This window comes from Ailuropoda melanoleuca, chromosome 14 (genome assembly GCF_002007445.2).
Source record: "Ailuropoda melanoleuca isolate Jingjing chromosome 14, ASM200744v2, whole genome shotgun sequence".
Lineage (NCBI taxonomy): Eukaryota > Metazoa > Chordata > Mammalia > Carnivora > Ursidae > Ailuropoda > Ailuropoda melanoleuca.
Window position 1 is genome coordinate 6895326 of NC_048231.1, and position 250295 is coordinate 7145620.

At 48.6% G+C, this 250295-nt stretch overlaps 2 protein-coding genes and 3 long non-coding RNA genes across 10 annotated transcripts; 3 read left to right on the forward strand and 2 right to left on the reverse strand.

Moving 5' to 3' along the window:
- Positions 1-1129: 1129 nt before the first annotated feature.
- On the forward strand, positions 1130-20425 carry LOC109488705. Of its 2 annotated transcripts, XR_002141613.2 has the most exons (6): positions 1130-1561; positions 2172-2380; positions 4804-6587; positions 6857-7527; positions 7791-7846; positions 19843-20425. It is a non-coding gene; the product is annotated as an uncharacterized LOC109488705 (long non-coding RNA). The 2 variants fall into 2 exon arrangements; XR_004620435.1 differs by having other exon boundaries at positions 4804-7527.
- A 22355-nt stretch (positions 20426-42780) lies between these two features.
- On the forward strand, positions 42781-63037 carry LOC117795962. Its single transcript, XR_004620154.1, has 3 exons — positions 42781-43091; positions 61302-61476; positions 62878-63037. It is a non-coding gene; the product is annotated as an uncharacterized LOC117795962 (long non-coding RNA).
- LOC117795963 lies at positions 62165-68309 on the reverse strand. Its single transcript, XR_004620155.1, has 3 exons — positions 67968-68309; positions 64705-64920; positions 62165-62248 (listed from the first exon to the last, which is right to left on the reverse strand). It is a non-coding gene; the product is annotated as an uncharacterized LOC117795963 (long non-coding RNA).
- Positions 68310-69131: 822 nt separating this feature from the next.
- PLEKHG3 (pleckstrin homology and RhoGEF domain containing G3) lies at positions 69132-106815 on the forward strand. Its single transcript, XM_034642337.1, is given in 18 exon segments — positions 69132-69559; positions 91388-91634; positions 91637-91773; positions 92835-92932; positions 94169-94238; positions 94581-94627; positions 94739-94889; positions 94977-95108; positions 95343-95525; positions 95891-95983; positions 96235-96321; positions 96548-96581; positions 96900-96998; positions 99796-99834; positions 100269-100288; positions 101516-101629; positions 103304-104720; positions 105441-106815. Coding segments are annotated over 17 exon segments (3663 nt in total). The 5' UTR covers positions 69132-69559; positions 91388-91426; the 3' UTR covers positions 106175-106815.
- A 1448-nt stretch (positions 106816-108263) lies between these two features.
- SPTB (spectrin beta, erythrocytic) lies at positions 108264-231320 on the reverse strand. Of its 5 annotated transcripts, XM_034642336.1 has the most exons (35): positions 176099-176252; positions 161869-162020; positions 160493-160666; positions 159435-159526; positions 158955-159035; positions 158539-158654; positions 157982-158094; positions 157001-157188; positions 155258-155375; positions 154484-154642; positions 153462-153764; positions 152572-152722; positions 150766-151636; positions 149558-149695; positions 145114-145870; positions 143766-143968; positions 143564-143654; positions 142015-142161; positions 140492-140755; positions 139940-140146; positions 139399-139488; positions 135860-136138; positions 135258-135388; positions 134139-134343; positions 133509-133883; positions 131853-132097; positions 130528-130666; positions 129988-130072; positions 128965-129161; positions 128617-128666; positions 128081-128159; positions 118681-118928; positions 111789-111962; positions 111490-111532; positions 108264-111373 (listed from the first exon to the last, which is right to left on the reverse strand). In XM_034642336.1, the coding sequence occupies exons 1-35, from the start codon at positions 176244-176246 to the stop codon at positions 111206-111208; spliced, it is 6981 nt and encodes a 2326-aa protein (XP_034498227.1). In that variant the 5' UTR covers positions 176247-176252; the 3' UTR covers positions 108264-111205. The 5 variants fall into 5 exon arrangements, with proteins under 5 accessions (XP_034498227.1, XP_034498224.1, XP_034498223.1 ...); XM_034642333.1 differs by lacking the exons at positions 108264-111373; positions 111490-111532; positions 111789-111962 and adding exons at positions 226468-226544; positions 231130-231320 and having other exon boundaries at positions 118028-118928; positions 176099-176297; XM_034642332.1 differs by lacking the exons at positions 108264-111373; positions 111490-111532; positions 111789-111962 and adding exons at positions 226468-226544; positions 227343-228338 and having other exon boundaries at positions 118028-118928; positions 176099-176297.
- Between the last annotated feature and the right edge of the window lie 18975 nt (positions 231321-250295).

A 250295-nucleotide genomic window follows, 5' to 3' on the forward strand; every position in this document is an offset into this window, starting at 1 on the left:
AGGAGAGCAGCAGGCAGAGGGAGAGGGAGAAGCAGGCTCCCTTTTGAGCAGGGAGCCCAATGTGGGACTCGATCCCAGGACCCTGGGATCATGACCTGAGCCAAAGGCAGACGCTTAACTGACTGAGCCACCCAGGTGCCCCTCCATTTGAAATTTTTAGAGATAGCATCTCTGGAGTCTGCTCTGAGATCAGTAGGAGATTATTTTCAAGGTTTGGACCCCTTCCACTGGAAGCCTCCAAAACTACCCATTGGACAGACTCTTCTCCTTGCCAAAATGCCAGAAATGAGCTCTTGCTAATACGTATCGAGAGTCCTAAATAACTTTCTTCTCCACTATGACTCTTTTTTATTTTTTTAAATGAAGATCACTTTTTTAAAAAGTTGACCTTATTTTAAGACGTGGTTTAGCCATCTCAAAGAGGTAAAATTACAGACGATTTCTTTCTTTTTACTTATTTGTACTTTCCTAATTTTTCTACTGTAAGAAAGAATTACTTAAGTAATTTATCCTAAGGAAATAACCACTTACTCTGACAAAGATGTCAGCATTATTTATGGAGAACACTACAACTGAAATATTCACCAATAGGGAACTACTCATCTGAAGCATGATTCACCTATACAATGACATGTGATAGATCCACGGAGTGACATTTACAAAGAATATTTAGTATCCTGGGTAACACTCACAATAGAATGTTAAATTTAAAAAATAGTATATGTAATGACACACTCAGCTGAATGGCTACAATTAAAAAGACTGGCCATACCAAGTGTTCATGAGTGTGTGGGAGCTGGAGCAGTCATACACAAGTGTGGAACTGTAACAGTAGCAATAGTTTGAAAAATACTTTGACTTTTTAAAATGTATACATTTAATATATAAATTGAAAATTTTTTTAAAAATCCACAAATTCTGGGGCACCTGGGTGGCTCAGTCCATTAAGCATCTGCATTTGGCTCAGGTCTTGATCCCAGAGTCCAGGGATCAAGCCCAGGGGCAGGTTTCCTGCTCAGTGGGGAGTCTGCTTCTCCCTCTCCCCCTGTTCCTCTCCCCACCCCTCAACTCATGCTGTCTCTCACACACGTGCTCTCTCTTTCAAATAAATAAAATCTTCAAAAAAAAATAAATTTAAACATTTTAAATTTATACCTACCTTATGATCCAGTAACTTTACTCCTAGATATGTACTTAAGAGACATGAAGACATATGACCACAGGAAGACCTGTACATGGAAGGTCCATTCATAGTAGCCCCAAACTGGAAACAATCCAAATGTCTATCAGCAGGTGCAGGGGTAAACTGTGGTATATCCGTAGGATGGAATATTACTGGGCAATCAAGAGGAGTGAACTGCTTACACCTGCAACAATGTGGACGGACCTCCAAAACACCAGGCTGAGGGAAGGAAGGCAACATGAAAAAATATATAGGTGTGATTTCATTTATATGAACACTAGAAGAACCAGTCTAATCTATGGTGACAGCTGATTGGTGGTCTCCTGGAGCTGGGGATTGAGAGCACTGACTGAGAAAGGACACGGAGAACTTTTTGGGGTAAGGGAAATATTTTTTTAAAAGATTTTATTTATTTGACACAGAGAGAGAGTACAAGCAGGAGTGGCAGTAGGAGAGGGAGAAGCAGGCTCCCCACTGAGCAAGGAGCCAACTCAGGGCTCGATCCCAGGACCTGGGGATCATGACCTGAGCCAAAGATAGAGGCTTAGCTGACTGAGCCATCAAGTGCCCCAGTAATAGAAATATTTTGTATCTTGATTATGGTAGTGGTTCTAGGAGTGCATGAAGAAATATTCTTTGTCAGTGTTTACAATATGACTAAACAAAAGCTATTATATCTCTGTGTGTGTATACCAGATATAACACCATAGGATCTCAATTTTAAAGATAAAAAGGGGGGCAGAGAAAGAACACTGGAAGCATATTTATAGAAAGATAGTGGCGGCTAACTAATTTGTGCAGTTATAAGAGATTAAAAGATTATTTTAATAATTTTCTGGGTTTTTCCTAGATTTTGTCCTATGAACAAATATTAATATAAATGTTAGCAAATACGACCTAAAAATAAATATTGAAATTATTATTTAAAACCAATTGTTTAATTTTTTTGGATCCTTAAAGATATTCAATCAATTATATCTCTGTACAGCTGAGGGGAAAAGTTCAAAGACCTTTGGTGACACGTGTGTGTAGAGAACTGGAAAACGGACAGCAGCCGTGTTGTTCTTCAGTTCACGAGCTATCTCACCGAATCCGTGAACCGCGTGCCGGCCATAGCACGGGAGAAAGTAACTCTATAACGCTGAGGGGCACATCTCCGTAGGGCTGCCTCCTGAACACTTAGAGGGTTTAGGTGAGGTAAGCAGATTTTGCACAAATGTCCTACTGAGATCACTGAGCACTCACTACGGGCAAGGCTTTATTCCACAATCTTCAGGGAGGTGGAGCTAATGAGACTTCTGGATTGGTCCTTTGGAGACCCTGACTTCAAAGGGGCTCTGTGGATGGTCCTCAGCCCAGGGCCTGTGCCACACAGTCACATGGACATAAGGGGACAGGACCCTGGAGTGTTACTCCATGGGATGCAAACCCTGGGAAGGACTCCTTGTTGGAGGGACACTCCCAAAGCTGTCATCCCTAATGGCCATTTCCCTCTTGTGAGCCCATTTCCCCTCCAAGATTGTAGGAACCACAGCTCCATCCTCTTGGGTACCTCCCACTCCCTTAGCTCCTACATGTGAACGGACCCAATGATGACTTTTACCAGATTAGATCATTTTTATTTAGTTGATTTGGTGGGGTGAAGGGAAAGGAGCCATGTCCCCTAAGAGAGGGTGCTAATGCCAGGGCTGAGGGAGAGCACGGGGACCATGACCCTAAACTTCTCAAAGGGTCAGAAATCCCTGAATGCTTCTGTGCAGTTCTTGGGAAAGAGGATGAAGTTGGTCAAGCTGTTGCTGGCCCAGGTCACTCTTCTTGCCTTTGGTGCCTCCTCATCCCGGGCATCTGTGTTCTCCCAGATGGGTTCCGCCACCAGCCGGTGCTCCGTGCCTTAGCTTCTGTTCGCAAAGAGCTAGCCGTCCTGGCTGAAACCTGGCCTGTCTTGCTCAAACGATCTTCACAGTGGCTCACTCTGTGTTTCTAGACCACTCCCTTTGGCCTTACTCTAACGTTACGACACTGAGAAACTAAAGCTGAGAAAACTTGGCATCGCGGTGACTTGTAGACTTGCCACCCACCACAGGAAGTGGATGTGGCACTAGGAAAGCAGGCTGGCCCTGCCCACAACACGTAATTACTGGGTTTCATATTTGCATGGTCCCAGCCACTGCCAGGTCTCTTGTACTCGTAGGAGCCAGGACATAATCCCCCATCCTTTCTTCCAAAACAAACCCAATGAGCCTTTATTCTCTGCTGATTTCCTTTGATGAGGTTTTCCAGGGCCCGGTGCATGACTCTGTTCCCTCACCTTGGCCTCTAATTACTGCCCACACTCGCTTCCATCTGTTGTGGTTTCTGAGCTGGGAATGGAAGTGTACTTGGATGTTTTATCATTGCTTTGGAACACAGGCCTAGAAAAGCACAGTGTTCCCTGTAATTTCCACTCCTTTGGATTTCTATTCAGCCTTGGTTTTTGCTGAAACAGCACATGAGGCAAAGAATAGACAAGGTATGGGCACCTTCCCAAAGTGCCAGCAACCTCCCTGTCTTATCAAGAGGGAAATCAAATGATAGAGCAAGTTTCCATCTTTAATCTGCCATCAGTCAGCAAGGAGGTATGCACCGACACACCGTCAGGAAGCCAGAGGGCAAAGGAGGTTCCCAGAGGTACAGGCATGCCCTCCGCCCCCAAGGAGTTTGCCATGGAGACTGTGCATCAAGCCCGCCCTCCCGGCAGACCCAGGTGGCCGAAATGAGAGGGTCCAGTTCTCAACCCAGGAGAACACACAGCGGCAAGACGTGATTGGATGTGTTGCCCATAGAACAACAGCTCTACACACTCAGAGCCACTGAAGGTCACTGTGGACTGGAGGGTTCCGGGAAGGTGACTTAGAAGAGGCTATTTAAACTGAATCTTAGGGGTGCCTGGGTGGCTCTGTCATTTAAATGTCTGCCTTTTGCTAAGGTCATGTCCTGGGATCAAGCCCCACACCGCCTCCCTGCTCAGCGGGGAGCCTCCTCCCTCTCCCTCTGCTACTCCCCTTGCTTGTGCTTTCTCTGTGTCAAATAAATAAATAAAATCTTTTTTAAAAAATTAAAAAAAAATAAATCCAATCTTAAAAATCAAGGAAGAGTGATTTCAGTGGAAAGGGAGGGAAGAAAACAGAGGTGCCCCCCACTGCATTAGACGATGAACCCAGCACCTCCAGGCACCTGTGCTGTGACCCCTCCTTCACTTTGACCTCCTTCCAGACTTTCTCCTTCAGCTGGTTTAACAGAGTAACAGAGTCCTCTGAGGCCGCAGGCCCACCCCTAAATCAGGAAATGATCTGGACCCTTGAAGATGAAGAAGCCTCTAAATTCCAGCATCCCCAAGCCCGCCCACCCGAGTAACCCAGTACATGCCTATATAGTCACTGAAGTAAAAATAGCTAATCACAGAAGCTGCAGGGGTGTGTGGAAGAGGGTTTTAGACGAAGGGAGACAGCACTGGGTGCTCAGGTCAGGTGGAAGGTGAGATGGTGCGGGAGACCCAGAAAGGGCTGCTGAAGAAGGCTGAAGGTCAGTGCCATGACTGTCACACTGTGTACTGAGGTCAAACAGCTCTGTTTGTCTCCTAGGGCGGAGAGAGGGGCAACTGGAAGGAAAGAATCAGTGTTGATCTGACTCACCCTTCGGGCTCTGCGTTGAGCCTTCATGGTCTAACAAGATTTCCTTTGAGGTAAGAGAATATACCTTGCTTCCCTTCCACAGCTACAAGGGATTTCAAGGTCAGAAACCTGTGCACGGAAAGAAAATACCAGGAAAGACATGTGTGGTGAGCTCTGTGACCTTGGGTCGCTAGTCAGTCTCAGAGCGTCTGAGGTATGTCCCTGACAGTGACCTCCGGTTAGACCTCGGGTCCCGAGCCAGCTCCCGCCTCAGCACCTGGCTTCCCCAGCCTGCACTCTTGGCAGCACTTTCTCTCCTTGATCCCAGTGCTAACAGCAACCCAGGCAAGACAGCCCCATCCTGGACCTGCCCAGGCCCTTCCCGGGGGTCAGCACCAGGGAAGAGGGGGAGAGGAGGAAGCCGCAGCAGCTGGGCCGGTGGGACGGGTGAACCCAGCGGAGGACGGGAGGAGGTCAGGAGGGTTCCGGGCCTGAGACGGGGGCCCTGGGGCTGTTAGCCGGCCTGGGAGCTGGCAGCGTGTTGGTTTGCGTGTGGGAGTGATTTTTTTGTTGATTTCCATGTGTGTACGCATCAGGGCTGGGACTCTGAGAGGGCATGTCTCTACTGTTCACCGCAGTGTGCCTAGCGAGAGGCATCATCGGGGCACTGCCAGAAGGGGGGGCCCACAAAGCATCTGTCCTCGGAGAGAGAACATGCGCGCCCGAGGCGGGAGGTTCTGCTGTTTTTTTTTACTGCTGTATCTTCTGCGCTTGCCTGCCGTATAATAGACACGAAACAAATACTTGCTTGTTGAATGAATTAAGGATTTAAAAATCACAATCAAGGCTGGAAGCCTTTTTTTTGAAGGTTGTCATCTGGGGAGCTCTGGGGCAGAAATTTTGCAGAGCCTGAATTCAAGATCTATCCATCTGTTTATTGAACACCTACTGTATGCCCGGCACAGGGATAGATGTCTGAGGTAGAGAAATGAATCAGGCATGATCTCTGTCTTCAGAAGGATCCCAGGAAATTTGAAACAAATTAATGGGGGGAAAAACGCTGCTGGAATTAGGTGGAACCAGAGAGGAAGTCGGCAGAAATGGATTGAAGCATGGGTGGTTGTATTAGAAGTTCCTCTCAGCCTAAATTTCCTGACCTGTAATGGGGGATTAATAACCGCTTCGGTTTACTGTAGGGGTTCTTGCGAGAATTCGATGAGCTATCGCGTGAAGCTGGCGCGGCGCAGGGCGTGGCACGCAGGAGCAGGGGCTCACCAACGGCTTCTCAGAGGAGCGACCCAAGCGGGGTCTTTGGGGATGACGGCATGTTGGCCAGGTGGTCTCAGAAGAGGGTGGGGTAGGTGGCCTGATGGTAAGGATGGGACACAGCCCGTCTAGCCCAGCAGATGACGAGGCCTCAGGAAGCCATGGAGGGGGTGTTTAAAGTAGGAATTGCCCTGACCTCCTCCCCCCCTACCCCTCAACACACAGCAACCGGAAGGCTCTGCTCTTTTCCAAGGAATTTCTGTGGTGTCATCTATGCATTTAGGGCCTTCTAAGGCATGATCGCTAGGATGTGCTTCAGCTACACCCCCACGCACACAGAAGATACCCACACAGTTCAGTTGTGGGTGACCCCTTGTGAATTGTCAGTCTGCGTGAAGGAGGTACCCCCTAATGCGCCTCGGTGTCAGGCTCTGTTCTAAGCATTCTACCTCTACTGACTCTTTAAACCTTCACAACAAGCCAGTGAGGTAGGTGCTATGATTTGCCTCATTTTTTTAATTGAGAAAACAGGGACACAGAGGGGTTAAGTCATTTGCCTGAGGCCACACAGCTGGGAACATGTGGAGGTTGGCTTCAAACCCGGGCAGTCTGGTTGGAGCTCTTAGCCACCACTTGACGTTACAAACTGAAGAAGGGGTAGAGAATCACAATCTTTACTGTTTATGTAGGTGTAAAAACTTCTTAAGTTTGCTTTGTCAGGAGTATTAGAGACCTATATACCGCTAACCCTTTTCAGTTCTAGGGTCCTGGAGACTGAAAAATCTGAAGACTGTCTAGACACTCTTCCCAGAGAAACACATGGTTGCAAAAGTAATTTTGGGGGGTTTGTGGGTCTCCTGAAGCCCTTACAGGCCTGTGAACTTGGGGCTCACGGGTCCAAGATTTCCTATTTGGCCTGGAGACGAGGGTAGGGCCGGAGGGTTGCTGCAGAGATCAAGCAGGAGGCGGACTCAGACGTCCACAGCAGCCCTTAGCCACCCAGCTTAGTGCTCCGGAGGTGAAAGGAATCATTTCAAACTCTGAATCATCTGGAGCTGTTTCTTTACATATTTCTGCAAGAAAAGAAGCCTTTATTTGGAATGATTTGCCAACATATTATAAATCAAGAGACATACAACACAGACTTAAAGGAGCTACAGAAACTTACAAAGCCTAGGAGCTATAAAAATAAACTATTTCCAGTGTTCCCATAGCAAGACATGTAAACTCAACTCCAGGGAAAAGAACAAATGAAATCAGCTCAATTTCCAAGAGCTTACAAATCTAGCTAATATAATGCACAGCTATTTTCTTCTTTAAAAATTGAATCAAGGAAATGAACAAGATTAAGAAGTAAAAAAAAAATCAGAACCGGCAATGAGAAGCAGCAGCTGTGACTCTCCCCGCCTGGAGTCCCAGACCCTAAAGGTAACTAATTTACCCATTTGTTCTTACTGCTTCTCGGAGCTACACCTTCTCTCTAAAAACCTACACTTGACTTCTGTTGTTCTGATGTGATAGCAAGGATTTAGATTATTGTCCCCGCCTCTGCGACACCTACCTCCAATGTATTTATAGGTAAACTATTTCCCCTCTGTTGCCTTGGTTAACATTGCATCTTTGAAAAAGACAGACTTAAACCTCTTCTCTTGCTCAATCAATTTTTGACAATCTGTTTTCCTGCTTTACAGATGAGGAAATGGGAGGCTTAGAAAGATCATTGCTTGCCCAAGGCCACACACAGTCGGTAAGTGGATCTGGTGACAAGCCCCGTTCAGCCCCCAAGCCCGGCTGGGACTTCTGTGGTCCCAGAAACCCTGTGCCTGGCACCTATCACAGAAGTGGGATCACCTGCTATTTTTATACCTGTTACTCTGTCTTCCCAAGGATTCCGCTCTGCTAGCTAGTAAAAATACCGTGCTGGCCAGTGGAGGGGGGAGTGTTTACAGAGTGGATTGCAGGGTACTGTGGCTCGGTCCTGGAGGTCAGGGGCCTCTCTGTGCTCCCTCATTCTCTTGCTGCAGGGAAGCAGGGTGAGAAGTGGGGTATTTTACAGCTGTAGGGATGGTTAGGTAGAAGGCAGCTCAGAGTTTCCCTGTTCAGCACTGTGCATATTCAAGAGTGGCAGAAGAGAGCAGAGGTGTTGTGGTGACTAGCTACTTGGTGTCCATCCCAAGTCTGGCAACACGTGCGTGGGCGGTCTCACTGAGGATCTCCCCGCTCTGTGGAGCTGTGGAACCCCTGGATTTGTTTTCATTGCTCCTTGATGGTTTAAATCCCAAATCAGACCAGAGCACACCTGATAATAGCTGTTTCTCAAGCTGTTTTCAGTTCATCTACTATTTTATCAGAACAAAGAGGCCCATGTCAGCATCTCCCCAAGAGGATGCTGGTAAAAACCTAACAACTGGCTCTCTTGCGAGGGGGCGGTGGTGCTGATATGAAGCATTTGCTGGTTTGCATGCTGTAAATCCTCCCACCATAGTCAAGTTCAAGCTCCCAGCATGACTTCACTGAACAAGGATTTGGCAAGACATGCCCAGCAGCAGCTCATGATAAAGCGTTTCCACCATACAGAGGTGGTAGATATGAACCACCTCAAAAGCACAGAGAATAGTGAACTAGAGTGACATAATTAGGAAATGACGATTTTTGAGTGCAGGTGTACGTTGGAGAGACACTGAAATAAAGTGCGTATCGCAAGATAGTGAGTCAAAGGAATTTTTTGGTTTTCCAGTGCATGTAGAAGCTGTGTTTACACTATGCTGTAGTCTATTAAGTGTACAACACCATTGTGTGTTTTAAAAAAAACCCCAAGGTACATACCTTCATTTAAAAAAGACTTTACTGCTAAAAAATGCTAATCCTCATCTGAGCTTCCGTGAGTCCTACTGATCACAGGTCACCATAACCAAGATCATAATAATGAAAAACCTCGAAATATGGCAAGAATTACTAAACGGTGACACAGAGGCATGACATGAGCAAATGCTGCTAGAAATATGTTGCTGATAGACTTGCTCAATGCAGGCTTTACCACCAACCTGCAACTTGTAAAAAGCATAATGTACTTGCAAAGCTCAATCAAATGAGGCATGCCTGTATTTATTACTTTTTGGAAAAAATGTACAATTCAGTTCAATGTAAGTTTTTGTAACTTAATTTTTAATAATGACTGTATTTAACAACTGGCTCCTAAAATTCCTGAAAATTCAACAGCCAGCTCTGGTGAGTTTGCACCAACACTTCCGGCAAGCCCCTGCTCCCAGGCGACTTGGGAAGCTGCTGGCTGGGCCAAACCAAGGAGCAAGGAGGTTGGGATCTAGTATAAGACTGCACTATTGTATAAGTGACCAGCCCAGAAACCATAAAATATCCAGGAGGTTGGGCTCTGGTGGCACTGAGACAGAGGAACAGGGGAGGCCAAAATGTCTGTGAGACTGAGTGGAGCTGGGCTGCAATCTTCCTCGGTACGCTCAGATGTGCAGAAAAAGGCAACGTTCTTTGTGACCATTCTTACCTTCCTCTATGGCCTCTGTTTCCTTTGGGGGGCAGAGAGTTCCATTTGTTTATGAGAGGGAATTCAAGAGGCCCCATTTTCTTTTAATTTAGAATAATCTCTCCAGGGTCTCTCAGCCCCTCTTTTTTTCTTTTCTTTTCTTTTCTTTTCTTTTCTTTTCTTTTCTTTTCTTTTCTTTTCTTTTCTTTTCTTTTCTTTTCCTTTCCTTTCCTTTCCTTTCCTTTCCTTTCCTTTCCTTTCCTTTCCTTTCCTTTTCTTTCCTTTCCTTTCCTTTCTTTTTCTTTTCTTTAAGATTTTATTTATTTATTCAACAGAGATAGAGACAGCCAGCGAGAGAGGGAACACAAGCAGGGGGAGTGGGAGAGAAAGAAGCAGGCTCCCAGTGGAGGAGCCTGATGTGGGGCTCGATCCCATAATGCCGGGATCATGCCCTGAGCCGAAGGCAGACGCTTAACCGCTGTGCCACCCAGGCGCCCCTCTTTCTTTCTTTTTTTTTTTAAAGATTTATTTATTATTTGAGAGAGAACAAGTGGGAGGGGCAGAAGGAGAGGGAGAGAGAGTTCTAAGCCGATTCTGCGGGCTGAGCACAGAGCCTAATGTAGGCATCGGTCTCACAACCCAGAGATCATGACCTGAGCTGAAACCAAGAGTCAGATGCTCAACCGACTGAGCCACCCAGGCGCCCCTCTCAGCCCCTCTTGAACGCAGATCTAGTCTTCCCGATTTCTCCCCATGTACCTTGCACCTTTAGCAAAGATGGTGTATTAATTTGCTAGCACTGCTCTTACAAAGTACCACAGCCTGGGTGGCTGAAACAACAGAAATCGATTGTCTCACAGTTCTGGAGGCTGGAAGTCCAAGGTCAAGGTGCCCGTAGGGTTAGTTCTATCTCCCACTTTCCCATTTCGTATAAGGATACAAGTCATGGACTAGGGGCTCATCCTATCCAGTATGACCTCATCTTAACTAATTACATCTGCAACAATCCAATTTCCAATTAAGGCCACATTCTGAGGTACTAGGGGTGTGATACTGTGATTTATAGTAAGAAGTATATATTTGGCCTTTGTCCTGTTTCTGGCACAGAGCTCCTAAAACTCTGGGAATTTCCCAAGTGATGAGAGCAATAAAGGTGTCCTCTGTTGTGTTAATGAGGTTAAGTTTTGGACCACACCTAAGGATGGGGCTGGTTGCCTATGGAGCCAACCATGTGATTAGAGGGCTGGAATTTACAGTCCCCCCCCCATCTCTGGTGAGCGGAGAGGGGCTGGAGGTTGAGTCAGTTGCTAATGGCCAATGACTTAATCCATGGTGCCTATGTAATGAAGCCTCCATAAAACCCCAAAAGGATGGGGTTCAGAGAGCTTTCAGGCTGGGGAGACTCAAAGATAGTAGCGTGCTCAGAAGGGGCACGGAAGGTCCATGCTCTTTGCTCATATGTAACCCTATGCAAGTTTTCCATAAATAAACTGTTTCCCTGAGTTCTGTGAGCTGCTCTAGCAAATCAACTGAATCCAAAGAGGGGGTCACTGGACCATCCAGTCAGAACACAGGTGATGCCCTGAGCCTGCAATTGGCATTTGAAGTATAGGAGGGAAGGCAGTGTTGAAGGACTGAGGCCTTACACCGTGGAACCTGACGCTACCTCTGGGTAGATAGTGTCAGAATTGAGTTCAAATGTAGGCTGCCCAGCTGGTGTTGAATTGTTTAGTGTGTGTGAGAAACCCCTCTCCCCACATTGGGTGAAGAAATATTAATTGTAATTTTGTTCCTGTTTATTTTTAATTTTGCTTCACTGGAAAGGAAGGATAATGCTCAGTTTTAAATGTTAAAAGTGTACAAGTTGCTTTGTTGCAATAAAACTAAATGTGTATACACACACACACACACACACACACACAGAGAGAAATCTTATTAAAGGGTTAGGAATTCAACAGATGAATTTGGCGGAGGACCCAATTTAAGCCATAACAAATGGTATTTGGCCGCCAGAGCATCTGAGTGGGAATGGATACGCAGGCTTCCTCCTGAGGGTGGGGGCAGGTCGGGGACTGTTCCTCCACGTTCTTCTTGGTCTTCACTGTAGAGCAGCTGGTTTGATCTGGTTTTTGAATCCTCAGTGCCTGCCCAGTGCTCACTCAGGTAAAGCTGGTCTCACCTGGCTCTCTTGGCTCCTTCATCAATAGTCCTTCTGGTCATTTGGTTCTTAGATTTGGTGGCCTCTCATTATCCCTCAACTTTCTGTAATCTACTGGTTCAAAGCACCTACTCAGGCCCCTTGGGAGAATGGGTCCTTTGGCTGCTGTTGCACTCCCACTGGAGAGTTCAGGGCTCTGTGAGACCCCCTTGCAGCCCACCTGTCTCTTCACCATCTTCAGCCTGGGTGGCCCATGTTGGATGTGGGCCTTCCCTCCTAAGGTGCCCACTGCTCTGGGACTCTCCTGGGCTGACCCAACAGAGTTTCAAGCCCAAATGGGGACTGGGACTTGTCCCCCGCCTCTAATACACATACTATTTGCCTCTCCTCCTCTTCTCTCCTCTCTTTCCCACACTAGAGGTATGATCTACTTTTGCCCTAGGTGAGTAGATATTTAAGTTAGCTCTCCCTATGGCTTGTAGTAAAAGTCAACATATAGAACTCTAAGCAATAATTTTTTTGGGTATGTACATATTTGATATATATGTATGTCATATATATGTTTAGAATTTTATATATTTAATACTGTACTAATGTATTATGTGCTTTATAAAACATATAACCCCAAATAGGCATTTTTAAAGAATAAGATAAAAATGAAAATAGAAGTGCTAATAGTTTTTTCTTGCACCCAGTGTGTTGTCTTGGCACACCCCACTTCAGAGGCCGCTGTTCACTACTGTTGTCTTGCAAGGGATTAAAAAAAAAAAAAAAAAAAAAAGAATTTGGCAGCCAGAGCTGAGCAATGACCTGGTTGTTCTCTTTGGCATCTCCCTTTCCCTGAAGCATGGAAACCTGTTGATTAAATGGGTGGAGAACCACAGAGCACCATGATTTAATCGGAAAGAGAACACACCAGTTTAATATATATTCAGAGGTATCATCCCCATTACATAGGAACCATGCCATGGGCTGGCCCTGATCACCAAGGCCAGAGAGCAAAACAGGCTGCCTCGGTGGGGCATACAACATGCCCTTTGTCATCACGTGAAGATGGATGGGTTAATGCTTGTTGTGCCTGCCCTCTCTGGAGCTACAGGATAGCTACGGTGTCCACCAGCACGAGGAGTATGTGGGCACCCAAACCTGAGTGTGTGTTTGTCATGGGGGCGGGAGCCAGCAGGACGTGGGTGTGGAGCAAGGTGAGGAATGCTAAGTTCTATGTGCTGGGAATTTAGAAGGACAGAATCGGAATCAGGGCTTAGCTGTGGTGACCGTGTGTCCCAGAGGCTAACCAGACCTCTCCTTTTTGAATAGTGTATTGCATTGTATAGAAGTCGCCAAGAATGAATACCAGTCCTGATCTAGCTAGAGAAATAGAAAATCCTTCTCACTATAGCATCTGAGAACCCAGGAGGTCGGGGGAATGTTTACAGATTTCCCTTGCTATCTGAAAGTAGGCTGTTCTTTGAAACATTTTGTAAGCAGAAATGGCCCAGAGTGAGGAAGGAATAACCATGGATTTATATGGCAAAAGTTCTGAGCGTTCCCAGACCCAAAAAATCACCTCTCCTAGGCTTTTCTGATACCTTAGGACCCATCTTGCTAACGGATGCACAGATTAAATCGCAAGAAAGCCCAGATCCTCACACAGATACAGTTCAAAGCTTTGGTGGTCTGATGCCGAGATGCTGAGCATGATGGGGCCTCTTGCTGCAAACAAATGCGAACATTATTTTTGCTTTTTGTAGTAAAAGCAAAAATGGTCTTCAGATTCCTTTCAGTTAGCGAAAACAGGTACTAACGTCAGTCTTGTTATCCAAGTGAGGTAGCAGAACACGGAGTTTCAAAAGCAGGGAACACCTGTATGAGAATTCTGTTCTTTCCATCTTAATAAAGCCCTGCCACAAATATTATGGGGGACCTTTGGAGATTTCCAGTAGCTGGTCACATCCCCATGATTTGTGATGTTGGTTTACTCTGGCATACCTGCACTGTGGTCAAGGAGAAAGGACCCGGAGTTCTGGAATCTGGGCTTGCATTCTGGTTTGAATCCTGGCTAGTGCTTATAAGTTTGGGAATCTTGGGCACGTGAACTTTGTGAAGCCTCAATTTCCTGTTGGTAAAATGGTCTAATACTAAACAAAATGATGTCTACAAAGTGTCTGTTGCACCACACGGCACACAGTGGGCATTTAACGATCCTGATAAAAGTTAGCTGCTAATAGGTAAAAGCTAGACTTATTAAAGTCCCCCCCCCAAATTTCCTAGCATCTCCTGCCTACCTCAGGCCTGTCCCTCCAACCAAAACTCTGAGATGTTAAAAGTGGCCCATTTTAAAAACAAAATTTCTAGAAATGTTTAGCTTTCCTTTCTTTCTTTCTTTTTTTAATATGCATATTTTTAATTTTAAGTGCAAGCGAACCCTCAGCGTGGGGCTCGAACTCATGACCCCAAGATCAAGAGTCGCAAGCCCTACCAACGGAGCCAGCCAGGCGCCCCACCCAGTGGGTAGCTTTCTAATTAACTTTTATATTAATACAGTTTGTACATGTAAAAATGTTTTACATTATCATTAGGAAAATCACTGGAGAGTTTCTTTCTTTCTTTTTTTTTAACTAATTAATTTCTTTGAGAGAGAAAGACAGAGACAGAGGATGAGCAGGGGGAAGGAGGCAGAGGGAGAAGCAGACTCCCCGGTGAGCGCTGACCCCCCCCCACACACACACACGCACCTTGTTTACATTTTCAGTAGGAAGCTCTGGAAAACCTGACCATTCTCAAAATCAAAAGAAGTATATTTTCAATACTACAACTTCAGGCTGTGTGACAGATGGTAGAAGGAAATATTTAGATGAAGGCTGTGGAGGGGAGAGGAGATGCTTCCCACTGTTGAACGTGCAGGAGCTGCCGGCTGGGCATGCGGCGCAAACCCTGCAAAACCCCCGGCAGCCCTGGAATGTCTTCCTCACCCAAACAGCCACCACCGTTGGTTACTCCTTCGGGCCCCAGCGTTGTCCTCAGACCGGCTTCGTCATAGCATCCCCTTGGAAGCATGCACGGTCCTCCCGGGACATGGATGCGGGGCTGCCTCACCGGTTTCGCGGAGCAGGTCATTACGGAAGTGGGGCGGCACACTGGTGACGGGATGGTTGGACAGGGGGGTGACGCTGAGGATTGGAAATAATTGGAAACAGCCCCACGGGTGATTCTGGAAAGACGGATCCCTGGGGAGCATCATAGTGAGGGCCTTGGGCAGCCAAAGACAGCTGGTGACGTGAGAAAGGAAGGCAGGTTCTCTTACTTCTACCGTTTTCACAAAAGCCTACCCTGCTTATTTTTACTATAATGTTTCAGACATAAACTGTAAAAAAAAAAAAATCAATTGGAAAAAAAAATCAATTAAAAAAAAAAAAAAAGAAAGCTTGACGCAGCTAGGTGGAATGGTCTTTCTGCTCCCACAAATTTGTCTTACAGTCTCTTCCCAGGCTCTCAGCGCAGACCCTGGTGGGCTCCACCAGTGTGGAAAACACTGCCACCTGCTGGGCCTTTTGAGAATGTCAGCCGACCCTGTCCATCAAAACTAGTCCCAAACTTCCCCAGGGCCCTGGGTGTCAACCCCTGCTCCACAATCCTGGTTCTCCAGAAAAACAAAATATAACAAACATGCCCACTGGGACTTGTGACCAGAATGTGCCCAGGAGAGCTACAGTTGACACAGTGGAGGAGAAAGTCTACAAGGATTTTGGGGGGGGGGGACCTTGGAGGCCACTTTCTCTTTGGCACTACTATCACCCTGCTTCTGGCCTTTGGATTTTAATTTAAGCCACTGATTGAGGTTCAGATGTGATTTAACAGCACATGGGGAGAAACACCTTAGAAATTTATTGAAGCAAAACAGAACAAAAAGTGGAAAGGCTGTCTAAGGGAAAAGCAGAGGGGCTGGGGTGGGTGTGGAGCCGGGCCTGTGAGAGCTGCTGAGAGCTTCTGTTAGGAAACCCTTAGCCAAACATCTGCTAAGGAGTGCATAAGAGAAGAGCAGAGGGGGGGAAGACAGAGGGACGGGGAGAGAAAGAGGGAATAAAGTTCCTTGGAGCTGGGAAATGACCTCATGAACTGTCCTTCCTTCCACAAATGCTTTCTCTGTGCTAGACATGGGGTGAAAGGGGAGGCAGAGGCAGGTGCCACTCCTCTGGAAGGGAAACTCAGGGCCAGTGACTGCTCCTTGGAGGTTCAAAGCCTTGCAGGATTGAACCTGAGCCCAGACCTTGATAGGCCTCATCCAACATCCTCCTGGCGTATGTGACAATGGGCAGCAGCCCATTCATATTCAAGTTTCTCCTTTGTTCACAGCAGTGAGTCTATACAAACATGGAGTGGAACCAGGCACGTGTTCCCAGCTGCTGTTCAGGGGGAGACATCGTGTTTTGGAGCATCCCAGCTTCGAATCCTTTAACCTAAACATTGTCAGATGTGCACTCGAGAACAAATGAAATTATGTTCTGTGTAAAACATAAAACAAGAGCATATCTGATCACCACAAACACAGTTAACTGTGTCTTATATTCATTGTGGACAGACTAAAGACCCCCCTCAGATTCAACCAATCAGGACTCCTCTATGCCCAGCGCCAGCCCTCAGAGTTTAGTGACTGAATCGTGGGCTTAGCCACTGCCATTTTATAAGCAAATTAGATTAATTGAGAAAGCAAATCATTTGTGTCTGGTAACAGCAATTAAACAAAACATGAGATTACAGCATTATGAGAGTGAAAATATTGAATCAGGTCCTTCAAAGATAAAGTGACTTGCTGATGTGTGACTTTAGCCTTGGGTAGTTATAATAAAAATGAGGGGTGGGGTGGGTCGTATTGTCTGCAAGTTCATTAGGAGATATGTGGTTTATTTCTGTGCCAATCAAAAACCATAGAAACAGGGGTGCCTGGGTGGCTTTATTGGTTGAGTGTTTGCCGTTGGCTCAGATCATGATCCCAGATCCCTGGGGTCAAGTCCCGTGTCGGCTCCCCGCTGAGTGGGGACCTTGCTTCTCCCTCTCCCTCTGCTTTTCCCTCTCCCTCTGCCTCTCCCCTTTGCTTGTTCTCTCTTTCAAATAAATAAATAAATGAATAAATAAAATCTTTAAAAAAAATAAAACCATAGAAACATAAGCATAGTTTGGATGATCTTTATGTCCACTGTAGAACAGGATTCCACCATGCAATTTCAAGGTGATATTTTGCATGTGTTTTATGATCACTTTGGGGCCATGTGATTATCCAAAGTAACAGAGTGTAACTATCGATGCAGTCTTTTTTTCCAACTAGAGCATTCTGAATGACTCCTCAAGTTATATTAAACACTATCTTAAGATGGAGAACTTTAGAGTTCCTTGCAGCATACTGAAGTGACAGGGTAAGTCCATGAATGTTAAAATCTCAATGTAGTGTATGGAAGAATCCGCTGTGTTCCCTAAAACTTCTTTACTTTTCATCCCGAGCACTCCCTTGGTTTTCAGTGTGGCCATATGACTGAGTTCTGACCAATAAACTGTAAGTGAGAGAGGCCAAAATAGATAAGAAATGGGTCAATATCGCTGAATAGAGAGCCAGTATACAAAAGTCAGTTGTATTTCTTTACACTAGCAACAAACAATTTGAAAGTGAAATTTCAAAAAAGCAGTTCCATTATCAATAATACCAAAAAAAAATCACTTGAGAAGAAATGTAACAAAAGATGTGCAAGACCTGTGTACAGAAAACTACAAAGCATTACCAAAAGAAATTAAAGAAGGGAGAAAAAAAGAGTTATATACCATGTTCATGGATTGAAAAAATTTTGTGCTGCTGTTAAGTCTCCCCAATGTATCTGTAGATCCAATTCAATCCCAAGCAAAATCCCCACAGACTTAAATGTGTGCGTGTAAAAACTAACAAGCAAATTCTGAAATGCCAAGTGCCACAACAGCAAAGACAATCTTGGGTAAGAACAAAGTTAGAGGACGCAAATTACTGAATTTTAAGCTACCCTAATCAAAACTATGCAGTATCAGTGGAAGGATAGAAAATTGACCAAAAGAATAAAATAGAGTCCCCAAATTGACCCCCACATATATAACCACCTGATTTGCAACAAAGTTACATTGCCATACAGCAGGGAAAGGATGGTCTTTTCGGTAAATGCTGCTGATTCAAGGGATATTCAAATGGGAAAACATTGACTCCTACATCATACCAAACAAGAAAGCAAATTACGACTAAACTATGAACCTAAATGTGAAAGGTAAAACAGAAAAGCTTCCAAAAGATAACAAAGGGAACATAGAAGAATGTGTCATGACCTTGGGATAGGCAAAGATTTCTTTAACTGGACACAAAAAGTACTACCCCTGAAAGAAAAGATCGATACTCCATATCTCATTAAGATTGAAAAGTTCTGTTTATTAAAAAAACAAACACAAGGAAGCAAAACTGCAAGCCACAGAGTGTGAGAAGATAATTGCAATTCATAAAGTGACAAAAAATTCATATCCTGAATAAGAAAAAGACAGACTACACAAAAGAAAAGTAGGCCAAAGACTTAAATGGAAAATTTGCGAAAGAGAAGACTGAAGTGGCCAATGAGCCTTTTAAAAGGTGCTCAGATTACATTAGTCATTAGAAAAATGCACATTAAAACCACAGTGAGAAAAATCAACTAACCAATCAATCCATGAGGAGATACCACTGCACTCACACCAGAATGGCTAAATGAGAAAGATGATAATACCAAATGTTTGCAGGGACATGGAACCACTGGACGTCTCATGCAATGCTGGCAGACATGTACCTTTGCATAACCACTTTGGAAAAGTATTTGGCAACATCCACTGAAGTTTTATGTATGCCTGTTCTCTGACCCATCATTTCTACCTCTAGGTGCATACCCTACAGAAACGTATAGATATGTGCACCTAAAGATACATTCACAACAGCTTTGTTGATAATAGTCCCAAACTGAAAACAGTGCAAATGCCCATCAGCAGTAAAGTGGATAAATTGTGGTGTAATCACGTAATAGAGTATTACACAGCAACAAAAGAGAATGAACTATTGTTCCAAGGCACAATATGGAGGAATCTCACAGACACACTATTGTACAGTTGAAGTGGGTGTACCTTGCCTATGCTCTCTTTCCTTATCTGCCAACTAAATAACAAGGACTCCAAGGATCTCAAAGAGGGTGGAGCTGCAAAATAGAGCTTAGGGAACCCCGATTGATCATGTGAATGCTTAGCTGGCCAGGAATATGCACTTTGTATAACGTTTTGTGGTAAGTCACTGAGAATTTGGGGTGAATCTGTTTCAGCAGCCAGCATTACTTATTCTCAGTGGGACATAGTGCAATTTGGAATTAAATGGTAACAGGTGATACCACCAGCATGTGCTGGAGAAGCTCATAGGATAGAGAGGTCACCAGGACCTGGGGTTGTCAGGAAGGACCTCTTCCCCTTTACAAATGGAGGGCGGGGATTGGCTAAGTCAGGGGAGAAATCCTTCCAGGTAGGGGCAGAGGCTTGGGGGCTGATGCTGATGGAGGGTGGGCGGAGAGCATCCCGATCCTGCAGGTGGAAGCCGGTTAGAGGCAGCTTTTGCAGGTGCCCGTGTCATCCACTGAAGGATCTTGGAAGAGAAGGGTCAATGGCTAGTCTTTCCTCGGATCTGCGGCCCACAGTTTGAAATGACATATTTAGACTACACGTTCAGGGCAGTTCCCAGTGAGATGTACGTAATGCCTTTCCTCTGACAACATGCTCCATTGTCTTCTGTTTCATAATCATCTACTTTTTTTTTTAAGATTTTATTTATTTGACAGAGATAGAGACAGCCAGCGAGAGAGGGAACACAAGCAGAGGGAGTGGGAGAGGAAGAAGCAGGCTCATAGTGGAGGAGCCTGATGTGGGGCTCGATCCCAGAACGCCAGGATCACGCCCTGAGCCGAAGGCAGACGCTTAACCGCTGTGCCACCCAGGCGCCCCCATAATCATCTACTTTTAAGAGAAGCTATGGAGCCTGATGAATAGCTTAACATTTCTTTCTTTGAACTCCCAGATGTTCCAGCCCGATTCCAACTTCCAGTCAGCGTTCCCAGCCCTTCACCAGAGCTGTCCGTAATGTTCTAATACTCCCTGGGACATTCCTATTTCCTGCTGAGAAATAAGAAAACAACAATGCTTCCCAAAGGCTGGTAAGCCTCAGCCTTGAGGCCTGGAATCTCCATTTTAGGAAAAGTGTTTCCAAGGGTGTCAAGCTCGGAAAGGAAATGGGCCTGTGAGCCTCCTGGGAAAGAATATGAGAACCCACCATCAGGATTTCGCTGCATTCCTCAGCAGCACGGGGCTGCCTAGGAAGTTCATTTTGATAAAAAATATATATCAAAATGAAAGTGTGTGTGTGAGTGGGTGTGTGAAACAGATCTGAGAAACGGACAGGCAAAAGTAAAGGAACTGAGTATAAGGAGAGAAGTCAAAGGCAAATAGTTTTCTTTGCAAAAAGCCCTCTTCAGTGCATTTGATTTTTTTTTTATTATGGAAATATTCAAACATACACAAAAATAAAGAAATAGTGTAATGAACCACTATGTTCCTGTCATTCGACTTCGAAAATATGAACTTTGTCAGTTTTTTTCACCTTTTTGCTCTTCTCCTTTTTTTTTTTTTTTTTTTTTTTTTGCACTGCAGCTGGAATCGGCAAACTATGACCCCATGGGCCAAATCCGACTTGTCTCCTGTTTTGAAAATAAAGTTTTATTGGAACACAGCCTTACCTATTCATGTGTACAATATCTATGCCTGTTTTCCCATCACAGTAAGGCTGAGTAGTTGTGACTGACGTCATGTGGCCTAGGAAGCCTAAAATATTACTATCTAGACTTTTACGGAAAAAATTTGCCAATCCCCACACTTGAGTCTTTTAAAGCAAATACTAGACATCATATCATTTCATCTGTAAATGCTTCAATATGAATGTCTAAAAATAAGAGCTTTATTAAAGCCATATTAATAATAGAATTATTGTATCTAAAAAAAACCCTAATAACTCAATTGCATCTAATACCTGATTTATGTTTAAAATACCTTCATTATCTTGAAATTGTGTTTTTACAATTGGCTTTTTCAAATCATGATCTAAATAAGGTTCACACATTGTACTTGGTTAATATGTCTCCTAAGTATCTCTTAATTCATTTTCATTTCTCCCTTACCACCCCTCACCCCACCTTCTTTTAATGACATTTATTTGTTGAAGAAACCAGGTCATTTGTCCTATGGAATCCACACATTCTGGATGTGACTGGTGGCACCCTTGCTGTATCATTGAATAGGATCACAGTGCATTTCTGTGTCTGTGTCTGGGCTATGCGAGGTGACGCGGGGAACTTCCCATTACCTTTGCACAGGTGGTATGCAGAGAGTTGTGGAATGAGAAATCAGTGTAATTGGGTCTGGTTCTACCCCTCTGGGATGTAGAGGAGAGGGTCAATTATAGTTACATTTAAGGCTCTTGTAACATAGGCCAGACCCAAGAAGAAATCAAATGTTCCTTAGTTCAGCTGTGTTGGAGCTTAGGTTACAAAAGTGGTAAGAATAAAATCATCTTCACATGAGGAACATCAATAGAGTAATAGAAGTAAGAAGCACAATGCTACCTAGAGCAATACAGCATTTATAAAAATTAAAAGTACTAAACAAATTAAAACAACCCTACGTGCCTCCTCTTCCAGGACCCACAGTGAGCCCTAGAGTGGGTGCCTAAGGGAAGGAGGCAGGACTGGGAGGGACCACTGATGAGGAAGAGGAGAGAGCAAGCGAGAGAAGAGTGGGTAGTGTACTGACCCTTGATGGCGGGTTGCCCTGAACTGTAGAATGATTAATTCAGCTCTGCACCAAACCAATAAATCAACCCTAAGGGATTCTTTTCCTCACAGGAGATTAGACTGTATGGTTGCCAAGGAAAGCCAATGCTCATTTTGGAGTGACTTGGCTGTGTTTTTTGGAAAAGTGGTGAGTGAGCTGTCACGCCTCGGGCTGGTGAGGAGACTGAACTGAAGTGGCATCCCCCACTGCGGGGCCACCCTGTCCCTCTAGGGTCATAAGGGCTCAGGAGATGGAAAGGTACCAGAAGAGAGCTTCTGCAGTGGCAGAGTGAAGCCCTGGGCCAGAGGACACAGAAAAGACAGCTGCCTGTAAAGAGGGGAATTTGGAGTACAGCAAAAGAAGTTTAGAGAAAATAACCCTATAGGACGACCTTTTTTGAAGGCCTAGGTCTCTGGTATGGGTTGAATTGTGTGCCTCCCCCCAAAAAAGAGATACATGGAGACCTAACCCCTAAGACCTCAGAATTATTTGGAGATAGGGATTTTACAAGGATCATCAAGTTAATACCAGGTCATTAGTAGAGCCCTAATGCAGTATGATTGGTATCCTTATAAAATGGAGAGATTTGAGACATGAGCACAAGGAGAACATGAGGAGAAATTGGAGTCACGCTGCCAGAAGCCAAGCATCTAGGACAGAGGCCTGGAACAGATCTTTCCCTAGAGCTTTCAAGGGAGCAAAGCCCTGCTGACACCCTGATTTTGGACTTCTAGCCTCCAGAACTGGGACACAATACATTTCTGTTGTTCTACGCCACCCAGTTTGTGGTACTTTTGTTATCACAGTTCTAGGAATTCAATACAGTAACACTTTTCCTTTGTGTTGTTTGAGGGTGTGACAACACGGTATAATTAGAACCTTTGCCCATCCCATGGTTTCCTGCTCTTTGAAGAATCACCTGACCCATCCACAGAGGACCCATGCACCTCCTTGGCAGTCTAAGGAAGTTGGGCAAGGCGGTTTGCGGGCAGAGAACATTGTCAGGCACTCTGCCAGGACACTGGTGAAATGCCACATCCTATGAGGATGGGTCAGTTTCTAGACCAATCATCAATGGTTGTGGCAGTGGCAAGAAGGACCCATGGAGCTGTCAGCAGAGGAGATTCCTCTGGTCACAAAAAGAGCAATTGTCTGATTACTCACCTCGAAGTTACACAGGATCATGAGGTAGGAAGGAGGGAGGCTGCCATACTTGCATTATGTAAAGGTATTAACACCTGGACCCAAGCGTCTTGCCCTAAAATTCTCACAGCTGGACCTACAAAGCTGGAGAATAGCCAGGAGGTTATAAATCTGTGCATGTTTTTTTTTTTTTAATTTGGTTACGTGGGAATGACTTTTGGCAAGTATGGACAGACATTAGGATGCAGGGAAGGGCAACTCAAAGGGCAACATTCAGGGAAGTTTAGAAGGAATTTAATAAAGAGGGTGCAAAAGTCATGACCTCTCACCCTTGAACTAGAGTCTAAGGAAGTACCCATGGAATGAATCAAAGAAAGTGGTATGGATGGACCCCTCTCTGGAGACAGCAAGCTCCTCAGTTAGGGACCATGACCTTGAATGGCTGGGATCACTGGGTCTACTGCTAGAGGTCAGACTAGGATGTGTAGGCAGATCTGGAAACTGAAGGACAGCGAGAAGTTGTTGTTTTAATCTGCCACCATCCCTTCTCCTCCCTCCCCACTGCTTTGAGGGTAAGAGCATGCCACCTTCCTTTTGGGGAGCTCCATGTGATCCTGGTGGGGCTGTCTAGCACAGTCCCCTGCCTTCTCCTCTCTGTAGCCCAAGAGGTGGGCATGAGACCCAAGCCGAGCCAATCAGAGACATTCCCTGGGAGTTATGTCTTCTAAAGCAGGAAATTCTTTTCTTCTTTTGTGTTGCCAAACTGGCACGATGTGAGCCTAGAGCCTCCTGCAGCCATGTTGAGCCTGGCCCAGCAACAAAGGCTGGGATACCACAGGGTAGTAAGAATCCTGATAACAACATACAGGTCACTCAGTTCTGTCCCTGCCCAACATATGGAACCATGTCTGAGACCTAAGGAGAGAGAGGGCTGTGAGTAAAAACAAATTATTTCCATAAACTCTCTATAAAACTGTAGGATAAGGGCAGTGCATTGGAGAGGAGAGAAGCATCTTTCGGCCACATGATCACAGAGCAGCTCCTCACTTTGGTCCAGCAAATTGCTCAGAAGCAATACTTGGAAGGTAGCGGCAATGTCTGGTGGGAGACTTTGGTGCTTGGCCAGGGGCATTGGCCCCTGGTGGCAACATGGTGCTGGCAGGAAACAATAGTATCTCAGAAACCATTAACGATGCCCATGAGACACAGGGACACTGTACTCAGAGAGATTCATAAACACACACGAGACATACGCCTCTTCTCCCAATTCACAAGCATACTTGTCATTTTCCTAGGGAAGTAGAGGGAATGGTTAATGTACAGAGGATCTCAGGTCTGGGTCTTGCTTCAGCAGAAGAGGTGAGAGCGGTCAGATCCAAGTATTACTCTTGCTGTGGCCTCTTTTGTTTTTATGGGTTGAGGTGCTTGGGAACCTCAGGTAGCTTTGGGTACCTCAGTAAAGGTGGGCCACTTCACAGCCAGTGGTTAGCTGCACAGTAACTTACCCCAAACCTAGAGATTTAAAAATAACAGTCATTGTTTATTACCTCACCCAGGTCAGGTATTTCGGAGTGGCTTAGTTGAGTGGCTCTGGCTTGGGATCTCTCGTGAGGTTGCAGCAAGCTATTGGCCAGGGCTGTAGGGTCCACCTCTCAGAAAGCTCACTCATGGGGCTGGCAGACTATATTGGCTGTTGGGGGGGGGGCATCATCTTGGTTCTCCCACATGGACTTGACCACAGGACTGCTTGAGGATCCTCACAACATGGCAGGTGACTTCCCTGAGAGCAAGTAATCCATCCAGTAGAATGAGGTGGAGGCTGCAGTGTCTTTTAGGATATAGCCTCAGATGTTCCAGCCTTTCCTTTCTGCAGTATCCTGTTGTCACACAGTTTGTCCCTATTCAGTGTAGGAGGGGACCACGCAAGGGCATGAATTCCAGCAGGCAAGACTCCCTGGTCCTTCTTGGAAGCTGACTGCCACAGCCAGTCTCAGCATGGAACCATATTCAAAAGAAGCACCAGGTTCACATCCAAAAGCACTGAAGTCTTTACCGAGGTCTCTAGAAGAGGCTAGGTAGAAGGAATTACATTGCAGAGTGCCCAGCAGAGGTTCTAAAGTTCCTCTTCATGTGTCTATGTCCCTAAAGTCACACTCATCACAACAGCTACTCTCCAAAATCTCCTTTTTTCCAACTGACTCAAATCTTTATATCTCTCCTGTCCCCCCCCACATCACTTCAGTTATGTAGATCAAGCCAACCTCTCTCAATTCTCAGCTCTCCCCTCTACCTAGAAGCTCAGAAACCAGGTGGGCAGTCATAGACACTCTTCAGTAGGTAGAGGAAGAGGGAAGGCTGGGAAGAATGACTGTCAACATTTTGTGTCTATATCACATTTATGTCCTAAGTGCCTGACATAAATCTTAGCATATTAGCATTTTAGTGAAATCTTAGCATATTAGCATTTTAGTGAAATTTTTGAATTTAGTGCCTGCAACATGGTAGGTGCTCAATAAATGTTGGTGAGTTAATAGATAGTGGCATTTAGCAAATTCTAAATGAAACTGCTGGTATTCAGTGGTAATATTCTAGCAGCAAGTTCCTATATAGAACACATAAGTGATATGGTACTATCTTGTTTAAAAATGTTCACGAGGACACCTGGGTGGCTCAGTAGGTTAGGTGTCTGCCTTCAGCTCAGGTCATGATCCCAGGATCCTGGGATCGAGTCCCGCATCAGGCTCCTTGCTCATCAGGGAGCCTGCTTCTCCCTCTGCCTGCCACGCCCCCTGCTTGTGCTTGCTCGCTCTCTCTGACAAATAAATAAATGCAATCTTTTTAAAAAAATGTTCACAATAGGGGCACCTGGCTGGCTAAGTTGGGGGAGCATGCAACTCTTGATCTTGGGGTTGTAAGTTTGAGCCCCACGTTGGGTGTAGAGTTTACTTAAAAATAAAATCTTTTAAAAAATGTTTGTGATAAGAACATGTGATGTTGCTTTTCCGTGTGTGTATTTTTTGAGTGCTCCTCTGAATAACCCTTTGGAAAGCAGGATCTGTGTTTTATTTGTTATGTCCCCAAAGCCTGACGAAGCCTGGCTCGTGTAGGCAAGAGTTTTGTTGATAATTTATTAAAGTGCCAGACATTTCTCCAAGGCCAATTTATGTATGAACTCACTTTTTATAGTGACCTAATGAGGTAGGTTATATTACTATCATCCCCATTTTTCAGATGAGAAAAGGAGACACAAGGAGAGTAGGTGGCTTGCAGAATGGCACAAAACGAGAGCTAGAATTTGGAGCAGGACAGTCTCGAGCTAGAGTCTGCGACCACCCTCTCCTCTCTGCCGCATCTACAGGGTTTGAGGAATTGCATTAAGTTGAACGAGGAGATCTGTTAGACCTCTTCCGGGGAAAGCCTGTAAATTTATGTAAGACACATAGAGAAAAACACTGAGGAAGTCCTGAAACCACCAGTGTGCTTTAAGGTGACCCATGGAGGAAAGAGAGGAAGTTGCAATGTTTCTGAGGTCATTGTTTTAGTGAAAGATGAAATATGTCCAAAAAATCAATAAACACACAAAGGATTGTTTAGGGCAGTGAAAGTACTCTGTGTGATACTCTAATGATGGATACGTATCATTATACATTTGTCTAAACCCATCGAATGGACAGCACCAAGACTGAGCCCTAATGTAAACTATGGGCTTTGGGTGATGATGATGTGTCAGTGTAGATTGGTCACTTGTAGCAAGTGTGTCGCCCTGGTGGGGGATGTTGATGATGGGGGATGCCCTGCCTGAGTGTGTGTATGTGGGGCACGGGGGTAACTGGAAATCTCTATGCCTTCCTCTTAATTTTGCCGTGAACCCAAAGCTGTTCTAAAAGAAAAAGTTTTTAAAAATTACCAGCAGGAAAAAAAAATCAATAAACACAAATAAAGCCAAGCAGCTGTGTTCATGTCAGCATCGACGTGGGAACCCAGCTGGAGCAAGAGGCTTAGGGTCTGTCCAGCTCCACCCCTGCTCCCCACCCGCTGTGACCCAGCGCTAGGTGAGTGTTTGGCTGATGTTGGCTCCATCACAAGGTAGAGCTCTGGTCCTCACAAAGCTCTGGCGTGTTGGATTTGTGTTTGGTCTCATCTGGATATTAGCATTTTAGTGAAATTTTTGAAATTACCATGGAAACCAGGAAGCAACACTTATTGAGGAACCAGCTAATGGAAAGTTTTATAAAATAAGTAACATAGCTTATGTTTCAGCAATGGGATTTGTGGCATCTCTCCCATGGTACACAGTTAATGTCCACCTTGCTTAGGACCACATAATAGTAATTTTAGCCCTGAGAATTTTGAAACTGCATAATTTTTGGAGAAGTTTAAAAAGAATGAGAACATCATAATTTCCCAAATAAGTCAAGAATTTGCAGAACAGAAGCAAAGGAAAACGGGGTTATGGAAATGAGAAACACCAGGGAGGATCTAGGCTGGCATCGGGACACAGGGCTTTGAATTTCAGTTCTGCTATTTGCACACTTTTGCGGGGCAGCCGGATCATCTCCCACGGAAACAGCCTTTTGAATGTGGCAGCACGTCCCAGGAGGGGAGAAGACATGAGCACGTGTCTGTGTGTCTGAGGGGCAGATCTGCCCTGTCCAGGCACTAACAAGTCTTCCCTTTTAAAAAATTTTATTTATTTATTTATTTATTTGAGAGAAAGAGCACGAGTACCGAGGAGGAGCAGAGGGAGAAGGAGAGGGAGAAGCAGACTCCCCGCTGAACAGGGAGCCTGACGCGGGACTCAATGCCAGGACCCTGGGATCATGACCTGAGCCAAAGGCAGATGCTTAACTGACTGAGCCACCCAGGCTTCCCAAACCAGTGTTTCCTTTGCCCCATTTCTTTGAACTCTTTCTCCCCCTTTATTATGTGTGTTTTTCTAAACATCTCAAATCCTTTTATGGATCAGAGTGAAAGTATAAACATACTCATTTAAAAAAATTCTCAAGGGCGCCTGGGTGGCTCAGTCAGTTAAGTGGCTGCCTTCAGCTCAGGTCATGATCTCAGGGTCCTGAGATCAAGTCCCGCATTGGGCTCCTTGCTCAGCAGGGAGTTTGCTTCTCCCTCTGTCTGCTACTCCTCCTGCTTGTGCACTCTCTCTCTCTCTGGCAAATAAATAAATAAAATATTTTTAAAAAAATTCTCAAGGGGGATCTGGATAGCTCAGAGGGTTAAGTGTCTGCCTTGGGCTCAGGGCATGATCCCGGAGTGCCAGGATTGAGCCCCAAATCAGGCTCCCTGCTCAACAGGGAGTCTGCTTCTCCCTCTATTCCTTCCCCCTGCTTGTGTTCTCTCTCTCTCCCCCCTCTCTCAAATAAATAAGTAAAAACCTTTAAAAAATAAAATTTAAAAATCCTCAAAATTGAGCAGCTTCACCCTGCCATGGAACTACCCTGTGACCCAGCGATGCCACTTCCAGGGATATATCCCAAAGATCTGAAAGCAGAGACTCAAACAGATAACCTGCACAGCTATGTTCATAGCGGTTTTATTCACAGTAGCCAAAAGGTGCAGACAACTCAAGCGATGGCCATCAACAGATGAATGGATAAGCAAAGTATAGATACTGGAACAGTATTCAGCCACAAAACAAGAATGAAATTTTGATATATGCTAACACTTGGACAGACCTTGAAAATATGATGTCCGAGAAAATAAGCCAGACACGGAAGGGCAAATGGTGTCCGATTCCACTTATGTGAGGATAGGCCAGTTCATAGAGACAAAAAGTAGAAGAGAGGTTTCTGGGGGCTGATGGGGCAAGAGAAGGGAGAGTCATTGTTTAGTAGGAACAGAGTTTCTGTTGGAGTTGATGACGATGTGGGTACAGAGTGACGCTGGCTACCCAGCACTGGGGATGGATTTAGTGCCCGTGAACTGTACATTCTTAAGTGGTTAGGATGATCAATACTGTGTTATGTATATATTACCACCACAACTTTTTTTTTTACTTAATTTTTTTTTTTAAAGTAGGCTCCACACCCAACATGGAGCTTAAACTCATGACCCTGAGAACAAGAGTCACGTGCTCTACTGACGGAGCCAGCCAGGCATCCCAACAAAAACATTTTTTAGGGGCGCCTGTGTGGTTCAGTCGGTTCAGCGTCTGACTCTTGATTTCAGGTCAGGTCATGATCTCAGGGTCTTGAGAGTGAGCCCCACAGGGGGCTCCCTGCTCGGCGGGAAGTCTGCTTGTCCCTCTCCCTGTGCCCCTGTCCCCAACTCGGGTGTGCACTTGCACACTTTCTTTCTCTCTCTCTCGAATCAGCCAATCAATCTTCTGCAAAAAAGCAACGCTTTTTTAAAGAGTGAGTTGCTTTTTGTGCTTCTGTTAAAAACTTAATTTTTTGTATGTAAATGGGCTCTCCGAAAAGTGAGACAATTAAAAGAGGCAGCCACTTGATTATGAAATCCGACTGGAAATCATAATGCCCGAGAGGTAGGCGCAGGCGTTCAGGTGGGTTTTGGGATGATGTGAGGAGGACATGGATTTTATAGGAAGAGGCAGAGAAAGTCAGAAAGGCCAAGAGAAAGACGAGGAGCTAGTTCGGGGAGCAGCTTTTCAGTCAGCAGGTCTCCAGACTCCCCAGATTATACAACACGCGGCTTGCTCCTGACTCAGCAGCTGTGGCTGAGTAGGAATTTGTCTCTCATCCTTCCCCCAGAGAAGTCTGGTCAGTATTCTTCCAGAGTTTTTCTGCTCCTGCCATCCATGATAGGTTTTCATATACGCACATTTCTTCCCCAGAGAATAGACTCTGAAGAGAATTGGGAGTGATTTCGTGTCTCTGCATATCACCACCATGGCTTACGTCACCTCTGTGACTTGATTTCCCCATCTGTAACACCCACTCACTATTACCTTTGAATAGCAGTGACCCCTTCAATGTGCCCAGTGCGTGACAGCTTACAGAACACTCTGGTGGGCTGTGCCCCCTGAAGGTCAGCTCTGTGGGGGCTTCTCTGTCCTCTGCTGAATTCCTAGCCCAGGAAGAGTGGTGCTACACATCTGACACACAGTCAGTATTGCCCGAATCCATGACGAGGGGGTGTCTTATTTAGTCCTCGGGGCAATGCTGGGGGTTTTTCCTCCTCATTTCACAGACGAGAAACCTGAGTCTCAGCAAGACTGGGGAATTTCCCCAAAGAGCTGGGATTATTAGCGCAGCTAATTTGGCTACAAGTCTACAGACGAAGAGATGCATCAAAATAAGCTTCTTTTTAAAATTTCTTTTCCATTGTTTTGTTTCGATTCAAGGGGGTTTTTATTTCAGATGTAGAGGTCATAAGTTTTATATCTTTAGGCTTGGTTTATTTTGGTTTTAAGCTTGCTTTTTAAACACCTGTGTAGTCACATGAAGCAAATACTTTGAGCCTTTGTGATGATGCTATTCTGAACTGTCGTTCCTCTGTCCTTCTCATTTTTTCTTGCCTCGTGTTTTCCTTCCCTGTCCTAAAGCAGCTTCGTGTTTTCTTTCCCTGGCATCCAGCTCTTTGGTCTTCCAGCTGTTTGAGAATCCCCCTATGGGGTCTTTCCCTCCCCCCCAAATGGCTGGGAGAGAACTCCTTCCTACCACTCCAGTTCTTTCCCTAGGACGAGTCTTGACAAATACGGCCTGTTCTGTCCTAACACCTTCCAGCAATATTGTTGTTCCCCTTCTAGACTGGTCTAGCCTCTGCCCGGCTGGCCTCCCCCTCAAAATGGGATTTGTTGAGCTGGGTGGGGGCAGGGTGGGGGGGATTCTAGGCTCTTACAGTCTTTCTTCTCAGTTTATGACTCCAAAGTCCTTGGTTAAAAGTCCCTCTGTGTTTATCAGGAATGGGACAAATTGATGTCGGGTGCCTCCTAATACAATACCCTGAAAAGAACACAGCACCGCTCTTGTGGTATTCCTGCCCCAAATATATAAGCCACGAGGAAGCATCAGACAAACTCAACCAGGGGCGGTGGGGGGGGGTGGCATAGCGTGACCAGCCTGTGCTCTTCAAAGCTGTCAAGGTCATGAAAGATGAGGCATGTCTGCAGAACTGTTCTAGGTTAGAATAGACTAAAGGGACATGAGAACTGAATGCAACTGCGATCCCAGTTTGGATGCTGGACCTGTAAGTGACGTAATTAGCACAACCAGCAAAGTCTGAATGGGAGCCGTGGCTGCCACGGCCTTACTGAATCAGTGTCAATTTCCTGGTTGTCACGGTTGTCCAGTGGTTAAGGAGGAGCTTGTCTCGTACTTGGGGCGTACACAGTCAGGGGTCGAGTGGGGAACAGTCTCTCTGCCTTTGAATGCAGGGTAACAGCACAGTGGGTCAGAGCACAGGCTTTGAAATGCAGCATATCTGACCCGCAGGCCAAGTCTGTGTCCTCATCTGTACAGTGGAGCAAACACTGTACCTACTTCGGAGGGTATTTTAAGAATTTGATAAGATCGTGTTTGTGAAGAGGTTCGCCTGGTGCCTGGCACCCGCAGGCCCTCCATACGCTCTGGCTATCTTGACTGCTCGCACGCCTCGCAAGGGGGTGGACAAGCCCTCCGTACGCTCTGGCTATCTTGACTGCCCGCACGCCTGGCAAGGGGGTGGACAGTTTCCCTTGTACTCAGCACTGGCTTTCCAGCTTTGGGGCTGAGACCCTCCCTGGCTCCCTCCTGCTGCTCTGCTTTGAGAATGTGTCACCGTCATCACGGGCATTGTTGTCTTTGGGACCAGCCGCTGGTCAGGATTATTTTCTTTGGCCCGGATTCAGATTCCCAAGTTAAGCGTTGCCATCTGAAGGAAAGCTTGGGCACGGAGCCCTTGCTTCCCCATCTGGGCTTCCTGTTCTTGCGGCGGCCAGTGGGGGCTAGCTTCTATCTCTTCCTGAACAGCCTGGAGCTTGATTGAATTTCCTCTGGGTCTCCAGAGTGCATGACTCTGGATCCCAAGGTGATCCATCTAAATGCCCGGGCTTTTGGAAGATCGGGAAAGCAGCTAGTTAACTCCTGGCCAGCAGCTTCTTCCTCAAAGCTGGCCATCGGTTTCCCTTGAATATGGGCGGGGCCAGATTGAAGGTGCATATGGGAGGCCAGACCCCTGAGGGAACTCACTGATACAGGAAGTAGCATCTTTCCAGGCCAGATATTAGAGGGTGTGGTTTGGGCCTTACTCTGCCTTATCACCTAAAGCACCTGGTCAGGAAGTCACCAAGGGCAGGTGCGTCCCTAGACTAGGGAGGGTGTGCTCAATTTCCATAGGTTTGATAGCAAAGGCTTTATTACAATTTTAATCTTCACTCTTTAGGGACCCTTTCTTTTCTCTTCTTTTTCTTTCATTTTCTTTTTTAGAGAGAGAGTGGGGAGAGGGGCAGAGGAAGAGGGAGAGAGTATCTTAAGCTGGCACCACACTCGGTGCGGAGCCAACACGGGGCTCGATCTCATGACCCTGAGATCATAATCTGAGTGGAAATTAAGAGTCCGACCATTGAGCCACCAGGCGCCCCTAAGGGCCCTATCTTTCAAGTATCAAATCATTTGGATAAAAAACTTATGAACTAAGTCTTGAAGCAAAATTATTTAATCATTTATTATATCAGGATTTCTACTGATTAGTAATTCAGACCAAACACAGTGAGGATGGCCGTACTCTGCTCTGGGATGTCTGGGGCTTCGGACTGTGGTTGCTGATGAAGGCTGGGGGCTGCATTCCTTCAGAGGCTCCATTACCCGCACGTCTGGTTATTGAGGCTTCTCCACGTTGCCTGGGCTTCCTCACAACATAGCGGCTTTTTCTCCACGGCAAGTACCCGAAGGAAAAAAGAGAGCAAGGTGAAGGCTGTATTGCCTTTCATGACCTAGTGTATTAGAGTTCTTAAGAGAAACAGAACCAGGAAAATATATATACAAGTCCAAATCCGTAATTCCAAAATGCAAGTTCAAAATCTGCAAAGTGGGCCAGCAGGCTGGAGGGAGACTCAAAGAGCCATTGCTGCAGTATACATCTGAAGGCCATTGGCTGCAGAATTCAAAAGACATCAGTCTTTTGTTCTATTCGAGTCTTCAGCTGATTGGGCAAGGCTCACCTACATTATGGAGAGCATTCTCCTTTACTCAAAGTCCACAGTCTGAAATGTTAATCTCATCCAAAAACACTTTCACAGAACCATCAAGAATAACGCTTGACCAGATATCTGGGCACTGTGGTCCAGCCAATTTAACATACAAAATCAACCATCACACCTAGTTTCAGACATCACACAGCATCACTTCTACCACATTCTATTGGTCAAGACAGTTACAAAGGTCCACCCAAGTGCAAGGGGAAGGAACACAGCATTCCAGCCCTCATCCCACCCCCCACCCCACTCCAAGCTCAGTGGAGGAATATCAATGTCATGTAAGGAGACCATGTGGAATGGGATATATATTGGTGTGGCATCTTTGGAAAATACAAATGTCACAAACATCTAACTGTAATATAAGGGAAAAGGCCACCAACTTAAAATATGTCTTTCAAAATGTAAATTCTTGGGTGTGGCTGTGCTAGATGTTACAGAAGAGAAGTCAGGTGTCCTGCGCCCACACACAGCACCACTGAAGACGCGTGTTGTCGGGGAGGCTCAAAAAACACCAGTGGAGTTGCTGTAGGTAGTGTGGTTTTCCGAAATGCTGAATACTGTGAAACTCGACACAAAAGGAAGTGCAATTTTCCCTCTGTTTATGCGGTAGTTGCATTCCTGGGAGGGGGTGGGTAGTTAAACTGGGCATATAAAAGGAGGTAAAAAATACATCATGTTCATGTGTCAAATGGAGTTAGGTTTCAAGGCTCAAAGCACTATAAGTACATTGTTTCACCTATAGAAATGTCTCATGGAACATTCGAATATCATGTGGGCTATAGGATGATTCCTGCAGAACTTTCCAGCACGTTGCAGGAGGACTTCCTGATTTCTCCCTACTAAAAGCCAGTAGTGCCCTTCCCAGGATTGAGACAACCAAAAAAAGCCTCCACAAATTTCTAAAACACCTCCCCGAAGGGTAGTAGCACCCCTATTGAGAACCAGTGCTGTGGAGGAAGGGAACAGAGGAATTCCAAAGATTCCTATGGAGACAACAAGGAGAAAGTCTGGGGAGTACAGAAGTGAACCAACCAGTGTTAAAACAGAGGATGGCAGGCAAAAAGCCCCCTGACACACGTGAGGGGTAGGACCACTGTGTGTGTGTGTGTGTGTGTGTTGTGGGGGGTTATCCATGCATCCCAGAGAGCCCCAGTGGAGGCCACACCCTGCTCCTTACGGGATCCAGCATTGGCCAGGATCAGGGAAGAGTCCTTTTTCGTATGTCCACCGTCACCGGCATAGAGGGCCCGTGAGTTTGTAGGGCGTTGTCCACACTGAGGGTGAAGCATGGGAAAAAGAAGCTGAAGGGCCATCCAGTATTCTCTTTCAGATCACTGCACCCCAGTAGTTGGGCCTCTCTTTGTTCAGGGATGAAAGAAAAATCTTAGGTCTTACTGGGACTATCTGATAAAAACTGGAATCTCCAAAGTGGCCTCCTTCCTTTCTTTCTTTCTTTCTTTCTTTCTTTCTTTCTTTCTTTCTTTCTTTCTTTCTTTCTTTCTTTCTTTCTCTCTTTCTCTTTCTTCCTTCCTTCCTTCCTTCCTTCCTTTCTTTTCTTTTCTTTCTTCCTTCCTTCCTTCCTTCCTTCCTTCCTTCCTTCCTTCCTTCCTTCTTTCTTCTTTCTTTCTTTCTTTCTTTCTTTCTTTCTTTCTTTTTTTCTTTTTTTCTTTTCTTTTCTTTTCTTTTCTTTTCTTTTCTTTTCTTTTTTTTCTTTTCTTTTCTTTCATGAAGCTTCATTCAGAATCTCTATTTCAGACCTTAATTCCTACCCCTGGGTCTTTGCATCCATCATCTGCCCTGTTGAAATGCCATCTCCCCTGCTGGAAGCCTGTGTGTCGCCTATCCCACTACCTTCACGATGCCTGGAGCTCCCAGCCTAGTCCTGGGTGGGGGAGCATTCCCCTCCTCCCCCCCATGACTGTGTCTTTTCCGCTCCAGTGCTCAGACTCCCATGTGCTGCGTGCGTCTTGTCTTACGCTCTTCTCTCCCACTGCACGCTTTCTTAAGGACAGTGACTGATATGGATGCTTATGTTTTTTGTATCTTCCCTCAGCATTGAGCCTAGGACCTTGATCAAAGTACAAATATTTTTTTAAAAGATTTTATTTGGGAGGCCTGGGTGGCTCAGTTGGTTAAGTGTCTGCTTTCAACCCAGGTCATGATCCCAGGGTCCTGGGATTGAGTCCTGGCTCCGTGCTCAGTGGGGAGCCTGCTTCTGCCTCTGTCTGCGGCTCCCCTTGCTTGTGCTCTCTCCCTCTCTCTGACAAATAAATAAATAAAATATTTTTAAAAAATATTTATTTATTTGAGAGAGCGCAAGAGCACAAGTGGGGAGAGGAGCAGAGGGAGAAGGAGAAGCAGACTCCCCGCTGAGCAGGGAGCTGGATGCGGGGCTCGATCCCAGGACCCTTGAGATCATGACCCGAGCTGAAGCAGATGCTCAACTGACTGAGCCACCCACGCGCCCCCCCCCAAAAATATTTCAGATTAATTCAACAGGAATAAAACTTTATAAATTCTGCCACTTGAAATATGGCGACTTTTACCTCCTGACGTCAAATCCAACTTTAACATCACTGGGAATTCACTGCTGACATTTCAGGGCTTCCCTTCTTCTTGTGAGAGGCTGAACAATGAACTGCTGCTTTAAACAGTAGGGCATTGATTGTGTTTAAGTGAATGTTGGGAATAGTTGCCAGGAAGGGAAAGCTGCAAAGGGCTGAGTCGGGAAGGCAGAGGGCAGGTGAAGAAGGTGGTCCATCCTCCTTGGCCTTAAGGACGCGAGGCCCTGAATCCCTCTCGAGGAGGAGGAAGCCAGTGTGAGAGTTTCTTCAACCTCTTGAAGGGAGAGGTCAAGAATTATCATCCTCTAACTTTGTAACCTGTTTCCTGCTTACATTTCCGAGTCTAAATATCCCCGTAAATCATTTCAGATGCTACTGGAGCACCTGTGTAGAGTTTCTCTGCCCCCAATGGTGAGAAACCTTCAGGGATCCACTGAACTACAAGAACAGCATTTTAGTTTTTTGGGAGAGTTTGTGTTTTGTTTTGTTTGTTTGTTTGTTTGGTATCACAGACCCTGGATTTGATGTTTCAACAGGGTCTGTTTTCTTGTTTTGTGACCTTGTTCAATCCTCAGGTGAGGCCTCCCTGCATGACAGTCTCGCGGCAGCCTGAACGTCCCTCATGGCATTTGTACAAGTGCGCTGAAAAACCGTCTATTTTGTAATTATCTGTTTAATGCCTCCCTCTCTTGCTGAGCTGAATGCTCCATGGGGGCAGGTGGCGAGCTCTGCGCCAATAATATGTACTGAGTGGGGCAACTAGTCCGGCAGTTCCTCCAGCAGTTAAACACACAGGTGCCATATGACCCAGCGGTTCCACTTCTAGGTATACACCCGAGAGAACTGATAACATATGTCCACACAGACGCTTGTACATGAATGTTCATAACAACATTATTCATAACAGCCCCAAAACTGAAACAACCCAAACATCCATCAGCTCAGGCACGGGTGAAAAAAGGTGGTGTATCCACACAATGGAATGTGTTTCAGCAATTGGAAGGAGTGACGTACCGATACACTGTTACACACTGCAATGTGGGTGTAACACAGAGCCTTGCAAACATTGTGCTAAGTGAGAGAAAGCCGACACAAAAGGCTGCATAGAGGATGATTTCACTTTATGAGGTGTCCGGAATAGGTAAATCATAAAGACATCTAGGAGATCAGTGGTTGCTAGGGGCTGGGGAGGAGGTAAGGGAGAGTGACTTATGAAGTTTCTTGTCATGACGGAAATGCTCTGGAATTAGAGAATGATCATGGTTGTATAACATAGGAAATATACCAAAAAACGCTGACTTGTGAACTTTTACGTGGTGAATTTTATGTTATGTGTATGATACCTCAATTTTTAAAAATACTGCCTTAAAAAAACCACATTTATTTATTTATTTTTTGTTTTTATTTTTTTTAAGATTTTATTTATTTATGTGACAGAGAGACAGCCAGCGAGAGAGGGAACACAAGCAGGGGGAGTGGGAGAGGAAGAAGCAGGCTCATAGCAGAGGAGCCTGATGTGGGGCTTGATCCCACAATGCCAGGATCATGCCCTGAGCCGAAGGCAGACGCTTAACCGCTGTGCCACCCAGGCGCCCCCCAAAAAAACACATTTATATATATGTTTATTGAATGAAAAATTTATCCCTGAGAAAGATGCAAGCTCAGGGCACTCTGGTTTACCTCTAGGCCTGTCTGGATTTTCCTGCTAGCCATAGTGTGTGAGAAGAGTGGGGGCTCCAAAAGTTGGGCTGTTGGCACTCTGTGTGAGAAAAGGGTGTAGCTGTGATTCATCCGAGATTGTGCGTTGGCTGCTGGCTACTCTTGCTGGATATGGTCCATCACTGACATTTTTATCAACCTCTAGAGAGGAAGTTTGGAGAGGGAGGCTTTCACCCTATTTCCTTGAAACTGATTTCTGAGACATGTCAGATTAATAAAAACATCCTAGATACAGAGGCCAAGTACATCGTCTCAATCATACAGGGACAGGGACAGGTGGCAAATACTTGATTTAGAATTTTGATGTATTTTACTGTAGGCGTTGGAAGTTTACTTAAGAGGTGGGAAAAAACAACAGTTGGTGCTAGTTGGGGCCACGCTTTAGAGCTGTCATGAATCCAGACAAATGAGCAATGCCTGTAGGTCAAACCCTGGAGGAATGGGTGTAGACAGCGGGACAGACACTCCCTGTGTGAATATACTTGGGAGCCCTCGTCAGTTTGGCTGAAAAAGAGGCATTTTTAGGGTTTGCCCTTGTAGCTGTATCTCCTCTGAATGAGAAGGGAGGACTGTCCCTTCACCAGGTTCTCCCTTCTTGTCTGGAAAGCACAGAGATCCTGAGAAAAACCAATTTGGAAAAGGGAGAAACCATTTTTGCAGGACAGACATAGTCACAACTAGGGCTGCACTCATTCTTTGCCCTCAGCACCAGGCCTTGGCCAGGGCCTCTTGGAGGTCAAGACTGACCCACAGTTAACGTGCATTTTTTTTTTAGATTTATTTATTTATGTATTTATTTGAGAGAGAGAGAGAATATAAGCAGGGCGAGGGGCAGCGGAAGAGGGAGAAAAATCTTAAGGAGACTCCCCACTGGGCCAGGAGCCCAATGCGGGGCTTGATCTCACAACCCTGAGATCATGACCTGAGCCAAAATCAAGAGTCAGATGCTTAACCAACTGGACCATCCAGGGGGCCCCACATGCATTTTTTAAAGCTCCTAGTATAGGGGCCGCTAGCTGGTTCAGTCAATCAAACATGTGACTCTTGCTCTCAGGGTCATGAGTTCAAGCCCCATGTTGGGTGTAGAGCTTACTTTAAAGATAAATAAATAAATAATAAATGAAACTTCTCATATATGAAAATGTGAAGAAATGCACACAACCCCCAAAAAAGATTACTGAAAACTGTGGGATATTTAATATGTTGACCTTTGACAGATTACTACTTTTGCCACGGAAAATTAAAGGTAATTGTGCTCCTGCAAGATAATTCCAGGACATATTTTAAATATATTACATAAGGTGCTCTATAGGCAGTGATGGAACACAGGTTTAGAGTTCCACCCTGAATGTCGCCTTATTTCAATCCTGTCAAAACCCAGAGTGTGGGGCCCTTTGTCAATCATGAGGCCAGAACCCCTCCATCCCCCCTGGGTCAGCCCCGCAGGCCCGCAGCTGCTGCTGTCCCCTTGGGTTGGGGCGAGATGGCACAGTCTCAGAAGCTGTGTTGTTTTTTTTTTTAAAGATTTTATTTATTTATTTGACAGAGAGAGACAGCCAGCGAGAGACGGAACACAAGCAGGGAGAGTGGGAGAGGAAGAAGCAGGCTCCCAGCGGAGGAGCCTGTTGTGGGGCTCGATCCTATAACACCGGGATCACGCCCTGAGCGGAAGGCAGACGCTTAAGGACTGCACCACCCAGGCGCCCCAGAAGCTGTGTTTTTGCACTAAAGCCAGTTCTTACTAAGACCATTCTCTTCAGTCAATAAGCAAGCTGCTCTTTATATCTTAGCGGTCTTTCCGGCCGATCCCACATGCTTGTTTGCTGCCACCTTGCAGCACCTGTGTGTTTTCGTGGATTTTATTTCTTGTTTCATTTTAGTCAAAAGCAGTAGCAAATTCTACGGGCAAGGGCAATAATTATTCACTCTTCAACTGCAAACAATGCAAGTGGGAAGCAGGGCCATGTGCTGGCTGTCTGAGGTCTTACTTGTTGGGCTGGGTCCCGTAAAGCACATCAGCGAGGCCTTGGCCTGCTCTGGACCCCTCATGCATCACTACCCTCTGAGGACTTGGTAGTGACACTGCAAGCCCAAGGACCCACTAAAGACTCACCTTGAGCAATGTGGGGAGGAAGGCTTGGCTTCCCTGGAACCCCTTTAAACATGTGTGAGGGAACACTGGCGTTGAAGACCATTACAGAGGTCAAGCTGGAGTTCCCTGAAGGAGTCACTTGGGTGCTAAATGTACTGATTGTGAACTGCCTTGCCATTTCCCAGTTGTGGCAGTTAGGGAACATTCCAGAATCCCCATAATGTACCAGATATTAAAATAAGCACTTTTCATGGCATCATCTCATTTCATCTTCACTACAACCCAATGAGATAGGTACTATTCTTATGCCCATTTTATAGATGAGTAAACCAAGTATAGAATGGGTAATTTTCCCAAAGTCACATCGCTAATGAGTAGCAGAGCTAGGATTTGAAGACTGGTCAATCTGATTCCAGAAGCCCCATTCTTGGAATTCTAGAGAACTTTCCTTTTCCAAATCAACTTTACTTTCCCCAGCATCTGTTGGAGGCCAATGTTGCTTGGCACACAGCAGTGAAAAGAAGGATCCTATAGTGTGGCTATGAATGCAAACATCAGGGACATGCAAAGCTCTGAACCCCAGCTGCTTCCAGAAGAGCTGTGAGCAGTGTGGCAGGATGTGGGTCTCTGCCCTGTGGAGACCAGCCTCCTGAGCAGGCCACCCAAGGCTTCCCTGTAACTTCTTGCCAGTGGGTTGAGGTCTGGCAGAGACAGAAAGAGACTCCGAAATCTTGGAGCAGGAAGGAAACTTGATGAGTATTTACCCTCTCATTTACAGACAGGGAAACTGAGGTTTGGGAGATTGCACACCCTGTCTGCAAGCACAACTTGGGTCTCCTGGCTTCCATACTAGTTACAAAATGGGCCATTTTCTAAATTAGGAAGCCAAGGCTCTGAAAGGTGATGTAATTGACTGAAGGCAGGGACCCATACTCAACTCCTTTGGAGTCGGCCCCATGCTGAAGTCATAACGGGCTGTAGATAGGAGGCATTCTTCCAACCCTTGTAGAATGAATGAATCATACGCATCTGTGTTTCCCAGAGACTTGCCTGAGCATAAAAATCATCTGGGGGCCCATGTTACAAATGAAAGCTCCAGTCTGAGAGCAGGTCCCGCCCTTGACACAGTGTTCTCACTCGCGGTCCAGAAAATCCCCAACCTGTTATCAACAACCTTTCCTCAACTGAAGGGTGTTCTTTTTAGATTTGTTTCTTGCAGGCCTGGACCTGTTGGGATTTTGAGCACACTTTTTAAATGCTGCCTTCTTGTCTTTATTCTCACTAATGTAGGTTGTGTCCTCTAGGGGGCAGAAACGAGCTACTTGTTCTTTCTCTGGGGCTGTGCCTTCGGACTTCCCAAAACTTAAAGAGAAAAGAAATACCCAAAGGTGGTTGACAGGAGGCAGATCTTACACATGCTTTTCTCACTAGGTTGAAATGTCCTCTAAGAGAATACTGGTAAGAATTCAGGCTCTGAATTCAAACAGACCCAAATTTATGGATCAAATGTACAGTTCACTGTACTGTACTGTATTTTTGAAATTTTCTAAGCGGATAGATCTTAAGTGACACGCAGCAAAGGTAACTATGTGAGGTAATGAAGGCGTTATTGTGGTAATCATTTCACAATAGATCTGTGTATCCAATCATCACATCGTATACCTTCAGTGTCCACAATGTTATTGGTCAATTATATCCCAATAAAGCTAGGGGGAAGAAAAGAAAACAAAAACAAAGAATAGATGCAAGTTCCTATCCATTCAGTCATCCAGTGTCGTTGTGGTCCCAGCAGGCTATTTAAATTCATCGAGGCTCAGGTTCCTGTTCTGTAAAATGGGAATAATAGCTTAACAGGATTGTTTCCAGCCTTTTATCACAATTGCTAAAAAACCAAAAACCAAAAAAACCACATTTACTGTTATCACCTCAGTTGTCCCTGCTGCTCTCTGAATGGCATATGACTGTTAAGTCTATTGGGAAGGCAGGCTCCACTTTCTTCTATAGTTGGCTGAAGCTCTCTAAAGAGGGACTTGGCCCATTCTTTTCCAAGTTCTGTCCTAGGATGACATTTCACATCCTGGAAACCAGTACTATGAAAAACACAGAGTCCACACTGGATGGAAGGAAATGTGTTGACTTCCTTAATAAAATCAAATCCGCTTCCCCCGAGGTTGGCTCTGGCTGCCAGGAGACTCTCCCCATGGGAAGGATGGCGGGATCTCTTGGCTCTGCCTGCCAAGATTCACCTTTCCCTGGAGATTTCTCCCTCATCTCACTGGTGCCCCCACGGTTCAGGAAAGTTGTAACCCTTCCCTGCCCTGTGAGAATTTCGCCTCCACCTCCAGCCTTGAGGAGCTGGCTTCCATTTCGCTGAGGGTGTCAGTCAGTTTCTTTACCCTGAGACTTAGCGATTCTCCTCTTTTTAGCTTCACCTGGAATAGCTTGAGATTTTAGGATCCTTAGTTCCTAACTGGAAAGAATAATCATACTCAGAGCAGCCACCATCTTTTGAGCCATTCTTACGTGCCCAGTGCATGGGGAGTCTCTCATTCCATCTCCACTGCATTCCAGTGGGTTCATTCGGTGACCCTCATTTTGCAGGTGGAGAAACCGAGGCACCGGGAGGTGGGGTGACTTGCTCCAAGCCTCAAGGGTAGTCAGTGAAGGAGCTTAGGACTAGAACCTGGCAGTCTGACTCCAGAGCTGGCTTCCAAATCATTTAGCTGTGAAGGGAGTTGAATGAACACAGAACCTGCCTTCCTGCCCCTTCTGTCTCCTGGAGCAGTGATTAAGGCCTGAGGTCTTTGATGATACCAGTTTCAGCGAAAGGCCTGACTATAGCCTGGACTCCCTCTGACTGCCTCCGAGTCAGGTGAAGGTGTCAGTGACATCGGGGAAGAATCGTCACCCAAGGAAAGGGCCAGCGTCCCACAGCACACTATGTTCTCGCGCTTACTCTTTGCCATACGCTCCTGCCCTCTGCTCCCACAGCAAGTGCCCTCCCCGCTCGAGACACGGGAGGGTGCTTGCTCAGTTTTCTGGGCACGACCCTTCGCAAAGGCTTGTGGCAGACGAAGGGGGTGTGTAGCTTCTGTGGGGCGCAGTCAGCTTGCCAGTGTCGGCGCAGGCGGGGAGAAAAACACCTTGGACGTCTTCTCTTGTGAGACAAACTGAGTCCCACCCCTAAGCACCCATGCTGTGCCCTCCCGCCTTGCCTTTCCCCTCCTCATTTCTTTTTTTTTTTTTTAAAGATTTTATTTATTTATTCGACGGAGATAGAGACAGCCAGCGAGAGAGGACACAAGCAGGGGGAGTGGGAGAGGAAGAAGCAGGCTCATAGTGGAGGAGCCTGATTGTGGGGCTCGATCCCATAACGCCGGGATCACGCCCTGAGCCGAAGGCAGACGCTTAACCGCTGTGCCACCGAGGCGCCCCGTCCCCTCCTCATTTCTTGACCATGGTGCAGGCAGCACTCAACAGGACATGTAAAGTCACTGTCCCTGCCCTGGAGACTCAGAATCTGTCACCGTCACGCTGGGGTGAGGAGGAAATTGCAGTGTTGAGGTTTCTTGCTTCTTCCTCACTGAGAGAGAAAAACCAACTGTCAACAAACCCCAAACCAATGAACCCGATGGTGCTGGGAGGCTACTGGGTGGCAGGCTGCGTGCGTGTGGCAGCAAGGGTCATGAGCTAGGCCAGGCGCAGAAAGCCAGGTGACAAAGGCCGGAGGACAAGGAGACGAGGAAGGCGGAGAAGAGGGACGCTTGAAGGTCAGAGAGGTGAGGCCAGAGTGTGCGGATTCCCCAGGTACCCAGGCTGCCGGGCAGGTAGCAGCCGGAGGAGGAGGAGGAGAGGGAACTGTGAGGAGGCGTCTGAAGAGAGGGATCTGGGTCCCAAGAGGCAAAAACACCAAACTACCTTTAAAAGAATAGCAAACATTCCAGAGAACCAAGAGGTCTAGGATAGTAAATACCCAGACCCCTGGACCCTGGGCGGCCGGGGTTTGCGCAAAGGGTCCAGTGGTGGGTGGGGAAGCTGCGGAGACAGCTGCCAGCCTGGATTTGTCCATATAAAGCAATTTGTAGAGAAGGCAGTGGAAGCAGAGTGGGAAGGAGAGGTAGACACTGTTTAAAAGTTGAGTACGAAAGGCTACATGGTGTGTGGTTCCATTTATACAACACTCTGGAAAAGGCAAAATTATGAGACAGAAAACAGATCAGTGGTTGCTAGAGGCTAAGGGTGGGAGGACCTAATTGTGCAGAGGGCTACAAGAGACTTTTTGGGGTGATGGAACTGTTCTGGATGTTAACTGAGGTGATTTTACAACTGTATACATTTGTCAAAACTTGCTGAACGTACACTTTAGAAGGATGAATTTTACTGTATATAAATTACGCCTTGTAAACCCGACTTAAAAATAAATTGGGGAGGTGTCAAAATTACATACTTCAGAGAAAGAAAAATTTAGCCTCTTTATTTTTTAGAACCAATATAAACATCTTCACAAATTCTCCTTTCCATTAATATTATGTGGGAGAATTTAAACTTGCCAACTAAAAGAAAACTAGCCTCTTCTGCTTTATTTTTTAAAAGACTTAATTTATTTATTTACTTGAGAGAGAGCAAGCAGGGGGAGGGGAGAGAGAGAATCTCAAGCAGACTGTGTTTGGAGCCTGATGTGAGACTTGATCCCACAACGCAGCATGAGCTGAGCCAAAATCAAGAATCCAACACTCAACCGACTGAGCCACACAGGCACCCCAACCTCTTCTAACTACTTTAATAATAAACTCTAAAATCATTTTATTAAAGTAGTTCAACCCCTTTTGGATACATATGCAGTCCAATCCTGCCTGTACTGTTACATGCTCTCTGGGTGTACCCCTTCTGCCCCTTCCGCGGCTCCCCTACCCTGTGGGTGGATCTGGGGCAATGGCAGAGGGTAGGTCTGGATGCTGGACCTGGTGCTGTCTTCCAGTCCTCAGTGGCCTCTGCGGGGCTGTCCTTCACCCACCTGGCCTGCTGGCATTCATGATGAGGCCCTGGCTGGTGCAGCCAGTGGTTCACTTGGCTCCTTGGTCCTGTCTGAGCTCTGCTGTTTCTGTCCATACAAACCGACACCTGTTCCATGTCTCCGCATGTTTTCCATTTCCCAAGGCAGGTCCACAGGCTCTCAACTCTCCACGCCCTTCCGCATTCCCTAGTGGCTCTAGAATTTTCTGGGTTTCTCCTGGGCCACACTCAAGCCAAGGGGAATAGGATGGGGCAGGGTGGAAGGAGGACATCTAAAGACTTTCCCATACTAAACGTACCATGCGGTTGTCTCTACTTTGCTGTAGCCACTCCAGATAGACACATGGCAAGGGTGACTGCCCCAGGGCTCCATTCAAGGAGCAGGGCATAAGTTGTTTTTATTTCTGGCATGCTCTCAACCTCTGGGGAGGTTTTCTACTCTTTTCCACATGGACTTCTGGTCTCCCCATCCCCTTCCTCTCTCCCTCCAAATACCAAAAGGGTTTGCATTTCTTATGTTTTTCAGAGACTTCTTTTTCATCATATCTTCCTCCTTTCCTGCCCTTTGGATTTTGTTACAGGTGATATCCACCTTTCTTCTTCCCTAGGACATTAAGCCCCATGGTGCGGTGAGGATCTTAGGAATGACGCAGACATTTCTGAGGGAGTGCTTTTGCTGTCATGTTAAGGAACTGTCTTTAAAATGATACAAGTTTTCTAAAAATGGTGGACTTCTCATCCAGTCAACTATATAGCACGCTCTTCACCCTCTTTGAGACTCCTCCTAGACTACTTGCGTCACACACAGTGTGAAGCTATGTGTTCTTTTTCCTTAACCTGGAAGAAGTCTTGTGTGTGTCCTCTCTACCATCCCCACTGCTACTGCCTTAGCTCAGGCCCTAGTATTTCTCACCTGGATTGCTGGAATGGTTTTGTGATGGATCTTTCTAACCCCCAGACTTGTTACCTGCTTTCCTCTACCCATCCTTGCCACTGGCATGATCTTTCCAAACACATATCAGGCTGTGTTTTTCCTCCACTTAAGACCTTTCAGTTGGGTCCCCCATGCCTCTATAATGGGCAGAAGCCCATCACTCAAGATTCATCTCCTTTTCTCATGAACAAAATCTCTAATCCACCCATATCAAACCACTTGCGGGGGGCTGGCTGTGCTGTGCTGGTCCCCACCTCTGTGTCTCTGCACCTGCTGTTCCCTCTGGTGGGAATGTCCCTCCTCATCTTTTTTTTTTTTTTAAGATTTTATTTATTTATTTGACAGAGAGAGACAGCCAGCGAGAGAGGGAACACAAGCGGGGGGGTGGGAGAGGAAGAAGCAGGTTCCTAGTGGAGGAGCCTGATGTGGGGCTCGATCCCAGTCCGCCGGGATCACGTCCTGAGCCGAAAGCAGACGCTTAATGACTGCACCACCCAGGCGCCCCCTTCCCCACCTTCTTACCATGCAACATTCAACTCAAAGATTTCCTTCTCCTTGAATCCTTACTTGTCCCTCCAAGCAGGACTCTATGATTTGAGTCATCGTGATACCAACTTGCCTCTGTTAGGACACTTACCACAAAAAATTGCATGGTAGTGCTAGGCTGTGAGCTCTTTGGGGCCAGTGATGGGCAGTTGTTATCTCTGTCTCCCCAGCCTGTAGCACATTCCTTGGTTCAAGCCAGTGGAATGAATGAATAACAATGAGCATCAACCATGGAGTGGAAAGAGACCTTGAAGGTTACTGTGTTCAATCTTTCCATTTTCCTGATAAGTCTCAGAGAAATTAATCTCTAGGTTGACCTCACACAGGTAATTTTTACATAACAAAACCTGGTCCAGGGCACCTGGCTGGCTCTGTTGGGAGGTCATGCAACTCTTGATCTCAGGGTTGTGAGTTTGAGCCCCACGTTGGGTTTGAGATTACTTTAAAATATTTTTTTTAAGTTTGCTTATTTTTCTTAGTAATCTCTACACCCAATGTGGGGTTTAGACTCATGACCCCAAGATCAAGAGTCATATGCCCCTCCAACTGAGCCGGCCAGGTGCCCCAAAAATAGAATCTTAAACACACACACACATGCAAAACTAAACCTGGTCCTTTGACTCCAGTGTAGAGCTCTTTCTCCTCTCTATAGGGCCTCTAGACACAGGAGAGGGGAATGGTGGGGGTCAGACTGTGGGTGGAGGTCAGCGAGGAGACACCAGGGCCATAATAACTCAAAGCCTGGTATAACTTATTCTCAAGCAGGAAAATGGGTCAACGCCACAAAGGGGTTTTGTAAACCCTCTCACCTGTGCAGTTGGAGTGATGTACAGTGTCAGCACTAGCAGCTGGGTCTGATGTTACAATAACAATGTTGTGAGAGAAATTTAAATCAAAGTCTTGCTTGGTCACTACTGATTTGTTTGAGGCCCAGCCATGTATCCAGCCTGATGACACTACCATCATCACAGGGATTTTATTGCTTCACTTCTTTAAAAACAAAATTTGTATTTTATAAATTAAGAAAAGCAGCCATAGGGGCACCTGGGTGGCTCAGTCGGTTAATCATGACCTGACTTTGGCTCGGGTCATGATCCCAGGGTCCTGGGATCGAGCTCCTTGTCGGGCTCCCTGCTCAGCGGGGAGTCTGCTTCTCCCTTTCCCTCTGCTGTTGCTCTCTCTGAAGCAAATAAAATCTTTTAAAAAATTGAAAAAAATAAAAATAAAAAGAGCAGCCATACACACTCAGCCCTCATCTTGTTTATTCCTGGAGACTCAGTGTGGAGTGATAGAAGGAGCTCTGGGGACACAGGCTGATGCTGACTCTTGGGTCTGTAGCTTACTTACAGTAGGATTTAGGGCAAGTCACTTAACTGCTCTGCACCTCAGCTTTTATGTTTATAAAAATAGAGGTCACGCTAGTGCCCCCCGTGGTTGTCATGGGGACGAGAAGAAGACACTAGGGAAGCAGCTAGCAGAGTAGTGAAAGCCTGGCCTGGATCCAGGTGCATGGGTTTGAATCTGGCTACACACCGTGCAGTTTGTCACCTCAGACTCGTTCCTTATCCTCTCTGCAACGCAGTTTCCTCTCTTGGGTACTTAGTGTCCATGTGGCCCTCGGATGGCGTCCAGTTAGTGCAAATGCCGAGCCCGGTGCCAGGCACATACTATGGGATCATTCCTTTCTTCTCCACTGCCAGAGGGAGCTGTGTGAGCATCTGTCTGACGGATACTCAGGACCCTGGCCTGGGCCCCTCAGCCCACCCTGGTCAGCTTGTGATCAATCTGGAGAAATCAAGCCTTTTGTGGAGCCAATGACATATAAACTTTTTTTGTTGGTTCCCGGAGTCACCACAGGCTGGCCCACCCAAGTCTGTGGGTAGAGCCTGCCTTCTCCCCACCCTCTGGTTTGCCTATCAGGGATGACAAGTACAAGCCCAGTCCAGGGCTGGCCCCTGCTCCCAGGTCTAAAACGGTGTGGCCTCCTGTCTGGCTTGACTCAGGGTGCTTTGTTCAGTTCTGTGGCCTGGGCCCTGGCTCCTGAAACCTCCCTGAGGCTTGCTTGGACCTGTTGTTTCTTGGGTTTATTAGTCTCAGCTCACTTGCTAGCCTCTCAACTCGGCATGCCAACCCCAGTCGCTTCCTCCATTTGGACACACCCCAGGCTCTGAGAGAGACAGTCAGCCCCAGCCGCCTGCCGCAGACCTGGAGCTGGTGGGGTGGTGGGGGGGGGGGAGGCAGGGGCCAGACCCTGAACTGGGAGGAGGAGGAGCCTGAGTCCGGCTGCCCATTAAATGTTGAAAACAAAGACAGTCCAGGTCTGCAGGTCCTGCTTCTATGTCTCTTGGAAGCTCCTTTGCCTTGTGGCAGTTCCAGGCCCAGGATTCCAGAAATAGAAGAGACTTAGAGCTCCTCGAGGCCCGCTCTTGCCTCATTGGAAGGAAGAGGCTGCATTTTGGCATCCCAGACCCTGATCTTCCAGGCCCTGCGTGAATGTGCTCTGTAATAGAGAGAACTCACTACCTTTCCACACTGCACGTGCCATTGCTGAGCCCCTGTGCCTGCTGGAAATGCGGCTTCTGGAACTTTGACCCAGTGCTCCTAGTCCATTTCCCATGTGATGGTCAGTCTAAGCAATTATCGTACGCCCTACAACTCCCCACCATCCCTTACTTCTCCAGGGTAAACACCCTCGTAATTCCTCACATAACACAATTTCCAGACCCTTCCCCCATTCTGCCTGTGATCACTGGGCTTCTTTCATATCCACAGAAAAGTAACTGTAACAATAACAGTAAAGCCAGCAAATATTTAGGGACCTACCGTATGGAGGGCATCTCAGCAGGTGCAGTTGGGGGGGGTGAGCACACAGGTATCACACCTAGTCTCTGTCCTCAGGGAGCTGACCATAGAGGTGAGAGGGAGACAGCTTACCCTCACATTTGCACACCAGTGGGGGCCACCTGCCATATACCTAATAGTAAAAGTTTAACAGTCCTGGGATGGAGCCCCACATCTGGCTTCCTGCCCTTCCTGCTTCCTGGCTCTTCCATGCTCTGTGGGGAGCCTGCTTTTCCCTTTCCCTCTGCCTGCCATTCCCCCAGCTTGTGCGTTCTCTCTCTCTGTCAAATAAAAAAAAAAAAAGATTGCAGTGAAGGTTGTACACATCTGTGAATATACTAAAAACCACTGAATTCTAGACTTCAAATGGGTGAATTGGATAATATGTGAATTTTATCTCAATAAAACTGTTTAAAATTTTAAAAAGTGTAACAGTTAGGTAAATAGTGTCTATTTTCCTATCATGAAAGTATTCCTCATGATAACCTGGGAGGCCAGGTTTGAAATGCAGAGTTCTCAGAATCCTTGGAATTCTGCCTGGGAACATGGCCACACAGGGAGAGCTGGTCTGGTCCTCCCTGCTGCCCCCTCCATCTTGGCATGCCCAGCTCTGTCCTGCACCTCGAGAGCTTCAGGCACGCCAGGGGACTCTTTAGTTCTTCAGTTCCAGCTCCACCCACAGCTGCCCCACCCCTTGGCCACCCTCATGAGTATGGGTGTGCAAATTGGTGGTAGGGTCTGCTCTTGGGGAGTCAGACCCAAGGAAGACCTCCATCATCACAGGCGCAAGTGGGCTAGCGACCTTTGACCAGGGAATTCCAGAGCATAGTCCAGAGCAGTGCTCCACAATAGAACATTCTATCTATTGGAAATGCTCCATATCTGCACTGTCCTATATGGTAGTTACTATCTTCAGGTGGTGACTGAGCCCTTGAAATGTGGCTAGTGCACCTGAGGAACTGAATTTTTAAACATTTTTAGTTACGTAACACTTAAATCTAGATTTCACACGTAGCTAGTGGCTACCATATTAGGTAACATAGGTCTGGAACATGGCGGGGTGAGGGTGGCTCTGTATGGACGTGTCCTGTTGACTCTGTTGGCTTCATCCCATGGAGGGGGGTGGGTGCCTGGAGGAGGATCAGAGCGGAGCTCCCAGGGCTCAGGAAGATACTGGAGAGGGAAATGAGATTTGTTCTTGAAAGGAAACTGCCATATGAGCCTGCATATTCCTGGCCAGTGGAGCTCTCTGGATCTCTGAGGCGAGAGAGGCAGATGGCTGTAGGCTGGGGGAGGGTGGGTGACTTGAGGGCACCCCCAGACAAGTCCTCCTGAGATCTTTGCAGGGACCTGTTTCACATAAGAGGCCTGCTTTGGTCGTTCAGGCCTGCTAGTACTGTGGGTCTTGGCAGAGAGAGAAGGCTCTGTTATTTTTTCTGCTGAGGCCATGTGAACGGGGCAGGCCGTGTGCATAGTTTCCATGGCATAATCTGACTATAAAGCCCTGTGTGTCTGTGGGGGAGGGAGGAGGAGAGGCCCTTAGCCCAGTCTCAGCCAGGACTGGGCATGGGCCCAGGAGGCACATTCCCTCCCAATTCCTGCAGGGTCCTGAGCCGTGATGCAGGGAAGGCCGTGCCTGACTGGTCTGAGCCTTTGGAAGCTCATTTGGTTGCTGACTGGGGTGAGGCTGTTGGCTCTTCCCGATGCCTGCATGTGAGGTAGAGGAAAGATAATCTCCCAAGAACTGGGCCGGGCTGAGGCACAGGCAGAACACAGGATGTGGATTCACTGGGAGGCAAAGCAGAGTCAGGCAAAGGAGAGCCTCCTTGTCTGCACTTGGCTCCCAGCTCCCACCTGCAGAACAGAAGCTCCCTGCAGGCTGGCTGCGGCCCAGTCCCAAACAGGCTAATTTGCCATGAGCCATCCTCAGCAGGTTCACGGAGCGCCTTTCCCTGCTGGAGAAAGGAGGCCTCTCGAGAGGCCACCTCGTTAGCTGCAGAAACCTGGGGCTTCTCAGACACAAGTCAGGGGTGCAGAGCAAGGGCTAACAATTTATTAAACAACTCTCAGGTACCAGGCTTTGTGCTGAGCATTTTACATCACTGATTTCACTTGGAACAATCTAGATTAATAATCATTGTGATAGCTAATAATTCTTGAGTGCCTACCAAGGTAACAGGCATCTATTTATTTAATTCTCACAAACCCCCATCTATGGGGTGAGGGAAACTATTGCCTCATCTGTAGTTTTGCTTTGCCCTATGCCACTTAGCCAGGAAATGTGCCATTTGGGATTTGAACCCAGACTCTCTGACCCCACACCCCCTGCTCTTCACCATCAGTCTTCCCAGTAGAGATTCCGAATGTAGGTTTTGTGAAGCTCCAATCTGGGGCCTTTGAAATGGTCCCTCAGCTCTGAATGATCCTGTTTGTCCCAAAGCTCCCTCTTCCCTTCTCTATGCTGGCTCCACGGGCTCTTGAAGCTCGGAGTCTCGAAGGCGCCCTGTCCTGGGAGAGTGGCTGTCCCTTTGCCTGTTCTGGGTTTGTTGTGACGTTCAGGACGGCAGCCCCAGGCCACAGAGGTCACCCAGACAATCCTGCCTTTCTGAGGGGCGCATCTCTGGCCGCAGCGCCCGCACACAATGGCCTCTGTCTCCAGCGGGGCAGAAAGGCGCATTATTACGGTCGGGTGACCCGGGCTCTGCTGGGGTGATGTCTATGGTCTGCACATCCCCCACCCCACACCTCCCCACTCCAGTGGGTTGGCCAGAGGCTGGCAGGGGAGGGAAGGAGGGGCCCCCGGGGCCTGAGAGTCCCTTCCTTTTAGGCTCCTGCCTTGCCTGCCATTTCAGACTCGGCCCCTCATGCTCCAGCCCCTCCGGGAGGCCCTTCCCTGGACCCACATCTCATACTTCCAAGTCTCTGAGTGCTCAAATTTAGATATTCTGGAAGGCACGCGGCACTGTGCCTGGTACAGCAGGCTCTCCCCAAATGTGACTTTCTCTTCTGTTTTCTTTTTCTGGCTTCTCCTGTTTGGACTTTATGCAGGTTGGAGATAATTTTTTCCTCAGGAATATTGACAGAGACCCTGAAGAACGAGTGTGTTCTTAATAACAGCCCTAGCTGGACCCAGGCCCCTGGCCAGACCCAAATCCTCACAACAGCTCTGGGTGGGCCCTGGTCCTTCCAGTCCCACGTTAAGTGTCGGAAATGAAGGCTCAGAGGACCGGAGTGTCTTGACCAAAGTGGCAAAATGAGTAAACGGCACAGCTGGGAGTCAGCCTCCGTTCTGACTGAGTTTGAGTCCACGCATTTGGCTGTGGTGTTATTGTGCCAGTCTTAGCTTCCCTGGCTGCCGTAACAGAGTACCCAAAACTCGGTGGCCTAGAACAACAGCCATGCACTGTCTCACAGTTCCAGAGGCTAGAAGTCTGAGATCAAGATGTTGATACGGCTGGTTCCTTTTGAGGGCTGTGAGGGAGAATCTGTTCCGTGCCTCTTGCCGAGCTGCTGGTAGTTTGCTGGCAATCTTCCTTGTTCCTTGGCTTGTAGACGCATGGCCCCGAGTCTGCCAGATCTTCACATGGTGTCCTCCCTGTGGGCATGTCTGTCCCTGTATCCTGATCTCCTCTGATTGTTAGCCTATCAGTTGTGTTGGTTTAGAGCCCATCCTCGTGACCTTATTTTAATTTGATCATCTGCAAAGACCTTATTTCCATATAAACTCACATTCACAGGTACTGAGGGTTAGGACTTCAACATCTTTTGGGGAATCATAATTCAACCCATAGCAGTGCCCTTCCCTGCTCAGTTCCCTGGTGACCCAGGGTTTTTTAAGACCATGAAAAGGAGGTGATGTTTCCCTCAGCTCCAAGGGCAAGAACATCTCTTGTCAGGACCTCCTTTTACTTGCTCACACAGTGCGCGCGCGCGCACACACACACACAGGTAGGTCAGGACAGAGAGGACAGAGGCTGGATTGCCACATTAACATCTGGAGCCAGTGACGTCGGTGGCGTATCTGGCGGAGGCGAGGCATGGAGGGTGCCAGGTGCTCTGGCGGGATAGAGAGGAAACTGCCGGCAGAGCAGACAGACACTCAGCCCTCCGAGCCCAGCAGTTTGCACACAGCCACACCAAATCTGTCCTTAAAATATCCCCCTTTTCCCTCCAATCCCTCTACCCTTCCCATACTCATCCCCTTTCACCTTTCCTCCCTCGGCCTCAGGCCCTCCCCGCAGTCTGATTAGGGTGGAGGCAGGGGGCCCTTCTGTCACTGCAGCTCTAGCATTTGGCACGGGAGTGACAATTTACGGGGCATGGAGGGCAGCGGGAGGCAGCCTGCCAGTGGCGACGTGGACTCTTCCATCTGTACCTCCAGCTACACCCAAGTGATCCCGCTCGCCTACTGACTACCCCTGCCGGGTCTCATCCTGTTAGGTGGGGCCAGGAAATGAAATGTTGGGATAGGGATGTTGCTTCCTGGGTCCCTGGCTTGTGGGGTGCAGTAGAGGCCTTTCAGCCCCCCGGCGTGGTAGTGCTCTTGTAGCCTCCGGGCTGGCTGCCATGAGGACTTCTCTCCCAGCCTCTCCCCTCAGCTCCACCCAGGCTTGTCCAGCCCATGCCCCCCTGCCTCTTCCCACTCCCCACTTAGGCCCCCGTTCAACTTTCTGCCCTCTCAGCTTCCCGCCCAGCTCCATGACTGGTTTCCTGGTGTCAGGCCTCCTGTGCCTCAGTACATTCACTCACACACATACCCACACTCTACAAGTCACACACAGTCACATGCCCACACACTCACACTCTTAATACTCTCTTACACACATGCTCATACACAGTCTCTCTTTCTCTCTCTCTCTCTCTCACACACACACACACACACACACACACGCACAGCCTCATACAAGCTCCCAGAACCTTCCAGCTTAGGACTCTGCCAGGGCTAGGCAGGGCCCTCCTTGAGTTGGCTTCTTAGGCGGCTTATAAATGGGCCCCCTGGGGTAAATCACCCATGGCTGGGAGAATGAGAACAGGCAGGAAGCGGCTGGGCCCTGAGATGGAAGCACAGGGGACTAGAAGCCTGCCCCACGTTCTGGTTAAACCCCAGCTGCACTGTTGTATGTCCACAGGAACTGAGGTGCTTGCTTTATTTCCCCAAGTCTCAGTTTTCTTATTTGGAAAATGGGGATTATGTTATGCATTTCACGGAGTTGTGCTAAAACTAGAAAATGCATTTGAAAGATACAGCCTGGCCTACAAGAGGCATTTGTTATTATTATTCAAAAATTTAATTGCATTTACATTTAAAAATAACAGTCACATGATTTAAAATTCAAAAGGCAGAAAAGGGTATAGAGTGACGTTTCCCTTCTACCCTGTCCCCAAACCACATGGCCTCCTTTCTCCCAACCAGTGTTACCAGATTCTTATGTTTCTTTCCAGAAAGATTTTAACATAATGAGTAACTATATACACATATATTATTGTTCTTCCTTTTTTCCACAATGGTACGTACTGTACAACTATTCTGCACCTTACTGTTCTTACTCAACAATATATCTTGGAGGAGCGCCTGGGTGGCTCAGTCATTTGACCGTCTGACTCTTGATTTCAGCTGAGGTCATGATCTCAGGGTTGTGGGAGTGAGCCGCACGTCTGGCTCTGTGCTCAATAGGGAGTTTGCTTGGATAGTCTCTCCCTCTGTCCCTCCCTCACTCATTCATTCACTCACTCACTCTCTCAAATCAATCAATCAATCTTAAAAAAAAAAATCTATCCTGGAGAATGTTTCATGTCAGTACATAAAGGGCTTCCTCCCGGTTTTATGGCTGCCCTGAATTCCACCGTACGGAGGTACCATCATTTATTTAACCATTTCTCAATAGATGAGGCATGTAGGTGGTTTCCAGTCCTTTGCTATTTCAAACAAAGGTGCAGTGAAAAATCTTATATAGACATCATTTCCCACAGATCTGAGGCTATCCATTAATACTATAAACACCATCAAATGGACACCAAAAAGCCGCTTTTCCTGGCACGTGGGTCACTCCTCCTCTAAAGTAGGTAACCTCGGGCTGCAAGAAGTCTGATGAGCAGCCGTAGGTGCATGCCCTAGAGCAACCCAAAAGACCCTTGCTTGGGTGAAAGAGGCAATCCCTTCCTTTCCATTTTCAGCATTTCCATGGGCTTTAGTCCACAGGTAGTGAGCTAACACTGCCAGGAGGTGAAGGACGGTGAAAAAGAAGTTCTAGATCTGCTGCGGAGAAGGGCACTTGCAAACCGAAGAGCATAGCGCTCCTGCATTTGCCTGTAGCTGCAGCCTGCACATGCCCACTGGACACGCAGCACCTGGCATGCACTGCGGTGGCGATGGCAAGACATGCAGACAAGACAGGGCAGGCCTGCCCGCAGGGAGCCTGCAGTATATGGCGGAGACAGATACAAAGCAAATAATTCACACACCAGCTGTGACCCAAAAACAGGGAGTGGAAAGAGCATTCCTCAGTTTAGGCCAACCCAGAATTCTGAGACAGGCAGGGGCACCCCTTGACTTCTTTTCGGAAGCCCCTTCAGGTTTTCCCTGGAACTCCCCCCTCCAAGCACCTTCGCCTCCTTCCCTGGTTATCTTTCTATCTGTCCCCCTCCTTTCCCTCCCTGGCTCTGGGCGGGCGGAGGCCTGTGGGCTGGGTTGGGAGGTCGAGGCTGCCGTGGAGGCGCGGCGGTGCCTCAGGCTTCTCCACCGCTGCCTGACATGGGTCTCCCGGGCCTGGGAGAGTGGCTTGGGTCACTGGTGAGAGTGGGGGCTATAAAGTGAGGAGAGCTCAGTTGTCACCCACTTGAGGTTCCAGGGAGGGCCGGCTCAGGCCCAGGCAGCTGCTTGGGGCCGTCCTTATCGGGGGCCAAAGCAGGCTCGCCCTTCCTGACACACAGGAAAGCGGGTATCTGATAAACTGGATTGCAAGAGCTGTCAGCCACTTAGTGTGGTAGCCCTCCCAGAAATATTTGCATAGTAGATGACACCGCAGGGAGGGCTTTGCTTCTCGCAGAGGAGGGAATTGCTAATTACACAGGCCCGGCAGGCCGGCTGGTGGGAAGATATTATTTGGGTGGATCACAGGGAACCTTCCCGTATTGGCAACCCTTTACTTCGTTTAGGATGGTATCCTCCATAATCTCTGCCCTGATTTCATTGTTATTTTACCTGGGAGGACTCTGTAAAAATGAAACATTTGCTTAAGTGTGGGAATCCCTCATATTCAGCGCCCTCATCTGCACCCAACAACTTCCTAACCAGCTGTTCTCCATGCCTTTTAAAAGGTCCTCTCCATCATGACAGTGGCCCCATGCAATGGGAAGTGTAGCCTTGCCACACTGAGAGAACCACACCCACGAAGTCACAATTCTGTAAGCATGGTGGGCTAGTGTTCAACTTCTAGTATCAATCTACTGGGAAAGAGAAAGATGGAATTAGAGGCCATCAACCATAACAACATAAATGTAGAAATACAGCTGGCAGAAGCCGGGGGTGGAAGGGAACCTCTCTGTGGGAAGCCGAGTGAGGAGCTCATTTAATTGCAAGGGGAGTGTTGAACATCGGCCCAATCAGAAACAAGCGAGCTTTAAGCGCATTATTTTTTTGTTTTTGTTTTTTTTTTTTACATTGTTTACAGTTACAAAGATAACCAATAGAAGAACTGACAATTGTAATGACTGAACCCGAGAGGATTGGGAAAGAAGGTGGGGGTTGGGTTAGGAGTTAAATCCTGTTTCTCAGCCTGGAGTCACAGCTGAAGTTGATACAAGTTTTGCAGCAAATTGCTTAGTGTTAGGTTGATGACCATCTAAAAGCAGAAAAGTCTAAAACCAGCCCTCTCTGGAAAGGAGGGCCAGAGTGGGGCAGGGATCTGTGGCTTTTCTCTATAATCCCTCTTCTTAGGTCACATTTCAATTATGGGGAGGCTTTACTTTCACAAAACTTCCAAGAAAAACCTTCTCAATTTTTCGTGTTTTTGTAATGGGCATGTAGGACAATGATGATGTGTGATAAGACGGTATATGAAAAGCTTAATCTGTGTTTTAATTATTTATTTCAAAGTTGTAATTGTGTGAAAAACACACGACCAAAATTTACCATCTTAACCACTGTTATGTGTACATACTGACATTGCTGTGCAAGAAATCTCTAGAACTTTCTCATCACCTGGTAGAACTAACGCTACCCATCGAACAAGTCCCCATTTCTCCTGCCCCACAGCCCCTGGCAACCACCACGCTACTTCCTGTTTCTATGAATTTACTACTTTAGATACATCATATAAGTGGAATTATGCAATATTTGTCTCATTTCACTTAGCATAATGTCCTCAAGGTCCATCCATGTTGTAGCATGTAACATGATTTCCTTCTTTTTTACAGTCAGATAATATTCAATTATGTATATAGACCACATTTTCTTTATCTATTTTTCTATGGATGAACATTTGAGTTACTTCCACCTCTTGGGTATTGCAAATAATGTTGCAAAGAACATGCACACAAGCTTAATTTGTTTTTTAAAAAGGACACCCCTAATAGATGTGGAAATGACAGTCAGAGAAGGCCCCGAATTTGTTTAAGGCCCTCCTGGGCCAGAGCAAGCCTAGGGGCTTCCTGCCTTCCTCCTCTTGACAGCTGGAAGGCTGATCGAGGCGTGACCCCTTGGGATGGTCTACAAGTTGGAGGAAGTGTGAGGTAAAGTCATGGAATAGCGTGGAAAGTGCACAGAAAGGAGCCAGCTTGGCAGAAGCCTGGCATATAGTCCACTCTGCCACCCGTCCGCCTCTGCCAGTGCTCTTGCAGCCCTGCTGAACCTACCCAGGGCCCCGGCCTGGCTTCGGGTAGCTGTGCGCAGCTGCGATCAGAGCGCAATGGGAAGACAAGTCTCCACTTGATTAACCGGCTGCCTTTCCCACAAGCTCACTTTTCTCTTTTGGTCTTGGGCCCGTGCCTTGGTGCTCATTTGCGGGCTGGTTTAGGTCTCTCCTGGGTTTGTCAGGACCCCTTCACCTAGTCTCTGGCGGTCCCGATCCCCGCAGCTCTCTTTCTAGGCTGGAGGCTGTGGGTGGGGCCGTGTCACTCTGCTGGCTGGGTTGGATGGTTTCCCACTGTGCTAGGTGACAGATTGTTCTTGGACAGGAAATTATTTAAGTTCAGCTTTTCCTCTGATGATCTGGGAGTCAGTCAACACATGTGGAACTGAGATCCCTTAGGGATCTGGCCATTTATGGGGTCCTTGGGCAAAGCGTGAGATACTTCCACAGTGAGGGAAGAGTAGTGGGATGCGGGGTCTCCCATATCAGTGGGGGAGGGTGTTCCCCATGGCACTATTGCGAGATGTGGAAGTTATTTCCTTCCTCACTGGACTGTGGCTTGGGAGCCACCTGGTAGCCTCAGATGACCTTTTGTGAGGTTCTTTTCAGAGGCAGTGGCTCTCAGAGGCAGAGGCTGGGGGACAGTTGCCAGAGTTCAGGCAACTGATGTCTGTGTCTAGGAAGGAGGTTGACACCAGGGGTCTTCTTCATTTCCCAATTCTGCACCATCTGCCTTTCCTGACGTAGATCGTTGATGGGGATGTTCCATTCCAATTTATCCTGCCTTTTTCCCTTCCAAGCCCTGGAGGTGTATGGAGGAAGGATGTCCTCTAAGACTTAGTATCTAATACATAGCCACTAGCCACATGTGACCATTGAAATGTAATTCATTTCACTTAAGTAAAATTAAAAATGCAGTCTCTCAGTTGCGCTAGCCACACTGTAAGTGCTGTGTAGCCATATGTGGCTCCCATAAGGGCCGCTGCAGACAGAGAACATTTGCATCCACACAGAAAGCTCTTTTGGACAGCACTGCCCTAAGCCTCCTCTGTCTTTTTCCCCTCTATGATTCTGATCTGGAGTGATTGATAGCTGCTGCTCCCTTACACTGGGGCCCCCAGAGCACACTGCCTACTGAGAATTCAAGAGCAGAGAATGAGCAGGGTGAAAATGCCTTTAGTCTCCACTTGACATTGAGTCCAGGGCAGCCTTAGGCTCTGAAATCTTGCTCTTCCTGCATAGGACACCTACTGGGTCCTTGCTCTTCCTAGTATGACACCTACAGTCCTGAAAACACCACCCAAGCCCTGTAAGTGAGTTCTGGCCTGCAGTGAGGATTCTGTTCTGCTCACTACCTAATCCATTTCATGAATTTTCCATGGTGTGAAGGTATACCAGCCTAACCCGGTCTTCTGAGCTAGATCCTGCTGCTAAAACACCTACAGCCCTTTGGGTGTTTAGCCAGCCACTAGCCTGCTGCAGTGTCCTGGAGAGGTAGCTGTTGTCCCTGCACAAGCCCTCCTAGCAAGTAACCATTTGTTTCCCTATGAAAAGAGTCTGGCTACTAGGGTTGGGAAGAAGTGGGGACACATGTCTATCTGGATTCCATAACAGGGAATGGGGTTTTCCAGAATAATGTAACACGGCCTTGTCTTCCCCAGGCCAGCCCCATATTGTCCTTTTGGTCTTTTGGGTCCACCCCACAGCACAGGCACTCCCCTACATGACAGCTAACTTTGGGACTGTGTCAGTGAACTTCTTTCACCTCCTTTGTCAGGGATGCTGACAAGGAACTATGAAGAGGAAGTAGGAGGGAAACTTCTACTCCTTCCATGGGTGCTGATAAGCTTAGAGAATATGAATCTCGGGCGACTGGCAGCCCTTTTCCCTGCCTCATTGTGACAGCCAGCCTATAAGGTCGCTCTGAGTAGAGTAGAAAAGAGAGAAAACAGAGCCCTGAGACTGTATTAGATCACCTAGAGGCAGCTGTGCCTTCACACTCCTGTAAACTAAGGCACCTCCATACCTGGATTTTCCAGTTCTAAGAGACAAAGCCCTTTCTGCGGGAGTTAGTTTTGTGTTGAGGCTCTGTCACTTGCAACCCAAAGAATTCTAATTAATACAGAGTCATTAGATCTGAATATTAGGAAGGAGGAAGCCCCTGCTTGATGGTCAAGTTCAGGTCTTTGTCAAGACACCTGAAAAGAATGACTAGACTGGAATACCATTGAACCAGAGATAGCTCACATGTATACCAGGGCCACCCACAGACCAACCTTGACCAGAGCTTTGCCTTCCCAGCACTGTCTGCTGTTCCTCATATTTCCTCTCCTCTTCAGCTCCCCCAAATCCTCTCTGTCTCTCAAGACTCTGGTCAGAGGCCACCTCCTCCAAGAAGTCTTTCCTGACCACTCTAGCCTATAGTAAGCTCTCTGCCCTCTGGCTTTTAGTACCAGTTAGAATTATCCAAAAATTTCAAACTGTCTTATACCATATCTGCTTTCATTGTCTAGAACAGCACTTTAAACATTTACTGTTATATGTTTATAGTTTGTCACCCTTTCCCACCTGGCTGAGGTCAGAGATGGTGTCTAATGCTTTTATGTCCTTGACAAGAGCCAGCATAATGGTTGGCACATAATAGAACCGTGATGAATGTCTGTGGATTGGAAACTTGCAGAAACAAGTGTGAGAGCTATAGGAGTCAGGTCTGTGTGCAGGTCTCCTCAGTGGGAAATAAGCAGTCCATTTAAATACCCAGGAGGATGGGGGGGGTTGGGGGGTTGCATTCCCCTAGTTAGCTATGTGGTCTACCAAAAAAATTATTTTTCACGTCAGGGAGTGAGGATGAAGGAACAGGAGGAGCCTGGGAAGGAAATGGAGAGCAAGTGAGAATGCAGATCTTTGCTTGATGGCTAACCTCCCAGGGAAGGGTCCCTAGGTCACATGGGCTGGCGGAGACTAGAAATGACTCTGGCCTCAGACTTCTCTCAACTTTTCTGTCCTGAGAGAGGAGAGCAGACCTGTAGGGTGGGCACAGGTGGGGAAAGGCACAGTGGGAATCAGCTCCTCTCTGGAAGTGTCTTTAGAACTGGTTCAGAGGCCACGTGGGAGAAACTAGGGTCCTCACTCCACTGTCACTCCTCATTCTGGATCCATTTTAATGCAGCTAGAGATTACATTTTCCACCTGACTTGGGTTTGAATGGCATTTGGCTATTTCCCAAACACCCTACCCCAACATTTGAGGCCCAGGATTTGCCAATATTAAAGCCATTATAATCATTTGAAGGATGCTCACCCACCCCGGGGAGGGCAATTCCATTTACTCAGTTGACGCATTCAAATGCTAGTCTCTTCTAGAAACACTCTCATAGACACACCAGAAATAGCATTTAACCAGATGTCTGGGCATCATATGATCCAGTCAAGTTGACATATAACACTAACTATCACAAACCCTAACATTTACTAAGCATTTACTATATCCCAGGCATGTGCCAAATACTGCTATTATTTCATCCTTAGAGAGAGAGAGATGTATGAAAACTACATAAAGAAACAGTACTTATCTTAGGTAACTTCTCGTCTCTTCCATTTGTAAGATTCTTTGACTTGATACGGCATTAGAGAAACTAGGATGTTGAGGTGGGCTTGGGAACCTACTACTTAGAAACAGAAGTACAAATAGCATTATAAGCTACCTCTTTCTGTGGACTAGGAACTATGTGTTCCTTACAAATATTTTCTCACGAATTCCTAGAAAACACCCTGTGAGATAGGTATCATTACTCACCCCATTTTCAGATGAGGAAACTGAGGCCCTGCAAGGTTAATGGCTTGACTAAACAGCAAGTGTTCAGGTCTGTTGACTCCGAAGCTGGTGCTCCTAACCACCCCGCTTGCAGAGGGGCTGCAAAGCCCTCCGTATCTGGTCTGGATGCCTGAGAAGTCGCTTCGCCATGAGGCCACAGGGATGGAGGTGAGCTGGGAGAGGGCGAGGGCAGAGGAGTGTTGCCCTAGGAACAGCAAGTGCCACTGTGAGGACGGGTAGCAGGCAGGGCAAGCTGGGGCTGGGGCAGGTTCTGGAGACAGTGTGCAGGAGTCTCTGAGCCCAGCAGGAAGCTGACTCCCCGCTCTCTTCAGCAGCACTGGGTAAACTTGAGCTTTGCTTCCGGTCTCTCCCGGTCTCTCCAGTGGCAGGCAGGACAGGATGTTCTCTGAGTTCTCGCAGCCCAGACGATTCCTGATTCATGGCAAGGCCATGATCAGGGCTCCAGAGACCGTGCTTGCCAGGCGAACGTCCCGCCTTACCTTTTATGGCTGGCTTGCTTGAGATGTCACAAGTCCTTAGAGATTTTTGCATTTTTCCCCTTCTCATCATCTTGATGACCCTGAACCACATTCCTCCTTCTCTCCCCATCCCTTGATTTACCAGCCCCTTGAACAAGTCTGTCACTCACTTGTGAGCCTAGTAGACTTTCCAGTCAGTCGTGAGGCAATTCACAGCAGTTTGGTTGGGCAGAACAGGGAGGGGACACTTCTTTTCTTGAGTTTAATTTACTTAAGTTGTTCCCATCTGCTGGAGTCTAGTGGCTCCCTGGGAACCGGGTGGGGTATTTTGATGGCAGGCTGCCAGTTAAGAGCACAAGTTCAGGCTGCAGAGGGGCCTGGGAACATGTCCTGCATCTGCCGTTAAGAGCTATGTAACGTGGGACATGTGACTTGACCTCTCTGAGCCTTGATGTTCTCACCTGTAAAATGGGAGAGAACTATTACTTGCCTCCAAGGATGGTTGGGAGGATGGAATGAGACTACTTATGGAGCACTTAGCACTGCCCCTGGGACAGTATTATCCCCATAATCTTCCCAGCAGGCTGAGGACAAACCCGGGCCTGAGATAAGGGTATTTGGATTATGGAGTCAGGGGTTATGAAGCCAGACTTGTCTCCTTAGTCAAGCCTGGAGATGAAGAGAAAAGAGAGCTTGTAGCTGAACAGTTTGGGATTCCTTAAGATGATGGAATCCAAGATTTTCAGGACTGGAAGAAATCCTGGCAATCCTCTAAGACTGAGAAGAATGCAGTTATGTAGCAAGAGAGTGAGGAAGGGAGTGGGCCAGAGTGAGGGCCACAAACACCACCCGAAGGGAGGTGAGGTTTCCATGGGAGCGCCTGGCAGCCAAGAATAGGATAGGACAGTGCGGGCTCCATGTGCCTGCTCACTGCTTCTGTGGAGGAAAGGTTATTCCTTCTACCCCAGGGTCAGTTCCTCATTTCTCCTGGACGAGATGCTAGTGACTTAGGAAAATAGATCGACTGGGTCCTAGTTGCCCTAGGACCTAATAACCTAATCTGGTTATTACTGACCCATGTTTCCTGTAGGGTCTGGCACAGAAACCGAAGAAAGAGTATGCCAAGGTGCCTGCGTGGCTCAGTTGGTGAAGCATCTACCTTCGGCTCAGGTCATGATCCCAGGATCCTGGGATGGAGCCCTGCATCGGGCTCCGTGCTCAGCGGGCAGCCTGCTTCTCCCTCTCCCTCTGCTCTTCTCTCTCTCTAATAAATAAATAAAATCTTAAAAAAGATTTCTCCCTTTCCCCCTGCCCTCCCCGCATATAAATCAATCTTTAAAAAATAAAATGTAAAAAAAAAAAAAAGTATGCCAATCTGGGCCCCATTGGTTTCTTGGAACAAGTGCTCTATACTCTTTGAGCAGGATACTCTTGGGGCAGCCAGGGCCGAATCTGTCTATTATAGGCCCCTGTCTAGGAGGAAAACATCAACAACCAAAATTACAGTCGGGAAGAACTACCTCCATCTGCAAGTAACTGGGCAATTACCTCCTAATTAAGCTCTTATTGATTTGTTTTCTGAGTGTTACAGTATAGTACTTGGTAGGTGCACCCCGCCCTACTTGTCACCAAGGTGTTGAAGATTAAGCATTTCACATGAATCAGGGTAGAACCCTTTCATCTGATTAAATGTAAGAGCCTGATTTGTTCCAGCATCATGAGGTCTTCAAAGCCATACCCTTTCATCTCTGGAGCACTGGGTTTGGTGGGGGGGGGGGGGGGGGGGGTTTNGGGGGGGGGGGTGAGGGCGTTTCTATTTTGAGTCCTAAGTTTCAGGGGAGGAAGAGGAAGCACCAGGAGGGGATAAGACAAAAGGCAGAATTCAGACCACTGTTTTCCCAAGTGTGGTCTATGGGTCTCCCTTGCATCTGAATCATTTACTGTTAAAATGCAGATTCCTGGGGTTCGCTTTAGTTGTGAGTCAGAAACTTCCCAGGTGCTTCTTACGAATACCGAGGTCTGAAAATCTCAGCAGAAAGTTTTATGGGATATTAACAACATAGATAAAAAAGTACACGACAACTCACAACACCATTTCAGCTCATAGTTTCTGAACCCATCCCAGAAAATCTTTCACTTTAGCATGGGGAAAGCTTGACTGTTCCACGTTTAAACTTTATCTACAGGCAGTGCCAAAATAGAAAAACGTCTGGCCCAAAGGCCAGAAGTCCAAGAAGGGACAGTCAGCGTATTAACCAACCCCTAGACCATTAAAGGCTGATGCCTAAGTGCCAACTCGCTGGCCTCAGGTGTTGTAAATGCTGTCTTACAGCCCCTTTATCTGCCGATAACAAAGGTGAACGTAAGTGGATCTCCAGAAATGGTTCACGTGCGGCTCCCAGGTTCTTGAAAAACCACAAGTGATTGGCAAATGTTTCTATTGCAGACACAAACTCAAACAAACAGCTCATTTCCTTCAAGAACTCCTCACAGCCGTGGCTGGGAGCCTGAAGGTAGTAAGGAGGGGGGAAGTCTTCCTCTTCCTTCCCCTATATCTTCTTCCCCTTTCTTTTGTTTTTTTAAAAGATTTTATTTATTTATTTGCCAGAGAGAGAGAGAGGACAAGCGGGGGAGGGGGGCAGCAGGCGTAGGGAGAAGCAGGCTCCCCGCTGACCAAGAAGCCCAATGCGGGGCTCGATCCTAGGACCCCAGGATCATGACCTGAGCTGAAGGCAAACGCTTAACTGAGCCACCAGGCATTATCCCCCCTCATCCCCTTTCTGATGTCAGATTTTTTTCTGACATTATGGAGTTTAGACTGGGAGAAAGAGGCAATTGATAAAGAACTTCAGGAAGGGGATTTCTATTCTCCCCACCCTCCCAACCCCCAGGCCTTTGCCTTCTCAGAGTGACTTACAGACTTTCCATTTTATTCCTTTCAGGAAGCCTGGAGCCACAAGGCTCTGAATCACAGTCTTGTAAGGCACGGTGTTACGGTGGTACGCTGAACTTCATTCAGTGCATTTGGGGAAATGCAGAGCTGGGGCCTGCCCACCAAAGATTCTGACAGGATTCTGATAGATTCTGATTACAGGCAGCAGGGTAATTCTGGAACAGGTGGTAGTAGTTCACACTGAAAAATAAATACAGCTTTATTGAGATATATTGCACATACCACACAGGTCACCCACTTAAAATATGCAATTCAATGTTGTTGTTTTTTTGTATAATCACTATTTTTGTTGCAGGGCCACAGGGTGCTTGTCTCACGCAGTCAGTCGAAGAATGAGTCTCGCAGATACGAAAGGGTGAAATGAAGTGAACGTTTATAAGTGAAGGTGAGAACAGGAAGGAAAGAATAGAGCTTTCTAAAATGAGAGGGGTCCCGAATGGGTGTTGCCACTGAGGTCTTTTATGGTCGGTCTTTTATAGAAGACTGACCATGGAACTGGAATCTCCTTGACGTCACCACTGATAGCACCATGATTACTTCTCCTTTGAATATCTCATCTCTGATGTTTAAGACAAACGAGGTGGTCTGGTTCAGTTCCCTTATCTCTGGTTTCCTTACGCCTCAGCATTTCCGGGATTTTTGGTGAGCCTGATCACGTAGCCCCGTACCTATCTCTCCCTACGTGGCCCCTCCTGTCCCTTACTCATTTTTAGTGTTTACAGCACTCCTAAAAGAAACCCCGAACCTGTTAGCAGTCACTCCCCATCTCCTCCAACTTCCCTCCACCCCTGCCCCAGCTCTAAGGCAGCCACGAATTGACTGTCTAGATTTACTTATTCTGGACAGTTCATATACATGGAATTATATACATGTGGTCTTTTGTGGCTGACTTCTTTCACTTACCATAATGATTTCAAAGTTCCTCTATGTTGTAGCATCAACCAGTACCTCATTCCTTTTTATGACTGAATATTCCATTGTAGAGATATACATTTTGTTTATCCATTCATCATTAACTGATGGGCATTTGGGTTGTGCTATGAACATTCGTGTACAAGGTTTTATGTGGACAGATGTTTTCAGTTCTCTTGGATACACACACACACACCTGGGAATGGAATTGCTGAGTCTTATGTTCACTCGGTTTAATCATTCATGTATGAGAGTTCTAATTTCTCCACAACCTCATTAACACTAATTACTATATGTTTTTGATTTTAGCCATCCTAATGGGTATATAATGAGATCTCATTAAAAAAATTTTTTGAGGGGGGAGGGGCAGAGGGAGAGAGAGAGAGCAAGAGAGAGAAAACCTTAAATAGGCTTAAGAGACTGAACCTCCCAGCCACCCCTCATTTAAATTTTTTTTTTTACTTTTTAGTTTTTTAAGTTGGCTCCACACCCAACATGGGTCTTGAACTAATGACCCCAGAGAACAAGAGTCACATGCTCCACTGACTGAGCTAGCTAGCGGGGCGCCCCTCATTGTTTTTTTTTTTTTTTTTTTTGATTAGCATTTCTATCGTGGCTAAGGTTGTTGAGCATCTTTTCATATACTTATTGGCCATCTGTGTGTCTTTGGAGAAATGTCTATTTAGATTTTTTGCCCATTTTTAAATTGGGTTGCTTTTTTATTTGGGTTATTTGCCTGTAGGGATTCCTTACATATTATAGATAAACTCTTATCAGATATATGATTTGCAACAATTCTCTCATTTTTTGGTTTTTTTTACTTTCTTGAAGCTCCTTGAGGTATAAAAGTTTTAGCTTTGATGACGTTTAGTTTGTTTATTCTCTTGTTGTTTGTGGTGCACACTTTGAGAAACATTACTAAAATGCAACTCGAATCTCTTGAAGCTTTGAGACTTCAAAGCTTGGTTGGGCTTTTTAGGTCACCTTGGAGGAGGACTTCCTCCCCCATCCCAGCCAGCCGGGGTGCCTTCTCAGGACTGGAAGCACAGAGCCTCAGGAGATTTGCGGTCTTTACATCCCCTCCCTCTCCTGAGGTCTACCCAATAGAGCAGCTGAAATGACAGTTTGGAAATGTCCTTTATTGTGAAAACTCAATGGTCTTTGTCTCTGGGATTTGAAATTTTGATGCAGATGTTGGCCCCCAAGAGTTCGGAAGGAGGAGGGGAAGGGCTTCGAGAAGAAACCCTTCCACTGATTTCCATTGTGAATGGAGATTCTCTGTGCTGTCTTGGTTTTCTCACCCATAAAATGGGGGAGAATACCTCCATCTGCCCATCTCAGTCGGGGTACTGTGAAGATGAATTAATCTGTATGTTAAAACACTTTGAGATCTTGGATTAAAGGTATTATTGGAGCACAGGGTATTATTATACCAATAAATGATTTAATAGCAGGGAGAGTGCAGCCACTAATGCAAGGATGGGAAGGGGCAGGAAGGAGAGAGACTCTGATCGCTGGAGTCTGGGCCCAGACACAGATTTTTATCCTTAGAGGTGAGATATGATTTCAAACTGTTTGAGTTTTGAGTTATTTCATTTGAATTCAGCATTGCTTTACAGAGTGCTTCCTGTATGACTTCTGCCATAAGGAAAGATTACAATCTTTTTAGGAAAGAGTTTATGTACATTAAAACAGAAGCAATGCAAGGCATTATAACAAAGTGGTGAATTGAATATAACAGGTGTCAAAAAGAAAGCAGAAGAGATGGTGATGAAGATTAGCTTTGCCCAGGTCTATCACACACGAGCTGCACGACCTTGCCTGTTTCTTCTGTGACCATAACCGTTTGTACAAAGGGCTTAGAATAATGGTTAGCACATAGTAAGCGCTCAAATGTTGAACCTATCTGGGATCTTGTCAGGATCTGCTTTTGCTGGTTATGTAATCTTGGTCAAGTTGCAAGATACCTTCTGATCCTCAGTTCTCCCATCTGTAAAATGGGGATGAGGATACTGACTAGCTCACAAGGTAACTGCGAGGATAAAGACAATGTAAATAGCATAGCACTGGGCCCTACAAATGGTAAGCATACACTAAATGAGTTATTATTACTGTCATTGACACTATCCCTGCCCGAGGAGTGAGGGGTGCACTTAGTAATGGCTTAGCCTTCTTTGAACTTGGAATTTCAGGTGGACAGAACGGGACTGATAGGATTCAGGTGATGAGAGAAAAAAGCAGGATCAAAGAAGGCGGAGTATGAGGAAGGACTGCCCCCCCCACCCCAAGGCAGGAAGGGACTTGGGGCTTCTCACTTTTCTCTTCGGCGGGGGGCCCTGGCAGGCTCTCTGGTGGAGCCGCGGCGGCTGTTTACCCCCAAACTCCTTCCGCAATCTCGGCTTTCACCTTTCCAGGAGGCGAATGTAGGGCTCTGCAAGGTCGGAGCCGACCCTCCCTCCCCGAGGAATGTGGGTCCCGCTTCCGGGGCCGACCAGGGCCAGCGCTTACTCCTTCCCCCGTAGTCGGGAGCCAACAGCCCCGCTGTCTTCACCCCACCCTCTGCCCGGATCCTGTTTCAAAGTCACCTGAAAGCCATTTCCTTCCGCGCCCGTCCCTCTCCTCCCCTCCCCTCCCTGTAAATCACCTGGAGTTTGCATTTGCCTGGAGTTTTTTTTTTTTTTTTTTTTTTTTTTTTTTTNGCTTGTTTTCTTTTTAACAACTCTTATTTGCCGTTTACTATACACACTTGTCTTACACAGAACCCAGTGATTCGATATCAGTGTTCCATTCTTCCTCCCTAGGAACTGGTGATAATGTCTGACCAGTGGGATCTCTTCTGGGGCCCCACCCTGGGCTTCTCGTCTGCCTTGTTCTGGGACAGCATCTTTTTTCCATCTTTATTGAAGAATTATTTTGCGTTTTAAAATTTATGATCTTGCTCAAAATCCAGGCTATCCTTATTGAGTGTCCGTGACCCCCTTCCAGGTGTGTACCTTCCCATGCCCATATGATTACATACAGACATAAAAACAGGAGACAGGTTCTCTGTCTTCGTTTTACAAAAACGTGGTTCTCTATTACACAGGTTTCTTGCATCTTGTTTTATCCACCTAGCAGTCTTTTGGTGGACTCCCGCTAAATTACCCGTTTCTTCATCTCCTCAGCTTCCCCGAGGCTTGGATTTACATTTGTAAAGGATCACAGGGACCGAGTTGCGGTGAGGAATTCCCAACATGCCTTTCTGACTCAGAAAAGCCGAGATGACCTGGTCTGGTAGGATCGAGACCCCCAAAGCCGATCCCAGCTAATGTCTTACTAGAAATCCCCTTTCCTAGCCGCACAATGGGGGATATTTGGCTGTGACACCGGGGTGACCCCCACCACGTGCGTCTTTGTATCTGCGAGCATTGGGGCGGTCGGAGAGCGCCTCACGTGGGGCTGGACAGTCACCATCTGGGCGGCGCGCTCGCCCCACCTGCGGGCGTTAATCATTAGCTCCGCAGGATCCCCTTCACCCCGGGCTCCGGCTTGCCGCGTCGCGAAGGTTCTCTGGGTCCCGGCGGAGCCGCCAATTGCTGGATTCCAGCGGCCGGCCCGAGTCTCCACCCACTGGAAAAATTCCTGGCCCGCCCCTCCCTCCCGCCTCCCTCCGGCGGCAGCTCCGGCTCCGCTCGCCCGGCCCCGACTTCCTGGCCGGCGCTGGGAAGGCGCGCGGGCTGGGGTCCCCGGGGGCCGCGTCAGCAGCTGGCCGCGTCCCGGGCAGCCGAGGGGCTGGGCCGTGGGTGGGAGCGGCCGGCAGCCTCAGCCCCTGCCGAGAGCGACTTTCAAACTCGCGCCTGCGTCGCGGCCGCACCTGGGCAGCCTCGCGCGCGGAGCGTGCGGGACCCGGCGGGGCGGCGACCGCGCGGTGAGTGGCCCTCGCTTCTCCCCTCTCCTTCGGCCAGTGGCCGCGCCCGGAGCCACTCCGAGGCCCTCACCCTCCTGGGCCCTCGCCCCAGCTCCCCGCGGAGTGGGGACTCGGGGTGGCCGAGAAGGGCCCGGGGCTGCGTGGGCGCTTTCCAGGGCGAGCCGGCAGAGGACCGGAGCCCGGGAGGCTCGCGCACGGACACCTTTTCTGTCCTGTAGTCCCCACCCCGGAAACAAAAGGAGCGAGCGCGCCAGGTGGCCCCGGGAAGCTCCATTTGAAAGCCGGGAAGCCCGCGAGGCTGCGTCCGCCCTCCCCGCCTGCGCGCTCGGCCGCCAGAGGGCTGGCCCTTGCCTCGGACTGTGGGACTCGGGTCGGGTGGAACCTTCTGGGGAGGGATTTCAGCCTCTGGTCCTGGGAGCCCAAGGGGCGCCAGCAGCTTGTTCCGGGTTGGTGCCACACGGTGCTTGTTCTTGGGAATCTCAGCTCTTGTCCTGCCAGGGTTAGAGTGGGTGGCCAGAAATGGGATGTCGGGAGCCGAAGGCATAGAGGCCACTGCCTGCCACTGTCGGCCTCGACCTCGCCCACTCCTGAAATCTGTTCGGTTAATTTTCTCCCCATTCTCAGCCCTTTGGTTTGGAAAGCTAGGATGAGACGTGCAAGCTTGAAATTTCAAGACATTTTTAGGTAGCTACTTTTACTCTTTGGAGCTGCTTTTGAAAACAAAGAGAACGGAGTGGGAAATGTATTGGTAGGAGGCTGGAGAGGTGTGGCCTTAGGGGGGGCGGTGTTAGTGGCCGCTGTTAGAGTTTCATCCTCGAGGCCACTTGCTAAACTGTTGGTGGATGAAGGAGGCTGTCTTCTCCAGTGCCCTTGAGGAGGCGACTCGACCCCGCACTATCCTACCTGGAACCCTAGACTGGGAGTTCTCAGTCTCCCCAGCCCTGCTTGTGCATGCAGCCCAATCACATTGAACTTAAAAAATAAGTAGGGAGAGTAATGACAGCCCAGGAGGGCTTCCCTTCTAGCGTGTCTCCTGTTTCCTTTTAGGAAAGTGCCTTTCCAGCACCTCCCTTGCTGGATGGGAAGTGGAGTCCTGATTGACTTGAGCTGGGAATGACTTCATTCCAACCATCCCCAGCAGAAAACCTAGAGAGTAAGAACCAAAGGAAGGTGTACCCCTTCTGTCGTTTGTTCACCCCTCCCAGTGATCCCAGGATGCCTCATCTCTTCCTTCTGAGCCTGCTGTTAATGCTCCTGCTGCTTCTGCTGAACCTGTTCCCTTCCCTGAGTGCTGGGCAACCCCTTGGCTCCCTGGTGTCTTGCTCTGGGGTAGGGCAGGGAGTCAGCATGGGGTAAACCAAGTCCTAGAAGCAGAAGGAGTCATTTAAGAGTTGTTTTGGGGGCTTTTCCACTTTTATTAGATGTGGCCTTTTATTAGATGTGGCCTATCAGGAGGAGTGGAAAGAGCACCGGCCTGGGAGTCCAGCACAGGATTTTGCTTGACTTTTCATCTTGGCTCCACTGCATACCATGAAAGATTGGTAGAGTCGCTAGTGCTGGAAGGCACCTCTGATAAGCCTAGTCTACACACAAAGGAAGCAGAGCCCAGAGGTGGGAGGTGGTTTGAGCCTGGTCCCTGTTGGCCAAACGGGGACTAGAACTCAGATTTCCTGCTCTGGCTGATCCGTGCTTTCTCAAGCATGGCCTGGGCAAATCACGTATCTTTCAGACTCAGTTTCCACGTGAGTAAAGCAGGGTTACTTGCCTTCTCTTCCTTATAGAGGTTGTGGTGAGGATCAAATGCAGCCAGACATGTGGAAAGTGCTCCATAAACTCTTACACAAAATAAAGGGCTCATTGCGGCTAGCAGAGGCTCTCGAGAGCTTTAAAGTTTACTGGCTATGTCCCATGTGTGCCATAGGAGATGGTAGATACCAGGATCCTATGGTGGAAGTTTACATCCATGGCCTGTGATAGCTCAGCTCCAGAGTAAATATTTGGCTTACCAAATCCACAGCTAACCCAGGGTCACTGTGTTTACACCGGAGGAGGCCAAAGGCCATGGCCTGAGGGATGACCAGGGCTGGAGGGGAAAAGGGACTGTGTTCCAGATGGTGGCTTGCCCCTTCACCTCCACCCCCTCTCAGAACCTTGTGAACGCTCTGGCTCCAAGCCTAGAGGGGTCGCCACAAGCCCAGGCTGGGGCGCTGACTCTGGAGGGTTAATTGTGGAGATGTCTAGTTATTCTCTGTTGTGTTGGGGGTTGAGGGGACTCTGGGCTTTGGGAGGCTGTTGCCTTTGCAGCTGCACCGAGGCCCTCTTCAGCTCATTTGCCTCCCCCGCCCCCCAGGCTGCCCCTCTGGCCCAGGCCTCTGCTCTGTGCCGGCTCTCTGGCCAGCTGCACGTCCATAGGCCTTTGTTCCAGGGCTGCCTGCCCACCCTCCCCAGCAGAAGCCCTCAGGCTGGAGCCTTGGCAGCTGGAAGTCACTACTGTGCGGGAAGGCTCCACTGGAATCCGCAGGGGACCTGGCAGACCCTCATTTCCTCCTGTTGGGCTCCTCTTAGGGCCCCTAACTTGCTCCTGGCCACACACACTCTTTTCTCATCTCTCCTTCCCCTGACTGGATGGATAGTGTTTCTTTTTTTCTTCCTACAGTTAGGCTTCTTAGTTCTGTTTCTAAGTATTCGTTCATTCAACGTTTATTTGGCGCCTACTGTATATGAATATAGATGCAGTGGACAAAATACACAAATATTGACCTGGAACTGACTTGTAGTGGGGAGAGCTGACAGTGAGCAAGATAGAAAGCGAAATAGAAAGCATGTCAGTTAAAAAAAAAAAAAAAAAAGGCAAGCCTGTCAGTGATAAGTAGAAACATGTGATAGGGAAGGTAGATGTGCGTTGCCACAGAGAGGGTGAGATGGCATTTTAGATGGGGTGGTCTGGGAAGCCTCCTGAGCAAGGGATATGGGAGATAATGCCTGAGGGAAGAATTTCCCTTCATCTCTTATCGCCTTTGCTTGAATTCCAGTTGGAGCAACCCACTTTGGGACTGAGGGACAGGGTTTGGAATTGGGTGCACCTGGGGTCTGATCCCAGCTTTCCAGCTTGCTAGCCCATGGTGCTGAACTGCTCTGAGCCTGTGTTTCTCACCTGTAAAATGGAGTTAGTCATCATACCTACCACGTACGGTATTATGTGAGAATGAACAATGAGAATGTGTGTTAAATGCTCAGCAGAGCCCACAGAGGTGTTCAGTAAGCGATAGTTGTATTATTTCTGCAGCCAAATTGTGCGGGGTGGGGGAGGGTAGCCCAGGATATATCCTGCCATTGCTAAGAACTCTGGATAAAAGGCTTTGCATTTCCAGTGTTGGGCAGAGATGGGGAATTGGAGGGACATAAAAACAGAAACCTTAGGTAGTGCAGACTTTCTCATTAGTGAGACTTTTCTACCCTATCCTAGATTTCCGATGGTTGGGCTGAGGACGCAGGACTCCCAGATGTGTGCTGCCTCTCCCCCAGGACAGGGTGACCCGGGGGCAACCCTGGCCTTCCCTTGCTCTGGAATTTCCCTAGCTTCTAACCAACCATGATGAATCACAGCATGGTCCCTGGCCTCTCTACCTGGCCTCACAACTGGGAAGGCTATCTGCCCCTCTCCCAGCCTCCTGTAGATAAGTTAGGTTCAGAGAGGGAGGGAAGAAGGGGTGGGGGAGATGAGGGAGAAGGAGGGGAGGGCTGGGCAGATTGCATAGGTGGCAAGAGGATTCTCGCGGAGCCTTATCTCAGGTTCTGGGTGGACTCTAACGGCCCAGCTTAGCGCTGCGTCCTCCCAGCCAGGCTGTGGACTCTCTTCTCTCAGCTGGAACCACAGACCTCAAAGGGAGGGGCCTGCTCGAAGACTGCTGTCAAAGCTGTGGTGAGTGGTTTCCTGGGGGCCCTGCCCTGGCTCAGGAAGCAGGGATGGGCTGTGGAGGGTGAGGCCCAGGGAAGTGGTCATCAGCCAGACCACACCCCCTGAGGGCCCCGGTGGTGCACGCAGGACAGCCAGGGGGGCCATGTGGTGAAGGAACTTTCTGCGCCTGCCAATCGGTGCCTAGAGACTGCATAAAGCTAGTTATAATCTGGCCTCAGAGGAAGTTACAAAGATGGCCCTGAATAGCCCCAGGCATTTTTGGTTTTGGGCGACCTTAGAGGAGGGGAACTGGGCAGGGTTGCCTATACCGTGATTAGAAGGTGGTGCACCTGAAGACACTCGGCAGTCCCTCTGGGAGTCCCTCTGGGAGTTAGCTGTCGGCAGTGGTGGCTGGTCTTGTTAACTGGGTCTGCTCTGTGCTCCTTTTGATGAGAAGCTCTCTGAGGCAGGAACTGTGCTGGATTCATCTTCGTTCCTGTGTAGCACAGAGAACAGTATGAAGTGTAATCAGCAGGGTGTGAGGAGCTTGTGCGGAGGTCCCAGCCTGAGAGTAATCTGGGCTTGGTGGTCTCATTGGCTCCAGCTTTTGTTCCTCGGGAGCTTGGGGGAGAAGGCAGTGGTGGGGGTGAGGCCCCACCTGGGTGGGCAGTTGCCATCTGGGAACGCAGGCAAAGGGAGAGCCAGGCTTTGTGCAGTTCTCTGGCTGGCCTTTGGGGAGGGATCTCTGGTTTAAGCTCAGGCAGTGGATTTTTAAGTTTCCTGCTGAGCAGGTTGTGTGGCTGGACACAGGACCTGCACAAGGTTCTGATGGGCTCAGGCAGCCTTTTGGAAAACCTGGTTTGGGAGTCCTCGTAGTTGCTGATTATTACTGGGGTCTGACTGTGAACGCAGGGAGAGATGCAGGGTGAGTGAAGTCTAGTTCTTACTGCGGTAACAGGATCTCAAGAGGAGAGATGGGTTCTGCAGGTACTGGAAGCTCACATCCTATACTCTCCAGGCTACAAGACTGTGTGTGTGTACATTGGAGGCTCTTGAGCAATAGTTGACAAGTGCTTGTTGACAGGAAAAGGGAACCAGTATTCACGCAGCCTGTCTGCCCTGCACATTGCTACATCCCCAGTGCTTGCTGCGTCGTAGGGTTCCAATAAATATTTTTTTAAAGATTTTATTTATTTGAGAAAGAGAGCTCGCACATGAGTGGGGGGAGGGGCAAAGGGAGAGGGAGAAGCGACTCCCTGCTGAGCAGAGAGCCTGTTGTGGGGGGGTCTATTGCCCCCCCCATCATGACCCCAACCGAAGGCAGGCGCTTAACCGACTGAGCCACCCTGGCGCCCCTCCAATAAATACTTTTTGTGTAAGTGAAACCCTACCGTATGGTGAAATCTTAAGAATTAAAGAGATTTTCACACTCTTCACAAATGCTCTCTTCCTTTCTAAAGACGCCTAGGGTAGTTAGGAAAGTTAACCTGTGGTCTGCTGCTGTGGCAGAGAGGCAGGCCGCTCTGTATTCCTGCAGCCTGGAAAGTGCAAGGCTGGTGGGGTCGCTGGGACCAGTCCCGCCAGGCGTGCTTCGGGCTCTGCCCCCATGCAGGTTGGGCCCAGAGCCGACGGGGTGGGGGGTGGTGTGTGCTTGTAGTTTTGAGTATAGTTCATCCCATACTAGGTGCCGTAATACCCCACGGAAGGCAGTGGTGGGGGTCACCTCTTTCATGCTCTTCCTGACCTGTCCCCTCTGCAGCCTCGCTTACCTGCATCAGCCAGCCAGCCCCAGATCAGCCAGGACGCAAGTTCCTACGTTATTTTTCACCCTTGCTCCTTCAGACTCTGTTTAACTCCTATATATGTGTGTTGCTGTCCTCTTTCCGAGCTGGCAGCTGAAAGGAAGCAGCAGAGGAAACACGGTAAAGTGATGAGCGCAGAGAGGGAAAATGCCCATGAGGAGCTGAGAGCTGGCAGGAAGAGTGGACAGAGGTCGGACCAGCAGGAGGGGCCGGCGCTGGCGGAAGCCGGGATCTCTTATTTAGGACGGATGGCCTGGCACACCTTGGCCCTCCGGGGGGGGGGGGGGGGGGGGGATTATCATTTTGATAATTGATGCTTTGCTGTAATTGTGACCTTGAGTCATCCAGAAAAGGTTGAATTATGCTCCCTTGACTGTTTAGGAAGGCATGCAAGGAAGTGCTTACCATATTTTTTTAAAAGATTCCCAACCAGATGGATGAAAAATTTCAAAAATGTTGATACTTAGGTAATAATACCACTACTCCTTTCAGGTAGGCCAAGTAAGTGGTGTTACCCCCAGCCATGGAGAAGTAAGTGTAGTCCGCGCAAGGTTGGAAATTTGTCCAGGATCACTCCCCAAGACTTGGCAGGAACGTGATTTGAACTTTTGAATGACCCCAGGTTGCAGGCGCTCAGCTTTACCCAAGACTGTTTCAAAACTCTCTTAAAAATGTGGCTTTCTGGACAGCCGTCTCCACGGGGAGTCCAGCCAGTGCAGTTTTCATGTGTTAACGGCACAGCAGAGACAGGGCCAGCCCTAATCCAGCTCCGCCCCGGTAGATTGCCAGTTTGCCCAAAGGGCACTTGCCTTCGTAGAAATGAGAATGCTTTCAGTCCATTTCCGTTTTAAGCATCTCCCTGGGTGCTGCACGGCACTTTTGGAGGCCAGAAAATGACAGGGAGGAGCTGCAGTGTCGGACAGCCCAGGCCTCTTTCCATTGGGAGCTGTGTTCCTTCGTTTTGGTTATGGATGCTGCTGAAAGGTGCTTTGGTGTGTAGCCTCGGTGCTGTTTGCCCTAGTCAGTCTTCGGGAGGCTGGGGCCCACCCCTGCCTAGGAACCCCCGCCCGGGTTCCCGTGCCCACCATCCTGACCGCAAATGGTAATCCTATCGAATTTGCCTCTCTCATTTATCAGAGAGCGAGAATGTTCCACGTGCAAGGGAACATGGTTTCTTAGGGAAACCTTTCTCTTCCCTCCCTCCCCAGAAGTGACATTCTCCTGAATATGGTGTTTATTATACCTTTGCATGTTTTTATACTTTTTACTGTTGTCTGTAAGTAAGATATGGTTTCATGTTTTAATTTTGACATATATAACAACATGGTCTTCTTGAACTTGGATTTATTATAAATAAATGTATTCCAAAGTATTTTAAGCTTTTTGCTGCTATTATAAATGGTGTTGTTTTGTTTCTTTATTTCATTTTTGGATTGTTCACTGCCAGTGTATAGGAATAAAATTGATTTGTGTGTGTTGATCTTGTAACCTGCTATGTTGCTGAACTCTTTCATTAGTACTAGTAGTTTTATAGTGGATTCCTTAGGGTGGTTTTATAGTGGAATCCTTTTCTATATACAAGATTATGTCATCTGTGAATAGAGATAGTTTTACTTCTTCCTTTTCAATCTGAATGTCTTTTATTTCTTTTTCTTGCTTAATTGCCCTGGCTAGAACTCTAGTACAGTGTTGAACAGACTGGCATGACATCCTTGTCTTGCTCCTGATCTTGGGAAAGGCATTCAGTCTTTCTTCATTAATTATGAAGTACTTTTATTTCTTTTTATTTCTTTTATTTCTTTTTCTTGCTTAATTGCCCTGGCTAGAACTCTAGTACAGTGTTGAACAGACTGGCATGACATCCTTGTCTTGCTCCTGATCTTAGGGGAAAGGCATTCAGTCTTTCTTCATTAATTATGAAGTACTTTTATTTCTTTTTATTTCTTTTATTTCTTTTTCTTGCTTAATTGCCCTGGCTAGAACTCTAGTACAGTGTTGAACAGACTGGCATGACATCCTTGTCTTGCTCCTGATCTTAGGGGAAAGGCATTCAGTCTTTCTTCATTAATTATGAAGTACTTTTATTTCTTTTTATTTCTTTTATTTCTTTTTCTTGCTTAATTGCCCTGGCTAGAACTCTAGTACAGTGTTGAACAGACTGGCATGACATCCTTGTCTTGCTCCTGATCTTAGGGGAAAGGCATTCAGTCTTTCTTCATTAATTATGAAGTACTTTTATTTCTTTTTATTTCTTTTATTTCTTTTTCTTGCTTAATTGCCCTGGCTAGAACTCTAGTACAGTGTTGAACAGACTGGCATGACATCCTTGTCTTGCTCCTGATCTTAGGGGAAAGGCATTCAGTTCTTTCTTCATTAATTATGAAGTACCTATAGGTTTTTTGTAGATGCTCTTTATAAGGATGGGAATGTTCCCTTCTATTCCTAGTTTGTGGAAGTGTTTTTATTATGGAAGGGCATTAAGTTTTGTCAAATGTTTCTTCTGGGTCTACTGAGATTATCAGGTGGTTTTGTACTTCATTAATATCCATATGGTCATAGTGTATACTCCTTTTTATGTATTACTGGTTTCTATTAGTATTTTGCTGGGGATTTTTTACATCTTTATTAGGGATTTTAGACTGTAGTTTTCTTTTCTTGTGATGTCTTGTCTGGTTTTGATATCAGGGTAATATGGCCTCATAGAATGAGTTGGGAAGTATTCCTTCCTCTTCTATTTTTGGAAGAGTTTGTAAAGAATTGGTGTTAATTCCTTTAAGTGTTTGGTAGAATTCACCAGTGGGGCCATCTAGTCCTGGGCTTTTCTTTATTGGGAAATTTATTTATTTATTTTAAGATTTATTTATTTGAGAGAGAGTGGGGGTAAGGGCAGAAGGAGAGGGTCTTCAGGTAGACTCCCTGCTGAGCATGGAGCTGTACATGGGCTGGATCCCATGACCCATGAGATCATGACCTGAGCTGAAACCAAGAGTCAGATGCTCAACTCTCTGAGCCACCCAGGCGCCCAGATTTTTCTTTTCTTTTAGCTCTTGGAGTACCAATTTGTTCCATCTTGTAATGGCTTATTTTGTTGTATGGTTAGTAGTGTTTATACTCAGCTCCTCTTCAGTGGGTGCGAAGAGTGGGATGCTGAAAAGTAAGATATTTTGTAAGGCCGCACTTACTGGTGATGAGGAGGTCTAGGACATACGAAATGTGTGGGTGGGTGGCTGCAGTGGAGTAGAGGAAAGGATTGTTGGAAGGCTCTTCCCCCAGAACTTTGCATGTCTGCCTGCTTCTTAAACAGGATTGTGCTCAAGAGTCCCTTCCTCGGAGCCTTCCCGGACCTCTTGACCAAATAACATCCCTATCCCCCACTTATTCTTTTTTTTTTTTTAAGATTTTATTTATTTATTAATTCATTATTTATTTATTTATTTTTGAGAGAGCGAGAGAGTGCACGTTTGAGAGCACGCCCAAGCATGGGCAGGGGCAGAGGGAGAGGGATAAACAATCGCTGCTGAGCAGGGAGCCAGGCTCAGGACTCCATCCCAGGACCCTGAGATCATAACCTGAGCTGAGGGCAGGTGCTTAACCGACTGAGCCATCCAGACGCCCCTCCCCTTTTTAAAAATATTTATTTTTATTTATTTGAGAGAGAGAGTGCCTCACTCTTTTCCCTGCTTTATCTTCTTTATGACACTTACCACTCTCCAGAAATATATTAGCCATTTGTCTACCTTTTGTGTCCTTCCTTCCTGGAGGGTAAGCTCCTGATAGCAAGGATTTGTCTTCTGTATTGCTGTGTTCTCACAACCTGGGACATGGTTTATACTGCCAATAAATGTTAGTGGGTTTGGGTAATTCTGTTTTCAGAAGGAAGTCCTCTAAGCCTCGATTCTGCAGCTTTCAGCTGGGCTGGGTCTGACCAGGCAACCAAGAAGAGGTGAACAGCTTGGCTCTCCATTCCCAAACCTTTTTCTCCCATAAGAGCTCAGAAAATACCATCGACCCTGTGTGCTTCACTTTGGCCTTTTTCTAGCATGTGTTTGCACAGCTCCCAAAATCAGCAGTAGGCATTTGAGTGTCAGAAGACCTGGAGGCAAAAGGGTACAACAAGATGTGGTTCTTACCTGTAGGAGGCTGTAACTGTGTGAAGAAGTTAGAGCGCTCACAGAAGACACTTCAGGTCCTTGCTCCTCATCAAGCTGCTGTGCAGAGGAGTACCCCTCACTGTGATGGGGTGCAGAGAGGCAGCCTGTGCACTGGTCCGTGGGCCATCTTCAATGGGCACAGAAACCATTCCTGGAAGCTTCTAGAAGGGAGTTGTAAATTCCCAGGTGACTCCATTTTGCCATCTTTCTGAGGTTGCCGTGTAGCGTAAGAACTTGTTCTGAGCAAAGTGTTACTTGTAAAACTTAAAGTGCCGGAGGGCATTCATACAAAGTGGGCTGACGGAGTGCCATCTGCATCCCTTAAGGCCCCCCCTAGGAGGCGGTGTTGAGGAATGGTGAACTCAGGAAGCAAGGATTCCAGGAAACCCTGGCTTTCCCTCCTACCTCACTGTTCCGGCCTTGGGTAAGTGAACACCTGGCTCCGGACTTGGGGTTGTTGTGAGGAGATTACGTAGAGATTGTGTTCAGCACGAGGCCTGGTGCACCCGAACAGCATGCTAGTTGGTGTTCCAGTCTGGCATTTTGGGAGCCACTGGTACCTCCGGTTCCTGATCTGTAAAACGGGGATAATAATTCCTGCTCTCACCTGCCCCTTCCCTGTGCTCTTGGCTGTTGTAAGGACAGGGGTTAATATCCTCAGGCTTTGAGGGCCTGGGCTGGGGGAGGAGCCACGTAAATGGAGTATTGTTGTGCTGCTGAATGATCGGGCTTTGTTCAAGTGTCCTCAGTGTTGACTTCCTACAGTTAGTGTCCCCTTGTGTTTAATTGCCCACATATTTGCATGTCCTCCGTGGGGCAGTGCTGACCTTCCCGACTGTGACCTGGGTCCTCAGGGGGCACCTGCTGAATTAGGGTGAGAAGCCCCATTTCCTCCGTCAGGGGCCCCCCAGTCATCAGGAATGAAAGAAATGCAGCAAGCATGACCCACACGCAGAACTGGTTCTGAATAGGACATTGATTGGAGAGGTTTTGCAGGAGGCGGGCGGGCACTTTAATTCCCGAGGCTGTTGGTGGCAGTTCGCTGCTCGCCCCAAGCCTGTTAACCGCTCGGCTGCCGGGCCTGGGAGGATGCAGCTCCCGGGCCCCAAGCGGCCCTCTTGGTGCTCTGATGGGAGCCCTTTTGAGGAAGGCGGTAGGTACCCCGCTGAGGCCAGGCCAGGGGGTACAAGGGGGCCTAACGAGTACTCTCAGCTCTGGGCCTCCAGACCTCTCTGAACTCCCCCGTGAAACCTGGCCAGCCACAGGTTTGGGGGCAAAAGGTAGGTTTCTCCCTTGGGGGTTCAGAAACTGAGGAACCCCGTGGATGCAGGTAAAGGAGAGCTATTGTGTTTGTTGTTGTTGTTTTCCTCCTATCCTGCCCTGGTTTCTTCTAGTGGATTCATCAGTTGTGGCTGGGTAAGAGCAAGACAGCCCTATGTTCCTTTTTCGAGGAGACTGTAGACGGTTCTGCCGGGAGTTTCAGAGGGTCTTCTGATTTCTGAACATTCAGAGTTGGGTGGTTTAGAGAAGGGGCTGCTGTTGGAGGGACCCAGCACAAAGGCGCGTAGGCACTGGGAAAAGCAGAGTTAATCTCCTCCTTCTTCCTGAAGTTTCTTTTTCCCACAATCCATAGAGGGTGGCTATTTTGGATAAAATCAAGTGGTGGCAGGTCAGCAAGTGAAAGGAAGTTCTCCCCCACACTGTTTCATCCCAGATGGACACTGCTAGGCAGGGGCTGTGCCCACCACTTCCGGAGTTCTGGGCTGCAGGAGCAGGGAGGTCGGGGAGCAGATTGCCACCCTGACTTGGCTGTGTTTTTTACCTTGAAGCAAGGCCTTGCTCTTCCAGGAGCAGGACTGTGCTGCCTGGTCTGGTCTGCTCCACACCACGTGCATCCCCTCACCCGAGAATCTGGGCTTTGGTGACAGCTGCCCCTCCCGGCTGCCTTCTGCTCTCCTAACCTCTCAGCTCCGGGAGAAGGCTCCTTTCCTCCCGCCTGGGAACTGGTTGGATGAGTTCCTTCAGCCTCTCTGGTTGAGGCCCCTTAGAAGGGAAGATGAGGGACCTGGGGGGTGGAGGCAGGTGCTATGGGGCGGAGAGTGGAGAGGGGCTGTCTTGGGCTCTGGGAGAGGGATCTGTGAGGGGAAGTGTATGAGGCCTTGCTGTCTGAAGGGCCGGCTGCCTTTGAGAGTTGGCCCTTGTTGTGGGAGTCTATGAAGTCTGCCTTAGGAAGGAAAATCCACTTTCCTAACTTCACTGGGTCAGGCACCAGGCCCAAGATCAGCATCCAGGGCATTTTTGCTGTAATGCCCAAGAAGTGGGGCAGGCCAGGGTGGTTTGACGCATGGCAGCAGTTCACAAAATGGGGCTGCTCACATCGACGAAAGCACTCTTCTGGGTCTGGATGGTCATGCTTGGAATTAGGAAGTTGCGTTTGGGGGAGCCGCCCTGTGGGCAGCCTTGCCCCCTAATTCTAATTTGCTTGGGAGGGAAAGTGAGAATTTGGGGAAGGGGGAAAACCCTCAGGTGAGGAGATGTGTTCTGACCAACCCCCAGCCCAGTAGAGAGCCTTTGGCCTGGAATCCCAATGGGACATTTTCTTCCAGCGAAGCCCCCAGATCTCAGTTGTCTAGAGCCAGTGTTCTCTTCCTGCTTTCAGAAGCGTGGGACTTACATGGAGCTTTGCTTCTTCACCTTTACTTGGATGCTTGCTGCCCCCCCCGCCCCCGCTGTCCAAGGGTTGGAATAGGTCTCGTTCTTCTTTCTAGCAGATGCTTTCCTGGGTCATTCTTTCTCCTCCCTGATGCTCTCTGAATAGTCAGCACCTTCTTGGGCCTCTGGATTCTTCCTGAACGCTCTTTGGCTCTATGGACACCTGCTGCCGAAGGCCCACGTGTGGCTTGTGCCGTTTTAGGGCACATTCTCACACCTCGTCTCCCAGAGTCCTTGAATCTCCCAGAGTCCTTGAGTCTCGGTAGTTGTCCTTCCAGGCGTGGCTCGGGCGTGTCCTTTCCCACAGAGCCGCTGCTGCTGCGTCCTCCAGTCTGATTCCTTCCAGCCTGGCCTCTTGCTGCCAGCCGCCCCAGGCCTTTGGAAGATCCAGGTCCTTTTGGGACTCAGCTCTCGCATGCTGCTGCCGTTGCCCCTCGGGCCCTCCTGTCTCTTCTTTACTTGGCAAGTACAAGCTTGCTCATCATTCAAGGCTCAGCTGAAGTCTTGCCTCCTTTAGAGCTGCCCAGGGTAGCAGCGGCTACTCCCTCTTCTGTTAGCATGGTTTTGTATTCGTACTTCTGTACAGCACTCAAGGCATTGCCTGGTGGATGATTTGTTGATACGGCTGTTTTTGCTTCTAGAATTCGGTTCCTCAAAGACAGGGACAATGTCTTGTTCGTTTTAGTATCCCCAGGGCCTAGCATCGTGCTCAGAGTGTGGAACGACTTGCCAAACTGGACGCAGCCTTGAGCTCCCAGACTGCTCATGACCCCGCTGTCTACCTCCTTTTGTTACTGGGGCACTTGTCTTGCTTCTCCTGATAGAGGATCAGCTCTGGAGAGCGCGGGCTGTGTGTGTGATTCATCTCTGTCTCCCACAAGGCTCCACAGTGTCTTTGTGCGGAGTGAGTGCTTGAAACTACTTGTCCAGTGAACTCTGCAGCTCACAACTCAGGCAGGGCAGGGACTGTTCTCCCTAAATGAGGGGGCGGACACTGTGGCACAGTTGGCTCCCTGCCTTGCTCCTTTGTCACCCGGCTGCTGCAGAGCAGGGCTGGGGTGGGTTTGGAGCCGTGCTGCCTGGGTCCCCGGGCTCACTCATACTCATTTTGTCATTTTGCGGCTCTCCCCGCTTCTTTGATATTCCCTGTGATTTAGGAAATGGGGGAACAGCAAGGCTTTCTGTAGTACCTTGAGTTTTTGTCTCACGTCCAGTTCTTCACATGTCTACCTTGCAGCTGGATTCCATTTCTTCTTTAAAACCCAAGGGCCAGTGTCAAGGATGGTTTTTACTGATCACTTATCTGTGCTTTTGCCAGCTTCCATTTCCTGCAGTCCTGTTCCTGCTCAGGGCTGTTGTCCTCTGTCACTCTGTTCCTCTTTAGCTCCCACCAGGACACGTCGTCTTTCCCTGTGGAGCGCAGAGGAATGTGTCCTGCCTGTTGCAGCAGCGAGCTCTGACTCACAGAGACTTCATCTTCTGCTTTGCCCTTCGGTTGGGCACGGATAGCAGACTGTTTGCCTTTCTGGCTGAATCGCTTTATATGTTCCCATGTGAGATCATGGTTCGACTCCATGTCAGGATTGTACACGGTGAATAGTCGGTGGGGGAGGATTGGGTCATGCCGGTTCACCAAGTGGAACTTTTATCTTTATCATTAATGAGAGATGTAGGTAAATATTTTAGGCACAAATAGAAAAAAAAAAATCTGTCGTCTGAGAGCTTGTGGAGCAAATAATAACTTATCCGTCCTTGTCCTCCTACCCCTGACCGTGGGCTTACGGTGCGGCTCATGTTCACATCGCTGTGTCGCCGCTCGGTGTTGGACACCAGTCAGGTGGGGGCTTTTGTTTTCCTTTTGCAGAGAAGGAACTTGAAGCGCCGTGAGGTCAGGTGGCTTGCCCAAGGCCACACGGGGCCAGTGAAGCAAGTGGCTGGGTTTTAGAACGGATCCGCCCGGCCTCAGAGCCTGTGGATCCATTTAGGGCGTGCAGCCTCTGCTCTGTGGCCTCGCGTCACACGTGTGTGTGCCTGTTCTTTCCTTCTCTGCTGGGGACTCGGGGACCTCATAGGACCCCTCTGTTCCCACTTGCTTCCTGCTGACATTCTCCAGTGCCTTTGACGATGACGCAACGGTAGATGCTGCAACTGCTGAAGGTGTGGCCCGTGTTTCCTCCCCGCCCCCACCCCAGCCTAGATGCCTCAAAACCAGCAGCCCCTGCCCCCGAGGTGGGGACGACAGGATGGCTGATTTGCAGGGCGAGGTACCTGAAGTTTGCTGGTAAGGAGTGGAGGTCTGTGAGCCGTTCTGCCCTCGTGATGAGAGAGGTGGGGCCTCTAGGAAACAAACACCGAATCTGGCAGTGATTTCTAGCCCAGGCTTTAGCTGCTCCATCTTCTGGGGACATTGTGTCATTTTCTGGCAAGCTGTGCTGGGAGCCACGTTGACCTACCCTGGCTGTGAGCGATAGCAATTTCTGATCAACAGCAGTCGCTCTCATTTGCCTTTAGTATGTATGTCTCTGAAACTTCCTGGTAGACAGCTTTACCTGGGCTATTTGTAGGGGGACCGCTCTTCTCCACATTCTAAAGTGGTTCCTTTGCCGCTTTTCCCTGCCTCTCAGCTTCTTGTGGCTGGTCATTGGATATGTGGCATGATGGCAAGGCGGCTATGCCGTTGCTCTAGTCCCTTGTCTGGGGCTAAAGTAGGACGGGATTGCTAGGGTGAATGAGCAGTCCCTGCTCCTGGGTACCTCTTGGCAGATTGGAAACTTGCTGGTAGTGACTAATGTGGAAACTTCTTAGTCTTGGAGGAACTGGCTCAGCCCTTGGCTTTGCCCCGTTTCTCTTTTGCCTGACTCTGGAACTGGTGAGAGGCGCAGCAGCACGGTCCCGCAGACCTTCCACAGGTGTTACTGAGCACCTGGTGGCACATTGCTCTCGGGGGGTGACAGAAGGGTACTGGAAAGCAGGCCCAGCCCCGCTGACTTGTACTGTCTAGTCCAGAAGAAAAACATGCCCGTATGAACCCCCGAGGACCAGCACTTTAAATGATACTCAAGGTCACTAGAGTTAAAAGGTGTGTGTGTGTGTGTGTGTGTGTGTGTGTGTGTGTGTGTGTTAGTGTCCTTGTGGCACAAACCCCACAAGTGTAGTGGCTTGAAATAACACAAGTTGATTATCCTACGGTTCTGGAGGTCAGAACTGGATCTGGGTCCACAGGGCTGTGTTCCTTCTGGAGGCTCTGGGGAAGGATTTGTTTCCTCCCCTGTCCCAGCCTCCCGATGCTGCCAGATCCTTTCGCTGGTGACCCCTTTTCCTCTATCTGCAAAGCCAGCAGCCTCTTTTCTGTCTGTCCCTCTGCTTTTGTTGTCACACCAAGTTCCAACTCCTTGTGCATCCCTCATGTAAGGACCCTGTGATTATATCAGACCCAGCCAGGTGACCTAGGGTCACCTCCCATCTCAAGAGCCTCCACTTGATCGCATCTGCAACGTCTCTTCCCCCTATGAGACAACATCCGTAGGTTCTTTCTATCGGGGCGTGATTAGCACGTGCTTATTCTTTGAAGTGGGGGGGGGGCGACATCCTCTGTAGCGGGCATGTCGCTGGAAGTGGTAGAGGAGGCCTTTCTGAAGGAGGTGATCTGACCGGATTTGTGTAGGGAGAGAGGGTCTGGGACACATCCCAGGTGTGAGAAGCCACATGAGCAAATGTTGGGGCTGTGGGGTGGTGGGAACAGTGAGGTGAGGGCCAGTGGTCCTCCCACTGAGACAGGATGCCAGCGGCTTTCCTTCACTTCCAAAGCCAGGCTGAGGAAGATTTCTGGACTTCAGTCTGTAGGCCCAGACTTCCTCCCAGAATTCAGGTGGGAGGGCTCCCCTGGCAGTGGCCACGATCCCATCCCTTCCCAGCAGCTGAAGTCCTGCTTCAAAGACCCAGCCACACTTGGTGGCCCCTGCTGTTCTGGGGTGGTGGGAAAAAGAATTGACGAGGGAATATAAATACATGAGGGGAAATGAGTTTGAGCCAGCTGGCCTGGGTTTGTGGCCCAGAAACCCCGATCACGCTGTTTGCACAGCCTCTGTGACAGTCACGTTGCTGACATTGAACACATCGAACACAGTCGCTCCCCAGGGAGCCTTCCCTTGTCCTTTCTTAGGGTGCTTAGAGCCCCTGCGTCTCCGGGGAGGACTGGGAGGAGCCCGAGTGAGGAAGCGGCTCCAGAAAGGGGCAAGGAGCCAACCCCCTCAGGGATCTTCCTGTCCTCTGGAAAGCCTCTTGGGCTGTGGTGCAAGGTGTCCTCCCACTGGTGTGGCTGAGGGGGAGCGGCAAGAAGTGACAGGCAAGAGCGGGGCGTGGGGCGGCGCTGAGCTGTGGGTGACAGCACCCCTGAGTGAGCTCAGCACCCCAGTTTCAGATCACCCGTTCACCTGACGGTGCTCGTCTGGAGAGGCTGTAGCTCTTCTCTATTGCTTCCTTCTGGTACCGTCTCTGAGGGGTTCCTGACAGGGGACCTGGGCCGATCGTTCTGGGGGGGTCAAAGGGGCTGGCTGCCCAGGGTGGGAAAGCCTTTGGGATGTGTAGGAGGTGTAGTCGAGAGAGGAAGGAAGCCCCTGGGGAGGTGCGCAGGGCTGGCGGATGTTGGCAGTTGCCTTTAGGAGAGCCCCCTGCTCCTTCCCCTCCCGCCTCTGGGACAGGTGTGTCGGGCTTCCGCTTCTTGGGTGTGGGGTGAGGAGCGGAAGGTGAAAGGATGACATCAGCCTCCTCCGCACCTGGAGCCAGCCTCTCTGAAGCAAACTGTTTTCTGGGGCGTCTCCAGAGCTGGCCCGCAGAGGGTTGTCCAGCAAGATCCCCCCTCCCTCTCCTGCCTTCTCAGCAGCCTGCTGGCTGGCGGGGGGCGGGGGGGCGGTTCAGAAGGGAATGAGCTGAGTCCTGGGGATTCCCCAGGACCAGAAAAGGAGAGGTTCTCCAGAAGGTTCCAGGTGAGTGACCCTGTGGGACCATCTTTTCTTGCTTTCTTTTCTCTTCTTTTTTTTTTTTTTTTAAGTAGGCTCCACACTGGGCATGGAGCCCAGCACGGGCCTTGAACTCATAACCCTGAGATCAAGAGTTGGCCTTTTAACCAACTGAGCCACCTAGGCATCCCTGGGACCATCTTTTCTGAAGTTGGGGATGGGGGAGCAGGGTCCTTTTGCCTTAGTGACCAGAGGCCTGAGGATAGGGCATGGGGGCTAATTATGGGTTTTGTCATTTTTTACCTGTTGGAGGCAGGGGTATGGGTTAGGTTTGGGACATGGTGCTGAGGCCTAGTGAGGAGAAAAAGCATATGGGACTTGACCCGAGTCAGCTGTGCTGGGAATCCAAGGGGCCTGCTGCAGCCTGCCTCTCTGCCTGGGGACATTGGGGGAAGGTCCTCAGAAGGGAGGGCCGATAACCTAGGAGGTGTGGGCAGAGGAAGGGTGTGGATTGTGTTTAAATTTAGAGAGAGTTTTAAAAAAAAATGAAACATTCCTCTCCTGTCTCCCCCTACCCACCCCTTTAAAGATGTGTGTCTGAGCCACTTCTTAGGTCCATCAAAAAGAAAGGCTTGGGGGACCTTCACAGGTGTGGGACTGGAGATACGGAGTTTTCTAGAAGACTGATTCACTGATTGATGATTGGACTGACTCATGTTGAGAGATGGAAGAGGTCATGGCTGGGAGAGACTTAGGGCAACTGGAGACTGGGTGCGGTAGGAGGAGGTGGGCGTGGGCATCTGGCTTGGGGGTTTGGCTGCTCTCTGCCTGTCTTCTTTAGGCTCCCACTTCCCCAGCCAGGTTGTGTCTTCTGGATGAGTTTGAAGACCTGAGTGCTAATCTTGGCTTTGAGGTGAGCCTTGCAATTTGGGGTGATACTAGTGAAGAGGAAGGAAAGGTCGCCTCTGGCCCGGGACAGGTGGGCAGGCACTAGTGCCGTCTCTTTGGGAGTCTGAACTACACACACAGTAATGGTTGGGCTCAGGCTTTTAGGACCAGAATGCACTCAGACCGAGTGCGATGGCTCTACTAACAGCCCCCCTGGACTCTGCCTTGTTTGCTCTCACTGCCCCACATGCTTGTCATCCTCCCTTTGTGGGTCTCTGCACTTTTCCAGCAAGCCTCCTGTCCTAGAGAGCCTGTGGTCCTGGGTCTCCTGGTCCCTGCAGTGCATGTCTCACGCAAGGAATTATAGTCAGAGCCTAGTGACGTCCGTGACCTCATACTTTTTCCTTTTTCCATGACCTGCAATCCTTTGACCTGGAATCTGTATTTTACCATGTTGTTCCAACAGGACGATAAATGGCCAGAGGTCACAGAGTAGCAGGTCTAGAAAATAGCTATAAGGAATCTTCACTTTCATTCCTTTACCTCCACGGCCTTTGTAGGGTAAATGAAGCATCATGTTAAAAGCTGTCATCTTTCAAGACTTAATAAGTCCCCCACGGCTTAGGCTGAGGCCAAGGCCTGTGACTAATCCGTTTTCCTGTGGCCCTGGCTTGTGTGAAATCCATTAGGGAGACAGCAGGCAGGGGCAGGGGAGTGGGAACACTGGAGCCTTCCTGCCCGAGTACACGTCCGGACACTGCCACATGTTACTTCTGTGGCCTCAAGTTTCTGTATCTGAAATGGGGCCAATAATGGTACTGAGTTCATAGAGCTGTTAGGAGATGAAAGTGGCTTGCTGTGTCTTGGCACTTAGAATGCTTCAGCGCTTGGCTGGTATGCTTTGTCTGGGCTGCAGGGGGACTGCTGGGCGCGGGCGCGACTTTGACAACGTGAGTTTGCTTTGCGGGGAGATGGCTGCACTGCACCAAAGGAAATTTCTCCAAAGAGAAAAGATGCTTTCATTTCATTTCTGGGTTTATAGGGCAATGGGATCCCCAAAGAGTGACCCTCAGAAGGCCCCCCTGAGAGTGTGTGTGGAGGGGGGCTGTGGTTAATCTTTTACTTTAAAACTGACCTGGCCAGCTGTGAAATCCATCTGGGCCTTGGGCCTTTGCCATTTAGCATCCCCATAGGGGCTGGCTGACCCCAGGTTTGATCTGGGAAAGGTCTTAGGTCTCCTAAGTTTCTGCCCCATTGTTCCAGCTGCGACTGACAGTGGGGGGTGGTGGGGGCTGACTGCAGCGGGCTTTGAAGGACACCATAGTCCCATAGGGCTGGGGGTTAAAGACTGGGGCGGGGTTGGGATCTTTGTCTTTCTTTGTGCTGAAATGACACACACAGCCTTACCCTGTGGGCTGGTTCTGTAGAAAGGCCCAGCTGGTTAACTTTAAAGGCTCTTTTGAGGAGGGAGGAAGAAGCAGCAGTGCTGCATTTCCCTTGGAGTTTCACCCAGATGAGCCTGTTCATTCTCCTCTGTTGGACCTGGAAGGGACGGAGTAGGCAGGAATGGCTTTCGCGCTGCCACTCTGTCTGTATCTGCAAAATGAGAGGCTCCCGGGGATCCCCAGAGAGGTGACACTCCTCCCTGTGCCCAAGCTGCGACCGGCAGTGGCACAGTGCTGTGCTGGAGACTTCTCGCTGGGCTCATGATTTCGAGCTCCGTACGCGCACCGGTTTGTTCGCCATCATCCATTTGCCAGATCCCCCTTAAGGCCCCTGAGCTTAGGGCACTTACGGTCTAGGGCAGGGGATCTCAGACTAGTCACAGTCACGCAGGGAGTGGTAGGGGTAAATCCTGGGGTGCTGTAAGAGTATGTGGAAGGGGGCATCCAGGTTTGTTTTCTGGGGAGGTTTCTAGAAGGGGCCTGGCTTCTACTCTGAAACCTGAGGATTGGGTAAAAGTGACTGGGTTTGGGGGGGCGGTATGGCTTGGAAGATGGGGTGGGCATGGGGGGTGTGGGAATAATGTCCAGGCAGAGAGAACATTTGCAAAAGCCAGAGCCCAGGAGTGCTGGAGTGATGGCACCTAGATCCTCCTTGTAGTTCTAGCCTGTGGTCTGGTAATTTCTGAGCCCTAGAAGTAAGGGTGGAAGGCTTTGGGGCAGTGACAGTGAGAGTGATGCTCTGGAACTTTGTTCCTGTGCAGGCAGCAATGCAATGCACATTCTGGAAGTGGTGTTGGTGAGCTGTGGTCTGCTGGGGTTGGGGTAGAGCGTCCCTGGCCATCCCAGAGGCCTTAGCCCCTGCCAGACTTACTGCTCTGGGTTGTTCCAGGTGGGCCTACCTGTGAACAGCACCACCTGCTCAGAGACTAAAGTCCACCTGAGGCTGTGTTTGCCTTACCTGGGAGCAGTTTCCTGCCTGCTGGGCTGCCTGACCTCGTGGTGCTAAAGGGAGTTTAGAGAGACTCATCGGTGGCTCAGGCCTGGGGCATTTCCTGTGTGCTGGGAGCTGGGGTGAGTCAGGGCCTGTACCAGGTGCTGGGGTTCAGGAGCCTTTGTCCTCTCTTCTCTGCCTCCCTGTCAGTATCCAGAAGGCTTCAGAAGCATTCATGGTGCAGCTGCTGGTGCCCCCAGAGATGTCCTGATCCTGAGGAGAATCTTACCCCCTGGCATGTGTGTCGTCTTAGATCCCAAGGGCTAGATCTTCAGCTGTCCTTGCTGGTGACCCCAGCCCAGGCCCCGACAAGTGGGCACTTGGGAAGTGCTTTTTGACAATTGCTATTATCATCACTGTTTCGATGGTTTATGGAGCCCTTGCCCCAAGCCAGGCACCAGGCTCACACCTGTCCGTGCCGCAGGTCGCTCCCTTCTCAAGGACACAGCCCTGGGGTAGGTTCGGAGAGGCTGGGTGCTTTGCCGGAGCCGCGGGGCTGGGCTTGGGGTTCCGCCCGAAGGCACCCCAGCTTCTGCTTTGGAGGAAATGTCCTCTCTGCTCTCCTGGGGTTCAGGTTTCTGAGCCCTTGATTGTCCTTGGATGCGGTCACCCTCTCCTCTGGGGATGCCGGAGCTGTTGCAGTCAGGAAGAGATGTTACTTGGGCATCCCTGTGCGTGCTTGTGGAGTCTGAGGGAAGGACCTTCTGGACGTTGAGCTGTGTTTAAAACTGTGGTGAAATACACAAGCAAAATTTCCATTGTAACCATTTTTAAGTGTATGGTGGTACAGTGGCAGTAAGTGCATTCCCGTTGTTGCTCCTCTGTCGCCACCGTCTCCAGGGCTTCTCTTATCTTGCAAGATGGAAACTCTGTACCCATTAAGTACTAACTCCCCACTCTCTCCTCCCCCAGCAGCCACGCTTTTGCTTTCTGTTTCTCTGAGGATTCGGAGATTTAATTCTTTGTCTGTCCGTCCTGCCCAGAACCTCCCCGGAGTGCCCTCGCCAGGCAGCGATGCCAGGATGCCCGTGTCTGCCTCCCTCCGCCAGGATGGCAGCCAGGAGCGGCCGGTGAGCCTGACCTCAACCACGTCCTCGTCGGGTTCCTCCCGTGACAGCCGCGGCGCCATGGAGGAGCCCAGTGGCCCCGAGGCTGCCGCCGAGAACGGGGCGGGCTCCCCGCGCAGCCGGCATCCGCCCAACGGCAGCACCGGCTCGCGGCTGGCTGAGCGGGAGGGGGGCCGCTGTCCCCGTTCGGCAGCCGGGCCGCGGCGGCCCCGGCGCACAAGCTCAGCTACCTGGGCCGCGTGGTGCGGGAGATCGTGGAGACGGAGCGGACGTACGTGCAGGACCTGCGCAGCATTGTGGAGGTGAGGCGTGCGCGAGCGGCTGCGGGGCTGCAGTGTGGCCGGCCTCCGGCTCCGCGTGGCCCTGCTCGCCTGTCAACCCGCTTCCGACCCCGGAGGGAGCGTTCTCCCTGACGGTTGTGTCGGAAGAAGACTGCTTCGCATGGAGCAGGGGGGTGGCCTCGTGTCCCTGCTCCAGGGAGCCTCAGACTTCAGGTCAGATCAGTAGCGGGGGCCAGCGGAACCTCCAGTGGACCCTCAGGAAGCAGGCACGGTTGATGGGGAGGGACAGAGACTGCTCCGCTCACAGAGACTGGACCCAGTGGGGCAGCTGGCCTGGATGTTGCCCGTCTGTGCCCGGATCCCTGCTCTGTTGGTTCCTGGCTGCGGGGTCTCGGGCACCTGCGTTAGCCCCTGAGCCCCTAGTCCCTCCTCTGTGAGATGAAGATGCACCCACCTCGCAGGGCCAGCGTGACAGGCTTCTCCCTGCGGGGCGCCCGGGGAGGTGGCTGGGCGGCTGCCACTGAGGAGGCCCTCCGCTCGCAGCGCAGAGAGCTGTGTTTGTTTCCTGGGATTGCTGTAATAAATTATCACAGGCTGGGGGCTAAAATGCAGAAATTTCTTCTATGTTGGTTTAGGAAGCCAGAAGTTGGAAATCAAGATAGTGGCAGGATTGGGTCCTTCTGGAAGGTCTGAGGGGGAGAATGCATTCCATGCCTCTCTCCCAGCTTCTGTTAGGTGGTTGCTGCCAATACTTGGATTTCCTTGGCCTGTAGATGTACTGTCCCGACCTGCCTCCGTCTTCCCATTGCCGCCTTCTCTGGGTCACTCTATGTCCTTTCCTCTTACAAGGACACCAGTTGTGGGATTTAGGGCCCACCCTAAATCCAGTATGCTGTTGTTCTGAGATCCTTGAACGGATACTGATTTTGGGGAGAGAGCTCTCCAGCCCAGTACAGTAGGCGACGTCTGTGAAGTCACACTGTAGTTGTAAATGGAGGACAGAATGAGGTGTGGCTGGGGGAAGTAATGGGGGGCAGGACTGCTCCAGGAGGGGCTGGGTTCTGATGCCTCCCTCCACACAGGACTACCTCTTGAAGATCATCGACACGCCTGGGCTGCTGACACCGGAACAAGTCAGCGCCCTCTTTGGGAACATAGAAAACATCTATGCACTGAACAGGTATGGAGTGGGCCTAACACATACCGTGTTCTGCCTGAGAGGCCTGTCTCGGGGGCCTAGGGAGGAGCCCTGGATGTCCCTAGTCTCCTGGGCTGTGACATGTGGGCCTGGGCCCTGATTGCTCATGGTGGGTCATGGTGGTCCATCCCTGTACAGCGGGGCAGTTAGCTCCCTGTAGGAGAGGGGGATGTGGGACCACGTGCCCTGGGGCTGATGTGCTGCATCATTTGAGGCCATGGGCATGTTGGGTCGGCCTGGACCAGCACCTCGTCAGGGATCTGCTGGCCTCTGGCACGTGATGCTCTTCCCTCTGTACCTTTGTGGCCCCTTTGTCTCTTTCATCTTCACCCCCCACTTGCACATCTCTTCATTTCTTCTTCACCTTCCCACTGACCCCATGGGAAGTTGGGTCTCCCTGGGGGTGATCTGACCCAGTAGGAGAATGACAGGCCAGGCAGAATGTGATGAGGGGGGGTGAGCAGGGCCCGGTGAGGGGCTGGTTCGGGGCACAGGGGCTCCTCGAGGATCTGGTGTATGCTGCCTGGGCCCACAGATTCCCCAGGGAAGGGACACTGGTTGGGAGGGGCAGTGCTTGAGGGGACAGCATTGGGAGGACAGGAGGACACTTACCCTGGGCCCTTTCACGTGGGCTGGCAGGGCTTCCTGCTGGGCCAGCTGCAGAAGTCCAGGAGGGCAGGCGCAGGCTGACGGGCTGGCTGGTGGTGGGGTCAGGAAAAGAGGTGCCCAGGAGGAGGCGTCAGGGGAACATTGTATTTAGTTAGGGTTTCCCATAGTGCCCCATCTAAGTTCTGGGGGTACTGGGACTCACCCTGTTTCTCTCCCTTTCCTGCCTCTTTTGGAACTGGGGGCCTTTGGTTCCTTTGGGAGTCCCCTCTCTTTCCTCTGCCCCCTTTAATCTCTGCCTTTGTGTGTTTGACTCCTTCTGCCTGCAGAGGAGCTGTCTCCCCTCCCGAGGTGGGTACTGGTGTCCCCTGTCTCTCTTGCTTGCTGAGCATGTGGGTGTCCTTTGCTCCCTGTCTTTGCGGCAGTGCTGGGTACTTTCCGTGGTTGTTGGCCTGGGCAGGGCTCACTCTGAGGATGGATGCCCCGACTCTTTGGCATGCCACCTGGGGCTGGCTGTGTATCTGGGTACCAGGAGGCTGGGGAGGGGGCGTGTTGGTAGCTGTGGAGGCTGTCCGCTGTCTGGGGTCTGATGACCACTCTCCCCTCCCCTAGCCAGCTACTCCGAGACCTGGACAGCTGCAACAGTGACCCTGTGGCTGTGGCCAGCTGCTTTGTGGAAAGGGTAAGAGGGCCTGCTGGGTCCTTGCCTCTTGTCCCGCCTTGCTGGGGGCTCCGAGGCACAGCAGTGCCCAGCTTAAGAGGATGTGTGAGTCCTGGTGGCCTCTGTCCAGGGGAAGTGCCGGGTGCCCTGTGTCAAATGGGAAGGGAATTCTGGGGTAGCGCCAGGGGCTGCTAGGTGGATGGGACCTCCCAGACAGATGGGTCAAAAGATGGATCTACAGGTGTTCAGGGAAAGGGGGGCAGAGTGTGCTGTGGGGATCAGGGCCGTATCTTTGGTATACCCAAGTTTAGAGTCAAATGGGAGTCTCCCAGAAATCACCATCTTTCTTTGGTCTCCTCTTAGAGTCAAGAGTTTGATATCTACACCCAGTATTGCAACAACTACCCCAAGTGAGTAATTGGGGTGGAGAGGGGAGACAGAGTTATTTTGTGGGCCTGGAGCACCCCACATCCCCATCTAGGCCTTCCCAGGTGGTGATGGCCCCTTCTCCCCGCTCCCAGCTCCGTGGCCGCCCTGACCGAGTGCATGCGGGACAAGCAGCAGGCCAAGTTCTTCCGGGACCGGCAGGCGCTCCTGCAGCACTCCCTGCCCTTGGGCTCCTACTTGCTGAAGCCCGTGCAGCGCATCCTCAAGTACCACCTGCTGCTCCAGGTAGCCTGGCGTCTTGCCGAGCGTGTGCGGGGCCGGGCCAGGGGCAGCGCTGAGGCTGGGCTGCCTATGCGCCTGTCTCCCACCCAGGAAATTGCCAAACATTTCGATGAAGAAGAGGACGGCTTCGAGGTGGTGGAGGACGCCATCGACACCATGACCTGCGTGGCCTGGTACATCAACGACATGAAGAGGAGGCACGAGCACGCGGTCCGGCTCCAGGTGCTCCAGGGCTGGTCGCTGGGGGGTGGGGGCAGGCCGGCTGGTGGGCGAGGTGTGGCCGCTCTGCTGGGTGGGGCAGGGGGACCCGAGGGCGGGTTTCCGTGCAGGGCGGGCTTCTCAGAGGGGGGCCCCTCGTGGCAGCGTGTGGCTGGTGGCTGTGTCTGGAGGAGTTTCTGGGGCCCCTTGTCGTCGGTGAGCGGCCTGACTCTGGGGGTCGGGGCATCTCTGCCTTAGGAGGTTCAGTCGCTGCTCATCAACTGGAAGGGGCCGGACCTGACCATCTACGGGGAGCTCGTCCTCGAGGGCACGTTCCGCGTGCACCGCGTGCGCAACGAGAGGACCTTCTTCCTCTTTGACAAAGCGCTGCTTGTCACCAAGAAGCGGGGCGACCACTTTGTCTACAAGGGCCACATCCCGGTAACCAGGCGGCTGTCACAGCCTCTGCCCTCTTCCCCCCTTGCAGTGGGCCAGGCTCCGTTCTTCTTCTTCTTCTTTTTTTTTTTTTCCTTAAGATTTTCTTTTTAAGTAATCTCTTCACCCAACGTGGGGCTCAAAGTTACAACCCCGAGATCAAGAGTCTCGGGCTCTAACGTCCGAGCCTGCCAGGTGCCCCAGGCTGCATTTCGTGACTTCTTTGTGGGCCCTGGGTTGGGGTGGATGCAGCTCCACCCTGAGATTACTCTGTCTGCCTCCCTGGATGGTCTCGAGGGGCTGGGGCGCAGGTCGGCCCCTGTCCCCCCGCCCCCGACCCCGTGCGTGATGGCGCTCTCCCTCTGCCCCAGTGCTCCTCCCTGATGCTGATCGAAAGCACCAGAGACTCCCTGTGCTTCACCGTCACCCACTACAAGCACAGCAAGCAGCAGTACAACATCCAGGTGAGGGGCGGGTTGGGGTGCTTGGGCTGGGGACGCACCCGCCGCCGCGGCTCGCCTCGCTGTGCTGGGCCCCACGGCCTCCCTCTGCACGGTGGGGAATCCATGTGGGCCTCTCTGGGCTTCGTGTGGAGGAGTTCAGGTAACCTCACAGTTAGGTACCCTGACAGGGCAGAGGCACCGGACGTGGCCCACGGTGTGTGGCTTCAGGCTTGTGGTAATAACCCTGGCTCCCTCCCCCGTGGTCCTTCCAGGCCAAAACGGCGGAGGAGAAGCGGAGCTGGACTCACCACATCAAGAGGCTTATCCTGGAGAACCACCACACCACCATCCCCCAGAAGGTGAGCTCCCGGGGTGCAGGGACCGGGGGTTCCTCAGCCAGCTCCACGGGCCCAGCAGTGCCTCACTCCTGCACGGTGGCTTCACTCGAAAGCAGGGGTCAGTGCCCAGGCACCATGGGCTTCGGCCCAGCACTTCGGGGTGTCCCGGTGCAGCAGAGCAAGTGCATGGGCCAAGAGAGGCGCGCACATAGAACGTACTAACTGGGTGCGTTTCCTTTCCTTCCAGGCCAAGGAAGCCATCTTGGAAATGGACTCCTACTGTAAGTGTACTTTCTGCCTGCTTCTCCCTAATTGGGCACATTTCTAGGTCATGTTGCATCCTGGGGAAGCTCTGCCTGATATTACTGTTCCAGGGAGAATGGGGAAGCTCCTTCTGTCAAGGGCTAGGGGTCTACTGCAAGACCAGGGGCATGGTCCTGCTGGCAGGTGGGACTCCCACTGCCTAACATTTCTGGATGGAAGATGGAAGAAGCGAGAGCTCTGGAGGCTTCTGGCCCCTGGAGCTGGGGCAGGCAGCAGAGGTGTGGTCAGGTATGGTCAGAGTCCAGGCCCAGGCTGATTGTTAGTCTCGTGTGCAGATCCCAGTCGGTACCGCTGCAGCCCAGAGCGCCTGAAGAAGGCTTGGTCCTCCCAGGACGAGGTGTCCGCTCACGCACGCCAGGGGCGCCGGCAGTCTGGTAAGGGAAGGGCTGTGTGGGCAGAGAGGTTTCCTCACAGGACTCTTGGCCAGGAGGGGGACTGTCTGCAGTAGGATTTGGGGCTGGCTCTCACCTCCCTGGACATCCCAGGAAAGGGCGGGAGGGCGGGTCGCTGGGCACATGGGGAGCACCCTGTCCCTGTGCTGGTGTTGCCTTCTGCCAGGCACCTTCGATCGTGCCCTTCTTGCCCACCAGGGCTGGGCAGCCTGCCTTTTCCAGGGCCCTGAGAACACTTGCTCACTCAGGCCTCAGTGCTCCTCCTTAGCCTTCTTGTGACCAGCTCCTTTGCCACTCGGAATCCCGGGACTCAGCCAGGAGCGACGCTCAGACATCATGGGTGATCCCCAGCCCAGTTCTAGTGAAGAGCAGAGGCAGGACGTGGGGAAAGCGAGTTAGACATCGAGTGGCACCAAATCCAGACAGGAAATATTTACTTTGGGTCTCAGGAAAAAGTTCCATTTTCCTCTGCTGCGTTTTCTCCCATGACTGGGCTTGCTACTCTGTACTTGGATTTATTGGAATGAATCCTCTGTTGAAAAAGAGAAAACTGCTTTTATTCTTAGTTCTGGGAGTGATGAGGGTGTGTGTTTTCTATGTCTGTTCATCTCTTTGTACTCAGCTCTTTAGTCCGAGGCCCAGGGACAGTTTTAGCTTCAGCTGGGTACCTGCCAGACATAGAGGAGGTGAGAGTTGGAGTGAGAAGTGTCTCAGAGACCCCTGGAGAGAAGGTTCGGGAGTGACTGGCAGCTCTGTCCTGGCGTGGATCTCCAGGGTGCGTTGGGCTTTGGCCGTGAACCATGGGTCCCTGACAACTCTGGGGAGTGACATGTGGGCTTTGGTCTTCTGGAAGATGGAGCCAGGTGGTCTCTGGAAGCTTTTGTGATTTTGTTTTGTTTGGTATTATTCTCAGTGGATCTCGAACTGTAGGCAGATTTGTGATGGTTGCAAATGTTTTATGACAGCCTGTGTGAAAAGCCCCCAACTGGGGGTGTTGTGTCATAAGTTTCTGGCCCTCTTTGTTTTCTGTTCTTGCATGATACTCTTCCTGTCCTTCTAGCATTGCCCTTGATTCCCCTTTAACCTGCCACAGCTTTGAATTGGCAGCTTCTGGCACAGGGAAGAGCTGGTGGTGGTAGGAACCGCAGTCGTGCCTGTCATGAAGTCAGCACCCACACTGTGGCTATCGTGGCACGCGGGCAGTTAGTCATTCTAGAGCTCAGTTTCCACAGAACTGAGATTTTAGCCTGTGACCCCTGACGGAGTCGGGTTCCGCTTATTTTTGTACTTTAGTTTCAACTGTTATGAAACAAACATCTCTCAACACCTGCTTCATCCTCTTAAGGTAGAGGATGCCGACCAGTGTTGAACTTTTCCTTTTCTGGTGCCCGTGTGACAGTGTTCGTTGGGCATGTGTGCCACTTGGGGCGGGGGGGTCACCACGGCAGCCACGCACCCGAGGTGTGGTTCCTGTCCGTCGCAGTGTCCTCTCCTGGAGCGGCTCTTCTCCCTGCTTCTGTTGTTTGAAATCGGTCGATTGACCTTGTGAGAAGTGTGGGAAAAGACAGGCCAGCAAGGGGCACCTGACCAGTTCCGTTGGTGGAGCGTACGACTCTTCATCGTGGGGTCATGAGTTTGAGCCCCATGCTGGGTGTAGAGATTACTTTAAAAAAAATGTTAAAAAAAAAAAAAAGCCAGCACGTCGCTGAGAGGGAGACGGGGCCCCATGTGAGCACCGCAGTGACGGCGTGGAGTCCCCTACGCTGTCTGCCTCCAGGCCTCCCCCTCGCAGAGAGCGGTATGCTCTGGATAAGATGCTGCTGTCACTGCTTGTCACTTGTTAAATGTTCTTGATGACAAGTTTTAAGTTGAAGGAGTAGGACATTTTGTATTTCTCACCTTAAAAACAATCGGATTCACAACGTACTTCTGTTGCATGGATCGTGTGCGTGTACTCACACTTCTCAGTAGAAGGAACTTCTGCAGTGTGCCCCCCTGCTCAGGAACAGCTGAGAGACCTCACTAGATTTTCCTTCTGCCTCCGAGTTTATGGTGGGCTTCCCAGTTAACACCAGTCGGGCAAGGACACTGTGGGCTGAGGTCAAGACACTGTGGAGAGGTGCCTGGACACATGTCCTCTTATCCCTGCCTGCCTGTCTCAGGTCTGTTCCCAGAAAGGCTGGGGTGCAAGGTGATGACACTCTCAGCCTAATGGATGTGTTCTGTATCTTGTTCCCAGAGCCTGGTCAGCGCTCGTTCATCCGGGCAACACTCCCCAGCAGGCAGCGAGGCTTCATGGAGCCAGGCCTTAACGGCCGTAGGAAGTCGGGTGCGACCTCTGCTTTCCAGCCGGGGTGCTGCAAGGGGGCTTGGCCTCGGGTGTAGCGTGGTGTGGTGCACTTGCTTATCGCAGGGAGGGTGGGGCTGGCCGTAGAGCTAAGGATCTCCAGAGCTGTGGCGAGTCGGTCTGAAGGAGGCAGCTTGGGACTGCGGCTCCGGAGCCAGGGCCCCCATGCAGGTGCGCTCATGCAGGGATTTGGGCGGAGCTGTTCCTCGGGGGAGGGGCTGGCAGTCACAGCGGTCTGGTGCTGGATGCGGGTGGCCCGGGCCCTGCCTTCCTGTGGGGCAGGTAGGGCAGCCTCCCTCAGGCCCTAGGGCTGAGGGGGGCCAGGCTGGAGTGGACTTCGAGCTGGTGGCGCTGGCACGGTGAGCATGGGACCAGGGTCAGACACAGCTGTTTCTGGGCCTGCACTGACTGTCCATGCGCATTCCTTCTCAGAGCCAACCAGACACCTGCTCAGGCAGCTCAGTGAGAAAGGTGAGTGTGAGCATGGCCAGCCCTTCCTGGCAAGCTCTAGGGTAGGGGCAGGGAGGTGACACAGGTCACCTTCTGGGTGTTGAGGACAGTTTAGAGGGGACCCTGTCTCTTCCTCCCTGGAGGTGGGCCTCACTCCTTGCTGTCTGGCCAGGGGGCTGAGCTCTCCCTCCCACACACTCCTAGCACCCTGTCCTCGGGTAACAGCCGCAGTGAGGGACACGGACCTGTGTTGCTCTGTGTCCCCTGGGTCCTCTGCTCTGTCAGTCATTCCTTTGAAAGCCCAGGAGACCAGGGGAGGGTTCTGGGAGTAGGAGCCCCAGTGAAGCCTTCCCCAGGGGGCTCCTGGTCTCTGTAAAGAGGCTTTCTCCTGCTTACTGACCTCTTCTCCCCTCCCCCCTTGCCTGTGTGCTGGGACCTGGTCGTGGCGGGTGCAGCCAGAGCAGCAGGAATGAAGGTAAGGCCAGTGGGCAGAGGACTGGCCTGACAGAGGGGGACGGGCCTGCTGGGTCTGCGTCCCAGCCCCTTCGGCCCTCATTGTCTTTATGCGTTTGACAAATACCTATCAGGCACCTACTTTGTACTCGGCTCTGTCACAAGAGTCACAGAGATGAATAAGCCATGGCCCTTGCCCTGGGGATCCTTCTGTACCCTTTTCCTGGAACAGTACCCTGGTGGTGGCCCAGCCTGGATCTTCTCCATTTTCTCTCTCTGGGGCAGGCAGGCCTTGCTGGGTCTTGAGTTCCTGACCAGGCACCAGCCCCAGCTTTCCCAGGTCCCACCTTCCCACCTTGAGGACCCCCGCCCCCGTCCTTCCTGGGCCCTGGTGGAGACCAGGCGTTGGGTGTTCAGGCGTGGCTTTCTGGTGTAAAGCCTCCATGCGCCCAGCCGCTGGCGGGAGGAGGGGGCTTGCCCAGAGCCAGGTCACGAGGGGGTCTTACGCTCTGACCAGCACGCAGGCAGTGCCGGCGCTCTCCTGGACTTCGGGCGGCCCCCTCGTGCTCAGGGTGTGCAGCCGGAGGCCCAAGGGGCTGCCCGGGAGGAGGAGGAGGAGGAAGAGGAGGAGGAGGAACAGGCCTTTCAGGTGTCTCTGGAGGACTTGGCAGGGCATGAAGGCAGCGAGAAGGGGGCCAGACTGGAGCCCCCAGGCTCAGAGGAGGAGGAGGAGGAGGAGAGCCTGGCAGTGGCGGAGCAGGTAGCCGATTTTGCCAGCTCGCTGCTGGCCGCCCTCCACTGCTGGCACTATCGGGCCAACGCTTTACTTTTCTCCCAGGGCGCTATGGTGAGGTGTCTCTCTGATCTCCCCTCCTCCTTGCATGTTCCCTGGCCAGTGCATGCCCATCCGGGAGTTCTCTCCCCTGCCCTCCCACCCCTCTGTCCTGTTCCCTCACTCCTGCCATCAGCACCTAACCCCTTGCCCACTGTCACGCCCTGGTGAGCCCTTGGCATGTGCTGTTCCAGTACTGGGCGTGAGCTAGGGTACTACCCAGTGAGTGTGACTAACCGGGTGGGGGCGGCGGGGAAGGGGGGAAGCCAGTGGGGCTGGATCCCCAGACCGGGCAGTTCAGGCTCGGGTCTCAGGCTGGCTCTCAGTACAGCCCAGTCCCCTTGGGGCTCAGAAGGTTTGCCTCTGTTGGGCTGCGGAAGGTCCCGGGAGCTGACGGTGGCCCTCTGCTTGCTGCAGGAGAAGGGACGCAGGGAGTCTGAAGGCCCCAAGAGCCGCAGAAGGTCCAGCGGCCTGTCTCCGACGAGTACTGAGAAGCGCGTGAGCCTGGAGTCCGCCTCTTCCCTGCCAGATGTGAGTGGCCGGCGGGCAGCAGGGCCCGTGAGGATGCCCAGAGTGCAGGTCTGCGGGTGGGGCTAGCTGGCACGGGCCCTCCTGTGGGCCCAAGGGGACGGGGACCGCCCCCCCCGCTCCCCTCCCCAGACTCTTGGCCCTTTAGGAACCCTGTTTGGCCTCTGGGCATATGGTGGGGTGAGCAGGCAGCTCCTTTCTATGAATTAGAAAAAGAAGCCCCTTTTTGACAAGATACAGTCTCTTGTCAAGGGCCATATTACAAGTGACCGGATTTTAGGTCCCTTCAGCCAGGCCTTCTTGTATAAAGCTAGCCAGACATTGGGCTCATGTCTGTGCCCCGCTGGGTACTGACATCTGGGCACTTCCTCCACATCCGATGTTTTATTTCTTCCTTCTGTTCCCTGCAGCAGCTCAGGTAGAAAGAGGCTCAGAGAAGTTGAGGGACGTGCCTGGCGTTGGGCAGCTTCTGAGGGGCAGAGCTGAGATCAGACCGGAGTCTGACTTAGAAGCCCACATTGCACCCCCTGCCACCCCATGCTGTCTGTGGGTGGGACCAATACCTTTGTTTTCCCAGAGTTACAAGAAAAAGTGTATGAGGCCTTGACCCCAGGGCGGGCCTCACAACCAGGGCTGGTCTGAGAAACCTGGATGACATTGGATAGGAGTCTGGGGTGGTGCTGTCCCATGATAATAGGAAGCAAGCCACACGTATAACTTAAAATTTTCTAGCAGCCATGTTAACAAATTAATTATTGAATGCCAGCTATTTCAACGTGTGATCAATGGAAAAAGCTATTAATGACAGTTTATACTTTGTATGAAGTTTTTGCAATCTGGCGTGTATTTTACCCTCACAGCTGTTTTCAGTTTGGACTAACCACATTTCAGGTGCCCAGAAGCCCCTTGTGGCCGGCAGCTGCTGTGGGGGGCAGTGCAGGCCTCGACCATGGGTCCTGCTTTGCAGACTCTGGATCAGAACAGTTGGCATCGGGTCTGGTTCCTCAGAATGTAGAGGGTCTGCTCTCCCTAAAGGCCCCTCTGGGCAGCTGCCTGTACTGGCTGGTTTCGGGGTTCAAATGACCTTCATGGTGGTCAGGGGGAGGTTCTTGGCATTTGCTTCCTTCCTTACCTGTCTGCAGGGCATATGTGGCGTTGTGCCTAGGGCCGGAGGCTGCCTGGTACGAGCCAAATCCCTGTCTTCCCCCACTCTGACTGGACTCTAGCGTGTGGTCCTATTGCCCTCTGGACCCTCATCCACACAGGAGGTCCTGGCCCCTTGGGTAGTTGGGTGTGAACCCAGAACAACCCCCATGTGGCCTCTAGGGCTTCAGGAAGCTGCCTCTCCATCAGGCATACCCTGTGCTGTGTGCTCCCACCTTGTCCCTGTCGCTCCCAGGCAGGCTGTCACCAAGAGGTGCCACCACTCTACTCCATCCGTGTTCCTAGAATTTTCCTTGGGTTTTATAACCCAAGACCACTAGCTGCATGATGACTGAGGGACATCACCACGTTCCTCTCCCTAAGGGCCTGTCTCCCCCACTCTCGAGTTGTGCTCCTTCTCTTCGCCTCTGGTCCTAAACTGCGTGCCCTCTCACTGGGCTTTGAGCAGGTCTTGCTGTCCCCTTCTGTGGGTCTCGGGGAGGGTTTTGGCTCATAGGAGCTCTCCTGTCCCAGGTTGAACCAGACCCTGAGCCTGAGATGGAGCAGGAAGTATTTGCTGCAGTGGAAGTTCCCGGCATCGAGGAGGTGCCCTCAGACACGGAGTCTCCAGAAGCCCTGGAAACACAGCTCGATGCCCACCAGGAGCTGCTGGGCCTGGACGCCCCGGGGGACATGGTGGACTTCGTGGTGGCTGAGAGCACTGAGGACCTCAAGGCTCTGAGCAGTGAGGAGGAGGAGGAGGAAGAGGAAGAGGAGGAGGAGGACATGGTGGCCACACAGGAGGCCGAGAGCCTCCTGCCGCCCTCTGTGCTGGACCAGGCCAGCGTCATTGCCGAGCGCTTCGTCGGCGGCTTCTCTCGGCGGAGCAGCCTGGCGCCGGAGGATGGCACGGCTGGCGGCTTTGGGAGCCCGGGGCTCATGAGCCGGAGCAGCAGCGTGCTCAGCCTCGAGGGCAGCGAGAAGGGCCCGGCCCGGCCCGGCGGCACCGCGGATGCCCTCAGCTCACAGCTGCCCCCAGAGGTGGACAGCGTTGCGGGCGTGGCCGCTGAGAGTGGCCCTTCGGTCAATGGGATGGAGCCCCCGAGCCCAGGCTGCCCAGCAGAGCCTGACAGGTCTTCCTGCAAGAAGAAGGAATCGACGCTCTCCACCCGAGACCGGCTGTTGCTGGACAGAATCAAGAGCTACTATGAAAACGCAGAGCACCACGATGCGGGTTTTAGCGTCCGGCGCCGGGAGAGCCTCTCCTACATCCCCAAAGGGCTGGTGAGAAACTCCGTTTCCAGATTCAACAGCCTTCCCAGGCCGGACCCGGAGCCTGTGGCTCTGCTGGGGCGCAAAAGGCAGGTGGGCTCCCGGCCGCCTTCGTGGGCCCTGTTTGACCTCTCTGGACCCGGCCAGGTGAGCGCTGGGGAGCCGGCTCCTATCACAGATGCTGAGTTCCGGCCGTCCTCAGAAATTGTAAAGATCTGGGATGGAATGGAGTCTTCTGGGGAGAGCTCTCGGAAGGGGCCCGGCCAAGGCCAGGCCAACGGTTTCGACCTGCACGAGCCGCTCTTCATCCTGGAGGAGCACGAGCTGGGGGCCATCACTGAGGAGTCGGCCACCGCCTCCCCCGAGAGTGCCTCCCCCACGGAGCGGCCCAGCCCGGCCCACCTGGCCCAGAAGCTGAAGGAGCTGGTGAAGGAGCTGAGCAGCGGTGTCCAGGGCGAGCCGGTGACTCCGCTGCACCCCCGCATCGTGCAGCTCTCGCACGTGATGGATGGCCACGTGAGCGAGCAAGTCAAGAACAAGGTCTACCAGCTGGCCCGCCAGTACAGCCTCCGGATCAAGAGCAAATCTGTGACAGCCAGGCCACCCCTACAGTGGGGAAGGGCAGCTCCCGTTGTTCCTTGCCTGCAGGAAGAGGCCGGAGCACCCTCAGGCGGCAAAGGTATGAGACGGGGGTGGGCAGCGGGCCCTTCCCACAAGTCTGGGGTGGGAGAGACTTTTAGGAGCAGGTTGGCTCTTGGGGGAAAGGGACCCCTGTAGAACCATGACCAAAGAGAGGGCTGGATTTCACACACAGGTGGCATGAGCCCTGGCGGTTAGTCTGATGCCCAAGGCCAAGCGTGTGGCCGTGGTTGAGCCTCCTCGCTGCCCTCCCCGAACCCTTCCTGTGGAGCAGAGACCTTAGGGGGAAACATGGCCATGGGTCCTCTCTTCCGGGAGAGTAGAGGCTCTTGTCTTTTCCTTTGACCACTGACTCTGTTCGCTGCCTTTTCTTCATTCTTCCCATTGCACCCCCCCCTTTTTTTAAAGATTTTATTATCTGACAGAGCACAAGCAGGGGGAGGATGCAGAGGCAGAGGGAGAAGCTGACTCCCCACTGAGCAGGGAGCCCGATGTGGGCCTTGATCCCAGGACCCCAGGATCATGACCTGAGCTGAAGGCAGTCGCTTGACTGACTGAGCCACCTGGGGGGTGTCCCACGCCCCCCCTGCCATTGTCCTTTGATGAAGGGGCCGTGGATGGTGAATGTGATTTCTCTCCCCTCACAACCAAACCCCAGCAAGCAGCCTGGCCTGGAGCGTGAGCAGAAGGCAGTGCAGAGTCCTCACTTGTGCTCTCCCCTCCCATGCAGCGATTCAGTCTGCTCACTCTCTCCTCACAGGCAAGAGAAAGCCGGTGCTGTCCCTCCTCCACTATGAGCAGGCGGTGGCCCAGGAGCACAGCCCACCCAAGCCTGGCTGTCCTCGGCATTTGTCCATCAGCCCCACTGCTGCCAACCCGAGGACCACCTTGCCTGGGGTCCGGCCCTCCTCTCGAAGCCCCCTCATCCCCTTCGACACGGAGACCTTCAACTGGCCTGATGTCCGGGAGCTCTGCTCCAAGTACGCCTCTCACGACGAGGCATTCCAGGCCGAGGGCAGCCGGCCCCGAGGCCCGCCGGTCAACCGCAGCCGCTCGGCGCCGGAGAACATGGTGGAGCCCCCTCTGGCGGGCAGGGTGGGCCGCTGCTGCAGTGTGGGCTCCGGGAGGGGCCGGGCGGGCCCAGAGGCCGCACAGCCCCAGCCTCTTGGGAGGTTGCCCCAAAGCAGGCCGGTCGGAGAGGAGGCCCTGTATGTCACCGCGGACCTCACCCTGGAGAACAACCGACGGGTGATTGTCATGGAGAAGGGCCCCCTGCCCTACCCCGCTGCGGGGCTGGAGGAGGGCAGCGGGCAGGGACCAAGCTCGCCAGCAGCCATGGTGGGACAGGGCCTGGATTTCCAGGAATCTGGAATTTCCAGGAGTCCGGAGTATTGGCCAAAGGAAGAGGCTCCCAGGGACCCAGCGGACCCAAGCCAGCAGGGCAGAGTGAGAAACCTGAGGGAGAAATTCCAGGCCTTGAACTCCATAGGTTGACTCTGAGTCCTGGGAGAGGGAGGAGCCGTGTGGTGGGGGGACGTGGAGGAACCTTGGCACGCTTGCCCAGAAGCCTGGGCTCCCCCTGCTCACACGAGCCCCTGAAAGAATGGTGTGCTTAGCTAGTGTCTTCACCTGCTGGGAATGCCTCGGCGCTCTCCTGGGCTCATGGCGACTTTCATAGGCCCAGCTGAGCCCTTCTACCCACTGAGGCCAGTGTAGCCACTTCCCTTGTTTATAGTTCCTCTCTAGTAAGAAGCCGAATATTTAAGCTCTCCTCTTCCCAGGGAGAGCAAGCCGTGCTCAGGCCTCCAGTGTTGGGCTGACCACTGCCAGGCTGAGGAGCCTGCCCAGAGGAGACGTGGGAAGGTGGCCTGGGGAGGCTTTGCTCTTTAATTGTGCCTTTTCTTAGAATCCAGGCAGGAACAAGGCCCATAATTTATTGCTTTCCATTCTGTGGTATATTTGTATGCGCATGTGTTTGTGAGTGTGTGTCCTTCTGTTGACTGCTCTCCCATGAAGAATGTAACAGACTGAGTTCAGGTACTTCTGTGGGTTGTGTTGCTGACCCTGTGGTTGTCGCTAATGTATATACATGTCATTATTTGCCGATGGTGCAATAACCGCTGCTGACCAACCGACCTGCGTGCGGCTCCTCACTGGGCCTCGCTGGGGAAGGGGGAGCTGACCGAGGCCGGGGCGCCTGAGGGAGGCGGGCCGTGGGGGCGGTTGCTTCCACGTTCCCGCATGTGTCATCTGTGCTCACGGAGCGTAAGGCACCAGGGTGCGTGCAGGGAACCTGTTCTCTGTCTGCCTGGCCTGGTGTCCTGTGGTGGTGGTGGTGGGGGGAGACGACACCGTGCCAGCCTTGAGCTCTTTTCCTCAAGGACCAAAGTTGAACTAAACCAGGTGAGGAAAATGAATGGAACATTTTTCTAATGGGCAGAAATTTCCAGTGTCGGGTGCTTTTTCTCTCCCCCTCTAGTTCCCAGGAGACATCGTAGGAGACAAGGATTCTAAACTTGGAGCCTAGACGTGCCTTGAGGTGGCTTGCAGCATCACGTGAGGAGAGCAAATGTGTTTTTTTTCTGGATGGGGCCTCAGTTTTCATCCCATTCTCAAAGTGTCTTTTCTCCAAAGGGCTGGGAGTGCCTGCCTATTTCTGATTGGGCTTTCTGCCCTTTCTCTGTGGTAGACCAGCCTTGTTTGGCCCTGTTCCTGCAGGCAGGTGTTCCCACAGGTCTGGGTTAGGGCTCCGCAAGCTTCTGATCTTGCAGGATGGACTCAGTGTGAAGGCAGTTTTGCAGAGTCTAAAGAGGTCAGGGGAGGAGTGGAGGCCAGGGGAGGTCTCTCCTAGGCAGAAGCAGACAGGGCAGAGCTACTCGCTGTCCTGAACGTTCTGAGGCCACTGCCACTGTTGCTGAGGACGGTTGGCTCCTACCAGGCTTGGGGTATGATGCTCAGTAGCCAAAAAGGTACTGGAGTGCGAGTCAGGACACCCAGGTTCTGGTCCTAGCTCTGCCATTAATTTGCCAGGTCACCTGAACTCTTGCTTTTTTCCCTCATCTACAGATTGAAGAAAATGGATGAGGCACTGCTTCTCCAACTCCCTGACTCAGACCTTTCAGGGGGTAGGGCCTGGAAAGTTGTAGTGAATGAACACTTTCCCCGGGTGATCCTTAACCATCTAGGTTTGACTGGGAGCCTTGAACCAGCTCACTGGTTCTCACTCGCTACTGATGACAGTCGTCTGTGGAGCCTTTTGAAAAATGATGACGCCAGTTTCATCCACCTAGACCAAGAGAAATCGCCCCCTGGAGATGAATCTCAGGCATGGCACCGTGATTCTGACGTCCAGGGAAGGCCAAAATCTCTGGAGCTCTGTGGGGAAGAGCTTGCGGCAGACCCGGAGGTGGTTGAATGCGTGCGTGAGCGAGGTTCTGTCAGGGTCTCGGGCACGGCACAGCAGCTGGGTATGGGTGTAAGATGCTGTAGGGACCAACCAGAGACTCTGGCCCCCGTCTCCATGCCCTTGCTCACTCAACTACCCCTCCTTGGTCCAATTCAAAGGGAAACAAAACTAGTCAAGTAACTGAAAGATGGAGCATTATTGATTTATTAGAAAAACTAGTAAATGGGTTTTTTTCTGATTCGTGGAAGCACATTTGAGCAGGTGGAGGACAAGGCCCGGCTGGCCCCAGGGCGAGCGCCAGATCGCGTGGTCTGTGCCCGACAGGGTTGCAGTCCTGTGGAGCTGCCTCCTCCCTTGTGTCCTCCCTGAGCTTGCTTGTCCAAGGGACCAGGCCATATGGGCCTCTGGATCCTTGCCCCCTCCCGCTAAAGGGCAGGGAGAGAGAGCCAGGACCAACCTTGGGGACCCTAGTTGCCCTCCGATAGGCAGGATAGAGAAGTGGTGTGGTGGGGACGCTGAGCCTTCCACAAGCTTCCTGTTATGGGTGCTAGTTGTGGGGGCTGGGGGGAAGCCTGAGGACCCCTCCATTCCCCCACCTCAGTCAGTCAGTTGAGGCCAGGGGAGGAAGGGGAAGGGGAGAGGGGAGGAAGGGGAAGGGGAGAGGGAAGGAAGACCACCTGACCATGCCCAGAAGGAGCTTCCTCTAAGCTGCCCTGGGGAGGAAGCCTGTTATGCTGGTGTGGACTGGAGCTGTGTCAACCTAGTTTGGGAATACTGTTAAAAGACTGAGAAGTAGAAAATGTAAGGAGAGGAAAACCCTTGCCAGGGCGCCAGGAGCTTTGCCTCGTGTGGCACAGTCTCCCAAAGCTGGGCTCCTGTAACTTCAGTGCCGTTGGTTGAGTGTCTTGGGGCCTGTGTGACATGGGAGGGATGCCTGGGGCGCTGGCCATAGCTGGCGGGTCACATGCAGCTGGCTGCCATTGCCCAGTGTGGAGGACCTGGGCTGGTGAAATCCTACCTCTTCCTTTGGGGCCCTTTCATTCTTTGGACTGGAGTTACTTGCTGGAAATGTCTCACCTCAGTTGCTACTTTGGCACACATGGAAGGGAGGGGGGGGCCCCCCTTGTCTCCCTAAAGCCTGGCCCTGGGGAGGGAGTTAAGATTCTTACCACTACCTGCTCTTCAGTAAGGAATGTGCTATTTGCCTTGGAGCAGGACATGCCCTCAGATGGACCAGAAGCCTTCTTCATTGCCAGGTGAGTGTAGTCACCTCACTGCCTCCTGCCTTGGTTTCCCCAGATAGAGAGGGAGGCCGGTAAATGGTATATACTAGCTTCCCTGTAGATGTAAAGAGAGATGTAGGATTAGACGTATAGGGGCCCAGTGAAGACCCTGGCTGCAAAGGTGGGACCACCCAATCTGGGGATGTCAGGCTCCATTGGAGAACTTCCTTTTGCTGTTCTTGTCTGAAGTTAGCTTCCCCTTGACATGGTGGTATTGATCTCTAAGCTGTGCCTGCACTAGGGGCTCCCGGGAAGGCCTAATAACTCTGGATGCCTACCCCTGTGGTTGGTTGCTACCTGGACCTCACCCCCTTCCAGAGGAATCATCTAGGTGTGTCTAAGGCTCCTCATAGAGAAGGTGATGGAACAGCAGCTGTGGGCCCCAGGGACTTTTATGGTCTCTTCAGGGGGAAACACCTGCTGCCCCCAGTTGGACCCCTCTTTTGGACCTAAACCCAGTTAAGATGCTGGGCTGGGGCTGTATTGCTTTCAGAGTGGTGGGTGAGATCCTTGTTGGAACGAGAGCCCTCTTGCCTCCAGACGTCTGACCTTAACAGCGTGGGGAAGGCTATCCCTGGGGAAATAAGGGGCAGGGCTCCTTTGTGCCTGGGGAAGGAGGTGTTAGATGTTTGGTGGCCTTTGCACCCATGGGACTTCCCCAAGACCCGAGACCAGGACCTTCAGAAGAAGCCAAACAAGGTGTGCTGTACCTTCATGGCCCAGGCCCCCGCACTTGTCCCAGCTGTCCAGGGGTTGTGTGACCGTTTGCCCCTCCAGAAGAATAGGTCATGAACTTTGCTGTCTGTCCAGCCAGTACCCTCAGATGGTAGCAGCTAGACAGGACACATTGGGCCTTTGGCTTTGGGATGCTTTGCTGTGGGTGCTGGGGTAGCCATATTCTATCTGGGGACCTGTACTGTCCCTAAGGGACCCTGGGTCTGAGTTGGATAGTGCTGGCTTGGCTGGGAGTTGGGGAGGATCCCAGAGTGGAGAGGCAGAGCCTTGGCCAGTGTCAAGGTCTGTCTGCCTCCTTCACCTCTGAGCCCTATGCGGCTTGAACTGCTGTTTTAAGAGGACCAGCTTGAGAGCTCTTACCTCCTTTTACCACCATGGTGGTGGCAGAGGGCACTGGAGACAGCAGGAGAACCTTGCATTTAGGACCCCCCGACCTTGGGAGGTAACCCCCCCTTTTTTTTTTTTTTTGGTGAGAGGAAGAGTGGAGAAGGGATGGGGTGGCCCCTGAGGTGAGAGTCCCAGTTCTGAGGAAGCCCAGGGGGGAAGAGGCCCCTTGGGTCCCCAGGGTCCCCAGCAGCCCCTTGCCTAGAGCTAGAGCCCTGGGCGCCTACCTGAAGCTCTTTCCCCATGCCCATACGGGGCAGGTCAGGCATTTCCAGTGTCCTCGTCCCTTTCCCTGGCCGTGACCCAATGGGAGGTGGCCCCAAGCAAGACCTGCTTTGGTGGGCAGCATCTGAGGAATCTGTCTTCTCTAGCTTCTGTGGGGCCTGAGGGCTGGAGGGCCCTCGGTCTGGAGAAGGGGTTGGGAGGGGAGGGCAGGTGCCTGGGAAACCGTTTCCGCCCCAGGGCCCTCCCCCCCCAGCCCTTGACGGGGGAGCCTGGGCGGCACGGGAGCAGAGGCAGGCATCAGCCGGCGGGTGGAGGCAGGGATCGAGGCGCAGCGGGCCCAGGCCACCGGCGGTCGGTCGCAGTCAGAGCAGGCAGGTGCAGGCAGCGAGGGGCCCGGCGGTGGGCTGCGGGGAGGACCGGGCCCAGGCTGAGGCCGCGGGCGCCCCGCCAGTCCCTACATGGCCCGGTCCCGCTGGCGGGGTGCCAGAGGGGCTACTTCTTTTTGGGGAAGAAGCTGAATCTCTTCTCCTTGTCCTTCTTGCCGAGGCTGGCGTCGGGGCCGCTGACGGAGGGCAGGGGCAGGCTCTGTGCCTTGACGCGGATGCTCTGGGATTCGGTGATGGCGGCACTCATACCCTGCAGCCAGGACAGCATCTCCTCCTGCAGGGCAGGAGGGTCATGGGCCACCAGGGAGGGGGAGGCCCTAGGGCTCTGCTGGGAGGGAGACCTCTGCTCCTTTGCCAGCGGGGGCCTGGCCTAGGCCGCCACGCACTCACCTCATCCTTGCCGTGGAAGAGCCACTCACTGCCATTGCTCAGCCTGAGACGAGAAAGGGTTTCCTGCTAGGCGGCCCCCTCTGCCTGGGGAGGAGCCAGAACCCGCAGCCTCCCCAGGACCAGAACCCTCCCACGTGGCACAGCACTTGCTGAGAGGTGAAAATCTGGACTCAAGCCTCTTTGATTTGAAAAGACCCCAAGGGGCAACTGAGGCGTGGAGCTGGTCTCCAGGCTCCCGTCCGGCCCCAAATGCTGCACTGAGCTGCCAGGGAAGGGGCCCTGGACTGGAAGGGCCTCACCTCAGCTTGAACACGTGCTTCTTCTTCTTGTAGTTGGCAGCAATCTCACAGATGGCGTGTCTCAGGGCCAGGGGTTCCTCCCCATGGTAGGGCACCCCCAGTGCCAGGTTCTTGGCGTCCTTGTAGAAGGTCAGCTCACTGTTCCGGAGCACGCAGTACAGGTTGCTCCAGGACCTGCGAAGATATCGGCTGGCGGGTCACTCCTCCACAATCAGTTCATACAGCTTTACCTTTTTTTTTTTTTTTTTAAAGATTTTTATTTATTTGACAGAGACACAGAGAGGGAACACAAGTCGGGGGAGTGGGAGAGGAAGAAGCAGGCTCCCAGTGGAGCAGGGAGCCCAATGTGGGGCTTGATCCCAGGACCCTGGGATCATGACCTGAGTTGAAGGCAGACGCTTAACGCAGCCACCCAGGCGCCCCTACCATTTTTTTTAAAGCCATTTTTGTCCCAGTAAATAGTAGCACATTTTACAGTTAAAAAAGGAAATGAAAATCATCTGCATGTAATTCCACTACCAAAATTTAGCTATTGTTAACATTTTATGTATTTTCTTCTAGTCTTTCTAGTCACATATTCACATTTTCTTCTATTCACATATATAATGAAAATTGGATTGTATTGTATATTTATTTTCATAGCCTGCTTTTAAGATTAACACTATTATCAGGGCGCCTGGGTGGCTCAGTTGGTTGAACATCCAACTCTTGGTTTTGGCTCAGGTCATGATCAAGCCTCACGTTGGGCTCCATGCTCAGCAAGGAGTCTGCTGGAGGTTCTCTCTCCCCCTCCTTCTGCCCCTCCCACTCATGCCTGCTTGCTCTTTCAAAATAAATCTAAAAAAAAAGGTTAACACTATATCATGAATATTTTCACATATCCTTCAAATCTTTCCTAAAAATAATTTTGAATTGCTATATGGTATCCCATCCTGTGTATAAATAATCCCTTTACCGGTGGGCCTTGTAATTACTGGAAATTTAAGCAGTGCAATTTGAACAGCAACGTGATAAACATTCATGCATAAATCTTCTCTGTAACTCTGATCTTACCTTGAGATGCATTTCTAAAAGTAGGATTAGTGAGTCTAAGACCAACAGTATAAACTTAACTTTCAAAGCCCTTCTGCACCCACGAGCATATGTGATTCTCCCACCAGAACTGAAGTGAGCAGAGCAGCGTTTTGTTCTGGTTATTTTTCGTTTTGTTGAGATCTGCCCAGTATACCATACCGGCAATTTTTAAAGAAACACATTTGTGCAAATCAAGACAACTGATGTTCAGTGACAAGTTTATAAGCTCATGTGTAGGCTAACCTGAACTCCTTACCAACCAATGGGAAACATGGTGCCTTTTTACCCTTCACAGGAAAGAATGCTGGGGAACAGGGCAACAGTAAGCTTTTCCTCCTCCTCCCTTCCTTTGGAGGGCAGGAAGGTGGAGAGCTTGTTGGGCTCTTAGAGAGGAAAGACTACAGATTCAAAGAGAACTTGACCTGTACTGGACAGGCTGGCTGCAGAGCTGTTTTATGGGGCCCAGGTTTCTGACCCCCAGAGAAAGATCCTCCAGGGAAGCTCCGATCTCTCCTGTAGCCCTTACCACCACCTTTGAGCTTGGAACCCAAGTAAGGCAGTTGCTAAGAAGGAGCTGGGTCCTGGCATAAAATCCTGCCTGGAACAAATGACTTCTCTGAAATTCCATTTCTCTATCTGGGAAATAGAAACGTCGACATCACAGGGTTGTTGTGAAGATGTTATTAGTCTTAACAATGCCTTGCTCATAGTAGGTGCTCAGTAAATGCTAGTTTCCCCCTTTCTGGTGGAATCTGTATAAATAATAAACTTCTTCAGGGTGGTTGGACCCCTGAATTCATTCTTGGGATTTGAATGAGCTTTGGCATGTCCCACCCCCTGCCCCCAATCCCCAACCAGCCCAGGCTCCCGTATGCTGCCACTTGGCCCTGAGAATATGGCTGGCTTCAACCTCTTGATACTGCCCTGTGTCCCTATGACCCTGGAATGCTGCCTGAAAACAGAGGCCCCCAGGGACCTTGGGTAGAAGCAGCCCTGGACAGACTGCGTCAGGAACAGGAACAGGACGTAGCCTTCGAATGAGTTCCTCAGGGTCACAGAGTTGCTGTATGACAGCACTGGGAGGGACTTCCAGAAGGCACGGATGCCAACTCTGTCCTTCTCTCCTATATAACAGCTGGTGAAACAGGCCCAGATTGATTAAAAAGTGGACTTGGTCAAGGATATGTTGTTACTGCCAAGACCTACCTACCTGTTGCCCAGCCCTGGGATAAGAACAGCAGGCTGTATTCACGGAGAACCTACTCTGTGCCAGACTTGGGATCTGTACCAAAGAGGCAGGTTCTCACCATCCCCATTTTACAGATGGTGAAACAAAGGTTGAGTAATTTGCACAAGGGCATAGGATTTGAACTCAGGACTTTCCCCATCATGCCAAGTAGCCCCTGGGCTGGTCCAGAGGGGTGCCCGGGAGCTCTCAGACCAGACAGAAGGCACCCTCTCCGCTACCACATACCCATGTTGCCAAGGCTCTGTAGAGGGAGAGGGGGCCCCCCCCCCCCCCCCCGGGGGGGGGGGGGCCCTCCCTCACATACCTGTTGGATGCCTTCTTGTTGGGCCCCTCCAGGTCGTGCTTGCGTCCCAGGTAGCCTTCCATCTGCACACTGCACCCGTGGTCCCGCTGGGCTGGCAGCGTGGTAGGCTCATCACCCTCGCTCAGAGGCGTGTCCAGGACCTTAAAGAGAGGCTCGGTGGCGGGCCTCTCATCCCCACTGGATTTCTCCTGTGGCCCGGGTGGGGGTGGTGGCTGCAGGTCCGGAAGCCACTGCCTCTCTTCTTCCCCCTGCTCAGGGGCATATGGGAGGAGCACACCTTGCTAGGTGGTCGGACCCAGGGGTGGCTGCTCCAGCAGGACTGGGAAGTCTGACCCCCTCTCCACTGGAGCCTGGTTCCTTTCTGGCTCTCCCTGGACCTGTGGGGCCACCTAGTCTGCTTGCCTGGACTCTCCCATGCCTCCATCTCAATCCCCACTCCCTCCCCCTCTTAACACAGTCACGGAGGTTCTTAGAGTCAGTCAGCTGAGGGCCTGGGTGATGGTTTCAGTGCTGGAGCTTTCCAATGCTGCTGGCCAAGCCCTGGATCACTGCCTGGCTCCGGCCCCTCCCCTGGCTGCAGCAGGGACTCCAACTCCAACTGAGATAAACGTGGGCTCCGGCAAGATTTCCTATGAAGGATTGTGCTGCTAACTCAGGTGTGAAAAATGTCTAGTAGGATATTGAATGGGAACTCTGCTGGCACCTGTGCCTAAGGCCCCAAAGCCAAGGGAACAGGCCCTAAGTCTCCCCTACCACCTTACAGAGGGAGAACCTAGATCCTCCGGGGTCACGGTGCAGGGCTCCCTGGTCCTGCCCCATCATTGGACTGGAATTGGTTGGAGTAGGGCAGTGGTTTCCTAACCCCACTGCCTTTTACCATCACCTCAGGAGCTTTAACAAAATACACCGTGGAGTCTGGTCAGGACATTGCTGTTTCTGAATAAGCTTTTCACACTAATGAGCAGCCAAAGTTGAGAATTTCCGCAGGAGTCACTGCTCCGGGGAAAGGCTGTGGCTTTTACCTCCCTGCACTTCCCCGTGGGGCGTGGGGTGCTCTGGCGCCTGCCCTGACCAGTGAGGGGCCTCCAGTGGAGGCAGATGTCCACGTGAGGGGGAGCAGACCTCCTGGTCCCCAACGGCAGAGGCCTTCGTGATCTGCCTTTGCGACTACTGCAGAAGAGGGCAGGATGGGTGGGAGCAGCAGGGGGCAGCCAGCCTCCCTCCGCCAGGTCAGGGACAAACGGGTGGGTTGTCTGTGTGCCACACGAGCACCAAGGAAGGCAGTCTAGCTCGAGCCAGCTCCTCAGAGCCCTGTCTCAAAGGCCTGACTGCTGGAGACCTCGCATGACCAAGTGGGAAGGGTCCTACAGGCCCTAGAGCCGCCGCATCTGGATGCCTGAAAGACCAAGGGCTCGTGCCCGGGAGGACCAAGAGTGGGCCAGGCAGGAGACCCCGCCCCCCTTTGCTACTCCCTGCTGCTTGCTCCACAACTGAAGGTGGAGGCCTGGAGAAGCCAGAGAAGAGCAGAGACCCTGTGCTCCCCATTGTGGGTCCTTCAGACTGTGGGTCAAACCTGAAATAGAGAAATGGAGGATGGGAGAAGGTGGAGAGCGGATTGAAGCTTTAAACTGAGACACACTGGGTAGGCTCTTTAACAGCTGAAAGGGACCGAGGACTGCCTGAGGCGGTAGTAAAGCAATGGAAGGAGAGGCTCAATGCAGATGTCTGACGCTGTTGGCTGGAAGAAAGGTAAAGCCGGTCATATTTGGATGCCATCAAATTAGGACTGTCCTATACCTAGTTTTAAGTTGGGGTTCCAGTGAGATCTCTTTTAAAGAAAGCATAATAGGACTGAAAAGTTTGAAAACCACTAACCTAGTCTTAACACCTTCAATCTACAAGGAAATCTATGCTCAGAGAGGTTAAGTGACTACCCAAGTCCACACATATCAGAAGTGATGGAGAGCATGCCCTCCAGAACTAGAAGGCAAGGGTTTTTGTTTTTAGATCACATCGTTAGGTCTTCATCTTTCCTGTCTTCGAGCCCCACGTGTGGGGCTTACTCGTCTGTGTACTGGCATCTTCAAGTGTCAGCAGCGAGCTAGCCCTGGCCGCAAGGACCTAGATGGTCCTCTAGCAGGGAGGAAGGGCAGGATCGGTAGGATGAGGCTGGGAGCCTGGTGCCTGGGTTTGGGCTTTTTCTGTGGACTCGATCAGGCCACCCTTCTGACTTGGGTAGAAAGCTTGGGGGGGGTTTGGATTATTAATGCAGAAAGTGAAGCCTCCTTTCATCCCCCACCTCTCCATCTGGCTGTACTGCTCTTCTTGGTCATGGGCCAGAGCTTTCCCTGCTCCTGCCTTGGGGGGGGGGTGGTCAGAGAAGACCCTCACAGCCATGTTTGCCTCTCTTGCTCAGCTTCTGCCCTCCAGGGACTGGTTTTCCCAGGGACTGTGTCCACATATTCCCACACTGCCATTCTCCTTACTTTCTGGAGCTGTCCTCTGAAAATAAAGGGAGATTTTTCCAGGACTGCCTCCCAACTTAATCCTAACCTTTCTTCTGCTTCCTCCTGCTGAGTGCCTGACCCCCACTCCCTAGCAGGGACATTCAGAGGCCATGGCCTGCAAGGTCAGGCATTAAGTGGCCAGGTCGTGGGTTTGTTTTAGAAAACGGGGGTTTTCCAATGTATGCAAAGATTTCTTCCATGCTCTTGACTGTTCATGTGGAGACCATTTAAAAGCCACTCTGTCCTGTCTGCCCTGAACGCCAAGGCCTGAGGAAGAGCCCAGAATGAGGGTGAGAGAAGTATTTAGAAGCTGCCGACCCCCCTCCCAGGGCTGGCAGAGCTGCTCCNTACCATACCGGCAATTTTTAAAGAAACACATTTGTGCAAATCAAGACAACTGATGTTCAGTGACAAGTTTATAAGCTCATGTGTAGGCTAACCTGAACTCCTTACCAACCAATGGGAAACATGGTGCCTTTTTACCCTTCACAGGAAAGAATGCTGGGGAACAGGGCAACAGTAAGCTTTTCCTCCTCCTCCCTTCCTTTGGAGGGCAGGAAGGTGGAGAGCTTGTTGGGCTCTTAGAGAGGAAAGACTACAGATTCAAAGAGAACTTGACCTGTACTGGACAGGCTGGCTGCAGAGCTGTTTTATGGGGCCCAGGTTTCTGACCCCCAGAGAAAGATCCTCCAGGGAAGCTCCGATCTCTCCTGTAGCCCTTACCACCACCTTTGAGCTTGGAACCCAAGTAAGGCAGTTGCTAAGAAGGAGCTGGGTCCTGGCATAAAATCCTGCCTGGAACAAATGACTTCTCTGAAATTCCATTTCTCTATCTGGGAAATAGAAACGTCGACATCACAGGGTTGTTGTGAAGATGTTATTAGTCTTAACAATGCCTTGCTCATAGTAGGTGCTCAGTAAATGCTAGTTTCCCCCTTTCTGGTGGAATCTGTATAAATAATAAACTTCTTCAGGGTGGTTGGACCCCTGAATTCATTCTTGGGATTTGAATGAGCTTTGGCATGTCCCACCCCCTGCCCCCAATCCCCAACCAGCCCAGGCTCCCGTATGCTGCCACTTGGCCCTGAGAATATGGCTGGCTTCAACCTCTTGATACTGCCCTGTGTCCCTATGACCCTGGAATGCTGCCTGAAAACAGAGGCCCCCAGGGACCTTGGGTAGAAGCAGCCCTGGACAGACTGCGTCAGGAACAGGAACAGGACGTAGCCTTCGAATGAGTTCCTCAGGGTCACAGAGTTGCTGTATGACAGCACTGGGAGGGACTTCCAGAAGGCACGGATGCCAACTCTGTCCTTCTCTCCTATATAACAGCTGGTGAAACAGGCCCAGATTGATTAAAAAGTGGACTTGGTCAAGGATATGTTGTTACTGCCAAGACCTACCTACCTGTTGCCCAGCCCTGGGATAAGAACAGCAGGCTGTATTCACGGAGAACCTACTCTGTGCCAGACTTGGGATCTGTACCAAAGAGGCAGGTTCTCACCATCCCCATTTTACAGATGGTGAAACAAAGGTTGAGTAATTTGCACAAGGGCATAGGATTTGAACTCAGGACTTTCCCCATCATGCCAAGTAGCCCCTGGGCTGGTCCAGAGGGGTGCCCGGGAGCTCTCAGACCAGACAGAAGGCACCCTCTCCGCTACCACATACCCATGTTGCCAAGGCTCTGTAGAGGGAGAAGTCCCTGGGAGGCACACACCCAGCCCACCGGGGGGGGGGGGGCCCTCCCTCACATACCTGTTGGATGCCTTCTTGTTGGGCCCCTCCAGGTCGTGCTTGCGTCCCAGGTAGCCTTCCATCTGCACACTGCACCCGTGGTCCCGCTGGGCTGGCAGCGTGGTAGGCTCATCACCCTCGCTCAGAGGCGTGTCCAGGACCTTAAAGAGAGGCTCGGTGGCGGGCCTCTCATCCCCACTGGATTTCTCCTGTGGCCCGGGTGGGGGTGGTGGCTGCAGGTCCGGAAGCCACTGCCTCTCTTCTTCCCCCTGCTCAGGGGCATATGGGAGGAGCACACCTTGCTAGGTGGTCGGACCCAGGGGTGGCTGCTCCAGCAGGACTGGGAAGTCTGACCCCCCTCTCCACTGGAGCCTGGTTCCTTTCTGGCTCTCCCTGGACCTGTGGGGCCACCTAGTCTGCTTGCCTGGACTCTCCCATGCCTCCATCTCAATCCCCACTCCCTCCCCCTCTTAACACAGTCACGGAGGTTCTTAGAGTCAGTCAGCTGAGGGCCTGGGTGATGGTTTCAGTGCTGGAGCTTTCCAATGCTGCTGGCCAAGCCCTGGATCACTGCCTGGCTCCGGCCCCTCCCCTGGCTGCAGCAGGGACTCCAACTCCAACTGAGATAAACGTGGGCTCCGGCAAGATTTCCTATGAAGGATTGTGCTGCTAACTCAGGTGTGAAAAATGTCTAGTAGGATATTGAATGGGAACTCTGCTGGCACCTGTGCCTAAGGCCCCAAAGCCAAGGGAACAGGCCCTAAGTCTCCCCTACCACCTTACAGAGGGAGAACCTAGATCCTCCGGGGTCACGGTGCAGGGCTCCCTGGTCCTGCCCCATCATTGGACTGGAATTGGTTGGAGTAGGGCAGTGGTTTCCTAACCCCACTGCCTTTTACCATCACCTCAGGAGCTTTAACAAAATACACCGTGGAGTCTGGTCAGGACATTGCTGTTTCTGAATAAGCTTTTCACACTAATGAGCAGCCAAAGTTGAGAATTTCCGCAGGAGTCACTGCTCCGGGGAAAGGCTGTGGCTTTTACCTCCCTGCACTTCCCCGTGGGGCGTGGGGTGCTCTGGCGCCTGCCCTGACCAGTGAGGGGCCTCCAGTGGAGGCAGATGTCCACGTGAGGGGGAGCAGACCTCCTGGTCCCCAACGGCAGAGGCCTTCGTGATCTGCCTTTGCGACTACTGCAGAAGAGGGCAGGATGGGTGGGAGCAGCAGGGGGCAGCCAGCCTCCCTCCGCCAGGTCAGGGACAAACGGGTGGGTTGTCTGTGTGCCACACGAGCACCAAGGAAGGCAGTCTAGCTCGAGCCAGCTCCTCAGAGCCCTGTCTCAAAGGCCTGACTGCTGGAGACCTCGCATGACCAAGTGGGAAGGGTCCTACAGGCCCTAGAGCCGCCGCATCTGGATGCCTGAAAGACCAAGGGCTCGTGCCCGGGAGGACCAAGAGTGGGCCAGGCAGGAGACCCCGCCCCCCTTTGCTACTCCCTGCTGCTTGCTCCACAACTGAAGGTGGAGGCCTGGAGAAGCCAGAGAAGAGCAGAGACCCTGTGCTCCCCATTGTGGGTCCTTCAGACTGTGGGTCAAACCTGAAATAGAGAAATGGAGGATGGGAGAAGGTGGAGAGCGGATTGAAGCTTTAAACTGAGACACACTGGGTAGGCTCTTTAACAGCTGAAAGGGACCGAGGACTGCCTGAGGCGGTAGTAAAGCAATGGAAGGAGAGGCTCAATGCAGATGTCTGACGCTGTTGGCTGGAAGAAAGGTAAAGCCGGTCATATTTGGATGCCATCAAATTAGGACTGTCCTATACCTAGTTTTAAGTTGGGGTTCCAGTGAGATCTCTTTTAAAGAAAGCATAATAGGACTGAAAAGTTTGAAAACCACTAACCTAGTCTTAACACCTTCAATCTACAAGGAAATCTATGCTCAGAGAGGTTAAGTGACTACCCAAGTCCACACATATCAGAAGTGATGGAGAGCATGCCCTCCAGAACTAGAAGGCAAGGGTTTTTGTTTTTAGATCACATCGTTAGGTCTTCATCTTTCCTGTCTTCGAGCCCCACGTGTGGGGCTTACTCGTCTGTGTACTGGCATCTTCAAGTGTCAGCAGCGAGCTAGCCCTGGCCGCAAGGACCTAGATGGTCCTCTAGCAGGGAGGAAGGGCAGGATCGGTAGGATGAGGCTGGGAGCCTGGTGCCTGGGTTTGGGCTTTTTCTGTGGACTCGATCAGGCCACCCTTCTGACTTGGGTAGAAAGCTTGGGGGGGGTTTGGATTATTAATGCAGAAAGTGAAGCCTCCTTTCATCCCCCACCTCTCCATCTGGCTGTACTGCTCTTCTTGGTCATGGGCCAGAGCTTTCCCTGCTCCTGCCTTGGGGGGGGGGTGGTCAGAGAAGACCCTCACAGCCATGTTTGCCTCTCTTGCTCAGCTTCTGCCCTCCAGGGACTGGTTTTCCCAGGGACTGTGTCCACATATTCCCACACTGCCATTCTCCTTACTTTCTGGAGCTGTCCTCTGAAAATAAAGGGAGATTTTTCCAGGACTGCCTCCCAACTTAATCCTAACCTTTCTTCTGCTTCCTCCTGCTGAGTGCCTGACCCCCACTCCCTAGCAGGGACATTCAGAGGCCATGGCCTGCAAGGTCAGGCATTAAGTGGCCAGGTCGTGGGTTTGTTTTAGAAAACGGGGGTTTTCCAATGTATGCAAAGATTTCTTCCATGCTCTTGACTGTTCATGTGGAGACCATTTAAAAGCCACTCTGTCCTGTCTGCCCTGAACGCCAAGGCCTGAGGAAGAGCCCAGAATGAGGGTGAGAGAAGTATTTAGAAGCTGCCGACCCCCCTCCCAGGGCTGGCAGAGCTGCTCCTTGGGGCTAAGGGAGGAGCCACAGATGAGAAAGATGGGGCATGGCTTGGCTAGAAGGATCTTCCTTCCCAGGTCCCAGGGGTAAATGTGCTTTGCGCTGTCTTCTAAAAGCAAGCTGGGGGAGGGACGGGAGGTGGTGACTGTGGTCCTGCTGCCCCTGGAACCGTGCCATGCTTGGATATGAAAGTCTGCCTCGCCCTACAAGGGAGGGATCTGTGGGGAGCAGAACACCGGGAGGGGAAGCTAAGTGAGGAGCTGGCACCCAGAGCTGGCTACTTGCGTGGCTGTAGAGACAGGCAGGTTCTGCCAAAGGGCCCTGGAGAGGGGAGACGATCTAGGATTCCCTTCTAATCTCCACGTTGTAAGGTAGGAGGCCCGAGGCCTCAGCCCCTGGCTCACGAGGAAGAGGCACAGATGACACCTATGCTGCTGAGGGCGCCTAGCCGGGAGACGCCCCTGCCACTCGGAGGAGCTGATGGGGCTGGAGAGCCTGGGCAGCTTAGATGATAAGTGCAAGTGACAGCCTGAGGGAGAATGGACCGGGGGGAGGGGGCTGGAACCGAGGGAGGTGCTGTCTGCAGCGTGAGCCAGGTTCTCTGGTTTGGGGAACAGGTGGGTGGGTGTGAAGTGGCATCTGAGAGGAGGGTGTGTGTGCTGGCTGCTGGGATTGTGAGGTCAGAGGAGGGCAGGGGACAGGCAGCATTGGCTGCTGGTTGGGGGACACCAGGGGAAGAAAAGGCGTGGACAGGAGAGGATTTTAGGATCTCACAGGATTGTGGTCAAAAAGGGAGAGGCCTCAGTTCCTGATGGGCAGGGATGGCCACATCTTTTCAGAGTCTTGTAAGCTTGACTTTTTAGGGGCCTGCCTTGCTAGGAAGCTGGCCTGGGCAGGCGTAGTGGGCAGAGGGCCACAAAGGACGTTCAAGAAAGGGAGAAGAAGGGGGGCAAGATGGATACATTTCTGCTCTGGACTGAACGAGTGGAAGGCGTACTTCCAGATCCAGCCAGCTGGCGGTGTAGAAACAGCACAGAGATGACAAACTTTCCAGCTCCCATGAGAAAAATCACCTGGCCTAGGACCACAGGGTGTTTTGGAGGTTCTAGAAGATGCTCAGTGAACCCAGATGTATTTACAAGCAAGGAAACACAAGTGAGGGGGCTTCTCCCTAAAGGAGAGGCTGGTAAGCGAGAACCAGGGCATCAGGGTGCACCCCGGGAAGAGACCATTCCACCTTGTGATGTGATGGGTTTGCCCTCTGATCTCACAGCAAGGACTGAGCCTGGAAGGTGTGGGTGGAGCAAGGGCCAGGCACTCCAGGGAGGTTGGTTTGGGAGGGCTTTGGCAATGGATGCTAGAATTCATATGGAGAATGCTTCTTTTAAAAGATAAAGGACTGCAGTGAGGGACAGAGAAAGAAAATGAAGGGAAAAATGAAGACCAAAATAATCTCCTAAATGCCAGGAGCTCTAGCTGTGTTCTCTCCCAATACTCACCCCTGTGAGGGAGGTATCGTCACCACCCCTATTTTATAGATTCAGGAAAGGGGGGGTCAGGGAGAACGAGCAACTTGCTCAGCCACACATCTGGTGAGTGGAAAGTCTAGAAAGATGATCTGTCTGGTCCCAAACTCTGTTCCTACGGAATCCTGTGGCCCGAGGGGCGGGGACTGCTGCTCCATAGGAGAGCACCTCCCCAGCTCAGTTCTTGAGCCGAGCCCTGCTGCCGTGGGATGAGTCAGAGAACACCCGAAGGGGCCGGAGGAGACCTATGGCTGGATGCCTGAGACAATCAACAGGGCTTTGAAACGGAGGTGGGGGAAGCCGGCCACTTCTGCAGCCGAAAACTGCATGTTCCCCCAGTGTCTGATGTCTGGGCGCTTGTCCTCTGGGAAAGGGGTGGGAAGGACTGTGGGCAGGCAGGATGGGAAGACAGTTCAGAAAACAGTTGTTTATAAGAGAAGAAAAAGATGGTTTGTTGAGTTGAAAGAAGAAATGAAGAGATGGCAGGTCAGGGTGAGCAGAGGCAAACGCCTACAGAGAGGAGAAGGCAGGAGCAGCTGGGGTGGAGGGCTCTCATGAGAAGTGGGATGAGGGGGCAGAGTGGCTCCACACTGGACCCCGGGGCCAGCCATTCCTCTGAGATGAGAACTGGGGGACACCAGGGAAGATGATGTGGGTGGGGTGACACCAGGGGAAGTGAGGGGAAAGGAGAGGGGAATGTGCAGGTTCCCCTCAGACAGGGATGGGGAGACCTGATCCGCCTCCATCATGGGTGGGAGGAGAATGAGGCTTCCTTGGGAGCGGTCTTCACCATTCCTGCCATCAGTGTGGGCTCTTCTGCTCCCTGCCCTGGAGAAGCTGGTGGCTGCTCCATCCCACGGTGACTCTGAGCCAGCCACTCAGAAAGATTAGAGAAGATGCCCGCTCCCCCATCCAGATCCAACGCCCAGTGGTTTAGGTTGGCAGCTTCAAACCCCATTTCTGGGATGCCTCCAATGTTAATTGGGTTCCGTCCTGAGTCCATCAGTATCGGATGCTCTGAAACACAGCTTGGAAGAAAGAATTTAGGGGCAGCCTTTGGAGCAGCAGGACCAGGAGGATCGTGTACCCCCCCCCGCCCCGAGAGCTGGTGGACACAGGTCCAGAAGGAGCCTGGAGTCTCAGGGTGCAGTGCCAGACTGCAGGCGGACCCCACCCCCGCCACGGCTGAGTCAGGCGTCCTGGGGAGACAGCGCCACGCCCAGGGTTAGGGGAAAACGGAGTCCTTTCCAAGCCCCTTCTGTTCATTACGAACAAATAGGATTTGCATGGGCTGAAAAACGCCCGAAGCAGCAGCTCCGTTGGGCCTCACGGGGCGGGGAGAAAGGATCGGGAAAGCTTGCTCGGGCAAGAAGAAACACAGCTGCTCCCCACACCCCCACGTCCCCTCCATCCAAGGACAGCGGGGCCCAGCCTCGGGTCGCTGGGTAAAGCTGTGGGCTGCCTGCCAGGGAGGCTGCTCTGAGGGGAGCCGGCCCCGCGCTGTCTTGAAGGTATCCTGGCTGCGACCCGCTGCCCGCGACCCCTGGGGCACGTCCCTCACCTTTGCAAGTGCTGGTTACTTCCCTGAAGCCACAGCAAGCTCTGAGACATGGAAGGGAGAGGCAAGGGACCTAGGCGGCTCGACTCCCCCCCCCATCCCTGATGAGATGCCCAGTCCTCTCCGGGGCAGCCAGCTGCAGGCAGTCTCGGAAGGTCATGGTAAGAGTGACATCTGTGAGCTGCCCTTGGGTGAGAGTTTTCCCTGACCACCTGATGAAGGGGCCTGATAACGAACAGCACCCAGGAGCTGCTTTCTGGAATGCACCGTGAGCCTGAAGACTGACTCTTGTCACAGTGCCTAAGAACACCAGTCCCTTTCAGGGATGTCCCTCACATGGTCACAGCTGCCCGGCTGGGAGAGATCCCTCAGGCAGGCCCCAATTCCCACCCCAAAGCCAAGAAACAGAGGTAGTGCACAGAAGACCTCCCAGCACCGTTGGCTGGGGACCCTTAAGCCCGGAGCGACTTGGATCCTCTGTGATACCATTCTTCCTCTGTGAAATCAATCGTGACATCGCCCCACAGATGTTACACTGGGGATTCTGAGGCACCCAGGTTCTGGAAGATGAGGATGCTTAACAAGACCCTCAAGCCCTTTCCAGAGCCACACCCAGGATGAAGGGGAGACACACAAGACCAGGGTATCAGGGTGACAGTGCCCCAGGCACTAAGAGGAAGGGGAATGGCTCAGCCTGCCACCAGGCCCCCATCCAGCATCTTGGGACCATCTTCAGGGCACAGACCTTGGCAGGAGCTGAGGTGCAACCCTGCCTCTCTTCACCAAACAAGGACCAAGGCAAATACTCCAGCCCTTTTCCTCTTCTTTCCCATCTCCAGCCTCACACCAGCTAGCATCTGACAAGTGAACAGGCTCCTTAGAACTAAGGATGAGACTAGAGGAAAGTGGGGTAACCCACCTCTCCCAGCCTCTGCATTTACTTAGGTACATTTTTGACATAAAGGATGTTCTGGACTTTCTATAATCCCTAAGAGAGGGCTTTATAAAGGTGAGGAGCCCCCGGATGTTTAGGTGGTTTGTCTAAAATCATGCAGGAAGGCCCCAGCAGAATTACAGACTAGAACCCAACGTCCTGACTTCCACTCCAAATTTTGGCTTTTGTGATACCGGTTTTTATGCTTGGCCTCACACATACTTACACACTTACCTGTATGAATGGATTATTTTACCAGATCGTGCTCTAATGTGGAAAGGTGGTGAGGGAGGCAATTCATTGTACGATGATGTGCTTGAGGAAAAGACGGACGTGGAACAGCACACACGCACCCGGGAAGGGGAGGACGGGCTGGGGCTGGTGGACTGTAGCCATCTAGGCGGGGGTTCAGGGGCCTGGTCCACTCCCATCCGCTCCCCCAAGCAGGAAGCCAGCATGCACTAGTGATGGGTTCCACATAAAGCAACACCACGTGGATCTATTCTACAGGGGGCCCACACCACACCACACACACGGGACAGACAGCAGGAGAGCCACCATGCCCCACACCAGGCTGGAGAGAAGGGACGGCACACCGCCAGCCCTTCCTGGGAGAGGCCTGTGGTTTCTGTAAAGGTGTCCCAGCCTCCATGGGACCCATTCTCGTCTCTTCTCAGATCAAAGACCAATTGGAGATCATGCCCTCCCTTGGAGTTTTGGAGATCCTCATAAAGCCCAGCAAAGGGCTCAGAAAGGAGAAGTGGCAGGAAATTTGTTTCCATGAGGCCTCGGGCCTGGTTTTCACTGGATTTGCCATCTGGTTTCTTCCTGTACCAAACACAGGCGTTTTCCCCTCTGGTGCAGGGGCCGGCTCTCTGGGAAGGGTCTCAAATGTAGGCTCATTCTCTCCTTCCAGATATTCAGGTCCAAGCAGATTTTATTCCCCCAAACCCAGTGACATTCAGGTGCTGGATGGAGGCAGCTCTGATGCACACGTAATTACATCTGCACAGACGTACATGACACAAACCACGGAGTCGCACAGGTGGTCACAAAGGAGCCCACAGACCCGGAAACCACTGCACGGAGACACACAGGGATGTGCGGCCGAAGCGCAGGCGGTGTGGGACAGTCCCAGCCCCAGCGTCCACAGTTCAGGCCAGCCCCCAGAGTTCTCTCTCCTTCCAGTAGGGGCTGTCTCTGGGAAAAAGGGGCTGGGACGAAGGCCACCAGAGACCCCACATGCGATGACTGGCGCTTCAGAGGGCACTTCTGGGAGAGGCCCTCCATCGGGAGCCCAGGAATGCCCTCTGCTGGACATGAAGGGCTGGTGCAGCTCGGAAAGGGAGGCCTGGCCAGGCTGGAGGCAGCAGAGGGAGCTCACAGAGGGAGAGTGTGAGTGTGAGTGTGAGTGTGTGTGTGTGTGTGTGTGTGTGTGTCTCAAAACTGTGAGAAGGGCTGAAATGCAGACCTGACAGGGATTCTGCATGGGAAATACTCATTGTATGTGTATTTTTCTGGGGTGGTCGGTGTATCAGAAATTTCCATCTAGAATACCAATCTCCCTAAAGGTTCAGGCAAGCTTCACTGGGCAGCAGGACAGGTGGGGTACATGCATTGGTGAGCCATGCAAGGCACATGCTGAAGTCTTGCCTTCTTAGGGACTCCCCAGGGCATTTCTCCAAAATCGGGGTTGCAGCCTCCTGGGCTCCCCGCACGGACACCCTGGGTCTTTTCAGCTAATGGACCTATTCCTTCCTGAAGCCATGTGCCCCACACCTTCAGCAGCTGGTCTGTCTTGGACCCTCCCAACACTTCCATCAGCCAGGACTCTGATGCACCCTCCTTTTCTACAAGTTGGGGGGGACTGGCCCTGTGACCCAGAAGCCCTGGGGTGCTCCTTCACTACTGCAGGGCACCTCTGCTCCTGCTTCAGAGCCAGCTCCACAGCCAAACTGATCCACAGGCATCAGGCCCGGGGGTGGGGGGAAGCGAAGGGGAGGGGGCTCTGTGTAGGAGGGAGGGATCTGCTAGTGGGTTGGGTAGCCCCCTTCACTGCCCTGAATGCCCGTGGCTGGGGAAGGCGAGGTCAGATGGTCTGTTTGTGCATGTGTGAGAGTGTGTGTGCGTGTGTGAAAGTGTGTGTGTAGGGCATACTGTGTTGAGGATGGAATGAGAGGGAAAATGGGAGAATGGTACATAAAAATAAATCTTCCCTGGATCAAGTGTTTCTCCTAATGTAGATGGTGATGTATTCATACAATAAAATTTATTAGACTAGATAAAAGCAAACTAGTAAGAGTCATGTCAGTGGGCTGGCATGTCAGTTTCTTCTAGGTGGAAGGAAGGAGGGGAATTATTCTAGAAGTTAAGGAAACCTAAGTGAAAAAGAAGACTGATCTGAAGGAGGAGTCTGGAAGCCTGGGTGGGGCATGCCTGTCCTTGCGTTCTGCCCCAGCTGAGCCTAGTAGGGATGAGAGGGTTCTGGCAGCAAGGACTCCCAGGAACCAGATAAATAGGACAGGAAACTGACCGGGGACGTTCTCTCAGTGGCTGCACGATGGGGACCTCGGGGAGCCTCCCCTGCTGTCTCTCCTTCTTCCTCTTGAGGCCTATGGAAGACGCAGCCCTTCTTTAGAAACCACCGGAGGCCGGTGCCTACCCCCAGGGCCCGGCTTCCCACTCTCCTCAGCAGGAACATGGCAACTATATTCCGGTCCAGGCCTCCTGGCAACAGGCACTTAGCAAGAACAGCTTAATCCGAAACTTTACGGCGGATATTTCAGAAATGGACATGGTTGTAGGTAGACCTGTCTCTGGGGCACGTGTTCAGGTGGCTCCCAGAGCAGGGGAGCGTTTCTGTCTGCACCGGGCCTTCAGGCCTCCCATGGATATGGGGGGAACAGCCGTTAGGCTGTAGACACTCCAGATTTCTCTGGCTAGTGGCCCAGGTGCAAGAGGTATTATTAAGACGTCAGGGGGCCTGTTTCTGATCCCCCTCCCCTTCCCACCCATCCTCCTTGGCAGACTGCCCTGCTAAATCCACCGCCTGACCCTTCCCACACTTACCCACTCTCCTCCTCGGGTCTCTCTGGGGTCTGGCGTTCTTTTAGCTCAAGCTAAGGGGAGGAAAAGGCCGAGGGTATCAGAGTAGCTCCAGAGAAGAGCCGGCTCGCTGTTAGACTTCCCTAAAGACGGCTCCCCACACACCTGCTGTTTGCTCTTTTAGAAATTACCCCCTTCGTTTTCTGCATTCAGAAGTACTTTCTACGTCTCCTATTTCCTTCCCACTCTATCCCTCACCAAGCCTTTTACACTGTCCGACGGTGCTTAATAACAGGCTCAGAGTTCTTGACTTGAGATCCCCCCGCCCCCCCACTTGGCTGCAGGGCCTCCCAGCGCCCGTTCCCAGCTCACCGTGGTGGGCTTCTCCAGGGCGGCAAAGCGCTCTGCCCAGGTGGCTGTGGATTTCTCGAAAGCCTCATGCCTCCTGATGAGCTTCTCCACACCATCCACCGTGTGTCCAAAGTCCCGGCTGGCCAGGTAGGGCTCCTGGGCGATCAACCATGCTTCGGCCACAGAGGCGTCCCTCGAGAACTGGCACACTTCCAGTACTGCCACGGGGAACAAGCCACAGAGCCACCCACAGGGCCAACAGCCTGTTAGCATTCAGCAGTGGGCCCTCCACAGACAAGGAGCTGGTGGTCAGGCGGGAGGCCTTCGCAGGGGTCCCTGCTCAGTGGTGACCTGCTGCCTGAGACCGCTCCATCCCACACCATAAGGGGGGGCATTTCCTCATCTCCATCCATAGTTATATTGGAAAACACATGAATTAGAACACACACTAGTTTGAAAACAAAATATAATTTAGATGTCTCCTTTTGAGGAGCAGCCTTTTGCCCTGAACGCTCTCTTCCCAGCCCTTGGCTGTCTCACATAATCGTGCACAAGCAACCATGGGGCCATCAGGCCTTCCTGGCTTGCGTGTAGCTCCTACCTGAGTGGTGGATTTTCTACCCCTCCTTGATCTCCAGCTGCAGAAGACAGATCTCTATCTGCATCTGACATGCCTCAGATCAAACATACGGGAGGCACTAGATAGAGCCTTAACCTGACCCCTCCCCCAGGCTACAGGTACCCCAGTCTGGCACAAGGTGGTGGTGTCCTCCCAGTAGAAGCTGAGCCACTCAGGTTCTGCCCTGGCCCAGGCGGGACAGAGGGCAGGCAGGGAGAAGGCATGCTGGCTAGTTAGAAGTGGGCTGACAGCAGCGTGTCCATGCAGCACTTCGGTGTGGACCCCCGAGGCCCTTGGCCCCAGAACTTTGCTGATGCGTGGTGTTCTGGGAGCTTTTCTCTAGGTGGTGAAAATCACCCCTCCCTGCTCCCACCTCGGCAGGAGTCTGCCCCCCTCCCCAAGTTCTGGGTCGCAGGTGCACTCACACATGCGGAGCCGTTCCTGGCGGTCCTCCCACTTCTCATCCATTTCCTTCCTCCTGGATAGTACCTGCTTCAGTTTCTCACTAATCTGTGGGAAGGGAGGCAGAACAGCTCAGGCTTTTGGTAAGCCTTCCTCTTGTCTGAGGTGGTGTGCTGCAGGATCCTGCAAAGCATGCTGGGTTTGGTCACAAGGACCTCACTCCAAGTCTTGGCCCTGCCACTTGGCAGCTGTGCAACCCTGGGCAAGTTACTTACCCTTTCTGAGGCACCTAGGACATGGGTGTTGCCAAGGCCAAAGCCTGCACATATGCGGGTGGTTGGGTGGATTTTGAGCCTGCTCTCCCTTCTAAGCTGCCAGCCTTGGGTGGGGTTGGTGGGGCTCTAATCCCTGGGCCTGCACACAGCCCTGATGCTCCATGAGTGAAAGAAAGAGTCTCCTCAGGGAAACCATGGCCCACAGCTCCCTCCCAAGAAGCTGTCTGGCTGGGCAAGAAGGCAGGCAAGGACCGGGAGGGGCTCCTCTTCGCCCCGGTGTCCTCTCACCTCCTCCGAGGCCTGGTGCTGCCTCTCCAGTAGGGACTTCCCCAGCTCCAGGCAGGCGCTGAAGTTCTTGCTCCGAGTGTCGATCTCCGCCTTGATGCCCTGGTGATATTTCATGAGCAGTTCCACTGAGGAGACGTCCCTGGGGAGGCGAGGGTGGGGGGGTTAAGGGTCGGGAGGCAGTTTGGTGAAGAAGGACACTCTTGGCCTGCCTGATGCCAAATCCAGACCAGGGAGGGCTGACCCCCACCTGCCTGGGAGTCCGACCCCACTTCCTCCTCTCTCTCTGGCCAGCCAGGGAGTCCTCTGCCAGCCCAGCCCCACGGAAACGCTGATGCCCTATTGTCTTCCGCTGGTCACTTGGCAGGGGATGGGTTGGGGGGTCCCAACCTGGGAATATTATTCCTGGGAATATTATTCCCAGCCTGGGAATATTATTTGACAATAAAAAGGAATGAAGTTCTGATACTTGCTACAACATGCATGAACCTTAAAAGGTTAGCTCTAAGTGAAAGGAGCCAGTCACAAAGGACCACGTATTTTATGAGTTCCCGTCTATGATGTGTCTAGGACAGGCAAATCTAGACAGACAGAAAGCAGATTTGTGGTGGCCAGGGGCTGGGGAGAGGAGGGAATTGTGGGGTGATGACTGCTAACGGGTACAGGGCTTCTTTCTGGGGTGATGAAAGTCTTCTAAACTTAGATTGTGGTGAGGGCCGTACCCAGTGATCATGTGAAAACTCCTGAGTGGGACACGTTAAGTGGCTGAATGGTATGCTATGCGAATTGCATTCCGAATAAAGATGTAAACTATAAAGACTTGGCCTTCAGGACTGGCCCTCCAGGGCAGAGGGACAGAGATGGGCCAGCGACCACTGCCAACCAGACAGTCCTTGGAGAGTGGCTCCTTGCCGAGGGTCTCAGTGCCACGAGCACCCTCCCAACCTCGCACGGACAGGGAGCTCCTTCTTGACCTTGGGGGGAGTGGCCTCCACATCCTAGCACTGGGGGAAGAGTGCACAAGCTTGGACCTGCCCAGCTTTGCATGGGTGAAGTGCTTACTTTCCCTGACAGCTGTGGTTACTGCCCTGCCATCAGATCTGAATGTCGGAGGTCCTTCTCACCACTCTCAGGGCTCCCTTACTCTGAAATGGTCGGTCCCCCCAGGAGAAGCTAAGCCACTCCATTTCTGCCTGGACCCAGCCTCAGGTGCCCCCAGAGTTCAAGACGGTTCCTCCAAGGAGGAGTCTCAGGGCAGTGCCTGGGTCTGCCAGCCTCGGGGACAAAATGACTCAGGAGTGGGGCTGTCCTGAGGATGTCCCCCTTACCTAGGCTTCTCCTGGGTCTCGATCTGACGGATGATGCTTTCCATCCAGGACAGGAGGTCTCGGGCCATGCTGAAGAAGCGGAATTTGTCTGCCGTGTCTACCAGCTGGGTGCGGCGGCCGGCACAGGCGTCGAGCAATGCTTGCCACGCGGTGGACACCTCCTGCTCCTTGTTCTGGATGGTCTCTGCTTTCTCCCCAGCGTATGCCTTCTGCAGGCGGCTGGCCACGTCCTGGAACTGCTGGACCTGTGGTTGGGCAAAACTGGACGCTGTTATCCAGAAAGATGTGTCCTGGGCTTCTGATGGGCCAGGAGTCTGTCTCCTCCGGGTCTCTCTCCCCAGGGCTCTTCTGGAAGGCAAGATCTTCAGCCTCCCACCAATGCTGGGGGAGAAGTCTCCTTGTTTTGTCTTCTATGGACGCAAGCCATCCTTTGGGCTTTGATGAGGATATGGGATTAAATGGGACTCTATGCCCTTTCATCTTCCCAGAAGTACTGTAATTAGAGTAACCATGTGCCAGGCATATTTCATAGGCACCCTATGAACGAGATACTATTGTGATCCCAGATGAAGAAACTGAGGCACAGGGAGCCTGAGTGAGTGGCTTGAGGTCATACACACTGAAAGAGGGGTGCACTGGAGTCCCTGTTCTTAGCCACTCTATATGCTGCCTGTCCAAGGAAGGGGCTCTACCAGATCCCTGCTTGAGGCTGGTCCCAGTGCAATGAGGCCTCATTCCTGAGACTTCAGTGGGCTGTACCCACCTCAGGGGCTCAGGCACCCCTCAAAGCACAAGGGCCGCAGGGCAGGCCCCACCTCTGGCTGGATGACAAAATCCTAGAAGGTCCTCTTCTGAGTGAACCAGGGCCTGACCCACCTTGGTTCCCTATCCATGAACCCCACTGGGTGGGTGCAGGACTCCACAGCCAGCCCATCCCTCCTGGGGCCTCCGGAAAGCTGCTGAGGCTCCGTCAGCATGGGCCCCTTGCCCTCACCCTTTCCATCACATCAAGTTCTGTGGAGCCCAACGGGCCTACAGAGGTGCGTCGGAGGCCACTGCAGTGAGGGGAAGAGGGGGTCTGAGCAGATCCTGGTGGCCCCCCAGTTCCCACATAGAAAGACTGAACAGCCCAGTGGCTCAGGGCATGGAGTCTAGAGCCAGGATGCCAGGATCCGAATCCTGGCTCCACTGTTCTCCACATGTTCTGGGGAACTTGTTTACTCTCTGTGCCTTGCTTTCCTCACCTATAAAGAGCAGATGATGTTAGAACCTAGCTCAGAGGGCAGCTATGAGGCGTCAGTGACTAAATGTAATGCCGATCCCAGTCCTTGGTGCTAGGAATGCATCGTGTGTGTTCACGAGTAACACTGTTGCACAACCAGAGACAGAGCATTTTAAGGTATTTTGTGCCCTGGGTTTTTGTGAGGTTTCAGACGGAAAAACTACTTCTGAAGCTAAAGAATGACTGAAAGCCACAGCTCCCAGCCTTTTTGCCCCGAGCTGTTGCCTTTCTAAAGATGCGAAATTTCCTGGTGTCCATTCCAGAGGTTGACATTCCCAGGCCCCTGGGAAGTTGGTCACGGGGAAGAGGTGGATGGCAGGTCCCAGGAGCTGCGGGGGTGGGGGGGGAGGGGGGCAGCAGGGGACAGAAAGCACCTGTAAGCCCAGCAGGTGGAGCTCCCGCTCGAAGGCCGTGTGCACCCGGTGGAAAGACTCAGCCGTGCTGGCGTCCAGCCCCACATCCTCAGGCAGCTCTCGGTGCTTCTCGTCGATGAGGCCCAGGATCTCCGCGCCCGTGTAGAAGTAGCGGTGCAGATCGTAGGAGGCGGCCAGCAGCTGCAGGCGCGTGTCGATGAGCTCCAGCAGGTCCGCCCACATTTCGTTCAGCCCATCCTTCCACTCCGCAATCGTGGCTGCTTCGCTGTGGCCTGCGTCGATGAGCTGCTCGATGATGATGTTCACGTTGTCCACCCGCTCCTGCCCAATCGCCCCCGTCTCCCGGGCAAAGTCCCGGAACTTGTCCCGGAGCAGCGGGGGGCAGGGGTGGGGTGGTGTCATCACCCCAGCCACAGACTTTCTCTAGGCGGGAACCACAATGACCTGGGGCCACATCTTCCCAGGGCAGTCTGAGCTTACGCCAGTGTGTCTCCATCTCTATGTAGCAGTGTGTGTGCGTGCACGCACCTCTGTGTGTGCGTGCGTGTGTGTGTGTGTGTGTGTGTCTGTCTGTCTGGCATGACTGCTCCTGTGTCTGTGGCATTCAAGGAAGACAGAGACAGCACTCACAGTGACATGGTCAAAGTCTTGCCCCATCTCAGGGGAAGAGGCCACCAGCTCCTTTTCTGAAATCCACTGCTCCAAGTCATCCGCCTCCCTCTTCAGCTGGAACAGGTGATACATGTTCTCTAGCTTCCGCCTGCGTTCTTCCGCTACGTCCTTCAGCCCTGCGTATTGCTTGTCCACTTGCCCCTGCAGTCGGATGATCTGCTCCCTGGAGTTCAAAACCAGAAAGCACTCAGAGGCGAAGGCAGAGAGCCCAGAGCAGCCAGCTCAGAGAGGCAGGGATAGCTGGGGAAGGGAAGTTAGGATAAATGACTGGCTTTTCCTGGGAAGTGCTGGGGAGGAAAAGAACCACCCCTCAGACCAGAATGCCTCAGGTGATGACCGCAGTGTGTCCTGTCTGGACAGGGTGCCTCCTGCCATCATCTCTCACTCCGGGAACCTCAGGGAGACAGAAGGGAACTCCTCCATTATTCTCCCAAGGAGGCTGATAGAGTAGCACTGTGAGCCCAGCTCCAGAGGCCCCCCAGGGATTGGGCCTGTAGTACCAGGGGCTCATCCTTGGGGCTCCTTGGGAGATACTGGGGGGGGGGCTGCTGAAGCCCCACAGCTCTGGATGCCCTGCAGGCAGCTGAGGACACAGCCATGCCTGGGAGGTGCAGCTTGGCGTGTCTGGCCTGGGGGCTCCCATCTGTGTGGAACCAACTAGGTGGGTATAAGTTTTCTACCTTCATGCCTATATAATGTTTTTGCTGAGACACTGGGAGATCCCGAAGTACCTTCCGGACCATAAAGAGAAAAACAAAGTTACTCTTCAGTGTCTCTTAGCATAATCTCATTCTTCTAAAGACTGGAGCTCTTGGTTCACCAAGAGGTAGTTTCGCTATTCCGTTTTCTGATCTTTTTGCAAACCAGACCTTAGTTGGCCCTGTTTGAAGTTCCTCACGCAAAGCCAAGGCATGAGATAGAACTGGGCTGGTCAGCAGATGAGAAAGCAGTGGTCTCAAACCCAGTTATCCCCAAAACTGTTGCTGTTTTCCCACTTGGACCTGAAGGGATCCCGGTTGGTGGAGTCCCTGGCCTGATGCCCACGAGCCGACCGAGTCCCACCAGTGGCACACGCACCCCTCCGGGTGGCCCGCGGACAGCAGGCTCTGGGCCCTGGCGGCCAGCTGCTTGACGTTCCGTCCGTACTCCTCCACCGTGTGCTGCTGCCTCAAGTGCCGCTTCAGCATCACGATGGCGCTCTCTTCGTCCTAGGAGGCAGCGACTCTCAGGGCACCTGCTCCCGGAGGCGCCTGAGACTGGGGTGGGGGGGATGCAGCCAGGCTCATGGGGCCCTCACAAGAGAATGGTGCACGATTCCTTCCTGCTACTCGTTCCCCAGCAATACCCTACCTTCCTTTTGATTCTTTTCTGATACCTACCGTCCCAGGCCCAGCTCCAATCTTCTGACCCCATGAACACCTTAGAGATGCCTCACCTCAACTCTCCCTCCCTCCCGGCAGTCCCTCATTACAAAATCCATGGCACGAAAAAGGTGGGGAGATCTTGGGTTCGATCAAATCTAGGTTGGCAAACGGGGCACCTGACTGCGTGACACACGTTGCAGCAGGTGTCCTCACACACCGGGACTTACAACGTGTGACTGCCCACTGACTGCCCCACCCCAGCTCTTCCTCTCGGCCTTGGCTCCCAGCCTGGCGCCACCCCCACCCCCAGCCAACCTTGGGCGTCTCGTCGGAGATGATATAGAGCTCTTGCTCGCTGATCCAGGCCTCGGCCTCGCTTGCGTCCAGGTAGTACTGCTGTGCCTCACTGGCGTCCCGCAGGCGCTGCAGCCGCCCGGCCGCCGCCTCCTGCAGCGTGTCCCATGAGCCCTGCAGGTGCCCCAGGTGCTCCTGGATGTCCTGGCAGTCGATCTCGGCCGCCTCCACCAGCTGCTGCCCTCTCTGCAGCACATCCTCCACCCGCGGTGCGTGGCCCAGGATCTCGTTCTGCAGCGTCTGTGGCCAGGTGGGAAGGGCTCGGAGGTGAGGTAGGGGGGCTGGGCCCACATGCAGCAGGTCACCCAGGGCCCGCTCTGGCACTTGGGGCAGGCTCCCGCTCAGGGAAGCTAGTGCGGAGCGGGGGCCCGTGAGCCGGGCTGGTGCCCGGCACTGCACAGCGCCCTGCACCCGCCCCCTGCAGCCTGCGAGCAGCCGCTAAGTAGCTTGGGACAGTGGCTGGCAGCGTGGGTCTCTGCATGTGGCTCTCCATGCTCCCTACTGCTCCTGGGTCTCAGCAGAGCTTGCTTCCTAGCCGTGCATGTTGGGGGAACGGAGAATGATTTCTAAATGGCCTTTGATATCTTATTTTAGCACCCCTGGCTCTGTGTGAGACAACAGTTGACGGTGGCTCCTTGCTCAGATTTTAGGATTTGGGTTCCCCCCCCCAGACCCCCGCCATTTCTACTTCTCAAATCTTTTGTGAACTCTGTATTATTTGCTGTTTAAGCATTTGGTCACCAAAAGGGCATTTTCCTCTCTCTCTGGTGAATGGATCGACTTTGTCTTTGGTGGGCCGTTATCCGAGTGTCACTCACTCCTGGAGGCCCCGGGCCGAGCTGCTTCTTGCAGGTGGGCTCTCAGCTCCTTACACCTCACCTCCTCCCTTGCTACAGTTTCCCCTCGGCCCTTAAAACCATCTGGAGCGTGGGGTCAAGAGCAGCACACAAGCGGTACAGTGACCGTCAGCACTGAAAATACACAGGACCAGCAAAATTCACAAGTCACCTAACTTGCTGAAATGCCTTCTTCCCTTTAGACTCCGAATCTCAACCTGACAATGTTTCGTGGTCCGTGCAACTGAATTCAAACAACCCATGGTGTCAGCAAAGCGTGCCTCTTTCTTTCCCTGAGATCTTATGACCTCTACAAGGGATCCTCTCTCTCTTTTTAAGCAGTTCCTTTCTAGGCCCCCATGCAGTGTGCTTCCTTATGATGTATTCTTCCTGTGTCATGTGTCCAACACAGAGTTATGGAGTTATTTCCTAGGTCCTCGGCTTCATTCTAGGCTCTAGGGACAATGTGGAAACAAGATCAACAAAACCCCTGCCTTCATAAAGCTTACACTGTCGTAAAGGGAGCAGATAGTAAGCATGGAAATAACTGAATAAATGTGGATAACGGGTGCTATGAGGAAAATACTCCACTGAGATCGAGAACGTCTGCAGGGGCGTGTTGGTGGCTACTTGAGCTGGGGGAGTCCGGAAGGGGCTTCCTGGGGAGATGACATCTGAGTGAGGCATGAGCGGTGAGAAGGAAGTGACCACATAAAGGTTTGGGGGATGAATGTTGCTGGCAAGAGAGAAGAGAAAGTGTAAAGTCCCCAGGCTGGAAGCTGGCCAGGACAATCTGCAGGCCAGAAAAGCTAGAATACTATGAAGGAGAGTCAGAGCGATGAGAAGTGAGCTTTAGAGTAGGCAGGAGCAAGATCAGGTGGGACAGTGGTTCTCAACTCTGGTTGCACACTGAATAACCTAGGAAAACATACATGGCCAGGGCTCTACACCCAGGGATCTTAATTAATTGATCTGAGGTAGGAACTTGGCATCCATAGGTTTAAAAGTTCCGCCAGGTGATTCTACTGTGCAGCCTAAGTCGAGAACCATTCACGTGGTACCTTGCAGGATTGGTTCTAGTTGCAATGGATAACCATTAGAGCAGTGGTTCTCAAAATGGGATCCCACACCAACAGCATCAGCGTCACCTAGGATCTTGATAGGTATGCAAGTTATCAGGCTCTACTCCCAGAGCTTGATTCGGTAGACCTGAGATGCAACCTGGTCAACTGTGTTTTAACAAGCCCTCCAGGGGAGTCTGGCACATGCTGAAGTTTGAGAACCACCGCAATAGAGGGAATGATAATATGAGATTTAAGCTGTGGCTGGTCTAGCCTAGAGTAGTCTTGACTAGGGCAGCCATGCTCTCCCAAGAGACTATCTTTCCCTTCTTGGTTAGGGGAACCCCACCCATATTTGTCTTGCCCTTTTCCTGAAATAGCAACCGTCATCCAGGGGAGTTGAGAATCTTTTGGCAATCCCACCGAGGCCAGACAGAGTCAAAGTCTTTAGTGTTGGAAGGACTGATGTCAGCTCATTTTACAGTTGAGGAAACTGAGGTCCCAGGATACTGTCTTCTACCAGTCTCCTTCCTTTAACTGCAAGTTGTGGCATTAATTAACCCCCTGCCTACTGCCTTCTAGCCCAGACCCTGCCTGTGCCCACTGGAGCCTTTATGACTAGGTCATGTCAACTGGGAGGAAAGGTTCCCTGGAAACTTTTCAGATACCTCTTTGAATGTAACTCAGACCCTTGCCCGGTTGCTGGGCTCTGTGAGCACATGTCAGCTGCTGTTATTTTGAGGAAGTGCTGGCTGCCATGGCCTTTCTTCCCCAAGGAGCTGCAATGCTGACTGGCATTCTGGGACATACTGCTCTTCTCTGGGACCAGTTCCCAGGCTCTCGTTGCTCTTGGCTGTGGCTGCTCCCACTTCCCGACCCAGAGAGTAGAGCAGGCAGGAGGAGCGACTCTCTGCCCAAGAGCAGGGTCTGTGGCCAGCCCCTGGCTGGACAGAGAAGCACCATGAGCCCATGCAGCTGGCCTTCTTGGAAGATACAAGAGGATACTTGTACTCCTGATACAGGAGGAAGTATTGCATTTGCTCACTTCCAGGAGTCTGACCAGGGCCTCAGAAATGACCCATCAGGCTTAAGAAAGAGCAGAACAGCAAATAGATGTTGCTCTGGTGGGCTCAGGGACCAAGTTTAGTGGCTTCCCATGAGTATCCTCATGTGGCAGAAAAAAATGGGGCCTACTTGCCCTGAGGATATCCAACAGGCCAGGCTCAGTCCTGGAAGAGGGGCAAATCTGTCTTGGGAAAGAAACCAGGAGCCATGGGCTTCCTTTTAGGGAGGCCACGGGATACAGGAGCTATAAAGCACACGGGTCCTGCACTCACCTATGCTCTGATGGGTCTGAATGGCCCCAAATCCCAAAGCATCTGGACACTCCCTACCAGCACTGGCCCTGCCATGGACTTCCCAGAATTCTCTCTGCCATCACCAAAGCAGCTCTTTTTATGGGATCTGGTGGCCCCACAGCTACCAACAAGAACAAAATCTGCTGTTGCCGGCCTTCTACAGGTCAGGGCTGGGCATTACCCTGGGCAGGGCAGGGGCAGGGAGGGGGCAGGTGGGGGGACTAACCAGGTGAAGCAGGACTCACCTGATTCTTCTTCATTAACAGTTGCACAGTTTGCAGATTCGTGCCATAGTCGGCTGACTGGGCCAGAGGCAGCCTCTCTTCCACCCAGAGCTGTAGAGACCAGAGGTGGGGGGACAGCTGATGACAACTGTGGCCACCCTCCGCCAAGCCCTCACCCTGGGTCAGACAGAGCTCTCTCTCGCCATGTCTCCCTGGTTCTTCCCAATGCCCAGCTCCCCGTCAGGGTTTTGTCCCCATTTCACAGATGGGGACACTTAGATATTTTGAATTGAGTTTCCAAATAACTTGCTTCTGGTCATACAGGGGGAAGGTAACATATAGCTGGATCTTGAACCCAAGTCTGTCTGTCCCAAAGTATGACTGAGTTACGATTCAAAAAGCACTGGCTTTACTTTCATATTTAATGTAATCATCACAACAGCTCTGAGATCAGGAGGTGAGAGTACCAGACATCTGCTAGGAACCACCCTGGGCAGTGGCCAGTTATCCTGACAGCAGCTGCTGGCTCAGCCCCTGGGGGTAAGGTCTGCGGCCAACTCACTGTCTCATCCTCCAAGTCCCTGCTGATCTGCAGCTTGGCTCGGGATGATTCCAGCTGCTTCTTCCTCTTCTCCAGGGGCTCCAGGAGGTCCAGGAACCGCCTCTCGATGCTCACGTCTGTGTCTCCTGCCTCCTCTCCCAGCGAGGGCACCTGTGCAAGCAGCTCCCCCAGCTCCTCCTTCCGCACATTCACTTGGTCCTCCACACGCTGGGACACAAGGGGACAGTGTTGGTAACAGCCTTGGCACCTGGGTAGCCCCACGTCCTCTTCATCATCCGTATCTATCCATCCTTAAAGTCCCAGCCTCCCCCAGGAAGTCTCCCTGGATGCCCCCACTCATCCTTCCCGCCCCGCAAGTGCCTGTCCTATAATTCACGCGCATGCTTTTTTTAAACCCAGGATCCCTGTCTTACCCACTGAGAAGTGGTAGGATATGGGTTATGAACCAGGAGACATTTTTGCTCAAGCCCAGATAAGAGGAACAGAAGGAGTACTTTTTGCTCCCCAAGATCTCCTATTCCAACATTCCCAGTCTACAACCCACTCACGTGCCTTCAGCTTAGCCAACATCCGGTTGACGCTGGTCAGGTCCTTGCCCGGGTCATCAGACCGCAGCTGGTCCTCCATAGCGCTGATCCACTTGTTGAGGTCGGCATGGGTCTGCGAGCGCAGGTAGCCGCTCCTGGCAGCTGAGAGGTGCTGGGCCCTCTCCTGTGTGGTGGCCTGAAGCTCATCCCAGAGCCGGTGCAAGTCTTCCAGCCTCTGGGACACCAGGCCTGTATACTGGGTCTTCTCCTCCATCAGCTGCTTCCCTTCCTGCGTGGGGAAGCAGGAGGGCTCACCCTCTGAGGCCCAGCAGCCTTGGAGCAGCCCTGCTCCGTGTGGTTGCCGGGGGTTAACTGAGGGGAGGTCAGGGAGGCAAAGACTCTGCCTAGAACTCAGGTGAGGGTCTACTGAAAGACTCTGCACCCCCAGGCTTATTTGCAGGAGAAGGTGTGACAGGGAGGGGTGTGTTTGGGGCAAAGGACTCAGGGAGATTGTAGCATGAGGAGTTGTTGCAGAACAGGATCAGCTGATGTTATGTTATCTTTTAATTAAAAAAAAAAAAAAGATTCAAGATCCATCCAGGTACAGCCAGCACGGAAAGGACTCCACTCTCTCGACTGTCTTCCCAGAGGCTGTGCACTAGCCTTTGGTGATATCTTTTAGTTACTGGGTTTGTCTTAACCGGTTTTTACCTGCATAAATTTACCCTTTCGGGTGGGTACAGTATGATGTGACTTGGGCCTAGGAATATATGTTGCTAAGAACAATCAATATTTACTGAATGCCCCCTAAGTACCAAGTACTACGCTGAGAACTTTAATGTTCACAATACCCTTGGGTAGCTACTGTTATTGTCCTCATTTTTCAGATGAAGAAACCGAGGCACAGCGAGGTTCAGGAGTCAGACAGTCTGACTCAGAGTCTGCACCTTCGACGACTATGGAGGCTGCCTTGTGTGGACCCTATGCCTCCTTCTTCCTGGACAGCCACAGCAGAGAGGAGCAAGGGTAACGGATTCCCAGATCAAAAGCCAGCTGCATTTTGACATGGGCCCTGGAGCAGGCCTGTTATAAGGGGGCCATCCTCTTAGAGTCCCCCAACTATGAAGGATGTGAATGACCACTCCCTGGTGGTCTTGCCCATCCAAACGATGAGGGTCCGTGGTCCCTGGACCACTCTGCTCATCTCACATATCCCCCTGCCCTTGGGCAGGACAGTGCTGGGGCCCTGGTGAAGATAATGGAAGGCACACCGACATAACTGGCTGAGGCATTCACTCCAGTATCCTCAGGGTCCTGGACTGTCTCCAGACTCGGGTCCCCCAGAGGACACACCAATTCTGATCAGGCCTAAGAGGACTGGATAAATCAGGAGCTCTGAAAGTTGGACTACTATTTAGAGTAGTTTACACTTCCAGGTTCTATACCGTCCAGTAAGCTTCAGACGGTGTCTCTGCCCCGCGTGAAGCCCCATTCAGGCACACACATCTGAGCAGAGAGCCCCCAGCACTCACCACTCGCCTCACTTACCGCATCGATACTATCTAGCCACCCTTGGTGGGAAGCCAGGTCTGCCATAAATGCCTGGTGCTTCGCCCACTTGTTTTGCAGGTTTCTCGCGTCATCATAGGAGACATCCTGAGATGTTAGCAGCTTGTCATTGATCCAGAGAGTGAGCTGTGGACAGAAAGAGGGAGTCCAACAGTCTCTGAGTGGAGCTCTTTGGCCAGGGGCTCAGGGCAAGACCTGCTGCCCACCTCTGCCTGCAGAGGAAGGCCCAGGAGAGGAAGTAAGAATACAGCAGAGTACTACTTTGCAAAACTCTGGTCCCTAACTCTCAGCACAAGCAACTTAACCTGTGTTGTCTCAGGGCTGAAATATCAGCCCCCGAGTGTCTTCCCTAGTCAAGTGTATGCAGTGTGACACCAGGGATATTTATACTTCTCTCCATATTTCCAGGACCTAGGACAGGGCCTGGCCTGCTGTAGGAAGTGAGCGTTTACTGGATGGATAGATAAACCCACCCTTTGGCAGTAGGGTGAGAAATCATTAATAAACACAGAGAAAATGTTATCTGAGGAAGAAGCCAAGGGCAGATCCTATAATGAGCAATGAGGGAAGAACTGTGATGAGCACCCAATGTTTCCAAGATGTTCTGGCAGCATACCAAGCCTGGTTGATGCCAAGGGCAGTGGTGGATGAAAACAAAGTTGTTTGGGCTGAGAGGGAAGGGGTATGAGGATGGGAGAGAGAAAGAAGTCAGAGAAAGCACCATTCCACACAGAAGTACCCCTCGTGGAGGGCTCAGGAGTGCTGGTTAAAAATCTTCCTTGCACAGCTCACCCCAGGCTGAGCAAGCTCTTCCGAGTCAGCTCTCCAACTGGGAGGCTTGTTGAAAACACTGCTCTCTGTCTCACCCGCTGGGGTTCTGATTCATCTGGGCCTGAGTGGGGCCCAAGACTTTGCACTTAACAAGGGCCAGGACTGGCTCCATAATTTGCAGGGTCCAGTGCAAAATGGAAATACTCAAAATTATTAAGAATTTCAAGATGGCAACCACAGAACATTAAACCAAGCATGGGGCCCTTCTGAGCACAGGCCCTTGATGAATGCACGGGCGGCATGTCCTTGAAGCCGGCCTTGACCAGGGCCCTAGGGGACTCTTTATATAGACAGCCCTCAGGCCACTCTTTGAGAAACCCTGCCCTGGAGTAGGCAAATTAAAATTTGTAGATTTGGGGGAAAAAATTACAGAACCAAAGATTCTAGAGGATGACCTAAGCTATCAAATACCCAGAGTCCCCCTCATCAAATTCCAGACTCCCAACTTAGAAAGGATCCCTGTGGACTTTCTTTCCTTCCTTTCTTTTTAAGTTTATTATTATTCTTTTTTTTAGTGATCTCTACACCCAACGTGGAGCTCAAACCCATGACCCCAAGATCAAGAGCCACACGCTCCTCCGACTGAGCCAGCCAGGTGTCCCCCCCACCCCCCCACCCTGCGAACTTTCTACCTCTAGGGCACTTTGCTTCTAGAAGGGAATCTCCTGCAAAGTGGCCTGCCTTGCTGCAGCCTCACCTCTTGGCAGTTCTGGAGGAAGTGCTGGAGCTCCAAGTTGTCTTTCAGAATGACGGAAGCCTCCTCAGCCTTCTCCTTGTTTTTCCTGTGCCTGGAAGGGAAGCCGAAAGCTGTCGTCAGCACAGCGCTGAGCCTGGGCACCTTGCATGACACCACCAGCCCTACCTGGTACCGGCCCTGTGACCTTGGGGGCAGAGAGTACCTGTCCTCAATCAGCTGCACCTTCTCCAGGATCTTGTCTGAGTAGAGGTTTTCTTCAGCTACCAGCTTGTTTCCAGAGTCCACAGGACTCAAGACCTTATCCTGGTTGTTCTCCATAGACACCAAGAAATCCTCAAACTTCCGGATCCCAACCTCTGCAGCTTCTAGGGAGTCTGGGGGCTCCAAGTGAGCCAGAGTATATTCCTGTTGAAGCAAGTTTCCAGACAAGGCAGGAAGTCAAGCTGGGATGGCAGTGAGGGCCCCCACCAAGCAGAAGCACCCTGTGTAGCCATCTAGGCTACAGCATGAATGGTGCTCCCTGGAGTTGTGCAAGGAAGAGGCACCCTAGGCCTTGCCCTCCCCCACCCCAGGGGCACCCAATGAACAGTGTGCCTAAAGCTACATGGAAGGGTAATGGCTCAGGGGAAAATTCACCTCTCCAACCTATAACTGACCCAAGAATAGGGCATAGTTTAGGAAACAGGGCTGGAAAAGGCATGTGATAAGGAACAAAGAGGATTTCTCCCCAATTAGTTAGTGGCTAGAAAGAGTCCCCAGAATGCAGAATTTGAAGAGAAAGGGGAATCCTCTTGCACTGATGGTGGGAATGCAAACTTGTACAGTCACTCTGGAGAACGGTTTGGATGTTCCTCAAAAAGTTAAAAATAGAACTACACTATGATCCAGCAATTGCATTACTAGGTATTTACCCAAAGGATATAAAAATACAGATTTGAAGGGGTACATGCACCCCAATGTTTATAGCAGCAATGTCCACAATAGCCAAACTATGGAAAGAGCCCAGATATCCATCGATGGATGAATGGATCAAGATGTGGTATATATAGATGATAGAATACTACTCAGCCATGAAAAACAATGAAATCTGGCCATTTGAAACAATGTGGATGGAACTAGAGTCTATTATGCTAAACAAAATAAGTCAGTCAGAAAAAGATAAATACCATATGATCTCACTTATATGTGGAATTTAAGAAAACAGATGAACGTATGGGAAGGAGGAAAAGAAAAACAAAAGAGAGAAGAGAAATAAGCCATGAGAGACCCTTACCGATAAGAACAAACTGAGGGTTGATGGAGGGAGGGGGTGGGGGATGGGCTAGATGGGTGATGGGAATTAAAGAGGGCACTTTCTCTCATGAGCACTGGATGTAAGTGATGAATCACTGAATTCTATTCCTGAAACAAATATTGCACTGTATGTTAACTGTTTAAATTTTTAAAAAGGCAGAATTTGGTCTCTGAGGACATTCATAGACTCACCAGTGCTGTTGCCCTAAGAGATAACCCCGCCACCCCTGCCCCAAGCCCTGAATGCCTCTCCCTACCTGATTGCTGAGGATGGCTTCAGCTTGCTTGGCATCTCTCTGGAACTCCTGGAAGCCGAGGCACTGGGCGAGGGAGTGGTTGCGGCTCTCCCACATCCGGTGCAGGGCATCCCAGCCAGCATCCAGGCCCTCCAGCCTCTGGCCCAGGAGCAGGTACTCGGGGTCTGTCTGGTCACGGATCACATTCTCCCCGGATACCTTGACATTCTGGAAGCTCTCTTGGTGCCTGTCGATGTCATCTTTGATGGCCACATGCTGCTGTAGGAGCTGCTCAGCCTCCGGGAGGGACTCGGGCATGTCCTCAGAGGCCACGGCCTTCTGGGCCATGGATAGCCAGGCCTGGAAGTCATCCAGATTCTGCAGGAAGGCCTGGAGCTGGCTGGCTTCACCCAACGAGGCTTCCTGCTCTAGCAGGGCTTCCTGCAGCTCCTGCCACAGCTTCTGCACACACGCCTGCCGCTGCCCAATGTCCTCTCCCTGCTCGGGGTGTGAGGCCATCAGCTGCTGCGACTCATGCTCTAGGGCACCCACACGGTCCCGGATGGCGGCCACATCGCGCTCCAGCCCTGACAGCTTTCGCTGGATGGCAATGATGCCCGCCAGGTCCTGGCCCAGGTCCTTTGTGGACTGCACCACCTGCATCTTGTCCTCGATCCACTTGCTAGTCTCTTCGCAGTCCACGCAGTAGTTACGCACCCGCAGGGCTGAGTTCACTGCCTCCCGCCGGTCTGACACTATGGTCTGGAATGCCTGCCACCTGCCAAGCGGGACACAGAGACACCCTCTTTCTTAACACTTCCCACAGGGCCTCCCTACCCAGACTCCCATAGATCTTGCACCCTGAAAAAATCATCTACCCAACACACTGTGATGAGTAAAATTCATTTACCCAAGTTTACCCAAGACAGTATAAACTGCCGATCAAATCTTTCCATCAGCAGGGGGTGAGCAGTGATGTGATTCCAACCAGCAATAAAGGAACAAAAATGACTCTTAGCTCGGCTCTGTGTGTAGTCGATTTTTGGGCAAACGTAGAACTTCCCCAGATTTTTTGAAATGCTGAAAATAATGGGAAAGCTTACATTTCTCGATTTATAGATAATTTCAGGACATAGGGTCCCAGGGTCCCTAGAGGAACCATACAAATGCCTGAGACCACGTTCAAAGTACCCAAGGCCTAAAAACGTCACCTTGGCTCTAAAAGAAAAGAGGCCTTATGAAGGAGGAGGGGGAAGGGAGAAGCTGGGGTTATAACTGAAACGGACAGCATAACCTTAACCTTCAGGTGTAGTGCTGGCATGGAAATGGGAAATATGCAAAGGTCTGGCAACATGCCCCGCAGTCTGGGGTTGGTTGGCAGCTTCCAATCAGCCTCTTCTCAAGAGCTGTTCATCAGCCTGGGCCGAGACCACCAGGGACCTTTTCCTTGGACCCAAGCTGACTCATTCTGAGTGATATGTAATATGTAAGTAACATGTAAGCACATAAGAGTGTGCTGACTGTTCATTTGCTGAGCCCATCTTTCCTGAACACCCACAAGGTAACAGCATTATGTGAGCTGTTGGGAGGATGTAGTCATAGCCAGACTTTGCCTTATGGAGTGTATGCTTTAGAAAGAATTAAGACAAGCTCACAAAATAACTCTAGTATACAGAGCTATGTACATAGCACATACCAGGCAGAGGGGATTAAGGGAGGTGTGAGGGTGACAAGGGTGAGGGGACAGGTTTCGTGGTGGCCATCTGAGCAGGATCTCAATGAGCACCTCTCTGCCACTGTAGAGATCTACTTAAGGATGGGGCCCTGAGTATCTCACCCTTCTCTGTAACCCCCGCACCTGGGGGAAGGAGGCTGAGGGACTAGGCAAATGGCCTGGGGAGAGTGAATTTGGGTCCTCCCAAGGCTGCTAGACAGGTCTGCAAAGAGAATTGGGAGATAGGCGGGGGAGACCTGGGAATACCAGGAGAGCGAAGAGCGAGAGCCCAAAAGTTTCGCAGCTTCCCTCCTAGAGAGAGAAGTCCTTGAGTTCTGGAGAATACTGTGCCTCCATGTGAGAAGCCCCATGGTGATTTTCTAGGTCTTGGTGTGGTCTCACTGCAGCTACCAGCAGAGGCCACAGAGAGGATGGGCTGGGAATTAAGTCTGGTTCCCCCTGTTGCACTGTCTCCAAGATGGAAGAAGTTGACAGAAACACTCTAGTCAGCCCTGGCCAGGCCATGTCAGAACTTCAGGTTTGGTCCTGGCCCAAGATGATTAAAAAAAAATGTTGGTCAACTGGAATGCACATGGTGGAAGATAACCACATATTCAGTAAGTGTTTGAATGACTTCTCTGTTCCAAGCTTGACAGAAGATATTCCAGTTGAGTCCCTGTTCACTCATTCACTAAGTATTTATTGTGCAACTATCATGTGCCTTGTGCCAGGCACTGTTCTAGGCTTTAGGGAGGTAGCAACGAACAAAGCAAAGTGCTTGCTCTCATTTGAGTGGGCAGAGACAAATAAATAAGTCCATAATTCATCCAAGTGGTGACAAGTGCAATGAAAAAATTAAGCAAGGTCATGAGATAGAGGCATGGGGGCTGGGTGGGAAGGAGGTAGTGATGTTTTCAACTGGTCAGTGAAGGCTGCTCCAATAAGCTGACATGTGAGTTGAGATCTGAATAATGTAAGGGAGTAAGTCATGTGGATATCTGGGAAAAGAATATTCTAGACAGAGGAAAGCTCAGACAATTATGTGCTTGGTGCTCAAAGCACTGTGGGCAGTAAAGATATTGCTCTTTATTTGTTTACAGTCTAGGAGGAAAATTCTTCAGGATAAAAGTAATTATAATACAAGGTAGAATGTAAAGCTCTAAACCAGTACAAAGGAAGGAAAGAAAGTTTTGGATCTTGGACAGAGGGAAAAAGAGGAACCTGAACTGGCCTAAAGGAGGGGCCAGACTTGGAACATAGAGTTGGAGGAGAATGCACGCTGGTGGAGAGAACAGCGGAGGCTCAGAGGCAGGACTGTGGGCAAAGGTGAAGAATGATAGTTGCTCTAAAAAATATTTGAAGAGCATTCACATAGAAGAAGAATCAGAATTAGTTCCAATCTCTCTAAAGGGCAGGGCCAGAACCAAGGTGTACAAATTGCAAGAAGGGAGATTTCCATTCAATAGGAGGTAAAACCTTTTAACCAAAAGGAGTTGCCTCCTATGGGACACGGTGCATGGTGAAGAGGTGAGTTCCCCACCTCTGGAAGTGTCTTTATGAGACACAGCGGTCTGGGGGTATTTGGCTAGACTCGATGATTTCTCAGGTACGTTTCACCTCTCAAGAAAACCATCTTACCATTCCATGCCTCCGGTTCTCTCTCACCTAAGGATGGCAAGTGCCTTGATGTATTTCACTTAGGATGGCACAAGGCTTAGAGATCTGTAAAGATCATTCTCTGACTATAGCTCATTAAGGCAACAGATATATAGGTGACAAGTTTTTCCTGTCTTGCACATGCACACACCCACATGCACACTCTCACACACACACACACAAACACCACCCCTCATTACCTCCAAGCCTAAAGAAGAACAAAGAGGCATCTTCCCCTTCTGTACAAACCTCGGATTACAGAGGAATCTCCTGAACTCAGTCCCCATCTTTGGATGGAGATAATCGGCTCCGTTCTAGGGGCTCCAAGATATCCTTATCACCCTCCTGCCTCCCGCTGGGCCCCCACCAGACTCTCTACTGTGCTGATCCCCTTTTATCCCCCCCACACAATGGGGTCTTGCCTAACTCCACCTCCCAGATCACTTCAGGCAGAGCAAAGCTCAGACACAAGTGTGGGGAAAGGGGCTGGGGCAGCGGGGAGCTGGTGAACATGTGGTATTGTGTGTGCAGGGCCCCGGGTAACAAACAGGAACAGAGGCGTGTGCTGTCCTCAGAGATCCTTGAGGAACTCATGCCAATTACGCCTTGGACTGAAAGCAGCCCCTCTCCAAAGGCTCCACGGGGCCTGTTTTTTGTTCCAGCCACAAAGCGTGCTCAAGGCTTCCTGCTAATTCTCCTCTTCATTCAAGCCAGCTTCACTGTCGATGCTGCATTTTGGCACAGGCTGGGGCTTTCTTTTATGGACAGTACTTAAGAGCTCTCAGAAAGTAATTTTCTCGGCCTACGAATGTCTGGGGAAATGTGGCATGAGTAGCATATGGCCTGATTCTAACTACCCGTGCACTCAGAACGGCTCCTCCTTCCCCCGTGATATGCCGCCCAGCCCTGGTGGCATTCACCGCTCTGTGCACCACGCAGGGCCATCCCCCTTGCTGCTACTGCTCCAGAATCAGAAGGAGACCAGGGCTGAGAAAGACAGGAGTTCGGAGGGGAGGAACTGGCAGGCCACGCCCCAGGGGTGTGTCAGTTGCCCAGAGAAGGAGCCCTCAGCCCCCAGCCCTACCCATGCCCCACCTGTCATTCAGGTGGTCCTGGTACTGCTTCACTTCCCCACTGCGAGGGTGGCCGCTGTCTACCAGGCTGTTGGCAGCGAGGTTCACGCCGTCAATTTGTGTCATCAAGGTCTTCATCTCCTGGTCCAGGATGTCAAATCTGATATGCACAGAGAAGGTGACTGGGGACAAAGCACCAGCACTTTACCTACCGCCCAGTCTCTGGAACGTGGAGCTCTTGCTTTCTCCTTCCATCTCCTGAATACATTTGACCAGGTAAGGGGGCAGAACGGAAAAAGATATGCTGACATACCTATTTTCTGGTTCATGGGTCCAATTTCATGGTTTAGCATTTCTTGGACCAAACTAGTAAAGAGCTGGTTGCTTACTCCTTAGGCTACTGGCTCAATGAAAAGGCACAGGGGAACAAAGAGGTGTATATGGCGGGGTGGTGATCACCTCAGAGAACATCTGTTATACCTCCATGGCCACAGCTGCTGCCCTTGAGCCCTAATTCCATTGCCTTGACACCTTGCCCTGAAGGATACCCTCCCCAGCTAGGTGCTCTGTCCCTGGGTAGGAGAAGGTGGTGCTGGCAGGGGAAGGGGTGTAGTTCTGAAAGTGGACTCCTCCCTCTGGCAGCCTGGGCCCACCTCCGCACGCTCTAGGGAGTGACCTCTCATACTCCTCAACTCTCTAGTTCTGTACTTAAGAGGGCCACATGGATGGAGGGCATGTTCCCTCCCATGCCCGACCACAGATGCAATCAGATACGGGAAAGAAGAGTGGCCTTGCAGCCTGGTGCTTTGCAAACTGGTCCCTGGGGTCCTTTGGGGTTCTGTGGCTGAAGGACTATCATGGAAAGCTAGAGCTGGTGGGGTTCTGACTTCTCATCTCCCTCTTCACTAAACGGTTCCACTCTCCTCTGTGTTCTACGTTGGGTTCTGTCTACAATTCATTTGAACAAAGACTGCTGTGGCTGAAAAGGAATTGAATAACTGGACTAGAAAGGTCCCCTTTGTTTCATTTTAAGGAAGGCCCCACAGGGTAAAGGACCCAAAGCCACAGAGCCTGATTAAAACCCATGACTCTGGTGCATGGCCTCAACCATAAAGGGCATCCCATCACTTCTCAAAGAAAACCTTGCTGATCTCGAGGTTCCCACCCTCAGCAGCAGCGGAGTGTAGGCCATAGCGGAGAGAAGTGAGGAAGACAAAGTCAGGTTCTGACCTGTGCTGTGCCACCTCCAGGTCCTCCAGCGTGTCTGGGATCTCCATCTGCGCTAGCCACTTCTCCTTCTCCCCCATCCACAGCTCACAGGCGTCCGTCTCCCCAAACACTGTGTACAGGTCCAGGGCATCCTGTAGCCTCTGCCGACGCAGGTCTGCCTGGGCCACCACCTGCTGGTAGAGCTCCCGGAGGGCCTGCAGCCGGTTGGTCACATCTGGGGAATCCCGAAACTCTTGGGGGAAGCCCTGGGCCTGCTGTTCCAGATGCTCCATCACCCCTCGGCTCTCCTCCAGTTCCTCCAGGAAATCCTTGTGCTTTTTCCCCAGGGCCCGCGTGGCCCCCTCATCCTGCCCCACGTCTTCGCCTGAGAGCAGCCGGTGGGCATCTTGCAGCCAGGCCTTCAGGTCATCAGCGTCACCCTGGAACTGGAAGAAATTCTCAGCATCCTGGAGGTTCTTCTTGCGAAAGGCAGCCAGCTCCTTCAGCTGGTCCCACTGGGCAGCCACCTCTTTGATTCGGGCCTCAATCTGTGGGTGCCCAAACTGCTTACGTGCGACCATGCCCTCTGCCTCCTGGAAGATCTGCTCCAGGTGGGTGTCCAGCCCTCGGAGCTCATCCTCAAAGGCCTTGTGCTTGCGCTGTAAGATGAGCACACTCGTCAGGTCCTTGCCATAGTCCAGGGAAGAGTAGATCTGCTCCTTCTCCTTGATCCAGCTCTCGGCTTCATCCATCTCCCAGAAGAACTTCCAGAGCCGCTTAGACTGCTCCAGCTGGGCCTTCCTCCCAGCCGCCATGTTGCTCAGCTCCTCAAAGCACTGCTCCAGGTGGCTGACACGGTCCCGGATAACCTGGGGGTCACAAGGCTGGTATCCTGGGAGGAATGAGAGAAGGGAAGACAAAAGAGGTAAGGGCTTTGCTTGTGGGCAAGCTTCAGGTCAGTTGCCAGGCCAGAACCATGCGATCTAGGACCTACCATCTCACTGGGGCTTTGGGATTGCAAACAGGGGAACACAGCTGCTCAGAGGGCAGGCCAGGTTCTTTATAATCAGTTACCACGAACACTTCACGAATAAGTTGGGTCAGCTCTCAGTAGAAATACACAACAAGAAATTATTTTTTTAAAAGACCCAGAAACAGGGGTGCCTGGGTGGGTCAGTCAGTTAAGCATCTGACTCTTGGTTTCGGCTCAGATCATGATCTCAGGGTCGTGAGATTGAGCCCCATGTCAGGCCATGAGCTCTGCACAAAATCTGTTTAAAACTCTTTCCCTCTGTCCCTCCTCTCTCTCTCTCAAATAAATAATCTTAAAAATAGAATAAAATAAAATATAAAATAAAATAAAAAGGCCCAGACACAAACTTCAAGATGACTCTTGAAGGAGGCAACAGGATCTTTTATTTAAGACCCAAAGCTAGAGGGGCGCCTGGCTGGCTCAACTGGAGGAGTGTGGGACTCTTGCTCTCCAGGTCATGAGTTTGAGCCCCACACTGGGTGTAAAGATTACTTAAATAAATAAAACTTTATTAAAAAAAAAAAAGACCCAAAGCTAGAAACCTAAATTATCTCTGTCATATCCTGAACTAGCAGAGTGAATGAAAGGCAGATGATGCCTTATTAGTGCTTATAAACACATGATTATAGATTGCCCAAGCAGCTGCCTGCTCGCTGGAGAATTCTGCTATCCTTCAAGCTTCTTTCTTGTACCATTAGTTGATGGAAAAAGCAGAATTCTAAAGCTAGGAGACTTATCCAAGCTGGGATGCTAGAACACTGAGCCAGAGGATGGAGAGACGCTAGCGGCCTCACCTTTCTCCTCAGTGAACTGCAGGGTGGCTGCGGTGATGGCCTTCACTTTGTCCCCTTGGATGGCGATGTCAGCCTCCATCAGCCTGTGCTTCTGTAGCAAGTCCTCAACCTCCAGCAAGTGCTTCCCGAACTCGGCAGACAAGAGGTGAGCCTGGCAAAGAGGACAGAGCAGGTAGGGGGAACGAGGAGAGGTGAAGACACATACCTGCTAGGAGAAGGACACCCCTCCAAAAGGAGTGTCCGTGGTACCTGGGCCGGGGAGTCAGATGCAGCTGGAAAATGGTTGCTGCTCAGCACGGGGATGCTATACAGCAGGACTTCCTACTGGGAGTGACTTTCAGAATCAGGCACAGAGTGATTTTCAGAAGCTCAAGCCTCACACTCGATCTCCTGCATCTGTCTCAAGGTTTGGGGCCTGGGCATGCGTATTTTTAGAAAGCTCCATGGTCGGTCTGCTGGGCATCCTTGGTGAGACCCACTGCAGTGGAGGGAGAGGAGATTCAGACTTCTTGGTTGCCCTGTTGGGATTCTAACATAGGATTGAGTCTGGATTGTAACCAGACTCAAACTGACTACTCAGAGCCTGATTCTCCAGGCTCCTGGTTCCCGTCTATCATTTCTAGGTTCTCTAGGTTGGCACCTCTGCTACCATGAACCTAAGATGTCTTGATCACCCAAAATACAGTGGACCCGGGCTGGTGACTTGTCTGGAGCAGAGGGAACCAAGTGGTCGATAGGTGGATGCAGCCAGACACCGTACTGCCTCAGTTTCTCCCTTCTGGCTCAGGATCGCACTTGGCTGGAAGGCATCTAAGGAAGCAGGGCTAACTGCAGGGCCAGAGCTAGGGTTGGCCTGGGGGCACGGGGGATGGGCAGCCTCCAGGGCTCACCTTGATCTCGTCCATCCAGTCAATGCTGTGCAGCATGTCCTGGAAGAGCTTCTGCAGGGCCAGCGTCATCTCGAGTCTCTGGCGCCGGGACCTCAGCAGCTCCTGCAGGTAGCTCCACAGGCGCAGGACATTGTCCTTGCGGGCAGTGATGCGCTTCTGGTCGTGGTAATTCTCCTTTTCCAGCTCCTGGGCCAGGTCCTCCAGGGCCTTCACCCGCTCCTCGTAAGCGGCCGTGTCAGTCTCTATGGCCTCATGCTTCTTCTTGGCGGCCTCCACGGCTGCCAGGTCATACCCAAAGTTATCCTGGCCCCCAGGGAGAAAAGTGGGCAACTTAACTGGGCTCCCCTTCGAACACAGAGAGACAGCGGGTCCCTCAGAACAACTGCTTGATGGGAAAGCCCACTCCCCAGGAGCTCGTTCGGCTGTCTTTTTCAGCCGATCTTATCAGAGCCAAGTTCCAAAGACTAACTGTCTTACAAGAACCTTTAAAAGCAGCTCATAATTTTATTCACTGTGCCCTACGTGCAGGTATGCTGAGTGTGAATCACTCACAGAGCTCTTTTGTGGCCTGCTGGCGCCTGCCGCCCTGCCTGGGAGGGACCTGCCCGATTCTGGGCGGGAAGGGGCTACTCCTCACTTAGGAGCCCCGCAACTGGACACAGACAGCACACCCCCATGCTATTGAGGATGCCCGCGTGCCCTCCGACTCTCGCAACGCTGGCTTTGCCCTGCCTGGACAACACTTGAGTCCAAACTCCAAACAGGTGCTCTCCTGCAGCATCAGCCCTGGGGTCAATTTTCAGCTAGTGAAATTGGACGTGGCCCTAGAGGCCAGGGTCCATGGAGAGTTCTTCCTCAAAGGTGAATCCAGACCTACCCAGTCATGGGGAGCAGGGCTGGAAGGCCTGTGGAAAGGCTGATCCTGCTGCCACTGAGAGGCCAGCTGGGTCTCCAGCCCAGCTGACTGCTGGGGGCTCTGGAAAGCTTCTGCCACCTGCCATGCCCAGCGCGTCTCCCACTACCTGAGCCACGAGGCGCTGGTTTTCATTGAGCCACGTCTCTCTCATGGCTGCCTTGCGGTCAAAACGCCGGGCCACCTGCTCCAGCTTCTCTTGCCGAATGAGCTCATTTCTCAGGGCCAGCTCCCGCTGATACTCAGCCTCCTCCAGGCTTTCCCAGGCCTGTGTGGGGGACAGAGGAGAATTCTTGGGGCACAGGGGAACATCTCGGTTTGGGGGTGCCATCTCTTTAACCCAACACTAAGTGATTTCAGGAATCTAGGCAGAGCCTAAAGTTCAGCAAATCTTTGACTACCAAAGATTTGGGGAGCACTGTTCCTGACCTCGCAGTTCCCTCCTCCCCTAAACCTGCCTTAGACTCTTGGCCTAATATAATGTTACTTGTCTCTGTGGGTGTTCAGTGCATTCTCACTGACTAAATGGCTACTTTCATTTTGTTAGAATGTCCAAGTTGTGGTAAGCCTCTAAATCTCTGAAATATCGGAAGACATTTCCCTTATAAGTAGTTAATATACATTCTGCGGTCAGAGAAACTCAAGAATCTATGGAGACTAAGCCATAAAACTGGTTCCAAAAATGGACTCTGATCACCTGAGCAGGGGGCTGAACTAATGGATAGAAATAGGTTCAGAGAGTAGCCCCAAATAGCCAGCATGTGTAGTTAATAACACCATAGAAAGTTGCTTGGTTTAACCCTGCCCAGTAAGCATTCCCTGTGCCCTTGTCAGAAACTAAGCCAACCCGCTGGCAAATGTACAATGGAAAACACTGCTGTACCCGGTTGATGTCAGACACTAGTTTCCCGTCGTGAGGGGTATACACTTTCTGATTATTGGCTCTCATCCGGGACTGGATGGTAAAAAGTAGGACCTCCAGATTCCCCTTCTCCTGGAACCTGTTGTGAAAACAGAGGTAGGGAGATTAGCGTTGAGGTCCCCATTGCCAAATGTTTTGCTAAAGTCAACATGGAACCCTGGCATCTTGGAGCTTGGATAGTGAAATGTATTTTCCTTAAAAACAAAAAAAGTAAAGAGGATAGATACGTTAACTTGTTAAAACGTCTATCATACTCCCCACCTGTGATCTACTAGGGGTTGAGTCTTTAAAATACAAACCAGAAAAAACACAACAGCCACCATAGTGTTTGCTTATCATTTGCTTCCAGAGGGGAATGGCTAACTGGAGTATTCTAGTAATTCCTGCAGATACCAAGAGTTTTACCAACTGACACAAAGAAAGGTCTTCCCCGTTCTGGGAATGATGAAGGCTTCTGACTAGCTCTTTAGTTGGATCTTTTACCGAGCAAGCCAACAAAACCCTAGAAGTAGCATTAGCCACGTAAGAACATATTGTCTTGAAAGCAACTTTCACCTGAGTACTAATGAGCCAGTCCTCTGGACAAGTCTGAAAGGCCCACTGCTTCTGGTAATAACCAGAGGGGAGAGGAAAGGCTGGGCTCCAGGAGGATAGCAGGTGTAGACGAGAACCGGCAGCAAGGTGAATGTCTGGAGCCTGGGGGCTCGCTCAAGGGAACTGTGTACTTTACATTTCCGCACGTACACCAGTGTCTGCCTACTTCTGCACCCTCCATGTACTCGTGGAGGACGGGCTGTCAACCAGGTCCCTCCCCATCCTGAGGCCAACCTGACAGAGCTGACCACTCACAGTCATTTCAAGAGAGCTGGGGCCCAGAGCACCATCTGTTTGGCCAAGAGATATCACCCCTGTGGTGCGCGGCCTGAGAGAAGCCCAGGGGAGGTTTTCTGTACTGAATTTAGGGCTTTAAAAGTGGGTTAGTGTCAGGCCAGAAACCGGATACTTGTTTATAGTACATTCTAGACTCCATGTCTCACCTTTCCCTGAGAGTCATGAATGAAGAGTGTGGGACGTGAGGGGGAGGAACAAGGCCAAGAGTACCACCAATGAGCTAGAGATCTATCTCAGAAGAGCTGGACAAGCTAAGGGCAGGTGAGTCAGAATGCCCCCTCTGTTTGTGTGTCCGCGTGCGCATGTTTTTACGGGTGTGTCTGTATGCGTATGCACACACGTGGGTGTGGCCGTGCAGACGTGTGCACACATGTGCACAGACCCTACACACACTGGGGTGAAGCAGAGGTCCTGATAAGTCCCCAAATGCTCTGTTGATGAGCAGTGACAGATGGGAGAGAAATGGGATGTAGCTCGTCATTAACAAGACCCCAGACAGAGAGCTCTGGGGCTGAGAATACAGAGGTCATTACCAGATAACAAATGCACAGCTCAGCGGAGAGAGGAACTTTCCAGCACTTTCTCTTTCTCTAGCTCTGTGTCGAGGGTTACTCCTCAATGCCCCTTTCCTGCAGGCTGATGGCTTGGGAGCAGGAAACCAAGGTGGGGATGAAGTGGATGAGAGGTGTGAAGCTCTCTCGCCTCTAGGTTATACCTCCCGGATATACTTCTCAAGGCCCAGAGCCTGCCTCTACCTTTGGCAGTCAGTTTCCTAGCCTCGGATGCCCACCCTCCCAGAGCCCAGGCCCTTACTTAGGTGGCTTCTCCACGGTGCGGTAGGTGCTGAAGGCCTGTAGTTGTTGCTGGACGCCTGTCAGGGAATTGGCAAACTTGCGGCTATTTAGGACCACGATGGTCTGCTCAATCCAGGTGAGCAGGTCTGAGGCCAGCCCACTGTACTTCTCAATCATCGTCTCCGTCTCAATGGCATGGTCAATGACCTAGGGAATCACTTTATCACTTATCCTTATCAGAAGAGCAGTGACACCAATGAGGCCATCAATGGGGACCAAAATGAAGGCGATCCCCCTCTCCAGCCTTGGAGCATTCCATGTTGGGTTTGTTCCCTGAGCCCCAAAGCATTGCTAAGACAGGAGGAGTGGACTGGAAGAGGACTGGCAACATCAGCAGGGAGCTAGCTCTGCTAGGGTTCAGGGCCAGCTCCACCTTTCCCCTAACCCTAGAAAAGACTGGTAAGCTTGCTGGGCCAGGACATCAGCCACCAGAAGGGACAACGTCTTGTTCATTTTAAAGTGCATTATTAGGAATCCAGAGCTTCTAGGCACTGTCTTTGCTAAACATCAGGCACACGAGGATGAAAGAGAAATGGTCTCTACCCTTGGGGGGCTGTGGGCCAGCAGGGGAAAGGAACCCAGCAGGAGGGTCTGTACAGTGGGACGGGCTCCTGATACTCCACGGAGCGAAGAGGCCCAGAACCACAATAGGCCAGTACATAAAAGCTCATCGTGTCCCATGGAAATGTTCATGAGATGGGGAAGTGGGGCTCAGAGCTGTAGGCTAGGACATTTTTCAGGACAGCCCATCAGCTTGCTTTGGACTTAAGCTTGGGAGCCATTAACGTGGCAGTGCTTGGCTTCAGGGGAAGTTGGTGGGGAGTGATCCGTCTGCTCCCCTGCAGCTGGGGCTCAGACACAGAGCTCTTGGGATGGGAAGGGAGCATCGCAGTGTGGCAAACAGGGAAACAAGGTGGCACTCTGTGAAACAGCTCCATACCTTGCCGACGCGCTTGCCCTCCACCGCGAGCACCTTCATCTTGGAGAAGTAGTGGTAAAACGCCACCACATAGGTAATGATGGATTTCTCATCAGGGTTTTCTGTGAAGACATCTGTAAGGGGAAAGGGTGTGTGCTGAGGGCCCAACTGGGAGGTGGAAATGTCAGGCTCAGAGGGTTCATCTCCCTGTTCCTCCAGCATGAAATTCAACTCTAGGCACCAAGTGACAACCAGAGGGGTGAGAATGAGAGTGTTTGCGATTTTTGCGAGAGGATGAAATTCATATTAGGACCGCAAATGGAGTGAAAGGAGTGAAAAAGAAGGATCCAGAGACTACAAATGGGACCCTATTGGCCCAGGTGAGGGTCAGGAACCACCTTGGATCTGAAGAGCAGACCCGGAGCAGAGTGCTGGCCCAGCCACTGGCCCCTCGCTGTGTCCATGGCTTGCCCGGCACCGGTATAGCCTCCTCCCAGTGCCCCGTCAGGCTGGAGCTCCCTTCGGCAGGAACGCTATCTCCCTCGCAGCAGCGAAGGGCTGGAGCAGGTGCAGCTCACCTTCAGGGTCGAGGAGCGGGATGATGCCCAGCTGACGCTCAGCCACCTTGAATGCATGTTCTAGGTTGTGCCGTGCGTTCGAGTCCTTCAGCTTATCAAAGTCGATCAGGTCAGGCCTGGGGACAAGGCCAGACTGCTAAAAGGCGGTGGCCACAGCATCCCCAACTACAGGGCAGCCCCAGCATGAAGCAAAGATACTGGACAGACAGCTGGGCAGAAGTGAAAGGAGGAGACAGAAGCAGGGGAGGAGCAGCTGTGAGCAACAGAACATGGGGAAGGGGCAGAGGGCCTGCCTGGAATTTCAGGGAGCCAGGGAAGCTGAGGGTGAGAGAAGGCTTGAACAGGGACCTACACATTGTACGCCTTGTATCCAGATAGCCCAGGGGTTCTGCCCTCAGCCCTCTCTTCCCTCTTACCGGTGCTTGTGTATCAGGGCATTAAAGGCCAGGCCATCCTTCCAGCTAGAGGTAAAGTTCGTGACGTTGACCTGGGGGTAGCTGCATCCAAGAGAAACATTAAGACCTAAGAAACAGATTATTTGGAGTCCCCGAAAGTGTATGAACTGAGGGACCAATACACAGGAGAGAAACCTCTCCATCCCTTCTTGAGCCCCTTCAACGACAGACAGCAGTTAAACTACACGAAGAGGTTCCTCCATAAGGTGGGCCCAAGAGACTCACACACCCAACAGACACCAGAGTCTGACCCAGGCAACCCTGGAAAGGAATCCTGAATCCCAGGCCTCCAAGAATCAGGTCAGGATACATTTCGTATTGGCTACGCTGAGGCTGCTATAGTTCTGGGAGATGGTATGTGTGACCCTTGGCTACAGCAATACTTGGGGGAAGCAGGAGGGCAGGCGGGAATGGAGTAGTGGACTGGTTCCCAGGGCATACCCTGCTGTCTTCATCTGACACCACAACAGCAACGCATCCTTGGCAGAGCGCGTCTCACGACCTTCCTGAGTTTCCACAACAATGTCCTGAATCTAGGGGTGCAGGAAAGAGAGGGGGAGAAATGAGATTTGCATCTGCATCTGTGCCTTCCTCTCTCCCTTGGAAGCTCCCTCCCTCTTTCTTAGACCTTCTTAGCCATCCATCTGCCTTGCCAGCACTGCAGCAACACCACAGTGTAAGGCCCTGGGTCCCCGTGGCCTGTCTCCCCACCTTAGTCAGCTATCGGGCCAAGGATGGCCTCCTCATGTCAGAAGAGACAGCTCTAACTTGATAACTAACGGGATACTGAGAACAGACAAGATGCCCCAAATCCTCCTCTGAGGAACAATGCCCTGTAAGGGACAACATGAATATTGAAAGGTATTGTGTTTTGATTAGTACATTCTTCCCAATTCTGCAGTCACTATTGTTTAATTGTACACACCCACAGAGTGAAATTGGACACCCAAGACCCCTCGGATGAGATCTTCGGTCTGTGAGTTGTGTGCTATCTTCTTCCCTGCCCTCCCTGCCTCAGGACTAGATTCTTCCTGTCCCCCAACCAGCAGGTGGAAGGCCCTGCTTTCCTTCCTTTGCACTTTCTAAACTTCCTTACAAATAATGGACCTTGAATTTCAGGGTGGGAAGAGAAAAGTTTCTGATTGAAAAACATAATCTCGATCTTCTGTATTGTTTTTGCAGCTTCTGAATCAAACGATTTTATAGAACCCAAAAGTTACACATGTTGGGGGGAAAGGGACGAAAGCAGATCTCCAGGCCAGACCTCACCCTAGCTACTAATTTCTGTCTTCTTCCTCAAAAGACTACACTGTTGACTGAACAGCTCACCCTGAACTTCAGCAATTAGTCAATGCAGAGGACGGTTACTTCTTCCTATAAACACTGCCCCACAGGACAGGTTTCTAGCCTCCCAGAATGTGCACAAACACCCACACTTCATTCACCTCCCTGGCCCAGGGAGGCTCCCTCCACTCCCTCTGCTCCCCCAGGAAACCCACCTGGAAGCGAAGGATGATGGTCCAGATGAGGCCCAGGACCAGGCGATGGTTGCCATCCACGATGTCATGGGAGCCCATGTTTTCCAGGTGCACGCGCTGTTCCTTGAGGAACTGTAGGGCCTTGTCCACATTCTCCAGGCAGTGGATGCGCATCTTCCCCTTCGTGGGCTTTGGCTGAGGGAGGGCATTGGCCTCATGGGCATGGAGGGACCTCACAATCACCCCAGGGGTGATTGCAGCCTAGACCAACTCCTGTCATCCGTGTCTACCCTCCACCCTCCTGGCCAATCTCCAACTCTCATGTTCACTCGTTGACATTTTTCAATCCCATCCTTTCTGCAAAGTTTAGATGCTCCCCTTTCCTTGAGCACCCAGAGCTCTGTAATTGGGCTGCATCAGCACTATTCCTAGGTCTCAACAAAGACTTCTGAGGGGGTAATAAATGATATTCAAAAGCACTGAGACAGCAAATAGTTAATTGAGCACTTACTATGTGCCAGGCACAGGTCTAAGAACTGTTAACTACTGGTGATAAGAATGGCTTTTTGTTTGGTGGTTGATAATGGGGGCCATCTCACCATCCAGCCTCCTCCCTCCCCACCTCCGAATGGCCCCAGCCAAAACTTAAGGGGACCACCACTGAGGAGTAACCACATCATGTGAAGGGTTCCCAGTGGTAATTCTTTCTGGTGGCCTTTCAATACAGGGTAAGAGGCAGCTGAAAAAGCAATGGGAGAATATGATACCTTTTTATTCAAACCCCGAGGATCTTCGTACCTCATCAGGTACAGGTATCATTTTATATTTAGGGGAAACAAGGAAAAGAAGGTCCTGAATGACAGACCCAAGGTTATGATGGAAGTGACTGAGCAAAACTTGAACCTTAACCTGGTTCTCACTCAGAGGCAACGTTACTGCCAGGTGGGTCACATGGAGAGGGCCTATACTACATTTCCACTTGGAAGAGTGATAGAACACACAGGAAAATATCTTCCACGCTCCTCTCTTGGTTCCAAGAAGGAGGTCATTTCTCCAGCCGGGTAACAGAATCCATTTTAGCCTGCGTGAGGAGGCTGAGGGTGGGTCCACTGCAGGCCAGTCACAGATGCCTAGGCCCCCAGTGGAGAAATCAAGAGCTCTGTATGGCTTCTGGGAGAAGCATGAAGAGATTGGAATGGCCAAGAGGCAATACATTCTGAGAAGAGGTCAGAGAACTCAGTAAGCCACATGGACATCTCACAACAGTAAGTAATGAAACTTCCCTAAAGAACAGGGTGAAACCTTGAAGGCTGTGGGAACTAGAACCACTCCCAGGCCATGTCTTTTCTAAAAGGGGGCACAGCAACACCCATGGGGTTCGGGGCAAGGGGCTTTACCAGCATCTCTCCGGAGAGCACCTCCAGCAACTTGATAAGCATCCGTCCATCCCGCAGGTCCTTGTAGAGGTCAGTGATGCGGCAGGGCACACGAGCCAGGTTTGAGTTCACCCATTTCGTGAAGGTCTTCTTCTGAACAACTTCCCGCTCATCTGAGTAGAAGAGACTTGGGTGAGGTGCCCAAAGTTGGGTGTGTCGATGTGCAATGTGACACGGGGCTGAAGCGTTTTCCCTTAATTCCAGGGTCCCCCGATCCTTGGCAGAAGAGGCTGAACTATCTATTCCACCCCCTTCCTAGGAATATTTGTGATCAGAGTGCAGTCTTTGGGTGACATGGGTCCACGTGTCATGACTGGCACAATGAAGAGATAACTTCTGCCACCACCTTCTATGCACAGTGGCTATTCACCCCTAATTCAGCCACCTGTTTCCTGTGCCTGGCAGAATGCTGTCCCATTGTACTGGCAAGCTCGGATTTCAATGCCAGGTTCACCCATCTACCCATCCAACCAACACTCCCTCTGCCTAGAATGGTCTCTCTTGCCCTTCCCCTCCCCCACCCCCTCCACCCAACTCCTATTTGTCCTGTAGGAGTCAGTGCTTCTCCAAAAAGCTTTTCCTGACCCCTTGGCTAGGTTAGGTGTCCCTGCAGGTGCCCTCACCCCTGCATATGCATTTGTTATTTAGGGCTTGCTTCACATTTATAGGAGTTGAAAGCCCATCTCTCCTGCAAGAGTGTAGGTATCTTGAGCCAGTGAAGTCTTGTCTTATTCACGTCCATATCCCTAAGGCCCAGAGCCTGGTACACAATAGGTGCTCCAGAGCTGTATTGTAGTCAACTGCATGTTTATTCAGCTCCTATTGGTGGCACGCTTGGGGTAGGCTGATAATACATAAAATTAAAACCAACTGCCTGCCCTCAAGGAGCTCCTGGTAGGTAGAGAAGAATGACGAACAGGGCAAGTGGAAAGTGTGATCCACATGAGATTAGGGGTAAGGGAGGCATGGGTTGGGGGCTATCCATTGCACTATGCCAGATCTCTCACCCCCAGAATGGCAGGCAGGAGTTCTCTATCTTCAGACCTGAGAAGCTGACATGGGATCCCCACTCTAAATCAGCATCAGCCAAACCAGGCTTCTCGCCCATGCTGTGCCAGCTCAGGAGTCCAGACCCTATTTCCAGACCTCTAAACCTGCCAGTGCAGGAAAGGAAGCATGGTCTAACTCAAAACCAGAGCTTCAGAAAACCCTGGTGCTTCTGCTGCCCTCAAGCTTAGGGCATCTCCATTCCTGCCTCTTCCTCTTCCTCCTTCCTTCCTTTCCAGGCTTTGGCCATTCTCAGTCCTCCCCTACATGTCAGGGCTTCTCCTAGAAAACTCACCTTCTTCTCTCACCAGCCAGCTAGAACAAGTGTCTGGATATTGTGACTGGGTGATCTTTCTTTTACACTCCTTTTCAAAGCTTTGGTTTGAGGTCAAATAAACCCACAATACCCAAATTCAAACATTTATCTGCTTATAAGTGAGTTTATACATGGACGGTGTTTAGAACAGCGCCTGGCATGCAGAAAGCTAGCCATAAACGTCCTCATCGCTGTTAGCCTCACTACTACTGCTGTTACAATGCGTAGGGTCCTGTGCTGGATGCTTGGGGGGGCACAAGGCAGGCTCATTCTCCCCAAAGTCCTCATGACCTGGTTGAGGAAACACGACAAAAACCCACAAGCAGTTAATTTTGCAACCACACAAGAGATAAAAGGCAGTTCATTTTAATAATACAAAAGGTGTCACAAGGTGATAATTGGATTAATTACCAGATAAATGGCACATCCAGTAAATGGTCATGGGTGAAAGAGGAAAGAGGTCATTCTAATTGGAGTAGTCAAATGGGGGGGGAGTTCATGAAGAAAACCACTTTGGATAGGCAGAGGAGGAGGGGAGGCAAGATGTTCCTAGACAGAAAGGCATGGAAAAATGGAGCTTGTTGGGGGGCTGCTGGGTAGCTACAGGTAAGCAGGAAACATGTGGAAAATAGGTTTTTAGCTGAATATGGAAAGCCCTGAATGAAAGGCTAGGTTTAGATTTAATCTTAGAGGCAAAAGATGTCACTGAAGGGATGGCAGGATCCTTTTCTGAAATACTAGTTTCTAAGGCCCTCGATGATAATTAAAAAAAACCAGTGTTTCAGCTTAAAAAGAAGAGTGTAAAATCTACACAAAGAGAAGCTGAAAAGCCCCCTGAGGCACACAAAAGATTTGAACACGTGTAGAAAGGCACATCCGATTCTTGAATAGGAAAATTCAATATCATGAAGTTGTCGGTTTATTCTAAATTAATCTATATATTGAATATTATTTTAGATATATTTAAATTATATAATTTGGGGGAAACTAGAGAAGCTATGAGAAAATTCATTGGGAAAACAAAAATAGCCAGGAAAATTCCCCGAAGAAGAGTAACAGACCTTCCCAGGTGCTTTTTCTATCAGATAGTAAAGCACAGCATAAAGGTACCATGATAAAACTGTGTGCTACTAGCATATGAATAGACACATCGATGGAACAGAAACAGTCCCAAGCACAGATAGGCATTTGATATTTGGTAAACATGGTATTTCAAATATAAAGAAAAAAGGATTATTGGATAAAGTGTGTGGACAAAACTAGATGCCATCCAGGAAAATTTAAATATATACCTCACCCTCCAGGATAATTTCATTTGGATAAAAACTGACATGTAAAAATGAAACGATAAAAATACCAAAACAAATCATGGTTGAACTTTTTTTTTTATTACGATGGTATAAGACACAAAATTCAAAAGGTATAAAAGATTGAAAGTTCAACTACATTAAAAAAAACTTCAGGCAAAATTTCTGCGCCTCCTAGTTAAAAAAAAAAAAAACTTGTGTGGGTTAGAATACTGTCAGCAAAGTCAAACAAATGTCTAAAAGATATTTGTAACTCATATCACAAAGGGCCAATTCACTTAGGATATGAGGAACATATACAAATTAATGAGGAAAAGGACCAACAATCCACTAGCAAAATGGACATACGTATGTGAACAAAAAGTTAACAAAAAAACTGTAAAAGTCTCTTAAATGTGTAGAAAATTGTCCAAGCTATTCATAGAAGTACAAATTAAAAGTATAAACATATACGCACAATTTAATAAATGGTCCTTAATTAGTATGAGCACATTAATCATAAAAGACATTTTTGAGACAACTGGGAAAATTGGAATATTAAGTGGGTATTAGATTATAGAGTTGATGCTAATTTTATTCAGCCTGTATTTTTGCCAGCACATAGCTTTAAGCTAGAGGTAAAGCTAGGTGCAATAGTGGTATTATGGGTAGGTGGGAAATGTTCTTGTCTATATTAAAATATTAGGGGTAAAATGTTGTTGACGATCTTCAATTCTAAAAATACTTCAACCCCCTAAATGGATAAGCAAATATGGCAAAAAATGAACAGTTGTTAAGTCAAGGTGTTGATTCATTATACTTTTATCTCTGCTTTTTTGTATGTTTGAAATTTTTCATACTTAAAGTCAAAAAGTGCAATGGCAGTACATCAAGACCCTTTCACTTATCTTGTGGGCACAGATCGAAAAGTCTGATAAAATAAGGTGTTTGGTTAAGGGTGTGGGGAAAGACAACACTCACATGTTGCTAGCGAAGGTATAGAGGCATTTTTGGCAAGACTGGTCAGAAATACATACGCACATATTTTGGACCCAGTAATTCTACTTCTAGGAATATGTCCTACAGATAAACTTATATATTTGGGAAATAATCTATTTATAAAGTTATTCACTGCATTTTTAAAAACAGACAAAGATTGGGGGTAATGAAAATGTTCACCAATAGGGGACTGGTTAAATTAAAATCGTATGCCCATACAATGGAACACTTAATTGCTGTAAAAAAAAAATGAAGTTGTTTATATATTAATATAAAACAATCTTCAATATATCTTGGATGGGGGAAAAAGCATGTTATAGAACAATGTATAGTAAAAAAAAAAAAAGCTGGGAAAAATTATATAGACTATTTGGTAATAGATGCATAAAATATTCCTGGAAAGTTACATGAGAAACTGATAACACTGGTTATAGGAAAAGAACTGGGTATCTGGGGAGACTGAGGTGGGAATAATACTCATTTATGCATCTTTTGAATGTTACCCCCTTGATGTACATATTATTTATTCAATATATAAATACATTTTTCCTTTTCTAAAGAAAATATAAAGCTGTTTTTTTCTCCTCCTCTCTCTAAGATAGCCCAGTTCCCTTGGGTGTCCTACCATAGGACTTTTCACCAAACAAAAATCACAAGCATGGTTAACCACCTGAGCCACAAGAGAGGTGGAAGGGAGAGAGGGAGAAGGTTTACGAGGTGAGGAACACTCCCTACACCCCCTGAGAACAGAGCCCAGGAGGGAGACTTTCCCTCTGCCTCCTTGACCACCACGGAGCTACTCTCCAAGGTCTTGCCCTCTGACTATTCCCTATGGTTGTTTCAAAGCACACATCTCTCCCCTTGGGGTCAAGGCTCTTCCTTCTCCTGTGTTGTACCTTCTCTAGGCTTCCTTGGCTCTTCCTTCAACTTCCCTCCTCCCTTGGCCACAGCACACTTGCCACTGGCCCCACCTACTCCGTACTTGCTTCACTTCCTGACATCATGGGCATCTGGCAAGTTTGTTATCAGAGGTCCCAGGTGGGGATGTTTTAAAAATAAAAGCTTATTATACATTGGCTGTTCTTAAGTCAAATGGTAAGGCTGAAATATCTTATCTACCTTAATCACCCAGGTCTAGGCCCATCTCATTCCTGCCATAGCTTCCTATAAAATTCCTTGAGTCTTCATCTCTCTCTGTCTTTTGTCTGTTAAATATCTGCTCTCAAGAATAGAGAATAACAACCTAAATATTCAAAACAGAGGATTATATGATCATTTTGGTACATTTATAAAGATATTAATAAGGTTGTACAAAGGATACTAGAATACGTTTTAGGGGAAAGTTCAGATTATAAAATTAAATGCATAATGTGAGCCCAGTTTTGTAATTTTTAATATCCATTTAAAAATGAAAGCTTCAGCTGGATGTTGTTATAGCTGAGCGGTAAGACTGTGGGTGACTTTTCTTTTTCCTTATCTATAGCTTCTAAAATTGCTGCAATGAACATGTATTCCTTTCATAACAAGAAACAACAGATGTCATGAAGAAAAGTAGGATATAAAGCTCATAAACCCTGAGGAATAAATGACTGATGAAAAGTTACAAAGGTTTTGTTTTAGTTTTTGTTTTTTTTGAGGAAGCCTGCATTTTTACCAGCACCCAGCCCTAAGGTATGAGTAAAGCTGGGTGATCAGAAAGACAAGAGGGAGAAGAGGCACCATGGGAGGCCCGTAGACCACTAGCCTGGGCCTGAAACCAATCACTTAACCTTGAGCTCTTTGTAGGTTTACAGCTTCAGACTTCTCTCCTTCTCATGCCAGGAAACCAAGAGCTTCCAGAACCTGAGTAAGTGATACTTGAACTCCCATGAACTTGTGACAAACCTTGAAGATATAGATGGCAATCCTATAAAGCCTAGCATAGGGGCAGACCTTCAGGGACACATCATAAACGATGTTGGTGGCACAAATTCTATCCTGCAGTTTAGTCTGGACAGGAACTTATCTTTTAACCAACCCACTTTCTTCACACTAGTATTGTGAACGGCTAGAACAGGATCTAAAATCTAGCTAGGGTTGATTCTAAAAGAGAACTCTAGGATGCTTACTGTATACCGGCAAAGGCAAGAATAAAGCACATAAGACTGACTTTAAAAGTGAGCAAAGTTGAACACTAAGATGCTGGTCAACTAGCCTGGGGTACGTTAATACAAAGGAAGACTATATGGCCATGAAAATGACGATCTGCCTGTTTACGCACATGAAAAGATACCCACAGTATACTGCTTCGTGAGAAAAGTTCTAAGATTATAATATTGTAGATAATGTTTTAATATCCACACATTTATACATTTATACATAGTTATGTATCCACACATTTATACATAGTTATGTAGGCATTAAAATATCTGTATGGGTCACTAACAATTTGTCCCTAGTTTTCTCTTTCTTATCTATTTTTCTAATCTTTACTACGTATTTTTGGGCAATAAAAATGTTTAAAGATATAAAAGTATGCATCCTATTGTTTTTAAAATAGGGTCTTTACATACAGTAGGAAAAGAAAGAAAGTTATTATAGACCAGTTTAGATTTTTAAAAAATGTTTTTGAAGAAGGCTAGTTTGGATGTGAGTTTTGAAGATGATCATGGTTTTAGAATGGCAAGGAAGGAGGGGGGGGGTCTTGTTCAAAGCCCTCAAGGTGGACACTGGCAAGTGTGTGTGTGTATGTGTGCACGCGCATGCACACGCAGATACAGATGTGCACATCTAGGGGGTGAGGGTGAGAAGCAGTGAACTGACCCAGAGCAAAGAAGTTGAAGGACAGTCTAGGGAATTTGAGCCTTATACTCCAGGTATAAGGTTCTTAAGTAAAGCAACACCTCACTAAAAGTTTCTTGGTGGACAGTGCTTCTAAGTGCCCTGTGTAAGTGGGATTGGGTGAGGAGAGACCAGGACGCCAGCCTGGAGGCAGCTGCAGAAGTCTCTGCTCAAGGTGTCAAGGCCCCAACTGACACTTGATCTGTGGAAACGAAATGGCCAGAGCCGGGCCGGACAAGGGTAGAACAAGGGTCAGCTGGCCCCCAGGAGGTGATCGTATCCAGAGGCTGTAAGACAGAAGTGAAAAGGAATTCAGGGTTTTGATTAAACGGGCTCAAGGGGGGCGCCTGAGTGGCACAGCGGTTAAGCGTCTGCCTTCGGCTCAGGGCGTGATCCTGGCGTTATGGGATTGAGCCCCACATCAGGCTCTTCCACTATGAGCCTGCTTCTTCCTCTCCCACTCCCCCTGCTTGTGTGCCCTCTCTCACTGGCTGTCTCTATCTCTGTCAAATAAATAAATAAAATCTTTAAAAAAAAAATAAAGGGGCTCAAGAGGCTGCTGGGGGAAGGAAAATGGGAAGGGGTGTCCTGGGTGGGATGCAAAGGAGGCAATAACGCAGGTCTGAAGGATATTCAAGAAAGCCCACGTGCGGTAGTCCTTATGGCACCGGGATGATTTTAAGTCCCTGGGATTCTGTCCTGGCGCTTCCTGCTGGGCATTCTCCCGCATCTATGAAGGGGTGTGGGGATAGCTCTTCCCTGCTTACGTCAGAGTGGGCGGGGGTCAGTGAGATCATCTGGATAAAGAGCACCAAGCACTACCATGCATTCAGGTGGGGGCTGCAAGGAGAGATGACACTCACTGAGAACACGAGGCCACAGTCGAGATGGTCCAGGATTCGGTTTCAGCCTAGCCTTTATTGCATCAAGAGAATTTCTGGAGAATCTACTGATTTGCTAAAAAGGATCAATTATTCCCTTTCCCTAAGCCAGGAACCAAAGCTCCAGGGTTCAGGGTGGAGGCATATGGTCAGCGCTACCCTAACAGGTGGCTTTTTCCCGGGCTGCCAGAGCTGGAAAGGCCTTGTGCATTGTCTGGCTCAAGCCCCTTGTTTACAGGTGAGGAAACTTGTTTTATGGGTGAGGAGCAGAAAAGTGACTTGGCCAAGGTTACCTAGCTCGGGAAAGCCCATGATAGAAGCAAGAGGCCAAAAGAATGAGGATGGCTCACCACTCCCTGTTGATGGCCCCCAAGCTGGCTTATGCTGTCATCTTCTCCTCCCAGACTTGCACAGCCTCCCCATAACCTGTTCCCCCCACTGAGATCAGAGTGATATTCAAAAACCCAAATGTAACCATGCCACTTCCCTGCAAGAGCCTTTTGGTGGGTATGGAAGTGGCTCCACCCTTCTGGCCCTCTACTGAAGGCCACAGCTCCTATCCTGGGAGCCTACAGCTCTCCCTGCTATACACTCCCACCCTTTGACCCTTCGACCCTGCCACTCCTTTGCAAACAGTCTCCTCATTAAACCCCTCAGCCACACTTTTTGATTTCCTGCTGCTTCCTGCCAGGACCCTGAAGATACTCACGGTCTACAAGGCCCCCTGTGATATACACTCCGACAAGCCCCCCTCCTCCTTGGATGAGTTACAAGCTGTAGGTTATGTCAGAAACTCGTAGTTCACAGTAAATCTTTATGGAATTCATCATAATTTGTCGTCATGTACATACGTCTGTATGTACAGAGACACATGTGTGATTATTTGATCCACTTCCTTCTCACTGGACTGTAAAATAAGATCGCCTATGGATCCGGTTTCCAGAGTCTGAAGGCCAAAGGGTTTGGAGGCAAAATGCTCCCAGAGACTCAGCTGCTACCAGCTTCCTTGTCATTCTCTCTCAGTGACACGATAAAAAAGGAAAGTGAACAATTGCTACAGATGCTTGGAAACAACACTCCTGGCGCCTCTTCAGCCCAGCAGTATGCAGGGGGCGCCCAGTTGGAGAAGGGGGAAATGGATGCCAGCTGCTCTGGGAACCATAAGCACAGTCAAAGTCTGGTGTCATAGCCTGCCCTTGGGAACAAAGCTGACAGCCCACAGGAATGTCCCAAAGATGGAGGAGGCTATTACCATGGCTCACTCAGACTGCACGGCATGGGGAGGGAAGAGTCTTATTATTAACCTCGGTGTATTAATATTTGAAAAGCATCTTCACAATGATAGATAGCAGTCACCCAGAAATGGGGACAGCCTTGGTTCTGCAAAGCATTCTCAGAGAGCAAGAACAGCTTTTCTTGAGGTGGGGGGGAGGCCAGTGGGAGAAGGTGTTACATCCTGGGCAGAGGAGACTGCCCTGACCCGCACAGCACGGGCGGGGGGGGGGGGGNGGGGGGCATGCTGGCCTTTCATTGTTTGTCTGCACAGGTCACCAGCAGGTTTATCTGAGCAGTGGCGTCTCAGGGAAGGAGGGGAAACTCACAACGGCTGACCTCCCAGAAAAAGCTGCTGAGCCAATTATTTTTTCTTCTGATAGTATACTAAAATGATTGCTGATGATTATACATATTTCTATGAATAGTATATTTTCCCAAAATATAGTCTCTCCATAGAACTCCAACTCATGTTTTGAAATCTGAGAAGAAAACATTTTAAAAACCCCTCATTAATGACACCAATCTTTGTTCTCACAGGTAGCTTAAGAGAGACATTCAGACCATTAACACCTGATGCCTTGGTCTCCAGCAGCTGCATGTGAACTTGTCAATGTAATAGGCTGCCAAGAAGCTGCTGAATCCCGCACCTGTGCCCCACCCCCCTCCACACGCACTGTGGTGAAATCCAGCTCTCTGAAAGAAATCATTTACCCTCTGGACACAAAGCCCTTCTCAGGCAACTGGGGCACCCCTGGGGCACCTGGGATCAGTGTCATCCTGCTGCAGGTGGGGAAAGAGGCCCAGGGAAAGGCCAAGCATCACCTTTTGCTACCAAAGTCAGGAAGGAGCCCATACCACCCTCTCTCTCTGGAGTTTCCAGGGAGTCAATGTCGGTGGGCAGGGAGTAGCAGGGTCTGAGGGCCAGTGTCCTAAGGCTCTGATGGAATATCTGCCAGTCACAGAACTTAACCTTGGGGCCTGAGGAAAGTGGGTCTGGAAGATGTTCAAGGTTCAAAGTAGCAGCAACTCTGTGCTTCAGAGAGCAGGGACACAGCCCGCTGTGCACCTGCTGCCCTGTTGTGTTCTCTGGATTGTCCTCAACCAACCTCACCATGCAACCTCATCTCCTGTCTAGTAAGAAGGCTACAAAGACAGAATGCAGAGGAAAGGCATCTCTAGTTTGAAACATCACTTGAATTCTAATTTAAAGGCAAAACCAAAGTGGCTACACCAATTTGTGCCCTTTGTTTGAAAAGGATGGCTCTGTGTTCAATGGACCACAGAGGAGGACGAAAGACATGTTGGGCCCTCTCCTTCTCACAGATCTTCACAAGAGGCCCTGGACTGCTCTCTGCACTGCAACCTTCTAGATGCCTCTGTGCTGAGGAGCTGGAAATCCTGCAGTGGGTGGCACCTGGGATGGCTAGATGCCAATCTGAGTGTGTAGGCAAGGCAGGGGGAGGCTAATACACAAGGTTTCTCTTTTGGGGGGCATCTTTCTGTTGCATTTCTCCTCTCCCACTGGGCCACATCTGTCCTGAGGCAGTGTCCTCACCCGAATCAGTGTGAGGGGGCAGGCAGGCAGGCAGGCAGAGGCCTCGTCTGCGAGGAGAGAGCATAGAGGACGGGCTTTTCTGGCTGGTAAATTCCCTGCAGCCTGCAGTGCCTCATCCCTCATCCAGACAGCCATGAATGTTTACCGAATGGCTCCCAGTACGAAAAGGGGGAAGGACAGGCAATGGGGTGTGAGTGAAAATGAGGGTGGCTCTAGGAGACACTGGAAGCCTTTCTACTGAGACATGAAGACTGAAACCTCTTGGGGGGGGGATAGAACTTGAACTTTTCAATAGCTCCCCTTCCCCTAATCTTTCAAAAAGTAGGAAGGTGCTAGAGGCACTCATCAAAGCAGAGAACAGCCCCTGTTCAGGAAGAAGCCTTAGGGCTACGCAGCACTTAGCCTCATGAGGTGCTGCCAGCTCTAAGATGCTGATGCTGAGTTCGAACTTCTGCCCAGGGACTACTGGACCCCCACCGCTCCCCTGGGCACTGCTGAGGTCAAATCCATCCCCTTACATCTGCAGCATTTTCTTGCCCACCTCCCCCTTCATCTCCGTCAGGCTGATCCACAATGCCAAATCCAGTGATTCATTTGGACGGAGGTCAGTATTTGTATATCGATGTGGCAGTTTCTACACGGAATAACCAGATGGCTTGTTTATTTCAGTTCAGGGAGGAAGAGCTGGGAATGGTCTGAAAGGCAGAATAGGGAGTATTTCTTTTGGAACTGAGAGGAAGTTGACTTAAGAGGCAGAAAAAAATGGGAGTCCAGTTAACCAACACAAGTCTTCTAACCACAGGTCACTAAGTGGAGAAGCACCCAGACCAGCTGGCACACGAGGAAGAGCATCTAACAAGCCTCATCGTCCTTTGGTTTCTTGGGCCTTCTGGGTCACCCAGCTGATGGCAGAGACGTGGCCAGGATCCTGGCTGGGCAGCCTTGAAGAGAAAGATCTACGAAACATGGGGCCTCATCCCTATGGGCACTGGGTCTCTGGGGACTGAGCCAAGACCTCCAACCACAAGCATTAGCTGAATTTTCCTGGTCCTTGGCTCCTTTTTCCAACCCAGACCTTCTAAGACAAAGGAGGGTGGGGTTAAGAAGGAAGAAACTGGATTAGGAACAGGCTGAGATAACCGGGACAATGACTGAGCTAATGATCCTGAATGTCTGAAGTTAAGGGAAAGGACAGAAAGATATTATTAAGATTTCCTGTAAATACTAACATTCACCTAGTATTTTATTACTAATAAAAAACTTTCATAAACTTTATCTTATTTGACCTTCACAATACCCTTGGGAAAGTACCACCATGTGCATTTTATAAAACAGGAAATTGATTCAACCATGCTTCATGACAGTAGCATTAGAGGTGGAACCTGGGTCTTTTGACATTTTTCTCCTCACCTCAGGATCTTCAGTTTTGGAAAGAAAAGGTCAGACCAATCTCTCCAACCTTGCCACATACACCTACGTGGCAGATGACCGATATCTTGCTAGAATGCCTTCCTTGCTGTAATGCTCTCACGTGTGGGGGAGTGGCTGAAATGAGAGGAACCAGAGGCACTTCCACTTCCTCAGCCTCTGTGGAAATACTGGCCCCTGCCGAGGCTGCCAAGGCAGCTCCAAAGATAATACTGAAGAGAAAAAGGTCAAGAAGTTAAAACTGGTGAAGCCTGGCAGCCCCTTTCTCTGCTCTGCCTACCCACCAGAGAACAGGTCCATCGGACCTCTCTACTTTGGACCTTCCCAAAGCTTTGGCTTCTCCCACAGGTCACTCAGAGTGGACTCTCAGGAAAGTCAGTAGGCTGCTTCGGTTTGTTTTTCAAAATCTTGAATGGACCCCAAACTTCCATGGTTACCTGTCGGCCAGATGTTCTATATCATTAAGGTCCAGGCATGCAGCTCTACACTCCGTGGTCCCCTGCCCCAGGGTGGGGGGCGGCATAGAGATTCCCAGTAGATGAGCTGCAACCTCTTGGTGAGACACCGGCAAGGCAGGCGGAGGCTCTTTCCCCATCAACCTGATCAACTTACTTCCACCAGTTTCCCAACCTGCTCATCAGACATGGTGGCTACCATTCACGCAGTCCAGCCAGACAGAGCTGTGTCCCACCTGTGTGTCACCCTTTGCTTCTGAGGCCCTTCTCCACACACGAGTCCCTGATCTCCCTGCGCTCCCTCCTTTGCTCTCTCGTTGCCATTTAATTATGTGGCTTTCCTATGGTTCTTCTCTAATCCTACTTGTGCTAATTAATTATGAACATTGTTCATTTTCCCTAATAGATCATAAACTCCTTAGAGACAGATACTATTTTGAATTCATCTCCATGGTTTCTTCTCCATTTTCATGTCTGGTCAAGGGTTTTAGCTTTACACATAGTAGGATTACAATAAATCACTGTTAAAATGGAATTTACCTTGGTTTCTTAAAAAACAGGGTATCTGTCAAACACATTAAAGGATCCCTGCACAAAAGACAGTCCCCACTCCTCATACTGCTCTTTGACAAGACTTATGGAATACGGTACCCCTCTCGCTCCCCCTCTATCAGCAGGGTCACCACAGTCAGGCTCAGCAGGCTCAGAGATATAAAGAGGGTAAAACCAGACTGGCAAAGACAAGGGTTCCAAGTTTGCTTATTTAAAGAGGTTAAGATTACATAAGCAAAGCAAGGGATTGGTGTTGTTATCTGTCCTCAAGGGAAATCAAGGAAGGACTTTTTAAGGGTAGGGAATGGAGAGGAGGGGATAAAGGAACAAGAAAGGGAGTTTCCTACAAAGAACAAGGACACAAAAGCTGAAGGCTGAGACCTAAATGGATTCTCCATCATGACAAGGGAATGAGATGCCCCATTTCTTTTATAGAATGGGAAGCCCAGACACTCCTAATGTGAAAGGCCATTATGGTCTCAGAGAGGCCTAGGGCCCTGCTCGTGACTCAAGGTTAACTGGAGACCAAGGCATCTGGGAGCGCAGAGGAGGGAGAGAAGGTAGAAGAAGAGTAGTACAGGTAATTTGGGTAGGGCCACTGAGCGATGGGGCACTGGGAGAATAGCTCTAGAAAGTGCTTATGGAAGAGGCTGGGTCCTTCTTACAAAGTAAGATGGGCACAATTGATGATGGCGAAACAAATCAGATTTGGGTTAATGGCTGGTGGAGCAGGTGATGGAATCTACCCCCACCCCTTCTACCCACACACTACCCCCCAGAACTCAAACTTTTTTTTATTGGTCAAGGACTTAGCGCCAGAGTATAGCTACCCTGGGCCAGGCTCCAGGGAGGCAATGGTCACAGGGGTTGGTGGGGGAAAAAAATCCCAAGAATCAGATCTCAGCCAGCAGGGTGGAAGAAAAACCATTTCTACTAGAGATTTAAGTTCTCTCTCTCTCTCTCTCTCTCTCTTTCACACACACACACACACACACACACACACACACACACAGAGAAATCTATTATGAACTTGCTAAATAAAAATCGAATTCCAGTTTAAGGATAAGAGGTTTTAGTCTAGAAAATCCGGCTTCCTGAGCCACTGTGGGGAGGATGTTATCTGTTCTCCATTTCCTATCAAATCACTCTTTTCTTTTGGGACCAAAGCAAGGATGACGATAATTTCTCCATCCAGGACCTGGCAGGAGACTGAGGTGCATCACGACGCCCCAAGCACCCCTACCTGGCCGCCTAGCCCCTCGGACACTCTGTCACCCAGACTTTCTCGTCGTTCTGACTTTGGCCACAGGTCACTCAGGACAGAGGCAGAGGGCAGGGCCTACCTGGCACCACCTCCCACCTGGGATGAAGTGAGGGATGAGTGGGAGCAGAGGCTCAGGCAGCCTCTGCTCCCTCCCAAGCCGGCCAGGTCTCTCTGAGCCACACAACCGTGTCTCCATCATGTTCTTGCCAGGGCTCACGCCAGTGCACACAGAGGACTGACCACGGGCAGGGAGGGGACTGAACCTTGGGACTGTGAGACCAACTCCTCTAACCCCCATGGCCCCAAATGGTACCTGCCAAGGCCTTGATCCGGGACCTCTCAAAGAGCCTGGCTGAGCTGTTGTCATTATCCAGCTCATCGTCCGGGGCAGCCCAGCGGGCATTGATCCGGCTGTACGGTGGCTGGTTGCCCACGTTTTCAAACTCCGTGGCCGATGTCATGTCAGCAGGCTCTCAGCAGTTTCGCCTGCCTCAGTCTTCATGGAAGGGTCCCTAGGGGGGACAGCAACACAGTCAGAGGGTTAATTCCCCTCCCTTGGACTTTTTCTCAGGGCAAACTTATTCGGAGCATCCAACAGGGGTAGGTCCTTGCAGGAGCGGCACAGCATGCCAGCTGCCGGGCCATGCTTCCCACCCGGGCTCTCTGTGTTATAAAATATTGCAGCGGCAGCAGCAGCAGCAGCCACAGGAACGGCGACAGTGGCGGCAAGGATGGAGAGCTGCATGCACAAAGGGTCAGGACGGCCAGCAGGTGGAGTCGTCAGTCACAGCAAGCTGGCTTCCTCCAAACCTGCAGCCACCACAGCTTTGGGAGCTCTGGAGCTGGGAGAGGGGCGGCTCTTCTGGGACCCAGGGGGCTGGGCAGGGTGGGGCATGGCATGGGGCCTAGGGGGGTGGGCAGAAGAGCAGCTCCACCCTTTGGACTGGGGCCAGGACCAAACCTGGAGGTGGGGGGGTAGGGACAGGAAGGAGAGGTGAGAAGGTGGAAGTTGGCTGAGTCCCGCTCAAACGTGGGGAGAGAGACGAATGAGAGATGCCACGGATGCCACCAGCCCTGGCAGCTGTGCTGGGGAAAGTGGACTCCTCTCAGATGCTGCCCATGATTCCTCCCAGTGCTTTCCCAGCAGCAAATATTTAGAAAACTGAGCTCTTGGTTTTGCCTTCTCTGAAATGCAACCAGGTATGTGGACAAGGTCTTCTGTTGAATCCCAAATCAGACCAAGGAGCCCAGATGAGCCCGGGGGGATGGTGGTGAGGGGATCTCCCGGACGGTGGAGCCATGTGTGTTCATCTATGCAATGTACATGGGCATCAGAGGTATCTGTGATCTCACTCGCCTGTCATTTATCATGTTTGCTCATTCATTTGTGATTAATTCAAATATGTACCAAAGCCCAACCAAAGGGCAGGCACTGTGCTAGGCAGTTAGGAACAATATAGGAAGGGCCCTGTCCTCATGGAGTTTATACTCTGGCAGCAAGACACCCAATTAAATAAGCAACTCCAGTAAGGTATGATGCGTGCCACTGCTGGGAAAGAGCGAGAAATGGAGGGGGACTCGTGGCCAGAGCTGTATGTCAGGGGCAGGGAAGTGTAAGCTGGTTCCTAAAGGAAGCTTAGAGGCATTCTGTGAGGGGATAAATGGAAAGGGACAAGTCTAAACAAAGGGGATAAAGAGCAGGCACAGAGTTCTGAAGGTGAGAAAGAACATGGCAAAATTTCGGAACCTGACAATGTAACTAGAGGGTGAGGGCAAGGTCAGGGAGAAAAAGGGGACAGGAGCTAGAGGGGCGGGGCTAGGTCCTGAATGTCTTGGGCCTTTGGAACAAGACTAGTTTTCCTTCTGCCTAAATTTCCTCACCAATACCTGCCTTTCACGCATCTCCCCAGGGAGCTAAAGGGATTCAAAGATCAAGCCTGTAAGACCCAACAGGGAGCCCAGAGCCTTTGGATCCAAGAGAACAAAAGGGGGTGGAGGTGGGGAGGCCATGAGGCAGAAAAATGACAAGTGTGGACAACCAGTGAGCTGTGAGGTAAACCACTCCCTCCATGAATGTGTGCACACATACATCACACTCCCACATTCATACACACACACCCCAACACACACACATGCACTGACATCCCACACATGGACTCACACATCTAACACACACACACCCCCAAACAGGCATGCTTGAAGAAATAATGCAAGCTCACCAATCTAAGTGTAAACACAGTGCTATCGCCCTTATTTTTCAGACACAGAATCACTTCAGACTCTCTTTTTCCCCGGGCTGATTAATCAATCCCACCACATCCCTTTGAGGTAAGACAGAAGCCAGAGCCAGAATTATCCGTCTTAATTGCCAAGGAAGAAAACCAAGGGCTCACACTGGATGAGGCCTCTCCAAGGTCGTCTAGGGAATTATTGCTACGGCTAATGTAAAGGCCAAACCGTAGCCCCTTTATCCCCCTCTACGACGCAGGTTTCAAGGAAGCAGATTAAAGCAGCAGAACAGGTGCACGGGGACAGAGGGCATTCCTCAGCTTCCAGAACCTGGTAAAGGTGTTTGCTTCTCAGCGAAGGGGAGGTGTAAGGTGGGGAAGCCAGTCATCACCCCACAATGCCCCATACTGCCAGGCCTGCGCCCAGGAACACCCTCATCCCTTAGATAGCCTGTTGAATTCCACAAATGGACACACTACTTCCAGGGCTGAGATTTCTCACTCAACTGGTTGGGCAAAGAGCTCGGAAGGACTCCCTTCACCCCATGCTCCCCACAGCTCCCCTGAAGGGGAGGTACTACTGGCTCCCAGCTCTGGGCAGGAGAGAGACTGACAGCCTGACCACCTCCTGCTGGGCCACAAGCCTGTCCAGTAGCCCCTAAGGAGGGCCGAGCTGCCAGACGCAGGAGGTGAGGTAAGATCAGATCCTGCTTGCCAGAGGTAACTGGACCCTGGCTCTCCTTGTCTTGGGCTATTTTTAAGAGCGGCAGAGAGAGGCCCAGTCCACGGGCTGGGGGTGGGGTGGGGTGGTGAGATTACCTTTGCCATGGCTCCGTAAATAAGTCTGCCCCAGAAAGATGAGCCTGAGCACGCACACCAGCAGGCCCAGCATTCAAGACAAGATTGATGGCCCCGGGTACAGAAGAGCAGCCACTAGACAGCAATTCAGCCTGCTTAAAAACGCCATGCCTCCTGCCGCCATGGCTCAGAGAAGGCAGCAGCCGGGCAGTGGCTTGGCTGGGGACGTGATAAAGCACATGTATGTGTCTAAATACACAAGTCTAGGGTTTTTGGGGGTTTTGTTTTGTTTTTGGAACGTCAGGTCCCTGAAGACAACTACCAAAGAAAGAAGATTCAGAAACTAAAGGGAAGCCCTCTTTCTCCTGCCTCATAGCTGTGCCCACCCCAGCGGCCTGCCCAGACAGCATTCCCTTGGAGCCAAGGCAGGAGGGCGGTGGTGTGCTCAGTGGGTCAGCAAGGGGGGAATCTTGGAGAATCATGTGTGAGAGAAGAAAAGAAAATCTGAAAACAGGAAAGCTACAGATGGTTATTTCAGGAAAACAAAACAAAAGCAAAAACAAACCCCCAAACAATGCCTACGACCAAACTTGACTCAGCTTTCCCAGTGTCAGCCATGTCAATTTACTACTGTCATAATAGCCCTTTGAAGGCCTGGCAGTAAAGAAACCAACATGGCTGAAAAGAGCAGTGTATGGTGGGGGCTCATGGTGGGGACACCTAATCAGATGGGCAGTCATGGAAATGATACTTAAGTTGATATCTGAGGGGAACCTGGAGCTCAGGTAATCCAGTCACATTTTTAAGGATACAAGTCGTCTATGCATCTAGAGTGGTCTTCCATAAGTATGGAAAACAGCGAGTATGTGGCCAACATTCAACCTTAAACTGCACCTCACTCCCTTGCCAGCAAACCCAGAAGAAAGGGCAAAAGAAGTAGTTCCTTGCCCTTTCACTCCCTAATTCATCCTCAGGCTCCTAAGAAGTCCTTCTCCCAGGCCATGAGACTCTTGTCAAAGCATAGGTGGGTCCTTTCTGGCCTGTGTGTCTCTGTGCCCAGGAAAGCCCACCTTCCCTGTCCAACTACCTGCCTGTTGCAATGGGTCAGGCCTGTCTCCAAATGCACCGGTCAGAGGCTTACCCTCACCTGCTGAGCTTCTGCCACCCCTTAATGCCAGGTTATATCTTGATCAGGATGGGTTCCTAGAAGACTGGCCTGCAGCTCAGGACAGAAAAGCTCATCTGATCACACAGGGCACTCAGTCATGGGGCTGCCTGCTTGGTAAATGGATTTCACAATTTTACTGCTGAAACCCATACCTCCACCCTTCACAGTGTGCCCAGGACCTCATCCGCTTCTGAGATCAGGTGTTAGGCCTCAGAATCTCAACCTCATGTGCTATGCCCAGTTAATCCCCCGGGCAGCCGGGAACCCAGGAAGCGGTGGCAGAGACGGCAGCAGCAGCAGCTCCTCTCCAGCCTGCAGGGTGCTGCTAGAGCCCAGCGAGAACTCGCTTCAGCCCTCCTGCAGCACTGCACAGAGCAGAAGAGGGATGCACTCCTCTTTTCTTCCCCACCCCGCCTCCTCTTCCCTGGTGGCATGGATGAGAAGCAACAGAGCCCAGAGCTCTACTTCAGGATTGGGAAACGGGGTGGGGGGTGGGGGGTGGGGCGGATACAGGATGCTGCTGCTCTTCCTTCGCAGGGTCACAGGTCACAGGCTGCTGCAAAGGCTTCGATGCAGTCTTCCTTCAACAGAGAATTTAGACCCATCCTACCTTTAATTTTCTCTCTAGCTGTAAGGTTGGACTCTTCCTCTGCTTTCTATTTTGTCCTGCCCCTTTGTGCTACCCCCAAACGTGCTTTTAACATATTTTGGTACTATGGCAACCCAGGTCAGGAGATTAAATCCTGAAGTTTCCCTGGTAACTTTTCTTTTCTTTTCTTTTTTTTTTTTTTAAAGATTTTATTTATTTATTTGACAGAGATAGAGACAGCCAGCGAGAGAGGGAACACAAGCAGGGGGAGTAGGAGAGGAAGAAGCAGGCTCATAGCGGAGGAACCTGATGTGGGGCTCGATCCCAGAACGCCGGGATCACGCCCTGAGCCGAAGGCAGACGCTTAACCGCTGTGCCACCCAGGCGCCCCCCTGGTAACTTTTCTGCCAGTGCATTTACTACAACAGAACATCCTCGTAGTCCCTCTGGTAGCAATCTCACTGCATATTTACAGATACCTTAAAGAACAGATACATACTAAAATAGCACGAGAACCAATGAGATGCCCCATACAGAGTACACTAACTCTATCTCAAACCCTAACCTCCTGCCCACCCCCTCTAGTCTGGCACTTCCATCTGTCTACCAGATATCACCACCTAGAAGTTACAGCTCCGTCTCAATATGGCTAAGCCTGAGCACATGGCTCCCAGGACAGAACAGGGGAGTTTCAGGACCATAGGTGACCATGAGGCCCAGTGAGGTAAGCATGTCACCTGTGGGTGATCTTTCCAGCAGATGGACATCAACAGCAGCGCCTGGATCAAGCTGTTTCCCCTCCCCAGAGCACATTTGCTTTTCCACATTCTGCAGTTTCCATCCCGAACAGCCCTGGCTGCCAGTCCATGAGCGACAGAGTATAGTTAGGTGTTCTTCAAGTGTCCACATTCCTATCCATGGTTGCCACCATCAAGGATCCCCACACATTTGCAATACCCTGGCCATTCTAGCCCCCTGCTTACCCAGACCCTTCTGGTCCAATTTCTGTCACCAGGCAGGGACTTCAGGTCCACATGTCACAACTTGTCCACTCTCATCATGGAAAAATCTCCTACTAAAAACTGGCTCCAGTTAAGCTGCAGCTGCTGGGATGGGAGTAGGGGCATGGTGGGGTCATGACCCCAACAATTCTTATATGGATTTTGTTGGGGAACAGGTGCAGCTCAGCATTGATATAGGGAGGGATTGCCACCTCAGCCCTCTATCTTAATAGCATCTATCAGCACCTCACGTCCTACACAGAGGCAAATGTCCACTGGGAATGATTAAAGGACACAGGAGAGATGATATTCTTAATATACATTGTTTTCAAAGACTATCCTCTATTGGGATTCTTGGGCTCAATATCTACATTTACAGAAAACTCTTACAACCCAGTCCTACCTTTTATCTTTCTCAATTCACTTCCTTTTAGAATAGCCACTCCCACCTCCCCCACCCCCCGAATAAGTAATATTCTATGGTAGTTGAATTAAAAGTTGAATGCCCAATTTCTCTTCTTCCATGAAGACTTTTCTAGAATACCAACAGTGACCTCTCTCTTCTCTGATGAAAACTGTCAAGGAGGTAGTAAGGTCTCGATGTTGGAGGTGGTTAAGAATAAGTTGAAATAATTGATTTGAAATAATTGTTGAGATATTTCTAATGAAATAATTGCTTCAGAAAAATATCATCAAACAATAAAATAAAATAAAATAATTAGATAGGTTAATGGAGAACTACACAACGGAATTAAGTTCCCAACACTTGAATTCACTGACGAATCTTAGTATCCCCTAACAATAGATACTGGGTGTCTCCTGATATGAGGCAGTATGAAGGATATCACAACCAATGCCATTCTTGCCAAAAAGGTTGAACCCCAATCTGATCAATCTTTAGAGTTAAGTTCCCTTTATAGGAATTATAAGTGACCAAAAGACAAGTTAAATGACAATAGGAGGAAGCAAGAGACAGATCCACAAGTTGGGACATTCTGCAGACAACTAACTCCATTTCTTCAGCAAGTCAATGGCATTAAAACAAATGAATAAAAAAGGAGGCAAAGAGTTGGGGCTGCTGTAGATCAAGAGAGACCTAGGAGATATAATAACTAATGTAATGTGTACCTTGTTTGGATCTTGAATCAAACGACTATCAAAACACATTTTTGAGACAACCAGGGATATCTGAACTATAGACTCAATATTGGATGATAACCAGCAATTATAGTCAATTATGTTAGGTGTGGTAATAGCATTGTGGTTATCTAAGAAAATAAACCTTTTTCAGAGATGCTGAAGAATGTAGCTGGGTGGGGGGGACAGGACAGGTTATCTGGGATTTGCTTAAATATGCTAAACGAAGTGGGAAGCAAATGAAGTAGAAAACCCCTAATAACTATTCACGTGGGATGATCTACACATGTGGGGCTCATGATACTGTTCTACTTTCACTATATGTTTGAAAATCTGTACAATAAAAATGTTCACTTACCACTAAACTTAAATTTTATTAGTTTTATTATAAAAAGTTATATGTCCTAGGTATAACTGGAACTTAGAATAAAAGTCAACCCCTTATCATGGCCCTAACGCCCAGCATGGTTTGGCTTCTGCCTCCCTCTCCAAGGACATCTCCCCATACTCACTACCTGCAACCTACAAGCCTTTCAGTTCTTCTAACTTGCCATTTCTCCCCCAGTTCAGGCTCTTGTGCATGCTGTGCCCTTGGCCTGGGACACTTTCTGGAGTAGCTTTGTATATCTGGTCCTTTAGGTATCCTCTTTTTTTTTTAATTTTATTTGTTTATTTGACAGAAAGAGAGAGTGTGCGTGCACAAACAGGCAGTGTGGCAGTCAGAGGGAGAGGGATAAGCAGACTCCCCACTGAGCCCAACGTGGGATTTGATCCCAGGACCCTGGGATCATGACCTGAGCTGAAGGTAGACGCTTAACTGACTGATCCATCCAGGCGCCCCCAGGTCTCCTTTCAGATATCATCCACTTGTAGAAGTCCTCCCAAGTACCCTATCTCAGGTAAATCCTTTGTCAGCTTCAGTCTGGGCACCCTGCCTGACCCCTTCCTAGCACTCATCATAATAGTAATTACTCATAGATCTTTCAGTTTTTGTTTTTGCTTCTCCCTGCCTAGACTATAGGTGTTCCTCGCAGGCAGCAGCCACGTCAGTCTTATTCATTATTATATTCCAGTGCCTAGCATTGTGCTTGGGACATATAGGCACTCAATATTCTCTTCCTCCTAGGGAACTAAGCTCAAACTCTGGAGCCTCTTTAAACCCTTCTGTCACTCCATATTCCTTGATCTACTCATTCAGTTATCCCACTTAGGTGTATTGGGCACTTATTCAATAGTTATTCAGCATCAAAGCCAGTCATTATGCCCTTTAAAGTGTCTTCCTTTCATCATTCCTTTATGTTCTAAAGCTTCCACTTCACTTCAGGCTCTTATGACCTCCCACCTGGACTTGTGTAATGGTCCATCTCTGTCTAGGCTTGGCCCCTTCAATCCGTCCTGCATGGCCCTTCTCATGACAACATGCCTCTATTCTACAACAAGTCTATCACACACAGTCTACCAAAGCCCTACACTGTCCAGTGCTGAGCTCATACTTTCTTTTATGCTAACTCTGCTCCAACAAGAGGGTATGCATGTCCCCCAAACCCCACCACTGTGTCAGGTGCCTCTACAACTGTATTTGTGCCACGTTCCATATGCTGAAATGTAGGCATCTTTCCTCCCTCCTGGAAATTTGAAACAATTACCAAACATTTAGAATCACAACATACAACATTTTCCTAGATTCTGAGTGAGGTCACCTCTCCCCTCCTATTCCACCCCATGGATTCTCCACCACCTCTACATCCAAGTGGAGAAGACAATGGAGATGGGCTCAGGGAAAGCTGACGGAGATCCGTGCACAGACTCCCTCTGGTCAGCCCCACATCCTCCTGAGTCTCATGGCTATTTTCAGGTGAGGCCAGATCCTCACTGTCTTGCCTTCTGTCGATTCTGCCAACCTTGGGAGGAAATGAATCTTTAGCTTTTTCTCCCTTCCATTTTCATTTTAACATGCTCAAATCTTTCCCATCTTAAATAAAACTCCTCACCATATTTTCTCTCCCCCTTCAGAGCCAAACTTCTTGACAAATGTGCCAAGGATACGAACAGGTGACTTACAAAGAGAAAATACAAAAGAATAAAAGCCTATGAAGAGATACCCAAGGTTACTAGTTACCCAAGAAATGTAGATTAAAGCAAGAAGGAGCTCCTATAGGCAAACATTATCGAACTGAATAATGTGAATGGCCATTCAGCTGGATAGGTGGTGATGTGCAGGCAGGAGCCTTGGGCACTGCTGGTAGGAGAGTTGTCTGGCCTAGCCATTCCAGAGGGTGGTCCACCAGTTCTCAGGCAGGTTACATATCTGTAACTCTGTTCCTGGGCCTAGAGACCAAAGAAATTCTCATGCAGGTCTGAAAGGGTACATATGCAAGGATGCTCACTGCAATACTGATTATGGGTGGGGGTGGGCAGGTGGAGATAACCTGTGTGTCAGTCGCTGGGGGATGAACAGTAAAATGTGGTGAATGTACACATGGAGGACACGTGGCAGCACTGGAAGACCTTAAAAACACAGCGCTGGATAAAATAAATAAGAAACAGAAGGAGATCTAATACACACCACTGACATAATTTTAAAATACATGCATATAAAACAATATAAGTGCACACTATAAATGAGAAAAAACTCTTAAACAACGTAACAACTTTAACAACTTAAAACTCTTAAACAATGTAACAACTCTTAAACTCTGAAAATGGCCACCTCTAGGTTGTAATGAGGGGAATGGAGAAGGAAAATGGAGGGGAAAAAAAAAAAGAAAACCAATACCCAAAAACCAAACAATCTGGTTAAAAATGGCCAGAGGACCCAAGTAGACATTTTTCCAAAGAAGACAAACAGATGGCCAACAGCCACATGAAAAGATGCTCAACGTCACTCATCATTAGGGAAGTGCAAATCAAAGCCATCATGAGATACCACCTCACACCTGTTAGAATGCTGAAATCAAGAAGACAAGAAACAGGTTTTAGGGAGTATGTGGAGAAAAAGGAATCTTGTGCACTGTTGGTAGGAATATACATTGGTACAGCCACTGTAGAAAACAGTATGGAGTTTCTTCAAAAAATTAAAACTAGAAATATCATATGATCCAGCAATTCCACTATTGGGTATTTACCCAGGGAAAACAAAAACAATAACTCGAAAAGATATATGCATCCCTATGTTTACTGCAACATTATTTACTATAGCCAAGACATGGAAGCAACCTAAATGTCTATCAATGGGCAAATGGGTAAGGAAATGACACACATACACACACACACAGAGGAATATTACACAGCCATAAAAAGGAAGAGATTGTGCCATTTGCAAGAACATGGGTGGACCTAGAGGGTATTATGCTAAGTGAAATAAGTCAGACTAAGAAAGACAAATACCATATGATTCAATTCATAAATGGAATCTAAAAAAATAAACAAACAAAAAGCAGACTCAGAACTATAAAGACAGAGAACAAACTGATGGTAGCCAGAGGGGAGAGAGGTGGGGGCTTGGGCAGGATGGTTGAAGTGGGGGGGGAGGTAGGCCTCCAATTATGGAATGAGTAGGTCACGGAATGAAGAGCAGAGCATGGGGAATTCAGTCAGTGATATTGTGACAGCGATGAAATGAAAGAGATGGTGGCTATACTTGTGGTGAACATAGCATAATGTATAAACTTGTCAAATCACTGAGTTGTGCATCCAAAGCTAATACAACATTGTGGGTCAACTATACTTAAAAAAAAAAAAAAAGACTTGTAAAAAAATAAATGAAAGAAAAGAAACTCAAATCAATCAGCCACCAACCAACCAGAAAAGGGGCCTTGCCTCGAAAATGAGATGATAAACTGAGATGTATGATGACCTCTGCTCCTAGGGTAAAAATAGATACAGTATATTTACATTCAAGAGAGCTTCCTCATCCCATACCAAACTCACTCTTCAATTTATTGAAATCTGGTTTCCCCAATCACTTCATGAAACTATTCTCTCCAAAGGTCACTGAAACCTCCCTTCCTTGTTGATTAAAATCATAGGTGCTTTTCAGGTCTTATCTTGACTTCTCAGCAGCATTAAGCTCTGTCGGCCATTCAAAAATTTCCTGAAATCGCATCCTTTGTCTTCCAGGACATGCTCCTTGTTCTCTTTTAACTTTCTGGTCCTTCCTCCATGGCCTGCTCTGTGGGCAATTTTTCTACCTGTCCCTTGAATGGTGATGTTCCCCAGAGTTCTACCTTGGGCCTCCTTCCCCTTCTTCCTCTGTCTACACACTCTTCTAGGCTATCCTCCCTTCACACTCATGAACTGAATTACCATCTCAAGTTAGTGGCTTCTAATCTATCACCTCAACTCCCATCCATCACATCCAACTGCCTTCTGAACACCCACCTGGAAGAACCACAGTCTTCTCACACTCAACATGATCCTTAACTGACTCTATGACCATCCCTGTCCCAGTTTCTCCTGTCATGCTCCTTGTCCACCAATATCCCAATGAACCAAACCAAAAGCTGGGGTCATGCTCTATGCCTCTCTTGCTTTCCCAGTATCTCACCAATACAGTCTCCTCAATGTCTCTCAAGTTTCTATTCTCTGTTTCTACTTCTCCTCACTTCTGGTAACCATTATCTCAAGTCTAATGGTTTCCTGCTGATTTCTTTGGATCTATATTTGCCATTTTGCCTACAATTTCAACCCATCCTCTATATTGTAGTCAGAAAAACCATCTTAGAATACAAATATGATGATGTCACTTCCATACTTTAATGGCTCTTCTCTATCTCAGAAGAAAGTTTAAAACCCATAATAAATTGTAGTCAAAGCCCTTCATGATTTATCACTTAACTGAACACCATCCATCCAAATCTTCCTCTCAACTTCCCCAGTCTCACATCCCCACCATAATGAACTCTAATCAGAATGTGGCTCTCTCTGGTCATGCTCTTTGCACATGCTAAGCACAGAAAACCCTCCCTCTTTTTTGGAGTTTCTTTTCTTTCTTTCATTTTTTTTTTTTAGATTTTATTTATTTGAGAGAGAAAGAGCATGAGCAGGAAGGGCAGGGGGAGAGAGAGAGAAAGAAAGAATTTCAAGTAGACTCTGCACTGAGTGTGGAGCCTGACACTGGGGCTTGACCCCAGGACCCTGAGATCATGACTTGAACTGAAACCGAGAGTCAGACACTTAACCAACTGTGCCACCCAAGTGCCCCTTGAAATAATTCCTTGTCCTTCAGAACTTATCTTAGCCATCACTTCCTTCAAGAAACTTTCCTAAAGGGGTGCCTGGATGGTTCAGTCAGTTGAGCATCCAACTCTTGATCTCAGCTCAGGTCTTGATCTCAGACTCATGAATTTGAGCCCTGCATTGGGTGTGGAGCCCACTTAATAAAACAAACAAACAAACAAACAAACAACAACAAAAGAAGAAACTTCCCCATCTCTACCACCATCCCCTGCAGCTGTGGGAGGCTAGGGTGATTCTTCTAGGTTTCCATCACACTCAGCGCTCATGTTCATCAAAGTGCTTAACTACATTGTAGGATAATAATCTATTTCTCTTCTTTCCCAATAGACTCTACTCTACTGGAGACCAGAGACATCCTTATTCATTCTTTTTGTCTCAATAGCCTAGCATACTGTCAGGTGTGTGAAATGAGGCTACAAACTATTGAACAAATAGATGAGAACTGAGAAACACAGAACACAGCTCCTAAAAAGCATAAGAGTGACTCCTGCTGAGGACACACCATTTGGAGCCTAATTTGGAGATGAAGGTGGTGAGGGGGCTGGAAACACTATATGAGGCAGCAGTGCCATGGATTCAAGCTGGGCATCAAAGGTCCTGATGTCTGTCACTGTGGCCCCTGCAGCCTCACCCACACATTTCTGCCGCCTCCTTTCTGGACTGTGGTGACGTGAGGGATGGACAGTGGCAACAGGGCCCAAGCTGCTACAAATCTTGACACCCTTCAGAGTAGCTCTGACTCAACCACGCCTCAATTTCCTCACCCAAAACACTGATGAAAATAGCAGCTTCTCACCCAGAACTCCTCCAGACAGGGAGCCCTACCCTACTTAGCTGAGAAGTCTTTTACTATTCTTTCTTGTGTCACAGAAATGTCAGTCACAGAGTGGTTTCTATCCATACATCTCTGCCATGCAGATGAAAAGAACTATTTTAAAAGTTGAACCTATAAATAATATATAAGTTATGGGTGCCAGTTTAATAATTCATTCATGGTGGAGCTTTTAAAATAATTAAATAAAAATTAACCTTTTAAAGGTTGCTCAGGTCCACAAAGACTCCTCAGGGAATGGATATTGGCCAGAGGATTTTCCCCTCCTTGGCCAGGACACAAGCCTGATAGAATGGGAACGCCCTCTGGAGACATACGAGAAGCTGCCTGCAAGGGGCAGCTCTAGTCTTACAGCAGAAACAAGTGCGGCCACATCAGGCCTGGCAGAGCCAGGTCCCATTGTGCCTAATCTCCCGGGCCAGCAGACAGAGCACCTCTCAGCCATGAGAGTCTATGAAGCCCCTTCCCCAGGTTCTGCTGATAGGGAAGCACCAGCGGCTAGATCATGTAGTCACTCTGCTGCCCATAGTCCTCAGGAAAAATGCTTGGCTCTTGATAGGACTGTGTAGGAAAGCCCAGGGCTAGGAAGGGAACCTGGAATTTATTAAGACCCTTGTGCATATTGGCCCATTGAATACATACCCACACTCACAACTGTTAAATACTATTATTGTAATTATTGTTATTATTATTGTTGTTGCTCCTGTTCTATCAAAACAGTTGAAATCCTAACTCCTGCAGTAATGTATTCTTCTATTAGTCCCTTAACTACTCTGTCCCTATTTCTCCAGGGAAATACCCCGTGCTTCTGTGGTGGAGGCTGCTTGGGTCTACCAATGTTGGATTTCTGTTCTCTCTCTGCATAGCTTGGAGGCATCTTCCTGTCACCTTTGTGGTTGGGTGTGTGTGATTAAATGAGCAGATGTGACATGCACCACTTCAATGCCTTAGCCATACAAATCTTCCCGTAATTGTCTTATCCTTCCCTAAACTCCTAGAACTTAGACTACTGGGCCAAGATGGAAGGAGTCTGACTCCCTGGATAACTATGGGGAAGTAAAGCTTCTGCCTCGGTTTACACCCATTTACTCACAGATGATGTGAGAAAGAAAGAAAATTTTATTTTATAGTTCTTTGAGTAGTTAGGGTACGCTAATTAGTATACCCACCACTTACCACACAAAGCTGTTGTACAGATTAAATGAATTTATATGAAAATGATGTAAACAGTCCATATTACGATACAGCCCCAAAGTATTATTATTTACAAATAATATACGGTGTTTCCTTGTATCAGATTTGTGGGTCTGCTCAATATGCATGCTCTCATAGCAAAAAGGAAAGTGTACAGTAGGTGCAGTCTATTGTCGTTACCCTATTGCCCCTTTTAGAACTCTCTTTCCCTTGCCACCCCTGTCTTAAGCATCCATGCTCTCCCAACCTCCCTTGATCCCAGGTGCCTCCAATGAGTTGAATGATCCAAGCGGAACTTTTTATTCAGACCTACTTCTATCTCTACTTCAAAACAAAATTGACTTTGACAGCTTAATTCCCTATCATTGTAAACTCCTTGAAGGGAAGGATCCCATTTTCACCTTGGAGATCCTTGCACTTGGTAGGTACTCATTTGGTACAGGTTAATTGGGTGAGACAGATATATCTAGCCTCCCAAGGTGCCAGACTATCCCTCCCAGGGAACACATCTTAGTGAGGGCCTTACAGAAATATAATATCTTACCCAAAGGAGGGGTATGAAAGAGACAGTTTAGGAACCAAACCAGGCCAGTGGGTAAAATGAGCAGCATATCCAAACCATGCAAGACAATCAGTTGTGTATTGTATCTTTGGGACAGCCAGCTCTGCCTATAGAGTTCCTGAAAAGTACAGACTTAATTCAACGGAAAACTTTTGCTAGGAGGCAGATCCTGGGCAGAGAGAAGGAGCTGTCCAAGGTTAAAGAATGTGGAGAGAGGGTCAGAATGAAGCCCATATTTCCTGCCTTCTAACGTTATACTCAGATCTCTTAGTCTCACTGCTGTCCTGGCCATAACCAAGGGCTCTGATGAATTTCCAACCCGATTCTAGCATCTTGTATTTGACTACAGCATCAAGGCAAGCATTCATAAGTAAGTAGAGATTGTTTATTCATTAATCCACAAATTTTTTATTGAACAAAGCTCTTTACAAAGCTATGAAATATTTAGGTACAAATAGAACAAAATATGTGCAAAATCTTAGGCTGAAAATACAAAACACTAATGAAAGGAATTAAAGATCTAAATAAATGGAGAGATATACCATGCCCATGGATTGAAAGACTCAAAATTACTAAGATGTCAGTTTTCCTCAAATGGATCTAGAAATCAATGCAATACCAGTCAAAATCCCCATAGAATTTTTTTAAAATAGAAATCAACAAGCTGATTCTAAAATTTCTATGGCAAGGTAAAGAAAATAGAACAGCAAAGTCATTTTGAAAAAAATAACAAAACTTGAGGACTCACATTACCTAACTTTAAGATTTACCACAAAGCTATAGCCATAAAGATAGCTTCGTATGGCAAAAGGATAGACATATAGTTCAATGGAATAAAGTCTAGAAATAGACTGACATATATATGGGCAAATGATTTTCAACAAAGGTGCAAAAACCATTTAATAGAGGAGGATAGTCTTTTTAACAAATGGTGTTAACCAACTGGACATCATATGAAAAAGAGAATGAACCTTGGCCCATACCTCATACTACAAACAGAAATTAACTCAAAGTGGATTATAGACCTATATGTAAAACCTGAAATTTCCAGAAAAAAAAAAAACAGAAGAAAATCTTTGTAATGTTGGGTTAATATTTTAAATGCCCAAAGTATAATCCATAAAAAACATCAGGTATCATAAAAGAAAAATACTGATAAATTTGGCCACCACAAGTAAAAATGTCTGTTCTGCAAAAGACAGTGTTAAGAGAATAAAAATATAAGTTTCAGACTGGGAGAAATTATTTGCAAAGCAAGTATCTGAAAAGGACTTATATCTAGAATATAAAAAGAACTCAATTAAAAAACAAGACTTCAGGGGCGCCTGGGTGGCACAGCGGTTAAGCGTCTGCCTTCGGCTCAGGGCGTGATCCTGGCGTTATGGGATCGAGCCCCACATCAGGCTCCTCCTCTATGAGCCTGCTTCTTCCTCTCCCACTCCCCCTGCTTGTGTTCCCTCTCTCGCTGGCTGTCTCTATCTCTGTCAAATAAATACATAAAATCTTTAAAAAAAAAACAAGACTTCAATTAAAAATGAGCAAAAGATTTGTACAGATGCTTCCTAAAAAATTATGGAAAGCAAAAAAGCACATGAAAAGATGCTCAATTTCATTTGTCATTAGGGAAATATAAATTAAAACCACAAAAGGAACTACTATACACCTATTAGAATTTTTTCACTGCTATTAAAATACCATTGACTATATTCCCTATGCTGTACCTTTTATCTCCATGACTTATTCATTCCATGACTGGAAGCCTGTACCTCACACTCCCCTACACCCATTTTGCTAATCTTCCTAGCCTCCTTCCCTCTGGCAACCATCAGTTTGTTCTCCTTATTTATGGGTCTGTTTTTGCTTTATTTGTTTTGTTTTTTAGAGTCCACATTTAAGTGAAATCATATGGTATTTGTCTTTCTCTGTCTCATTTATTTCACTTAGCACAATATCCTCTAGGTCCATCCATGTTGCTGCTAATGGCAAGATCTCATTCTTTATGGCTGAATGATATTCCATTGTATAAACGCACCACATCTTTACCCATTCATATATCAGTGGGCACTTGGGTTGCTTCCATATCTTGGGTATTGTAAATAATGCTGTAACACACTTAGGGGTGCATATGTCCTTTCGAATTTGTTTCCATTTTCTTTGAGTAAATACCCCTAGTGGAATTACTGGGTCACATGGTATTTCTTGTTTTAATTTTTTTTCAATGTGGGCCTTGAACTCACATGACCCTGAGATTAAGACCTAAGCCGAAATCAAGAATCCAAGGCTTAACTGACTGAGCCACCCAGGAGCCCCACTTGTTTGAATTTTTTGAAGGAAACTTCATACTGTCTTCCACAGTGGCTGCACCAGTAGAATGGCTTTTGTTTGTTTGTTTAAATAAAAACTGACGATAACAAGTGCTGGTTGGTATGCAGAGCAACTAATCTCTCAAACGTTGCTGGTGGGACTACAAAATAGTACAGACACTTTGAAAAGGAGTTTGGCAGCTACTTATAAAATTAAACACACATTTACCATATGACCCAGTGATTCTACTCACAGGTTCACACAAAAGCTTCTTTACTCATAATGTCCAAAAACTAGAAACAATCTAAAAGTTCATTAACTGGTAAACAAATAAACCAACTATGGTAGATGATGGAATATATTCAGTGATAAAAAAGAAAGAATTCATATACATAGAACATGAATGAATCACAAATGCATTATGCTAAATGGAAGAAGCTGGACTCAAAAGGTTACATACTGCATGATTCAATTTAAGAGATATTCTAGAAAAGGCAAAACTATAAGGACAGAAAACCAATCAGTGGCTGCCAGGGGTTAGGGCTGGGGAAAGGGCTGACAACAAAGGGGCATCAGGGAATTCTCAGGGGTGATTTTGGTGGTGGTTATCTACTGCATGCGTTTGTTAAAACTTACAGAAATGTACACTGAAAAGAGTGAATTTTACTGTATGTAAACTATACCTCAATAAACCTAAAAACAAAATATTAAAACTAAAATTATAAACAAATAAAAATACTAAAAACATATTTGTTGAGTAGGTACCTACTATGTACAGGTCCACTGTTATGAACTGCTTTGATAATAATGATGTAGGATAATTATTACAATTTATTTTGAAATGAGAGGTTTTTCTCAAGCAAGGCACTAGAATGGAGGATATAAATATGGTGCAGGCATGGATTCTGCCCTCAGGTTGCCCAAGATATGGATATAAGTAATGATATAACAAGACAGAATTAGGTAAGTGTCAAAAGGGAGGCATAAATAAAATACCATGGGACTTCAGAGGCAGAACAGAATACTGAATGCTGGAGAAACAGACGTTTTCATGGAAGAGATGGCATTTAGTTAGGTGCTGATCACAGGGAGTGATGATTTTATTGTTGGGGTAAACAACGTTTATCTGAAAGTTTTCTCATATAATTTCTCTTTGACCCTCCTGACAACCGTGTGAGACAGGTGGGGGAGGCACTATTCATCTCAGTCTCAGTTAAACAAACTAAGACTTAGAGATCAAGTTCCTTGCTCACACCTGGGTGGCAAAGTCAAGGCTTGAACTTAGGTTTTCTGAGAGTTTGGTTCATGCTCTGCTCCATGGTATACCCATCCAGAAGAAAAGCTCGGCCTTCTCATAAGAGAGACAGAAAGAGAGAGAGAGACTGCTAATGGTCTATTTCCACCTTAGGATCTCTCCAAGAGCATGGGGCACTTCTAGACTTTCTGGACATTGAGAATACCCTACAAGGCTAACATGCTTATTCAGGTCTACTGCATACAGAATGAGAGCCAACAGAAGGGAGATTTTCTATGCATTTGTTTAAATTCATGGTTTAAAGGTCTCAAAATATCCTTTATTCACACTAAAAAAGGAAGAGCCTTGAACGTTACAAAGATAATATGACTGCCTCATATACATGGCCATATACATAACCCAGAAATTGTTTAAGATGTGACTCCAGACCTTGTAGGGCAAATTAAGAAAGCTGTGCTCACTCTTGGAGGGGATCAGCTCCTCAAAAGAACAAAGGCTATTCCAAGAAGCCTCCATGGGACTTGAAGGAGAATACCCGTTCACACACTTCACCTGGCTTAGCCATGACCCACAGAGCCCTTTCTTCATCATTCCTTCACACATCTGGGAGTTCATCTGTACACACCTACTTAGCTCCTTGCTCTATCTATGTGCTAACCACTGGGCTAGAGATCATCTTTCTCTAGGGAAGAAACGTATTACCAGGGAGTTGTATATGGCCTTGACATTTTGCTGCCATCTCCATTTTTTTTTTTTTTGGTCCACTGCAAACAAAAAATAATGAGACAGTGCCACTATGCACATCAAGTTAGCTAACCAAAAATTTCCTGAATGGATACTACGTAAGTGCTCACAATGAGATGTTCCTTGTCCTAAAGTTGCTCACAGGTAATTTAAACATTCCTCCTTGGCACAACTGGAGAGACTGCTTTCTCCTTTCTGCGCTCTAGTTTTCTCACCTGGCTAAGAGGGAGTGAATTTCTCCAGCTGTAAAGCTGTTGTCATCAAATATTCATTGACAGCATACCTGGCACCAGGCACTGGACTTAGAAACACCATCACACCGAATCCACAGAGGAAAGCTGTGAGGCAGCCACTCTCCTCCCCATTTTATAGGTGAGGAGACCTAGGCTTTAGAGGGATCAGCGATCACCACCGCGCCTCAGTCAGTAAGGGATGGAGCCAGGATTCAAACCCAGGCAGTCTGGCTCAGAGACCCTGCCCGACCTGAGCCCTCTGCAGGAAGGAATGTGGACATCAAAGGAGGAGGGTGCTTATAAACAGTGTTTAAATCATCTGAGACAGATTCTTCCACAACCAGCTCAACACCAGGCAACAAGAACATCAAGAAAGGCAACAGGAAAGAAAGATGATCTATGTTGGGAGGCCAAAGAGGCCCCGCAGGGTCACAGTTAATTCAACCTTGAGATTTCAGAACAGGAATATGCCCAGTTTCTAGCCTGCATCAGACCCACATTTCCTCCAGGGATCTCCAAGCACCTTTCCCCCCAAATCATCAGAGACAGAGAGAAGACAGGGAAGCAAGGTAGAATAACTTTCCCAGGACAGAGTGGCAGAGTCAGAAGGAAACCATTCACATCTAATTCCCCAGCTCCCCTTGTAAGTCCCACTCTATTTTTAGGGTCCTTCCTTAACACCACACACATCTATCTATTTACAGAAGGGAAATTCCAATGTGTACAACTGAAAAGAGTTTCTTGCAGAAGGGTTTCCAAAGTGCCCCAGTTTGATAACACTCTCTCATATCTATTAAAGAGCGCGGCAAATGTTATCATCTGAAAGCACCTGGGCAAGGGTACCCCAGTTCTGAGCACTGTAAATGGGCTACCCAGAAGCTTCCAATGACAGCACATCAGCGCCTCACCCTGTAATCAGGCTGAGCTGCTTGCAAAGTAACTGCTACCACATTCCTCTCTTAAAGAGGCCTGACTCCAAATAGCTTGGCTAGGGCCAGGGGCAGCAGGAGCTGCCAAGTGCCGGCAGTTCCTAGGGAGGCATGTGTGTGCGGTCAGGCCAGTGGACACATAAGCCAGGGTAGGTCATCTGAAAGGTGCAGAGAAGTGAGTGGTCATTGCTAAAATTGTCTGTAAGCGATGCCGAAAAGCTTGCCATGCCTCAATGTTCCCTAGTACATGGTGGCAATACTCCTCCATTCAGCAAGGACTTGAGCCAGCTTCCAGAAAGAACCAGAGGGTGACCCCCAAGGGATTCAGTGCCAGAAAGAGTAGACTAAGGTGACTTTTATCTGGGGAAGTGAACCAGGCAGTATGGGCTAAGGGTTAGGGGCATGTGGACTGACATGCCAGGAAGGACTCTAGACTTAGCTGCTCCCTGGCTGTGTGGCTTTAGGCCATTTATTTCAACTCTAAGCCTCCCTTTATGTATAAAGTGGAGTTAATAATAGTCATCACTTTACAGCACTGCTGTTTGGATCGAGTGAAATAACATACATAGGGTCCTTAACAGAGCGCCTGGCACAGAGTGCAGCCCTGAACACGTGTATGCCAACAGTACTGCACCCGGTCTCTGGCTGCTTCCACAGCTCAGAAGAGTGAATTGGTAGCCCCTCTTTGTGCTCCGGTAATAAAACAGCAATTAGTTCCCCCCTCTGCTTGTGGCACTTAAAAACTGGGGATGTGTAGAAATTGAGGGATTTTTTTTTTTTAATTGAGAGAGAGAGAGAAAGAGAACTTGTATGCTTGTAGGGGAGGGGGACGGGGTAGAGGGAGAGAGACACAGAGAGAGAACTTCCAGCAGACTCCATGCCCAGTGCCGAGCCCCACATGGGGCTCGATCTCATGACCCTGAGATCATGAGCTGAGCTGAAATCAATGGACTGAGCCCCCCAGGTGCACCAAAATTGAGGGATTTTTTTTAATTATCAGAAATGTTACCCAGTGTTTACATGGTATCTACATGGGTACTGGCCATCTTACCCTTTTGGGGTATCTGTGTAGGTCCTCTAAATGCTGGATGACAGATTTCTGAGTAAAACAAGCAGGCTATGTTTTCGTACTTCTCAGGGCTTTCATGGTGCCAGGAGCTGGCCTAAGAAAGCAACCGTCTCGGGGTGCCTGGGTGGCACAGCGGTTAAGCGTCTGCTTTCGGCTCAGGGCGTGATCCCGGCGTTATGGGATCGAGCCCCACATCAGGCTCCTCTGCTGTGAGCCTGCTTCTTCCTCTCCCACTCCCCCTGCTTGTGTTCCCTCTCTCTCTGGCTGTCTCTATCTCTGTCGAATAAATAAATAAAATCTTTAAAAAAAAAAAAAAGAAAGCAACCGTCTCCCACGAACTCCCAGACACATGTGTAGAAGAGATACTCGGGGGAAAGATGCAGAGTGGTTGCGCTGTTGCAGCTCAAGATTTGTCAAGTGACACCCCCTCCCCTTCTTTCCTCCAAAAGAGGGGGCAATGTTTTTACTCCATTGAGGGGATACAACACATCAGTGTCTGAATGTTTGCCAGAATTCTTCACAACAAACAAAGCAGTAACTTCTTTACTTTCTCATTTCTACTTGGTCACAGCCTCATCACAATCTCTAGCTCCTCATTCTAGAAGAAAGGGGTGGGAGTGACTTTCTGCTCAGAGTTATTATAGGCTTCAGGCTTGTTCCAGTGGCTGCCTTCTCCGGATGAAGGTGCTCAGTTGTCAAGCCAACCTGAGCTGGGCTCTGAGAGAAGAGTGGGGGTGCATTGAGGGGAATGCTGCCTGGCTCGTCCTGGCAGCTTCCCCTCCACAGTCAGTGGCAGGCTCACAGAGTAGCAACCTTCTTTTCTTAACATACATATGCTCAGGTGCCTTGACCAAACCACTCCATCACCACTGCTAGCCTCCCATCCCAGAACAGAGCTGTTTCGCCTAGGCGGAACCACTAGTAATTAGGTGTATTTCTTTTCAGCCAACCTAATACGTTTTATTGGATTATTTTGAATTAGAAAAGTGATGTCTGCTCGTCCTTTAGAAGATCCCAACGAAACAGGCTGCCACGGAGATCCAACAATAGCAGAGTGCACCTATCCTCCAAACAGTGCCTCCAAACTGAGCGGAGAAGCCTCACGGGAATAGCTGACGGCTGTGCTCGGCACATGTGGCTCAGAAAGACCCCACTGTAAACATCAAGGCCTGGAAAACCCAGCCTTCCTTGATTTCTGCAGAGTCCCTTGATCACCAGAGAACGAATGCCTTTAGGTGTGAACTGTCCATAGCTATTCCCGTCCACACACTCTCCCTGCATTCCAGGAAGCCAAACCACTGGCTACTCACATGTGAAGGGATCGGGTCCCAACACACAACAGGCATTGTTGTATCTTCAACGACATTTGTAGAATGTCACCACAGAAAACAGCAGCAACAACAATCATAATAATCGTACTTGTGAGGACTGTATGTGGCAGGCTCTCTGCTACATGGTACACATAGCTCATTTCATTTTCAGTAGAATCCTGTGAGTTTCACTTTCTTCATTTTACTGCTCAAGAAACTGAAGCTTACCGAGGTTGAGCAACTTGCCCCAGGCCACAGAACCATGAGAAGCAAGGGGTGAAGTGGGACCTCCACACTCCTGCCCGAGTCCGACAGCATAACTCTTGGATGAATTGCTGCTAATGACACATTTCAACTTTGTTAACAGTCCACTAATTCACACTGACATTTAGCAGAGGGTCAGTTCAAAAGAAACATGAAGAAGCTAGGGTTCCCCAGAAGCACCGCCTGTTTATATAAGAGTCAGATTCACTCTTCTCCCATTTCCCCATCCTATTTCTTCCAAAAATAGCCAACCATTTCCAAAATACATGCAAACTGTGTTCCCGAGATCCCCCCTAATCTAAGACATCGCTGTTTAGAAAGCCATCTGGCTCCTGTTGGTTCCCTTTGCGACCACAGGATGTTACTCTAGAAGGGAGAGGAGCTGCTGTTCCTAACAGGCCTGAGTATTTTGGGCCACTACCCCACCCAGAAATGAGATCTGCAAGTCCCGGGTCTTTGAACTGTCGTTTTCACTATGTATAATAAACAATACCACCTTGTTAAAGAGAGAGACAGATGGCTAGACATACATGGAAAACAAGCAACACATGGGAAAATGAAAGACCCAAAGTAATCTGTAAGCAAGCCAGCCCAGGACCGCCTGTGTGAAAGAAACCCATGAGCCCCCACCCATTATCTGGGCATGGCAGAACTGGCCCCCTCCCCTTCCTTATCTCTTGTGGGGCCCTACACAGTTTGCTACACCCACTGCATGTAGACATCCTTATCAGAAAATAGCCACTTAATAAGTGTTTGCCTTTGAACAGAAGCAGATGTTTAGCCCGCCAAATGTCGGTAACTCGGCGCAGTCTTCTTGGAGTCTGTATTACAGACACACACGTGAAACTCATGAACACAGCACAGGCATGGACTTCAGGGCCAAGTGTCATGGGTCTTTGGGAACTGCCCACCTACTTCCAAGCTGTCAGTCTGAGCCCTTCAACTAAAATAGCTGCCACTCCCCTCCTCTCTGTCAATTGAATTGAAGAGAACAAAAGTTGCTGCTCTGTGAATAATTCGCATCCATTCATTTCACAAATATTTTCTGAGCACTGTGCTGTGCTCTTAAAGTTTTACCAAACTGTAGGATTCTGGAGATGAAAAGATTGTGGCACTAGCCTTAGGAGGCAGCGGGAACCTTTGACAAAATGAATTTATTATTCTTTTAGAGATCAGAGCTTCCCATCCATGTATCTAACATTGTGAAAGGATCACCTGGATGATAGGTTCATCTACTGTCTTCATTTTTGAGTCAAATTATTTTTTACTCTTTTTAAAGTTTATCATTTGGGTATGTATGTACTTTTAAGATTTTTTTTTTTAAGTAATTTCTACACCCAGCATGGGGCTTGAACTTACGGCCCCAAGATCAAGAGTTGCACGTCCCACCAACTGAGCCAGCCAGGTTCACCTCATTTTGGTTTTTATTGTGTGCACGTTGTTTGTCGAATATATTTTGTGGTTAGGTATTTTGGGCCAATATTGATTTCTAAAAAAAAAAAAACAACACAAAACACTCTGCATTTTATGCATAAAATAGGTAGACCATGGAGGTGAGACAAAGTTTTTAATGGCTTTGTGGTTCTTAAAATATTGAAAACCATTACAGTAAAGCAATGTTGCAACCCTAACAGCCTAAAGCACCTAGCGAAATACGAGATGCTACATTCCTGTATCACCTGCTGTGATCAGAATGAAAGCAGAGAACTGTTACTCCGGACTTGTGGTCAGTAACTTGATTATAATGCATCAGGATGACTGGAATTCCCTCCTCCCTACACAGAGAAGCCTGATCTCAACAGAACAAAGCCTACAAGGTAATTAAAAACCCTGCCTCAGAAGTGGAGTGGGGAATGGACCTCATTCTCCTTAAGCCTTTGGAAACATCAGAAAACACTGAGGGTGGGAGACAAAGAGGGAGTTGTAAGGACCCTCAAAGCTTGGGTGCACGTACCACAAAGGCCATGTGTATGTTAGCAGGCCTCGTGCTCTGCAGAGCATGTTTGGCTAAAGGGGTCTAGATGACGCACAGCTGCAGAAAGCCTATGCAGGTACAGGGGTGGGGGAGGTGTCGAGCCTATGATTCTGCAAGGGCAGCTGAATGCACGGGTTATATTTGTAGCTGGATGAAAACACAAGGCAGATAAATGTGCGCACCTGTGTTGTAACAGCTGATTAATTCAATTAATATTTACTAAGCACCTCCAGGGCTCATGGAAACATCGTGGGGGAAAGGAAGTATCCTCTATCTTGACAAAAACTCATGATCTTGTTACAATAAGACAATGACAGGGAGGTGATGTAACTGAATACGCTCAGATGCTGTATGAACCATATACACGCCTGGCTTGTTTAAATTGGATCTAAACATGTCAGAAATGGCCTTTGTCTCATTGATCCTTCACATTCTTGAATGCTGGCAGCAAGAGGTCAATTCAACAATTAGATTCCAATCTCCTCTAGCATTTTGCTGATAAAGTGAAAGGGACATCAAGCACTCCAGCCATAGCCTCAGAGCAGAGGAACCTGTGTGTTTGGAGAGAGAAGCACTTGCCAAAACCATGGACCTCTAAGTCCAGGCTGGTCTGCAGCCACCCTGCTAAGCTACCAAGAACCAATCACCCATGAGTAGAGCCTACATCCCTGCGTTACTTAACAGCCATAAAAGCCACTTGTCTATGTGTAGAATCACTTCAGAGTGCGATCTCCCTAGGTTTTCATAGGCTTTGCAACCTTAAGCCTAACCAATTTTGAGACAGGCATCCAGTCCTCAAAGCCTCAGAAAGTTAACACAGAAATTCATGAGGAAATAGTGGTCCAACAGGCCTGTGAAGAGAGCCCAAGTTGGCTGCTGGTCATCAGTCCTAAAAAACATCCTGGCCACCTGAGGTGTGTTCTGTCCACATCAAAGAGGATGGGCAGAACATATCTGCAGAGAGCCCTTTTCCCAGTAGAGGATCTTGCTAGAGGACCCTAATGTGGGCATCTAGGGCAGACTTTTCCAACCCGTGTCCAGCGGGCACTGGGGGGTAGGTGGATAAGTAGGGGAAAACCTACTCATCTACTCGTCAGATTGGCTACATCAGCTTCAAGCCACACTGGCTTTGAGTCAGAACATCAACTCAAGTAGAAATCTGGGGTTGGGAGCAACTACCAAACTCTTCAGCCCAAACAACAAGAACAGAATCTATGAGGAAAGCATTTACTTCCATGAGATAACTGGCCAGCTTGTGGGAAATACTGCCCTATTATATTCCCTTCCTTTTTAGGCCAGATTCTAAATAAACCACTTGAAACTCACTATGAAGTTCATGCCTAAGGCGCCGTCTCACCCTCTACTTTTGTATCAACCAGCGCAGACCAGCCCTTGAAAAGAAGGGTGCCTTATTTTCCTTACTGCTACGCTCTCCATGGCTGAGACAAAGGGAGGCACTGCACATCGCTCTCTCCCCTCCAGCTGGTCCTCAGTGCCTGACCAGTGATCATACATATCCTTTTCCTTCCAAGTGCTTTCATCCCTCTCACCTGTGTCCTCACATTTATACTGGTCAAGATATTTAAGGCCACTCTTAAGTCATGGAGGCTTCCGTGACACTTTTTGGTGATGGCTTCTGGTGACTCACAGCACATATGTTTTAGGTTTTGCTTTCATTCTTTTACTTGCCATTCAAATATCCTTTTTATTTTTATTTATTTTTAAAAAAGACTTCATTTATTTGACAGAGAAAGAGAGAGAGAGCGTGCACGCACACACACAAGTAAGGGGGAGCAGCAGAGGGAGAGGGAGAAGCAGACTCCCCGCTGAGCAGGGAGCCTGATGAGAGGCTCGGATCCCACAACCCTGAGATCAGGACCTGACCAAAGGCAGACGCTTAAATGACCAAGCCACCCAGGCACGCCCCTCAAATCTCCTTCAAAAAAAATAACAACTAAATGATGGTTCCTCCAATTTTACCTTCAGTACAAAGAAGAATTATAGGCACATACTTAAAGAAGTCACTTTCACTCCTCTTGCCTTTTTTCCCCCAAGGCTTTTTTTTTTTTTAAAGATTTTATTTATTTATTTGACAGAGATAGAGACAGCCAGTGAGAGAGGGAACACAAGCAGGGGGAGTGGGAGAGGAAGAAGCAGGCTCATAGCGGAGGAGCCTGATGTGGGGCTCGATCCCACAACGCCGGGATCAAGCCCTGAGCCGAAGGCAGACGCTAACCGCTGTGCCACCCAGGCACCCCCCCCAAGGCTTTTTAAGAGCAATTTTAGGTTTATAATAAAATTAAGAGGACAGCAGAGATTTCCCATATGCTCCCTGCCTCCACACATGCATCCTCCTGTCTTTTAATACCACAATACAAATACCTTCACAGCCTTTCATTGTGGATTCCATTTTAAAATCACATTCATTTTCTTTACTCTTGTTAATACCTACTCCCAACTCCCCTTCTTTCTCTAGAACTGGGGAACTCCCTAATGAGACTAAGCCCTGTGTAAAGAGCTAGCCAGATGTTCAGAGGATGACCTCCTTGTCGGCAACGTTTTCAATATTGTTAGTATAGAACTTAGTCATTTTTAGTTCATGGTTTAAATAAGTAGTTAAGACTATGGCACAATAAACCTTCTCTGATATTTCATCACTATTGTTAATAAGCTAATTATTGTGCATATTACAGTTACTGAATTACAAAGCTGCAAGATACCTTCACAGATTAGCCAGTCCCTGATCCACTCACCTGCCAAATGCACACAGCCCAGTGGCTTTAACTATATTTACTACTTTCTGACCTATGATCCATCACAGCAGCTTTTGGTTTGACTAGAGCTTATAGGAGAATGCCAACATTTTTGAAAATACATTTTGAAATTAGAAAAATGGAAAAATAAGGGCTAGGTGTTTAATAGCCACGCAATACTGTTAATCAAGAAAAAAACAACTGATTTTTAATGAGCACCTGCAATGTACATGCACCATGCTAGGCAGGCATTGTGGAAAATACAGTCTCTACACTCACAGGTCTTCTAGTCTAATTTAAGAAACATATGGATCATAAACCCTTATGCAACAATTCTGAGATTCAAAAAGCTCTGAACACATAAAGAGATTTGTAATTCATTTGGTGGCATTATGCTGAGGTTAGGCTAATTTATGGCCTTCACTTATCCTCCTTCGTGTAAATATCAGTTTGCTGCAAAAATAATAACATGTTTGACTATTGGATGCTGCCCCAAACACTATGTAATGTTAGATCTGAAAGATTCTGAATTCAAAACCTATTTTCTAATGGCTTCAAATAAGTTGACCATGGACCTGAAGACTCACACGAGAAGGGAAACAACACAAGCCAGTTACTCCATTCATTGAGTGAGGGATTAGGCAAAAGGCGGGTTAGCCTGTTATTCTCTTAGCTCTCAATACCTCTGAAAATCTGCTCTGTGACAAATGAGTGTCACAGCAATATCTAAATTAACTTAGTTCCTTGGAAAGAGGGCAATCGATATAATTGGAAGTTTGGGCCCCATCTTATCAAAACTTAGACCCTTGGACCTAACTCAGTGCAGGCACAGTCATATTTATGTGTCTCCTCTTTACGAGCAGAACTCTGCTTTTTCACCTATTGAATGGAATCTTGCTCATTTCAAGTCATTTGCCCTCCAGTGTCAGGATTCCCATCTCAGTCACTAAGATTAGAGCCATTCCAAGTATGAAGTCACCCTCAGGTAAAGTGGGACCTTTGCTGTTTTCATTAACCAAAACTCCCCTTTGTTGCCACTGTAATCAGGGGGTCTGGAAGAGGGGTTTTGTGGTCAAAACCTCCTGCTCACCTTCAGCACTAGCTAGAAGCCCGAGTTCCAGTTTTGACTACTGGTGTGGTGATTTGCAAACCGCTGGTCTAGAGTACCAATCCAGCTCATGCCGTGAGGGCTCTACATGGTGTGGTGATTTGCAAACCGCTGGTCTAGAGTACTAATCCAGCTCATGCCGTGAGGGCTCTACTCCTCTAAGACAGGGCACTCCCTCTGCACACGGCAGAGCCTGAAGCTAGGTTATGACACTAGAGCAGGAGACATCAAACAATAGCTGTCAGCCTGTTTCGTACAGTCCCTGAGCTAAGAGCAGATTCTACATTTTTAAAGGACTGTAAAACAAACAAGAATGTGACAGAATGTATGAGACCCACAATATCAAAAATATTTACAGAAAAAGTTTTCTGACTCCTGCTTTCTCTCCCACCAAGAGGCCTGGGAGAAGGATTTAATGTCTGAATGCCTACTAAGTGTCAGACACCATGTGTCACTGCATATGACAGCAGGAAAGGGTCCCCCAGACCTTGTCCACACACACCTATAAATGACTTCTTTAGAATCCCACCTTAGAGCTCTCCAGTAGGATTTCAGAACAAATTGATTCAACCTCAGGTTGATTTCTTTCTTTTCTTTTCTTTCTTTCTCCCTTCCTTCCTTCCTTCCCTTTCCTCTTTTCTTTTCTTGATTTTATTTATTTGAAAGAAAGTATGAGAGTAGCACACATAGGGGCAGGGGGAGGGGCAGAGGAAGAGGGCGAAGCAGGTTCCCCGATGAGCAGGTTGGGCCTCGATCCCAGGACCCTGAGATCACGACTTGAGCCAAAGGCAGACTGAGACACCCAGGCACCCCTAACCTCAGATTTATTTTCAACACAGTCTACTTTCTCTTATATACCTTCCCCCCACCACACCAATACAGACACGACACAGGCAAACATCTCCAGGCTTCAGGTCCCTCACCCAGGGCCCACCCACAAACCAGGCTGCATTCAGAGCCCAGGCCTGAGCCTTCTTGTGTTTCCCTTCACCATAGCCTGGGCCAAGGCGCTGGCGTCCCCTCCCCTAAGTGAAGGTTCCGATTGTTGAGAGAAGCCAGCCGGTTAGAACACCAGGACTTTATATTTTTTTTTCATTCTTTAGGCTACCAGACCGTATGAAAATGTAAGGAAATGAAGGTTTTGTTGTTGTTTTTTTTTTAATGGTGTCCCCAGCCTTCCCTTTTCCTTAATGGCCTCCTTTCCTAAGGATGCCATCATCATTTCTGCTTCCTCCCCAACTCTCCCATCCTCCTGTCAGATTCTGTTCTGAGGGACTAATGACAGCCAGAGTTTAATGTGCTTCCACCCTCATTCAACAACATGGCAGAGAACCAGATGATTAAATGTGGTCTTTGAGACATTGGCGATAGAAGAAATATTAAACGTGGGACTCAGCTGGCCCTGATCTCGTCATTTTTCTATCTACCTACATGTCATACTCTTCATGAACCTGACACACTGCCCTGGTAATAATCTACTTCCCATAACAATGTCCAGAGAGACCCTCTGCTTGCCCTGCTGACCGCTTTTGGATTTTTTCCCCCTTCCAAGGACAGAGAACCCTACCAGACTTAGCAGGAAACACAAAGAGTTAGATGTAAAGTTTTTAAAAGTCCTTGTATGTGGGGTGCCTGGGTGGCTCAGTCATTAAGCATCTGCCTTCGGCTCAGGTCATGATCCCAGCGTTCTGGGATCGAGCCCCACATCAGGCTCCCTGCTCAGCGGGAAGCCTGCTTCTCCTTCTCCCACTCCCCCTGCTTGTGTTCCCTCTCTCACTGCCTCTCTGTCAAATAAATAAATAAAATCTTAAAAAAAAAAGTCCTAGTATGTGATCTCACTAGTGGAAAGGCCATCCAGGGACGGGATTAAGAGCCAGGGCTCTGGAGCAGACTGCTGAGGTTCAAGTCCCAGCTCTGCGACTAATTAGCTGTGCAGCCTGGGGCCTTGGTTTCTTCATCTATAAAGCGAGGACACTAACATTACTGAATTTACAGGGTGGTTGTGAAGATTTATATATATGAAGCTTCATATATGTAGAATACCTGGAACAATGTTGAACACTTAGAAGGAGCACAGGAAATACCTGTTAATATCAGTAATAGTAGTAATACAAGTCTGTCCCTCAATGCCATTGTTTTGAGCTCATTCTTTTCTTCAAAAAGCACGATATACATGGGGTGGCTAGATGGCTCAGGCAGTTGAGTGCCTGACTCTTGATCTCAGCTCAGGTATTAATGTCAGGATTACGAGTTCAAGCCCCATGTTGGGCACCATGCTGGGCATGAAGTCTACTTAAAAAAAAAAGCATCATATATGCCAGGGACTTTGCTAGACATGGGGGTTACAAAGATGATCAAACCTTGTCCCTGTCATCAGGAGATAACAGTCATAAAAACAGGCTAGGTCCTAATGTGGAGAGAAATACCCAGGGCCTTCCCGGAGAACAACAGAGGTGACCTTCTGCCAAGGTGGGTAGGTAGGACTCAAAGTTGAACCCGTAGGAAGAACAGGAGTTTTCCAGGTATAGTTGAGGAAGATAGAGAAGAGGCAGGCATGGTAAGCAGGGGCATTTAAAGTAAGAGTAAAGCATACACAAGGCACGAAAGGAAGGAAGGAAGGAACAGCCTGTTCATGGGAACTTGCCGGGAACATGATGAGAGCTGAGAGACAGACAAGGGCCACATCCCAGTCAGCCTTTTGTGCCGTGCTGAGGAAGCTGAACAGTGGAGAGTGGACAGAGTGGCTAGATTTGCCTTCTAGGAAGCTCCCTTTGGCAGGTGTATGAAGGAATCAATTTAAAGGGGAAGGAACACAGTTACAAGCAGGGAAAATGATTAAGATGGGACTATAGTAGTTGAAACAAGATATGATATGGGCATAAACTAGGGTTTTGGTAGTCAAGATGGTGAGGAGCAATCAGGTTACAAACTAAGATATTAGCGGGCCAGTGGGAATGGCAAGTTAGAAGAAGGAAAGCATCCAGAATAACTTCTCCATGTTGGGTGATGGTGGATGGTGGTTCTATCAACCAAGATGGCAATGACAAGAGAAGGAGGTTTAGGGGAAGGAATGATGATTTTAGTGGGTCAGAAATACTCTGTGATAGCTATGGTGTTATAAGTTGGGTATGCAATCATGAAGCAAAACGGAGAGGCTCTCTGCTCTCATTGTGCTGTCAGCTAGTGGGGAACACAAATAGTCCCTGAATTATTACAAATAATTTATAATTTACAAACTGCAAAGTACCGCAGACGAGAAGTACGCATATTAAACAAAGGTTAACAGGGAGGTCTCACCTGGCCTGTGAGATATGGGAAGTCTTCCAGAGCAAGTGGCCTTTAAATTGATACCTATGGGACAGATACGATTTTGACAGGCGAAGAATGGGGAAGAGCATGTGAAGGACAGCAGTAGGAGTCTCAGATATCCTGTGGGATATCCAGGTGGAAATGCTTAGCTTGGGGGGTGGGTATCCAAGTCCAGGGGAAATAGCCCAGGAATATTTAAAGTCACCAGCATAAATAGGTGGCAGCAAAAACACCAGAAGTGGGCAAGATTATTCCAAAAGAGGCTGGATGAGGCTGAGGATGGACCCTCAGCAACCCCTTCCCTGGGGCACGTTAAGAAAAAGGAGCCAACAAAGAACAAGGCAAGTCAGGAGATTACCACATCTGGAAGCCTCAGGGGAGAAAATTCCAGAAGCAGGGAGTGAACAAGAGCCTCTAAAACCACACAGAGCTTTAGTCGTTCACAAGTGGTGACAACACTGAGAACAGTTTCTGTCAAGTCATGGCGGCATAAGCCCAACTGAAGTGGGGAGTTGAATAAAAGAGGACAAAATAATGTATAGCCCATTCCTTCAAAATATTTGATGGGACTTCGACAGTAGGTAGACAGAGATGCAGGGACAAAGGACAGTTTTACCTAATGGGAGAAACATGAGTTTGTCTCTAGGCTCTAGGAAAACAGCGAGAAAGAGAGAAGAATTGAAGACTCAGAAGAGTTTGAGATCTCTCACATGGTGGGAGTTTAACAGAATTTAATATTTACCATTGGGCAAAAACATTCAATAGCATTCCAGATCTTTGATTGGATATGGCTCTGTCTCCCTCTCCCAAAGGGTACAACACTGGGCTCCCTAGACCAGTTATGCCTCAGCTGGTCCTATAGAATTTCCACTAGCTTGACCAGGCCCAGAAAGCCACACGGGTGGGAGGAAACCTCAAATTTCCATCCCATCCTCCAGGATGCTAGGAGACTCACTCCCTGCTCCAGGTCAAGGACTTGCGCTTCATTAAGGGGAAAACCGAGAAAATCAGTATTATTTCCTGGTGAACAAAATGGCGCTACCTCAGCCCGGAAACCTGCCTACGAATGAGTCCTCTGTGAACAGAGAGAGGCTGGCAGAGAAGGGCTGCTGATGCCCCTCAGATGGGCCTGGCTCCGTGATGACCCCTTTCAGGAAGTGGCGCCTGACTGTGATCATCCTTGGGGCCCTTGCCCTTAATTTGTGGCAACTCGCCAGAAAGCAGGAGCCTCTCCCAACCACGCTGTGGTCAAATGACATCAGGGATGCCTGGAACCAGTAGGCTCTACAGAAGACAAGGGAAGCCCTGATGCTCCACTAAACAGGCAAAGGGCTTCCCAACCAGCAGAACACTTTGAGGAGGAATGAATAAACCCAAAAATCATCGGCAGCTTGGAAAAAGCTAAAAAAGAGGGAAAGAACACGTGTGTGTGTGTGTGTGTGTGTGTGCACGCGTGAGAAATCCAAGTGTGTGACAGAGAGAGAGAGAGAGGGACAGGACAGCCAGCCAGCCAGCCAACGAGGTGCCTATGAGAAGAAGAAAAGTCTGGGCAGTTCAGTAGGGGTGCACTAACATAGAGACCCTGGCCTATCACCAAAGAGGAATTTACTCTAAATACTATTCTTTATGAAATATGAAAATAACATTCTAAAATGTTATTCTTCATGGTTTGAGGAGATGAAAAAAGAGAGAGAGATTATATTAGATAAAATATTTTCATCACAAGACATCGTCGCCCCTTGTAGTCTAACATGACATAATTGGCTGAAGAGAAATGTGAGTTCTTCTTAGTAAGTGGCCTTCAACTTGGATTTTCCACACAATTCCTCTTGTAGCCACTGGGACCACAAAACCCACAACCCTCACCCCCCCAACACACACACAAACACAAAACAGGGCAAGAAACCAGGGGACTGCCGTGAGTGCGCCCCAGCAGGGGAGGCGATTAGGGAGCTCCTTCACCACCACTACCCACTGCCTCAGAGGGAGCTGCTTGAGCCCTACCCCTTCCTGTCTCCTCCCGGCAATACTGCCCTGCAGGGCTAGAGCAGGACCCTGGTAGGACTCCCACACAGGGCCACTGAGAGGCTCGAAGGGCTGGGGCGCTGCACAGAGCTGCGGAAGCACTGTCCGAAGCCCAGGCTCCGGCCCAAGGAGTGCGGCCTGGCAGATGGCAAGACACACTCAGCCCAGCTGGCTTCAGAGCCACCTTGCCTGATTCAGGGGAGGGAAGAAAAGGAAGCCGTGTGCTAATGTTGGGGTCTGTAGCTGCCACCAGTGTAAGCAGGCAAAATGCAGTAAAGCCCGGGAGGCTGTCTCTCTAGGCATCCTGCTTCGGGAGGAGACAGGAGTGTTTTTGGTTTATAAGGCAGCTTCCCTCACAAGAGAGGAGCTTTCTGATGCTCATGTTACAAAGTTGGGCCAAGAGCCCTTCTTGAACATCCTCACCTGTGCTCTCCACAGTCTGCCACCAGAGAGGGAAGATCTGGTGGGTGGGAGGCAGAGCCACAGCCAAGTTCTTTCCTTTAGCACCAGACCATCCAACTTTCTCGACACTGCAGACCTGCCTCTGAGCCATCTGCTAAGCAAGCTCAGCAGGATATCCCTCAAGAGGCTTAGCCAAGTCCAGCAAGGGACCAAGAGCTGCCGGGCTGGGGAGGGAAAATTTAGTCCTGCTAATAACTGGACGCTCTAGGCAAGTCATTTCTCTTACTCGCAAAGCCTTCTTTCATTCGGAAAGAAGGAGATCATACTACCCAACCTTCCCCAAAAGGATTAGAAGGAGCAAACTTTGCAGAGATAACGCCTTTGGTTTTCTAATCCCTCAATCCAGGGTAATAGAAGGTTCCCAGGGTTTATTCCCATTCATACAGGAGTTCAAAACACCTTCAAAGAGAGGGCTCTGCCTAAAGGGTAGGAGTCCTCAAGAATGTGTTGTCTTGTGGGCACAGAGGAGGGAAACTTGGCCCCAAGTATGGGAGAGCCATTGTTGAGAGGCCACAAGTCCTAGGAGATGAAAAGCAAGTGATGGCAGTGGTTGATGTGCTGTGGGAGCTTGGACAAGTTCACCACTTCTGTGTGTGGGGAACAAAGTTCTTAGTTTTCCTTTGGGACTCAAAGAAAATTTGAGTCCATGTTCTAATTTCCTTATCATTTGTCCATATGGTCCAGTGCATCTCCTTGTGGGATTAGCCCCAGAAACCAGTAAACAAAAGCTAGACTCCAAACAAGTAACTCGAGAATGCTGAATATGAAACCCAAAAATGCAGCATGCCTTCTGAGGGCGACCGGGGTCCACAGATTTGATAGTGAGGGAACCAGAAAACCACCACCATTATCATCTATGACAAAGCCTCAAATGAACGGAGAAAAGTCTATGCTTAGAAACCCTTTGCTGCACATTTGTGGCAACGATCAAACTACAAAGAGTGTCCTTCCACTTACTGGCTAGACCTCAGAGAAAAATAATCCAGATTCTGAGAGCCATTTGATGTAAATGAAAACAGCTTTTCTCTGGAAAATACAAATTATCTCTAGCAAAAGGGACCTCAAAGAAACATCTAAAATTTTACTCCGAATTTTTGTTTTATTTTATTTACTATTGCCAAGAATAAGAAACATTACTTGGCAAAAGATATTATATTCAAAATTTTACATCATTATAGAATTCCTTTCCAACAGGATATCTGATGCATTATTCTTTGACCCTTTATAACATATGAGAATAACTAAAAATGAACAAGTTAGCTAAAGAGAAACCAAGCTATAATGACAACAGTAGCACTCATTTTTGCTCAACTACCATGTGCCAGACCTGTGACACATACTTTGGTCCAGTCCATGGCACAATCCTATCTGCAAGGTGGGTATCACTATTCTACATCTTACTGATGAAGAAAATGAAGATCTAAAAGATGAAATTATCTGCTGAGGCCACACAGCTAGTAAGTGTTGGAACCTGAGTTCAAAGCCAGGTCTGGTGGTAGCCAAAGCAGGTCTCTCTCTGCCACACCACAGGGCAGGAGTTTCCACTAGAAATGAAGTCTCCTGGCAAGGAATGGAAATTTACTATTCACAGGGTAGTGAACAGAGGGTTAGGATAAGTGCCAGGTAACATAAGGCAAAGGGGCAGCTGTGTTAAGATTGGTTAGTATTTAAATCCTTTAAAGGGTAGGGTAAATGTTTTGGGGAAGCAGATTTAATATATTTTGCAGATGAGACTACAGGGGAAGCCAGCAGATGTTAACAAGATCCCCATCTAGAGAAACTGGAAACTCTAGCAGGGGATAAAATGAGATCAAAGTCAGGAGCAGTGGGAGGCCCTGTTGGGGGAGGGGGAGGTTTGCAGAGCCGGAACAGTCACAGGTGACTGGAAGTGAGAACTAGAGGGGAAGCTGCAACTGGACACAAAGTTAGTAAGAGGAAGGAAGGAAGGAAGGAAGGAAGGAAGGAAGGGATGGGAGAAAGGAAAAGGCTGAAAGCAAAAACAAAATGGCAGTGTAATTTGGTCTAATTATACTTCATAACAAAAGGTTGGTGCCTGGGTGCTGCTTGGGAGAAGGCACAGGTGACTTCCCTGGGCTACAGGAGAGAATGGAGGGAGTCATGGAGATCAGCTGTCCATACCTCAAGAAACTTGGCCTCATTTTACAAGCTCCCTTAGCTTGATCACACCAGCTACCCTAGCAGTTTAAAACTAGCTCCATATTCTTGGGTAAAGCAAAGATACACACACGCGCGTGCACACACATAGACACACACACACCAATCTGATTTAGTGTCACTCGAAAACTGGTTAAATAAAGTATGATTCTTCCATACAGTGGAACAATTCTGAATGAGGAAAATCTACAAGTATGTATGTGTGGAAAGATGACATTGTGTATTGATGAGTAAAACAATGTAAGCTATTAAATAGCACTCATAGTATAGATCTTTTTCTGAAAAATAAAGAGCAATCACATGTTTTATCAATATACATGTATTTTTCAAGTTGAAAGAATATGCATCTAATTGTAGTGAATGATTACCTAGGGACTAATGAAGGGAGGTGATGAAGAACTTTCATTTTCTATGGTCTGTATTTCTGCAAAATTTTACATTAGTAAAGCTTTGTATTACATTTGTAAATAGAAAGGAAAAAGAGGAAAATTTAAGTGTCCCTGAAAAGACTATGAGTAAGTCTTGCAGCTCATTTCAATGACAAAAGGTACAACTGCCAAAAACATAAGTCAGATACTTCCTGCTTATTAAAATATTTCACATTGCTAGAATCTAAGATAATCACAACTATGGCCTGATCCTTGGGCTTCTATCCTTCCCAAAAATAGAGTTTGGGATGACAGGAGCTGGACTTCCTACCAAAGAGCCCCCTCATTCATTGGGCATGAAGGAAATCTCCCAGTGACAAGAACCAAGCAAAGAAAGTGCATTCACACCCAGAGAGCTTTCAGGAAACAAGATCCTCTCTTATCACCATCAACAAAGAGACTCATCTTTCACCAAGTCATTGAATGAGCCCCTTTGTTTCCCCTAAAGGATCATCATATATTCTTTCCCTGCTTCTACAGAAAGTCCAAGTGCCCCAGAATTGGGCACTGAGAGGCCGAGGAGGAGTCCTAATACAAACTTACTTGTCCACATTTTCCAGAGAAACAGGACCTGAGATGGCAGGGCACGGAGAAAAGGGGAGGAGCATGACAGTGGCTGCAAAAGTGTGAAGGCAAGAATGTTTGCTTTATAACTGCTTCCAAGCTTACCTGTGTGTCACGTACCTCCCATGTCCCATTAAAAAGGGAAAGAGAAAGGATGGAGCCTGCCTCGGGTGTTGCAGGACAGGTGTGGTAGGTCTGCCAGGGTCTTGACAAATATGCGCTCATGCATCATCCTCTGTGCCAGGCACTCTTCAAGGCCCAGAGAACAGTTAACATAAAATCCCTGTCCTTGAGGAGCGCAGAGTCACCCTGAAGACCCACAGAAGTGTGGGATGCCACTGTGCCACCTGTCATGGTGTCTGAATGCTGTAGGTTGTGACAACGGTTCATACAGGGCACAGGCATGCTGATTGGCTCCCCTGCCCCCTGATGCTTTCCAGCCTCCCAGAGACTTCCATCAACCACCAATCCTCTCACCCCTTGTTGCCTTTCCATGCGAACTTCCTTTTCAAGGGCTCCTCACCCGCTCAGCCCAAAAACCTGGCTCTCCATCACACAAAACTTCCCTTACATCTGTCACAAACCATCCTTTTCCCATCGAGTTCTCAGACAAGCTCTGCACTCACCGCTTTCTCCTCCTCACCACGGCTTCACGCTAATTCCTGGTAATTGAGTTCGACCCTCCACTAAAATTGCTTTCTTGAGGGTCACTTGAGTCTCTTACAAGGCTAACAGCCTCCTCTGATCCTTTCCCCTCATCCTGCTCCCACGTTAGATGCTATTAACCGTCCTTTCCTGGAAGCTGGGTTCCCTTGGTTTTGGATTCTCTCGGTTCTTCACTCACGGTATGTTGTTACCCCACAATCATTCTGTAGATCTTCTACCCCAACCATGCCCTAAATGTAGGCAAGTTTGTTCTCTTCCCTCGTGCCATCCTCTCTGCTTTCTGTGTGGACTGGGGCGGTCAGTTCGACACCCCCAGGCCCAGCCCGTCCTGGGCTCCACATCTGCTATAGTAGCTCCACTGAAACACGCCCCTGACACCTCCCACTCGACGTGGTCAACACTGAACTCCTTCTTTGTACCCCCTCCCCACCCTCAGAGTTGCTCCTTCTTTTAAGACTTAAATCGCAGTAAATTAGCAATGCCAACCTCCCAGATACCTGAGCTGGAAAACTGTAAGTCATATTCAACAGCTCTCTTCCCCTCACTTCAGTGCCACTGGGCACAATGCACCTACAAGTGAATTTTACAGATCTTCAAAATGTGTTAAGACTTAAAAAAAAATGGTGCCAATTAAGACTATAAAATCAAAATTAAGAATAATTCCAAAATCCCTTCAAATGCTTTTGATGGCAAAAACATTATATTTAATATGGGATACTGATAATTTTATATGTTTGGTCCTCTACGTGGTAGAACCCATGAAAAATGACAGTGGGTCAGTCCTACCTCAGACAGAAAGTCCAGATACTTTGACTTCTCTGAATCGCTTGGATTAACCTCCTCCCTTCCATTCCCACTGCCCTGGTGTAGATCTTCTTGAGCCTTTCATTGTATTTTGGCAGGATGTCCTAAAACACACCTGACAGCACATCATTCCCCTATTCAAAAATTTTGATAGTGCCCCTAGGACCTAACGTATGAACTATAAGCTCTTTCCATGGCATTCAAGGCCTGCTACAACCTACCTCCAACCCACCTCTTGGTCCCCTCCACCACTGTTTGCTCTCATTCATCCTTTGGTGCAGCGACACACGTTCCTATTTGCCCCATAGAATGCCCTCTCCCCTACTTGGCCAGTGAAAAACATCCTTGTCTCAAGGATCAGCTCAGATGGCTGCTCCTCTGTGAAGGTTGTTTTCCCAGGGTCCCTGGCCCAAACCAGTCTGAGTTTCCTAGAGACCTGAAGCAGTCTGTAGCCCCATGATGTCACTGCCTCACTGTGCCTTGCTCTGCACTCCGTCTCACGTGTCTGTCCCCACCGCAAAACCATCAGCCTGTCAAGAGCAGAGAGCTATGTTGTAGTCAGTCTCCTCTGTACTTGCCACACAGCCTAGCATATAACAGACAACAATGCCTCCCAGAGAGCGGCCATCTCTTGTCCCTCCTCCCCGCATCACTCTGCTTCTGCTCCACCACTACTTGGCCCTCCATGTCATTGCTGTGTATGGAGTGGACACTTAGCTAGGTATAAACCAACAACATTTGGAAGCTATGAAAAACCCTGAGCTTCCAACCCACCATAACCATTCTTCCTTGTGTCCTAGATTTCAGACAGAAGATTTTGGGGTCAAGCAGCTTCAAATCTGAAGTGTGGCACTTAATTGACCATGTGACCTTAAGCAAAGGTAGCTTGACTAGCCTCAACTNTGAGAAGATTTTGGGGTCAAGCGGCTTCAAATCTGAAGTGTGGCACTTAATTGACCATGTGACCTTAAGCAAAGGTAGCTTGACTAGCCTCAACTTCCTCACCAGTAAAATGGAAATCACATCTAACTCAGTGGACTGTTGCAAGAATGAAATGAGTCAAGGCGTTTGAAGTCTCAAGCATGGCAACCGGTATCTGACAGGTGCCCGTGGGTAGCAGCAGGAAACAGAAGCGGGGTCTCGGACGGCACAAACCATGTGACCTTGTCAGAAATCATCCCCCTTCGTGGATGGGCACATAAAACAGATTCTTACATCAGCATCATGAATTTAGGACTCAAACTTCATGGTGCTACTTACACATCTTAAAGCCATCATGGAAAATAGTAGCATAAGGTACTATGCAGCTGTTAAGAGGGAAAGAGATCAATCTCTATGTCCTGATGTAGAAAGATGCCCAAAGTGCTTCATTATTAAGTGAAAAAGGCAAGTTGCAGTACAGAATGGAATATAAACTACCATACCATACATACACACATATATATGCATGTGGATACATACATGTAACATATCCACACGCATATATATATATACACTCACACACTTATGTACCTATATCTATGTGTGTACGTCTGTATGTGCCTAGAGAATCTCTAGAAGGACATATGAGAAATTGTTAACAGTGGTTACCCCCAGTAACAGGATTAGGAATGCCATTTACACTCTTTTGTACCGTTTGAATAATTTTTACCATGAGTATACGTTCATGTTAAAATTATTTAAAACCAGTTTTTAAAATCTGCTGGAGAAGGAGGAGGAGGAGGGGAGAGGCAGGGAGGGAGGAAGGACTGGGCCATGTACCGAGAGACCTGGGTTCCAGTCAGAGTCCCACGTTAACTAACTTCATAACCTCAGGCAAATCACCTCCTCCCTGCAGATCTCCCTTATTAATAAAATAGGAGCATTGAACCAGGCACTCTTTGGAGAAAATTTCTAGGTTATTAGACGATGTCTTCAAGGTCCTCTGAGTATATTTTACTCATAGAACATCTCTCTCTGAGATGTTTTGATGTTTTAAGCATCAGATTTTAACAAAGGAAAATACATACACTATTTCGTTTTGACCTCCCCCACATCTCAATGAGAAAGCATTCCCACCATTTTACAGGCAGAGAAACCAAGCATAGACTGTAATGATCATTTACCAACCAAATCCACTGTTCACTAGACTCTGCTGTTTGCAAAGAATTATGAAGCCAGGAGTTTTATAGCTCCCAGTTCATTCGTGCCTCTTCGCAGAGCAGAGCGGGCACAAGGCTTATGCAAAACAAGCAGAAGGCACTCTGCTGATGGAAACAGGGTGAGATGTAAAGTGCCTTCCTCAGGGTCAGAGCATAAACAAAGCTCACTCCCAGCACACTTAGGCAGTAAGTATCGAACCCCTGGGATCGACTCCGCACCCCTCCCCCACCTGGACCGACAGCTTCACCTTGAAGATGCATTTCACTGCAGTCATTTTCTGAGCGTTTTCTGGGTCAGAAGCAGGGAGAGCAGCTAAACCGAGGCTGCTGATGGAGTTGCTTCATTGAGGGCACGGTACTGAGTTACCTGCTCTACCACGCACCCACCCAGCTCATCTAGCAACCCGCCTGGCGAGTATTTTTCCAGTCTCCTGGGCAAAGTGACTTCACACAGCTTTGAATGCAAACAACCTCATTTGTCCTCACAGGTATGGGGCTCTGTCTTGCGGAGGGCACTTGACTTCCTCCTCCAGGGCAGCTCACTTTGGTTCTACTATAGAATCTCGCTCTCTATACCCGTAAACAGCTTCCATTCTTCTGATGACTTCACCCTGTGAGGGACCCTCCTGCCTGATGTCTGGGCAACAAGATTGCTCAACGGCTGCAGAAAGCACATACAGGATGCACATAGTACCTTGCAGAGACAGGGAGAGCCTGATCCACGGACCCTAAAAGCAATAGCCTAGATTTGGAATGTGCAAAACCAAGACCTTAGCATGGCTAAAATACTACAAAGTAAACCATCCCCCAAAATGAAGAGGATGGTTCTCTCAAAAAGTGTGCAGCTGGGCTACTAACCAGTAGTCGGCTTGCTAGTAACCTTTGCTATGGCACCTAGTAATCCGTGAGATGAGATAATGATCACCAGCTTCTGTGCCATTGTAGAGCTTCTAGAGGCAGCTATTGGTTGACCCCACTCTCGCTGTCACCTCTGGGTCAAGTTTGCTGACTGTTGTCTGCTTACCACTGGCTTCACTGTGCCCCCTTAGAACTCATTAGGGCCTTCAATTGTCTTGGCTGAGTCCCTTCATTTGTCTCTTTACCTTCAGGTCCCTCTGAAGGATTAACTTCGTCCTTTGCCCTTCTTTATCCTGGACATATCTTCCCAAGACCTTTTGAGGGCCTTCCGTTCATCAGTTCATCCCAGACGCACCTAAATATTTATAAAAGCCTAGCAGCTCCACTCACTGCCTTTGGAAGCTAAAGCCCACCTCCTATCAATCACTGGGCATAGAACACAGTAGAGGAAGAGAGCGGCTGGATTGTAGTGGGAGTGTGTCCATAACAGAGAGTTTTGTTGAAAGAAACAAAAATGCTCTCAAAGGCCTGAGCAAGCAGTATTCTGGTGAGTCTGGCCACTGGTGAAACTCACTTTTTGTCCGGGTAAGGCAAAAATGGGGGCAGAACAAACCAACTGATAGTGGGGTAATATTTTACAAGGCAGTTTCCACTCTGACATACCTTAATGACAACAAACAGAAAAGGTTATGTGCACCCAGAAAAAGGAAACCACCTCTATATGGGAACTTTTTGTCTTTTTTCTGAAATGTTTTTCTTAACTCTTCACCATTATAAAACAAATCTTGTGTATATCAGTTTGAAACACCCACTCAAAGAGCCTTTCATAGCTGCATTCTGAGGGTCAGCCTCAAACATTCACTGAAAAATGAGGTGGGAGTGACTGTATTCTGGATGAATAACTAAATTTTTCTAGCAATAGACATATTCTGATGATGTAAGTTAAAAATCAGCTGTTACTTTTGTGTCTGATAAATGGAAAGCAATCGGAAAATACAGAGGTGGGAAGACAGCCTCCACCCAGGTTTAAAACATTCCTCATCATTCCTTACCCCTATGCCATCAACACCAAGTGTCTTCTGTTAACCCTTCTTCATAATCTGCTGTATAGATTGCCATCTCGGGGATCATTGCAAGTGCCGAACATTCTTGAAGCTTGCCCTGTCACTCAATTCAATCCCCATTTCTTGAGTGCTGCACATGAGCCAGAGGCTGCTAGGCACCAGTGTTCACACAGGCACCAGACGAACGTTCCTTCTTCAAGGAACCCATAATCTAGAGGAGAGTTGGACCTGTACACGACCAACCCAACCAGGGTATGATGTGAAAAGTGACAGCTTCAGGACTCATAGGAGAGAGTGGATGTCTTCGTGTGTTAGGGAACAGGGGATTCTGTTCGAATCTGTTCTGTTTGAGTGGGGCCTTAAAAGATACATGTGTGAGAGTTCACAGCTACTGAAGGGGAGAAAGACATTGCAGGCCTAGAAAACAGAGAAGCAAAGCTGTGGATGTGAAAACCACCCTGAGCTGACACAGTCATGAGCATCCGATGTAAAGTAAATAGAAAGGGAATGAAGCCAGGAGGGATGTTGGAAAAGACTGCCTCTCTGTTTAAACTTTATTTTGGGGCAACGGGGAACCATTGAGGGCTTTAAAGTAGTTGAATGACTCACATTCATGTTTTTAAAAATAATTCTGAGATCAGGGTGTAAGATGGGATAGAAAGAGACTAAAGGCCAATTATTCAAACATGAGACAGTGAAAATTGAAAGAAAGAAACTAGTCTGAAAATTTTGAAGGAAAAATGAACAGGCAGCCAACTAGATGCAGAAGTGTGAAAAGAAGAAAACCCAACACAGTTGCTGGGGTTCGTACTTGAGACGATGGCGACAACAGGAACCTAGGTATGAAAACAGGTAGACGAGCAGGTTTGGGGGTGAAAGGGGAACTGAGAGGTCCTATTGCTACATAAGAAGTTTGAGACATCTTGTTACAACCAAATGAAGACAGCTAGCTGACTGCTACAAAGTAGATCTGCAACTGAAGGGGGAGATTGGGGCTAGAGATGAGGATTTAGACGTACTGGCAACCCCAACAATGGAAAGCTGGTAGAGAAGAAGGAACAAAAAAGAAAAGAGAAGGCAAGAAAGAGAAAGCAAGCCAGCCTGCAATGTAAGCAACCTGGGAGGAGAAAAAGGAGAGCCTGGATCCCAGAAGCCAAGGGAGGGCTTACTTTCAAAGCCAGAGTGGTTGACAAAGTCAAATATTGCAGAGAACTTGGGACCCGGGTCTGGAAAGAGGCTACCTCATTTACCAACATTAGGCCTCTTCTAAAGCAATTTTAGCACAGCTATGGAGAGCTGCCTTGTGACAGTGGGTATATTATACAGTACTAATTAGCATCTTCATCCTCAGATGTCAAAGAACTATGTTGGAAATATGATTCAGAACATTATTTATTAAAAGCTAATAAGGGGATTCAAGCCTATTAGGTTAAATCGCAAATATAAAGCAACATATAAAGGTATACAACTAATTACCTCTTTAATTTCAGGCCATTAAAGATGCAAGATAAAAGAAAAAAAGAAACTGTTAGAATTAAGAGCCATGGAATATTGACCTCCACCCAAATATGGTGGGTACAGTGATTCTAAGTAAGCACTCTAGAATAAATACATCCGGCTCAAGTTCAGCTTTGATATTCTCACTGTATAATTCTGGGTAAGTAAACTTCTTTAAGCCTGATATTTTTCATCTGTCAAGTTAGGATAACAACAGAAATGACAAACACATATAAAAGTTCTCAGCATATGTCTCTATGCTGAGAGACTTAAAAATGTTAACTTATTATTATAACTCATTATAATAATATTCCTATCCAAGATACATATATATATCAATTATATATAATTTCAAACATTCACTCTTTAATTTTTTTTAAGATTTTATTTATTTATTGGACAGAGAGAGACACTGCGAGAGAGGGAACACCAGCAGGCGGAGCGGGAGAGGGAGAAGCAGGCCTTCCGCTGAGCAGGGAGCCCGATGCGGGGCTCGATCCCAGGACCCCGGGATCATGACCTGAGCCGAAGGCAGATGCTTAACGACTGAGCCACCCAGGCGCCCCACTCTTTAATTTTTTAATCAATAGCTATTTTTGAGCTACTCCCCTCTGTGTACCAAGCATGACTGTAGGTGCTGGGAATTAACAACAACAACAACAAAAACCTAGCTCTGGGGCGCCTGGGTGGCACAGCGGTTAAGCATCTGCCTTCGGCTCAGGGCGTGATCCCGGCATTCCGGGATCGAGCCCCACATCAGGCTGGAAGCCTGCTTCTTTCTCTCCCACTCCCCCTGCTTGTGTTCCCTCTCTCGCTGGCTGTCTCTATCTCTGTCAAATAAATAAATAAATAAAATCTTAAAAACAAAAAACAAAAAAAAACCCTGCTTGTGTTCCCTCTCTCGCTGGCTGTCTCTATCTCTGTCAAATAAATAAATAAAATCTTAAAAACAAAAAACAAAACAAAACAAACAAAAACCTAGCTCTCCATCATAAGAAGCATAGTCTAATGATGTAGAAGGCAAGTTGATAGTTGCAAAACGAGATGATCCATCCTATAAGAAAGGAAGGAGAAAGATGCTACAAAAACCATGCAGGAGGAAGTGCCCTGTGCTACCCCAGGACCTGGGAGGGAGAGGGGCTGTCAGCCAAGGCCATGAAGAGGAGACAACACTTAGGCATTACAAGGAACTCTGCAAAGACATTTTTAAGGATAAAATAAATATTAAGGTGCCAACACACACACACACACACACACACACACACACACACAAATTCCTGAAAAAAAATGTTAGAGAAAGCTCTTTGCCCAAGGGCAAACAGCAAGAGGAAAGGAGCTGGAAGCAACCCAGACTCTTGTCATCCAGCTCAAGGAGATATTTTGGTTGAAATACATCGTCACATAATATTTACACCCTTCCCCACCTGAGTTTGGGTTACACGTTTTACAAAGCAAATTAAACATCTCCTGCCTGTCCTCTAAAAGTCTACAGTTTTCAAACAGGCAAACTAATATACGGACAAATGCAAGAACTTTGATGACAAACTATCCCCCCAAGATGGTGTTCTCAAATAAACAATTCTCAAGTTCAGTTTGGCTCCAAAGGTGAGGATGTTAATAAAATTTGCCCTTCCCTTTGGAGACCAGGGAGAATTATTAAAATGGCATGGATTGGTTCCTCAAAAAATTAAAAATAGAATTACCATATGATCCAGCAATAAACTGGAGTCTATAGTCCTGAGTATATACCTGGGAGAAGTGAAAGCAGGGTATAAAGAGATATTTGTATATCTACGTTCATAGCACCATTATTCATAATAGCCAAGGGATGGAAGTGACACAAGTGTCCATAGATGGATGAATGGATAAACAAAATGTGAAAAATACATACAATGGAATATTATTTAGCCTTAAAAAGGAAATTCTGACACATGCTGCAACATGGATGAATCCTGAAAACATCATGCTAGCTAAAATAAGCCAGACACAAAAGGACAAACACTGCGTAATTCCATTTACATGAGGTACGTAGAGTAGTCAAATTCATAGAGACAGAGAGTGACATGGTGGTTGCCAGGTGCTGGGGGGTGAGGGGAGTTCGTGTTTAATGGATGCAGAGTTTGAGTTTTATAAGATGACAAAAGTTCTAGAGCTGGATGGTGATGGTGGCTACACAGCAATGTGCATGTACTTCTCCCCCTGAACCAAATACTTAAAGCTAGTTAAAATGGTAAGTTTTGTTATACATTTTAAAAAAATTACACGGTTTGCCATGTCCGTTAAATAACTATACTTCGTCATTTAAGACAAATGAAAACAACTTGTTTCTGATACTGAGTTGCAATGCCCTCTGAAGAGGGGACAGAGTATGAGACCAGGCCCCTTAGAAAGTTCTACATGCAAAGGAGCAGTCCATTTACCATTCCTTGGGAATGGACACCCATGGAACCCACTGAGAAGGTGACTTTGTTGGCAGCCATCATCGGAGAGTTTTTAATTAATATAATCCCTGCGCACCAGCACCACCCTGTTACGGGAAGATTGTCAAAGCATACATTCCAAAAATTACTAGTTGAACTTCTTTGTGAAAAAGCATTATGAAGGGCTTTATGTAAGACCTGTGGCTGTAATTCATAAATCAGTTCTGGCCTTTAAGAGAACATGTGGAGCAAATAATAGATAGACATAAGTTAAATAATAGTAATAAATGAAGTCTATGATTATGTAACTGGCCCTTTAACAAATTTGTAGAATGGCTGGAATGTTCTAGGAAGACTGATGGAAACCTCTCCAAATCTGGGAGAAATGTTCAGGACTGAATGAGTAGAAGCAGACAAACCCGGTTCAAATAAAAGGTCTGTAATGAGAATTGGTAAGAGATAAAGATAGAAAAAGAGATTGGAGCTAGATTACAATGGCTCTTAAGAGTCAACTTTGTAAGCTTGGATTTCCACCTCTGCCCAGAGGGAAACCACTGCAGGTTTTTGAGCACGGGCATTACAGGACAGACACAGGGTGCAGGATGGCTTGGAAGAGGGAGATCCCTAACTGATAGAAAGCTGAACTCCAGGCCTGAGGGCTACTAAGTCACAAAAATGAAATCAAACATGTGCTTTTCATAGGTTAAAGCTAGGACTTTAAAATATGGCCATAGGTTTATATATGCAATGAATTTTTCTTGAAGGATATATAGGAAACTGTTGACATTGGAAACTTCTTAGGAGAACTGGAGGTAGGGGAAGGAAGACTTGTACTTTTCATTGTATACACTTGTACAATGTGGATACGCTTCTTAATCATGCTCATGAATTCATTTTATAATTAAAAAAATTTTTTAAAATATGACAACCAGAAAGTGTTAAAATACGTTTAGGCTGTAAAGAAACTATTCAAAACATTTCTATTTATAAAATAAAATATATTTCAATCCTGTTTGTATTGTATCTTAATCTCTACCACATAGTAGAGATGCTGTGAGAATGACCTGAAAGTAGCATTATAAAGTCCGCAGACCTAACCGCACATGTAAGGCTCGACTTCAAAACAAATCGATGTCCTGAGTCACCCACCATAAAACACCTTCTTTCAGGCGTATCTCAATGAAAAGTCTACCTGAATCTATTCCAAATCAACTCCTTGATAACAACAAAAATAAAAAAGAATAGCTCACAGTACGTTTGACAAGATATATCCCGTCTCGGTAAATGGCTTTTTCATTCTTAAAGTTGCTCAAGCCAAAACCAACTGAGTCGTCCTTGACTTACCCTTTTTCTCTCATCCTCTATTCCCAAATCCCATAAGCTCTATCTTCAACTCCAGAAGCCAGCTGCATTGCCCACCATCTCTAACCTGGACTACTACAGTAGCTCTCATTCTACTCCGTTTCCACTCTTGTTCCCTACAGGCAGTCTTCCACAGGACAGCCGGAAAGATCTTCCTAATACACAAATCTGAACAAATCACTCCTCTGGCCACAACTTCTGGTGGCTTCCTATTGCATGGCTCAACCCCAAAGACTTGCATGTCTGCAAAGCCTACATGATCCAGACCCTATTTCCTCTCCAGTGTCACATCCTGCACTCACCCCTTGTCCCTCCTCTCTAGTCAGGCTGGCTTCCTGCCCATTCCTTGGACATAGCAGTGACCCCACCTCAGGGCCCTCACCCTCAATCTAAATCTCTTCTCCCAAACACAGCCATTCCCCTCCCTCACTTGGTTTGGCTCTCTGCTCAAATGAAACTTCATCAGAAAGGCCTTTCCCCACCATCCTGCCTCAAATAGAACTCCCTCTCTTTCTCTTCACACTGCTTTTTATTTACAGCAAATTATATATTCTTCTGTTTGTTGTTATTTATTCCTGTCTCACCCAACTAGTATGTATGCTCCATGACATCAAACTTAATGTTATTTTTTTAAATTTATTTTTTATTTTTTATTTTTTTTACCATTTTCACTCCTCTATCCCCTGGGCCTAGAATACATCTGGCAAATAAACAAAAGCTCAATAAATATTTGTTGAAGACTGAAGTACAAATCAAACACCTAAGATACTGGACAAAAAGAGGTTTTCAAAGTCCAAAATGAGGCATAAGCATAATAATACCCAGTAAATTTGGGGTAAAGGAGTGAAAAAGCCAACACATCAGTTGACAGGTATGTAAACCTATCATCTAACTGCAGGAATCCACATGCATGCCTGACATTAATTCCTACTCTGGGACTACATCTGCGTACATGCTGGGGGGCTACTCTTGAGATTTCGTGCTTAAATAGTAAATACCGTAACAAGTTTCCTCCTCCCTCTCACCAATGAAAGTTCTGAAGAAAGAAAGCAATCACTGTCTCAACCAGAAGGCCCAGAATATTCAATTACCCCATTGAGGAGAAGATCTGGACAAAGCCCCAGCCTCAGAACTAGGAAACTGGGTTGAAGTCAGGTTCTGCCATAAACTACAAGAGGGAGCTTGGGCAAAGCATTGTTTGTTTCTAATACTGTTTTCTCCATTGTACTGTTTCTTCACGTGGTCACTGTAAAATCTGCTGATGCACATACACGGGCACCCTGAACGCTGAGGGACTACACGTCATCTGTGTGATCGTCATCCTGTGCTAGCTCACCTCTTGTTCACCTTCCCTCGCCTGCCACCAGTGAGGTTTGTCGACACGAGGATCCGATCCGGTCCCTCCCCTGCTCAAAAACCTTTACGGATCTTCAGCTTGAACATCCAATGGTTCAAGCGTCTTTACAAACTGAACCCAAACCACCTTTCCAGTCCTATTTTGGCCCATTCCTGGGATGTGCCCTACATTCATTCCAGCCACACAGAACTGCTCCCCATTCCCTAATTCCATCACCCTTTTTTGCACATCTGTGTGGGCGATGTGCCTAAGCCCCCACCCCCACCCGTCCTCCCTCCCTCTATTAGAGAAACCCTGGGCACTCGCCAACCTGAATCAGACTCTGCCTCCCGTGGGCTTTCTCTTAGGCACCCTGCTGAATCACTGCTTCTTTGCAAGAATCTTTCCCCACCAGACCAGGTGGTCTGCATCTGATCCTTTGCCTGTCCTCAGCATAAAATGGTGTAATGCACACAGTAGGTGCCCAATGCTTGCTCTGTCTCAATATTTCTCAAACGGCTCTCTCAGGCCTTTCCAGCTCTTTCTCTGACTTGTGGCTTGGAGGCAGTATTAGGAAGGGCTTCTTTTACNAAACGGCTCTCTCAGGCCTTTCCAGCTCTTTCTCTGACTTGTGGCTTGGAGGCAGTATTAGGAAGGGCTTCTTTTACCTTTTTTTTTTTTAAGATTTTATTTTTATTTATTTGACAGAGATAGAGACAGCCAGCGAGAGAGGGAACACAAGTAGGGGGAGTGGGAGAGGAAGAAGCAGGCTCATAGCGGAGGAGCCTGATGTGGGGCTCGATCCCATAACGCCGGGATCACGCCCTGAGCCAAAGGCAGACGCTTAACCGCCGTGCCACCCAGGCGCCCCTTCTCTTACCTTTCTACTCCTGAGGAAATATGCTGGAAGATGCTGCTGACTGACCACTCCTAGCGGTCCGCGGAAACAGGCAGGAACTAAGTAGAAGGACAGAATGAAGCTAGAGACCTCTCCCCAGGCCTCATAAATTATATATATATCTTTCAAGTGTGCTTCGTTTTATTGAAAGTGCTATGAATTCTCAAATGAGGCACACCCTAATACAAAGGGAAATGATTTTCAACTTATTCATTTTCAGGATTATTCAAGTTTCTGCTCCTCTTCATGATGTTGGAAACTCCTGAACTGACTATAATTCAAAGCAATTCTTGTTCTTTAGCTGCCAAGGTGCCCTGTTATTCTTTCATAACTATCCTGGATGATCGGAGCCCAGTTCAATGCAAAGTCTATTTTTTCTAGCTCTAAACCTTTTCATTTGCTAAATTTACAGCATTCACATGAAAGGAAGAAAGGAAGCCCCACTTTTGCCCCCACTGGGAACATGATATATGGGTTTTAATTACCCTTGTAATTATACCCTTGTCCAGATCTGCACAGGTATGGTGTAAAAATTAAACATTCTAGCAAAGCCTGAGAAGGCCTCACTGAGGTAGGAAGACAACGGCTTTGTAAGATTTCCTGCCACCAGGAGAAGGAAAGAGAAAACGAAAGGTGGTCTAGGAATGTCATAAGCTAGCCAGCAGTCTCCACTGAGGAAGCATTTTCTGTCTATGACCGCCTCTAAAACTGTGAGCTGTGATGCTGGGGATCCCCTGGTGGTTTGCTATTCAGCTAAGGCTGGCTGAAAATGGCAGAACTTGGATTGCTTGGCTGTGAATTAAGAAATAAGCACAGCAACAAAGGGAAACATGCTATGACATTTTCTAAATATTTACCGAGGGGAGTTGACAATTCAGTGACTGGAGCCAGATCTGACAGGGAATTCTGACTGCCTCCTACGCCTTCCCTCGATCACCATCTCCATCTCCAAAACCAGGTGACCTTCACATCTTGGGGGTGACAGAAAAAAGCAGCATCTTTCTGAAAACCCAGCAAATGCAACATGATGACTCAGGCCCCCAGACCACTGTGTTTATTCCTCTTCTCCCCAGATTTCTCGTCGGAAGTAGAGGGGCAACAAAAGAGCTGTCTATAGAAACAACGGCGTCAGTACAAACTCCTTCTAAGACAAAATACTTCTTTCCACAGCAATGTCTGACTAGTAATATCCATATGGTTTCAGAACCCAATATCCATGAACAGTCCCTGCCAGTCCTCATCATAAAATCAAATTTCTCATCGGCCCAAAAGATACAGTTATTTGCATTCTTGATCCTCCCAGGTCAATTGATAAAGGTCAATCTGCAGGTCTGAGGTTATTTAAAAAAACATTATGAATAATGAAGAAATATACTTTAGATCACTTTAAACCTCCTGCTGGTCATGTTTCCTACACTTTCAAGTCTATACAGAGAGTATAAGTTTGCATTTGCTTTTAAAATCTGAAACAACATTCTTCAGGAGCAATTTGGTGATTGGGTTTAGATTAACACAGGTATCTGACAGTCCCAATAATCCCCAAAGTCCTTTCTTTCCCCCATGTCCCAGAAATGCTACATAATTATTTAAGTCAAGATAGTAATGTACATACCTATTGTACAAAAATGCTTACATCTGTATGCCTAACAAGCAATGGGAAAATTATGGAACAGTTTAGAGTTTAATGCTCACTGATGTCTTCTCACCTGCCTATCTCCAAAACCTGGTGTGTGTGTGTGTTTAAGATTGTACAAAGATTAAAATATATCCTCTCGAAAATCTCCCTCAAAGGAAAGAAAACTTCAGTGGTTTGGTTAGGCAGAACTTCAGGAAATAAACCCGATATTGGTCTTTAGAGAGAGACAGGAATTAAATGGGGAAGAATGATAAGAAACATGGAAGGCACGTACCATGTCTGCACAGAGATGACCAGGTAAACTGCACTTCGGTCTCCCCTTTAGGCAAGCTGCCACACAAACAGAGGCTGGACTCAGTGACCTCTATGGTCCCTTCCCACTCCAATAGCATTTGCCTCATCAATTTTTTATAGTCATCCTCTGTCCTATCACACTGTCCCCATGCATCATCAAGCCCTCCTGGCCACTTCCACGACTGAAAGGAAAATCTGTTTTCAAAAAAAAAAAAAAATCCATGCTTTGACTACTGCCAAAATTACAGTTCTGTCCTTTAAACAATGACCTGAACGTAATGGGCCAGGCTAAACACTTCTGAGCAAAGAAGTGCTTAATACCATCCTCAGACAGTATTTTTTAAAGCTTCTCTGATATATGCAGAATTATAACCCAAGGTCTTGGGAGTGAAGGACTGTGAAGCTAATAGACCATCCTATAACCAAATCTTTCCAACTTGTACTCTTCTATTTCCTGCTGAACATCTACCTTTAAAAGGAGGGTAGGACCCTAACAGCTGAGTTTGAATCCTGGCCCCACCTCTCATCAGCTGTATGATGTGAGACAAATTATTTAATTTCCTTGAGCCTGTTTCCTGACTTGTAAAATGCTGGTTATATGAACTACCTTGCAGAGTTACTGTGACAATAGGATTTAAAAAAAAAAAAACCCAAAACAAAAAAGCACCTCTGAGCATTCATTTGTTCATTCTCTCATTAAATCAACAAAGATTAACTGAGTGTCCGCTACCAGCCAGGTACCAGTACATAAAAGATGGGAAAAAATGAAAGCATTACTACTTTTATTTAGCCAAATAGTCTGTTTCCAGAATTGTGGCAGAGCCGTCAGATTTTGACTTTAGTTCAAAACTTTCATGACTAAAATAGTCATTTGTAGTTTGTCAGATATGATCCCACACAGGAGCGCATCTACTGTCTTACCTTTACACACCCCAAAGCTAATCACCTAGCAGGTGTTCGGCCAGAGGACACCTTCAGAACACGTGGAAGAAGCAACAACCAGAGCAAAAGGTGGTATCCCAGCCCTAGCTGGACAAGCCACTCAGGAAAACTCGATATGCCTGTGCTGCAAGACTGTCCTGAATGCCTGGGAGTTTTGGGGTGTTTTCAATTCCACGAGTGGACTGAGCCTTCTGAGAATTTAGGATTAACAGCTCTGGCTCATCCCCAATCTTTGTGACTGGGCCACTGATAAAGCTAAGAGCAACAGCTAAGGGGTCTAAAAGCCATGTTTTCATGATGTAGGATTCATGCGTTTCAGCGGTGCTTTACTCTAGAGTTTGATAAAGTTCTGTATAAAGGATCCACCCCTGAGGAGTCAGTTGGTTTTAAGGCTGTAGGCTCTTCTTCAATGTGAACCTCCTAACATTCCTTTTCCTAACTAGCCCAAAGCCTACCGGCAAGTATAAGCCCAGCTGTGGTGGGTGTTGGGCATTCAGTACACTTAAACATTTTGCACTTACAAAAAAGAGTTTTCAAAGTCTTTCTCGAACCCAGGGCTTCCAGCAGAAGATTTTGATTTGTAGACTATTCTCATTCAGGAACCACCTGAATCATTTTCCCTAGAAACTTAAGTATAGACCAGGACTACCTAAAGGCTATGAATTTTGCATATCTACCTCCTACCTGGAGCTGACAGCCTAGGTTCTTCACAGGAGTTACCGGTACAAAAATAGTCACTATCTTCCCCCCTCCCCAAATTTGATGCATCTAAATTTTTTCCTAAAAAGTGGATTTTCATTTCCCTTCAGCCAGTTTAGCGCATTATTACCAACTCCTGGCGCCTCTAATTGCTCACTGAAAACAGTGGTTTGGATATTAATAGGCTATAAATCAAGGCCCTACCTGGGGCTCGTTGTCACGGAAACAGTACTCAAGCCCACAGCGACTTCCCCACCCTCGGGAAGTCTGGGCGAGTTGGTGGGAGTTGGGGATGGTTTTAAAGCTCCGGTTGTTTCTCCCACTTTCTGCTGTTTCTCAGGGCCAACTTTTGTTGGAGAAAGAGGAACTGGTGAGGCAGGTGAGAGTAGAGCGGACCGTAGCAGCTTGGAGAACTCTTTGGGAGAGGAGGGCAGGAGGTCCTTGGAGTATGCCACGGGCATTCTGATCTTTCCTCCTTGGGTCTGCACCCGGCCACTCTCTCAGCGTAGTTCCCAGCGTCCGGGAATCAGGCCCCCTCCGCTGACCTGTCCTGTTCTCCCTGCCTGGACGCTGGGCTGCCCCCGGAGCGCGCGTACAAGTTCCCCAGAAGAAAATCTGAGCGGCCCTGGGCTGAGAAGCCGGGCGGCGGAGGCAGAGAGGACAGCGCGACGGTCCGACAGGCTGGAGGCAGAATCCCCTTTGCCCCCATGCCGGGGTCCTGGAGGAGGTGGCCCGGGACTTAAAACATGCACCACCGCGCCACCCTCGCCCTCCCAGAGCCCCGGGGCGACGCTCCAGGATCCGGCTCTCCAAAGCAAAGCGCCCGACTCGCCAAGTGCCTCCAAAGCCCACGCGGATTCCCGCGCCCCAGGGTGTTCGCTGCAGCCGCCGCCAGGGCCTCCCGGGCCCCACGCCCCGCACCCAGGGCTGAGCCCCCACCCGTCCCCTGGGCCACGCGCGTCACGCGCCCCCTGGGCCCAGCGCCTCCTCTGCGCTCGCGCCGCGCGCTCCAGCCTCGCGCATCCGCACCCTTACCCAGCCCCCGCCGGCCGCTGGGCCCTCCCGGGACTCACCTGCGCTGGGGCTGTAGCGGCGGCCACCCCGACCCCGGGGGCGGCGGCGGCGCAGGGGGAAGAGGGCAGCACGGGGCTCCTAGCACAGCGGCCGCCGGGCGCCTGGTGCTGCCGAGCCGCGGACCCGCCCAGAGATATAAATTAACATTATCTGAGGAGGGACATTCCTGCCGGGGGACATCGCTGCTGCCGGGACCAGATAGTCCCGCGGCGGGGGCGGGGAGGCGGGGCCGCAGCCTCCCGCAGCGCCAGGCCCAGCCCCCGCCTTCCCCACCCACTCCCGCACCTGCCAATCAGCCTCCGCGCTGGGGGGCACCTGCCAGGCCTCCGCCCGGGCTGCCGCGGCCGGCCTCCGCCTCCTGGCTGGCCGCCTGGACCCGGGACGCCAGAAGCTCGCGCCGCCCGCAGCGCCCCCATCGTCGTTCACCTCCCGTAACCGCGCGCTACCGCGAGCTCCCTGCGGCGGGAAAAGGATTTCACTCCGCAGCTCGGGCCTAATTCGTATGCCCTGAGCACTGAGCCTGGCCACGAAAATGAGCCCTCCAGCCTTTCCCGCCCCGGGTCCCCACTGTGTACTCTCCAGTTTTTAAAATATATTAAAACACACGCTTAGACCGTTGGGTGGGCGAGGCGGGTGCCCCGGCCGTGCGCCCCCGCTGCAGCGGGTTTGGGAAGGAGAGATTGTTCCCCGGGGCTGGGGCTGGGGCTGGTGTGTTAGCACGCTCTGGGGCGGACTTCACTTGGCAGGCGGTGTGAACAGACGCTGGGAGGCCCCCGCCCCCAGCCCACGGGCTCAGCCTCTCTATTTCTGTCTGCAAACCTGGTGTGGTCTGGACAGACCGGCACTGCTGACCGGGCGCAGCCCACAGTCCCACGGCGCTCGCATATTGCAAGGACTGTAATCAACAGGCAAACTGCCACACCAGCCCACCCGCACCTCCTATCCGACCCCGCTTTCCAGGCGAGCAGGGGCTTCCTCACTGCGAGTCTGTAGGGGGAGGGATGCAGTAGGCCAGAGAAAACACTAGAACAATGATGCCAAAGAGGAAAGACAAGGCACCTCCGAGTCACCCGAGTGAGAGTCACAGAAGAAAATGGGCAGTTTGCAAGGCTGTCCATTTTCTTGACTTTCTTAAGATACAAGGTTATTCTTCAATAACACTTAGTGGTACCCTTCACGGTAGCTTTCATCTCCTTTCTCCATCGGTCGTTTCCGGGACTGTGTCTCACCCAGGTATCAGCCCAGGTGATCTCAGGTATTATGGATGGCAGTGGAGATTAAAAGCACAAAGATGTAGAAAAGAGTTGCAACTTTGACTGAAACTGCCTGGTATTCTTAACAACGGAGCAGTCTTACTCCTGAGTTATTTGCTTCGGAGTATAATTATGCTGTTTTCCAGGATTCACCAGGAAAAGGGTATTTAATTGCCAGATGTGCATGCTTCATTCATATATTGAACAGATGCAAAGATATTTCACTTCCTGCTGCAGCCACACTTCTCCAGAGTGGGCATTTAGGTCCTGAGATGTGTTAAGTGGGGCAAACTCCACAGATATTACAAAGCCACAGAACTCTCCACCCTACCCCCCCTGGTGTCTGGGCCCTTATTAACCTCAATTTCTCAAGAGACACTAGTAATAAAGGAAAGATGATGGCAGAATATTCGTGGTCATCCATTAGATTAGTAATGATGCCCCCTCCTTCTGAAAACATTTAAGAATCCATTTGTTTATTACTGAGTTAGATACAGACAGACCTTTTTCATTTAAAAAATTATTTAAGAACCAAATTCTGGCAAGGGAAACTCAAAACAGGCCAGCTTCAAAAGCTGAGAGTATGATATATCTCAAGTAGAAATCCTTGATCAATTTTTGAAAGGAAAAATGGTGAGAAATTATTTATGTGTTTTAAAAGCCTCGTGTGAATAACCTTACTAAATAAATTCATGATTCCGGAGGGTTGCAGCTCTGCAGCCACATGATTGTATAATACATGAAGCAGCTAGTTCCTTAGCTATAAGTCTGTGGCACCAAACTGAAAAGTTGGACACATGTTTCTTTGTAGCCTTAGAATTTATAATTTTCAACCACAAGAAAAATTAATATGATAAAAGTACCAAATCAGTGGACAGATTACCCTAGGATTTTACAAAACAGCTCAGCTGCTTTAGTTATCTCCACTTTAGCTGAAAGCTAAATAATTCAATACAACCTCATTTGCTACAGAGCCTGTTATCCTGACAGCATCCCCAAATGCTTTACAGCTAATAGAGTTACAGTGAAATGATAAATCAGAACTGAGGGAGAGGGGAAGTTTAGAAGTACAGAGGGAAAGGGCACTGTCAAAGAAGGAGGGGGAAAAATAGCAAATCCCAGGGAGTGGGAATGAGAAATTGGAGAGAGGTAAGAAGGAAAGCTGAATATATGGGTTCATAATCAAGGTCATTGTAGTGGGCAACAGGGATTAATTCTGCAGTGATTTTCTGAGAAGAGTATGTAATGCCTCCTGAATTGTCTAAAGGATGGGAGATTGGCCCTCATTCTCTTTGGTCCAGGGGCTGCACCTCCTTTACCCCCATTCATGTTGACACTATACACTTCCAAGCTACCCAGCAAGCTCTCAATAGGTAATCTGAAGTTCCGGGTCCAGAAGGGAAGGTGTGCATTTGAGACTAGATCCTGTTAGCTGGTAGGCCAGAAAGTGAGAGGAAGGACTCCACAGAATGGCCTACCCAGCTCCAGCTGATATCAATAGGTGAGGCAAAGAGGATGTAAATAGGGACAATAGAGGAATCTGACATAGAGGGAACTTTCACTTTTTACCTCTATATTCTCTGAATTTTTCACATTGAACTTGTACTATTTGATAATCATAGAGCTAATAAAGACAATAGGTAGAGACTAGATCAAGATGGATCCAGCACATGCATTTACCTTTTCTTCCATCCCAAATCTCAAAAAACATACGTCTTAGAATAAGAATTTAATAGCACAGGGAAATAAGACAAACGCTGAGCAACTTTCCAAGCATTTTTAGGAAATCCCAAAATATAAAAAAAGAGAGACAGGATCTGATCTAGAGAGGAATAAAATAAGAGAAAGTCAAAACAGGTTCAGGAGAAGGAATAGCTTAGGGAAGTTCCAAGCAAGAGTCAAAGGATACAAGAGGAGGAGGGGGCCCTAGGACCGAATAATTCATTAAGGAGCCTCCTCTCCCTGCTGGCATTAAGCATCAGATGTTTGCCTGTGGGATAAAGAAGTGAGCACAGATCCTGGAACTGGAGGAAATGACAGGGAACCTTCTCTCTCTTCTGATAGCATGTGTGCCCTTCCTTCACAACCCCTGAAGAGAGGCTGTGGTAAACAGAATGGGCAGGCAAATGAATTCTCAAATAAAAGACCATCAGACAACCCAAATCACCAAAGACTTTGTCAGGGTAGGGGAACCAATATCATGAAAGAGAAGCGCTAGACTTAACTAACAGAAAGAAGTAATATCAGAGGAAACAAAGTTAATAAAAGGAAACAGAGATAAATTTAAAATAAATTTAAATTTTACTCAGTAAGATTTGAAAGGATATTGCATCCATTAGAAATAAGCAATAAGAAAACAAGGAAATTTCAAAAGTTGTTTCTGAAATTGAAAATTTATTAGCTGATAAGCAGAATTGACCAAGTTGAAAGGCAGATTAGTGGAACGGAAGTTCTCCACAAAGACAGAACCAAAAATAAGGAGATGGAAAGTTTTAAGAATGGTTGAAAGTCATGGAAGCAAGATCCTCAAGGTCCAATATCCATCTAATAGAAGTTATATAAGGAAAGAGAAGAGAGGGTAGAGGAGATAATGAGAGAGTAGAATAAAATTTCTGAGAATTGAAGAAAATATGAATTTTCAGATTATAAAATCCTAAATTTAGAAGATGAAGACTTTTAAATATAGTTTACAGTTTTATGACAGTTTAAAGTTTATGATTTTATTTATAAAAGCCAATAATTTAAATAAAATTAAATAAAAAACTAAAAACTATAATAAACTAACTTGCTATGCCTTGAATTAACACTATTTTTACTGAGGGGCAACTGGGTGGCTCAGGAGGTTAAGCGTCTGCCTTTGACTCAGGTCATAATCCCAGGACCCTGGGATCAAGCCCCACATCGGGCTCCCTGCTCAGCCAGGAACCTGCATCTCCCTCTCCCTCTGCCTCTGCTTGCTGCTCCCCCTGCTTGTGCTTACTCTCTCCCTCCCTCTCTCTGTCAAATACATTAATAAAATCTTTTTAAAAAGGACTACTTTTACTGAATCACAGAACTGAAGTTGTTTGAAATTTAAAACTACTTTGACTTAGAAATGAACATATATATCAGAAAGCTACTTACAAAAGGAAAAGCCAAACCAAAGACACCTGAACCTACCTGATGTTCCATTCATTCAAATCCCCGCTAGCAATGGAAGAATCAAGAGCACATGGTAACATACAGAAAACTTCAAACTAGTGCCCAAAGCTCAAAAAAACATTAGTTCCCCCTACCCTTTCACCAAGAGATGTATTTCATGAAACTAAGCTAAAATTTCCATTCCATTTCCGGAAACATCTAGGGGAGCCATGCCCTCTACAACTCCCAAAGACAAAGCAGAGGCAGGACCGATTAGAAAAGCCTTCCATTTACAATATAGAGGATGAAGGATCAAACGTCTCCTTCAGATGCCTCAAACAAAATGGTCACTGTAAGGAACCGAGAGCCTGCAGCAGGTGTGCAAATACCAAACTAGTCCATGGAAGCACTAGCCAGACTTTGGAATAAATGAGCGTCTTTCCTTCGATAGCTCTTCCTGAGCTTTTCCTCCCTTTTCAGGATTAGATTGTCTGCTACCTAAGGGATGCCAGCTTGTGCAGATATAATAGCGGACTTATCTTGGGGCGTGCCTGGAAGTGCTTAATGTTCTTCTACAGTTGCACTCTAGGGCTGCATGGGTTTTCTAGGGCTTCTGTAACACTTACCACGGACTGGGTGGTCTAGACAACCGAAATTTTTGTTCTCACAATTCTGGAGGCTAGAAATCTGGGATCAAGGTGTGGGCAGGACTGTTTCTTCTGAGGCTTCTCTGGCTTGTAGATGGCCATCTTCTCCCTGTCTTTACATGGTTTCTCCTCTGTGCCTATGTCCTAATCTCTTCTTTTTTAAAAAGATTTTATTTATTTTTTTGAGAGAGAGAGAGAGTACGAGCAGGGGGAGGGACACAGAGAGTGGATGAAGCAGACTCCCCACTGAGTTTGGAGCCCAATGCAGGCTTGATCCCGGGACCACAAGATCACGACCTGAGCTGAAGGCAGACACTTAACCGACTGAGCCACCCAGGCGTCCCCTAATCTCCTCTTATAAGAACAGTATCATACTGGATTAGGCCCACTCATATGACCTCAGTTTACCTTCATTACCTCTTTAAAGGCCCTGTCTCCAAATATGCTTACTTTCTGATATACTGGGGGTTAGGATATCAACATATGAATTTGGTGGGCACATAATTGAGCCCGTAACACAAGCCCCATCTTTTCTCATGTGAACTGCTTCTGTAAGGCTCCTAACTGCTCTCCCATTCTCTAGTTTCATTCTCCTTCAATTCCTCTTCCACACAGTAGCCAAAGCACACTTTCTAAAAAGGAAATCTGATCATGTCACTCCACTGCTTTAAATTATCCAGTGGCTCCCCATTGCTTTCAGGATATAGTTTTAAGTTTTGCAGCACCTAGCACAATTTCTGACTACAAGATGTACTTCCTAAAGGACTGATGAGTAAATAAATAAACTAATGAGCAAACAAATCATGGAAACTAAAAGAGAGCTGCAATTGTGGAGATCAACCAAAGAAGTAGGTAATTCAAAGTCCTTTCTATTTGGCTTAAAAATATGCATTTGTGGGGCGCCTGGGTGGCACAGCGGTTAAGCGTCTGCCTTCACCTCAGGGTGTGATCCCGGATCCCTGGGATCGAGCCCCACATCGGGCTCCTCCACTGGGAGCCTGCTTCTTCCTCTCCCACTCCCCCTGCTTGTGTTCCCTCGCTCTCTGCCTGTCTCTCTCTCTGTCAAATAAATAAATAAAATCTTTAAAATATATATATGTATTTGTGAATTTTTTTTCAGGAGAACCAATTTCCTATTTATGTTTGAGTAAGGTTATTTAAATGAATTCACATTCCCTGAGAAATAATTGGCAGTATTTGTGCCTGAATTTCACCAGCTCCTCAGTCACCTTGGCATGTTCATACCTAACTTACTGTCTACGGGTGAGAAATGGAGCCAATTAAGTAGGTTTTATGTTCACACCTACCACCAAGTTCACCTACAGGGGAAAAGGCCTGCTGTCTTCCAATGTCTCATTCATAATGAGGCACAGCAAATACAATGGTGATTGTTCAGCATGGAATTTTGTCTCTATTTGCCTTACCTCTCAGTGTCATTTTCAGACCTCATCCTTGGAGCAAGGCCACGCTCCAATATGCCAAAGCCTTGAGGGCACAGGATTGAAAACATTGGAAGGTGGATCAAAAAGTATTACAAACAGTGACTGATGTTTTGACATTAACACTCTTGAGTACTCCACAAAGTGTATAATCTGTGTGTGGATAATTGAGAGTGCCTACACCTGAAACTTTGTCCTCTTCCTTTAGATATTTATCAAGTCAGGAACTCAAGTCAAGGGGAGAAAATATAAGTTAAAAATTGAGTTGGTTAATAAAGAATGACAGCAAGAGTTACAGTTCAACCAATTAAACAGTTTTTTGTGTATGTGACGATTATTGCCAGCATAAATGGTCTTAATTGCTTTTATTTGTTAGTGAGCAGCTTCCAAATTCAAAATATTTTTTCATAATATTAACTAACACCTTTGGGAAAATTTCAATAAAGTTTGGAAAGCTATTGCAATAAAAGACTTCATTACCTCTGCAAATTCATCTCATTTTCTATTCTGTGGGATATTCCTGCAGCTGCTTAACTTCTGTTTAGATATTTCTTCAATGCTTTAAAGTCTACAAGAAACTATGATTCAACTCAAACATGATTTATTTTGTAGAATAACTACTTCTTATCAAAAACATCATTTTCCCCTCATTTTCCTTTGTGTAAGGCACATTCTATTTTTAAAGGATTACTTATCATTTTCTTTTTACCAAATGCCATATAATCATTTTTATTCAATTTCATGAAGTAAATTGCTATCATTATCCTTATTGCTAGATAAAGAAACCAAGAAACTCAGAGTTCAAGTAATTTTCCAAAAAAATCACATAGAACTCCAAATCCTTTGCTCATTAAAGAGTTGTTTATCCAGGAAGCACCGTCTCATGGTTTTTGAATTAACACATTCTCACGATATTTAATGTAGATTATCCGTTGTATAGACTAATATATTTTTTAAAGATTTTATTTATTTACTTGAGAGAGAGAGAGAGCAAGAGAGAGAGAGCACGAGCCAGGGAGAGAGGCAGAGGAAGAGGAAGAAGCAGACTCCCTGCTCAGCAGGGAGCCTGACATAGGCCTCAATCCCAGGGCCCTAGGACCAAGACCTGAGCTGAAGGCGGCCACTTAACCAACTGAGCCACCCAGGTGGCCCTGGACTAATATTTTAAGTCAATAATTAAGTCAAGAATTTAGCAGCAAATTACGCTGAGCATGTGCAAGGAGCAACTCCATGTTGCTTATTCTATTCTATCATCTTAATCATCAAAATGCACATAATGAAGTATATACTCTGGACCTTCCATAGCAGAAACCGAAAGAAGTGAAAGCTACAAGCCCTCTTTTGGAAGGGTTTCAAAGCTGTACCTGAACATCAGTATCCCATATCTGACCCCAACCCCTGCTAAACCTTTCTCAACTCCCAGTCCTTACCTCTACCAAATATTGCCAGAAATTGATAAGTAGGAGCTTGCCCATATGATTTCAGGTACTTGAAACCATGTGGAATGTCCTCATTCCAAAGATTATACAGGAATCGGCAAACTTATTTCATAACTAACAACAAATGTTAAAATGCACATGACCCTGGGAAGAGTTCGCTTTTAAGGTACAGCCTTTTGGCTCCTGGAGTAAGAAAAAGTCAGTGCCGCTTAGTAGCATTTTAATAGCTCAGCAATTTTTTTGGAAAGAAGTTAGCAGGGTGAAACAGAAAAACCAGTAGACGTAGTCAAAAGACCTAAATTCTACTCCCCCTTATCTGCTCTATGACTCAATTTTTCTTCTGTAAAATGATAGCACTGAACCAGCTAGTCTCAAGGACTCTTTCAGCTCTTGCTCTATTTTACACCTACAGTAAGAACATTCTGGAAGTTCATTACAATAATGTTCATTAAAATGAAAAATCAGAAATCAATGTCCATCAAAATGAAATTGGTTAAACCAGGTAGAGTGTAGATACACATGTGCGCACACACACACACACTCACACTACATATAAATTCTTTGTAGACAGTTAAGTGATGATGTGGTTTTACATTTATTTATGGGGAAAGATGCCATGACATACTGCCAAAATTTTTTAAAAGTAGGCATCAGGGGTGCCTGGGTGGCACAGCGGTTAAGCGTCTGCCTTCGGCTCAGGGCGTGATCCCGGCGTTACGGGATCGAGCCCCACATCAGGCTCCTCTGCTGTGAGCCTGCTTCTTCCTCTCCCACTCCCCCTGCTTGTGTTCCCTCTCTCGCTGGCTGTCACTATCTCTGTTGAATAAATAAATAAAATCTTTAAAAAAAAAAAAGTAGGCATCAAACAATTTCTATTTGACTAAAGAAAGTATTTTATATCAAAAAGGATACTCCTAAAAATGTTATTTCTAGATGTTGGGATTAAGAGTAATTCTTACTTCCTTCTCTATTTTTGTATAATGTTTGGATATTTTATAAGCAGAGAATATTTTCATAATAAACAACAAAGTTATTTTCAATTTGGGAAAAATACAGTAAAATGTAAATAGCAAATATTACATCCTTTCCTGTGAGCAAGTTTTGATAGACAAGAGGGCCAAGGCAAGAACAAAATAGCAGTAACCTAAATGAAAACAATGCCTAAATATTTTCTTTGACACTCAGATAATGAAATAAATACGTGGCCTGTAAGTAAAGAATTGCTCTTGTTATACAAATTGGGCTCAGCTGATCTGTTTTTCTTAGTTATCTCAGTCATTACCAGTGTTGGGAGATGGATTTGCCTGACCTGAGCTTGCTCCCTCACCAGTTTATCCCACGCCCAATGAGAAGATTTGTCAAGCCATCAGACTGGCCACTGGATCCAACTCAAAGCTAACCATTTTAGGACACGATTAATCCCATAACTTTGTGTTCTTTCCTCCTCTGTTTTAATTATTTAAGTTTCCCAATGTTGCCTAGTCAATCTTGATAATTGTCACCACTCAAGTTTGGAAACATGCAGAATTAAGTATTTGAAGATAGTTAAATCAAACCAAATAAAGAATCATACATAATTCAGCAAAGGAGGAAGAATTAAGCTTTCTAAATACAGAATGGCGAAGGACAGCTTTGACCCAAGTTGAAAATTGGTAGGAAAATAAAATGTTGCAGGAGGCTGTAAATTAAATACAGACCAACATGGTAGCTGTTGTCATTCAAAAAGTGTGGGGTGTGGCTGCAACAGCCTGCAGAGATCTCAGTGTGGGATGAGATACCTGTGAGTTCCAGCAAGCTAAGCCAGGGCTGTGCTTTTCTGGAGGGAGCCTTCTGTTGACAACAAGATTACTGGTTCTATATTATTTGCTTGTCACCAATTGTATCATGCCTTGTATGCTAAAATTAGTTTCCTAATTCTCAATTTGGGGGGTCATTGGCTATATGGGTTAACTATCCAGGAGCTAGGCACTGGGAGAGGAACTATGCTCACACAAAGAGAATTTCTAAAGTTCCAACCCAGGCAGCTCAGGAAGTCAACTGGTGTTTGCCTGCTGGAAGTGCTAGAGGTGTTTTAACACCACAACGGGAAACTGTAAGTGGAATCACTTTAAGTTGAGGACAGCCTATACGTAATTAGGGATAGTATTTTTTACGAATTTACTTATCATTTATTTTATTTATCATATTCTGCTTCCTGAGAGGATTTTGAGGAAGTTCTTGCATTTTATTTACCAGAGCAGCTTCATGTATTAATTAGCCTTCTCTTCCCAACTAGATTGCATAGTGCCTGATAGTTAAAAGCATGTCTTCAGTTTCCTTTCTGTTGCCCAAGTTGTCTGGTATAATGCTGAGCAATGACAGATGGGCATACATAAAAATAATACTGAAGAGTAATGAGCAGAAGTAGTTACTACTGGTTAATTAGTAAAGCCGTGTTACAGATTCTAGCTCTTCTCCTGGATCCCACAAAAGACATGGCGATCATAGGGTGACCGTATGTCCCAGTTTACCTCAGGCAATCCTGGCTTACACTTGTCGTTCCAACAGAATCATTAATTCCCTTGTGCTTTCAAAAGTGTGCAGATTACACAATGACCCTATTCATCGGGCATCACTAAGGGGCCTCCTAATAGATTCCAATATACAAAAGCAATTCAGCTTTAGCAGTAAATGAAAGCTTTGTGGCAAGACGACCACAAAATACAAAGTTAAGATTACATTATTAACTACTTGCTATTTCCTAGACTGGTTATCTCTATATAAGTTTAAGTCAACTCTGCCCTCTACTGTCTTTTGACAGTATTATGACATCATGAAGCTAGCGCTGTTTCAGCTTCATTAATTGAAGCTGATTGTGTTGGTCCTGTTGGTTACTTTAGAGGGCTGGTCCTCAACCTTGAGCTGCTATATGAGTTTTTAAAAATCCCCACTGCCTATGCTGTACCCCTGATCAATTAAATCAGAATATCTGAGGATGGGACCCAAATGTCAATTTTTAAAAAGCTCCCCAGTTGCTACCAATGTACAGCAAAGGCTGAGAACCATTGCCTAGAAGGTCAGATCAAATAGCCTGTTGTGGTTCACTTAGTTTTTTTTTTATTCCATAGCCTAGATTATACTATACGCCTAATCGTATCTGGAGAAGCATTGGAAGTTAGAAGAAAATGATGAATGCATCAAATCCACATCACTACTGAAAAAATTGCATTTAAAAAAAAAGCCATTTTAAGGGATGGTGTCTTCCTTGGGTATAAAAATATTTTTTTAATTAAGTGATGACATGGACAGTACTTACTCAGAAATGAGTCTGTTAGGCCATCAGCTTTGATGCCACAACTCAGCCCTAATTCTGTTGATGGAATCATGTGCTGAAGAAGCTCTAAGATAGCCAAGAAAGTTGGACCAGAAGATGGGGGCAAATAAGGTAGAGCCCATTGCATTAAACGACTGCTTCCTTTTTTGTGAATGTTCAGAGACTTGTTAATGGAGTTTATCATATGGAAAAGCACTGATGTGAAAGCTCAGGAAATCTGCTGGAGTAGAAGTTGCACTAATTAGAACATTAACTAAATTAAGTCACTGGGGGGCAGTGAATCCCAAAGGGAATAACAGAGAAAGGAGAAAAATACAGAAAAACCATTAATAATCAACAAGAGACAGCTTTTGTAGAAAATTAGCCAAGAAGCAGGCTTTTAAAAAAAGTTTTATTTATTTGAGAGGGAGAAAGAGCAGGGAGAGGGGCAGAGGGAGAGAATCTCAAGCAGAGCCCCCTCCCCCCCGCACTGAGTGGGGAGACTGCTGTGGGGCTCCATCCCAGGACCCTGAGATCAAAAGTCAGACATTTAACTGACTGAGCAACCCAGGAGTCCCAGGCTTTTAATAAGTGAAAAGTTTACTTCCCACTCCTTTTTTCGAAAGTTCACTAGGAAAAGTGACCTCATGTTTGAGACTGGCCCTGTTAAAAGAGGTCTTATTCCTCCTAAACTCTTTTTTTTTTTTAAGATTTTATTTATTTATTCAACAGAGATAGAGACAGCCAGCGAGAGAGGGAACACAAGCACGGGGAGTGGGAGAGGAAAGCAGGCTCATAGCAGAGGAGCCTGATGTGGGGCTCGGATCCCATAACGCCAGGATCACGCCCTGAGCCGAAGGCAGACGCTTAACCGCTGTGCCACCCAGGCGCCCCTATTCCTCCTAAACTCTTAAACAAAACTGTGGGATCAGCCAGAGTGTTGGCATGAGAAACAAGAGGTCACTTGGGAATTTTAACAGTGAGCATCAGGGCAAAAATCCCCTTTGAGAACAGCAGAGGCCTCCTAATACTAAAAGGAGGGGAGAGGAAGATGCATGTGACAGATGGTGATGTCCTTATACACTACATCTGGGATTACATTATTCAGTTCTTCAATCCGGCCAAAGGCAATCTCTTAGAGTAAGTGGGGACAGAGTAGAGGTTTGGAAGCAGCATCAGGAATTATTCTAAATGACTCTATCTGTGCTGGTTCTATTGTTGTGGAACATCTACTGATACTTTTAAAATTCTTTTGCAAGAAAAGGATGGGGACAAAGTAAAAACGTTTCCATAAATATATTGTTTCATAAGAATGGTTCTTACTCTTTTCTGGACAACAGACCCCTGTGAATATCTGATGAAGGTTATAGGCCCTCTCCCCAGGGAAAAATGAACATTCAAAAAATTTGAATTAAATTAATTAACATATAGTATATTATTAGTTTCAGAGGTAGAGTTCAGTGATTCATCAGTCTTATATATTACCCAGTGCTCATTATATCACATGTCCTCCTTAACGGAAAAAGGGACATTTTAATACATAATTTTATGTACAGTTCCATCCTAGTTTAGGAACACTAGACACAGATGGGCTACAGTACATGAAAAGGTGCTCAACATCACTGATCATCAGGGAAATGCAAATCAAAACCACAATGAGATATTACTTCACACCTGTTCGAATGGCTAGTATCAAAAAGACAAGAAATGACAAGTGTTGGCAAGGATGTGGAGAAAAAAGAATCTTTGTGCACTGTTGGTGGGAACATAAACTGGTGCAGCCACTGTGGAAAATAGTATGGAGGTTTCTCAAAAAAATAAAAATAGAAATACCATATGATCCAGTAATTCCATGTCTGGCTATCTATCTAAAGAAAATGAAAACAATAATTCAAAAAGATATGCACCCCCATGTTCATCACAGCGTTACTTATAATAGCCAATATATGGAAACAACCTAAATGAATAAAGAAAATGTGGTATATACACATAATGGAATATTATTCAGTCATTAAAAAAATTGAAATCTTGCCATTTGCAACAGCATTGATGGACCTTGAAGGTATTATGCTAAGTGAAATAAGTCAGAGACAAATACAATATGATCTCACATGCAGAACCTAAAACAAACAAACAAACAAACAAACAAAAACAAGCTCAAAGATACAGAGAACAGATTGGTGTTGGGGGGGCGGGAGTGGGGGAAGGGGGAGTGAAGTGGGTAAAGAGAATTAAAAGATAAAACCTTCTAGTTATAAAATAAATAAGTCATAGGAATGTAATGTACAGCTTGGTGACTATAGCTAACAATACTGTATTGCATATTTGAAAGTTGCTAAGAGATCAGATCTTTAAAATTCTCAAAAAGAAATTATGTAACTATATGTGATGATAGATGTTAACTAGACTTATGGGGTGATCATTTCACAATATACACCAATATTGAACCATGTTGTATACCTGAAAATAATATAAGGTTATATGTCAACTACACTGCAATTAAAAAAAAAACAAACCTTGATTTATAAACTCTCTACAAATGGAGTTTATCATTAAACTTATTATAAAACATTTATTAAAAACTTATATACACAAAACTGTTAGCATTACATACACATTAGGTTAAACAATAAAAAGTTCTTGTCTTCTAGTTACTTATAATCCAATATATAATGTCATTATAGCTATGTAAAGGACATGCAGTTGCTACATTGAAAAATGAAATCATGTGTATCCTCATAGGAGGGGTAAGGGCATGTTGAGAGGTGGTGAGCAAAAGCAGAGTTATTTAAGGGTCCACAACCTCTTTTCAATATAGTCAGGGATTTTTTTTTTTTTGTAAATGTATTGAATGCTCCCAGTGCAAGGTATAGTACTAGACGCTGGAGGGGATCAAAGATGAGGACCATAAGGTCTTTGTTTTCAAGTTGCTTTTACTCCAATAGGATAGAGACAGGAGAAGCACACAAATGACTAATAGAATGCAGAATTTGGCAAATGCTATATAAAAATTACAAACAAAATATTTGGGGTAAAGTGTTCAGACACCAAGATCATATTTAACAGGATGTGAAATATGACCCTCATACCTTCTTCTACCTTTCTTTCTGTGTGAATCTCCCATTGTTTTCACAGGGAAATTTCACGTGGCCACTCCAGATAGAAGACCAAGTGACACTCTCTTTTTCATGCCTGTAAGTCAGTTTGAATATAAGGAAATGTGGAATTTAAGACAGAAAAGATAAACCGAAAGTATACTGTGGCTGGCTTTGAAAAGCTAGGGTGAGGTGCCTGTACCTAATTCAATTCACAATACAAATTTGTTGAAAGCTTTTAAGCCAGGCACAGATCGGATCAGAACTGTGCTTTAGGAAAATTAATCTGGTAGCAGTGGCTAGGATAGCTGGAGTGGAGAGAGACAGGAGACAGGCTATTACAAGTAGCCAGGGTGAGAAGTAAGAAGTAACTGGGGCCTAAACTAGAATGGTGGTCAAGGAAGTGGAAAGCAGCCTGGATGTCAGGCTGGAAAATCTACAGGCCACCAAAGGATTTTTTAACTGGGTCAGGGGGAATTGGGGGATTTAGAGAACCCTCACAAAAAACAAAACCAAATCAAAAAAACTCCTCAGTATTTTAGAGATATCCTCTCGTATCCTGAATGCCTGTGCTAGCTATAAACGCATATAGTTTCTGCCTGAACAGAAAGGGACCCAGCTACATGGAAGAGGTTAGGTTCACCTATTGATCACTAACTGTTGAATCCTTTATCAGTTCTTTTTCCTATCTGTATTTTCTTCCTCCCTTGTTCTAGTAAGCTTCTTGCTTGGAACTCAGAGGAAAAAATGTACTATGAGCAATTTGAAAAATCAAGATTTATTCCAAGCAAATAAAGTGCTATCTATCTACAGTCTAACACAGAACATAAATTCTTTATCATATCATTTAAAAAAGATCTTCCTTAATCCTGGCTATTCCTTGAATTTTCATCATATTTTTTTCCTCCCTTACTGACAAATTTCTTACAAGATCAACCCTCATTCACTATGTCCTTTGAATCACCATCTCTCATTCCTTAACTCCTGTAACATGGAGCCCACCTCTACCACTACAAAAAAAATCATACCTTCCAAAGAACTCATGTCACCATCCAAAAACTATGAATTTTCTCAGTTTTAGTCCTCCTTGACTGCTTTCCAACATTTGGCTCTGTAGATTAACTTCTCAAGCTTGAGACTTTCTATTCCTTGTCCTTCTTGATTATACAGTTTGCCCTCTTTCCTTCCACCTCTGGAATCTCTCTTCTGCTATCTTTACAAGCTGTATTCCTTCCTACTCTACAAAATGTAATTGTAACCTAAGCTGTAATCTTGGGCTATCTACTATTTGTGATCTTACGATATTTATGAACATTCAGTACTCCATACAATTCCGAAATCCACATCTCTAGCCATTACTACCTGTCTTGGCTCCAACTTAATATTTCCTTTTGGACATTTCCAAATGTCTCAAATTCATCATATCTGGCGGGGGGAGCTCGTCTATTCCCCTCAAAAGCTAACTGCTCTCAACTTCCCCACATTCATCAAAGATACCATCACTTTCTTGGTACTCAGTTTCTAAATCCTGAGTCATTTTTGGTAGTTCCCTCTCCTTACCAGTACCACACTCTATCAATTCTGCCTTTGCAAATTCTCTCAAGTCTGTCTCTTCATATCCCCTATTACTGCACTACTGTAGACTATTATCACCCCCCTGTTGGGCATTTTCAACACTTTTAGAACTAGTTCTTCCCCTTTTTTTCCTTTTAATACACTGAACACTTTAGTTGGAAATACTAATTTTCCAAAACCATTTTGTTGTATCATTCTCTGCTCAAAACTCTTAAGTCCAATCCACTACAGGATAAAATTTAAATGTCTTACTCTGGCATTTAATAGCCTCCAATAGCTGTTCTATGCTTGCTTCTATTCTTACACAAATTCTCTTCTCCAACCAAAGTGATCTTCCAGTTGCTCCCCAGATATGACATACTTAGAGCCAAAAGTTACACAATCCAAGGGGCACCATTCATAGAGAACATAACGTGAACAGTGTCCCCTGGAGATGTGCCATGACTGTCTTTATTCCCACATCATTGTGGTCTTTCTGTTCTTGATATACTCCTGTATATACTCCTCTGCCCTCTTCTTCCTTCAAGGCCCAACTCAAGTTCTATCACCTCCATGAACTCCCCACCAACTACCCTAGCCATTAATAAAAACCTCTCTCCCCTTAATTTCTAGACCACAGGTTTGTATATAAGTCGAACATATAATTTATCATCCAAGCTGTGATGTTTGAGAGTTCCAGGGGGCATAATTATTCTGGAACAAGAGGCATGAACTGGGACTCTCTAGGACAAGCTGGAGCATCTAATCAGCTACGTATACATTACTCATTTGACATTCAGTATGTGGTATGTGGCAGTTTTTGTTTGTTAAAGGTATGTATTTAAATGTACATGCCCTATCTTCTTGAGACAGTAAATCCTCTGACTACGAATCATACATTCTCCCTCTTCGTTCAGCTGGTGCCTGGCCACTGTCCTACTCATAATATACACTAAAAATGATTTGTTCATCATGAAGATGTTTTTTACTGTTGTTTAGGAATGAAACTTAGGCTAGAAGTAAGACTTCAAATTTTTTCTTACACCCAATTGTCATTCTGGTAGGAAGAAAAAACCTTCTATGTCCCTAGAAAGAGATATTGTCATCTAAAAATCTCCTCAGGTTTTTGGTGGGGGCTGGGTCACACCCTCTAGCATGTGGTTCTGCCTTGCTGCCTTGTTACTTATTAATGTCCTTGTTCTCTATCTTGACAGCATACCCTTTCCATTGCTCTGCTATGACACCACACAGAAGAAAGCTGACAGCCCCAACCAGAGGGTTTATGTAACTCACATCAAAATAAAAATCACATCTAAAAAAATGCTGCTGTGACTAACCTGAAACCAAATATTTGGAAGTTTTGATTTGCTTGACTTATTTTGCTTAATTAACATCTGGCCCCAGCTTAGCTTTATCCCTGCTAAACTACCAGTAACCAAAGGAGAAGGAAGAAAGCCTAAAAACAGAAAAAGACAGCAGGCAGGCATGATAGCTTAGGCTCCGAAAATAAACTAGAACACAAACTGAAAAATGAAAGACACGTGGGAAAGGAAGAATTAGGACAGAATCATCTCTTGGGAGTAAATACTTAACAGAGAGCCATGCTATCAAAGGGCATCAAGTCAAAATCAAATGGGGTATGAATGGCTGTTGGAAACCTCCTGGATGGAAAACCATTCTGTTCAAACTACTGATGGGTAGGTCTCCCTAAAATTCATTCTACTGAGCCTGTGACTAGAGTTAGACAGCGTTCATCTGTTTTTATACAGAATAATACAAGGAAGTTTGCCTTTGACTACTCCTCTAAAATTTGGTTCTCAGAGAATTCATCTGTAAACCTTTGGCCTGACGTTTTGCTTAGACCAAGTCTCTCAGCAGTTTCTGAGCTCCTCATGACATCAGCAGTCTTTTTTGTTTTGAGATTTATTTATTTATTTATTTATTTATTTATTTATTTATTAGAGAGAGAGCGCGCATGCGCACGAGAGAGAGAGAGAGAGAGAGAGAGAGAGAGAGAGAGAGAGCACGTGTGCGCACAGGAGCAGGGGGAGGGGCAGAGGGAGAGGGAGAGGGAGAGGGAGAGAGAATCTCCAGCACACTCCCCACTGAGCAGAGAGTCCTACTCAGGGCTCCATCCCACGACCCTGAGACCTTGACCTGAGCCAAAATCAAGAGTCAGACACTTTAACTGACTGAGCCACCCAAGCACCCCCATCAACAGTCTTAATAAACACAATAACCTATCTAGAGATTTTCTAAATATTCTTCGGAGTTTGATAAAGAACTCCTTAGAAAAAAATCACTCCCAAACATTCTCAGAGATGTTCCTTCTTCCTTCCACTTGAGATCTTTTTTTACCTAGCTCTCTCTGGGACAATTGAATATATGACCTCTGAGAGTTCCCAAACCTTCCATTTGGTTCTTTATATCTTAAATAAAGTCACCTTCTGCTTTGAAAGATTTAAGCCATGAATAGGCAACTAATGGTAGATGTGCCACTGAAGTGTATTTCTTATCCTCTTTGTCCAATCATTCTGCTTCCTTCTCTATCTCTTGTTCCCCCTTTCTGCTTGTGATTTTGTTTTGTTCTCTCTCCCAACTCTATCTTTCCCCGGATATATTGAGGGCCCTTGGGGGCAGCCAGGGCCAAGTGCTATTGATTTAAGCACTGATCTTCTTAGATGCATTGGTGTATAGTAGATAACTTATCGAGAGTCCTTCTACTTCTGAGATTCTCTGGGGCTGCAGTTATTTACCACACTTTGATTACCGCCCACTTATATCTTTATTAGATTCTCTGGACTCAATTTCATCAACATAGCTAACAGTTATGGAATATTTAATACATATATCAGATCCTGTGCTAAGTGGATTATCTCCTTTAATTCTCACAGCAACTCAATGAGGTAGGCATATTCCCATTTTGCAAATGAGGGAAAAGGCACAGAGAAATTAAATACCTTGCCCGATATGTCACAGCTAGTAAGTGATGGAGCTGGAATGTGATTCCATATCTGTATGTCTCCATACAACCACTGTGGTGGAAAATGTGATGCTGATACATAGTAGGAAGAAGATGGAGCAATTTTTAAGTTCATCACATGATAACTGCCACCAGGGCTGGGCATAATTATGAAGTCAGCCTCCCTGACATAAGGGTCAAAACTTTACCCTTCTCATGAAAATACTGGACATTTCTTGGATCTATGCTGCCTACTCTATGCACCAGCCTTCCAAACCGTTTCCCTGTGCCTCATGTACTTTTGTACATGCTGTACCCCTGTCTAGGGAATACCCTTCCCAATGTTCTCTAATGTCCACCAATT

What these genes read in the sequence shown, in the direction of transcription:
- SPTB (XM_034642336.1), bottom strand. Translation starts at nt 176,246, where the DNA reads ATGACATCGGCCACGGAGTTTGAAAACGTGGGCAACCAGCCACCGTAC. An exon ending in GCAGTTCACTGAGGAGAAAG is followed by an intron (nt 151,637 to 152,571) that starts GTGAGGCCGCTA and finishes CATTCCTCCCAG; the next exon opens with GATACCAGCCTTGTGACCCC. An exon ending in CCAGGAACGGCTCCGCATGT is followed by an intron (nt 129,162 to 129,987) that starts GTGAGTGCACCT and finishes TCCCCGTGGCAG; the next exon opens with TACTGGAAGTGTGCCAGTTC.